Here is a 288,358-nt window from a genome sequence, read left to right on the forward strand (position 1 = left end):
TAAAAGTTAACTTATTGAAATTTAGGTCTGTAGCTTAATAACATAACATGCAGTCATGTTAAGCCCCACCATGATGTTTTCTTCTAAACCTAACCAAGTAGTTTTGTTGCTATTCTTTTTTTTTTTTTTTCAATTTATGTCAATAAAACCACATGTTTAAAACTGTAACTGTAATCCGGGAGTAAATACATATGCCTCCAAATGTAATTGAGAATACAGTTCAGTTGTATAGGAACGTCATTTTGTAGGAGACAGTGTTGCATCAAAATGAAGTCAAGCACAATTCAAGACTGCAGTATGTTGTAAAAAAAGCAGTTTGAGGAGGTGGTATAGACCTCCTTCTCTTCTCTTGCAGGCAGGCAGTTAATTCCAACTTCATCTGTGTGTGAAGTTGGAGTTTGCGTTTAATAAGTATGTGTTTAGTTTCGTTGACACTGATTGAAAAGTAAAATTATTTTGTGGTGCTTTTTTAAAGTGAGTCGGTCATGATGATTGGCAGCTTAGTCAAGCAGAGCAAATATGTGGGAGGCAGGTAGCTGCATAAGTTAATTCACTGTTTAAAAGTTAACACAAACTTCTCTACATGAGATTTTGAAGACCAATAGTTGCCATGGTGAAGGGGCCGTTGGTACACTGAAAAGGTTTAAATTGTTTACAGCTCTTTGTTCCTTTTTTCACTCTGTTTTTTCCAAGGCAACACCAATCAGCCAAGTGCGTGGTCTCCATGTTTTTCACCTTGACATGAGGTGCTGTTGTTCATCAGAGCGGGTTCATTTTTAGCTCCTTAATGGGCAGCAAGCAGAGAATGAACCAGAAGCTCTGTCAATGTCTCCCACTGCATCAAAGTAGTCATCTTGTGATTAAGGTGTGCATGAACTCCGTTGACATCAGTGAATGCTGACATGCATTATCTTTTAATTAGACCAGCGAATTAGAACTGTCCCTTGATGGTTGCCTAGGATTGGGATGAGCCAGTGATGGATGTGAGACAAAAATTGCCACACAAACTGCGGATGCCAAATTGACTTGACAATGAATAGGTGGGAATGTAATGGCTGCACACTGAGTCATGTCTTATTAGCTTTCAATTTAATCGTGTTCATCCCTGCTGCAATTGAGGGAAATATTATAAATGTGCGGCCTGATTGACCACATTACATGCTCAGAAATGTGAGGGCAAAGTGTGCAGGGCTAAATCTGTGAATAGAAGACTAAAAACTTTTTCTTTTCTCTTTGTTTTTTTTTTTCTTCTCACTGTTCTGAAAGTGCAGCAGTATCGGGGCTTCGGAGTGGATGACACTTTGCTTGAATGGTGGGCTTTTTTGAGTAATTGCTTTGATTTCATTGTAGCATGCTCCTAAGAAATTACTCCAGCCCACACTACTGTATGATTACAATGGGAATGGGTTGACTGGGCTTGGCAAGCGCAGACCAGAGCCACGGAGACACAGGTCCCACTGGGGCACCCATTGATCATCCACACCCCCAAACTCTTCCAAAGAATAGAATAAAAAGAAAGAAAAAAAAGACATTTGTGCACATTTCCAGCATGTGCATCCCTTCAGTTCTATTATTGTCTGCTGTAGAATGGTTCTATGATGGCATTATTAATATATATGTCATATAAGAACACATTGAACTGATGATTTCATTTCAGTGACAACTCAGAAATACAATATTTTACGCTTTTGAATGACCTTTTTATTTCAATGGTCAAACCAAATTATAATTATAATAAAGTGTAATTTTGCATAAGGAGTAGTGCCTGGGTTATACAGCTCTCAGTTCATTGTTTCTCAATCTCAAAGTCAGTTGAGGTAACTTAGGTTCCCTCCTGGCAACGGCAAGCAGTAATAACTGTCAGCTAGCACCAGCATGACTACTTGATTGTTTTCAGATGATTTAATATCAGTGAGCTTAAAAATCATTAAGATGAATGGCACTTTTTATAGTATCTTTTGCCTTTTCAGACGACTATTACTTCTGCAGATTGGTGCCAGTCATATTATTTTAAAAAGGCCAAACAGGAGGAGCAAAGACAGCTATGCTGAGACATGATAAAAACTGTAAATTGAGCACATTGCACAGATTGTTCTCTTTAGGGACATGGGGCCCTATTTTACACCTGGTGCAAAGCGGCGCATAGCGCAGTGCAACTGTTATTGCTAGTTTCAGACCGACGCAGCCGTCATTTTCACACCCAACGCCCACACTGTGTAAGTAGCAAATGTACTTGTGCCCATCTGTGCGCCCATATGCGTGTTGGTCTTAAAATTAGGTGCGGTCAGGTGCTTTGTTGGCGCATTGCTATCTTGACGCACCAGAAAGTGATTGTGTCATTGACCAACAAAAATCAGGTTTAAAGTCTGGCGCAGTATTTTCCTGCTATTAACAGTTGGCGCTAGAATTTTTTTTTTATTTATGTTAAGGAAAACACAAAATTCTGGCGGCAGGTGACAATTCAGAATATGATGAAGTGAAGCTCTCAGGCAGTCTGTATTGCACAACACAATAAAATTAATTTTGCACCCAGATGATGCGCCACTTTAACTAGCAAAAGCGGAGTTGGACATGTCCTAAATGCACTTGTGCCATGCACTATAGATCGTTTAAACAGGGCCCATAGTGTGCAAGGTGTATAATGTGTGATTGTGTTGTCAGGTCTACTCTACTCCTAGCAATACGTCCTTGTCCACAGATTGCAGCAATTAAGTTGGTGAGTAAACTGCTGAAGCAAACTAGTTGAAAATCAATGCACTGGAGGGAGAAAAAAAAATAGACAAGATAACTTTTAGCACAATCTTTGACTGGGAGTCCAGCAGCAGTCAGGGACTCAAAGTTATTCTATTTTCTGATAAAACTACTCTTTTCCCCCGTTCCTCAAGTTCCAGTCATCCTCAAAACGGAAAGCACATTGATTGCTTATCTGAGTTTCCACACCTTACAAATTCTTCTCCTCAAAAATGGAGGACATTTCTCCACCGTCTTTACAGCATTCCTTCAACTCTTTAATTGTCTGCTGTAGAATGGTTCTATAATGGTATGCTCATTTTAACTCTTAATTCAACATAGGAACACATTGAACTGATGATTTCATTTTACAATGACAACTTGGAAATAAAGTATTTTGGACAATTGACTGGCCTGTTTATTTCAAAGCAAACCCAAATTGCATTCCAAGTCTCGTTTTGCATAAAGAACAGAGACAGGGTTACACAGCTCTCAGTTCATTGTCTCTCAATCTCTCTATGGCAGGTATCCCGTGGCACATGTGATTGTGGGTGACAGCTCAGACTCTGTGTTGGATACAACAGTTGGCAGTTTGGGATCCTGATTTGCTCTAAGCTCTCGGGGTACAAGCGTGCTTTGTGAAGTGGATCTGTACTGAGGGCAAAATAAGAATAACTCTTTCCAAAAGGAGGCTGACCAAGATGGGTATGACAAAAAAAATCAAATATCAGTTAAGTTAGTTTGTGACCAGAGCTGGAACATTGCTAATTTGAGTCCCCAAAACAGAACAGGAAGCTCTTGGCAGTGAAATGAATCAGTAATGTGTGACGCTCCTAAGTAAGGCACTTAACTCTCAGCTGTTGCAGAGGAGTTGCTCAGCAGCCAACGCTAGAAGACTGTGGATGAACTGAACAGTTGCAGGCTCCACAACAGTATGAAAGTGGAGCAGGGCATTACTGTATGTTCATGCACACTCCGTAAACCTTCCTGCATTATTAGATCGTCATCATTCTATTTCACAGGCTTTACCTCCACACAGACCTTTAAAGGCTTGACCACACGCCTTCACAAGTCCACACACTGTACATTTACTTACCCTATTTAACCCAATTGGCACAATCATTATAAAAAGGCAGCACCAATCCATTTCTCACACACATTTCTTCAGTGACAGCACTCAACAAGTGAGCCAAGGATGGCTTTATCATGAGACCACAAATCTATATCTTCCTAACCCAGATTAGTTGCCATGATCGACCCACGCTGGCAGCGCTCTATATTCCTCCCACTGATCATGCAGCTTCGAGAGACCAGGAAAAGTTTCAACCTGCTTGCTGGAACTGGTGGTCTTTCATTCAAAATATCTGTTCACTATTGCTTTAATGATTCAATGTGTGGCACATCGGCGAGGATGACACTGTGTGTCAGAGTTGAGCGCCTTTGCCATTCATAGTGTCCCCATGTTGATGCATCAGGAGCTTCGCCAAGTCAGTACGCTAGTTAAGGACAAAAAGACCACCGTGCTGTGTCCCCAGGTCCTCAGTCAAGTGAGGTTGGTAAGATTATGTTGTGACTGGGTTCTTGCTTTGCTTCCTGTGAGAGATAGTCATGTGAAACAGCCTGTGTGAAGTTATTTTTGGCTAGGAGTGGAGGCTTTTTTCTCTTTGGATCATTAGTTTGGAGAAAATGAATGCCTGTAATCCAGGTGGCGTCCATGGCCTTGTCTTACAGCAGGGTGGAGTGTGCAGCGAGGCTTTACTACCTCTCTTCTCCTTAATACGGAGGAAAAGCAGCATATTCCGCAGCCTTCCCGCTAACGCGTTTTACGATGGACAGTCTTGATTGGGGACAACCTGCTATTCAGGCCTGAACTTTCTCCCATTATAGCCATCAATCTTCGCTATTTAGTGGTGTGCAGATGTGTGAGGAGACAGCTCACATGAAAGGAGGTTGGGCCAACGCATGGCCAGCTGCCATTCTGTTACTGGAAAGCCAACTCGTCTATTTAGCCAACACGCATCCAAAAAGCTTTCCAGGCGTCGACTTGTTAAATCCCGGCACCTGAAGAGAGACTGGAGGAGGAAGGAATGGCCGTGTGAGAGGAAATGGAAAATGCAGGCCCAACTTATTTTTACCCTTCACCTTCACCTCGTGGACTTACATAGGAAGTAATCAGTCAATTCATTTCATACACAGTCTCATTCGAAACATATCCCTCCAAGATTCCGAGAGATCTGATGTCAGACTCTGCAAATTACTTGTCATTAATTTCAGTCACCAGTCAGCAATTTGTCCGACCTTGAGCTGCAAACTTGCAAGTCTAGCTTGCTCAATTCATCTTATAGATTTTCTACATATGCTATTTGCAGAATTGAAAATGTGCTCTAACTCATCGTTTAATCTAACATTAAGGTTAGAAAGTGGGGGAAGCCTGAGAACATGTGAATAGAAAATGAGCGCTGGGGATTGATTAGATATTTCCTGTTGACAAACCCTTGAAGAAGAATAAATCTTTCATGAGTCAAAGAGTTAATTTAGACCGATCCGTGAATTCTGAAGACAAGGATTAGATGCATGAGAAGCTAAGATGAAGGAGAAGGAAAGCCTGGCCAAGCGTATGTGCATCATTGTTAATCCCTTATTCCTGCTTTTAGGGGTTCTAATTAATTAAAGGATGTATGGCAGAAACTGAGCAGTAATCTCCAAAGCTGTGCCTTTTAAGTCCAGCTTCATGTTTTATGACCAGTGCCTAAACGACTGGTAATTCTGTCTTGCTTAGCACCAGCTCTCCGTTCTCGACTTCCTAAAATATCTACCCCTCTCCTTGAAACACACACAATTCCCCGTCTCACCTCCCTCCCACAGTCAAACCCATCTCCCTTGCTCAACATCACTCTCACTCCCACGCCACTTTCTCTCTAGCCATCTCTTTAAGGTGTGATCTATTTTCAATTGATGATAGTTTAATGAGCATTTTTCTATTTCACTGGAGTCTTATCATGTCATTAGGAAAGGGAAAAAAACCCAGATGAATAATAGATCTGACGGTGAGACATCCCTGAAAACATCTCATATAGCTCTGCTGGCGAGATGAGGGGGAAGAGACGAGGTGCTTTTGTTTAACAGGACTCCATTTCCGACTAATTAATGGCGCACGGCTGATCTTGAATCAGTCTGAAGGACAGCTGACAGATATGAAGCAGAGAGAGAGTAAAGCAAAACTCGCAACTGCACCACAACTGTTTTTCTTTTTTTGTTTTTTTTTTCCCCGGCGCTAAAGGAGTCCTCTTTTGGAGCTGTGTGATGTTACTTCACACCCCAGCAGGGCTTGTGAGTGGGCTAAAGTGAGCGCAAGCCCCCCATTGGTTCTGTGTAGCTCCCGAGGCTAGCACGCCCTGCCAGTTTCTCTCCATACACAGCACTCTCAGCTCTGTCAGCTTAATTGGCTCGCCTCCCATCAGCAAGATACCCCAACCCCATCGTAATTGGCTCCCTTTTAGCCACCCAGCCAATGTTATTGTTCAGGTACACAGTGTGTCGCTATGGATGCGGTGATCACTCACACATGAATTCTGGGACAAAAGGCCCATGGGCTGTCTCTCTACCAGTTTCCTGAACTGCAGCTATATTTCTGCCAACTACAACCACAATGCACTTAAAAAAAAAAAAAAAGAAAAAAAAAGTCGCTCCCTTCAAGCCAATACCCCAGTGCCTTCTTTGGTAAAAGGTAATTTATTCACACTCTGCAGTTCCTCCACATGATGTAGGACCCCATGCCAGCCGCTGTGCCAGCGCCGCTTCATGTGTTTAAGTTCATCCTGTGTGATGTTTACATAGGAAGATCATAGTGCCCCACTGAATGTCAGTCAACCCACAGAGACAGGATTGAGGGATAATGATTGAGAAAAGACCGATGAGAGTAACAGTGTGTGTGTGTATGTTAGAGAGAGATGAGACTTCCCACAGACCGCATGGACTAAAGCCAAGTCTGGTTCTGTCTGTGTAAAGGTAGTCAATGTTACCCTGATGAGTGCCACTTTGGCCCAGGCTGGGTCAGTTCCCTGCCAGTGTGTAATGAGCCCCAATGAGGGTGAACTCCCTGTTCCCCTGTGCCCCGGCCTGTCTCCACTAATGAGCTTCTGAATAAATCAGTGTTGGTGCCCCCCTCCTATCCCCTGGTTCATCCTCTATCCATTTCCAGTTCACTTATCCCCCCCATGTCTCTCTCCGCTCGTACCCGTCACCTGACCCTGTCACCCTACACGTAATGAGCCCTCAAGACCACCTTACATCCCCTTTCCAACAATCTCCTAATTATGAGTATTTGTTTGGCGGGCAGTCTGTCTTTCCCATGTTTGAAGACTGTGATGATTGTCACTGTTGCTGCTGCCTGGAGCAGAGATTGCGTCTCCGTGTTTGGAAATCTGAGCGATATTCTCAAGCTCTTTGCAGCTTCTTTTCTTTTTCATCATCGCTATTGGTTTTAGAGTGAAAAATAGAGAAATGAAAGTACCTCTTTCGCCTGAATTCCCCATTACTCTGGTCCTAATTTGGTTTCCGTTGAAGCACGGGGGAGTGAATGTCTGTATTTGACATCTGGTGCACAACATAGGCTGCTTTATAAGAGGTGATGATGAATATTGCCAGGGATGGATTATTGGACCACGAACCTTCCCACTCTATCCCATAAATAGTCTCAAACAGTTGGATTCCAACTGGTCCGGGCTGCATGTGAAATAAACAGGGGATATTTCACATGCAGAGCCGGGTAAAGTAGGCCGCTGCTTCTGGATTTGGTGAAGTCATACCAGGCAGGCTGACTCATAGAACACATTGGGAATGCAATTTAGAATGTGGAAAAAATAGCAAGTAGATATAAAAAACACTTGTTCTGAGATATGGTGGTAATCCTGACTGGGGAATCAAATACATTTCTTGGTTGTGAAATCAACAAATAAGTAAATAATAGTAAAAATCAGGCTCTGTGTCATGATGGTGGTATTCCAAAAGAGGCATTATAACACAAGCAAACAAAGAAAATCTGTCATAGTAACTTCTTGGGAAACCCAAAGAAAAAAAAGCCCTGAGGTAAGAGCAGTTACTTTACAGTATAGTCAGCACTGTTGTTCCCCACAGATTGCCTTTCCAAGGTGACTGACCCCTGAGCAAATGTTACTAGTCAAAGTATTGGCTGCCATGCATCAGGTTCAAACATTGTTTTTCTTTCACCTCAACTGATTCGTTTCTTCACAGATTGCCTACCCCAGAAAACTTATCAGTCGGCTTGGGGGAATCAATCATGGGGTGACACTATTCCAGACCAGAGTGTTGTTTGCGAATCTGTTGTCTGTGATGCCTGCAAAACCACGTCTGTGATTGCCAAGCCTCTCGATGTGTTGGTTTTGGAGTTATTTTTCATTGTAGGCCTTTTTTTCTGTCTCCTTGGCTTTGATTCTCACTCCCTCTCTCGCTGATTTTCTCCCTCGCTCTCTCTCTCTTCTCACTGTTACATTTATTCCCCTCAATACGAACCTTGGAGAGTATTGATGCAAGGAGTGCCAATTCTGTTTTTGGAGATGCTAACAAATAAGCTTGCCCCACAAAGGTGACTGCCAAGCAGGGATTAATGTAAAACAGCAAATATTAGCGCTCAGAGCCAGATCTTGGTAGAGAAACAGTGCCTAGTCAAATAGTTTTTCCCCCTCGTCAAGTGATTCTTCTATTTTCCCTTCCTATAGAGTCCCTTCTCAGCATTTGGCAGGATGATTCTACCCATTCATGACATGATGTGTCAATTGGATACATGCCGATCTGCAGTATACTGTGTCACACAAATAATTAAGACATCAATTTAGTCTAACAGTGTTTATTCTATAATATGCATATATGGACATTCAACACTACCGCTACGTCCATACCCAAAAATTACATTGAATTAAAGGAACCGTGTGTAACACATTGAGGGATCTATTAGCAGAAATGGAATATTATATTCATAACTATGTTTTCATTAGTGTATAATCATCTGAAACCGTTTTCATTACCTTAGAGTGAGCCCTTCATATCTACTTTACATAGGAAGCGGGCCCAGTTCACAGAGTCTGCCATGTTGCTCTGCCGTGTTTCTACAGTAGCACAGAATGAACAAACCAAACACTGGCTCCACTGAGAGCCTTTTGCATTATTAAGTTACCTGAAGGCCACAATAGTTTTGGACACACTTATGAAACTATGGTAACGTAAGCCGCAGGTACCACCAGCCACCATTTGACTCCCGTTGCTCCTAAACTAGTAGTATTAGTAGTAACTAGTAGTATTAGGGCTGTGTATTGGCAGGAATCCGGCGATATGATACGTATCATAATACAGGGCTAATGATTCAATATATTTTGATATATATTGCGATAAGCAAGGCGATATATTACAATTATTTAAAATCTAATTTTTAGGAAAACTGTCAGAGTATAATGAACACACCAGCATATGTATAAAATCGGCGTTAAAAAAAGTCACTATGTGGAATGACTACTATGGAGACTAACATCATTACACTTGAATAAAATTGGACTCATTGGATCCACAAGAGTTTCAGCTTTACAGTCATCCCCAATGTATGGAATTCTAAGACTGTTAAGGGACTCCAGTATGCAGAAATATTCAAATACACCATTTTAGAATAGGTGAAAATAACACATTTGTACTGCATGTTTTTTGCCAACAACTGCATGGAATTAGCATAAAGTGGGCATATCTGTAGAGACTTGTGAATAGTACCCATATTGACACCCATTTTCATTGACATATATTGAGGTGAGAGATTAAGGGATCCCTTTGAAAATGGCCATGCCAGTTTTCCTCGCCAAAATTTAGTGTAATTTTCTAGCATTATTTAGCATTCTTCGCGACATACACGTGACATGGTTGGTACCAATGGATTCCTTGGGTTTGCTAGTTTCCATCACTCTAGCTTTAAAACTGAGCCTGCAAAAACCTCCAGAATACAGAATAGCGGCCAGATTTTTAAGAGGTTAATTAAAAATCGATTATGGTAAAATGGCCTCAACCACACCACTAGATGCTGCCAAATCCTACACACTGTCCCTTTAACACCTTCACAAAGGATTTATTGCAAAGGTTTAGCTACAGGCGTATCTAATGAACTGGTAACTTTATGGCATGTTTTAGATTTTCATTCAGACCAAACACTCAATGCAAAAATCCCAAAAGAGGAGCTTGTGGAGCTGTCAGAAGTGGGGCAGGACATCAGCTCTTTTTTTCAATCTTCCTATCACACCCTGTCAATCTGTTGAAGCATCTCTCAACCCAATATGAAGACTATACATGTTCGTGTGCTGTGAACTGTCAATGTCTTGTATTACTGCTCTTTAATATTGCCATGTAAACTGCTGGCTGTAAAAACAAATTTCCTCTTGGAAGACTATAAAGGATTTATCTTATCTATCTCAACTTTTTTTTGAAAGACTGTGTCATAGCCAAACAATAACAATCTAATCCATCATGGACTAGAAAAGAGGTGCAGTGATCCAGGAATAGTTTAAGAGAGAATATCAGCCTTCATGATGTGCATAATTTAAAAGCAGAAGAGGGTGCTTGATTTATTTTGTATGTCAACAGCCCACCGACAGCAAAATCAGATAGCTGTGTTGGTCCGACACGATTGTGGTCCAATTAGGTGCCTTATGTCCATGTAATGAGGACAGATGCTTTCTGACATCATTCCGTTTTCTGGATATGAAACTGTTAAATAATTGTAAGCTACAGACTTTATAAACTGTTTCCACATTACATTGCTTGTGCTAATTAATGAAAATTAGACCTGTTCCATTTAGCCTTACTGAACAATCACACATCAGGTAAATTGATTAACTGTAGTTAACGGTGGCTCTGCAGAAGTGGCCTTTTAATTGAATTGATTTCCTTTTCATCTCAATAACAGAAGATGTTGTTCATGTAAAGTCAACAGAAGAGTGCGGGTAAGTTGTTGATGAGACTCGTGTTCATCCAGATTTACATCATATAAATCATTTCCAGATTATCCACTGTATACACTTTGCTCCAACTCTCAAATATAGAAAATCACAAATGAATTTCTCCATCCCCTCTAGCTCTTTATTAGCATTTCCACACCAGACACTCGGATATGGTTTTGGTTCAGTAGCTGCATACCAGTATTTCCATACATTAATATTCGTATGCATAGTAAGCTGTTCCACCAGAAAGACTTGGGACTGCAGCATTTTGCATGCACCGAGAATATGTGTGGGCTGCAACATACCAAGTTTCACTCCAGCGACTTTGCCTCAGGCCACATATGCAGTGTATCCAGACATGAAATGGTATATATATTTGGCATATGTCGTGAGTCCACCACATTTCCACCTCAGCAAAATATTTTCTCTTAATTATGTTGAACATTTAAACTGGAAAACACATTAAAGCTAAATTCCAGGTATCTCCATTATCAGTTTGCTTAGAATGAAGAATAACCTCATTCTGGTTATCTGTGTGGACATGTAAAGAAATCAGAGAAGTCAGACAGGTCAATATCGATTATGTTCGCATGGAACTACTTTGCCTTAGTAATAACATTTTGGGGAGAAAGATAATGCTGACTAGAAACGTTTTCATAAAAGAAAAAAAAATAAACACTGCAAAATAGTGATTATATTCAATGGCAATTTTAAGTGCCGGGCCAAGAAATAGCGAAGGAAAAGGTAGCATAGACATTTTAATGATCCCTTCCAGACATATTTTAGGACATATAAATACACTCAACTTGGAATAATAATTTGTGTCTGGGTTTTCCAACAAAAAAGTTCAATTGCCTAGTTTAAAATGCGTCTCCCTCATTAAAAAATCCCAAATCTATGAATATGTTTTTTTTAAGTGTAAACACTGGAAATAAGGTGTCTCCTACTTCACTGAAAAGTCCATTCTCAGTGTATGTGCACTGGAGCCTTTAGGTTTCCAGATTGCTCTTGCATAAGTTGCATATTGGACCATGATTTGCTTCCAAACTAGTGCTGTCACAAAATCATGCTTGTAGGGCTAAGCCTTTAACTTAGATTAAAAGACGGAGAAATTTAACAGTAACACAGCCTTCAAGTGTCAAACTCTGCACTTATATCATTCAAGTTACTTTTGATGCCATGCAGATATTGTAGGGGTATCCAGTTAACAGTTATTTTGCAGCATTAGCCTACAGTATATTTCCCCCAAAACATGCAGCACCATTCAAAGTAAAACGGCTTCCCAAAATATTTAGAGTGCTTTGGCTCACTTACGCTTTTCTGGACTGTAAAAAAAAAATACAAATCAAAGTTCCAAAAGAATTCTAACCTCTATCACAATTACAAACAAAATAGGAAGAAATAACAAATATCTATTCTTGTTATAATCCGCCCTGCTCCTGAGGTTATCTGTTTCTTTGTTTCATTTATTAATATCATTCTTATTTAGTATTTCCTGTTTTATTTTGTTACTCACCTCTTCTATCGTTACAGATCATTTCACTTCCTGCTTTTTTGTGTTTTCCCACCAATTTTGCTTATCTGCCCCACCCTGCTTAGTTTCATCCGTCATTTATCTGTTCTCACTTCCCCAATCAGTTATTCACTACATACACCAGTCCAGTTCCTTTGTTCTTTGCCATTTCGTCTTAGTACATGCACGTCTAGTGTCCTTGCCTTTTTCCTAGTGTTTAGTTTTGCCAAATGTTTAGTGTTCCAAGTGTCAAGTTTTCTAATGAGTTTTTTCCCTTTTTATTTTTTTTTGTTCCTTTTTTCTGGTCTCTGGGTTTTACTGTTATCTGCCTGCCGGACCTACTGCTTTATTTGGACTCTGTAATCGTTCTGCTGTCTCCTCTACTGTCTGCATTTGGGTCCACTTCCTGTTTTCTATATTACCAACCATGACCATGCTTATGTTGTCTGAGCCCTAACTGAAAATGGTATTACAGTAATCAACCATTTTTGATAAAGACTTAATTTGTCCTTGGAGATTTAATCACAAGAGAGTATACGATGTGAATGTAGCAACTACTATGTAAAATATTCTAATTGCAATATGTTGCAATTATATTTTTTCAATTATAATTATGCCAATAGAAAGAAAAAAAAGATGTGTTCTATCACCATATTTTAGTTTGTATTGATACATAAGCAAAGTGTATTAGATATCATGACATAAGAGTATTAAAAGCAAAATACAACATAATCTGTTGCAACTGTATATGGCCATAACTATTTAAAGTAAAGATCATTGTTGCCGTATCAATACAGTAGCTATCAACATTGTTGTGAAACAATTTAAATACTTTTATATGTGTCAAATTATGAAAGCAGTATTATTACTGACAATTTGTTTCACAGACACATCTGAAAATATGCTTTGCTTTGACAATGAGCATCAACTTGTTTCAATATTTATTTCATTTTTGGTTTTCAATTTCCTTCACTTCACATTTGCCTTTATTTCGAGACAATTAATTTGATGCTTATCAAATTAATTACTGCACTTAAAATAACTACTGCATGGGCTATAATCAGTCTGTGCTTCCTCTGTGTCAGATGGATTTTTAAGACTAGTCGAGAGGCGCCATGAAATTAATGATCCCAGATGTGAGAGTACCAGATCAAATTGTTTTGTAGCTTCTTTTTGGGTGCAGATTAACCTTTTCCCCGGCAAAAGTGTAGATCTCAGCAGCTCTCTTGGTAGCTGGGAGATGTAGTCTCTTCAATGTTTTGACCCAAGATCTCCTCTAGCTTTCCGCCTGGTACACCTCCAAAGGGACTGACATGAAGTTCATAGCGTAGGCTCAGTCAGGGAAATGAACTCACCCATACGTAATTGAATTTAAGCTACTGCTGCTGCTGAACACTATAGTCACTAACTGCTATCCACTGGCCAGAAGTAGTGCAAGACATATCCAGACCCTTTAGAAGGGATTTTGAAAACATAAAATACAGTTAATAATATGAATATTATACAGCACCATACAGTTAATCTCCAATTTGATTGATGTTTTCTTTAGGTCTCAGACTGGCCGTGTGCTTCCTTGTGAGTTGAAACACTTTTTTGGGTGGTGATCTGAACCACTGAACATGTCAACCGTTCAAAGAGACCATTCTTGTAACCCATGTCAACTAGTTTTTAGAATACAAGATACAATTCATCAAGCAAGGGGAGGGGTCAAACATTCATAATTTTTTTTCCTTTCTTTGTAAGATGAAATATGTGAAAGAAGAGGCCCAGAGATTTCTCTTGAATACATTTTATTTTCAGACTCTGAGAGGCAGGAGAAAGGAGGGTCGAGATGTAGAGTCATTTGGTCCATTTTGACTTGGAGGCTTGGAGAATCCTTTTTTATTCTTTTAAATTCTGTCAAGGTAATGAATGGTGTGGTCTTGGATATGACTATACTGTATGTGTGAGTTTCACATTTTTAAGGGCAGATTAACCCATTTGTGCCCAAAGACTATATTTAGTACGATAAGGAAAAACACCACAACATTTGATCTGATTGGTCAAAAGTCTTGAAATTTGGTACGGATATACTTTAGGCAAAGTCAAAATCAGGATTTTTGAAAAATGAGGAAAAACACTAACATTGTGTTTACTTAATGTTTTCCATATGAACACTGCATATGTGTGCATATCTTTGATATTCAACTTACCAAATATTTGATTGTGCTCCTTGTAGTTTCTGAGATACAGACATTTTCTGATTATACCATATCTAGTATATATTTGGGCACATGGGACTGTTGTTTTTTCCCTTAAATATAATGGAGTCTATTGCAAAAGCAGTAGTCCCATGTGCCCAAACATAGCATGATAAGAAAAACTCACTTTCCAGCCAAACGGTTTGACCGATTTTGAAGAATTTATTCAGGCAATCCCAGAGAACACTTCCACTAAAGGAAATTAAATATTTCAGTTGCGGGCACAAATGGGTTGATTCATGACCATCAGTAAACATTTTTTTTTTTTTAAGTTTATTTAACTTTCTTAGTTTTTAGGTTTCTCAAGACCTTTTATTTTATGAATATCGATAGACTGAACCTAAACGCCCCAGACTTGATTGCAATGATAAATGACCAGAAGATGCTCGGCATCAGTGTCCCATTAACTATATTACTGTAAAAAATACAGTGATGATGCATCGTTATCTGATCCATATCTGGCTGTGTGAGAGTTCAGTAATGGGGTCTATGCTAGCGTGTCTTTTTCATATACACACCAAATGACAATTTTCAAAAAGTATATATTTTTAGATAAAAACGTGTTTAAGTCAATGAAGTGACCAACAACTGTCTAGATGGCAGCCATAGTGATTACAGTGCTTTCTTCCCTGTCTACTTTAGCCTCTGCAGGACCATCATATTTGAATATGATGGTCCTGCAGAGGCTAGTTTAGTTGTTAGTTGTTTCCATCCTGGGGTTCATTGTTCTGCCTAATGTAATTTCAGTTAAGTGGCTGTCTTTTTTCCCCCAACATGTTATTTGTTTATATATTTCCTTGCCCACTCGGCATTTACTCTTACAGGTCAACAGAGTTTTATTGCTTATTCAGATCCAACTCCACTGTTTTTGTTAACGTTGCAGGTAGCAGTCATGCCATATTTTTTTCACTGAACACTTTTTGGCAAGAACTAAAATGTCCCATTTAATCTATGGAGAGGGACACCATTTTTAGTGACATAAGGTTTTCTGTCTCAGCAGGGTCACAAAGATCAGTACAGTGTAAGCATTCAATAAATAAAGTCCCTATTCTCTTTCTGCAAGATTAATAGAAAAAAATGTTTGCTGAACTGCACGATGGGATGGATATTTACACCAGGACAAGATAAAATGTAATGGGCTGCATGTCAGCTGACTGACCAGATGGAGAGCCCTTGCTGAGGGTGACTCACTCCTCTGCGGTACTCCTACTGCCACTACTTGCATCTCTCGTCCTTCCCTTTCCTCTCCACTCCACCTACCCTAACTGCCGCCGCTACCATCACTGCTGCTTCCACCTTTTGGATTGCTATATTTGTGACTGTGCCCATTGATGTGGAAAAAGCCATCATCTGGGCCAGTAGATCTGGAAATAGAGTACTCGTCGAGGTCGGCCAGAGACTAGCTTTGTTCCGTGAGAACTCACCCAGCCAAGGGTGTAGGGGGCAATGAGTTCCAGCTAGGGAGAGCTGGAGGTCTCCGCCGGCTATTTTCTCGACATCCACTCTGGGGCCTGTAGCATTCTGAAGCTAAGACAACACTTCCCACTGACTGAGAGCTGTTTTGGCCTTTAGGTCCCACAGTGCTGTGAGACATGCTCAGAAACACAGCATGTTAGATGCTGCCTTCTGCCCGACCATTTGAATTTCTAAATGATTAGGTGCAGTAGAAGCTGGAGGCATGAATCAATAAAGCTGGCTAGATGCAGGGCAGGCCAGCCAATTAGGCCAACTGGGGGCTGTTGACAAATAATATGAAAGCAACAGAATGAGAAAGGTACTGTATGGATGCCAGTGCGGTTTATTGGTTATTGTGCTGTATTTGATGACATCTAATGAAAATTGCAATACTCTACTATATTAAGCTCTCATGCCTTTTCTTCTGCACTCTTTGTAGTAATAAAAGTACGGTCATGACCTCGATACGCAGTGCTTGAAACACTGACAGAATACTAAACACTAAGTATAGATTCTAGAGGCATTGAAACAAACAATCAAGTACCCATTTTCCCCCAAATCTTCATTTATTTGGGTAGCAGTCTTTATCGCAAAATAAACTAACTGGTATTTGGACATGATACATCAGTCAGAGGAGCACTTGGTGCAGTGGCTCCCAGTTCTTTTAGATCAAATTACCATAAAATCTCAAACAATAGTAAATTTTTTGCTCCATATATAATATAATATACTATTATTGCCTAAACATCAGATTTTTTCCCCCATTCTCATAATTACAGGTACGTTTTAACCCAAGAGAGTCATGGGATCACAGCAGTTAGCTCATTGGGGAGTGAGCTAACCTCTCTCCTCCATCCCACTCTAAAATGGCCCTTAGGCCTATACTGTGGCATAGTTAATGGAGTGCGCCTACATGAATTATTAACAGTGCTTACGTTCCCTTTATACTTGCCATCCTATCGATATTCAACCCTTAGCATACCCATGGGTATGTGGGCGAATTTTTACACATCAGGATAAATTTTCACATACATGCTGGTCCCTCTCAGATAATGTGAGATGAGCGGACTATGTTGAATAAAACATCCGACTTGCAGAAAATAAAATAAAATGGAAAATATATATCCTCCCCACCGTAACAGTCAACAGATCTGAATTTAAGTGCTGGTGACAACAGTGAATTGTGACAATGCACTGCTCTCGGTCCTCCAGTTCTTTGGGTTTTACACCGCGGGGACACCTTGAGGTGTACATTATTAAAGCATACTTGGATTTATAACATCATCTTCCATGGGGAGTAATCCGAGAGGTAAAATCAATGGCCGAAAAAACAGCATCCACAAACTATAAAACAGCTCCTCTCTTGCAAAGTGCTTGTAAACCTTTTTGGGTTATCATCGCAGGACTCGGCAGGGTAGCTCAGGGGAGATTCACATTAAGCAAAGAAAAAGAGGGGAAAGCAACCTCCTTGAATTCTTATAAGGGACATAAGGGAGTCATAAGGGAGCTATCACATTGGCTTTCTCTCCTGGTGAGGTTGGAACTATGACTAGATTGCTCCCAGTGCATTATATTGCACTCTGAATCTGGAGCCAAATTCTAGGAGTGTCATCCCAAGGGTTAATCCCTCTTGATAGCTCAACTATTGATTGTATGAGTATCTGTGTGGAATGGGTTGTTTGTGTATTTGAAAGATATAGAGACTCCAAAGCAGATGGCGACTCATTTACCACAGGCAAATGAGAGAGAAAGCCTTTAAGCCATTTCATGTAAACAGTCAGCCTGTAAACAGTCATGAATTTAGGCATTTCTGGAGGTGCCAAAGACACCACAGCTTTGATTATATAATTGAGGAGCAGTTATTTTCAATCATGTCAGGTTTTGTTGTGTCCAGTCTGAATTTGTATTTCACCAGTTTTGCAGCGACCCTGCTTTTACACAAACTAGATGTAGGCGAAATTCAAATAAATGAATCTCTACAAAGCTAAAAAAAAAAATTTATTCACTGCACACTTCAAGGAACCCAGAGAGTAATGAGCAGAAATGTATTCCCATATGTAATAATGAGCATTTGGTGATAATTGCAAAGGATTTTTTTCCCTCATGTAACATAGTGATTGCGGTTGTTTGTGTACAGGGTAGATAGCATGGCGATAAAGTCCGCTAACTATCCCGGCTTTAATAGCAGCTCCGGAATGATGAAGGTGTAAAAATGTATGATATTAAAATTAGTTAAAGCAATTTTTCCTCCTCTCAGCGCTCTCGTTCTCGGCTCTACCTTTTTTTTCCTCCATTTGTTTTATTTATCTCTCCATATCTCCCTCTTCTCTTCCCCACTCTTGCTCTTTCCTCCTGCCTTTTTCCAAACAGTCTTCTCTTTGTGCTGCCAGCCAATGTTTTCTCTCTTTCAGACTCAGTCGGCTCATCACCCCCCGAGGGCTCTGGGCATGCAGGTCCTCGGTCTCCTTAGCCTCTGTGCTTCTCTGTCTGACTGTATGAAAATGAATTTCTATGGGTTGTTAATAGACTGCCCATTCCTATACATCTCATCACTCTCAGTCATTGTGAGGTTGATTGCCCACGGTGAAAGCATTGGTCTTTGCAGTAACCCCTTCAGCGAGAGATCTCCTTCTCTTCCTCATCAACTCTAACGCACCCTGACTAAAGGCACACAGGTTATTGGGAAGCCTATTGTTTCTCCAGGCGCTCATATACAATGGTTCCATCTACAGTTTGGCTTACATATAAATGCATTTACACTCCTAGGCAGCTCTTTCTAAAAGGCATTAATATTATAACTGTACAATATTACTCTACTGTAGAAGGATTGCTATTAGTCACACCCTCACTGTAAAGTCAAAAGTCAAGTACAGTATTCACAGGAAAATAATAGTTTTATTTCTGTTTTCTGTCAACGGCATTAGAGTTATATACTGTATTAAAGCTGCACAGTATTATTGGGTATCGTGCTGTGGATTTGACCTTTATTGCGGTTAGAGGACAGTGTTAATAAAGTGACGACAGGTCAGGAGGCTCTGGACATATGGCACTCAGTGCTTAATCACAGTGATCTATAATAACATCCTCCGGGTTTTCTTTTTGCTCTGCACACCGTCTTTAATTACAGTCTTAAACACAAGAGTTGTGTATGTAGTCTTTTACTATTTAAACAACTGTACCAAATTAATGGTAATGAGATGCATGGTAAAGAAAAATGTGATTCTGATATTAGCATACTTCTTCTTGATGAGCCATTAGAATGTAAAATTCTATTTTGGTGGCTGTGAAGTGGAGGAGGAGGGGCCAGTTTTAATCCTTTAAAATTCATTGTAGCTTCATTAGTAGTAGATTTGTGGCTTTCCCTTTCTCAGGAGTATAAACTGAGTTTTTGGGCCCAAACTATTCTTAACTCTGCACCCAGCAGGGCACATTTGAGCTATTTCTGTTCTTATGCTAATTTGCCAGTAATTGTTGAGGCCACACACCGACATAGTAATTCAAGTGTCCATATTAATGTGCCCTTACAGTAACAATTTCTATTTCCAGCGTGTCAGCACCTCTCGGCAGAGATGGTATCTTTGAAAAGACCCTCTCACACTCATTACAGCACACAGAGACACTGAAATAGAACAACACCCTTTTGTACAGCCAAAAGCAAAGAGCATACTGACATAAGATTATGTGATTATTGATTATATCACTATGATGAATTATTGACACTTTTTTGTAAAGTGCTGCAATATAAACTGCTTTTGTTCAACATACACTGAATGGATCCTGACATTCAGCATATTTAATTGTTCGGCAGAGATTACATTGACTGATTATTAAAAAAGACCTCAATACAAACTTTTAAGCTCTTGAGTTGTAAATCCAAAGTCAACCAAAACTTACTTAAAATACAATTAGAAACTTGAGGACATTATAAACGTCTTAAGTCCCATAGTGGTAATATCAGCTGTAACAGAATGAGCTCTTCTTGAACCTTGGCACAAGTGCAAGCTCAAGAGTACAGACACATGTTGGTGTAAAATATTCCCCTTAATAGTAACAAGTAATTGCAATTACAATTGCATACAGTATTTGAGTAAACATGCTTGTATCCTCTCTATTTTTAAACCCACATCAAATTTCAGCAAGGTGACTTATATGTCCAACCATCACTGTCCTGAGGCGAGGTAGGCAGTCAGCTGCTGATGCCTCAGATAGGCTCACCAGCCATATCCATGTGGTCATTTTCAAAGTGATATCATACTCTCACAATGATGTATGACTCATTACTTGGGCGAATGATGGGGGCAAGTTGTGGGCCATACACTCAGATATTGTATATCAAGTCTTAGAGTGGTTTGAGAGCCTCTCAACACACACCTGCACTGGCCTGGTATTTTTAAAATGTCTTTGGCATTTGGAGTTACTCAGTCTTCCTCTGGGAATAAGCAAAGTCTACAACATCATTATTACTTTATACGCCTGACAAGTTTATATGAACAAACCATGCAGCTTTGAAGCCAGTCTTTGTAACATCAGTCAGGGAGCTGACTGAGAATTAATGTCAGGGGCTGTGCACATTTTCCTGCACAGTCCTGAAATGACCTGTCGACAGTACTCACGGGGTAGCTGGCATAGATTTTGTATCTTCTTTGTCATCTGTTAAAGGGACTGCAGGGTTACTTTTTGGTTTTGTTCACAGTCGTTTAAAACGTTCCACGCTAGTTTTCAAATTCCCAACTCTTTAATAGTTTAATGCACACTAAAGCCATCAAAGGAGGCTTCAAACTAAACACATTGACGTGTGCTTCAAAATTGGTTTGATTGTAGATTTTCACTGGAGAATGGGCAAAGCACAAGTGTTCCGTTGCCAGAGTGACCACTATTGCTTTTAGGGGACAAATGTAAGAGGTAATGAACAACTTTCTAACTGCCTGACTGCCTAGAAAGACATACTCATATTAGATTAATTACTTTTATTTGATGTTTAATTTTCAGTCATCTGCCTGCGTCCTCTTCAGAGTACTACTCGGACTACTTTTTCTAAGGTCAAGTCACCTGAGCAACTTTCTGAATCAACATGTAAAAAGGAGAGAATTCTCATCAGGTAAAGAAATGTATCAGATGAAGGCTTTTGTTATGTGAAAAATTGTGCGAATTTTTCAATGGGGAATTGTTTTTTTTAATTATGTTGAAGTATATGCTGAGACATCTCTATCTTTTGCACATCATCCGTGCTGATTGAGGATGTTGTCCTTGAAGATGTCACTCTATGTCCTCTCTTTCAAATTAAAATATACTATAGGCTATCAGGCAGTTTGCACACTGTACACAACACGGTCTTATTAATGCCAAACTAGAGAAAGTTTTCATATTTTTTTTTCATTTCCTGATCAGAGATCACAAAGTATTTCTTGGTGGTATGTAAGAGGTTAGTGAGCACTGTGTAGCATGTCGATTTTTTTGCTGCTAATTACATAGACTTCTTTTGCTCTGACGGAATCAAGGGAGGAATGATTGCAGAGAGTTTTGATTTATAGCTAAGGGAAGTTAGAAGCCTGTTTTAACAAGGCACATGTCACACACAGTATACCAAATGTCCCCCACACCTAACATTATTTTACTTTTGTGAAAGGAAAAATAATTGGGTAGCAAGCTCATTCTTCATAGCTTCCTGTTATTTGTCCAAGGAATTAAATAGAGACGTAGACAAATCCTAATGAAACAGGTGCATTAAGACGAGCTGCTTACTGCAGAAACGCCACTACGAGAGCAGTATTACATTGCAAGGAGCAGTCTGAACAGTTTGACAGTTACTGTAAGGTTATTATTCTTGGTGTTTGTTATTCTCCTTATTTAAATGAACACATAAATTGATCTGCATGAACCAAAACAAGAATAAGAAGCTTCACTAAGTTCCATAATCAATTGTAATTCATTTAGTTGTTGTTAGAATCAAAATAGTGTTTGACTTGTGTTAGATTTTGGAAAACAAATGTGAAATTCAAACCTGAAGGGTTGCAAATGCATTAGATGATTGTTTGGCGGATTCTTTGTTAAAGTGACAAAAAATGCAGGGTTTACAGATTCACTCTTAATCACCATATTTAACTCCAACAATGTTATTTAAGAAGAAATGATTTGGCCAAGCCAAGAAATAGTCCGGCACTTAAATCTGCAGAAAAGCACTTTGTATTCTTCGGTTTTTGGTGTAGTTTGTGACCTTTGGATGGAGATATACGCTAGCTTTTCCCCCTTGTTTCCAGTGTGTTTGCTAAGATAAGCTAGATGTACAGTAGCTTCATACTTACTGTACGAGTGGTATCAATCTTCTGATCTGACTCGATCAAAACCTATTCCTTTATTTGTTTCTAAAATATAGAACTTGGTTTTAACAATATGTAGCTATATTACATGGAGCCCCTCAGTTACTTAAGTTTCGACTGTCACACTTTTCGATGCTCTAATTCTTTTATAATTCATATGAATCTCAAGATAAAACTGCACTGAGCTGATGATAGTGAAGAGGCATTTTAGAGGCATAGTTTGACATGCAGTTTTGAAATTATTGCCAGGATAATTTATTTTCTGACCAGACATAAGCAACAGAACTAAAGACTTTTTGCTAGGAGGTGGGTGTCTTGTGCTCACGGCTGACCATTGTAAGCCCTTGAAAACAGATAAGACATGGGTGCCATGACTGAAAAAACCTACACAGCCGAGATATTGCCCTTCAGACTGTTTTATAAGCCTCTTTTAGCTGATAGCTCCTGAGGTGAACAGTGTAAGCAATGCCCCTTCAGAAAATATCTCGATCTGAAAAGGGCACCCTGTGTAGAAGAGAAGACCTCCATCCCAACCTCCCCAAATTACAATAATAACTCATAAAGAATACACTCATAAAAAGGAATGGGTTATTAATCAGTATCCCCCCACTGGACTAGTACCTGCAGAAATTTTATTAACTTTATTTTGAGCACATTACTCTTATATCATCTCTTTGGAATACACCACATTCAGAGGTGCGACTTAATTGCCTCCATATTTCTACTTTGCCACTGAAAGACATTGATGAGGGGGTTTTAGTGGGTCTCTTAATAGAACTTTCCGCTGTGCACTGTCATTTCCAGAGATTAACAGATGCGTTTGATACATCCATTACCTTACTGGCTCAGGGAAACACCGAAGCTGGTAGTGTTTTGCATGAAAACCACACCAGACAAGTCTTTGGATACCATTGAAAACATTTAACCGGGGGAAATTGATGCTGTAAGCAGAGCCACTGCTGCCAGATGGTAATAGGGGAATGAAAAGCAGGTAGTAAAAGCCTCAGGTCATGATTAAGCGGACTGCTGGATAAAGCACACTGCTGCAAATGCATGTTGCATAGTGATCAACAAATGCCAGGCAGCTCAGGAAGCATCCGTTCCTTCCCAACAGGTTTCAGGTTAGCTCGGATAAATACTGAGGATTTGTACGACTTAATACATGTGTATTTGATAGCTGCTGTAACCCAACAGCAACATCCTAGTCAATTCTGTAAGTAAACATGCCAGTAATCTTTACCTTTGACCAGTGTGTTGGTAGCTGGTAGATGCACTGCAGCTTTATCTCGCTCGGTAAAACAAAACAAACAGAGCCTGGCCTAGAGGCAAACTGGAGTCATCCTCTGCAAAGATACATTTCTATCATCTTCTGAGATGGAGAGCCTATTTCAGGCCGATGAATGACTGAGCACGAATGAAAGGAGACAGATTTTGAAACAAATACAGAGATTTCTTCTGCAAATAAATCATACAGGTCAGCGCGGCTGCGACTCGTATTCCAATAGTTGCCAAGGAAAGAACAAATGCCTAGAAAAAGAAAGGCGAGATGTATTCTAATACTACCGGCAACGCTGCTCTTAGGGGTATGGTGAGGTATGTTAATTAATACATAAGTCATAAATTATCAGCATTCCTTAGACTGGGGAACAAGAGCTTCAGAATGAGTGTGTGTACCAAAATGTGTCCGTGCATGCATATATGCACAGATTTTTGGACGAATCTGACTTTGGAATAGAAGGAGGAGGGAAAAAAAACCTGCTGGTCTCCTCCCGTTCCTCACCCTCCCTGCCCACACCAGCCCCCGAGGAGGTGATCGGACGCGTCTGTTTCCCGGAGATAAAGGGCTGCTCACCACATCCCCAGAGCTGGGAGAAGTTGGCACCGAGCGTGCTGGCAGTCTGCTCATGTAACAGACCCTGTCACTGACACTGTGAGAGAGACAGAGAGAGAGGGTGAGGGTGAGGCAGAGGGGCGGGTGAAAGGGGCTGGGTTAGAGCAAAAAGGGTAGGTGAGATGTTAAAAAGGTCTGCACAAAAAAAAATACATTAATGGAAACAAGTATTAAACAAAACACAGAATATTTACATTGAAATGACATTAATTCCCCCTAAACATAATTTTACTTTCATTAGAAATTCATGTGCATGCTCTGTCATGCATACACACAGCCTGTTTATGTGGACCACTGCCAGCTGGTACAAAATCAATGTGCCTTCAAGGATAAAGTGTTTCCACTCGAGAAGGTTGAAGTTGTCCTCCTGAATCGATTGCAACTTTTACAATGTCCATTAACTGTCATTTCAGATAATTCACTAAATTTGACAAACACAGTGGGAGCTCAGTAGCCCAACAAGTCCTGTTATCTTAACAACAAAATAGCTGTTTGTCCGAGCGCCCCCCCCCCCAAAAAAATCCATAGGACCATTTTAAAAATGACTCGTAGGAACATGTTTTGAACTGCCAGGAAAAGTTTGACATTTTGGAAAATACCCATTATTTTTCTTTTCTTTCTTGCTGGAAGTTAGATGAGGAAACTGATACCACTCTCATGTCTGTATGGTAAATATGAAGCGAGCTCCAACACGGGCGTTGCCAACTTGGCGACTTTTCAGACCCTCTTTGTGACTTTATTTCTAAAAAGCGACTAGCTGCAAATTTCGCAAGTTATTCAGACCATAATGGAAAAAGCGAGAAAGATATTCAGATATATTATGTTGTTATCCATTCCCAATGCTGCTCAGAGTAATCACAGTCGACGGCTCTTCTGCCAACAGTACGGAGTCTCTCGTCTGACGCCGTGCACAGGCAGTCTCTCCCTCGCTGTAATCTCTATAAACAGATTCAGCATTCATATGCAAGATTTCGGTACCGGAAGCGTTCTGGTTTCCGTTTGTAGTCTGAGTACTATCGACCAATCATGTTCAAGTAGGCTTTGGTTGAATGCAGGTAAACAGTCCGTGTGGAAAGCAAAAGAGGCGGAACGAAATGCAATCCGGGAACCCACCGGCTATCGTCTGACGATGATTTAGTTTCTCATTGGTTTAAAATGAGCTTGTGATCTGGCTACTTGTTAAACAATCCGGTCGTACACGTCATCTCTCATCTCCAACTCCAGTCTTGCATCTCAAGTTGCTAATCAGACAATAATCAGCGAATGACGCACGGAAGAGGAAGTCTTGGCCTGGATATCTGCTGGCTACACCAAAACCCCCAGAAATATAGCTCCTTGCCTCCAGAGGCTTATCCGTCATCATACCGATAGCCGAGACAATCCGAACTAAAGCTGAAATGTAAAAACGACAAGCTGATATGTTACAGGTGAAGTGTCGGACTATTTCCTGATTCTACTCTTTGTGCAAAGTGCAGCCAACCGGCTGCTGGCTCTAGCTTCATTCACCCTTTAGACGTGAAAGTGAAAGTGAATCTCAACTATTCCTTAAAGCAACTAAACTAAATCTATGAGGTTGAGGTCAGAGAAAGGTCTCCCTCATAGCTAAAAGAAAATCATCATTAACTGTTGATAGAAGAAAGCACAGTAACTACAGTCTCTGGTGTTTAACTCACATATTTTAAGATTTTAACTGTTGTTTTTCTGATTAGGAAAACCTCTAATAGCTATAGGCAATGCGAGAAAGAAAGAAAAATCAATATTAATTACTAAAATAAAGTGTAAAAGACATACAATGCAGTCGCCTAGTTTGATTTCAAGACATTAAAGTGTAATAACATTAATCTTTTACTTAGTTTCACATTTATAGGCTTCTATAAACCTTCTACTCTATTTTCCATTACCTTGCATCAATCCTTAATATCTGTTTTCTAATTAATTTTGTTAGGTGAGCAATCGCTCCCATCTCTTCACACATGAGTGCATGCTGGAGGCACATGAATCAAAATACAGATGTACACAGTTATGCCCTTGTGGCTCCTCACATGCACACACAAACACACACACACACACACACACACACACACACGCACACACACGCACACACACGCACACACACACACACACACACACACACACACACACACACACACACAAACCCACCGAGACCAAGCTCAATATCAGTCTGTGTACAAGCTTTCCACTGCAGCCTCTCTGCTTTCATTTTCCCAAATGTAGGCTGTCCTATATGCTACACCACAGGGAATATCAATAGACCAACTATAGTATTCAAAGAGATCAATACAGTAGAATATTGTTTCTCTCTCTCTCTTTGTCTTTGTCTCTCTCTTTCTCCTCAGATCATCGGGGCATTTTTTATAGTCACTGTGACACAAATCCTGCATGCTGCTATTCCCCAAAACACAAAATTAGAGGTTTGGTGAGCAATGGTCTGTGTGACCCAAATAAGAGAGATGCCCTTGTATTTGGGTTGAGGCGTTTGGAGTTTTCAGATATATGAGAAATAAATCCTCTTCACAGTTATACTAAGTGGTGACGACTTAGAAACATTATTAATTCCCAGCAGTTTGACTGCAATTTTTAAACTTTCTGATTCTCAGTGATGCGTCATTTTATCAGGTCTTTGGAGGGAGACAGAGACAAAGGGTGAGCTACTGGATACGTTAATCAAAGCTTATACAAGTATACTTGTATTTACATTAATCTACTTGTTAAGGTGTAAGGAGGTGTTTATCAGGACTTAGCTGGTCCTAGACCAAGACTGTCAGTCACATGTCACTATGGAGGCCACCACAGCAGAGAAGTAGGAGGCTCCAGACAACCTAGTTAGTACGGAACTGAACTGAGTAAGGCCATGGCCTTACCCTGCAGGGGTCTAAAGACAAGCAGTAAACATACTGCACACCACATTCCCTGGGTCATCAAGGAGCACGGGAACATGTAGGTGTATCATGCCCAGAGGGGAGTCAGGGACAACACAACTGACACACACCCCCGCCTTTTCACCAGTCCTGTGTCGTTAAGGTGAGCCTGACATGTCCAAGAGAAAGAACAGTGTGAACGGACAGGATGTCCACCACGACGCTGCCTTACATATGCCACCCAATGTCATGCCAAGGCATAAGGGACACACCTGTCCACCAGAATTTAGAACCAGAACCAGAACTGTCACATTAGCCTCGCCGTGGCGTGAATATTCAACGTATTTTCATACAACGGTTCGTATGAAATTTTATGAAAAAGTGATTCCTCCTTATTCGTTTGTCTTACTACGAATGTCCAACAACACGTGTCAATTTCTGCTTGTAACATGCTTTTGTCTTTTCAAAATAAACTTACATCTTCACAGGAAACAATTTCCTTTAGGTTAGGATTACACAACAAAACTACTTAGTTAGGTTTAGGAAAGAATCGTGGTTTGTCTTAAAATAACTCCGGAAGTGCCGTTAATTAAGTACGTAACTTACGCGACAAATAAATCAAAATTGACTTCTGGTTTCACACAGGTCACGAATGTCAGTCAACTTGACCTCCTCCCTACGTGGTGTTTGCCGATATTTATTATTTCCTTAAAAATTTCCTGGTTCACGATTATGTGAATTACTAATGAGAACATCCTGGAAAATAATATGCCTGTATGAAGGTGCAGTACCAGCAGGGGGCAACAAAACCACTCACTGAGGTTTAGGCAAGAAAAACACTTGGTTAAGTTTAGGAAAGACGTCATGGTTGGGCTTAAAGTAAGTATGTAAAGTAAGTAAAATACGTACGGAAACAACGTAACGTCAGTACAGAAAACACGCCACAAACATTACTAACGTAGCTTACGAAACAAAATACCGGTGTCGAACACTGGTCTCCTGGTTTGTTGTCCACTTTGTTCTGTAATCACATAATCTCATTTGTAGCGTCACATAATCCTGTCTGTGTTCCAATCCATATGTTCATATAATTCATGTGCACCATATGGAATTTGTTTCAAATCTGGTTTATTAGATTAAGAGTCATTGCATGAGATTCCAACGTTATTTGAAATAAAAAGGACCATGGGAGAAGACAATAACTAAACGATAAATAAATAAACAAACAAACAATTAAATGAATTAAACTGCTAATTGGAATAGAAATTAAATCAATAGTCATGTAAATTTGTTGTCTCTGGTGTTCTGGATCCATTTGACTCCATCTGTAATCTATGTACAATTAATTTTGAGCGTAATCATTCAATACACAGCCGATCAAAGGATCTCTGTGGGGCCTCTGATACGAGGGCTACACATCTCCCAGCTAATTATTGATTGGTTACAACATTCTGTTAATGGGTGCTGTCTGAGCAGAACACTGATGATAGGCAAAGCATTGTTATCAGTATGTATTTAATGACTTTGTTATGGTATTTTATGAGTTTGTTTGCTTCTTTTTGTTTCTCTTGTTAAAATGTTCTTTTTAATGGATGGAGATAGCATGCCAATTGACCTTTTAATCTTTCACGTCAAAAATTCTAATTTAACTTGCTGCACTGGTTTGAATCAATATCCCATTATTTGAAGTTCATTAGGAACCTATTATTGTTTGACAGTATACTCATTAAAATTGTCTGGGTTGATAATTGAATTGCATTCCTCGTACAGGAGATGCATAGAATATTGTTTATTTATTCATTCATGTACTGTAGCTGTGCTCGATAAAAGTTTTAGAACAGATTTGTGTGCTCTTTTCGCTATATATTCAGTAGTATTTTTTTGCTGTGCACATATCTGAGAGGCACATTTCTAGTTTGCCTTCATTTTCTTTACATTTGTCTTGATCATCAACATTTGAGGAACATTTCCACGGCCATTATGGTCTTTTATGTTTTGCATCAGTTTCTCATCTCGTTGTGTAACCTTGATTGGCTTGCGAGAAAAAATATGGTGCACCTTTGCAAAGGTAGTTCTCAATCTGTGGGAGGAGATACTCAGATGGGGGGCGGTATATTTTAATAAGCATACATGTGGCATAGGAAGGGGGGCCAAATCATATGTTTTCCGATCTGGGCAGCCCACATCAAACTGACTGGGTTGTCTTATTTCACAGTTTGTAGGTTGATAGGCACTTCAGATACCCAAATGTGTGTGCATAAAACTGGCACTGGCAAAATTTAAAACAGCTTAACTATTTATCCATACATTTCCTAGCTTTCTATGCAGGACATAGTCACAGAGATAACAGGACAAGCTGATCAGTCATTCCTTATCCCAGCAGCTTCCTCCAGCTCCTCTTGATCTGAGGTTCTCCAGGGTATTCTGGGAAGTGTTGTCCCTCCAGTATGTCTTGGGTCTATCCCGAAGTATCTTCACAGTAAGCCATGTCTGGAACACCTTCAAGGGAAAGTGCCCAGGGGTGCATCCTTCTCTTTCTCTGTCAATATGGAGAAGCAACAGCTCCTCACTCTTGAATCTTTGCCAGTTGAATTTTTTCAGGCAGACAGTATCCAGACCTCAGATTAGGGTCAGAATGAAGATCATCTCTGCTATTTTTGGTTGGTGATTTTGTAGTTTTTCTAATTATGTGCAATATCATAACTTGTCTGCAAATCATCTGTATTTGGGTAGAGTCTCAGTACCCTGCACCCTGATGGAAACAAATACAAGTTCTTTGCTATCCAATAATCTATGTCTATAATGTATTTACCAGGTTGTCTACTGGGCTAAGGATATGACTTAGTGGGAGCATGTATATATTAAAAAGTAGTGGGCCAAGGATTGATCCTTGTGGGACTCCGGGGAGAATTTGTAACTCTTGTGATTTAAAATTGTGAATGGACACAAAGAAACACCTGCATTTCATACAGGTAATAATCCGATGGTGTCATGGAGCCTGTGAATAAAGATTTAATGGTCTATGGTGTCAAAGGCACCTGTGAGGTAAAGTAAGTTTCTTAGCATCTGTGTTTAATTTAAGGTCATTGACTTCTTTAACTAGAGCTGGTTCGGTGCTATGATGCGATCCAAAACCGTATTGGTGCATATCAAAGATATTGTTATTGCTTAGACATTTCAGTAACTCTTTGTATATAACTTTTTTAAGGACTTTACCTAACGAAGGAAGATTTGAGACTGGCCTATAGTTACTTAATACAGATGCATCAAGGCTGTTCTTCTTCAGTAGGGGGGAGATGGCCGCATACTTGAGAGAGGCTGGTAAAGTCCCGGATAGTAAAGTTTGGTTTGTGATGTTAACCAGGTCATCCAAAAAGCAATGAACAACACATTTAAACAGTTTGAAGGGGTGCAGTCATGCTATGACATGCCAATATTTCTGCTATGTCTGCTTACATTGCATGAAAAGTCAAATTACAGTTTACGATCATTCATTTGAAGCAGTGAGTAATTTGTCAACCATTGTTAGATGTTCCAATATTTCTGACTTGGACAGCACTTGGTAAAGTAAAGATAACAGTGTTTCCAACAAGAGTACAGACATTCACAAGAGCAAGAACAACAGAACTGTAATCACTCGACCAAAGTAAGATGCAGGGGTGATTCAGAGGAACAGTGGCTGGTTTTACATTGAAAATCTGAAAACATGACAGATGCCGAACATGGAAAAGCATCTGTTTGATTTGGCTGGGTAAATGTGTGTGCTGCCCATCTTATTGTACACACAAAGTACTTTTGAAGCCAACTGATGCTTCCTCAGAAATCTTCCTAGAACTAATCAGTTCAAATCACACTGATTGCTCTCAACAGAAAATGAATTTAATTTTCTGTCAAAGCGGCTGCCAGTTACTTAAGATCTGATCTCTTTCATTTTTTTCACTCTCATTTCTCCCCTCCCTCACTTTCCCACTCTCTTTAAGCCTTGGTTAATTAAAATGGAAAGGAAAGGATTTGCAGTCAGTGATTCAACTTATAGTGGAAGTTAATTATAGAGCCCAATGAATCATATGAAGAACATTTTCAACTAGTAGTGAACAAAAAAAAAAAATCAAAAACCGAACCTGTTTGTTAGCTAAAAACGGCTACAGTAGACACATGTTCAAATAGCACGCAAAACAGATACAGATGTATATGTAGACACATTTTTGCTTAACTGACCCTTTGCTCATACAGACCAACTCTCATGAGATGAATTTGTTATATATAAAATCATTACCTAGCGTAGAACTTTGGTTTGTTATTTTTCTTGCCCTTCTTTCACAATTGTGCTTTCTAGAGGGAAGATATTTCGTTATCTCAATCAATAGAGAGCACAATGCATTAACAGTTGATGCCCCAGTTCAGTAATAATATAGAAATAGATTATAATGAAATCAAATTTGATATCATTAGAAATGTCACATTCCCACTGGGAACTGATCTCTATGATCAACTCTTGCGTGTTGTGATTTTACCTCTGTAGCCAGCGTTACTATTGTATTGTTTTCATCTGTTACTTCAATGTTCTATCCTTACTGTGCTGTAAGCCATCTTTGAAAATGTGTCTTTGTATATTTATTTTTAACTTCCCAGTAATTATTTTGTATACCAAAGATGGAAATGAAAATGTTGTGGCTAGGCATAGGTACTGTAGGTATTTGCAACAATAATGCCCATGGGACTATCAAACTGTTTTACATTTAAAAGGAAAGGGAAGGGAAACGCAGGTAAAACACAAATTTACATTTTTCAAGGGAATAGTCATTTCTAATTTTCCAATTTAGGAGCATTTCATAGTTTAGAAGCTATTTGCTGTTTTAATAATGCACAAGATAAAAGTAGAAGCAACAGTGACAAAATATTAATGGAACAGTAATAAAGTAGTCTTCTTTTCTCTGAGGAGTTTTCAATCTCACTGGAGATAATGTATGCACTCAAAAAGTTGTATTTACATGAATGTCCACATTTCAACCCGTTTGCAGTCCAAACTGAATTTAGTTGTATCTAAATTTACTCTGTATACAGTACCTTGATTGTAAGATCACCCAGTTCAGTTGCTTGGATCAGATAATGTTGGAAAGAAACGGCACAGTTTATAGTTTGGTATATACAGTTTGCAAAATGTAAACCTGACAGTGTCAACTGACAAGAGTAATGCTTTGGGAGAAGCCATCAAACATTTACTGAACCGTTAGGGGATCACACAAACAGAGAAGGATCTGTCATTCGGATGTGGCTAGAAATATGGAGCTACTGAGATTCTTTGCAAAGCTCTTCATCTGACCAAACTGAGCCCTGCAACATGGATCTTGGTGAGAAACCAAAATCCAGTCAGACACAACATAGTTTCTTAAATGAATTGCAAAGTAAGCCAATATTCTAAGTAAAGTGGTAAATATTGACTCTTTCAAACTAAAACTCTTGAGTTATAATGCATGTCTGACACCGCTCACCTGAAGTGGTGTAAGCTACCAACTCAGAAGCTCAGAGAGAAAGGGTCGATAATAATAATAATAATGGTGGCTGTAGTGAATAGAGTCAAATACAGGTGAATTCATGAGAGGAGAACTTGCATTAAGAGCGCCAAGGACATTTACCTTGAACTCCTTTAGTCCAAAGCCCAGACTCGTTTTTTATTGAAATTCTGTAGAATGATTTTACAGACTCACAAGGCAACCTGGCCGAGCTCAAGGAAGGACAAATGTCAGGGAATCCCGACCTCATACAGGTATCCACAAGGAAAAGGTTTGACTCAAGTAAAAGTGTCAAAGTTTTATGGTGCTATGGCACAACAAATGTAGTATCACACATGAAGTATTACTTCTTCATTGTGGAGAACGTCTTTGTAAGGTCTTGATCCACCAGCCAACAGCCACCAGAACAGCTTCCATACTCCTTGGCATAGATGTAAAGTTCTTTGAAACTCAACTGGAGGGAATAATACCATTCTTCAAAAAGATATTCCCTCATTTGGTGTTTTGATGATGGTGCTGTTTAACACATTGTTCGCTAATCTCCCATAAACTAAGTTGAAATATGTGACCGTGAGGGTCGTAGCATACAAATGATTAATTTGCATCATTAGAATATATCTGTATAAGCATATGCTTTCATTGTGTTTCCTCACTCATTCATTCAGGTTTTTCATTTGATTTGCAACTTGTCATCTTGTATGTAGGTCTAGGTCTATCTCAGTGAGTAACTCCTTGATCTGAAAAGTGAAGCCAATGCGGAAGTGCCTTAAACTTGCATTCTTTATAATAGCCAGCAGGGGGCGACTCCTTTGTTTGGAAAAACAAAGTCTGATTGTATAGAAGTCTATGAGAAAATTATCCTACTTATCACTTGATTTATTATCTCAGTAAACATTGTAAACATGAGTACATGGTCTCAATCGCTAGTTTCAAGTCGTCTTCAGTACAACATGATGTGCATTTAGTAAATTATGGTCCCATTTAGAGTAAAATAGATGATAAAGCAGGTTATGCTTTAGGGTGTGGCTACCTTGTGATTGACAGGTTGCTATCACGGTGTTATCCATGTTTTCGTTTTAGAACTTTAACTCTTTCACAGTGTGTTTTCAGTTCATGAAAGTTAAATGTAACATTTTGGTCGCCTAAAAAGGTCTTGCTCAGCATTCGGTTGTACTTAGCTCCACCCTCTAGTGTCAAACTCAAGGCTTCAAAACTGCAGTCCACAAACCAATGGCTGACATCACGGTGACTATGTCCATTTCTTACATACAGTCTATGGTCTATCCCAAATATATGTGTTGAGAGTGTAGATATCATGTGTAGGAGCTGATGACAGTTCCACAAAAACACTTACTGTAACACCTCGTTAGTTAGAAATCTACAGTTTTATGTTTCCTGGAGTTTTGAATACAAAGTCAAATTTTTCCACACACCCTAACTCTCCACACAAGCTATGGCTTTTCATGTGTTTCTGTGTGTGTGTGTGTGTGTGTGTGTGTGTGTGTGTGTGTGTGTGCGTGTTGTTGTTGATTTTTTTGTTGTTGCTCACTTCTGTTTTTTTTTTTTCTCAAAATCTATTCACTACCATTTCATTTGTCTGTCTTTAAATGGTTTACTTTTTATATTAAATCAGACAAAGGGGATATAGAGACAGATGGTTATCGTGCCCAGCATTGAGAATATAACTATTGCTAGCATATCTCTGCAAATTTATACTATTTCATGCTTCTCTTAGTAGACCCAGCCCTTAATCCCATTGTCCGCATAAAATCCAATTTGCACCAATTTCATACACTGCTGCACTGAACTTACGCCAATCTACAGTATCTACCTTTAGCATTTGAATCAATTTTGCACTTACTGTATGTCCTAGACCTTACACAATGTGCTGCTGGCATTTCTAATTTCTCTTTCTTTTTGAACTGTACAATCTACTGTAAAATCATCACTGTTATCACACATGTATTTCACATTATGAACCAAACCTGACACTGAGTGTTAATATTTCATTTGTCAACTCAACATCCACATAAATTGGTCGCCTCACCAGATTGTCACAATATGACATTGCACTGCTTTTTCCAATTATCAGAGCGACATAAGAAATTCAGATTGAATGTGAGAGCACGGAAAGAGAGAAGGAAATATTAACACAGAAATATAATTAAATGCCAGTCACACAGACAAAAAAAATAATATTACCACACAATTGTTACTGCAGAGAATACAGAGGAGGAGTTGATTTCAAATAGATTTATATGGCAGTAGCACTGACAAAAGATGATGTGTATCCCCAAAACCATTCAAAGAGGCCTAATGAGTTTCCTTATTATTGCTGCATGTCACTGTTCCAACTTCCGTGCACTTGCATTATTGATGCTGCTGAAGTTATTCAGAAGATCGTGTCTATGTGACATTTCATTATTTGATAACCAAAAAGCATTTGAATATTCTTTATGCTATCATTCAGATAATCAGTGCAACCAACAAGCTGTATTGCCCTCTCTATGAACTGCTGATATGAACTCCAAATAGTAACATGGAAGTCAAGTATGAAAGATAAGCAGATGTGTGCTTCTCAAATAGAAGGGAAATCATTTTAAAAAAAACACATCTTTAACATTCATTCAGTCATTTGGGCAGGAAGATGACTGCATGTTTCAATGTGATGACGCACTCTTTCAGCTTTCATTGATTCATTGAAGAAACTGCTTGTGGATGCAGTCGGGGTCCATTAACTGTGATACTTTTCCAGGATGCTCGTTGTGTTGCCCATTATTAAACCCAGTTAACAGCTGCCAAACAGAGCCAAACAGAGATTCTTTGTCCATGACACACTCCCATATCTCAGCACAGCAAGAGCACTAAGAGACTCTGTGCCATTGTAAGACATCTGCTTTCAAACATTAACAATGCTTCATAGCCTCTAATGGAGTCTCCAGGGTAAATATGTCCATTTCTGAGAAGTGTTACATGCTATGTTCTCTTCATTTTTTTCATTCTTTATTTTCATTTCAGAGAATTTCAATACTTAGATTTTTTATATGTGCACGCTGTTGATGCTTTCTTATAAACTTTGTCAGCGCATCAAGTAAGCCCACACTTATTGGCTATAAGTAGCTCCCTCACGTCTAAGCACCCAAATGAGGACACACGCCACCATGACGACAAAATACTGCCGACAAAATGCTGGTCATCTATCCGGGCTCAGGTTGCATTGTGATCCTTAACCAAAATGTGAAGTAACAACTTTCTCTTGAGCATGATTGCTGCTTTTCTCTCGAGTCAAAGCCTGTCCTGACAAATAAATTCAATACTTCAACAATCAGCCAATATGTGCAATCATCTATATATCCACCAGTCCTGCCAACAGGAGCAAAAAAGGAAGTGAAAATCAATATTATCATGGCGGTATTGTGTTATCAAAGCACATGTACGGAATCATTCTCCACCTTATGGCTCCCTTTATTGCAGGACCAGCACATGCTGAATCTCCCCGCAGTAACTAATATGGGATTTTTCTCATTACAGGCTTTGTGATCACAAGACAGAAGCGGGAGCTGTAAGTAGAAAAGGAAGAAAAACAGATGCAATACAGCAGATAAGGTGGTGTTGATCAATAGCTTCAAATTCTAATAAGGTTGAACCCCTCGGCAAATTGCATTGATCTGAAAAGAAGATGCCAGGAATAAATAAGTGGATGCACTGCGATGGTTAACCCTCTGCATTAATGTTCCTGAGTGAACATCAGCAGACACTGGTGCTTGTCAGATATTATATGGCACCATAAATGCTATCAGCAATGACATCATAAAATAGAGATTATATTGAGTATAATGTAATATTTGCATTGTCTTTTTTCTTTTCCTAAAGCACCCCTGAAAAGCCATAGTGATTTTATAGTCTAACATTAAATAATAGACAAAAGTCTCCTTAGCAAATGAAATTCTACATGCTACACATAAGTCACCCCTGATTCATACTGTATTTGCCCATCACATTTATAGACAAGAGTATCAAAAGTGGAGTCATAGTTGAGCACTAATAAGCAGGCAGAACATGGTTGTATGCCCTCTTTCACTTCTTTCTTTCAATACAACAGGAAAAACTTGAAGCAATTTCTACAGTAGACGAGGGAGTTCCACATCAATCAATTCCAGTAGATATATTTTCAGACTAACCTTTAAAGTCACCCTGTTCTGCACAGTTAATTACAGAGCTGATAAACTCCAGTAGGGCCAGTGATTCTCAAGATCAGGTCACAGGTCATTGGCTTCAAACAGATGAGCTACTATACTTGATCAACACTTTATGGCTGGCCTCTTCAGCTGTAGATGGATATGTTACTTAGATAAGACAATTCACAGGCATGGCATGGACGCTAAATGCGGATTCCTCAACAATAATCAACAAACACTCCGTCTTTGAATTTCTCCTATATTGTACAGCTCCAATTTATTTGTGCGGATGGATTGTTGGATGAAATGTCAGACATGCTTGTTTACCAAGCTAAGACATGAGACAATGCTATTTGGCACTTTCACTTCAAGTCTGGCCGTCCGTTCGAAATATTATTCCTTACAGAGCATTGAAAGTCATTTCTCGCAGCACAATGACCCAGCGAGACATATCGACGGATTGAAGTCAAGGAGTCAGACTGAAGATGAGCTTCAAACCAGCTCTGTCTCCTCTTCATTCTTTTGCCAATGTTACTTATGAACCTATATTGTAAAGCCTTCATTTAAAACCGCAATGTTTTTCTTCATAATATCTACTTTATTTCTCTGCCTACTTGAGTTTTCTTCTACTCTATTATTTCAGGAGACCTTTCACCATTCTGTTCTGCGACCATCAATATACTGAGCCAATACCATAATGCTTTGTTCAACATTAGTCTAAATAATTATATTCCTATCCTTTCTAAGTAGGTTTAATAAAACACAAGTATTCAAAGGTGTAAAGTCCCCCAGTCCTTGACAAGACAAGATACAACATTTAGACAACACATAAAACTCTGTGGAACACTGGCTCACTTTATAGTCTTCCCCTGAAAGCACCTTTGAGTGCAGTGGTGCCATAAACAATGACCATTATGTGAGCGATAAGAAAGGATGGCATGGAAAAAGCAAAGTCTCTCAGTGGCTGTGTGCACTTGGCTCATTTATTAATTTATTTCAGTATAGAAGAAAGCCCCGGGGAGCAGAATGTTTTAAAAAATCCATGATTAATGAAACATTAATCATGAATTTTGTAGAGGAACAGGAAGAGTTGTCACTCTCTATTTGGGCCCATTAGGAGTTGAATGGAAGGAGGAGACAGGCAAAGGGAATACGGGTGGCAGATAGTGTGGTGGAAGAAGATGATTTGGGGCTGGATGTCAAGGAATGAGAGGAGGGAGGGGGAACAGCAAATGAAAGTGATGGGGGAAAGCTCTTTGGAATTCAAAAGATGTTGACATAGCAAGAAGCCTTTGACGATAGTACAGTATATGCCTTTATTTTAAGCCCCAAGTGGGCAGTAAGTGGGCACAAAGAGTATATAAAAGTCCCAGCTTTACCTTTGCACCACTAATGATGATACTTAAACAGTAGTTGAAGTTGGTACAATTTAAAAAAACAAACATCCAATCATAAATAAATCAAAATGCCACCTCTTATTCTAGTACCCAGTTTCAAAACAATGAAATATAAGGTCATAATTTACATAGTAAAAAAACTCAACTTGCTCTTAACCCCTTGGAAAAAAAAAATAACACTACACTTTAAATCACTTGTCACCCTCTCCCTGAAATGAATTCATTTTGGCATCCACGCCTTTGTGCTCTGTGTGCAATATATCCTCCCATGTGCATGCAAATCATGATGCTTATAGAACTACAATAGCACTTGTCAATATTTGTGCCAGGTACAACAATCCCCACTTGCCTAACCTTCTGCTGAATGCTAAGTGCCCAAATCAAAGTGAGAGACAGCAGAAACAGGAGACTTTTCAACAGTGATGCCTTTGAGGCAAACATTTGTGTGTTGAATAGATGGGTAAGGATGGGTGGAGTGAAGGGATACAATGAAATAAACATGGCAGCATGGCAGCTGCTTCTGTTGTGAACTTCCAGTGATTTCACAGCTCTTGGAATTTGACAGTGGCGGCACCATTGAGTGACTGCTGATAACAGTGGTGGGGGCTTTGAGTGAGCAACAAAACTCAGCAGTGTTAACCCTGCATACTAATTCAGCCTGCAGACCGTGTTAGATCTGACTTACTGAGGGCTGGGTGTAGATGATGCACTATTTATTAGACTACACACTTAGACTGAACTTCAGTTTACTCACATAAATAAAAAAGATAAGCTAATTGTATTCAGAGTGCAGGCAATATAATCTAAACACTGGAAAACGACTTTCTCTAAGGTGGGTTATATTCATAGAAGTGGACGCAGTCACCATGACGTCACCCATTGGTTTGCGGACTACGGTTTTGAAACCTCAGGTTCAGTATTTTGGCTGTCGTCATCTTGTTTTTTTGCAACCAGAATTCAAATGAAGACACAAAAGGGTGAAGCTAAGTGCAATTGGACACTGAATAAGACATTTTTAGGCGACCAACAGGTTATAATTAACTTCTATGAACTGAAAACACACTGTGAAAGGGTTAAAGTTGTAAGACAAAAACACAGGCAACTCCCAGACCAGACAACGCCGCAACCTGTCAATCACAAGGTAGCCACGCCCTAAAGCGCACCCTGCTTTATGGTCTATTTGACTCAAAATGGGACCATAATTTGCTAAATGAACATCATGCTGTGTTGAAGAAGACTTGAAACAAGTGATTGAGACCATAAATTCATGTTTACAATGTTTACTGAGGTAATAAATCAAGTGAGAAGTAGGCTCATTTTCTTATAGACTTCTATACAATCAGACTTCTTTTTGCAACCAGAGGAGTCAACCCCAGAGTTGTCCACTGGTTGAAACTAACCAAAAGGGATAGTGCAGACATATACAGTTCATACAAGGCTAATGTGGCTAACAAAAGGCATAATATGGCTAAACTGGCATGTAACTGAATTTGAACCACTTTTGTAGCAGTATTTGGTGATTTAGTTACTCCAAATTAGAGTACCTTTATGAATATATACACAATTGTGTGCACTAGCGCAAATCAATCCACACATACCATGGCAATCTGCACAATGCAAGGATCAACAAGAGGAGGAAATGAGTGGATTGATGCATACCACATCACGTCGTTTAAAAAAAAAAAAAAAACATATAGTCATGTCATTATAATCAGAGCAACCGTAACACATGCACTGCTTTCATACATACATGTGCATAGGCACATATATGTGTAATCACTCCGAATTTTTATTATATGCACAATATCACCGTGGAAATGTGTTGTTTAAACTGAAATTCAAATCTGTGAAAGTAGTCTCAATCTTGCAAATGAAAACGAAATAAGGTTCTGATTCATTCGCAGCAGTGGTGTAAGGTGAAGGAGAGGGCATGCCGGGGAACTGCGCGGATGGAACTAAAGGTGATCTAATGGTCTCGGGTAGCAATCAAGAGGTGCAGAGAGCCTTTAGGTGGAATGGATGCAGGGCTGGTTGGTGGCATGTGCTAGAGTAGAGTTTTTCTTTCTGTATTCCTGCCATCACTTGCCCTGGGGGCCGGGGTACAAAGACATACTGAGGCCAGGAGAGTCAAGTCATTTCCTCCCTCTGCACCAATCCAGCCCTTTGGCATAGCTCGCATCTGACACTGATCCCACATCTGTCAGAGGCTAAAACCTGCCTGGCGTTTGATAGCAAACCTCTCACACTCTGTGGCCTACTCCTGACTGGAGCTCTGGCCATCTGAGCCATGCATTGCAGAGCAACATTAAAGACATGACCGGATCAATCTCCTAAAAGAGGCAAATTATGAGCTGGCGTGATAGTGTGTTTGCTCTGTAAATACTTAATGCAATTTAACAATGATGTAGTTTTGAAGTTAATGTATCGGAATAACAAACAATTTGTGGACAGGGAAATGTCAGTGTTTGATCCATGGTGTATGGCAACTCAAGTGCTGTTGTTGTGTTGGTGTATCAAAGGCCTTCCTCATGTTTTATTAGAGGTGTTCACAGTCAGATGTGTGCCCCCTGCTCCCACTTGCAGCCCCCCCCCCCGCTCTCATGTTGCTCCATTTATCAAAAGCTGAAATAATGTGGCAGGGATTTATTATCTTATTCAGGAGCCAGGCTTCATTTGCACAACAGAGGCCACAATCCTCAATCTGGCATTGATTTCTTTTGATTTATGTGGAACAAGCAGTGTTAGGAGTGCATGTTCATTGAGCCCGGTGCCCCTCTAGTCTCCTTTGTTTACAGTGACAGTGATATGGACTATGATGAAACATGGAAGCAAATCAACACAACTAGCTGTGGATGAGCATTTAGGAATTATGTGGCTCAATGCTAATTTAGGGGGAAAAAACGAAATAGATTTCATAAGTATATAACAAAGCACTATAAAAGAGAGCAACTCAGAAAATAGACTGATTTAACACTGTGTGAACAACAGTAAACTGGAATTTACCATCCTATTAAGTTTTTAAATAAATTAATCCATTATGTTGGGGTGCCAAATTGAGCTGCGCTGTTTAAATACACTCACAAAAAAACAGTTCAAATTAGTCAAATTTCATTACGGCTTGTTGGAGAATTCAGATAGAAGAAATATAACATAATTTGATATATATGCTACACTATAGTAGTGTGCTATTATACTATTTGATAAATATGTCTTTTATTATAAACTATAGCTTTTTGACAATTATTGATTATTAACGCAATGCAGGAATTTTAACTTATTCTAAATAGTCCTATATTGTCTTACATTTTGTAGTCTAAAGTAAATGTCAACAGTGCTTTGTGTGGAGAAGTTATGGAATCACCAAAGTTATTACAGTTCATCCTGAGGTGGACATGAATGTATGTTGGCTTATCAAATTTCATGGCAATCCATCCAGCTGTTGTCAAGACCTTTGATTAAAAGCCAAAAATGTCAAGTGATGCTAGATGGAAAGTCCACTATATGGTTTAACGATTCAGTTGTGGTTTGTGAGCAAAAAAAAGTGGTTAAATGAAGATGTGCAGGGGTCTTTTTGCTTTTGCTATTACTTCCATCATTTATTGTCTACCTTAACATAAACCTGTAGCCCAAAGCTTGTAATAGACCCGCCTGTCCACCAGAAGAAACTGTGTCAGTGTCACGTTTTGCCTCACAGAGACGTGAATATTTGACTCCTGCATGAAGGTGCAGTGTTACGAAGTGACGGTTGTCACATGACGTCACGTGTTTCTGGTACTCTGTACTCCGAGGTGTCGACGTAGTATAAAAAGTTAGAAAGACCACTCATGGTGGGCGTGTGGGAAGGTTTATGAGACTGGTGTTTTATTTTGTAAGTTACGTTAATGACATTTGTCACGTGTTTTGTAGTGGCGTGTGACAAACGTCACTTGAAAACTATTTTCCGCACTGACGTTACGTTGTTGCCGTACGGGTTTTACTTAGTTTACGTACTTATTTTAAGCTCAACCATGATGTTTTCCCTTAACCTATCTAAGTGGTTTTCTTGCCTGATCCTAAGTCGGTGGTTTTGTTGCCCCTTGCTGGTACTGCAGGTTAATACAGGTGTGTAATATTCACGTATCTGTGAGGCAAAACGTGACACTGACACGCTATCTTCTGAATATCTTCTGGTCCAATACACGCTTTGGCGTCATATTGGTTTGCATACAGAGGACAGCTTGGCAGAGCTCTAAACATGGCTGATCACGGTAACAACATTGTTTCTATAACACCAGTGAAGTATCCAGAACGCCACAGATCAGAACAGGCAATTTTGTTGCCTTTCAGGTTTGATTTGAGGGTGTTTACATCCACATTCAATGAACCAAGTAGAAAAATTGCTGCCCTCTTTATAAACATACTCCCCTAGGGTAAAAAAAGGGCTGCGACTCCCACAATGTTCACCGAGAATTGATGTGAACACCTGCTGGAAGTCAGCACTTTGCCCCCATAGGCATTGTTTCTTTTGAAATCCAGGGTGGTGGAAGAGAGCCAAAACAATGAAAAACACATTACTGTCCTAAAACTGCATTGTATACTCCTGAAACCCTGTAATGTCTATTGTCTATTGGCTCTCATTGGATTTAGAATATTCAATAAAATCTCCATATATGCTATGCAAAACATATTAACTATGATATAAATTATCCATTACAAACACTTTTTGTTTTGCCCAGTGTAACACAGTATTATTGGAAAATACAACTATAGACTGCAAGCCTCTATTGTGTGTGTGTGTGTGTATGCCTAATAAAGCCTGCAAAGTCAACGGTTAGAATAATAGGAGACGATTCTATAACTTGAAGAATTGCTTTTGCTCGTTGAAGTGTGTTTCTATTTGGATCTGGTAATCCTCTTGGTGCCTGAGTGGGCGAGGAGAAGTTGTTACACATGATGTGATATGCTGGGTAATCAAAGTTTGGACCTACTCGCTTTTCTCCTGGAAGATCAAGAAGGCTCCTCTTACCCTATTGTCTTCCTCCTACTCTCCACCACAGCAACAGCTGTGTCTATACTTGAGGGATCACACCTAACTTTTTAACGGAAACTATCATTTGAATCACAGCTCACTGATCATGCTTAACACAACCTGTCGGTGTGTTGTGGCTTTTGACAATCTTAGTTGGAGGCGATGTGCAGGGTGTGAATACAAAATTCATCAATTATGCAGTAAGATAGATAATGGTATACAGTCAGAGGGGATGTAGGAAGCAGCGGCACACAGATCTTGGATCAAGACTATTGAACTTTGTATCGATTTAAGCAGATGCTTTTGGAGGCAAGCTGTTGTGGCCCATGCTTTTAAAGCCTGTGCGGTTTTTGCTATTGATTGAAATGCTAATACGTGTGGGTGGTGTTATTTTATATTAGTAAATTGCAAGATTAATGAGGTCAAAGAAAAAAAAAACTCGCTCTCCAGTACAGTTTGAGTGTTTATTATATCTTATCATGCAAGAAGATTGCCAACCCAATATTGATTTTAAGACCACATTAAGCATGCAATATATAATGCAACACCTATTCACTACTGCTGCAAAATATGTTGTGGTAGGCGGCATAGCGCTATTTACTCCGACACAGATGAAATAAAACACATCAACAATACAAAATAGATACTATATACTGTATGCATATGCATCAGGGCCATGTATATAGTAGAAGCTTTCTTTCAATCTCTGTCATTTAATTTCTTAGATCTTAAACAGGAAACACCATAGTTCTTTGTACAATAAGTACATGTCAAAATAGTTATGGAGGCGGTGTGGCGTGAGGGCATAGGGGTCACCAGAATCAAAATACTTTTTCTATTTAAGAATTTAAAGGTCAACAGTTCTAATTATCAGATTGTTCTCATGCAACCATCTATTAATTCTAGCGCTGTCAAAGTTAACGCGATATTAACGTAAATTTATTTTAACGACACTAATTTCTTTAACACATTAACACAACTTGCAATTTTTAAATTGTAGCAAGCTCAGTTTTAAAGCTAGAGTGAAGATACTGTACAGTTTCATATGAAACTAGAAAGTTTAAGGAATCCATTGGTACCAGCCATATCACATTAGCTTGTGAAGGAGGCTAAGTAACGCTGCAAACTTAAATTTTGGCGAGGAAAACCTGGCATGGCCAGTTTCAAAGGGGTCCCTTGACCTCTGACCTCAAAATATGTGAATGAAAATGGGTTATATGGGAACTCACAAATCTCCCCTTCCAGACATGCCCACTGTGATAATCACATGCAGTTTGGGGCAAGTCATTGTCAAGTCAGCACACTCACACACTGACATATGTTTTTGTCTGTTGAGCATATTTTTTATGCTAAATGCAGTACCTGTGAGGGTTTCTAGACAATATTTGTAATTGTTTTGTGTTGTTAATTGATTTCCTATAATAAATATATACAAACATTTGCATAAAGCAGCATATTTGCCCACTCCCATGTAGATAATAGTATTAAATACTTGACATGTCTCCCTTTAAAATACATTTTGAACAGAAAATGTGTGATTAAATATTTAAATTATTGACAGCCCTTATAAATTCATGTTCAATACCCATTTTTCCAGTTCAGGTTCGCTGGAAAGGACTTGAATCTATCCCGGCATGATTTTGGCAAGAGGCAATGAAACACCCTGGTGCACAGTTACTTTCATGCTAATGACAAACTAAGTGATAACAGAGAGACTGAGATGAGAACCGGGGTTACATTTTTAAGGTCAAGTAGATCATCCTGCCATATCTGTCATAACAGTGACTCTTTTTCAACCATACCTCTTTACCAGGTAGCAGAGAGGTGTGGAGTAGATTAATTTCAAATTTAAAATGCGTTCGCGAGAGTGTGGGTATAACCTCTTCCTGTAACGGTACAGCCTGTGTTTAACACTGTATCTTTTGCTTCTAAACTTTTATCACAATTTGCGTCTGTTCAGCTCTCCATCATTCCGCTGCCACCATTATTAGGGTGCCTTTCAGTCTGAAAGTGAGCCTGTGTGACTTTTGCTGAACAGTGGCCACTGTGGTCACAAGTTGTAATTACAGCATGATGGCACAATGGGTTTCCCTACATTTCCCAAGATTCTCTTGAGTCAGTTGCTTAAAATTACATCATCAGTAGGCAACCTAACAGAGAGCAAATGGAGCATGGACCAAAACACACAAGAAGTGAGTCCTGCAGGAAGGTGTGTTTACTTCTTCTATTTCATCAACACCTTTGACATGTTTACCTGTGATATACTAAAATGTAACAGTAGCACAAGTGCAGCTAACAGCGAAGTTGGCTCACATCAGCTAAGATTGACAACTGGTTGTCAACATGTGAGACTGTAGCAGCAAATCCACTTGAAGCGCATTGACACTAATACGAGTGTTTCTATTGCTCATTTGCACAGAATGTCTTTTTACTTTCAAAGTCACACATGCTTGATTTAATTTCTTGATTACACAGCATGTCAACAATCAGAGTTTCCATCTTTATAAAATGTTTAATTGAAGAGCACTTTCCATTGCTTAACATATAAATAGTATTGAGACTTACTATCAAAACCCTTTTTCTTGTCATGTTTTGATGTTGTTAAAAACACATTAACCACATAGAAAGAGTCAGGGTCACTTAAATGTGCTAATCAATCCAAATTGAAAAAAAAAACACCCTATAATTATCACCCACATCCATCCACTTGGAATTAAATCAGCCAGGCGCGTAAAGACACTACAGAGACTACTACCTGAGTATAAAGACTTGACATTTGAAACTCCTCCCTTTCACTGCTGCACACACAACAGATAAAAGAAGGTATTAAATTCACTGTGTCTTGCAACGTGAAGGCGAGCCTAAAAGAGATTGTGTGAACTCCCTGCCACACCTCCCAATTCTATTCCTCCTCCTCCTCCCCTATCTTCAAAGAGGGAAGGAAGCCTCCAAGAACAGGGTCGAGGTCCCAGGAGATGTTCAAAGAATGGGATCTTCTGAGTACTGCATGTAATATTTCACAATTTAACCTCCTCGGATGATAGTTGAAGGTGGATTAGAGCACATCATTATTAGAAAGATAGTGATTTTTTCGATTTAAATGTAAATCAGTCTCTTTTTTCAATTATTATTGTGCTGCATAACATTAGGTGTGGGAACGAGAATTGATAGGTCTCAAACTTACAAAGGACCCCTGAAAAATTAAGATAAATCTGTGAAGCATCATGTTAGGGATTCGTTGACAACTTGCACTGATACAAATAAATCAGGATTTACTGTACTGGAATCTCATCTGACTGAAAAAACGTGTGTTTGATACAGTAACAAACACTCATTAAATCAGAATGATATACTGATTAATCGTTAATGATTCAGTATGTTGTTGTTTTTTCAAAACTAGATAAAATGTATTCTAGACTTTTAAATAACAAAATAAAGCTCAATATACAGCAATGCATCTTCTGACAAGTTTCAGAAGTCTTGATTGGTAACTTAAAAAGCCTTTTCATGGCAATACTCCACCACTCAGTTCTGATAACACAAATATGATTTTTCAGAGGATCTTCATTGCTGTGCCCGTCCTGCAAGCCACCACTATTGGGATTTCTGACAGCAGATGTTATTGTTGAATTGCCCACAGCAAAACAGGGCCTGCTTGAAATGCGGTGACCATTATACATGTGGGAGCATCTGTCTGGAGTCACAGTGTTTGTGTATTTGTTGGCTTGACACAGGTGTTGCCAACTCTCGAAGGAAATTATTGGATTATAGGGAATTATAGGAAAGTATTGGCTTTTCAGAAACTCACCACAATTTGACACATGATTTCATGTTCAAATTTGAATGTATGTTTGGAAGCACAATGATCTAAAGAGTACATGTAGCTATCACAATTTTCTTATGAGAAATGATGTTGGTATGCTGGTAATAGCGCCACAGTTTATGCCTGCTCTTGTGGGCTGATTTGTAGACGGTGGTTTGCTAAGTATTGAAGAAATGACTTGGAGGCTGGTCAAACATGGCCATGTCGTTAGCAGCTCTGACTAAACGGTTGGTCTGCTGTTCACACCAGTCACAAATGAAAATGAGGGATCACACACAACCCGATTCTGTCACTCAAAAATAACTCTCCCATTGTTCCAGAGCAGTTCACTGTAGTGTAATTTAGAGCTTCATTGTTACGGAGCATTTACGGTTACATTTGCATTACCCTACAGGAATATTTTAAAGTGGCATTATCTATTTAACTACAAACTAATGTTGATTTATAAAAGCTTTAATATTTATTGGTCCAAAGCCCTATTTGCACGGGACTAGTATTATCAGGGGGATTTAGAAATTACCCCCCCCACGTCTGTGTTTCATATGCAAAGTGTGTATTTTACTTAAATTTACTGACATTATCCCATGGATGTATTAGAGAACCAGTGATGATGTCAAGGCTCTGCGTAACATCCGCTTCCTGAGAGACAAAAGCAATGGCTGCTAATATTTATGGCAAATGGGTTGACATGCTGTGTAGCGAGATGAGCCTCTTGAATTTGCACCCAAAATGCTGTCAAAAATTTAATTTATAATTGCAAACGTAGCCTCCATAATTCTCGACAGGGAAAGAGACAGAAAAATGGCACGGAGAAAACAAAAAAAACGTGCAAAAAAAAAAAATCAACGACCCTAAATCAGAGATGTCGATTGGCATTGGACTGATATTCTCACATTGCACGGGATTAAGATTTACAGACGACCTCCACAATTATTACAAATTACCACTTTAGGTCTCCAGGCAATACTACAGTCCAGTATGAAAAAGGCTCAAGTGAATGTGTGTACAGTGGCAGCCCCTAAGAGTGAGTCAAGTGCAGCAGGAGTTCTTGCTGATGCAAGCTTTCTGCATTAGTGGGCATTGTTGTTAAAGGTGACTCCTCTTCTGTTTCATTCCTTTTATCCTACCCCTGGACTTAAATTCCCATTGACTGTTGCCAGTGTCACTCACACTTTTCAGCCTAGACCTGCTTCAAACTACAAAACTTGGCCCAACAAAATCACACGTTTGTAAAAGCCATGCTCGGCCAAACAGCTCTGAGTTAACAGCCTTGAGCAGAATCACACCACAGCATAATAATAATATGCTACACCAAACAAGCCTGAACTCTAAAGCACCAATTACTGTAACTGATTGTGAAAGGTGCTCTTACTCACAGGAGTGTAAATACATGGCAGAATTGTATCTTGTATGAGCTGTTCGTTCTATCCAAATCATGTTAGTTTAATACAATATTTCAATGCATCTTTAAACAAAGTTTGCTCCTACAATGGTGCTGCAGCATGTAGACCACAAGCTAATCGTGGAGGTTTTCCTTTTCCCGGTGTCGACATAAATTCAACAAATCTCTGGTTGTCTGATTGCACTTGTCATAACGCTGCGCCTGCGTGATTTGGTTATCTGGGTCCGCTGCGGCATCACACTGAAGAGCACTGAACGGAATAGATGAGGGCCCCTGCGAGGGGCCTGGCAATTGAAGAACGAGCTGAACGAAATTAGAAGGCGCATGAAGTGTTGCAGACACTGGTGAATCCGTTTTCCTCAGCAATTACAGCAAGATAGCTTTTATTTCATCTAGGGAGGCCGAGAGGGGGTGCAGCACTATACGGCTGTCAGCAAATACAAGCAAAATCTACAGCCTACAGTAAATCTTGTGGGTTTTTGAGGATATTTTAATGACCTGCCTTGTCCTTTACACGGCTACACAATCTGATTATTAGTAGTGGAGGACAAGAGGCTAATTGAAGTGTCACTCAGTGCTAAAGTGTCTTTCTTTTTCCCTTTCTGTGCCGAGAGAGGAGAATCATCTATTTGAATAAGTCATCAGCACTTGAAATATAGAGATGACCATTGATTATTTGGCACACACAAAAGAAGAAGAAAAAAGAATAAACTGTAAAGCGGAACAGAGGGAACAAACCATGCATACTAAGAGAAGAAGCAAGATGCTGGATAAAATCCATATCAATTATATATGTATATTTTTTTTCTTGAATGCAGTTCAAACTGTGTTTGACCAAAATGTAGCAACAGTAGCTGCTAGAGATGTTCCGATACCATTTTTTCCTTCCCGATATCGATTCCAATACCTGAACTTGTGGTATCAGCCAATACCGAGTACTGATCCGATACCAGCGTGATACAAAATATATGTATAGTTGTTGTTATAATTGTTATTATATAACAGCTGTTTACTATTGACCCTGTATGTATGTGATATGATTACTATCTTTGTTGTATGGCCTGGCTCAGGTTAAACCCTTAATAAAACATGAACAAATACATATAGAGAATGAATGCACTATCATTTTCTTTTATTATTCAGTTTGTCAGTTACAAAAAACATCAATAAATGAAGCTAGGAATAAATAACAATTCTGTATTCTCTCAGTTGTCTCCTCAGTAGACAGCCTGTGTGCTAATTTGTCCTGCAGGGTGCAATATTTACACACCCCATTAGGGTACTGCCACTGTATATTATTTATATATACAGTGGCAGTACCCTAATGGGGTGTGTAAATATTGCATATATATATATGTATATATATATATATACATATATATATATACATATATAGCCAATATATATTGCCAAATGGCTGACATTTTCCTCGCTCTGACTACCGTTACACTCTCCAATAGCACCACACTGTTGTTGTTTACTATCGTCGCGTGACAAACTACCTGCAATCAGTTCTTCTTCGCTGCTCTAAAACAGTAGTTGCCAGTGGCAGCTATGATACATCCAGGGTGACAGCACAGTGACGGCTTCTGTTTTGGAGTGGCGAAGAAGAATTGATACCCGGTTAAACAAGTTGCTTTCTTTCTGGGTTAGTAAATCATGGTATTGGATCAGTGCATAGACTGGCATACTTGCCAATACCTGATACAGATGTCTTTCCGATATTGGCATCAGTATCGGAACAACTCTAGTAGCTGTTGCCTTTTAAAAGGAAGGGTTAAAAAATGAAACCTCACTCTATTGCAAATAAGTCACTGGTATAAAGAGCTTTTTATCATAGGTTACATATATTTATGTCGCATTCATCCTGTGTACTCGAAAACATATTAATGCCTTGCATCCTCTTTTATTCACACAGACATCACCGAGGGGATGGACAAAGCTGTACGAAAAACAAGTCAGTGGATTTTGTTCCGTCTCTGACAGCGATGAGCACCTTCCATCTCAGGTCAGTGTGACACTCTCTGGGCCATTAATCAAGACTGCAGCAGAACAGCAGTGTTCAGAGGTTGTCAAAGGAAAACACAGTCTGACCCACATAAAGCTCTCATTCAACAAAAATAGCCACATTCACGCCCTTAGGATTTGCATGAAGAAAAAGTAGCTGATAAAAACTTAATGCTAAAGCTAGCGTAGTAATACAGACGATGATATGAGGTATAAATCCTAATGCCCATTTATGTGTTTACATGTGTTATGTCTGAAGATATAAATTAGGTAGTGCTTTATTTTACAGTATTTACTACAAAGTATTGATGAAAATGTTATTGATCCTCTCTATGACAGGTCATTTTCTGTTATGTTAATTGTTACCAGTAGCTGAAATGCCAGAAAATCTTGTATCTTGTATGAATGTCATGTTTTTTCTTCCTTACATGACTATTGTACACATAACCTACAGACATCAAAGAAACCAATTATATTTTAGAAGCAGAAATTAATATACTATTAACAATTTAGGCCATTGCCTCCCTCTCCTCTGTGCTAACTCCCTCCCTTCGGTGCTGCTTAGTACCTGGCTAAAGACCAGCAATTTCACTATTGCCTTTTCTCAACTCGTGCATATTTTATAACAACGTTCAAGCATTATATTGGTGTTTTAGCATGCTTTATTGCAACTGGTTGCAAAAGTCAGCTGCAGGCTGCTCTGTGTAGTCGGGCTGTTGTGCACTGGGTTCTGTGCTGCTACTGCGTACACTTTCATACACTCTGAATACTGTTTGCTGCTGCGATTCACAATTTTCTTGCGAGCAAGGATTATTACTTTTTACTTACTTTTTAATGTTTGTCTGCTTACATACCATCGAAAGATAAATATGTGCTGCGTGTTAAATAGGTCTTCGCAAAAAAAAATTCACAGTGAAGGATTGTTACAGTAAAAACAAGGGGAATTAATATACATATATTAAATTAATTTAATTTCTTGAAATAAAATAAACCGTGTATGGAGTCAGAGATAGCAGCAGGTTGCCCTTTCCTCGGGCTTATATATTTAAATCTCCTTGGCAGAAAAGCTTCATACTGGGAAGCTGTACAAACAAAAGATAGATTTACTGGAAAAGGAGGTTAAGGTGTAACACAAACACCATCTCTAACAGGATTGTCCACACCTGCCAAAGAAACCTTTGGCATCCTTCAAACTGGAGAGAATGCCTTCACTTTGAAAATGTGATTAACACAGTCACAGCATCAACAAATACTTAATCCAAACAATGAGAGCATTTAAGTTTAAAAGCAAACTTGACAGCACATTGAGTGTACTACCACTACTACTAACCAATATGAGAAAAATAAAAAAGTGTGCATTGTTTATTTTTCTGTCAAGTTACACCCCACCTGTCTCGGTAGCTACCACCCGTGACATCTTTTGTTTTAATTATCGTAAGCAGCACAAGCTTTCCGGATGGTTTCCCATAATCTTTTGGATAGTGTCCTGTAGTAATTTGTCTTCAGACCTATTGATCTGTTGTGGCAGGAAGCCTCTGGACCAGATTCAGACAATTTCTCTAGCTAGAACAAAATATAAATAAATAAATGCATTGCATGCATAAATCACATTGCATCAAAAAAAAATTGTGAATCATGATGCAACAGCCTCTCACAAAATTAAATTCACTTTATCAATTTCTCCCTGAATTCTGTCCAACAATATAAATAAAATAAAATATAATATACGAAAAAAAAATTAAATTCAGTGACATATCCTTTTTCGTTTTTAATGATTAATGAGTAGCTAAAAAAAAAAAAATTCAGATGCTTGTTTCTCTCGCTACAGAATTGATCTCCATGTAAAATAGCTCTGGAAGGCTGCATTGGTAAACAGCTAGCAACTACATCTGAACTTCCTTGAAGCCTTATATACACATTGTTTCTTGTGTTTTTAACATGTAGGAAATTAAATCAAGACCTTGTTATTTAAGGAGCATTTAGCTTACATGTTGAAGTTACTATATTTCCTGACCATCAACAGCTGGGCCTGGTGCAGGCTAGTCTCATACACCGTTCATAGCTATACCTACGAAAAGTAATACTCTGTAATTTGTGTATATCACACCGAATCAATTGGTGTGTAATTCACGTAATCGTGAACCAGGAACGCCGCGTAGGGAGGAGGTCGGGGTGGATTGGTGAGTCAAAAGATACAGGACTTGTGTTTGTGTCCCTTGTGAAACCAGAAGTCGTTGATTTATTTGTCACATAAATTACGTATTTAAGTAACCACACCAAACTAAGTAGGTTTCGGTATTGCCGAAACCTAAGGAAGTTGTTCCCTGTGAAGACGTAAGTTTATTTTGAAAAGACTGTATGCATGTAACGAGCGGAAATTGAAATGTGTTGCTGGACATTCGTAGGAAAACGAGCAAAAAAGGAGGAGTTACTTTTTTGTAAGACATCATATGAACTGCTGTATGAGAATACGTTGCCTGGTGACTGCACTGTATGGTCTATAAGGAGTCCTGTCCTCTTAATGAGGCTGCCACCTTTGCAACTCTTTCCCTCTAGCACGGTTATTCTTGACCCGCTTGATTAGTTGTTTCTAGGTTGTAGTGCACTCATAACCTGAGTGAATACAGGTGCGGCATTTGAGAATGTGAAGTGAGAATTTCCCCTTACGGCCTACTTGTTGTTGACAGGTAAACAAGCTAATATTTACCAGCTGCGACAGCAACGCTGGTATTGTTTTCACCTTGTGTGTGAGTCATCACGGCAAAATGTGGTCCTGGAGACACCTTGTGTATACCACAGAGGCGGTTTGAGTACTTTGTCAGGTGTTTGTGTGACAATATTGTGGTGAAAAAATCTGTCTGTGCATTTTGAGTGTGTAAGATGCAGTCCTAAAACTTTACAGGTGTGTAGTTGACATCAAAATGAAGGTGGTGTGAGCCAGTCGTAAGATGGTCAAGTGTTAGTTGTAGATGCAACATAGCAAACTTTAGCTTAGCATTGCATTTTCTAACGTCAGTCGCCCCTTAAACATGCATTAAACACATAAAACTTTAAGCATGCTTACTTTAGCTTCTACTGCTAGCTTGAGAATTGTGACAACACCTTGGAAGAACTCAGTGGAAATGTGGAGACTTGTTTTAAAATTAGAAATGATGGGTTGCAACATAGTTTCTGTCGCCCCGGGCTTTTGGAGTTATGTTGGTGCAGGTTAATATCATATACTGCTTTCAGAAACCTGGATAAAGCGTTATATTGGCTTTGAGAAATCCACATTTTCAAGCCAGTTTACTTTGATCAAAAACCTGTTTATTCTTGGTTGTGCGTAGATACATCCTCAACGTTAGTTACATAGTATTTTGTCATTAAAACAAATAACTAACAATGCTAAGCTAACACTAAGATGCCCTGAAGAGATAGTGGCCTATCAATGCTAGTCTTATGATGAACCACAGACCGCTGTATCTGTGCAAACGTACGGAAATATGTTGATGGCATTAGGCTTTATACGGTTTCCAGTTGCTCAGCGGTTATTGTCATTGTTGTATTTGAATTTCTGTGCACTAGTGTTAAATGACCGTGTGCATGTTTTGCACACACCTGTGCAGCTGCTCAAGAATTTTGTGTTTAGACTTGAATTATCTCGTACATAACATCATCAATTAAGACAAGTGACAGCATGTGTTATTATATGTGTGGTTGTGGAGTGTGTATTGCTTTATATGTAGGCCCATGAGTAATTATTGTGTGAATTTGGCATTGGATCAGATGAAGATGTACATGTCTAAAATGATCTTGTGTGAACGGTGTTAATTGACAACACAAAGAGCTGTTGACACCCCTACTAATAACTCTTGAGCACAGAGACCCCCAGAAAGCCAGCTGGTGTGTGGTTCAGGAAAAAATATTTGCTATTTATCAGTGTGTTGTTGTATTGAATTGATTTGGTGCACACATGATGTAGATTTTGCATCAAAAACACTCAATAATTTAATTCATCTTGCAACTTAAAAAAGCTGTGCATAGTGTTATATCTATAAAAAATAAATGAGTTGGCGTGGAAGTCAATGTGTTATGTGTGTAATGTGTCTTATTTGGTCCAATATGGCTCTGTAAGCAGCAGCCAAGGTGATTTTAATCATAATTTAAAAATTCCAAAATGCTCGTATGTTAAGAATGAAAATCCAAGTATAATAAAATGTGTATAACAGTCCATTCAAGAAAACAACACGGTAGCAATTACCAGCACAGACTTTCAGATGGCTTGTTGAATAGAGCAATTTAAAGCAATGTTCTCTGCATATCATTTTCTTCTGGGTTTCACATTTTCTCAAGAGTAATTTCTGTATGATGAAGACTTGGCTTTGGGCATCTGAGATGCTCAGATTTAGTGGCTCATTCTGCATTTTCAGTTAAGACCACTGGCAAAACACTTACAGGTTAACCGAATATTATTAGTGTAGGGTGGTAATGGGCTGAATCAGCATATTTTGTCATGTTTTTTTTCTGCATAACATCAGCATTTTACTTATTTTTTTGAAGAAACGGTCCATCCCCGTGTTTATGCTTTCCCAATTCAGCGCAACGTATCCTCCACGGGGATGCCTCCCTCGGAGATTTACCCTAAAGCACTTTAAATGTCTGTCTGCAATTAAAAAAGAAGGAAAATCACTTATTAATAAGAGTGTGAGAAAACAAGCATTGCCATGCTTAACTGTTCAAGAAACAAACATTTTAAATAGATGTTTAAGGAACAATTCTTAATAGAATAGAAGAATAGATATTATGAGTATTATTGATATTACATTGCATTTTCTTTTATTTAAATTAGAGCTGGGCGATATGGCCTAAACATAATATCGCAATATTTTAGGCAATATCGTATATATGAATCCAGGCTTTTCAACTACGCTTACCGGCGTTGTGATGTAGGTGTTTATAGCGTCCGTGATTTCATACAGAGAGTCTTCTTTAAGCCTGAGGGCAAATCCATAGTTCAACACATTGCTTTTATTTACCATGCACCATGTCAGGGAAGAGAAGCAGCAGGGGTAATGCATGCAATGAAGATGTCGATGGTCGACGTGTCAGATGTAAAACAACATGTACCCATTTCCCTGTCAAGAAGAGAATCCAGCTTGACTTATGCAAAGCCCTCTGACCCCTGGCAAGCTTTCTTGAGGTGCATTCTGCTGACCATTGCTCTTTACCTATCTCCAGATGAGCAGGGCAAACAAATCTTTGCCACTGTTTTGCATACCATGTAAAAAACCTCAATTCCACGGTGCAATGAAGATGAAATTCAAATGGGGAAGAGTCAAATGACCGGGCCACCCTGTAGCAGCGTGAACTTGACTGAGTCAGAGAAGAGCTCCAGGCTCCAGTAGGCTGTATACTGCAATGGAATCAACATTTGCTCAGTTTACATGAACTAAAGGACATATTTGCAAAGAAATGCTGCATTGACTTTGATGTGAACAGGCTTGCCAACTGTGACATAATGGGATTCTTAGCATACTCGCCCCCAGTTTGTGATCAAAATGTACTCAACATGTTGTCTAAAATATTCAATTTCATGTTATGTCTGGAGGGATGATATCTAATTTCATTAGTTGGACATTATTTTGAGTTTAATCATGCCCACAATGGTGTTATTTGCTGTAATAATCAACAAACTAGAGATGCGCCGATGCAACTTTTTCAGTTCATTGCTTTCCTAACTTTGTAAAACAAAATGTAACAAATGAATACTTAGATATTAAATTAACTGAATTGTTATTTATAATTAAAAAAATAATTGTACACCAGCAACTTGGTAAACAGTCTTCAAAATTAAGAGGAATTACAATTCAAGTGTAAACCTTTTTAATGCAGCAACAAATTAGTCAAAACTCAAACAGGAATTGAAATTCCTATATTTATAGTATATAAACATAGAATTGAATTGAATAGATCGGCCCCATTGTCACCGATATCTGATCCAGCTATTTGAGTCAGTATCGGCCCGTTATCTGATCCGGTATCGGTGCATCCCTACAACAAACGATACAAACCTGCAACAATCAGAATAGAATAGAACTTTATTGCCAGACAAATTACTCATAGAAAGAACAAAAGGCATAGAAAGAAGAGACAAGAAATGTTTTAGCGCATGGTAGTATTTAGAAAGTAGGAAGCTGATTAATAGAGCTGAAATGGCAATTTGTATACATAATTTTTTATTCAGCAGCCACATTAATTTGATGAATGGTTGGGGAAGTCTGTATAGCCACAGCTTCGTTAGTTAATGCTCTCACTCTTCTTTTTTTAACCCTGCAGATCTACTCTTTCAGTTCTTGCTGTGCAGCTTGAATTTTACTCCATTTCAAAACATAATTATGTCTAAAGTTTATATCGGCAAAGTCAGCAGAGTGCCGTTCCAAGGAGAGAAAATGATCTTGCACGTAGGTGAGACATCAATAAAGCCAAAGCATCAGATAAAGCAAAAAAAAGTGACCCTTGAGGTCATGGTCTTGCAAGGATATGAATGAAAATAGTACAAATATTGTGCTGAAGTGGCTATTACTTTATCTTTTTTGTTTACTATGAATGGGAGCATTGGCGGCAGTCATTACTATGTCAAAAGCCAGGGTCAGGTCCGATAAAGAAAGAAGTGCTAATTGGAAATATAAATGGTAATCTATAAAATAGAACAATAATTTGATTATGGTTACAAAATAACAGCAAATAAATTCACATTGTTTTCCATCGAATACTAAATTAAACGCTCTGGATGAAAATGAGATTCCAACACCGTTCCATAGTGTTTAATTCTATTCATTTAGATCCTCTGCTCTGCCACTTCGCAGACTTGATTAGACTGAGAATGTGAGGCATCAGGGCTAGAGATGCAGCATCTCTGGGGAATCATCTGACTGACAAAGATTGAGTGGATGTCCTTCCTTGAAAGACAACTGGCTGATTTGCTAATTCCAAAATACAAATTGATGGTAGCACACACTTAACACACACCTGCACACCGGGACGCACACACGTCCTCGGATAGCCGTGTTTCAGACCTTTCGGTGTCTCAACAGCGGATATGCAGGCCCAAGAGAAATAAACAGATGTGTCACTTTCTATTTAGCTCAAAAACAGAGTGCCTGTCCATCATCTTAATGTGTCACTTTTTGAGTGCGAGAATGAGACTTTGCATTTCATCTGGTGAAGGAATGGGGAGGAGGCGAGATATTTCATGGACGTTAAGGAACAAAAAAGGCAAGCAGTACAGCCTCGACACTTCAAAACTGTCTTTTTTTCCCCCAGCCATATTGTGACAAAAGTTACACTATATTTATAGTTTATTTTTCTCCATGTCAAGCATTGTATTTCCCATAAAGAATTTAACATTCAGTGCCATGAAGCATTACTCATATCCTCCAAATGGCATTTTTCCCCCTACACCCTTAGTTTTGGATTGATCAATCTGTTCTTGGTCATTTTTAAGCCTTGAAGTTTCAAAGGTCACTTTGTAACCCAACCTAATTAATTAAATTAGTTAGGAGCCGCTGTTTTGCTGTGCAGTGCAAGACGTGCTCCTTGAGCTTTGACATGCAGGCTTGAGAAAGTACTGAATAAATAAGATTTATTGCAATTTCTCACTTGAAGAGAAACTGCTGGCTGCCCTGCATAATCCTGTGTTTTCAAAGTTGGACTAACATGAAAATCAATCTCTTATCCCCATGTTACAGCATTCTGGCATACAGTAAGTAGTAGTGTTTAAATAGACATGTAGTTCTTTGTTGCAAAGTTGCATTAAATGATAAGGCCTGGCTTGTAGGCGTCAACTGCATGTTAATAGAATTGTGGCTTTGTGCCATGTTGAACCCTGTAAAAACCAAAGTTATACAAGATGGGTATCTGTATAGGACTTTATCTGTGCAAAGCAAGCAGCAGCAGTGAGGCAGCCCCACACTATTTTTTTTCCTGTGTTACTCATTCAATGTTTTGCTTTTCAGTTCTCTTGATTTTTAGTTGTAAATTTACAGGTTAACAGAGTGGTCATGAAACCTTAACCATAGCAAATTGTTAACTTTTACTTCTCAAAACATTATTACCTTCGCCAAGGCCAAAGGCCTAGGTAGAAGGTTATGTTTTCACCGGTGTTGGCTTGTTTGTTCGTTGGTTTGTTTGTTTGTTTGTTTGTTTGTTTGGAGGATTACTCCAAAAGTCTGCGATGGATTTTAATGAAATTTTTTGGAGGGGTGGGGTCTAGCACAATGGTGTCGATCGCGATCATGGTCCGGATTCAGGACTTTTTTTAAGCATTACGATCAGCCAGAACTTTAAATCCTCTGGGTATAACACATGCACAGTGTAACTGTATAACCCCGCCTTCTGACTGAGAGAGAGCGGGGGGTGAAACTCTGTGAAATTACACTTGAGTTCGACCAAAGCACACTTGGTGATTGTTGGAAAGAGTAACGACGACGGTTTAGGTGATATTTATTTTGTTTCTGTCCAGTTTGAATGAAGTGTTTTACGATATTCCGCTACGTACAGCTGCTTCAAAAATACACATGGATGATGGCGCAAGCTGAACGGAGAAGGGGGCGGAGGCCTGCGCTCTCTGAGTGCCATTTTAGTTGGTTATGTTATTAATGTCATCTGAAGATGATGTCTGTCTCCTTCCAACTCGTCAAATACCGCCACCAATGCACAGGATACCCCTCTTACGTTACTATTGCACTTGTCAGGGACGGCATGTCAATATACGCTCGTTACATGCATAGTATCCTTTCAAAATTTCAAAAATCCTTTCACAGAAAGTTAGGTTTAGGCAACACAGCCACTTGGTTAGGGTTAGGAAACGGTCGTGGTTGATATTAACTTATCTGACTAGTGACTCACATGACTCATGACTGACGTGACAAAATATGTCAACGTTACTTTTAGTTTCACACGAGACACGCCGGTCTCCTGGTTGAAAGTCTTGTGTTTGTTTGACCCATCCTCCACCCTTCCCACCCACCCTGAGTGAACTCGCGCTCTTAATACTACGTCATTTGCTCCGACCATTGTATAACGCCGTGGGTGGGTGTACATTAGAGTTAGTTGAAAGCCCGGTTCATCACATACTGTCGCTAAAGGGTGCCTCTGTATATCCAATACCGAGGGGTCCAATTGGCAGTATTTGACAAGTTGGGAGTGAGACCGGCTTGGGCAAACATGTTATCTGTTAAAACTGCCGAGGTTGCAATTGAGTGCTTGTGACTGGGGTCCCCAAGGACCCCAATACATTGGTATTTAAAATCATATTTTAGCACTACTTTAAACAGAAACAAATATATGAAGTCATTAGAAACAAATTGATTGTCATGTCATGAAAAATCCAATAAGCCTTGGCTTTGACAAGGAAGAAGAATGTGTGGAATAAAAAAGATATCTCTGTCTGCTGCATCAATTTTGATACTTTTAAAAACATTCTTGAGTCAGACAATGTCAAAGGACTGCACTGCTAATGTACTCTTTTAAAGTCAAACATTTTTACATTTGGTCTAATGTCTTTTTGATTATTTAATTAGAAGTCTGTTCGCGAGACATTCCTCAAATCCATTTAAGATGCATTCAGGCAGTTTGCCAATAAATGTCAGTCGTGGATTAAGTTTTGCCATTTATACCAAGAGAAAAGTGTATGTGGGAAAGAAGTTATAGTATTTTGTATCTACCGAATGCGATCAACCGTGATGATGACAGTGGAATCCCCAAGCAGACACCATATGAATGTACTTCGCTAGTTTTTAACACACATGGTGATTGAATTCTAGTTGATGGAAGCTCCAAACTAAGAAATACCCATTGGTAAAATACTGTCATCAATACTGTCATCAGTTATTGATATGAGGGGAGAGCATCCTTACAATAGCAGCTTTTCTTATGAATACATATGAAGCACACATAAACTATGTTAAATACATTATCAGTTTAGGACAGAATGATCTAGAACATCTTGTAGAGATGACCTGCAGTTGAGAGAATGGGTGATTTACAGGCAGCACTGACCGTTTAATGTTATATCCTTATCTTGTTTAAGCTCACTTTTACTTTCTTCTGAGCATGTCTTTTTGACTGGATTATGGTCATAGCTGGTATAAAGAGGCTCTTAAACTCTGAGAAGTAGAGTTCATTGTCTCCCGAGTCATTTAAGATTATGCCCCCTGTGGGTGCACTGCGGGTTTAACAGTGTATGAGCCCTTTTCTAGACTTCACATCTCCTAATGTTTCCCCTCTGCCTGTGTAAGGACATTATAACACAACACATGTCGTTCTTGCCGGGGTTTTTTGTCTTTTTTTTCCTGTGTTTGGTTTCTCAGACTGGTGGAGGAATTTGGCACTTACACTTCAGGCTGTAAACGCTGGTGTTGTTACAGGTATCTGTTATGTGTAAATGGAATTACAATGAGAAGCAAGCTTCAGCTAACAAAGTGGTGACCTTTTGAGTGAACTCTTTCTTGATATTACACCTCAAAATTAGTCCGGATGAGATTTAACCTCCGTATTATAGGATTTTGATCTCATTTAATATTGATGACAAGACAAACAAGAGGACTTCAGTTCAGCTCATCATCCTTGAATGTGTCCAAATATTTCAGATATTAAAGCAAAAATGTAATCAAGGTTAAGGGTTTATTATACCAAGTAGAGGATTGCGGGTTGTAGACATACAATTTGTTTGCCTGTTTACCTCGTTTACCCTCATTGCTCAACCTTCAAGCACATAAGCTCCATTGTTATTCTTTGCCCCTACTCATCATGTTCTTAGGCAGAATGCAAATCTGTTATCCTCTGGTTCGGCCGCAGTGGGGTTGTTTTTGTGTGTAGCTGTTAGTTGCACTGATGAAAAGACCACCTGCCATCCTCTGGCCCTTTGATTAGATTAGGAAGTCAAAGGGATGGATTAAATTGATATGACGTAGATGAGGCCCCCATGCAGCGCTTACTGTGTCATTATCAGACCTCGGATCTGAGGCATTAATGTACATCTTTTATTAATAGAGGGTATTTCCCTCCAGTCCAGATTTGAATGTCAATCATTATTTATAAGAAAGAGATAATTATAGATATTTTTTTCTAAATTCTGGATATGAAGTCACCGAGGTCCAACGATGTCTAGAAAGAGGGGAGGGTCAAACGGGGACTGTGCTGTTTGCTCTTCAAGATATTTTACCACTAATCTAAGAGGCTTTATCTGTTCCAGATTATTAGTAAAAGAAATTTAGGTATGACCTATATATGATTTGCCTATGTCTAAAACAAAAAATTAAAATAGCATTGCAATTAATAATAATAATAAGAAAAAATGGTTATAATAACAACTAGGGCTGTAAGAAAATATCAAAAATATTGAGTATCACAATATTATGTATTGTGATACTGTATCTATTCTCAAAAAAACACTATACTCAGACAATACTTTATTTCCTTTGCAAAGATATGTCCCCTCTCAGTGTATGTGTGATAGGTAGAATATTATATGAGGAAAGCTGATCAGCTATAAATAACTTTGAGTAATAAAAACAGTTATAGTGACATAAAAGATTAATTAATTGTGAAATGGGTCATAAAAACAACTGAAATCCATGAAGGGTTAAAAACATTTAAAAGGTTTGAGTGTTCGAAACAGTCTTTTTAAAAAGATTAAAAACACTTTAAAAACATTATTTTGGTTAAAACCTCTCTAAATGTCAGAATATGTCCTATCTTCCTGTCCATCTGTGATCTACCTATTAAGTCTGTTCTGAGATTGATTAGTGATACCTGCCGAGGCCTGAAGGGGAAGCTCGCGACTACGGTGCCTCATTCTCATGAGACTGCACGAGAGTAAGCATCGTGTCACGAGTCTCAATACAAATATTCCCCTATTCAGGTACAGAAATAAGTATTTCATTTTCAAAGCTGTCAGATGTGTTTACTAAGTTGTTGAGTTCTGTTTTATTGATATGATGACCTAGTTTAGAGTGTTCTGTGTGTTTTGTTGACATTGTTCGAGCACTGGTTCAGGCTAGTTAGCTGTGTTTGATCCTGCCGCTTTGATAGCGCCACAGGATGGCAGTGCAGCGCGACTCGTCGTGTGCGCGCGTGTGTGTGTGTGTGAAGACAGTATGGGCCGGTGAAGTGTATGTGTGTGTTTGGGGGTAAAGATGATGCATTTGTGTTAATTATAAAGTGATTGTTTAGGACAGAGGGAACTTAGAGTAATTTGTGTCATTTAGGATATTTTTGTTTAATTCCTTTTGCTGAGATGATTGGTGTTTGTTGATTTATAGGCCTGTTTACAGTAATATTTAATCTGTTAAAAGAATTTATGTCCCTGTTGATATTGTTTGTGGAAATTAAAGATTCTCATGAGACTGCAAGAGAGTAGGCATCGTGTCAAGAGTCTCAATACAAATATTCCCCTATTCAGGGCACAACATGCAGTGGAGGAAATAAGTATTTGATCCCTTGCCGATTTTGTAAGTTTGCCCACTGACAAAGAAAAGAACGGTCTATAATTTTAATGGTAGGTGTATTTTAACAGTGTGAGATAGAATATAAAAAAAAAAATCCAGAAAATCACATCATATAAAAGTTATAAATTGATTTGCATTTGATTGTGGGAAGTAAGTATTTGATCCCCCAGCAAAACATGACTCAGTACTTGGTGGAGAAACGTTGTTGGCAAGCACAGAGGTCAGACGTTTCTTGTAGTTGGTCACCAGGTTTGTGCACATCTCAGGGGGGATTTTGGTCCACTCCTCTTTGCAGATCATCTCCAAATCCTTAAAGTTTCGAGGCTGTCGCTTGGCAACTCGAAGCTTCAGCTCCCTCCACAGATTTTCTATGGAATTAAGGTCCGAAGACTGGCTAGACCACTCCATGACCTTAATGTGCTTCTTCTTGAGCCACTCCTTTGTTGCCTCGGCCGTATATTTTGGGTCATTGTCGTGCTGGAAGACCAATCCACGACCCATTTTCAGTGTCCTGGTTGAGGGAAGGAGGTTGTCGCCCAACATTTCACGGTACATGGCCCCGTCCATCCTCCCTTCGATGCGGTGAAGTCGTCCTGTCCCTTTAGCATAGAAACACCCCCAAAACATTATGTTTCCACCTCCATGCTTGACAGTGGGGATGGTGTTCTTGAGGTTATAGTCAGCATTTCTCTTCCTCCAAACACGGCGAGTCGAGTTGATGCCAAAGAGCTTGATTTTGGTCTCATATGACCACATCACCTTCTCCCAAGCCTTCTCTGAATCATTCAGGTGTTCATTGGCAAACAGACGGGACTGTACATGTGCCTTCTTGAGCAGGGGGACCTTGCGGGCGCTGCAGGATTTTAATCCATTACGGCGTAGTGTGTTACCAATGGTTTTCTTGTCGATTGTGGTCCCAGCTGTCTTGAGATCATTAAGAAGTTCCTCCCCTGTAGTTCTGGGCTGATCCCTCACCTTTCTCATGATCATCGTTACCCCACAAGACGAAATCTTGCGTGGAGCCCCAGACCGAGGGCGATTGATGGTCATTTTGTGTTTCTTTCATTTCCGAATAATGGCACCAACAGTTGTCTCCTTCTCACCAAGCTGCTGATGGTCTTGTAGCCCATTCCAGTCTTGTGCAGGTCTACAATCTTGTCCTTGACGTCCTTAGACAGCCCTTTGGTCTTGCCCATGGTGGAGAGGTTGGAATCTGATTGTGGACAGGTGTCTTTTATACAGGTAATGAGTTGAGACAGTTGTCTTTTATACAGGTCACGAGTTGAGATTCAGAGTACTTTCTTAAAGCGAGAGGACTAATCTAACCGGTCTGTGGGGGACAGAATTCTTGCTGGTTGCTAGGGGATCAAATACTTATTTCCCACAATAAAATACAAATCAATTTCTAACTTTTATATGATGTGATTTTCTGGATTTTTTTTTTATATTCTGTCTCTCACTGTTAAAATAAACCTACCATTAAAATTATAGACCGTTCTTTTCTTTGTAAGTGGGCAAACTTACAAAATCGGCAAGGGATCAAATACTTATTTCCTCCACTGTATGTGCCCTCTCAAAGTAGTACAGGGACTGTCATGAATGCAAATGCAGATCCCCCTTTTCTGTTTGCATAAAGAAAATAACTTTTTTTAACTTTTTACTAAGATTTTATGCAAATCTAAAATTAGATAAAAAAAATCACAATATAGCACCTTTCTTTCAGTTTCGCAATATATCGCAATATACTGAATCGTAACCCCTGTATCATGATACGTATCGTATCGCCGGATTCTTGCCAATATACAGCCCTAATAACAACCAAACTAGAGTCTAGTGCCACGCCAGCAGGTCTGTGAGGCTGTCGGTACAACAAATGGTGCTTTGAGCTAAATGCTAACGTCAGCATGATAACATGCTCACAATGGTAATGCTAAAATTCTGATGCTTAACATGTATGATGTTCATTATTGTCGCCTATTTAGTGTAGTTAGTTAAACATTTAATAATTTGCACTAAGCAAAACGTACAGCTGAGGCTGATGGAAATGTCATCAGTTTTGCAGGTATTTGGTCATAAACCAAAGTACTGAAAAAATGAACTTTTGACCTGATGATGGTGCTAAATCAAAAGTTAAAGCTGGTGTAAGTCATTTATTTAAGAAGCATTTTTTGTTATATTTGTTGAAAATCTCTTGACATCACGACAGCAATCAATAAATCAAATGCTCTGACAGAAAGAAAGATAAAAACATCAAGTATCTGTGGCTGTCGTAGGTCTGTAATAAGCCCAATTGGATGGCCTACCTACTTGCCGTCTACCTACCTACCTACCTGCCTACCTGTCTGCACTCTGCCAGTGCACTCATTGCGCATCACCAGAGTCTTCCACAGCCATGTTTGTTTACGCTCATTATGATATTGTTAGGTGTTTTCCTTACTTGTGAATGAGACATGAGGTAGCTGGATATGGTAGTAATGACAATGATGCACTGAGCTCCTCTTCCCGACGCTCTCTCATGTAGTTGCCCTCCAGCTGTAGTCGGGCAATGCGCTTTCATGTGTTTTTGGGGGGTGGCTTTGGAGGCCTGAAGAGAGGGGCTGGTGTTTGTCTGTTGGATACTTTTAAAAATCTAGCTTACTCTTGCTGGTTTCTATATCCCAGCTTTAAGAAATGTCTGAGCCAAATTTCATGGTAATCCATGTAAAAGTAAAACCACAAATGTAGACCTCATAGTGGCACTAGAGAAAAAGTTAGGGATTCACCAAAGTCAGTAGAATTCATCCTCTGGGTAATATGAATGTCTGGAGAAAATTTCATCGCAATCCATTATTGAGATATTTTAGTCTGGACCAAAATGATGGATCGGCCGATTGTCCATCATTGCAATGCTTAGAGCCATGCAGCTAGCATGGATAAAACATCACGTAGGACACTGGAAATTATTTACGAAAATGCTTTAAAGGAAGATATGGAAACTACCAAAAGGTGAAAAGAGGAAAATGTAATGAATAACTAATAATAATAATAATTCCTTCAGTTTCAATAGGGTCCTTGCGGCCCAACGTTGTCGGTGCTCGGGCCCTAATAATAATAATAATCACAACAATGATAATAGTATAAAAATAATAACAAAAAAGTAAAGATTCTCAAAAGTTCCTTATGAAACTGCAAAGTTGTTGTAAACTAGATTACCACTCAAATATACACTCACCGGCCACTTTATTAGGTACACCTTGCTAGTACCAGGTGGTCTTCTGCTGCTGTAGCCCATCTGCTTCAAGGTTCGACGTGTTGCGCGTTCAGAGATGGTATTCTGCATACCTTGGTTGTAACAAGTGGTTATTTGAGTTACTGTTGCCTTTCTATCATCTCCAACCACTCTGCCTTTTCTCCTCGGACCTCTGACATCAACAAGGCATTTCCGTCCACACGACTGCCGCTCAATGGATATTTTCTCTTTTTCGGACCATTCTCTGTAAACCCTAGAGATGGTTGTGCGTGAAAATCCCAGTAGATCAGCAGTTTTTTAAATACTCAGACCAGCCCGTCCGGCACCAACAACCATGCCACGTTCAAAGTCACTTAAATCCCCTTTCTTCCCCATTCTGATGCTCGGTTTGAACTTCAGCAAGTCGTCTTCACCACGTCTAGATGCCTAAATGCATTGAGTTGCTGCCATGTGATTGGCTGATTAGCTATATGTGTTAACAAGCAATTGAACAGGTGTGCCTAATAAAGTGGCCGGTGAGTGTAGATGTCACACATAGTTAGGCAAGAACACAAAAAATTAGGGGGTTCCACCTGTAGCCATGGCAACCCGAGACTTAATTTACTAATGTTTCAAAAATGTCATTCTATTCATCTGTCGGAAAAAAAGAAAGTATTTATTCATAATTATTTGAGGGAGCAAATTCAACACATGTTAATTTGAGGTGCAAAGTATAAATTGGTGTGCATAAAGTATTAAATTAAATAGGAAATGTCTACCCTTTTAAACCCTTTAGTTTCCATGATATACAGTAGAGCATGGTGCATGGAGTTTTTATAGTACAAGACATGTAGGGCACTCTTTTATACTTGGACTGGCCTGGAACATATGCCCCTTTTTAAATATTTAACATGCATAACCAGGAGAACTTGTTAGTAAGCATGCAATGCACTTGAGCACTTTATGACGTCTTGCATCATGGCTCCTTGAGTGAGTGACTGTGAATCTAATTCACCCCTGATAAAAAGAATTGGATACTAATGAATACTACAGCTATAGTCCTGAATGCTAATGTGGTCTTTATCCATTCTCAGGGAAGGCGGCTCACGGCTTCCAAAAATTCGATGCCGTCCACAGAATCCAAAAAAGGCAGGGGGTCTTGACTGGGAGGAGGGGTGAGACTACACTTTTTGTTTTGTGGATGTCTGTGTTATTTGTAGCTATAGAGGCCAAGTCGCTCCTATTCTCATTCTAATTGGAACTGCACTCTCTCTGTTTCTCCCATGGCAGCTCTCGTTCCCAGAGTGAGGACCCGAGTCTCCCAGCCTCACACTCAGCCACAGCCACCCAGACAGCCAGGCTGAGAGGCAGAGAGAGAGAGAGAGAGATAGAGAGAGAGAGAGAGAGGATGGAGGGAGGAGGGAGGGAGGAGTCTCTCTCTATCCCCTAACTGTGTCTGCTATGTGAGTGGTGGAGCAAGGGAGAGAGAGAGAGAGAGAGCATGAGAGAGAAGGAGGGGGGGGCCAAGTGAGGGCTGAAGAGACTGAGAATGGATGGGCAGCGAGAAACGGTGCGAGCGAGAGAGAAAGAGTGAGCGTGTTTATGCTCAGAGTCGTCAGCGAAGACACAGAAAGTCTACAAGCTCACGTGCGAGGCAGAGCTGACCACCGACAACTCTGAAGAGTGACACAGACGGGAAAGAGAGGCGCGCAGAGAAGAGGAAGAATCAGCAGAAGAAGAAGAAGAAGAGAAGGACTGAAGACAGACTACCAGCTTCCACTGGTAAAAGGAGACACCACTGAGGGACTGTAGCATCCGTCCCCCCTCCCAGCAGCACAGAGGAGCACTGTCTCATCTCGTGCATGTGTTTGTTCCTGCCAACTCCAATTTCACACTCGCCCACTGTTTTTCGTAGGTTTTGCCCTCTCCACTCCACAGTCATGATCCCTTGGGTCCTTCTGATCCTGTGGAGCTCCGGACATGGTAAGTTTTCCACATTTAAGTTGCTAATTCATCCCATCTCGCGTGCTTGTGACTGCTGTGTGACTTGCTGGCTGGTGAACGGTGTCTCTCTGAATTCATCTCGCTGTGATGTATGACCATCTGTGTGTTTAAGTGCTTTTAATAGAGCACTCCCGTGTGCACTGTTACGTCTGATGCCAAAAGAGAAATTAGAGCTGCGAATTGTTGTACCCTGCACTTTTCTCCATCGGTAGTTCATCGTAGCCTTGCGACCAGACAAGTTAAATACTTCCTATGCAGGCTTTATATTCCCGTCACACACATTGACACACACAAACAAAGCCCTCTCTTGAACCCCAGGCCAGTTCAGTCAAGCGTTCAACCCCTGAGTCACATTGTTTTGAACTGACAGCCCTTCCCTGTTGAGTCCAACTACGGGGGGTCTGCCCAAAAGAAAAGAGAGAAAAAAGTTAACGGCGAAGTGCTTTAGAAGGCAGACTCATGAGTACAGCTTGGCAACTCCAGCCCTTTGGACAATATCGGCTGTTATTTTTATTCCTAGACAGTCTGTTTGTGGACAGAATGAGGATGGATTAGTTGTTTCCCCGGCTTGCCACCAGGTGGTTGTCTTTGGAAAACAATAGAGGTTGAGTAAAGTACAGCAGACCTCTACCTCTGTGGTGTCTCTGTGATATACGGACGCACGCAGGGCTGAATCAGACAGTGGGTGTTTATCAGCTCCTAGTGTCACGCCCGGCCCACAACGAGCTGCCTGTTTTACGCTCCGCGGGGTCAGGGTCAGTGACGCAGCCGCCACCTCTTTTCAAAGTATGACCCCGTCGCGTTGGACAGCATTCCAAGGAGGACACTGTGTGAATGAATAGTCTGTTGAAATGGGTGCGTGTTAAGTCTTCCAGAAAGAGAAGTGACCTTTTGCACGGAGAAGGCAAAATGTCCGATGTGAGATCTCACTTTGTTGACATGTTGTGTTGAAATTGACAGCATAAAGTCGGTAGCACAACAACATAAAGAAACTCGGTAAACACATTTTTAGCACTGAATTCAGCTGTTCCACATGTTGATTTATGGCCTATCACACAGAAAAAAAAGTCATCAAAAACAACAATTTGCTTTTATTATACTTTTTCTGCTGGCTCATTTTTCATGTTCAAAACAGGGATAAAATAATAATATCAGGACAGAACGATTTGAAACTGACTGGAGTGATGAAGCTTCTAATTCCCTGCTCTTTAACAGGCGTAGATCCCCTCCAGAGAGAGAGTCATCTGTACTGTCTGTTTTTCTTTATGACTGTTTGACCTGGGACAGTTACACAAGCTGTCCACCCACAGATTGGACAGAGTCAAGGCGATGGAGGCTTTCGCTCTGCAGCAGGTCATGGCCTTCGTTACGGGGCAGTTATAGTCCATCAGACACGCTACTGTAGACGCAGTAACTGTCCCCGCCGTTGCTGCTTTGCTGTATTCTCTCCCCCTGATTTCATCGTCAAATCTCTCTGTACCATCTGTGCTTACTGCGATGCACAAATACATGATCAGTCATTAGTCTCCTCTCCTCCACTCTGTAATACATCTGCTAAGTTGTGCATCCATAACTGACTTCTGCTGTATCTCTACTGTCCTGTTTTTCCTTCTCTTGCAAGTTTATTGCATGAATAACGTCCCAGTTTTATTATACATTAAAACTGCAGAGAGGGAGTTGATTTATTGGCATGCAGCACACTTTGTTTTGGACTTTTTATTCTGTCACCTTCACATTTTCATTCACATACCATCACAGGCTTAGCCCCAGTTCTAGGAACAACTAACACCGTATCTGAGATAGTAGCAGCTGGAATGAGGCGATTGCTACAACTGGAATGAGATGGGAATTGCTGTGCATTTCAGCACCGCTGGTTATTACCATAATATAAAACACTTCTTCCCCTGCCAGGTAAACAGGGGATAACAACCATACCTTCTCTATGCATGCCTCTGGGGAGGGAGAAAAAAGTGCTTCCCTGTAGCTTACTGTTGTTGTACAAATTACGGCTCTGTTTATGTGCCGAGCCGATGTCAGCAGAAAGCTGCGGAAAACAATCTTGTTTTTATGAACAGGGGGACAGAGGGGAGCTGTGGCCATAGCAGTCATATAGTTAGACGCAGCTATCCTGCGAGAGAGCGACACAGAAAGAAAGAGAGCGTGGAAATGAGCAAGAGGGAAGAGTCGGTCCATATGCAGAGGCACTTTTTTTTCTCTCTCAACTTTGAGAAATAAATGATCCAGGGAGGGAGACTGAGGAGAAGGAAAGCTGCTGCTTCGAGATGCTCCTGACTGTGCTGTTACTGCATCTAGGGCACCTTTTCTTTCGCTGTCACCTCTCCTGCCAGTGACAGATGACACAGCACCAGTCAGGAGGATCTGGGAGACAGTCTCCAGGAACACATTCACCTCAGGCCAAACTTGTCCAGGACCTCGTCCATCTCCTCGCACCACCACCTCCTCCCCATTCCCTCCTCCTCCCATCCAATCTATACGGTGTCCATCGCCGCACACATTCTTCACTCGGCTCTTGTTTTCACTCCTCACCTCGCAGCCGCACATTTCCCCCCCCCCTCCCTCTCTCTCTCTCTCTCTGACTTACCGTCCCTCTCTCCTGCTGTTTTCTTAATTTCTATTCTTTTGCTGTGAGATGCATTGTGATTGAGAAGCCTCTGTCAGGGAGAGGGTGAAATATGTGAGAGCATGATGTCCCGGTGGAGGAGGGGCAGTTTAAGTATAGTCTTGTGCTGGATGTGCCGGGCTCTGAAGAAAATATGCTAGAGAAAAATCACACATTGTCAATGTTAAGTGTATGGGCTCAGTCCCTCTCTCCCTCTGCCTCCGTGTCTCTCTTTTCTCTGTTTTTCTATCTCTGAATGACACCTTGTGAAAATTCATATGCAAACTGTCTTGGCCCACTGGGTTTTCGGTCCACTTTCTCAGGGAAGTTAAATCTTGATGGGCTATCCTTGACTCAAGGTTTGCCCACTAGGGGCAGTGCTGCTGCACACAGGAGTGAAATCTCAATCTTCGTAAAAAATCTCCTGCCCCTCCCCTCCTCCCAATCGCCTTCATTGTCTCCCGCCCCCTCATATATCGTGTCACAACCCCCTGATTTCACCACCCAGCCAGACTAAGCTGTTTCTTAGTCCTGGAGAGCAAGTCTTAGCACCCCCTTCATTTACTGCTGTCTATTAACTGCTGACTGACGACTCCAAATCCGCTTTTCATGGGCGGCAGGCTTTGATACATATTTCTCAACCAAAGTATAATTAAATGTCTTTCCAATGTCATGTGGATTTTTTATAGACTGAGAAATCATTCTCTCTTCCCCAAAGGGAAAGAAAAAAGAGAAAGAAATACAGCCCATTACGTCGCACAACAAACATAAATACCAATTTTCAGCCTCATTATTATGAATAGTTATTTGTAAGCAAGACGCACTGCTGTCTTATGCGCGGATTATGACCATAATGACTCAGAGGTAATTAATTGATTTGTCATTTATCCATTCTATCCGAATGCTAAAACCAATATACATTTTTCTTGCATGTTGTCATAAGCCTTGCCATTCCAGCAGTCATAATTTCAACACAAATAACTAACAACTCCAGAATGCAGATTCAATTTGTCTGTATTCTGATGGGAGTCCCGGGGACAATTAATACGCCTGGTAAGAAAGTGTCCTTGTCCTGTTGCTATGACTTACCCTCACCATACATGACAGTTGGCTTGAGTAATTCTAACCCAGTCTGGATTATGCCATACAAACCCAGTGAGTGTCAGATGACGCCATCGGTCCATGATGAGGCCCAGTGGCATGTAGTTTGTTTTCTTGTTTGTGCTACATGTCCCATCAAGGCTAGCCAGCTTAAGTCACCTCAGCCGCTGTGACCCCTGCTCATTTCTGTGCCACGATAGATTAAGCCCCCTGTAATCCCTCTGAGCCGAGTGCCCTGTTGGATATTTATGGTAATAAGTAAACATATGAATAAATAATCTAAGAGGCTGCCGCTGGACATCTGGGACTTGTAAGTCCCAATGTTTGGCAGTGGTTGTGGCATTAAGGCGAGATGCTATTTTCCAAGAAAAATCAGTTTTTTGGCGACGACTTTTATTTGGTTGATGAAACACGAGATAAATTAATATATCAATAAATCAATAAACATAGAGATGGGCATGTGTTCATGTAAGAACACGGCCTTCCAAATGTTTCACAAGATAAAAATGCAGAATGTAAGTTTACATCCGGTGACTGCAGTTTTGGATGAAAGCCTCATTTGGAGTCTGTCAGGATTCAGGTCAGCCAGGGAAGGAATATGATTAGTTTGGAGTGTTCTTGGAAAACCAGGCAATGATCTGCTTCCTCTCATGCCGTCAGTCAGCCAGTCAACAAAATCAAGCTGTTTACTGTTGGGCTTCATTATCCATCTAGAAGACTCTCTCCCCAGTCCCAACAGTTTTCTTTAGTACCAACCAATCAACCCCCAAGCCCCTCATCTCCTCTCTCTCTGAAACTCTGCTGCTGGATCTCATTCCTCCGGGATGAATTTATCCAGATTGGAGCACTCAGCAAAAGGGCATTATCCCGGATTACATGTCTGTTGGACGGCAGTGTTAAGTAATTCAACCAGATGCTGTTGTGATCACTGGGTCACCTGCGAAGTCAGGGTTAGCAGCTGCATGTCTTCCTTCTTCATTGTTGCATCTCCATCCACCTGAGACTTTATCCTTGGACGATGACAGGAGGAGAGATAGTTGGAGCTTGACAGTTTTAAAGAAGCGTGTAAGAAAGCGGTTTAATTTAGGGAATTGAGCGGAAGCCCTCTCTAACCCTAGTCAGGATTTTATTTGGTGACAGATTATGGGATGGATTAATGGCTTCTAAATTGCAGTTTAATGCACACGAAACAACAAGCAAAGCAACTAAAGTCGGCATTGCTGTGTGTGTGTGTGTGTGTGTGTGTGTGTGTTCGGCTGTGGGGGTGCTGTGAGTAGAGTAGTGCTGGATCATACTGTGTTATTTTTCCTTGGAGAGGACAAAGCATCGGCACAGCGGGGCTAAAAGAAAGATGTTGGTGTTTTTAGCTCGGCTGTATCTCTCCTGCGCTAATCCTGTCTCTATCTAGCCGAGGATTTGATAGATAGAAATTTTTAACTCGCTACTGGGATCTGTAGAACACAAGTGCTCTACAAGGTGGGTTCAAACAGTGGAACAATACAAAGTTTGTTCCTTTCTTGTCAGAACCCTGCTTGGCAAATCTGAGGCATTAATAAGACTTTTGTTCCAAGACATTCATGCTGAGAAAATGTTCAACTTAAATGTTTTTGTTTCACATTCAGCCTTCAGATATCATTTCCCCCATGTTTTTTACCTGAATGATAGTTCTCACCACAGGGATGGGTGGATTTCATTTTTTTTTTTTTTACCTGTTCCGGGAGTTATACTGTACAGAAGCATCGAGTTGAGAAAAAGACACTCGCACCCCCACATTCGAAACACGGAAAAAGATCCATGAACACAGAGCTCTGCTATTGTTAGATGCGTTTTTAGAAATAAAGTGCACCTTGTTTACCGTGTATAGGTGACACCATTGTGCTTGAGTCAACATCTGTCATGGAAACAGGTGAGCAAAAACAAGAACACAAGGTTATGTGGATGAAAATGTTTTTTTTTTCACCTTTCGTTCACACATTTTGCAAACAAACAAAATGTTGAAAATACAAAATGGTAAAAAAAAAAAAAGATCCATTGCCATTTTTGCATGTTATCCTTTCGTTATTTGTCCAGCTTTGTTGTCCTTGTTCCTAGCTGTTATTTCTATTTCTGTGGAAGTACATCCAGAGAAATGCATAAAAACGGAATCAAATTCCTTGTGTATGCACTACGGCTGTCAATCGATTAAAATGTTTAATCACGATTAATCACATGATTGTCCATAGTTAATCATGATTAATTGCAAATTAATTGCACATTTTTTATCCATTTAAAATGTACCTTAAGGGAGATTTGTCAAGTATTTAATACTTTTGTCAACATGGAAGTGGACAAATATGCTTGCTTTATGAAAATGTATATTTTAAACAACAGCTGTCAGTGTGTCAGTGTGATGACTTGACTATGAGTTGCCCCAAACTGCATGAGATTTTTCATAAAGTGGGCATGTCTGTAAAGGGGAGACTCGTGGTGACCCAGGTCAGAGGTCAAGAGACCCCTTTGAAGCTTTTTTTAGGTTTTCTAGTTTCATATGATGCCATTATCTTCACTTTACCTTTAAAACTGAGCCCGCTACAACCTAAAAACTGCAAGTTGCGTTAATACGTTAAAGAAATTATTGCTGTTAAAACAAATTTGCATTAACATGTTATCGCGTTAACAGCCCTAGTATGCACAGATACTTGCCCAATAAAAGTGATTCTGAGTATTTCCTATTCATTTTCAACATTATATTTACGTTGATAAAGTCAATTGTAAAACTATGATTAGCCTAGGCTAAAATCTAAAATAAAGCTAAGAGTCGTAATGTTTGTATAATGCCAACTGGGTAGGTTAGGATGATGTACATGCATTACCATTCATAAAACGTGTTGGCCAAAAGGCATTTTCACTGCACAGCAACAACAATAAGGTGCAATTACATGCTCCATCGTCTCTGCCGTAGTTTGAAAGTTTCAGATTGCAGCTTAAATATGAAGATTAAGTGGACGCAAAATACAGTTTTGTTAATAATTACAATATTTAATTGAATCATTCAGCGTTAGTCACGCAGAATTTATTGAAAATATGCTTCATACTTAAACTTGACACCAGGGTCAGTGCAGCTTTCAGTGTGACGGTTAAGGTTTATTACCTGCGCGTGATTAGTGTTATCGCTTTAGCTGATGCAGAGTAAATGCACCTCATTTTGAAATACGGCCACTTACGTGTGTTGTTACATCTCCTATAAAAGGCTGATGCATGTTCAGTAATGTAACCTACGCAGAGAGCTTTTGTGACCTACAGAAACCTGCTTGCCATGCCGGTGCAAATGAGTAGACTCATTTGTATGTGAAAAACGTTCATGTATAATTTGACTTGTCCCGGCCTGAAACTTCCTGTCCCATTCATTTCTTTAGCTTTCGCTATCTGTGCAGTAAATCACATGCAAGCATCGACCGCAGCGCCGTTCTGCAACCTGTGTCGTGTTATGTGTCCCGCTATTGCTCGAAACATTTGTGAGTAAACCAGCCAGCCAATGCATCGGCATGATTGTGAGAGGCTGTTAGGAAAGAGCCCGGAAGATGCATGTGGTGCTTCAGCGCAGGAGGCACTTGAGGAATTGGGTTGCTGATCTGATAACGACTTCCTAGTGTTTGGCGGGAAGTTTCTGGGACAGCTCAATATTACACCTGGATGAACTCACCCCTCTTTCGTCTCCCCCGTTTTCCCTCCATCTCTTCCTCTGCTTCTCACTGTCTTGAGGTTCTCATGCCAAAGATTCATAACAATGGACTCATGGAAATCATTCTGCACACTTCACATGCATTTTCCGCATGTGTGTATGCATGTGATCATATGCGGCGTCCGTGCATTTGTGCCACGACAATTACAGCTGCAAGCCTTGAATGGCAATATAAATGCAAATCAGCCTTTTAACTCGTACAAGCGGAATCTGGGGAGGGAGAAGCTTCTCACCTGTGGATGAGTGCAGATGCGTCTCTGCCCGCCATTACAACCGCCGTGCTTGTTTTGAAAAGGACAATGGCATTAGATAGGATGTACAGTACTTCCATTTGTTAGCAGACCTTGAGGCTGTTGTATGTGTCTGGACTCCAATATAATAAAGTCCACTCTTGGGAACAGTTGTAAAACGGTGTGGGACAGTCGAACGTACTGATGTGCCTCTGGCATTACCTCCCTGCTTGTGTGCTTCCATTTCAGTAGATGCATCTAAATTGCGCTCAGCGGTGCTAAATGGAAGGGCTCGATAGCTTCTATTTAATAAACCGATAAGAAAACAGTTCCCTCTATGGTAGCAGACACCAATGGTGAGAGGCATGGCTTTTTGAAAGGCTATTTGATCTGGCACTGAAACCAAGCGATGTTTTATTCAGGACAGCACATCAGACACAATAGCAGCACAAACTTGCTCTTGATCTAAGCCAAAACTTTTGAAAACTGCCAAGGGGGGGTGTGTAGCTTTGAGAATGAGAAATGTCTAATGCTGCCACCCTCCCCCAACTCTCCCATACACTATGTAGATGTGCATGTTTTCTTCTTTTTTTTTTTACACCAGATGCCAAATGAGGCTTTGAGCCACCTGCCTGTCCCACTAAGACAATTAAGCAATTGGGAAGAAAGGGCCATTCACTAGTGAGGATGGCAGTGTTCGCATAGGAGCCAGAAACTGACCCGCATACCACCCCTCCCCCACAAAACACTCTTTCAGCACCACTGATGTTGGCACTGGGCCAACTCCGTTCCTATCTGTGCATTTGTTGAGGGAATGCAGCCGCATTTGACACCAGTCTTAGGAAATCTGTGACACGGGGCGCTTGGTTTGCATGTTGATCGAAAGCCCCTCTATTGGTCTCCAGACAAATTCAGCGTGGGGCCTCTGGCTCTGTGTCATTATAGTTGTTTACGAGTGCAAAGCTTCATCTGGCACAGCCATCACACAGAAAGACATGCATTGAAAGACACACACAAACACACGCACATACATTCCATACCCTTGCATTACCAAAGAGCAATCTGCCAGAGCACAATAACGGATGTGTATGAGCAGAGAGGGCTGAACAGCATTGGTAATGGTAGGTTCTGTAACATGCTCTAAATTAAGGTTTGTATTGATCCTTAAGCATTAATATATCCTTATATAAGAAAATAGCTGTATTGATTGTAAGCCGGTGCATCTGATGTTTCTTTAATATGGTGCTGCTGGGATTCACTCTGCCCACTTTAATACGCAGCCTATTTTTATACGCAATAATAATGTGGTGTCACAAGCAGGATCAGCTAAAGGCAATCCCTAGATATATTTCACCACTCTGGGCCTCTGCCACACCATACCTTCTATCTTAAGTCCTTTCTTTATCAGCCGAGCTCCTCAAATGGATGTCAGAAACCTGATAGAGTAAACAAAGTCAATTAAAGTATACTGTAATTATTTTTTTAGAAGCCACTCCAATATTCACTTTGCTGATTTGGAGGTTGAAGAGCTCTTGTCGCACTCTCTGATTTTTATTTTATTTTATCAAGTGCAATTTAATATTGTGGAGGCTGGCCCAGCCACTGACAAAAATGCTAATGCACATTGGGGAGTTTAAATGATTTGCTATCCTTTCAAATCTGTTGGCAGGGGTTTCAATCTGGCCGGCGTCCTGGGGGAATTCACAGTGGTCATTGCTCAATCCCTGGGGGACATTATTGCAAATCACAAAGGGGCGCAGAAGTCATTTCAGTTTTCCACTTTCCTTTGGACACTGCCCAATGCTAAATGGCACAGGACTGGCTCGCAGTACTGGGCAGAGCAACCCTCTCGCCTCCTTCCGTCTCTAACCTTTTAAACCTGATTTAATCAAATCAAAATACCACAGTGCCGACCCATTTGAGACAACCTGAAGACAAACAGTTGAGGAACCAGAAGGCCTTGGGGGTGAACCGAGGGCGAGGCCATCCATTACTTCCTGTGCAACCAAGAGCACAGGGACACGGAAAATGCCTGCGGTGCACGATGATGAACAGACTCCGACATCAGAGATTGGATTAGAGTGGCAAGAGAGAGAGCCCTAAAAGCCATGCGCAGTTTATTGAAGCCTTATCTAAAGCGATAATGTTACTAGAGAAAGGCCCGTGTAATGACGGATGAGTGGACAGCGCCCTGTAAAGAACTAACACGAGGCGAGATGGGTATGGCGGACAGGCAGGTCCACTGTGGTCAACTCATCTTCTTTTAAAAGCAGGAAGTAGGACCGGTGGGTAGTTACGGTAAAATGGACTGTCGATTGCTGGCACCCTGGTCATCATCACAGGTGTATCTAGTTTAGAGAGGCTCAGTGCTCAGGTTCACTGCAATTTAGGCCCCTTTTCATCACTGATACCCATGAGGCATTTTGGGGCAAATGGTAGCAGTGTTATTGCCGAGATTTGTAGTCTCCCTGAAAGCACTGCAGTGGTTGGGTTTGTGATATATGAAATCTATGTCTGACCATGCCTGTCTTTATATATAGCATTATTTTTCTAATGGGAATGTAGAGTGTGATGGTCACTGCTGATGCACAGAAAATAGAGTAAGCTAAAAATAGGAAGTAAATCTGTAGGATTTCATGGAGTTGTTGGGGGGAAAGTAAAGTAGCATTTAGGCAAAAGTCTTGTTCTCATTTTTCCAGGATGACTACAGGATTTCCTCCCCGCCGAAAGGCAATGTTATCTTACAGTAGACGGATGATGGTAATGACAACACAATGCCTTGCAAGGTAAACAAATATATCTAGCGCTTGGGAAAGAAAGTGAGAGGAGAAAAAGCACAACAAAGAAAGAAAAAAAAAGAAATCTCAAAAGGAAGAGCATTCAAATTAAAACATATCTGCGTCTTGCAGCCCTAATCCTTAATGCCAGTGTATTTGTTGTCTGAGTGGAGTATTTGTGCGTATGTGCAAACAAGCACAAATGTGATTATTCCTCGCTTCCGTTGTATGCTAATTTTATTACTTCACATTGTTTGCCTATCTAACTCTAAACAGCTTTGGTACTTCTCAATGGCTTTTCAAAGGACACCGTGTTGTTTGTATTCGACAGAGTATTCGAGTAACGAGATATTATTATTTTTTAAAAATACCCCTGTGTGACTTTTAGCTTATGTTTCTCTGTGATCGGGTTGAGAAAAGTCAATGCCTCTGTCCCAATGCTGTGTGACACGGGCACAGCAGGACATTAAAAATGCAGAAGGGCGTCTAAAGATGACCGTGGCAGCACACAGTGGGATGTTCAGGGGTTTTCACCAAGCCCCCCCACCCCCCACCCTCGTCACCTCCAGAGCCCGGCCTCTTAACTTCCCCGAGGGTTATGAGCGTGGATTATTAACATGGCTTTCGTTTAAAAAATGCAATTTTGCTCAGACCCAGCAGAAACTTCCACACAGCCTCATTTGAAACGTGGAGAAACTATCTCATAAATTTCTGCTGGATCTCCTGCAGCCCAAAGTGTCTCCTCCAGATGGGTGCGCTGCACATTGAGTGGAGACTTAATGGCTTGGAGTCTACTGTCGGTCCTCATCTGCAGGCTGTAGCTGCTTAATGCTTTGATATTTCTCCTCTGTTTTTTTGCCTTGAGACATGTAGAATCAGTTTAATGAATTAATTAGACACAGTATATGATGTATTGGACCTAATTTGTCTAGTAAAAAAAATACCAAAACTGTCCACACTAATTTCTAAGTAAAAAAAAGGCCTGCTATAAGTAATATGTCTAGAAACTATAGAAATAGAATAGGAGTAGAAAGGGCATTCACATTTAAATCAACGTAGATTGCTGGTGTGACATGTTATGGTACGTGTCCACAGGATCCGTCCTTTCCATGCTTCCCATTCACTATCTATGTAAGCAGCCGACCCCCTATACAGCCCCACTGACGTCTGTTGTCACCATGACAACTAACAACAATCATTTGCTTTTGCCCTAGTCAAATGATCGCTGCAAACAGTTGAATGTCCGTTCAACTCGTATTCTATTTCTATGGTTGAAACCCTTTAGATTCATCATTACCGAAGACATTTTCAAAACCAGAAATAGTGATGTGTCCACTATCTGGCATTAGCTGAAGCACAATCCTTTAAAGTAGAGCCTTGTGGGGGTCTGGGGATTGGTATTGTCGTTGTTTACTCCAAAGCAAACATCTTTTAGCTTCTCCCTCCGCTCTGATCCTTTTGATCAGCACCTCCATATTGGATATAAAAATGGAGAATGAACAGCTCCGCAATACAAGTGACTTTCAGAGTTCTGTGACGCTTTGAAGGCTGCCAAACAAGTGTCTTTCATCTCAAAAACCAGCAGCAGCCTTGTACGAAAGGAGAACAGGACAAAATGAGAGAGGAAGGCAGTATCAGGGCTTGGAAATGAAATAGTGAAGATTGTGGGGTCTCTTTATGATCACATTTTCCTCTAAGGCCTCCTGTGAGGGAAATTACTTTGTACAGCATTGATAGGTGGGCATCTGTCAAACATCCGGAACCTGAAGAACAAATAAAAGGCAATTTAGCAAGCCAGGCAGACTATTTGCTTTCTGAAAAGTCATGTTAATTCTTTCCGTGGTTAATGAGGCGACAAACGAAAAAATGTGTTGCATGCATGGATGGTCTCAACAGGTAATGCAGAATGAATCTCAGACATACTAATGCTATTGAAATCTGTCTCTAATTTAATTAAGCTCCCTTTTTCGCCAATATAACCCTCCTCTGTGTTAATATACAAGTGATTATCATGCTTTGAGGATTCTGGTATTATTGGGTTGCTAATGCCTGACATGCATCTGGTTGATTTGAACAACAAAGATCCTGACCGTTAGCATGTAGGGGAGAGCAGAACAGGGAGTGAATTCATAAGAAACAATTGGCAACAATGGGGAAAAAAAAGGCTCCTATACCCCCAGAATCTGTTATCCTTGAATTAATGCTGGAACAGGAGCAGTGGTGTTCCCCCACTGAGACATGAACCAGATTTCAACCGAGAGCTCCCTGGAGGTGAGGGCCGGCATCTCTCTGACAGGACATCTGGTCCCTGAGCATGGCCACCAGGGGGTCGGTGTCGCCACCTTAATTGTAATGTCTCCCTCTTCCTCCCTGTAACAAAAACTAGGGCAGCTTTCCATAAAAGGAGAAGGGGAAGGGGGGGAGCCACTATTTGCTGGGCCGTGTCGGCATGCCACATCATTTAAGCTGACGGCTCTAATAAATTAAAGCAACAGATCGCTGTGAACAAACAAAGCTTAATGGAAATAAAGTGAGAATTATCAGCCAAGAAATAAAAGGAAAAAAATAATTAGATTAGTGCAAAGAGGGTGGATGAAAGGATGTCAGGCCCGCATAACACAAGCATTAAATGGGCAAATTGCCGCTTTGAGAGATAGGAAATGTTTCATTCTCATCACTGCTTCGGTTGAAAATGGAGAATAATGAGAGAATCCTTGAGCAGACCTAACACATGTCCTTTATCTGAGTCCTAAAAGTCTTCCCCCTCCATTGCCTTTCTCCTCCCTCTCTCCTTGTTTTGCCTTCCAGAAAAAAAAAGAAATCTGCAGATTGTTCTGCTCCGTAGGACCCTTGCTCCATCAATTCAGCCAGGCCAGAGAAAGCCTGCAGGCCTATGTCGTTAAAATGGTTAGGCATGTGGAAGAGGACGACACGAGATGGGAGTAGGGTGAAATGGTATGTCAGGGGAAGTGATTGTCAGGTGCTATCAGTATGAAAGCTGTCCATCTAGAGACCTCTGAAAGAAAGGCAGGTCAGAGAGACCACTCCAACTTTGTGAATTTGTCTCAGGGGAGAAAAAAAGAATAAGCCAAATGCAGAAGGAAGTACAACCAGCCAAAATGTGAAATGCAAAAGAGCCCCACAATATGCAACAACCCCGTCAGAACATGAACTGCCAGGTGCACAGTAAGTGTTGTTAAACCTAATTTGAAAGAATGAAAGCTCCCAGCTTGGCGAAGTGAACACATTGCCTCTGAGGAAAGGCAGGGATCAGAGTGAGTCATATCCATTTGATAGAATACAGGTAAAGTTAATTAAAGCCCTCCAAGGTGAGTTTAATAACGTGGCACCATGGGGAGTAAAGGTCAATCACAGAGGTTTTAGTTTATCCTGTGCAACTTTTTTTTTTTTCCATCTGCCACTTATATCATTCATTCCCCCGTGTTAGATTCCCTTGTGACATTAGATACAGGCTTCCTAAATTCAGTCTCATTTGTTTTTTTAATCAAATTAAAGATCTTACTGATAACATTTTTATGTAGACAACAGATTTTTTTTTTTTTAAATAATACATCCACAGAGTTTTTAGAAAGGTGCCGAATAAAATTATAGCTTTTCCTGAAAAACAATATTATGATTTTGAATAATTAATTAAAAAAAATGAATGTTTTTTCTTAATCTCTGTGGAAGAAATCTGATGTTCTAACAAGGCTTGTTGCAATAGCAAAATGACGTTGGTATCATGTAGTATCTCTGGGTCTTCAGTTAGTGTGGGCAAAACTGATAAATGGCTGAGTTTGACCGTAAGAGCCTGGCAACGACTTGTTGTGAAGTGGAATGCAATTTAATGGGAGGGAGAATGCGACATCTAGAGGCTGAATGTTATCAAATGTTATAAATAGCACATTTAATATATAAATATATGATTTTAAATTCATTAAAATGCATTACTTACATTTAAATTCGTTTTCATTTTTAAAAAGCCCTCCTCAGCTTTGTTAGTAATGATATTTGGCCTTTTAGAAATGCCTTTTTGTCCAAGTATAATCAGGTCCCAGAAGAAGACAGGCTGAGGAAGGGGGATTGCCATTTGGCTTTTCCAGAAAATAAAAAATCTTTCCTAGTTCTCAGATTAAGTGGAGTGGTTGAAGATGCCACGGGGGTGCTGTTGTGTTGCTGAATTAAATAGTGAAGCATCTGAGCCCTGCAGGGAGGTCCTTAACCACGGGCTGAAGTTTCCTCTAGCCCACTTTGTTAGCCAGACTGTATTGGACCTAAGCCAAGGCTAGCCTGCACCGCGGACGTAGAATCCCATTGCTTTTATAATGAGCTCTGAAAAAGAACTCAAGAGGTCAGACGCCATGAGACTCCGATGAAAACTAATTGAGAATGTCACTCAATAACAATAAACCAATAAGCAGAACTGCTTCCTCTTTATGCACCGGAGCTGTTTGAGTAAGCACTTATAGTGAAACGAGGCGCGTATCTAGGGGAGAGGGGTGTGAGGCCTAATGTGTGTGCCTGGGGGACACTGAACGTCCTGCTTTCTAGCCACATTCTGTGTGTATTTATGTCTCCGCATATTCCCGTGTTTGTCCCTGCATGTACCTGTGCGTGTCTGTGCATGCCTCGTGTGTGTGTGTGGGCACGTGCACTTTCTTAGTCGTTGTGTGCATGCATATGTGCGAGTGTGAAGAGACCACGGAAGGGCCGCCCGACAGAGAGCACTGCATTTCGAAAGGTGCCACAATGAGTTTGTCACAGAGAGCGTAAACTTGAGGAGAAAGGGACTGCGGAGAGAGAGAGACTTTCCCCAGGCACCCAGAGTCTGTCAGACTGATTAAGTCACGCGGCTGGAGTGAGAGTTGGGAAACTGAACCAGAGCATGCTAGGGGAGCTTGGTATGACAGCGTAGAAATAAAGAAATAACTAGCAACATGTAAGTATTAACATGACTGCATTTCACATGTGCACTTTCTTATACCTGACCCTAGAGACTCATGCTAGGACACTGTACACCAGTCTGCATCCCATCATCCCACCCCGCAGCTCCCTCACCCTCCAGCGACATAAAGCAGGTCAGGGGCATCTTAAAGTTCACGAGATGCAACATGACAGGACAACTCTAACATATGCCTGTGTGACAGTGAAGCAAATAGATGACTGATGGCAGAGCAATGTGTTTTAAGGGGAAGACAGAAAGTGCAGGATAACTAAGACTGACTGTATCTTTCTCTACGTTTCCTTACTTCTGCTTTTAGTTTCTTCTCAGAAACACATAAAAATGGGTCAAAAGCTGCAGGTTTTAACTGGAGAATGTATGGATCTATACTTTATTCTGAGGTATGAACACAAATACCAGCCCACTTGCAGGCTCGTCACTGCTGCTGTGTGTGTCAGAAATGCCAAGGACCTTGGAGCCCTCGAGAAAGAATGGCAGACTATCATGCCACGTGGCCATATCATCCACCAGACTAAAAGATGAACTTGTGTTTGTTCAGGGGACCCTGGCTGCTCGAGCTGCCCTACTTGGTCTCTATCTCGCTATCTGTCTCTCTCTGCCACGCTAAGGAGCACTGCAGACTTGTTGGTATATAGCAGAAGGGCAACATCATTAACAATACCGAAGGCTACCCACATAGAAAACTTTTGGCACAGAGTGCAAATGAGACGAGATGGAGAATCGCTTCCGGTAATGCCCTCAGTAGAGCCAGGTACACGGTTGATATTGCTCACTAGCTGCAAATGTAAAAAAAGGCTGCCATCTCTACTTTGTCCTCCCACGACTGGCCACCCCCATGCTGAAATTAACATCACTCGTCCTCTCCTCCACAGTCTCTACAGTCCCACTGCTATGCCAAAGTACAATCTATAGCACCTCTAGCATCAAATGCTAATTGCTCAGTATTCGTGGAGAGAAAAGGGCTCCCTGAATTAAGAGTCATTTAGCGAGACACTGAGTTCAGCACAGCACTGCAGTGCTTACGAGCTAATTCCGGTGCTGTTTTGCGTAGGGCTGTAAAAGTGGAATGCCGAATGAAAACGGGCACTCTCCACATTATAATGCAAATTCAAACCTGTGCTTATGTTCGGAGTTGCTATGGTAGAATAAACCAGCACTTGCCTTTTAATCCGCTCACTCCCCCGAGTTTGAGTTGACTGATTCGTCTGGCGTCGTGACATGAAACCGCGGTTTCTTGATTAAAAAGCAATCGACCAATGAACGCCGCATGGGGACAAGCCGTCACAACACATTCTTACTCCCAATGTCAAATACTGCCGTTTGGTCAGTGCCCCTCGGCATCAGAGACCGACGCAGAGAATACCCCTCTTGCGTTACTTTTGGACGTGTCAGGGACGGCGTGGCAATATACACTCATCAGATGCATAGTGTCCTTTCAAAATAAACTTCCATTTTAGTAAGTTTTAGGCAACTCAACCACTTAATTAGGTTTAAGAAATGGTTGTGGTTGACCTTAACTTCACTGACTAATGACTCATGTGACTAGCCACTCACGTGACTCACAGGGACTGACGGTACAAACGATTAACAATTGACGTGACAAAATAAGTCAACGCTTTTAATTTCACTGGGGACACGAACACTGGTCTCCTGGTGGAAAGTCCTGTTTTTGTGTTTGACCCATCCACTACATCTCCTGCCCGCCCTTAGTGGACTCTCTCACTATTAATACTACGTCACTTGCGCCAACCGCCGACTAACGCCACCGGCAGGTTCACTTTGGATTTGTTGAAAGCCCGGTTCGTCACATACTGTCGCTTTACGGCGCCTCCGTGCGTCGGTATCCGATGCCGAGGGGTGCTGCCCAATCAGCGGTATTTGACGAGTTGGGAGTGAGACCGGGTTGGCTGTCAAGCTGTTGTGAAGCTTTGTCAAGCTGTGCGAAGACTGCATGTCTTCTCAATATCACCCGACCTCATAGGGATTGGTTAGGAAAATCTAAATCCCCCTAGCCACAAAACTCGGTTATCGGAGGCTTCAGACTTAAGATGGTAACTCAGTTGACAACTCTGTCTGATATCAGGCAAAAAACAGCACAGCTAATAGGTTCAAAGTATTCCGTCAAACAAGGAACAAGAAAACTACCTTTGTGAGAAAATATGGCTTTTGTTTGTGTACAAGGCCCAAAATCAATGTGTACTAAACAGCGCTTTGGTCTTTGCACATATTTTAATTTGTTAGACAAGAACTTGATTCTGCTGTGCTGCTTTCAAAGGGAATTGAAACAAATAGATTTCCCAGTATTGAGGAGCACGGCAGGAAGTATTTTTCCCCCCTCAAACTGGTGCAAACAATGGGGGCAGTGTGCGCCTTTGATCAAGGGCATGTCTATGTTGATGACAATGAGAAATCTGCAGGCTGTCCCAAGAGTGTTGTAACCCTATCTTCAAAGTACACTTGTTTTTCTTTCCCCAACATCCTCTTTCTCCGCTGCTTCCTTCACTAGTGTTGACTGAATCTTTTATTTGCCGAAAGATCAGTCAGCAACACCAACAAAGCATCGCAGAACTGGAACCGCTGATGATAAATTTTGACGACATTTTTCATCCAACGTGTAATGCAAATAGACAACAAATGAACAAGTGAATGAATTACGTATTCAATATTCATACATGCTATTTAAAAAGTGATTTATCCCATAGATAATACTATAACTTCATTACTGTGATGTGGTCACTGAGTCTACATAGTGTCATTTTAAATATTTCACAGTGAGTGTATGTGGACATGTGTGGGTGTGCTATGAGTGGAAATATGATCGGTGTGAGAGGCCAATTCCTCTTTTTGGTCTAACTCCAGTTTCCTTAAGGCCATCCACTGACACTTTATTGCGCCCTCTGTCTGAGCTGCATCAGCAAGATGGGCATAAAGAGCAATCCTCTGTGACTGGTCTGGGACCGACCCCAGTGCTGTGGCTGGGTCAAGGTCTGGGCCAGTGACACCAGCTGGGTCCCTCTGCCACTTGCAATACATACTTGGATAGCATCATACAAGTGCAGACAGCATGTTGGGGTCATAGTGACAGTCACTTGAAAATCTCTGTGATGGTATCACAGAGTTCTCTGATCTATCTATCTATCTAGCTCTGTGACTTTGTATTTAATTGGAAATCACCTCTAACTGACAATAGCCTGATCACTCTAATTAGGCAGATAATGTGTATCGGTGTCTTACAATTCTTGTGGTCTTAACATATAGAGGCTTAATTAGGAACCTTTTACGATGTGCCTGCCTTAAATAAGGCTTTAATTAAGTCTCCCATTAGGCTCTAAGAGCGTGCAAATTATTAGATCCTCAAATATAGAGATATAGGTATGTGGACACAGCCTTCATCGTGGGAGGCACACTATCAACTTGCACAGGTTGTTTTTTGCATTACAGGGCGAAATATTGTCTTACCAAGGAATTGGCGAAAACATTTTTTACCACACTTAACACTTACATTACCCACAGACATCTAGAAATGAGAGGCACTGATCATTAAAAGCTCTAATGAGTTTACTAGAGACAGTAAATCTGAGCTCCCAGCCCGTAGAGGCTGCAGTATTCACTACAACGCACAATACGATGGACGTCAGGAAGGTAACCCAGGCACTCCAAAATCTTAAAGCAAGTAACAAGGAAAGACATATTAAAAAGCCTTCATTATAGTGGCTAAATCATTAAAAAGCCAACAGCTTTCTACCAGCGTAGGTCTTCTTCAGGGCATTTAACAAATAGACAAAACGGGTAGTGGCCTCGTTGTTACTTGTTCTAAGATGTTGGAGTGCACAGAGAAACCAGTCATCTCTCTCTCCACAATACGATGGCATTGGATGAATCAAACTTGACGTTAGATTTATTCAATGCAATCGTATTGATGACGGTTGATAATAAAAATGTTTTTTCCCTTTTCGAGCATGAATGTCCTTGACATACATTTACTGATATCAAATTTGAAAACTAGAGCTGTCAAAGTTAAAGCAATAATAACACAGATAAAAAAAAATGTGTGATTAATTTATGATTAATCACAATTAACTGGACAACCGTAGAATTAATCATGATTTAACATTTTAATCTATGTAAAAGCAAAAACACCAATCTTGTCAGTAGTTGTTGAGGTATAGTGCATTGCTTTGTACCAACTCACTGAAAACAAACCAGCAGAATAGCATTACCAGTCTTTGGCTGCATGGGGCTAAAATGGTAGAAGGCATCAGAGTCAACTGTATACCAAATATAGAATTTGTTTGCTCCTTGTGCCTAGTTAGACTGGTTAGGATCAGAGGTCTTTCCAATGAAACAAAAAAGTCTAAATTCACTTATTCACATAATGTAAATTTTAGGTATTTAAAATAAAATAACCATACTCGGCAATTTAATGCAGCATGCTAAAGTACGGTTTTGAGGACCTTTGACTGGCATTGTACTGTATATTTACATGTTAAGTCTCACTGTCAGTTGGTCAATAAAACAATAAAACACAGCAGTGTAATGAAAAGAATGTGCCCACTGAGCCAGACACGGAGCCACAGAGCCAGCTCCACTCTTTAATCCAAGCACCCCTTTTTCTCTCGCTTCTCCTTGCAGAGTGCTCTGAACCTGCTGCGAAATTGAATTTTCCACCCCTGTGTGTACGTGAACCAGCCAAGCACTGCATTGTCAGAGTACTCAATTAGCTCCCAAGGCGGAAGCCAAAATGTTTTCCAACAGCAAATGTATTCTTCACAGGGCAAGCGCTCATTAGCATAATGCTTCTATTCCTATAGCAGAGCTAGAGTGCCTTCCCAAGGTTGAAAACAAAACCGGCAAAAAAAACGCCCAAAGCTTTAGTATCGGTGTCCCTCCATGCCATATCATATCATACTTAGGGCTAGTGTAGCCTCCAGTGAAGAGAAATGTTAACCTCTGCTTAAAATATCTCATTAGCATTAGTAAATAGCCTTCCTGGTGTGTGGAGCACCTAGCAGAGGCATTCTGTAAAGGCCTGCATCGCTTCCTTTTCTTCACATCTGAATTCGCATGATACAGAGAGCACTCCTCAGAGTCTTGTATAACTCATAAAAACAGATGTCGAAATGCACTTGTCCTATTTTTTCTCATTGGAAAAGCTGAGCATACAGAATACAGGTCCTGTGATAAATCTCGAGAACAAAAGAGCTTCCAGCCTTTAAGAACTTATAATGCTTACTGAAAGTTGTAAGTTTGCGGAAAATGAATCATGATGTTTACCGAATGCGCTGACATTGAAACAGTTGGCGGAAGCATTAGAAATAATCTGCACTGACACGTAGCTAAACAGTTTTCAGACAAAGTGACATTGAAGTCAAACAACTATAAAAACTTTTTTTTTTTTTCCTCAGCTGAATGGTTGATAGGAGGGAATAGAAAAGAACCGCGTAAAGACAAAGCAACTCTCAACAACTAGAGAGGCTCAGTAGCAATGGTAACTCTTAGTTGGAACCCACGCACTCACTTTTGTTTGACTAAAGTGGCAATACAGTGGATGTAGCACAGGCGGACATAGGGGTTGTAACCTGGCCTGCCAATGCCCTCTGGTTCCCACACAATCTTATTATTAAGGTGCCACCAACTCCAAATTTAGAGCTCCTGTGTTTGTCACCTGCCCTGGGCCTCTTATATCAACCCCAGCACACACACACACACACACACACACCCATACACCAATGACAGCTTCCATCACCCAGACAAGGCATGGATATAAAATGGGATGCAGGGGTTTTTGTTAATGGTTTGTGGTGGTGGGAGTCTCGTTCACACCACACACTAGTGTAAATTGTGCCGACAGCTAATTTCTCGCAGAGGTTCCTGTCACAAAGATTGGGCAGAGATCAAAAGTGAGACGAGGTGTCACTCTGCCAAAGCAGCTTAATGTAAGTGGGACTCCAGGCAAGGCAAGGTGACATGGGTAATGGCGCTCCGTGCGATATTTTCTCCCCTCCTAATTTTCCTTTTTTTAATTGAACCTTATCTTTCACTGACAATTTTCACATAATTATTATTTCTTTAATTTATTTATAGGAAATCTAATAATGAACCCGCCAGTGGTTACAAAATGAAGCATCTGTTTTATTTTCCACGTGATGGCTGATGGAATTATCTGATGTGCTTACCATGAAATGTGTGAAAAATGACTGGAAAAAAAACAACGTTAATGAGTTAAATTGATTTACTTCATAGTCCTGTAGCTATTCAATTTGAAGCTGGAGTAATTAGAGGGAAGAAAGGGTGAAAATGAATGGGACTGGCTGCTTTTTCCCTCAGTGGAAATCAGAGTTGCAAGAACATACATTAATTCTGTGATGTTAGCCATCGAGAATGAAATTGGAAAGACATTCCCGTTGTTCTATCTATGTTTGTATCCCTGAAGGCTAAACTGGTGATTGGCTATGTAGACATAGGTGTATGTGCGTTTCTGTGTGTGTGTGTGTGTAGGCATGTCTTTCAAAGTGGGCATTTCTGTCTGCTGTAAAGCTTCTGAGTTAACCTTCCCGAGGCTTTTAATGGAGCACTCAGATTAGTGCGCCCTCTATAAGGCAGAGACAGCACCAGGATTAACCTTGTTTTAAATGTGCCGTTTGAGAAAGATTGGTTGACCTCACCGTGACCTAGGCTTTGGACAAACCATCGCACTTGATAGAAACTAGCTGTTAATGGACTTCGCAATGCCAAGAAACACCCTGACGACATATGCTCATGTTTGAGATTAATATCGTTTGCCTTCCAACGCTCACTACTTGCTATAGCTTCAAATTAATTTCCTTCTTTGGCAAGTCGTTTTGGCCCCTGTCCCTTGGCAGACCTTCTCTGAAGCAAATTTCTTTTTTTTTCTCAGAATGACTATGATCTAATTTTGTGATTTGCTCTGATCTCACCTGCCTCAGCCAGGAACAGTCTAAATCTCTCTAGCCGGGAGTCAACACTTTCTGCACCACTTGTGTCAAGGCTTTCGTAAGTGATGTATAAACATACTCCAAAAGTACAAGTAAATTCAATCAAGAGGCTTGCAGGTCAAGATGCTTCATAATATTGGCATAAATGATGGCGTTTGGATCAAAGGCAGTCCTCGTCAGGTCAGGAGAGATCCAGAGTCACCGCAGAAACAGTGGAAGAGGTACCTTTAATCCTCCCCATTAACAGAGTCCATTGCCTGGGATTGGGGCAGTTGGATTCTCTGTCTGAGATGAGCTTCACTTCCCGAGAAAATGAAACAGGATGATGGAGATCAGTGACAATACCGGCTGGATAATCATGCCCAAATCACAGCAATCTGCTCTCAATCTCCGCCCCGATATACACGCACTATCGTCAATCTCTCCCCACCAAATCCCTAAATCCCGACAATCTGTAGCACTCAGCTTAGGACCTCTGTTAATCCACCTAGCAAGCCCACATTACTGGACAGGAAGGTGCGAGATCCCCTGAACCCTTCCTCCCTCTTGGAACCAAATGTGGCCATTCACCGGAATGTCCCACTTTTATACTCGGCACAACCGATCCACAGCTGTTTGATGGTCTCCTCTTAAAGCAAGCAGGTGTGAAGTCATTTCCATGTGGTCATATGCATCTACACGGATACATTATGTGCAGGAAGAAAGAAAAAAAGCTGTTAGTTTTAGTGTTGAGCATGTATTTATTCAACAACAACTGGAATATCAATTTAAATACCAGCAATGCAGGGTGGAAATGCAAAACGAGAGGACTTACTTATTATGAGGAGATGCCTTGACAGCAAGCCGGATGTGGGTGGAATATGTTAGGTTTATGAAAAGATGTGTGCTTTTGGATGGTGCGATTCACATACAAATTGCCACCAGAGGGAAGGGAATGCACTGTATTGCTACAACATAATCTATTTGAGTTCTTTTTTAACCATGTAACAGACAGAGTACAACCAGCAATCTCTCACCAAAGAGCAAATGTGTTGCCTGTGTGCTCTTGGAAACAAAGGCCTTGTGGCTAAAGGGCAATTTCAGGGACCTGAAATACCAATTGGCTCACTGTTGAGTTTGTTAGGATGAGAAATCTTGATAAATGAAATGTACCTTGACTTTTCCTGATGAATCCGCTCGGCTGCAAACTTCAATCCCGGCACCTATTGCCTGGAATCCCACTGTTTGTGACTGGTGTGACCGCCAGAGAGGTCAGCAACCAATATTTTTTCTCTTGAGTATCGATACAAAGAAAACCCATAAAAGAACTGTAGACGAATGAAGCGGTTTCTCCTTGACACCCAGTTCATATCCTTATGTATAAACAAGAATGACTTTCCTAGGACTATTCTGTCTTTGTACAGTATCTATCAGTAAAAATATATTTTTCACTTGTTTTGACCATTCTGACAAGTATAATTTTATTCTGCAATTTCACCCTTGTTGCACACCTTTCTTATTATGTTTTTTTTTTGTGTTTTTTCAATGCTTCTGCTGCTATCGGTTTAAATTGTAAATCTGTGCTCATGAAACAATGGGTTGACTGCTGCATTCTGTAGCTTTATCTTTCCTCCTGGGGCCATGTGAATGTCTCTCTGGTCGTATACATGCCATGGCAAGGGAGGGATTTCTTCCACTACTCTCAATATATCTTCCCTCAGAGGAACATTGAGGAACATGGATAAGGAGCTCTTTATACTGTCACTTTCAGAATGGGACGACTAATCTTCGTGCTTTGCCAAAAAGTCGATCTTTTTGTGTACGGGTTCTACTTCTAATCTTTTTTGCTTTCTGATGTGTAGTGAATCTTGTATTTCAGACATTTGGGACAGTTGTTTTGAAAAGTTATAGGCTGTCCTTTGACTAGCTATGGTTTTTCCAACCATTTTGGCTCTAAATGGGGCTCATTGTCATCTTGCTACAGCTTTTAAAAATTGATCACAGTTAATTTAAATATTATCCGATTTCAAAACCTCACTGTCAAGTGCCTCAGTTTTTCCTTCAAGAAATAGTTCATTTAAATCCATTATGGATTTAACATAGATACATTATAGATGTTTTAGTCCCATCATAATTTAAAGGTCATCTACAAGAAAATAATTGGTAACCTCTAAAAGTCCCTCTCGGTTGAAATCAGTGAAGTTCTGAGTGAGTTTCTGATCGGCATCCACAACTTCCTTCTCTCTCCTTGGGGTTCTATATTTCATTTACACAGATAAACAGTTGTGTACAGCTTCATTTGATTCATTGCCTTGTTTATTCAGCTTAACTTCAAATACACACGGCTAAGCTCGAGCGCCGACTGTAAACCTATAGGAGATAGACGAGTTCTCGTCCTTGCTGAACAAAAGGACTGACCGTCTCATTGAGGGGAGCTTATATTCTTCACATCTTCTTTTGAGGCAGTGGAGTCTCAAAGAAACTGGCAAGCACCTCTGGTTTCTTTTACAACAAAAGTACCCCAAGAGCATTGAACTAAAGTAGGATTAGACTGTTGAATACAGTCACATTTGTTTATGCGAGTCGTGGAGAAAGTGCTTGCTCCAGTACGAGTCAAGGAAAGAGCTCCAAGGTCCTTTAGCTGCGTTGTTGTTGGAGAGATTAATTACCCTTTGACATCCATCATTGCTCATATATTAACACCTAACAAATAACCACTCAGGTATAAGGTAAAGGTATAGATAGGTATTACGAAAGCCTTGACATATAAGGTTTTTTGGTTCAATAGATGGTATGTTGAATTTCAATTATGGATGGATCCGTGATAACTCAGGCAGAACCCCCTTTAATGTGAGCCTGCCCTAAGACAGTCTTTGTCTTGTCAAGTTGCAGTCTGTTACTTAATTAGAAATCTGAAATGCTGCCATTTAACAGAAACGTCCCCCATCATCCTTTTGGATTCGTCCAACTCTACCTCGCTTGCTTCACAGCTGTTAAGTTCGGCAGCGCTAACCCGAGATGACAACCCAAGTTACTTGGCATCTTTTGTCAGTTTGTCCCAGCATTTTAGCTCTGCTTTTGATCATTCAACGTGCATTTTGTCAGTTAAAAGTCTGTCACAAAGTGTACCCAAAAATACCATCTACAACATCTGCTACAGATGTAAACAAACAGCAGCTGCCAATAACTGTGGCGGATTAGCCCTAGAAATACCCTAAATGCTGTGCGACATAGCACCATTTTTTAAGCTCTATAACTATTTGAGAAAATGACCGCACATGTCGTATTTAATCTAACTCTGTGTAATGAATAGAGAGGACATGAGCAAGCATATATGTCCTTCAACATGTAGTTATGTATTTGCAAGTTATTGTGAGCTTCAGTTACAATATATGTGGTTTTACATCTTTACGCAGCTCGAGGGTTGACTTTGCAGAGTCTTTGCATCTGCATCTGCAGTAGATTGTCATATGCTTGTAGAGAGGATATGGAACCAAAAAGCTTGGACTTACAGACTTAACGGTGTAGACACCAAATCTCCACTGTGAGTTGGGAGTACTTAGTGTAAGTTGCTATGGCAATAAGCGAAGCAGGCATGTTGGGGGAATTCAATGTGGGGCGCGATATGGATGACTAATATGTGATGTGCTCAACTGGCTTTGTAGATGCAGAGATCATATCTTTATGCAAGATTGAGCCTCCCTTCATTTAGACTGGTGCGTATATATAGCCCTCCCCATTTTGATGGTACTCAGGTGTTGCAAGGAACACATTTAAAACACACTTCTGACAGCAGAACTATCCAATTGTGTTGTTTTATTGTTTTATTTTATTTATTTATAGCAGTTTTCACTGAAAAGCATTTTTTTTTTAAAAGAAAGGGAGCAGAAGTTTAATATTTAAAATGTCATTTCAGTTGGACTGTAGCCTTATTGACATTATCAATGTTGATTGATTGGATTTTTGCTAATTTAGAAATGCATACATTTACCTATGACATGATTTTAAAACCAAGACCACAATAAAGCTGAAAAGCTTATTTCCACTGGCCTTGATCAACAACTTATCGTGACTCACATCTTTAACTTTCAAAATAAATACTGATTAAATCCACGGTTTAAAAAATAATAAAAACAAAAATAATGAGACCTATTTATAGTCAGTGGACATACTGCTCTAATCCTTCCTTGTAACTGCAGCTAAAGCAAAAGCGGCATTTGATCACATTTTCATTTACAGGAAATGCAGGAACATTTCATTTTCTTGTCATGTTCTTCAGCAGACCTGCCAGAGCATTTCTAATCTACGCTCAGAGATGCAGAGTACAAAAGGCACTTGTTTAATAAATTGACTTTCACATTTACTGTTCTGAGCAACATGCATTACAGGATAGTTACAAAGTCAAGGTGAGCATTTGAAGTAGTGGAACACCAACGACTGTTCTTCGGTGAAGATTATCTAGCCCAAGAGCCATCCATTTAAGTGACTTTATCATTACCAGGCACAGAGTATGGATCCACACAGCGAAATGGAATAGCTGGGAAACTAATGGCACTTGACAGATACTGGCGTGAGATAGCATGCTTATCTTTGTATTATGTGAAAAGAAGGCATTTTCCCTTGATCACAGTGTGTGTGGTGGAATGTGGGGGTGGTGGGCGGTTGGGCGGGGGTTGGTAAGGAGAAAGATACACCATAATGGAACAACCCACTTTGTAACTTTCAAACCAGTAATTTGTAATGGTTGGTTAAATGTTATCCGTCGCTATCGGAGGGAACATGAAACGTGCCAAAAAAATGGGAGTTTTTGCTTCAGAAAATTGCAATAAATCATCTACGTTACATTTCTCATTACTTTTTTGCCACCTTTTCACTTGAAAGCAATCAAAGCACCACAATGGCACTCCCCAGAGCAATAGATTTGTCTTTGTGGTGTGAACATGCCAGACTAGCTTTAAAAAATGGACAAAAAACATTTCCAGTTTCAGGGAACAGCAGACACCGCATTGTCTTGTCAATGGGCTTCAATCACTTTTATACGAGATGTGTCTTTGTTCCTAAAGCAATAAGTTACTGTATGCCTTATTAATTCCGCTGTATGCACAAGATGATTGATTCATATTCCTTCTGAGGCTGTGCCTGTCTGACAAGCAGTAAAAGTGACAGCGGGGTTGTGAGCCTCCCCGGCGGTAGACATACTGCTCTCTACAAGGTGGGTGGTTCCACCCTCTGATTGCTAATTACAATTAGTTACGATTCAATTATACAAGGTCAGCGACTAAATCAATCTTTGACAGGCACAGTTCTGTGTCAGGCTATTGACTGAGGGGTACCACTCAACATGCACAGGGCTATAATTTTAATATTTCCCCAGCAACGGAATCACCCTATGAAAAAACTTGTACAACTGTCATAAATAGAGGGTGAAGGCTGTAATATATAGGTTTTCCTCTCAACGTCACCTCGTGGGGTAGCCACTTTGTCATGAGTGATGGACTGGGGGAATGAGGGTGTGTCGTTCTCTCTCTCTTTTTTCTTTTTTTTTCCCACCAATCTGAGACTTGAGTGAGCAGCACCGGAGATTGCATTACCTCCCCATTGGCTGTTTACAAAGCCTAAGTGATAAGAGAAATTACTTGGTAAATAACTAAGACGTCCCTGTAAGCTCTCTTCCTCTCAGTGTGTGTGTGGGAGTGAGGGTGTGTGTTTCATACACTCATCTACTAAACTGCTCTCAATTAACTGGGTGATTGTTTTCACCAGATTGGCCCCAGTGATTAGACGGCGTGTCCCGGGCGTATTTGTGTGTATGTGCGTGCGTTTTTTTAACAGTTTGAAGGCTGCCCTGATCAAGGTCGCGCTGGAGGAGAGCCTGATTAGACTTGTATAAGACGATATGTAACATATCAGTATCTCTCCCACTGATGCTGTCAGTGTTGCCTACTGAACACTGTCATTACGGGGAAATCTGCCTGTTTTGATTCAATAAACTGTTTACTGAGGCATACTGATCCGACTTGGATATTGCTGATTATACACTGAAAAAGCTCATAAATTTTACATCGGCCTATGAGATGAGGTCATTTAAATGCATGGCGGGACCTGCTGCTAAACATCCCTATAGAAAATGAGTTTGGGGCTCTCGATGTGTGCGATGCATAATGCAATTTCCACAACTACTGCAACCACATGTTATTGGCTCTCTAATTTAAAGCCACTATCACTGGCCATGGGTTCCCAGAACACATTTATCTAAGTTAGCCTGATAGTGCTTCTATTTCCTCTCCAGTAATTGGCATCCATTCGTGGTCTCTTTGTTATCACTGCGATGGTTTTCAATATCATAACTTCTATAGCCATATGGTTGGAGTTTTGTTTATACCTGAATGAGATGGAGAAGTCCCACCCATCGTTTTCCAGTTCAACCACCTCTGTGTCTTTTGCATTTAACAAGCAGCTGTAACGTAGCCCAAAATCAAAGCTCACCCACTCCTCCTTGCTGCGCAGATTAATCTGAGGCACTCAGCATGAAATTAAGAATTGATTATTGTAAGACGATTCTGCTTGGTTAACTCGATTCAGTGGCATTCGCTCATACAGGCTGACGCGCCGTCCTGTCCCCCGGGCCGTGGCATTAATTCTCTTAAATCTGTGCAGGTGACCTCACTGTTTAAAGATTTACACTGGTGAGATTTTGCCCCCGGTGTCCTTGCCAATGAGAGCCTCGCAGCTCACGTGTGTGACAGCCACAGCTCGTTGTTGCCGTAACATATGAGGAACAGAGGAATCAGCCACGCAGGCTCTCATACGTCTCTTCTACAGTTGCGGATGTGTATGCTGGGATGCACTGCGGCGTTGTGGCAGGCAGCCAGTGCAGTGACAGGTAGAGCAGCAATGTTCTCACGAGTGAAATTTTCAGGACAAAGCTGTTGTATCTTTGATGGGTTGTGGTTCCTCCTTTCACTGTTGTGGTTTGAGCTCAGAATTTCTCAATAAAGCAGACGCCTCTGCTGTGATGAATGGCTGCAATCAATGCAACATTTTTCCTCCCAGAAGTACAGCTAAACTTTGCCGAGTTAAAGTACATCCAGTGCATTAGAACATCTCTGACACTGCAGCCCAAAAATTCAGAAATACATGAAGAAATATCTACATGGATAAGCCACTCAGCTATGACTGTGTGTATGTCTGTCTGCCTCACCTCATATGTCTATTGGAAACAGATCATCCTCACACCTTGGTCGTAATCCTGCACAACGTGTGGTCCAGACAGGGGCTAAAATCTCAAGATAAGTCTTTGGGTTTTTACGGACACACGCAGAGATCTATCTGGGGAGCCTAACTGGTATCCCTCTCCTGCCTCTGTCCCCATTTCCTTATCCAGCATAGCCGTCCCTTAAATAGCAGTCTTTGAACTAATCTGCAGAAAATCGTTCCTGTAGATGATGATAATCAGGTTCTACTCTTTAATAAGGCAAAGCAGATAAACACTGTCACGTTGCTAAGTATTATAAGAGGGGTGAGGGTACACGGGGGGGGGGGGGCATAAGGCTGACAGCTAGGGCTGCAGGATTATGGCCAAAATAATAATCACAATTATTTTGATCCATATTGAGATCAAGATTATTCATCACGATTATTCATTAATTTTAGTGTCAACATATTTTTATTGCACTTTCACATTAAAATATACAGAGCACTGCTTTCACTTCCATGCTATGCTACATTCCTTCAAAATGCAAATGTACAAATTAGGGCTGTATGATGTTAGAAGAACTGAAATTGCAGCATTTTTATTCTACTATATAATATATATATATATATATATATATATAACATTTGAATTTAATTTATTTTTTATAATTGTATTATAATATATAATTTAAAAATACAGGAATATTCACCGTACCCCTTTGTTAGCTACATTTTAAAGTTAAACGCATCAATCTGGTGCATTTGAGAGCAAAATTAGCGACATTATGCTCTCAATTTAATCATAAACACATTGGTTGTATAGATAATATCTATCCCCAAAAGTGAAGCCAAAACATCTCGATCGCCGGCTGGTGGCTGGCTGTTAGTTTAGGAAGTGCTTGGTTTGATATGCAGCAGTTTTTTCTATAAGCAGAACATGCAATTTAAACGTCAACATCGCAGGCGATCATGTTCATTTAATTGTGGGGAGCCAAAATCGTAATCGCGATTAATATTTGAGTCATTGTGCAGCCCTGCTGACAGCTAACTGTGTTTGTTTTTTTCTTAATTGTGCTTAATTCAAGTTTCATTTTTAACCTCTGATTGAATGCTGTGGTAGGAACAGAGTTCATATCAAAGAGTCATATCTAGTGAGGGATATAGTATCTCTGACAAGGCGTTTTATTTTACCTCAAAGCATTTAAAGTTTGCCGCAGGTACTTTAACTTTGCACACTTTTCACACCTACATGCTGTCAAACAATATCCAGCAGAAATGAAAGAATTGAAGGTTTCGACACTTTGGGCTTTCTTTTCTAACGTGAGGGATTGCTTGGACGGTCTAAGAAGAATTCAACCCACGTTTTTTTTTTTTTCTTTTGTTCCTTATGTTTTTTTTTTTGTGAGGTGAATAGTGGATGGGGGGGTTAGGGGGTCTCCCAGAGGATTCACAGATAATCAATATAGCAGCTACAGGTGCTCATTGATGCTTTGTCTGCTCTCTGCTGTCTCCTGCACCACATGATGGAAACCTGCTGGTTTTCTTTTTTTATGTCTATTCTGTCTGATTTTTTGCTCCATCCGTCCTAGTGTCTGTATCATCTGTAGCCTCCATCTGTCTCCTCTTCTCTGGCTCCTCAGCTCACTGCCGCCGACATTCAGGTGCTGGTTCGCCTGTGGCCAAATGACCACCCGCTCACTATGTTCCCTGATACAATAATTCCCCCCCATGCACTGGCATGATATTTGTCAGCTTAAGAGCTATGAGGGGGTTCTGTCTGTCATTTAGCAAGACAGCAGTGCATACTTATTTGCTATTCTATTTTGAGGCTTGATTGACGGGCCGGCAGCCTTGACATTCTTGCAGGCGTTGTGGAGCCTGTTATTATGCATACATTAACATTCTGATAAACACATGGTCGGCCATTGAGGAAATAATTACATGCCATCACTCCACTGTCTGGAAAGAGTGCGCTTTGTTGAGCGCGTATGCACGCACACACATTCATCTGCATGTTTCATCCCATAAATATGATCTCTGTCCATCTCGTTCCTCCCCGTCCATTAATGAGTTGAACAGCAGCACCTCTCATTTAGAATGCACTCTGTTGCGGATCGCCGCGTACCGAGTCTCTCAGAACCCCACGCAGGAACTTTAATTTCCCAGCAAGATTTTGAGATTTTAACAACGCAAATGCGTGTGAAGCCCTTTGTATCTTGAGCGGAGCTGTGGAGAAACAGCACGCAAGCTTTGTTTGTGACATTTTATGTCTCCAGTTTTGTTAAAAAGAAAAAATATCTGCATTGAAGTGTATTAATAGATTCCTTCTGGAGAGAAACTGTGCCATAACAGTTTATGAATTCAGCCCTTTATGATAAGTTGAGCCAATGATGTCTGTTTTAATGGCTTATAAAATACAATGTTTTCATAAGAAAAGCATTCTAACAGTCACAACGACTTTGCTACCACCAATGCAGCACATGATGTAATATTTTATAACATCGTCAAGTAAAATAGTTTCTTGTCTCTAACATATAAAATATGCTATGACACCTTTGTCAAACCATCACTTTTCAAAAATGACATTCATATTACAGTTGACAATTGACTCACAATGTTACCTTGCCCCAGCACAAAGGACCCACTGGGCTAATTATAGTTTGGCAAGCAACATATTGACTAACTTCCCAGAGGCTCTCAGTCACCACCTAAATCGAATTCTCTTCACAGCACAATGACACATAGTATCAATCAAGCAGCCTGTATCTCCCGACACCTCCGATCTGATTGATGGGTGATGGCAGTGAATGATCATAGAGCGGCGGTGGGTTGTCCTGCCTAATCTGCACAACTCTGACGTTAACTCCTGAATACGAGTAAACAAACAAACTCATTTCAGACAAACAAGAGAAGCACTGCAGTGTTTTATGGTGCATTAGTCTTCCAGAAAGACTAATATTATGGTTACTGGTATTACAAACCCCCCCCCTCTCCCATTCCTCACACCTTGATCTGCAGCCCTGACACTTTGTGAAATATACATGTGTCAGCAAATGCAGTATATGCAGCTCCCGGAGCACTCCTAAAATACCTTTATAAAACCATGAAGCAAACAATAAAAAAAAGGCTAAGAGTTGCAAGTCTGGCAGAAGGTGTCAGATTATGCTATAGTCAGCCAAGCTAATTTAGCGGTAACTCCTGATGTTTTTTTTTTTTTTATTCTCTTGCACCTGGTTCCATGCATGTGTGTATGGGTGGGTGTTTACACAGAAACATATACGTTGTAGTTTTTGTGTTTTAGGATGTTGCTACAGCTTTGGAGCCAGTTGACCCTTTTGGTCCAGCATTTGTATTCCTGTGAAACCTGCAACACTCGTGGATTCTTACTCCGTTGTGCTTCTGTCTGAGAGGAGAGCCCTCTGGAGGTTTCGGAGGGAGGAAAACCCCCTTGGTAAAAGTGCAAATGGCAACATGAAGTATGTCAAGCTGACAAGTAGGACCCGCAAGTCCCTTAGGGAGCCTTGTCGGTTAACTGCCGTCTACTAAGCCCCGTATTTGGTGCAGTTTGACTCCCGAGCTCCTTTTATCTTATGGGGCCCCCATCGGTAAATCAAAGACCGCAAACACTATCTCCCCTTTGTACCTTGAATAGAGCTCAGGCACTCATGGGAGAAACAGAGCTTACGTGAAAGAATACCTAATGCCTGTGTGCCAACGGGGGCTGCCCGGCACTAGAGCGGAAACCGACTGGAAAAGTGAAAGCAATGTGATGTGATCGTCAGGCTCTTTTAACACGTAGTCCTAGCGAGAATGGGGCTTTCAATTATTCAACCTTTTTTTTTTTTTCCTTTGCCCTTGAAGTGTACATTAGTCTTGTTTTACTCTCCGTGTGTTAACAAGCAATGTCTGGCCTGCTCCGGCAAGGATGTGGCTGTCACCACCATTTCACTTCATTGCTTTGTTTTGGGGAGGGGTGGATAAAAGGCCAAAGTATAGCGTTGTCGTGAGGCATCAGCTAAAAGGAGCTTGGTGACAAATAAATGGAGCTGCTGTTTTTTTTTTTATAACATGGCCTTCCAAATCATAATAACAGACACCTGAGTATACAGACTCTTGAGGATAGAGACAGTGTCATGATAATGGATTTAGCGGTGCGTGCGCACAGATGTAAATCTCTCTGCACACACACCTGGCAACTGAGGTTCTGTAGACATTTGGATTGTGAACTGTGCATCAATAGTAGGCTACTGTTTCATTTCTAATAAAAGTGTTGTGTTACAAAGGTGATGCCATCACTAAGAAACATGTACTGCTGCAAAATGTTGTTTTATCCATATTACATATTGTGAAATTAATTTCTAAAGTAAAGTCACAATGTCTATTATTACACTTTAATTGCATTCAGTCAGTCGTTATTATACAATATGTGAGACTCAAAGGACTAGAAAGGTATGGAAATGACAAGGATTTAGTCTAAACCTTGTCATTTTACACTGCAGATACACATTTCCTCATTATAATCCCACACTTCAATGACTTACAGCAGAGAATACAGTGACCATCGAAATGCAGAATTAAAAAAAAAAGAAGTACAGAGCTAGCTGGTAAGAGAGTACTCGTGATATCTATACCACAAGCTAGTAGAACACATTTACAGCTCATCAAATCAGATGAATTGTACATGTAGCCAAAAACACTGCCAGTTCTATCTTTATGATTTAATTAAAGAAACATGCTGGCCACCTTGAAAAGCAAAAATTCACATGTATGTCTATTTAGAATGTTTTTCTATGTACATATCAAATACTATACAGCAGTAGCATGGTGTTAACTACCACTAGGAAGGGCTTATAGCTTAGAGCAAAGCTATCTCCTCCTGACCTGGATTTCAACATTGTCTCAAGACTGGGTCCTCAACATGTGCCAGCCAGCACAGCTTGAGTGCTTATATTTAGACAAGACTGCCGTCTGCCCCAAAATTGCTCATGCTGTGGCTCCGCTGGGATCCCTGTTAGCTCATCCAGCGCTCCTTTCTTCAAAAAGGCAAAGGGGCTGTGACCTTTCCTCGCTGCCCGTGGTGTTTGTCCTTTGCATGGTGCCATACCTTGACCTTTCCAGTCCTTTTAGATTCCTGCAGTTAATCAATTAGCTGCTACTTAGATTATCACAGCCAAAGGTAAAAAAGACTACGGTGGTGTATGGATCGTATGAAATATTGTTTTTAATGATTTTTCAGCTTCCCTGGTCCCTTGGGTATGTGAGGTGAATTGAGGTATGAAGTGTTGGTGTGTGACTTTCTCGCGGGGAGCAGGTATGGTGTTGTGATGGGATTTGTCCTTGAAGCTGTTGGAAGGACACGGGGAAAATGCCTAGGGTGTTTTATACATTGTTAACGCAAAAACGTGGTTCTGTTTGCCTTTGCTAAGGGTTGAGGGAATGCAGGAAACAGGCAAAAGGGTCTAGGAAAATGAACATTTCTCAATCTGTGCTATGCTAATTAACTAACTACGCTATCAAAGTGTGATAATTCGGTGTGTCAAGCCTTATCTAATGAGCCCATTTTTCCACCTCTTGTAGAAATACTCTTGATTTGGACTTTTTTTAAAACACTTGATTGGGTTGTTTTTTTCCCCTGACAGTCTCTCTCTTAATGAGCCTGTGGTGCGTCCCTAAAAAGATTTTAGGGTAAAGAACTTGAGCTTTTCTCCAGGATTAAAGCATGCCCTCTGATCGAGGAAGTGGGCCTCCCTGGTGACCACAAAGCCTGTTTGGTGGAGCATCGACCTTCAACCTGTAAAGGAGCCCAGTACTCTTGTGGGACGACGAAGCAGTTGCCCATGGCTGCCTCCTCTTGAGTGGGTGGGTTGGGTTAAGGATTTGCCAGTGTTTATAGTCAAGTATGAAAGTTAGTTGGCATGAATAATAGTGTGTGTGTGTGTACGCTTGATACGAAGCTTGGAGGAGGAGGAAGCTCTGGGTGAGTCATAAAGATTCAGGTTTGGCAGGAGGTAAAACAAAAGCGCTGCTGGAGTCGATCGGAGATGACAGGTAGGTGGAGACTTCAAGAGGGAACCAGCCTGTTGCTGTCTGAAATCATACAGATGAAATGAGGAGCCTGTTCAGCTAGAGCCTGTTGAGTGGTGTAACAACTGCGGGAGTGATGGGCAATGGATCATTCAGTTTGGTTTTCCACAAGTTGACCTTGTGGCCAATGACCACCATTGGATTAAACCTTGAATTCTATAGTTTAAATGGATAGTTCGGGTGTTTTGAGGTACTTATCCATAGTCAGTGTATTACCTACAGTAGATGGTGGTCAGCGAGCCCCCAGTTTGGAGAAGAAGGCAGGAGTTACCGACACGGGAGCAAAGCAATGTACTGCTGTGGACGGGGCTGACACCTAAAATAAAGGATCACCTAAAAACATCAATGTCAGTTTAAGTGTGCGCTATATTTAGAATATTTTAAATTTCAAATTCAAATTTCCATAAAATTTGGTACAGACACCCATGGTTCCCAGAGGATGAACCCCACTGACTTTGGTAAGCTCCCTACTTTTGCTCTAGCACCACCAGCAGGTTAACATTTTCACTTGTCCAGTGAAATACCTCAACAACTACTAGACGGACGGGCACAGAATTCGGAATTCATGGTTCCCAGACGATGTATTGAAATTACTTTTATTGAAATGTCCCGACGACTACTGGTTGGATTGCCACGAAATTGGGTATAGAGAGTCATGTCCCTCTAAGGATGAATTGTTCTTATATTGGTGATCCCCTGACTTGTCCAATACCTGCAAAACTAATCAAACTCAGCCGTACCTTGTCTTTCGTGATGATTAGCAAATCAATAGCCTACGGACACCCTAATGAACATGATTAACATTACCTGCTAAACATGAGCCTGTTAGCATTGTCATTGTGAGCATGTTAGCATTTGGCTCGAAGCAGCACTGTGGCTGAGAGCAGAGCCACTAGCATGACACTTAGTCTTGTTCCTGTGCACCTTTTATGCTCTTAAAAACCTGAACACATTTTGTGATTATGACACTGACCCAGTGTATCGAACATTATGCGGTTGCTGTTTTTCTTTCTCCAAATCATTACTGATAATTGAAAAAAAAAAAAAAAAAGTTTGTTGCTATTTTGCCAAAATCTTTTCAATATCATCACTTATGCAATCAATGTGCTGACAAGAAGGAAAGGCTGAGTTGTTTACACTTAAGTTCCCCTAACAACCCATCCGTTCACTGCACACCGTTATTGATTGGATGCTCCCTATAAACACAAGCTTTGAGTTTCAAGGTTCAACACAAACACGTTCACCCACCCCCTCACACAAACACACGTGCATTTACCACTCGTACGTACGCCTGCTCCTCTTTCCCTCACATTTCTTCTTTTTTGTCTGTCCCTCTACTACTGTCTCTGCTTCTCTGACTCTCTTCTCTCACTCTCCTATTCCTTCCCAAGGCTTCCTTTAAGGAATACACACACCGCTTTATCACACTGATGAATCTGGCGAGCTTCTCAAGGAGAGGCCGTCCGCCCGTAATGCAAAGACAAATGCCCCCTGTCCCCCGTCTGCCGCTTCTTATGTTTAAGGTGATGCAGAGGGACAGGTTGATTAAAAGAAGGTTAAGAGATGCGCTGGGGCCGTCACTCAGCCAACATGACGGATTGGTGACAAGCGGGTCAAGGGTGTTGCAGCTCAGAGGTGGTGGAAGAATGAAAATAGTCCCCCAAGAACACCCCCTCACCTACATCCACACACATCTCCCTCTCCTTTTCCCCCCCATCTCTCTCTCTCTCCGTGCCACCGCAGTTCAACTGGATTTACGATCGCACAGGTGTTCACACGAGAGACGTCTCGGCCATGTTTTAATTAAGCTAGACATTTACTCAGGAACAGTGGCAAAGTCACATAGAGGGGAATGGGACCTGGAGGGATGAGGATGTTGACCTTTTCTCGGTTTGTCTTACTGAATGATTCAAATTCACCGTGCTCCATAATTCATGCTAAATCATGTGGCACAGCTTTTTCCTGTGGGTCGAGGATTAGTGTGCGTGTGTCACAGACAAACTTTTCGAGAATATATTTTAGCCTAACAAAGATGCTTTTTGTTTATACAACTAGTGAATGAACTGGTAAACAGATGCTTTGTTATTTCGCTGGAATCGATGACTGCTTTTCTCAGGTAGTTTGTTTGACCTTGTATAGCTGTGAAAAATAGCCCTGCATGGTAGGAGAGGAAGGGAGAGGGAACAATTCCCCCTGCAGCCATTCAACCATATCTGGACCAGAGATCCATGCTGTCACTGCAGAATTACGAATGCTGAGAGTCACACATGTGCACGCAAACTTGGGCACATACTCTATGAGCATTCACATTCATACACATTACAGGTCAGCTGCAAAAAGAGTACAGATCTCGCTCCAGGTGTGTCTGCAACGACCACTGTTGTAGTGTTTGATTGAATGAATATAAAACCACAATTGCCCCCGTCTAGACCACAAGCGTATCAGAGACGTTTTTCACTCGCACGTCTCACGCAACAGATACGCTCTCCTTTTAATCTATTCAGCTGTCTGCACCGGCTCCGTGCAGCTAAACTGCGGTTCACTGTGTAACGCTTCATGTTGACAGTTTAACACTTCCTCTGAACAGTCAGTCATGCCGTGTGCTTGTGCTGCATTCCAGACAACTTGGAATTTTCCCAGGTGAAATTTTTCAATTTCACCAAGCGTTCCAGGTGCGTGACGCCAAATGTACACAAAAAGCCATGGCCAACCGTGACGAACTGGCATTTCTTTGACACACAATTCAGCTCTCAGCACATTTTTTTGGGACATTTTTAACATTTTCCCCGAATAACTTCTGTGCAGAGAAGATAACTTCTAGAGATTGTTAACCACAACCAGCTACCTAATAACATTGGCGACCTATATTGACATCAATTTACATGCTGAACAGGTTTTACTATATGATATTATGTATTATTTTAATTAAATACAGGCAAATATACTTTACATTGCCTTTTAGTTGATAATTTACAATTAACAATGTTCACTTCCATTGTTGTGTGACATTGTACTCCTGCTTCTTTTAGTAGGAGGTCGGAAATATTGGAGTTCCGAATTGTCTTGAACACAGCATTAGTCCCGTTAGCTGTTAGCTCTGTTAGCCAACCACACCGCAGTACTCTGCTGCCCAGTAGGGTTGGGCGATATGTTAATATTTTCCAACCGGCCACTGTCAGCCCAACAACCGGCAATTGACAATTTATTTGCACAGGTGTGTGTGTGTGTGTGTGTGTGTGTGTGTGTGTGCTGAGCGGCTCTCATTCTTCGGAGGCAGACCATTAAATTTGCAAAATAAAATGACAAAAATAGCCCATAAAAAACAACTGGCGATACTGCCCAGTGGCTGCTGGGTTACTAGCAGAGTGACCGCTAACTAGCTCTCCTCCTACTGACATAAGAAGCTGGCTCTGTTGTCGTCAGCGCTCGGTTCACTTTGTCATTTGCTAAGCGATAGTTATACAAACATACACGCAGTTGTCTCACCAAGGCGTGCAAATCCAGAGAGGAACGATTTGTAATCCACAGTGGAAACAACAGTCCAAACTGAGGCAGTTGTCGATCACTTGCGACCCTACTGGCGGCAGAGTCAGCAGTCAATGACGATATAATAATAATAATGATAATAATAACTTTATTTGTATAGCACTTTTCAAGCTGGGAGCACAAAGTGCTTTCCATAGACAGCATTAAAAAACAATCACAAAAGACTGTATAAAAAAGAAAATTCAACAAAATGAACATTAAAAAAAATATGTTTTCAAAAAGTGTGAATCACTGCAACCACGAGAGGTCCTTGAGCATACAATCAGAAATGAGCACACACGACCGAATACATGATCTCCTGGCAGAGATAATTAACAGCAGAATGACTGTCTGCTGAAGTGCCATATCTCAAATAGGCATATTCTGAAGTAGTTTGTGATTCTTTTTTATTATTGTATTTCAATATCAGGTTCATTTATGAATTGAACTTGAGAGTAAAACCAAACAAAGTATGTAAACATACAACTTGATGATGCTCTTTGAATATTAAACAGCTTAACTTCATTGAAGAGAATATGTTAACTGTAGTGCTGGAGCTAAAACATTCTCAGGGGTCAATGTTTCATCCTGGCGTTACACAGTACTGTCTCACATACACATGTAACTGGCTGAGATGCTGTGGGCTGATGCTGGTGGGCTGCAAGCTTAAAAGAAAATACCAGAAAAGCTCCAGTATGCAAAGTGAAACACTAAACCGAGGCTACTGTCACTGTGTTGTTTTTCCTTGCGGAAGCTAATGTTATTATTGTTTCTGATGTTCTGCAGCTGTTTCCTTCCTGTCTTCATAATGCATGAGCTCGACTGTGGGCCTGTTATTATTTTGGAAGTGTTGGCCTTGCAACATCAAACAGAGCGACTTAAGGGAGGAAGCAGGCAGCACATCCAACTAGTAGAATCTCAGCAGCCATCTGTCTGTCACACGGCCTCGGGAGGGAGGAATCAAATCAGACAAAGATGGATTGTTACTTTTCTGGATTCCAATTCAGATCTGTGAGAGTACGCACACTCCTCATCCGTGTTTAGCACCTGAGAATTACACAGCAGAGCCAGAGTTTGTTGACTGAGGAGAGTTTATCTAAGATTTCCACCACTCTTATTTTATTTGCTACGGGGATTTGCTCAAGAATATTGCCTGAAGTTAAATTTAGAGCGAGGATAAAAGTCTCCTGAAGAGAAAAAGTTGCGTGTGGGATTAAGAAGGCACTGGTCTCGCTCTCTCCGCCCTGTCTCAAATGACCACAACACCATGCGTTCCATGAGCCAGGCTCTAGCACCGGTAACGTGTAGCAGACTGTGGATTTCCTGTGTATTACTCATTTCATTTTTGAAATAGGGAAAGATGAGGAGAAGAGCCATCTTTCTATTTTTTTCTTACCTTTCCCAGTGGCATCTGAGGTATGCTTATCTGAAGCACCAGATGCACAGAGCTCATGGGACCTCATCAGAAAGGCTCTGTGAAGGCATACCTGCTGCTGGTGAACCGTTACCGCCGTTCCTTCTCCATCCTTTTGAGCCCCCTAACCCCTAGCCTTCTGGGCTGAGGGACAGGAACCCCAATTACTTAAACCAGGGAGGAAGCTAATGCCATATGTAGTGGAGTGACAACTTTCCACGCATGGGAAACGTCCCATCTAGCCTCAATACGTTTTTCCTCAAGAGCAAATGCATAGCAAGTGGTGCCTCGAGAGAACGGCGACAGAATACTGGGTAGCGATGAGCAGTGGAGATACTGAATGGCTCTGTGGAGCACTGCTTCAGGAAGTGACTGCTCATATACCACCCACTTGTATACAACCCAAAGCTGCAAATTAGGAGCAGTCTATTTTTGGGGTTCTAAGTCTGGTAATTACTTTGTCCTTTGAGGGGAGTAATCGTATGTTTTTTTGTCTCACAATACAAATCGCTTGGATCAGAGTATGTGTCAGGTGCTCGCTTTTGGTCCTGAGCCAAAGTGCTCATTTAACTTGTGCAGTGTATGAAAATGTATCCTAATGGGACGTTTAGATGAAGAATTTGTAATGCATTAAGAACCGCAATTATTTTTAAACACACACTTTTCCATCGTGTCGTATTAGGCTTCACTAAACCCTAAAAAAATGGGTTAAAATGGTCTGGTAGGCATGTTGCTGCATACTGCCAGGGAGGTCATGGCTAAATTAGAGCACCAATCTGCTCAGAAACTCAGCTTTAAGGGGCATGATTATCAGACTTTGGAGCATTCAGCAACTACAAGATATAAACTATAGGGACAAGCTTCATTATTTGCACAGGGTTATTTTGATGGCCTCTGACTGCCATTCACAGTGTGCCATGCTTATAATGATAAATACAGATTAATGAATGCATTAGCTGGCAATGTGTGTGCATTCATTCTTTATGTTTGGTGCACTGCTATAGAGAAGGGACACATCTTGTGTGTAAATTGTGTGACCATTGACCGTGAAGAGGACCAGGGGACTCACAAGGTTAATTTTGGCCTACATTGGGTACAGGCATCGCACACACGTCAGCCCTAACTGGATTCTGTACACTGTGTGTGTGTTTGTGTGAGAGAGATTGCTTTTGTGCGACAGTGTTCTTGAGCATGTATGCATGTGTATTTTTATTTATTTAGTTAATTTCTATACTAAACATGTGCCATCTACTAAAAAAACACTCCAAAAGCTCTCCATAGGGCGTGTTATTTCAGATTTCAGTTCAGCTGCTTCTGCTTTTCAACAGCCTCCTCTCTATTTTTCTTTTTTTTGGGGTTTGCATTTATACTTATCAAATCAAACACGATTTTCAGATTATGACACTGCGTGCTCATATCATCCCACCAGCCTCTGTTGTGATAGGGAAACAGTAGCTTTTCCTCTTTACTACCTTTATCACTCTGGGGGCCGTTGTGTTGGGTACATTTCTGAAATCTCTCTTCCCTTTATCAGGAAACTGCAGGTATACAGTTCCTACTGTATGTCAGCACAGGCTAGAGAGTCTGTAAACGCTCAGGGGTGAAAAAAACAATGTGCTTTCTGCAATTATCCAATGTTTCTGCAGGGCTTGTCCGCTCTCAGCCCACAGCTACTGTAGGCGCAGCTTGATGGTGATTGTTTAAAGGCAACTAACCTTTCCATTACCTCGATCAAAGGTGTCTTATAACAAAATCTGCCACATGTGAACTGAGCGAATGGATCTGAAACACAGGCATTAAAGAATAAGCTGCAGGAAAATAACACTTTCATGATCATGGCACAGAAAATGACCTTTGTCATTCATTTATCACGGGACATAACAGTTATATTACTGGAGCAAAAATCAGGTTAAAATAAAAACAGTATATATTTTTTTTTTTTTTATAGCAGAGAGCCTTTTTTTACCTGCTGAGTGAGCATCCACTTTTCAGGAAAACCTCACATTTGTACCCGTTAAACCCAATCTGGTTTGCCAGGTCTATTGTAGGTCAGTGAGTAGCTTGACTGGAGCAGTTCGGGGTTAAGTGCCTGGCTCCTGCTTTTTGCTGTAAGTTAGAGTCGATTTTTTGAATAAGTTCAGTGTTTCTGAGTGTCACCGGTCCATTTTGCCTTTTTTTCCACTTATAGAATCTGAACCAGTGGCCTTCACGATAAAAACCCACTCCTCCCAACCTTTTAGGCTACCGCTGAACCAAAATGAAGGTTCTCACAAACATGCATTGTGTGTATGCGCATGGTAATACAGCTAACAGAAACAAGCAACAACAAAGCAGTCTTATTGGGACCAGAAGATGAAGTGAAAACAAGGGAACGCCAGGGCTGATATCCAATCTGTAGACACTTGATTAGAATTGATCCAAGCAAGTTCTACAGTTGAAACATCTGCACTAGTAATTGTTTCCCTCCTTTGTGTATGTGTTTGTGTAACTGTTCCCTGAAGAGCCCTTTTCCACTTAGTACAAGCAAGAGTCTTAATTGCTGAAAATGTTGTGCTGCACTGCACAGGACTTGTTTAGACATTCTGCTTCTCTGGCAGGTGTTAATTGATCACCCGTTGAATGATTTTTGACTTGATAAAAGCAAAGAAAGAAAGAGAAACTCGTTACTGTTGGAAACACAAACTTCTTTTAATTAAAATGCAACTTTCGTGGAGCTCTGCCGTCATTAAAAACAAATGGTGCTAAATTGCAAGTGCTAAATAATGGCATCCAATCCATTTGTTGAGCTAACGCGTCGATGGCTTTTTTCTCACTCTGGAACAAGCAATTTGACTTGCATATATTGAACCCTTTGGGAAAAAAAGGCAGGTGGATGTAGAGGGCTATAGAAATGCCCAGACTCTTATCGCAATTCCACGCAATTATCACCTCGGTTCCGTGTAAGGTGCTGTAAGTTGTCATCAGAGAAAAAGTACACTGGATTGATTGTCATATATATTCCTGCCGTCATTGTTATATGACAGTCATTGTTTTGTAGCAAACCCCATTTACATTGTATTCTACCTTGAGTAAGAAACGCTTAGAAATACCTAAAGAGGCAACCAGCAGTTGCCTCTTTAGTGAGAGGAGATTTCTTTTCAGTGATTTTCCCAACCTTACAGGTCACATGATTCGACATCCTTTTTGGCCCAAACTTGTAACCCTCTGACTGGCACTGTTTAATCCAGTTCGGAGTACATATTTCTGGAAACAACCAGGGGAATAACAAATCCAGTGCTTGCAAAGCCCTTGGAAGGTGGGCAGCGGTGGAGCTGGTATCCGCAGAAGGTGAAGCTTAATGGAAGCTGGGGAAGGGGAAGTGGGAAAGCTGTACTTGAGATAGGGCCAAGGAGGAGTTGTCAGCTTTGATTTATTAAGTGCAGCTCCTGCTCTGACTGCTGGTAACTTGTCAGTCCCCACATAATGGATGGGGCTCACAGCCCACTGCTCCGTGATTGGCTTTTTTTTCCCTGGACCCTGTCCGTCGGGCCTCTCATCCATCGCTATCTTGCTCCCATTTCTAATTAATTTGTTATTCACAACCTCCACTACTTTCCCTGTTTGCCCGAGTACAGGGGACCCAGCAGGCTGCTGTCTCACTTTATCTCTCTCCCCTACGCATCCCTCATTCAATATTCTCACTCGTGTTTGACAATGCTTCCCTGTGGTATCAAAGTTGGCAAATGACTACTTCCCTCCCAATCCCATTCTTCTAACGCGGCGTCGGTCCACAGCAATGCAACCTCGCTCATCATTCACTCACCGGAGATGCTTGGAAGCTTTTGTCTCTATCCTTCACCAGGGAGTCGGTGATATCACAGGCTTAGAGCCACGCAGAGCCCTCTTACCAACTTCATCCCGTGTAGGTATGTTAGTCCAAAAAAAATGTGACGAGCCTCTTCAGCTCCTTTCTTTGCTAAATGTGCCCGGAGTGAATTGAATCCTTTGAAATTATAGAGAGCTCTTGGGATAATGGCTAACATGGACCTGAGGAATGAAATACATTTTGATGATGAAGTATAAGAGAGCATGGTGGCGGAAAAGGCAGAGGAGGCAGAGGGAAAAGACATGATTGCATTAAAATAGCTTGGGTCTTTTCCAATTTCAGAGCCCTGCAATTCAGAAGAGGCTCGTTGGAAGCTTGAGTTTAGCCTTCCATACAAAATACAGCGTGCGATGAGCTAGTCATTGGCATGCTCATGCTCACAAGTCTTGTCAACTCACATAACGGATGCTCGTAAACAAATATTTATCATATAAAAAGATGAGACAATGTTGGCCACTTTATTTGGAATAACATTAAACTGGAGTGATAGCAGCAACTGTCGAGGATGACTAATGTTGTTTGTCTTATAAACAGTCAGCCACAGAAAATGGGCAAAAGTATCTTTTACGCTTGGCGAAGCAATCGCAGCTTAGGGTGGTCTTAGCTTTTAAGGCAAAGCTTGCAAACACAAATGCATCATTCCACATACAAAAAAAACACAAAAAAAAACACAAAGCCACACGCACATGATGCAGAGTTTGAGGTAAGCCTCTGTGATGTTTGTGCTATGACCCCCGCACTGAGCTCATGATCGAAGCCGCACGCGCACACACGAACATCACACCCAGCGTGAGCCTAGCTGCCCTGCGGTGGGCCCATCCATCGCAATCCCTCACATCACCGTCCTCCGCGATTAGCTTTGTCTTTGGCCAGATGCAGTGCAGCGGGCCTCGAGGATCTAACACAGTGTGTGGAGCTATTACTCAAAAACAATCAGTCACAACCCACTCTGATTCCATGTTTTTTTTTTTTCTCTCTAGTCTTTGTACTTCAACCGCTTCACAAGATCTGAGCACAGCAGGAAGGCTGCCTTTGGACTTACACATGTTTGTTTTTTCTGTTTTTTTTACAACATAAAGACAAATTAGTTATTCTAAATGTCATGCTTTGGCCCATTTATCAACTCCTCCTGACAGTGTCACACAATTTATTCAAGATAATGAGGCTTTTGCAGTGGTAAGCATCTTGGCCTCTGGTGCATTCAGCCATTTCTTGGGTCTTTTACATTGAGATGACCAGATTAACACTGTCATGACAGGTCACAGATGATAAATTAAGCCCACGATCCAAGTGCTCAGCCTCAATGTTAGGCATCTAATGCATTTCTTGTTATCAGCTATACCTTATGCGACAGTGTAACCATAACTTAAAATCTAAGATATTTATAACTTATTTTATAACTTATATTGGGGCTTCAACTAATAATTAATTTCATAATCAATTCAACTTGATTAATTGTGTCTATAAAATTACAGAAAAAACAAATATATATTTTATAATGATATATAAACAGAAAAAAGCAGCAATTGCTCATCCCTGAAAACCAGACAGTGTTTGGCATTTTTCCTAAGTAAATTACTAAAATCCTTAATTCTTATTTAATTGTTGTTGATTAATTCATGTCAGTCAACTAGAGTAATTGCCTCAGCACAAAGATCTAATTTGCAAAAAAAGCAATGATTAAGGCAAATAAAGATATGATTAATGGAACTAGTGCAGCGCCCGTTCTGAGCGCGTGGCCGTTCGGAGAGGGGCGATTGCTTGGCCCAAAGGAAGTGCTCTCCAGTGAAGTGAAGAAGATTTTGGTTGTAACATAAGTATATCCAGTATCCAGCAGCAAAAGTGAACTGCAGTCAATGAGCCACAGTCTGCCTGCTGCAGACGACGAGCTCGACTGCAGAGCCATGAAGCCCCGCCCCGCCCCGCCCCGCCCCGCCCCGCCCCGCCCCGCCCCGCCCCGCCCCTCTTGTTGCACAGAGTGCCGTTTGCTTGTTTATTCAAAGTGTATTGATATTGAACGTGACATGTGTCCAAATTACACCAACACAGCACTCCCTTTGGTCCCCAGCAATACACCCGCCAAGTGTGAAGTAGATCGGATGAACGGTTCTCGAGATATGCGAAGGACACACCCACATAAAGACAGACAGAGATTCCATGCTTTATAGTTAGATGGTTTTTACTCCAGCATTTGGTGCTGCTTCGAAAAGACCAAACAGCAGCCTCAAAGGGTCACGCACTTGCAGTTACTGACTGTATAGCACATAATACAGTGTGCAGGCGATGGTTCATAGAAGATATATGGAAGAGGGGGGAAAGTGTGATTAGAAAGTGACACGGTAAACAAATAGAGGTGTCATTAGCTGACAGGTCTGGACCTCAAGGCAAGGATGTGGATTCTTTTTACAAGACGGCGTTATTGATTTGAATAACTCTACCCAACACCTAATGGGGTACGTCATATGGCGCTACCCCTGCGGCATCCACAATCCATCTATTACCTGTCAAGTGCGGCATAGTGGTGCACACCATTATTTGTGTGATTTATGAAGAATTTCATTGAAGGGGCAGTTTGTCATTCACAAACGTCAGGGATTTTGATAGACCCGTGGTAGCTTAAGTGGGAGAGGATGGGAGACGGAAGAGAGAATAGGAACGAGGGGTGTTTGTCGAGAGAAAGTTCTGGATTGCCAACAAGGAAGCAAAAATCAATACTTTTTAATGCTGTCGGAGATGAAGGGCAAGTTAAAATGTAATGATTTTAAGTTAGCCCAGTAATGATCCAGTCCACATTACTATTTTATCCCTCATAGCTCACAGAAATCCATTTTTCCTCAATAAATGGCAAAAACTATTTTATTTCCTGCTCCCGCTCTCCATTCAGACTCTGTTTTTGTCGGTATATGTTTAATAGTCAATGACAGCTAGAACCTAAGAAACACAAACAATAGCACACCATAAATTCTCTCTTTTTCTCACAAACACACTCGCACACAGTACGAACCAAGGAATGTTATTCTCTCTGATGTATGCCTATTTGACACGTGAAGGTCAATACACAAATTGCAAGTCACACGCTGGTTAGCAGCTTTTGAGGGCTGCCAGTAACTTGTTTGTTTTGCTTTCTTTTATCTTCTGCACAAAACTTCCTGCGAGCACACACGGAGAAACACGCTTTCCAGCTCGGATGTGGCAAAAGATTGTTGTTTGTTGAGGCGTCACAAGGATGCTGGTTGAACCAAAATGTTATCCTCCCTAACACCATTTATACCATTCACCTTGACTGACTCGCTGTGGCAATGTTTGCTTTTAACACCAATAAGCCTGCTAGCATATGTTCAATTAGCAAGTAAACACCTGCGGAAGATGTTGTTGAATTTTACATCCCTGCTTCTTGCCTCATTAAATAGATAGCTGCAACGTATGGTTCATCCCCTTCCACTGAATTCCACAAGAGGAGGCATACAGTCAGTTTGCATTTGGCATTTCACCTCAGTCTAATAGTAAACCGTCCTGTATAATAATGTACAGTATGCACGTTGCATATGCTGGATACGGCAATCGTTATACCCTTACAATTAAGCATGTCAGTTTGCATCTACACTGTATATATACTGTCATTACTAAAGAAGACAGCCAAGTAGTCTGAACATGTTGGTTTATCAAGTAATAAATGAGAAATGTTGCAGGGACGTCTGTTGCAAAGGCAGTCAAAGTGATAGTCGTATCAGTGCTGGATTACTTTCAAGCTCTGAGGTAGAATAGAATTCAATGGAAGAGTGTAGGTTTGAGTCGTGTAGGATGGTAGGACATGTGTTTCCAAAAGCCTCGAGATTGATCAGCCTCTGCCGAGTTCTCTTTCTTCCAAAGCAAACAAAACAAATTCAATACGGCATGAATGTGGACTTCAATACTCCCCTAAGTAAACACTGAAATCCCCTGACAAACATCACATAAAGACATGATATGCAAAATAGATCAAATCTAGTCTACGCTTTAGAGAAATGGGAATATAATATAGTTTCTGTTCCCTTCTGTTGTATGCTTTCATTAGGCTGTGGAGAGCCATAATACAAATCAGATATTCCATATCTATATTAATTCATCATCAGCTAGATGACCAGGTGAGATTGATGGGCTGGAGTTTTGCATTGCATGGCTCATTGTCAATTTTATTGGGATACTGCCAATGAGGCTTAGATAGTAGGCCAACTGATGATGCACCATGCCTTAATGCATTTATGAGAGACACTAAAAACAACAGTAACATTGAGTTATTTTTTGAAGTGCTAAAGATGAAGAGCTAATAAAAAAGTTGAGGCCAAGTGTGTAAGTTTGAGTAAAGTGTGATACAAATAGAAAGCATCATCAGATCATGAGCAGTACCTGCTGATCACTGGGCAAAACCGGAGCATTTCCGACATATGAGTAATTGCTTTGGGTCCGGTACACACATAGGTGCCAAGCTTCGCAAATGCAACATGATGCCATTTAAATCTAAATGATTTTTCCTGGTGTTATTAATTTCCTCTGCCTTCAACTGCCTCTTCATTTGCTGAAGGGCTCTGCAGTTTGATAAACACGTGCCACCCAAATATTTCATAGCATACCGTATGACTTTTCTTTAGTGACTGCGAGGCTGAAGGAGCATTATCCCAGAAAAGCAGGATTTATTTCCCTGTCTTAAGTGAACTGTCCACTGACCATCGATGTGAGACCACTTCATTCGGTGACCGGCTGAAGTACGTTTTCAGTTCTACTTCACTTCCTTTTACATTAAAGAAAGACATAGATTCCCACATTGGATTATATAACTGCAAATGCACAATTCATGAATTCACATTGGTAATCCCATAAGAATGGGTCCTTTTTATATTGATTTTGCCATTATGAGGACCATGATTATTTTTTTCATGTCAGCCAGTCTTGTCCTCATTCCCTCTCTCCGGGTTCAAGATATGCACTGTGCCTTAGATGCAATATCTCGGGCAGAATGAAGGATGAAAAACAGCAAACAAAAGCCTTTGATGGCCAAGAGGTTAATCTCTGTACACTCCAACGGCTCTCCACGGGCCAGATTCCTGCAACCCCGGTGAAAGTCCCATTAACATAGAGGTTGCTGATGACACTGTATCACAGTGTACAGCGCGGAGGACCTGGAATTAATCAGAGGGGGATAAAAGATTGTTCCGTGTGTTATCGCTCACTGCTTGTCCTTGACTAGGCTTTCTGTTCTCTGTGATTGCCTTGTGTTTTCATCAGGCCATTTTTTTTTTATCACAGTAATTCAGTCACATCGCTCCCTGTACGGTCAGCAACTATCAGCAACATAGTGGTGCACAGCAGATTATGCCCAAGTCCTCTAGAGTTTGGGTTTTGCTGTGTTTTTGCTGTTATCTCCAATATTGTTAACTCAGTCTTGGGAATTTATGTGGAAATGCAAGGACAGAGGCACTCAATTGTGTGCTTCTTAAACAATCTCACACATTAGTGAATGTGTGAGGAAACATTGTTTTGTGTCCTTTTTTGTTTATCTAGAAGTTAACAGTAAACTTCAGCATCATACCAAAATAAAGTTTTGAGTAGTTGGGAAAAGGTCACGTTCTATTGATGCAGAGGTGGGAGTAAATTGAATTCATTTGACCAAGGTCAACACACAATTGGCTATAACAAGTGAAAGACTTACATATACATAACATATACACAATATAATCTCTTTTTGTCATGACCGGGGACGCAGCTTTAGGTAAACTGAGAATCTGAGACAGGAACAATTACTATTTCTGCAGCATTTCCTTTTTCTCCTCTACATGCTTCCTCCTTGAACCCCTTATCATCTCTCTCCTTCTCTTGCTCACTTATTTGCCAGCCCTCGTTTATCTCGACAATCCAATAATTTATACTTAGAAGCGACTGGGCCAAGGGAAGCAGCGGCGGGTGAGCCAAAAGAGCTAGCGATAGTGGCTAATTACCTACAGCTGCTGATGGGACCGCTCCTCGCCGGCTGCCAGAGGAGCCTTGACAAAATTGTTATCAAATGCAATCAGAAAAGACGAGCCATTTTTCACCGCATTAAGATCCCGGGCAAATTGGAGATAGTGGGAGAGGGATAGGATGACAAAAGGCTGTTCCGTGAGAATACATTTGTGTATGTGTGAGTGAGTGAGAGCGCGCTAAGGAAACAGGCTCATGAGATGAAGCATTGAGACGGAGCCAGACACATGGGACCTATCTGTGTGTGAGCATATATGTATGTATGTGACTGGTTTCACTGAACAGGTGAGCCATTTCTCACTAAATGAGGCTACAGAGCAGGGCAGCGACAAGCACCCAGGAGAACACTTTTCATCTTAGCATCATCGCACTTCAGCTGCTTTTACATTCACCAGTGTTCCGAGCCATGCTTGCATCATGCCTCAGTGTTCAGCCCGTTCCGACTGATGCAGCATTAGTCTATCTACAACATATGTGTGGGTGCTGTAACTGCTGAGGACAGTGCGTCTGTAATTTGTTATTTTTCACTAAATATATGTATGTCCATGATGCTGCAGTCTAGTCTTCTGAGAATTTCTATTACATAATAGGTAAGGAATCTGACTACAGCCATCACTGTATCTAGCAATGGAAAGAAGAAAAAATACCAAAAAACTATATATATATTAACATGTTTAAACGTGATTAATCACAATTGTCCATAGTTAATCATGATAAATCCCAAATGAATCGCACATTTAGATTTGTTATTTAATATGCTTTTTAGCATTAGAGTGGGCAAATATGCTTGCTTTATGCAAATACATGTATATATTGTTATTATTGGAAATCAATTAACAAGACAAAACAATGACAAATATTGTCCAGAAACCCTCACAGGTACTGCATTAAGCATAAACAAATATGCTCAAATCATAAAATGCCAAACTCAAGCCCAACAGACAACAACAGCTGTCAGTGTGCTAACTTAACTATGTTTTGAGCAAAACTGCATTTGATTATCAAAAAGTGGGCATTTCTGTAAAGGGGGAATCGGGGGTACCCATAGAACCCATTTTCATTCACATATCTTGAGGTCAGAGGTCAAGGGACCCCTTTGAAAATGGCCATGCCAGTTTTTCCTTGCCAAAATTTAGCACAAGTTTGGAGCGTTATTTAACCTCCTACCCGACATTTTCTTTGGTCTTCTCATTTCATATGATGCCAGTATCTTCGCACTAGCTAAAACTGAGCCAGCTACAACCTAAAAATCACAAGTTGCATTAATGCGTTAAAGAAATTAGTGACGTTGAAACGAATTTGCGCTTCCACATTATTATCGCGTTAACTTTGACAGCCCTAATCTATATATATATATATATATCATATCATTTAATTTTTTCCTGCATGAGGGAGAGACTAGGGGCTCAGTCCACTTTGTCCTGCGAGATGGCTGTAATGAGCCCATGTGGAGGAAGAGGACCACTAACCTGTCTGCTGCAATGACAGCAAGGCTTCTTCCTCTTCAGACCTGGCTATAAATATATTCTTTGCATACAGAGACACAGACAGTGAAGTGCGACACACGGCGCAGTATCCTATATAGTGGTGTGATGTTGTGCAGATGTTGTGCTCTGAGGTATAACGAGGTAACGCTGCATGTGACAAAATGTATGGAGTAATTTATGCAACCACAGACAGTGGGTGTATCACCACTCATTTGTAGCTTTTGTGGTTTCATCTACTGTTAACTGTGGTCAAATAGATTCAGCTCGCTCCCGCCTCCGCATCAAACGCCTGCGACCTCGGTTATTCTAAAATCGAACTCGGGCTTTTTGGTATAGCATGATATACTCAAAGGGGTGCGTGTTTGCGTGTGTGGGTTTGTGGTGCATATGTATATGCATGGAAGGGTGTGTGTGCCTGTGTGTGGTGTCTTTCCCAGGTGTTTACCCTGGCGTTAGGTCTTGGTCTAGGGAGGCCGGTGAAGGCCAGCCTGCTGGCAGCAGCTGGAGAGTGTCAGCAGATGTGAATTGTCAAGCGTTCTGTTTGGTTCATTAGCTGCTCTTCCACTTGTACCAAACACAGCTGTTGCCTGGCCCACAGAGCAAAGGGGAATGTGTGTGTGTGTGTGTGTGTGTCAGTCAGTGTGTGTGTGAGAGAGAGAGAGTGTTCCGTTCATATTCATGTGTGTTGTTGTACATGTGCATTTCAAGTCTGTCTAACAATGTAGATACATAGATGAACCAGGTCAGGGCAGTGACATGTCGTTCCTTATCTTCTCCTCTCAGTCACCTCAGTAGAGTGTTGGATCCCGTCTTACCTTATATATATCCTGCTTCAACATTTCCCTGACAACTGCACCAGCCAAAGTGTAGATTCTGAGTCTTTCTTTTCCATCTGCCAGAGAAAACTTCTGCAACTCAGCCGTGTGTTTCCTTATCTGAGAAAGGACAATAGAGGACATAGGCAATACTTGCTATGTATTTTATTCACAATAAGTTATTTGTAGCTAATTATCCATAGAAATGTAAGCCATGAAATAGCCATTGGTTTGGAATATATACATACAGTATATAAAAAGGAGTGGTGTTGGTGGAGATGTAATATGTCACTGCAGATGCTGCAGCTTATTTTAATATGGTAGCAACAAACACAAACCAAACCTATACATAAACTGCTTTTTGCATTAATAAGTAAATGTGTACTGTGCTTTTTCCTTTCATAATATAAATAATACTAAATTATATTTTGGAAAGAAAATCATTTACTTACATTTATTTGAAGCTAATGTTATATTTCACACAAAACTACAGTTGATTTAGTGTGGTCTATCACTGTCACCAACAGTGGGCAACCTCCAGGTCTGAAAAGTGAAGCCAATGAAGCGTAAGTGGCTTTAACATGCATTCTTTCTAATAGCCAGCAGGGAGCGACTCCTCTGGTTGCAAAAAGAAGTCTGATTGTATAGAAGTCTATGAGAAAATGAGCCTACTTCTCACTTGATTTATTACCTCAGTAAACATTGTAAACATGAGTTTATGGTCTCAATTGCTAGTTTCAAGTCTTCTTCAATACAGCATGATGTTCATTTAGTAAATTATGGTCCCATTTAGAGTCAAATAGACCATAAAGCAAAAAGCACCCTTTCACAGTGTGTTTTCAGTTTATGAAAGTTAATTGTAACATTTTGGATGCTAAAATCATCTTATTCAGCATTCGGTTGTACTTAGCTCCACCCTCTCGTGGAACTTCTGGTTGCAAAAAGACGGCCAAAGTCTTCAAAACGGCAGTCCACAAACCAATGGGTGACGTCACGGTGACTATGTCCACTTCTTACATACTGTCTATTGTCACCAACCCAAACGTTGGTCAACATCACCTAACCTTTCGACTAAGTAACTCACTTGACTCTGACATAAACTTATTTTTCTATTTCTGGTCCAAAATCTGTGCTTGTCACGTTTTTGCTCCAAAAGGTTGAGCAGTGTCTCAGAGGTAGAGCGGGTCGTCTACTAATCAGAAGGATCGGCGGTATGATCCCTGGCCTCTCCAGTCTGCATGTCGAGGTGTCCTTGGGCAAGAGTGAAAAGGGCAAGTTAATGATTAGATTAGAATCTGATGAGCAGGTTGGCACATTGTATGGCAGCCTCTGCCATCGCTGAATGAATGTGTGTGTGTGTGTGAATGTTGGCATGAGCTTTGAGTGGTCAGAAGACTAAAGGTGCTATATAAATTCAGGTCCATTTAGCATTTACCATATACCAACTAACCATATACAATAGTACCTTATGTACATAAGTATCATTGCATCCATTTTTTTGCATTTGTGGCTTGGTGGTAATTAAAAGCACCACATTGCTCTACCCACACATCTCCGTACACAAAACTATTATTACTTTTGTTATTTTTTTTCTGGCTTTGTTTACTCGCGGCATATCCAACCATTGTTCTCGCTGGCCAGGGCTTGCTTGTGTACAATATGCATGCAGATTGCTGTACCCTCTGAATAAATATTTATTCAGAGCCAAGGTCTGTTGTAATTAACAGGAAGGCGGCTGGAGAAATTCTATTATCCTTCTCCCTGGAGTCACCAGCAGCTCTGCAAGTCTCAGGTCAGCTGGTCCGGTTATGGAGATGTCTCGTTCACACATGTCTACACAGCGTGTGCGATGCGTGCTCATGAATATGTGTGTAACTGCGTGCGTATGTTTGTGTGTGTTTGTGTGTGTGTGGAAATGTTGGCAGAAACCAGATACAGAGCAAGTCAGTCAACAAATATTATAACTGCATCAGGCTAGTATTTTCTCTGCCAGGAATCTAATTAGATGGTAAATTGTTGTTGCTTTTAGTAGATAATGCTTTGGATATAAAATCAATTATAAACATGAAGTCTGGAAATAGTTGTATGTATAGTGTAGATAAATGCAGTTTGCAAAGGAAACATGGTTAATCTCAGTAAATGTAACTGCTGTGTCTGGTATTCATCGCACTGATAAGCCAATAAAAATATGTAATTCTCAAAAGATTGCAGAGATTGTTTTGAAAGATCCAACTTTTTAGCACATTGGCCCCAAAGGCCCTCTAACCACAAACAGTTACGGCAACTTTAAAATGATACAATGCATGCAAGCACATCTGACATAAAAAAAAATAATAAAAGTGAGGATGTGACACTGTTAAGTTCGAGAACTGAGAGAGAGGGAAGGGGAGGGGAAGATAGAGCACTGGGGTTGGGTCTGGGTGGCAGTTTATAGCAGTTTATAGCAGTAGCTTCCTCAGTATTGCCGATGCGAGCAGAAAGCCCCCCCCCCGAGCACCCTCGCCTATGTTTTAGCGAAATCCCTCCAGCCTAATTAGGTGAAAAAGCACAAGATGTTTATGAAGCATTCTCGGCAGCCAATGACAGCCACTAAAGAGCCATTGACTGCAAAAGCGGCGACAGGGTGGATCGACGTGCCCACAGAAGAATATGCCATGAGGGTATTTACCCCGAACCTGCAGAGCTTGCACAGATGACATCTTAATAAGCTGAGCACTATGATACATTTTTAACGGAGCCGGTCGGTCTCTCCGGAGGACTGTGCACCAGTGCCCACATCTAATTGGGTTTTCCCTTCCTCCAGCATCATTGTAGCGTTACATTATTGTTGTATAAAGTTATATCCCTATCCCCAAGTACTTTACTGAGGATTGTCCACCCATGACACCTTTCTTTTTTTTTTCTCCCTACTTCTGATATTTCTTTTGTATTACTTTTCTGTCAAGTTTGGATGACATCACCTACCGAGAGAGAAACTGAAGTGTAAAGGTCTTTGCACAACAAGTCTGTTTTTTTCGTATGCGTTTTTTTAATCCGTCAGCGGATCTATTCATTGCGAAAATTTGCAGTACGAGACAAGACTGAGTTAATTATATGAGTGCAATGGATAGCACAAGTCCCACAAAGGGACATTAGAAAGAGGCTAGCATTAGCTGCCTAGAGAACAAACACTGTCTGATCTTTTTTACATCCTTTACGACCGGCCCCGATTCCAAGCTGTTCTGCAATCACCTGCCACAATCCATCTTTAAAGTCTGTAACTCTGTATTCCTAATTGTAAAGTGCTTTGTGCTGGGAAACAAAGTGAATGTTCATCATGCCATTCATAAATAAACGCAAAAAAACTAACCTGTTCCGAAAACTTTAATGACGGACGAAAGTTTCTGAGTCTGTGTGTAGATGTGATTGACACAATGTGAGGTGGTATTTATTTTTAAACGTGCGACAATTTCGGACGAAAAATACGGACTTGGTGTGCAAAGGCCTTAAGACCTTCATCCAACTTTCAGTTGGTTACACAACACCTATACTTATTATTTCTATATCTGTCATTGGTTCCATTATTATGCAGTTTTAATAGTAAAGGCATTGGGACTGTATTTTACCTGTGCACAAACAGTATTTTGATGGAAATATTTGTGATGATATTTTTGGTGTTATAGAATGTCATGATGACTCTGTAAATAGCGGAGTGATTGCAGTCGGGCAGGAGTGGAGATTGCTGCATTTTTCCAGCAAACAAAAATGTTGCGACAAGTGGTCAAGGGCTGCTATTTGAAAAATCTCGTCCAGGCTTCACATAGCACTTGCGTGGGAGTCAGTTTGACCTTAACAAAAAAAGTGTTTTGCAGCAAATTACCAGCTGGTCTGAAAAGAATATTAACTGTTTCTAACTCTAGACCTAAAACACATACTGTATGTACATGTTTGAAAGACAGTCCATTTCAAGTCTAAGAAATGTTTTCTCACTTTCCTAAAACATAAAGTGGATGGAGCTTTTCAGACAGCAGGTCTTTATTGGTACCATTCAAGTGTTTCGGACATGTGCCAGAGCCGGCGCTGCTGCTGCCAGTGTCTCTCACCCAGTGAGCCACAATGAGGACGAATACAGCTTTGATGTTTTTATTCACACAGCTTTTGTTTACATGTTTACTGATTCTGGCCGTGCACATGATGTCAAAAGACACTGCTGCGACAGTGTGCATCAAACAGAGACACAGCCTAGGTCAAATGGGACAGAGAGACATGCAAAACAAGTTATTTTATTATCTGTCTCCTATGAGGCAAAGCAGTACAATGGTACTCTCCCCGCAAATTGCCCACCTTTGGAGACAGCGGTGTGGGAGTTGCATCTCTGGAGGCCTGGTGGTTTTGGCAGAGAGGGGGAACCATGTTCAGCCTGCGTGAGCTGCCAGCGAATCTGTTAATTAAGCATGCTAATGGTTGTAATTGTAGCTGGTGGTGAACCCAGCTGCTGAGGTAAACGCTAGGTTTAGCCCACTGGTTGTCAGGGTTGAACTTTATGTGTGTGCATACGATTATGTATGTGTGTGCATTATGTGCAAGCACACATATTTTTATGCCTGAGTGAAGAAGGAAGCCAGCAGAGAGAGAGAGAGAGACTAGCTTTGCTGCAGAGTGGGATGGAGGTGAGAGGTGAGCAATAGGCAGGAAGGGTTATGGGAGATGGAGCGTCAAAGGAGAAAGATGGGTTTTTTAACCTCATGGCTTTCCTTCTTCCTCCCTGCAGCAGGCGTCATTTCTGCAGCTGCTCCCAGGAAAAAATATCCAATAGTTTGCCCTCTGCCCGGGGATTAGGGTGCCGAGGCTGGGCTAATGTCAGGCTAATGCTGATCTCACCCATGTTGGCAGCAGGTGTGCAGAGGCAGCTTCACAGACAGGTGTAGAGGTAATCTTAACCCTCGGCCCATTTGTCAAATGTTTATTCCAATTATCCAGCTGTCTCGGTGTTTTATATTTCCAATGATTTCATTTAAATGTATTTATTTCACTTAGTGTGCTCAAGGGCAACAGCAGGATGTGACTAGAGAAGGCAATTTATGGAGAAAATGCAGTGTAGGTGTTGGATGTTGAACAGCTGACGCAAAACTGAATTGCCGGCTTTAAGAGTTGATTAATAGAAATAATGTATTAAATATGTGGAATATTTTCAGGGTTGTTGGAAAAAGTAATCAATCAATGAGCACAGCGGGGGGACGAGCAGGGGCAGGACTAACGCTGTCTACAAGCTGTTGTGAAGCGTCTATGTGTGCCAATGTGTTGATGTAGATTTTATGTTTGCGGTGTCAAAAATGTGAGAATGGGAGCAGGTTAGAAAACTGGCACTGTTTGCTTCCCTCCAGAAATTTCTTGTCTCAGTTTCTATGAGAGTCAATTAAGAGTTCTTTGGCACTCCTGACGCTTTCAGGCTCACAGGAGCAAATTTGTAAGGGCGTTTTCCTCCAATCCACCGCCACTCAGCTTTCACATTAGTATCGTTGTTCCGTATACGATTACACTTGGGTCATCATCTACGTGACATTTGTTTATGTTGTCACTACAGTGTAGAAAAGTGCTACCCAATCGTAAGATCGTAAGCCCTATGAGTCGACTAATTTCCCTGACATTTAATGGAAGTTAGACTAGTTGACGAGTCTAAAACTAAGAAAACAGTCAAAATAAATCACAATTTAATAGTTATTGTTAAACAATGTGTTAAGAGACATTGGAAATCATTAATCACATTTTTCAGTAACAGTCATATTTTCAATGCTACTCAGCTCCGGTCGCCCGGTTAGGAATGTGCCTCATGAACTCGGTGTGTTGTGTAATGTTTAATGAAATGCCAGCGGTCTAACAGAAAGCTGAATAACACCCAGAATGCTTCAGTTCTCAACAATCCGTTTAATCTTTTGAAGGCTGAATTTTTCTCATAACACTTGTAATATTTCTGAAAGTATATTGATTAAAGTAATAGCACACAAGTCTTAATTGAGCTGAATGCTCGGATGTTTGAATGAAGTTTCTACGTTGAAAAATGTGGAATAATTATAAAGAGCAAGAATAACATTTCAGGTTGTGAGGGACCCAACTACATGAAGGGCACAAAGTAATTTATCAATATCCAAAAGAGTGCAATTTTAAAAGCACTTTAGTGGTTAACATGTGTGTTCAATGGTCTCTTTATCTTTGACATTTTGTAGAATGTCAGGAGACTTTTTGTGTCTGTTGGGGTATATATTCACCAAAAAGAGAGATGATAGTACCACCAAGTGCAGACGCTTGTCTCTTGACAGAAGAGTCCTCTTTCATAAAATATTCACAAAGGGTACAAAAGGGCCATTTGACGGGGCAGAGAGCGCAATGCTCAAAGTATGAATCAGACTGGTAAAAAACGTTGCATTTCATCATTCTGTCTTATGTTAAGAGTGAATTGGATGTGAGCCTTGGCATTTCTGCATTCTGTTTGACTGTGTCAACACAGTGATTTTTCATTTTCAAAGGGATTTATTGCAAACAAAATGCTCTTAATTTAGTTTAAAAAATGATTTTAGGTCATCTGGTCATGCTTTGTTGAAAGGCACATTCATCATGGTGGTATTTGCTGCCTATCCAGTTTTATTGTTCTTGCTACTTTTCTGGCTTTAGTTCCAATAAAGTTTGTTCAAACCAGAGCTGTTGCACATCAAGTGATGCAATCTCTGCTGTTTTTGCAATTCTACGCATTGAGATCAACAACAAAATGACAGCAATTCAGTGAGATCAATAAACCGAAGTAGCAGTTTAAGTCATGGTTGTAAAGCTTTTACCATCATGTCTCTTTAGAACGTTGTATCAAAGGCTAAAGTAAAGTGAAACTATGGGAGCCAAACTGTAGCAAAGGCAACATCACTAGCACAGCTTTTCCATCTTTGCTGTTTCGATGACATCTCGCCACCACAAAGTGCGACAACATACACAAATTGACATGTTTCAGCTTTAAATCCTTTGTAGAAGGCGCAAAACAAATTTAAACTTGTCTAACCCTGAAATAAACTGGGAAATTTTTTTTTCGTAAACTTGGTACCATTGGCAGAGCATTTTGGCAAATGTTTCTTGGGCGCTCCCCACATAATCAGCTGTGCTGCTCATCCCAGAAAAACATGATCCTTACAAGTTGGACATCGTTGTGAAGGTAAATAAACAGGCTTTCCAACGATGTAAAATACAATGACATGCATTGTGACAACAGAGAAATAATCGATCAAACACAAGTTTCCGAACTTTTTTTTCCCAGTTGAATTACTTGGTTATTTCTGTCAGACTGCAATTAATACTATCACAAGATAGTTAACACTTTCTTGTTCTTTTTGAACATTGGTCCAGAAGCGATCTTGCCCCAGACAGCATAAAAGAAACAGGTTCCTGTTTACACCCAGAGATGAGAGGGGAAAGTCAGTGTGAGTCCTGCTGTCTGGTCTTTTCTGTTCATACTTTGATCGATGATTTAGTAGATGTATGATAATTTACCGTGGCTGCACGCTAACGCACAGTGGGGATCAGCAGGACTTGAGGCTATGCAACATTTTATAAACCTGTGATCACTGCGAGGAAACCAGGTCTAACAGCCTCTGACGGAAACCTTTTTTGTCCGTAACACAAGCTGCGAAGCGTTGTACAACCAATGTTATAGGACGATAATGGGCATTCAGCTGTTTTATAACATGATGGTAAATGACATACTGTAGCACCGTAGCTGTTTTGCTTTGAGAAAAACCTTCATCACAGCATCAAAACTGCCTGGGCGTTGCTGTGTCTTCCCTCACACTGGTGGATACTGTAATCAAGGCTTATTCAAATTCATAGCTTATTGTAGTTGCATTGGATACATGTATCGCCTAAATGCTTAAAATTGAAATGTAAATGCACCCTGTTGCATTTACTGTCATAAAAATGCATGCGCCTATTCTTACTGCCGCGCCATTGTGTGCAGCACACTGTGCGTATGCTAAACAGGAAATAATGAAATCAAGCATGGGGTAGTAAATGCTTTCTTTAGTTGCCAAAACCTGTGCACCGGCTGAAGCATAAACCTGTCACAAAGATGTTGCATGCCGAGGCCTGAGGGGAATTAGACATTGATGTTATAAATAACCTCTGTTCAAGTCAATAAGCAATTTTACGTTGCTCGTGTGTTAATCACAGAGGAGTGATCGAGGCAGGGGAGGAGGAAAGAGCTGTGTGTTTAGCAGGGGAGCGATGGGACTGTGTGTCGTGCGGGTTTGTGTACATAAGGTAAGAGAGACAGACATAATCTAGCACGCACAGATAGATAGATAGAGAGAGAGAGAGAGTTCACTAACACATACACACACACAGCGTGTCCTTCCTCCGTCCTGTTGTCTGCTGGCCTGCTAGACCCTAATCCTTTTTATCTGTCTGCGCTGTGTTTGCGAGTCTTTGTGTTTGTTCGGGCATACGTGTGTGTGTGTCTGTACGTGTGCGGTCATGTGTGTTTGCGTGTGGCTGTTTGTGATGAAGATGTCAGAGGGAGCTGATTAGCCGCCTGTTACCTTCTCTCCCAGGAGATGGGGTCTTGCCACGGGCAGAGAGTGACAGATGTGCACCCATATCATTACAGTAGGAGAGAACACAGGGTGGGATTTCTTTTTCCAAAACATCCTTTTTTAAGGATACTTGCTTAAATCATATTTTATGTTGTGTGTTTATGTCTTTTATGATACGTATGTATTTGTGTATGTACGCGATGTGTAAACGCATCCAAGGACTGTGTTTCAAGATTCACAAATATTGAAAGGAACACGGCCGAGTGTGTCGAACGAGACGTGCAAACTATCCATGTGAACTTGTGACCTTGACGGCGCTATAAACCGAAGGTGGTTTATGCACTGGAGAGTCTCAAAGGTACTTAGACGGCTGCAGAGAGCCGGAGGACACAGCAGCAGTATGAGATCAGAATCTGTTTTCTTGGCTTTGGGATGGCTTCTGATATTGAGCTTGGAATTACTTTCATGTAATCCATTCATTCTCATAACTGATTCCTGGAGGAACCACATTCTGGTGATTACTCTGGTAATCTCTTCCAAAGGCTTTGGTCCATAGATCAGTCGGCGGCGTACAGTAGTTTTGGACATTTCTCAGTGGTGTCGAGGAAGTGGATGATGACAACACCTGTAAAAGGTTCATCTCTTTCAAATCATAAAATGCTGTAATTTAACCAGTAGTGAGGTATTTCTTTCAGGCTATTTCAAAATGTCATGATATTGACTTTACAGTATATCAAAGGTGCTTTTGATAACATAGATAACATTCAGCAACTAGATGTTTCATACTCCGTCCCCCGTTCCATTGCATTTATCTCACAAGTCATTGCCAGGCACTTACCATTAGCCACTACGTGATACCAACGTAGTTATACTATTAGCTCACAAGTCTTGTTAGAAGTGGGAACCAAATGTCACATATATTCCACAGATATAAGCAAAACATTAATTTTGGACCCGCCAAAAATAATTAATTTACAATCAGAAGTTTATTCGCCACCTTTCTGAAGACTCTGTGGATGTATTATTATTTTTTTTTTATATTTGCCTACATAAATATGTTATTAATAAGACCTTTAAACAACAATTGAAATGATTTGACCACAAGGCGTTGCAGTGAGGAGATGCAATGATCAAATGCAACAGAGCTCTAAATGAGACGCGATCAACATTATGTGCTTGACGAAGGCCAAATCGTCCGAAACCTACCATGCTCTTGATGTATGTTCTGCCTGTAGGGCATGAGACCGGCACAGTAAGACAAGAAAAAAAATAAAAATGTTTGCATGTCACATTGCTGACCCCTCAGCACACCTCACCACCGCCAGCTCGCGCACGAAGCCAACGGTTCCCCAGCGGCGCGTTTCGAGTCAGTGGGAAAGAGAAAAATGTGGGAGAAAGGAAGCTTCCCCGTTGCTAGTGCATCCTCTGACATCGATCTGTGCCATTACTCCTTTTGACACCTGGTTCCATGTGACTAGACGGCCTAAAGGCTGGACAACTAAGACAAGGAACAGGGGCAACAGATACAAATGACCCCCCTCAGGCCTTTCCTTTCATCCTGTAGAAGAAGACGGGGAGAGTATGGAGAGAGAGAGAGAGAGAGAGGTTCAATAGGGTTGCATTTTTGTACCCACACACCATATGCAGGCACTCCCAGAGGTGGAGATGTGCTGCACTCTATACCTGATAATGATGGACATCAGGTAGAGGGAGAATGGTGGTTAAACTAAGGGCTCTACCTACACAGGAATTCAATGATTATAGGGATACATCCGGCAGTAGATTCTCTGTTGGGCGTTCCTAGCAGCTTGTTCACTTCTCTTAGTCCAGCAGCAACTCACTAGCGCATTAGCACACAGCCCACTCGCAGCACATTTCCCCTCCATGTGAAAAGACAAAATAGCTGCACAAAAAGTCGCCTTCATCCTTTTGACTCGGGCTACCATGTGGTAGGAAAACAGCGAGGCAACAGGTTATGTGAGGGCCCATTAGTGGGAGAAGCCTTACCTCGGAAAGGGAGGGGTTTTTGTTTGTTTCGTCTTTTAAGGTTGTTTACAGTGGCATGCTATAGTGGGTAAGAGGCATCATTGATGAGGTTGAGATACCTAGGGTGTTTCATAGAGAGCTGGCTTTTTCTCCCTGCAAGCCTATATAGCGAACGTCATTAGCGAGCTGCAGAAGTAACCGGCACTGGAAGCCTGGGCGCAGGCGAACCTGTGTGACAAACACAGGTGGCAGCGTTAAGAGTACGGGGCTTTCAAGTGCTAGCAGTGGCTGGGTTATCATCATGTCACCTCTGTCCCTAAAAAAAAACAAGAGGACTGGATGGCCAATCTGCTTTTTCTCTCCACCCACGAAAGCTCGTTTTCAGAGAGGCAGCGCTTTCACACAAAAATGTGGCAGGCTTTTCTCTTAGGTGGCCTTGGTTTGGAAGTACAGATGCTTCTGCATGGGTAAAATATTTATCCTGCAATTTAGATCCTCGGGTTTTCTCAAGCTTGCCAGCTTGTATAACTCTTTTTTAAAATCACACAATTTTGGAATGCGTGTGTGTATCTCCGGTGTTCTTGTGCGGAAAACACTTCAATCCAGCTCTACAGTCCAGCGAGGGAGGATGAGGAGTCTGTGCGAGTGGGAGTGAGGAGAGTTTGTGTTTTGTTCTTTGCAGTCCTGAATGAGATGATTGGGCAAGGGTACCGTGCAAATGAATAAATAAAACTGTTAAACTTATGCAGTGCAACAGGAGCTATAATTCCATTCACTAAATTGCAGTAGGGCTGTCAAAGTTAATGTGATAATAACGCTTAAACGCAAATTTGTTTTAACGCCACTAATTTCTTTAACGCATTAACCCAATTTGGGATTTTTAGGTAGTACCGGCTTTTAAAGCTAGAGTGAAGATACTGGTATCATATGAAACTAATAACTAATGATTCCAATTATAAATGTATACATACATTTGCATAAAGCAAGAATATTCGTCCACTCCCATGTTGATACTGACAAATCTCCCTTTAAGGTACATTTTGAACAGATAAAAACTGTGTGATTAATTTGCGATTAAATATTTGAATCGATTGACAGGCCTAAATTATACTCACTCAAACATATATCTCCTTTCTTGTTATTTTTGGTTTAAAAAATGCACTGTAAGGAACACCAGCACACCTTCCTATTCATATCTGACCTCCTAATGATGATGTATGAAAAAAAAAAGAAAATAATCCATTACCTCAGAGCTTGCTGACGGTGCATTATTGCAGATCAAAGTTGATTATGGTGAGACAAAAGCTTTCATTGTACCGAGTCGTGAGCCCACTCAGGAGGCTTTGTGATGACCATTAGTTGATATGTCAATTAAGCATTCATTAGAGCACTCTGATCCCTTCTGAGGCCACCCTCTATCTATATGTGAGAAACCTGATTGTAAATTTCCCTCACTGTTAGCCTATTAGATGAAGTATGTGACAGGTTTTCTAATTCTCCTCATTGCCGCACCGTCCATTAGAGGGGCGCAAACGGATACACTGCAGTGGGATGACTCCGGTAATCACTAGCCTTTATGTTGACCTTTTGTGTGAGCAACATGCATTGTGCTATTCTCAGGCTCCTCTGGTGTTATTCCGCCGTGTGTGCACGAGTGAATTAAGTGTGACTGAATGTCCGTTAAGCACGTCTTTGGCGGTGAAGTGCAGCATAGACCCCTTTACATGGGCACAAATGTCTTTAAAAATGCATGAGGATAAGGAGAGAAGAGGATTTTGGTGGATAGCAGGGATGAGTGATTCAGAGAAAGACGGGGGCGCTTTTAATCCAGTATGTCGCCACTTAAATCCCAGTCACTTAATTTAACCTTCTTTTGTTTAATTAACCTCAGATTTCAGAGCTAATTAGGTTCAGGTATTAAAGACAGATTATTTTTTTTCCTCACTCTAGCCGCTGGCACAAGTGTGGATGTGGTCTCGCATTGCGTCAGATGAGATCTGATCTGGCGTCAGATTGAGCCTTTAGGAAAGATGGAATCCGGTGATGAGGAGTGTGTGTGTGTGTGTGTGTGTGTGTGTGTGTGTGTGTGTGTGTGTGTGTGTGTGTGTGTGTGTGTGTGTGTGTGTGTGTGTGTGTGTGTGTGTGTGTGTGTGTGCGTGCGTGCGTGTGTGAAAATGAGGTCAAGTGTTGTGACAATTCCATCATGTTGAAATGACCCAGTTTTTTTTCTTTTTGTGTGTGTGTGTGCGCATCCACTAACATTTGTTATACCTTGAGATCCGCTACACAATGAACACTATCACACCGCAGAACAATGGTGAGCCAAACAGAACAAAAGCTTATTTTTCTTGTACAGAAAAACTAATTAAGAACAGTAAAAAGGATCAAGGCTTTCTATTCTGTTTCTTTTCAGCTCTTTTCTTTCTGACTTTGTGTCTGTAGATGCTTGAAAAAGCGGTTTCCAATTGATTTTGACAAAGTGCATTTCCTTTTATGTGGCCACACACGCCCACACGCAAAAGTCAGTTCTTCAGCTTTTTCTCCAAAGACATAAAAGTATGTGTCTTTGGTCTCGAGGGCCTGATCTCATAATTGATGTCCAGAGACATCATACCCCGCTGTGATGGAGGACCTCTGTGCTCTTTACAAGAACACAAACATTGAAATGCGCATTAGAACTGTTTTTCTGACCCCTGGTTTTAATAAGGCCCTGTAGCCGGACAACGGCGCTGCACTGAGGGAGGATTGGCACCAGCATGTAGCGCTCAGTGACAGAACAGCCACAAGCAGCGTACCCTGTTCACCCAATCACCAAATCTGTCACGCCATGCCTCATTAGCCTGATGGGAGATCCATGGCAAGCGGCCCCCGCGCTAACCTCCTGTGGTCCGCAAATCAATGTGCTCACAGCAGGGTGTGGGAGGGAGGGGCGACCGGAGTATCCATCCCATCCCTTGGTCCACAATACTCGGGGTTAATTATCGAGGCGGTGATTGCAAATGGCCGGGCCACTTGTGCGAATGGAGCGTAAACAAAAGCAAATTGGAAACAGGTATTACACAGCTTCCATATTAGGCCTCCCGGAGGGCTTCATCTGATTACAACAATCACCAGCATGTGTCTCCGGGCGAGATGAGTGAGGCACATGAAGTGGTTTTAAAGCACAGGCATGCACATTCATCCCTCCATCCACGGATCCATCCAACGCTCCTGCTTGATCCTCTACTGCCACTTATCCATATTTTAAATTACAAAAGCCTCTCTTATGGGTGGCTTATCGCCCATGTAATGACAAAGTTCAAATGTGAATCCATCTGCACAGCTCAGAAAGCCATTGAAATCCTCTCTAAAAGGCGCTGGTGGCCACGGCAACTACTGTCAATTTACAAAGTACCAGGGGTCTAAAAAAAAAAACGGATTGAAATTTTGCGGCTGTAGATCGAAAATCAGCTCAACACTCTCGCGGACATGAGAGCTAAATCCATTGTGTAACATGCATTTTTGAGAGGACTGACTGATATTGTTCTCTTTTTAGTTGCAGCACATTGAGGTCCAGCATATTCAGTTAGCCCGAGAGTGTCCTTGTTAGGCACCTTTACCTACGTGGGTACACCATTTATCAAACGTGGGTCGTATTGATTTCCACTTTTGTGCACACGGCTAAGAGTTCTCGGGCGGGGACGTGAAGCATCGCTAACAAGTCCAATAACAAGAAGTAGTTGCAAAAGAGTTATGCAGAGGTAATTATGAGGTCAGTGTGGGGAATACATTGCAATAATCCATATAAAGGTGCTGGAATACAGAAACATGCAATGTCAGTATGACATATTTAAGCTGCATTAATCTATACTCACTTAAACATTCCAAAGAAACTTTAACAGAATTGCCAAATCTCCGCTTCATAAGTTTGTGTATATCAATACTCCGTGCTGAGAGAAAATGCCAAAGCCTGTAAATCATTTAGTTTGTACCTCGGCGCAGGTGACTTTTTCTTGAAAGAGACTCTTTTTGATTTCTCTGACTTTGCCTCCTCTCATCACAGCATCACCTACCATTTCCCACATGCACATAAGGGCCCCATAAAAATCCCCTTAAACCCGCGCAAAGAGAAGAGATCGCTGCATATTTTTTGATCGAAGGTGTTTATATTTTCATGTAGTTTACTTTCATGCCCCGCGCCGCAAAAATAGGAAAGTGCATCCACACACACGCACTCGAGCACACACATGCACCCCTTCAGCTCTCTTACAGGCTGAACCCTTGAATAAATAAATCATTGGAATTGTCAAAGCTTTGCAGTTATCTCACCAACTGAAGAATATTTAGAATGAGGTGATTCTCACTGTAGGATACCGCTGTGATATTGATGTTCCTTAGCCTGCCTTTCTGAGTCGAAACCACCGCGTCAAACACACACACACACACACACACACCTCACAAAGTTAACACGGCACAACAACAACAGCAACACAATGAAGGGCCTCTCATCCAGGGCCTCAGTATAATTAACTGGAGAGGCTGAGTTTAGGGATTACTCCAGGAGGGGCGGTGAATTAAAGCTCAGCTAATGAGTTGAAGTTTCTTAATTTGTTCTCCCCCGTAATTCCAGAATGGATTAGCAGTAGCTTTAGTCGCCTCTTCCCACCGATTAGCATGGCTCGCTCGGTTTAGCATTCAACGGCGGGGAGGAGAGTGGAGAGGGGAGCGGTGGGGATGGTTACACAGCTTATGAGTCAACTTGTTCACTGGTAAATGCGCAGCGGCAGCATCTAGCAGAGAAAGAAGTTCACCTACTCGGGAGTCAGAGACAATGAAATAGGGTCCATTGTCCCAATTAAATCAGTGCGATAAGGAGCAAGAGAACATTTTGAATATTTAACCTTGCTTGGCTAAGGTGTTGCAGTTTCCACAGAATCAGGTTGTTTATTGTGCTGAGATTAAATGTTTTGTTGTTTTGTGTTGATTTATTGCAAAAAGGCTGGAACACATTAGTCACGGTGAGAGAATTTCATGGGGTTACACAGAAACATTCTCACTGTTTCTACTGTATCTATACAGCATCTCTATTTTCCTCTCCCTCAGCCTCCCCCCTCTCCCTCCCACCCACCCTGTCTGTCTCCTCAGGATAGGAGACAGACCAGGATAGTGGACTTAAGACTGTCAATTAGGGTTAAAAGGCTCTGAGAGTGGTGGAGAGCAGCCGAGTATGACTGCTGGACCTGGCACAGCACCTGACGCCTAATAATGAAAATTGACAGGGCTTGTTTTTAATTCTCCTGCTACTCTGGGCCATATTGCTCGAGAGCACAATACAGCCGCAGGGTGGAAAGCCACGCCTTCAGGCAGGTTTCTCCATTAGCCTTACCTCACATGCATGCTGGAGTGCAAGTGTGTCAATAATATACAAACCTAGAGTGCCAGTCGGAGCTAGTTAATGGCAAATACTCCACTCCGTCTTGGATGTAAGCAGCTCTAGCTCATCATTTTGTTATTCTTTCTCCCTTTCCCAGTAAAATGAGATGAATGAGATGTGATATCATATGAACTTCCCCTTCTGCTTTTTAATTATACAGTACTGTATTGCCTTCACTGAAACATCTAATCAAAGCTTTAAAAGATCAACGATGCTATCTCGACAGCCAGGGAACGTGCCCTGCACAGCTTTTGACGGGTGCAATACTCTTTCCATTGATGCTTGGGTCTAGGAGACTGACAACAAACATCTTGAGAGAGAAGATGCGTATATTCTGCAAAAAGCATATTCTTCTTTACAGACATCAGCCTCCCATGACTCATCTATTCAAATTTGCCTCTCATGAACTCCACTAAGAGCCCACTTACTGCACAATCCTACGTCATTTAAGCAATATGTCATGTTTATGACATACTTTGAGATGCCATGTCATGGTTAAGTATGCACTAGACGGCTTTATTTGTGACATTTCCTTGTTGTTTTAGAAGATGGATGCACCTAAGGAATCCGAATGAGTTTGCTGTGATCTCATAAAGAAAAGAAACTGATAATATTCCCACAATGAGCAGTCTCAAAGTTACTTATATAGAATAATAATGGGGTTCAAATATGAGGATCTTGCCTGCTTTGCCTGATTACATTTCTTAAGCTTTTTGCTGCACCATTTGAGAACAAAACGGGACTCAACGATAAAATGAAAAACCTAGCGAGGCTGTTGGCAGTATTTTGGCTCCCGCACTGTCAAAACATCCAATAAAGTAGGTGAGAAGGTCCTGTAGCCAATTAGGGAGCAGTAAAAGACTGAGGATCAGGAGAGGTTTTATTGTGAAACCGCTCCACTGCAACATCCTCCGATTATTTTTAGCCTCTGCCCCAGAGCAGAGGCTTGTGAAAGGTGTGTGAATATGCCCCCGCCTGGGAAATGTCACACCCGCACCGCAACATCAAGTGTGGAATTCAGTCCTAGCTTAAGGTATAAAGTCAAAACCACTCTCGGTCTAGAGCTGAACATGTGCACTCTCATTAGGATCTCTTGTACGTGTAGTGGGGAGAAAAAAAGAAAGGAAATGCGCGGATTCTAAAGCCTACGGCTGACAAATTAGTGGGTAGATGCGCCGCTGTAAGCATGAACAGCCTGTCTGACCGATTAGAGTGACGTCGGCATCTCATTGGTGGACGGCTTTCATCAGGAAACTCAATTGCCATGGCGATAGCCGCATGACTCAGGATGGGAGCAGTGGGAGGGCCTGTGACATACAGTGTCATATTTGCAGGCACTTATATTGCTTATGCAGGCACTTGTGCTGATTTTTGTTTAACATAGCTCGCTGTTGTTTCACCACGGGTGGACACTTTCACATCTGTGAGTGGCGGTGAAGTGGAGAGTGGTCATTCAGTAAAACGTGAGGGGCCTTTGGGTGTCAGTGCTTCACTAATGATTCACTAACGTTTGTTAATTTAGGGGGTTTATCGCATGCAGGACACCAGCCATTTATGAGACTACAACATCTACTGAGCCGTAAACTGTGCTGTGAGTTTGTTTCAAACAATCGTCTATAGGTTTGCATGGCGGGGTTATAGGGAAGTGCACGTGTGTATGTAAGTTAGAGTGAAACAGAGACCTCTGTTCATGGTATTAAATAAAAAGACCCGTTCTTTAGCCGGAGGGTCAGAGTACCACTGACCTCTGCTGTGACCACAGTCGTGTTGACAGCAGCTGCACTTCACACACACTCCCCCAGGCCGGATGTGTCCACTATCCTTCAGAGACGAAACCACACTATAGAAAGACTTATAGAGTGCAGCAGGGGCACTAAAACAACACCACAGAGTGGTGTATCACTCACTAACAAAGACTAAAACTGGCAGAGCGGAAAAAAAAAAGGAGAATATCCGTGCATAGCGTGTAAAACCATCCATATCAAAGTTGCTTTGTCTTCAAGTTTGTTCTGGATTTCGGGTGAGATTTTTTATGTTTTTTGTTGGATATGGAAACAGCATGTGCTCATTTTAGATGCAGAGCTGATTTATGTATTATTTTCTGCCAAAGTAGCATAATTAAATTGCCAATGTGTTGCTATAATACTTGAGGTCTGACTTGTGAATATTGTCCAAAGCCAACCAGAGCCTGGCTCAAGCAATGTTTATGTATTTTTTTTTTAAATATTATATTTTTATACACATTCGCACTTATTAATATTATTTGGGTATATTTAAGGCTAATTGGTACAGAATGTGCAAACATACTGTAAACAAATGCATCCAGAGTGTCATTTTCTTCACATATATTGGCTGGACTTATAGGATTAATTCCTATATGCTAATTAAGCCTTGGGTAATCACGTTGTATAAGTATTCCTCCTGGTCAAGAGCAAAGGCTCCCTTCTACTCATTTTATGTACATCTTATTATGTAATGAATCTGGCAGTTAATTTTATGGTAATCACAGCCCCATTTTCCCAAGGTTACTCACAAAGTCGTGTCTTTTGTACTTTTTTTTGGCTCTAAACTGAGTTGAAGTTGCTATCAGGGGATTCGGAGTAATTGCCATTGTTCAGTACAGTAAAACTGACCACAGGTGAGCCGATAATGGGGACAAAAGGCTGCGTTAATTATGTTCCCAAGTCAGCTCTTTTATGGAGTCGATGGACTCATTTGACCACGATGCCTCTACGAGAAGAAAGGTCCTCCGCAACTTCCATAATGCCATTTCATAATTCATCAAAAACTACTGAATTTTTCAAGAGGGATCTGTCATCAGTTCAGATTTTTATGGACAATAGGCTGCCTCGTAGTTCACCGATTGGTTTCCAGACAGGTTGAGCAGCAGATGAGATGTGAACATGAAAAGCTGCGTTAGGATACTTGTCAAATCCGTCAGTTCCCCAAACCTCATGTGCACGGGCCCCCCTTATGATGAATTAATGATTAATCAGGATTTTGAAAAAAAAAAGTCTCAGTGAATGACGGAAGAATAATGAGATTGTCTTTGATCATTCTACGTTGGCTCATGTCAGTAATTTGTGGTTAGTCGTCTGAATTCGGCTATTGAAATTCACTGTAGGCTGCAAGCTCATTAAGTCTTCCTGGGAATCCTCCCCATCAACAAACCCACCAGTGAATCCCTGATATCCAGGAAGATTTGAGTTACAGCTCTCCTGCTCTGCAGCAGTCTTTCAGGCCGCCTCAGACATCCGATCCTCACTGTGGACAAACCATTATTATGTCTATGATTGGACTCCCTGTGTGGGAATACCCAGTGCTCTCCTCTCTGACTGTGTGAGCCTAATGCCGTGTGGCAGGTCCGGCACTCCGCTGCCTAAACACATCTGTCATGTTTTGTCATAGTGACACAGCAACCAGCCGACTCCCACCTCTGTGACAGGGTGTACTATATCACACGGCAGATCTGTGTGCATGGAAACATGTGCAACAGAGAGAGAGACAGACGGAGGTGGAGTTGTAGTGGTGATATAACTTAATATTGAGCGCTATCAAGGAAATGCATGCATAAACAGCATAGGATGCAGAAGTGACAAATTGGGAGAGAGGCTGAGAGAAGACAAAGAGACTGAGCATATATACAAGCCGGTAAAAAATCACTTGCATAAATACACCCCCGTGTTACATCATTTACATTTCAAAAGCTGCACATGTACCCACAGCCTTAAAAGTTCCAGTCTTGGTCATCCTGCTGGCCCAGTGCTGTGATTCATACCACCTAAATATACAGCTCATAAATCTGAATCTTTAAGACAACAATCAAAAAAACATCGAATCTGGCTTGGGCCCTATCTCACAAAACAATATAGCCATAGTAATGTCTGAGAATCTATATAATATGTATCAGAAAAACACTTGCAGGCACTTCAAAAGCCTTCTTACCCATCTGCTCTTATTTAACAGCCAGTGCGAGACTATTCTCTTTGATTCACTTTTCTCTCAAGTTGCTCTGCCAGTATTGATGACAACAGGAATTGATTAGATCTAACCCAGAAAGGTGAAACAAATCGGTAAGACGTCTGCTGGCTAGCGCAGCGTGGTGTGTTCATCTGTTTACCCTTTAGCATCCATAGTCCAAAATTGACTCGAGGGTTTAAGCGATAAACAAATGGCCAAGGAAAAGTTTCAAGTCGATGCATGTGTTGTTTTTCTAAGATGTTAAATTCTCTTTTGTTTTTTGCTGTTGCTTTGGAAGGACACACATTATATAAGACTCATATTAGAACAATATTTGAGATGAAAATGCTCAATCAATAACTTCTGTAAAGTAAATAATGTGGGGAAAAAAACGCCTTAGTTTTTCTGGCCCTCTGAGCTTAGAGAATCTAAATCGGTCTATATTTTTCTGTCAGACACACACGCACAAACCCAGAGTGTAGAAAGCTGCATAAATGCATTGAATATAATAAGTGGGAATGGGTCTGATGTAAAGCTTATTTAAGAGGAGCCATTCTGATATGCAAGACTTCTTCTTTGTGGTCAAGATTCACTGCGGGGTGTTCAGCTGGATTTGATGGGCAGTACCCCCATGGATTATTTTAGCATGGCCACAGTTAGTATTGTATCTCTCTGGAGGCGAAAAAATGTTATTAGTGGCTCTTGACATGAGCTACACACACGCACATCTCTTAGGAATGTGTGTGCCCACATTCTCCTTAAGCTGTGCTAATTAAGCCACCACAGTGTGGAGAACAGATATGTTAATAAATGAAGATGTGCCGGGGTCACACTGGAAAATCTCAGGGCTCAAATCTGCGGCACAGAGCCTGACATTATGTCCTTATTGGAATGTTGTTTTCATCTTTTGTGCAACCACACGGAGCATTTTTCTTGTGATTATTTGATTATGGTCGCTTTTTTAGTTTAATTTGATTTATTCAATTTATTTATTTTTTTTGTTTTGTGACCTGGTGATTTGAGTAGACCTACTCAAAACAAATTTGAACCTAGTCCATATCTCTGGTCTAAATTATGAAACAAACAGTATTGGTAAATTAATATAATATCTTTATTTGTAAAAAAAAATACAAAGAACAGAAATATGTAGCAAACAAGACTGCAGCACGCTCATTGCCGCAAGCAATAAATCTGCATTTCGGAGCTATTGTTTGTGCAGTATGCCAGTGGGTAAACACATTTAAATCCCATGGTACTCTGGCCCACATGTTTTCATAGTGGACTTAAAGGAAACACATTATGAGAAACTCACTTTTTCAGTGCTTGTGGACAAACATTTGGGTATCTGGAGTGCTTACCAACCCACAAACTGTGAAATAAGATAAGCCAGTCAGTTTTTTGTGGGCTCCATAGATCAGAAAACATTTGATTCAAAAAGCCATTTAGATTTGGCTCCCCTTCCTATGTCACATGTAGGCTCATTACAATATACCTCATCTGAGTATCTCCACGCAGAACTTGAGAACTACCTTTGTAAAGTGTGCCATATTTTTCTCGCAAGCCAATCAGAGCAGACTTTTTTGGGAAGAGGCTTAAAGAGACAAGCCCTAAAACGGAGCGTTTCAGACAGAGTGTGAATACAGGTAAATTCAGACAGACAGTATGAGAAAAATAAAGTGTTTTTTTAAACATTCAAGCATGTAAACATGTTCTAGTAGAAACCCAAAATACAAGTTTGAACCTGTAAATGAGTATGATATGTCCCCTTTAAAATAACCCATTTTAAGTGAGGAAGTATTTCAGTGGCACTGTTCAAACTGCAGGAAACAATGTGCCTGAACCTGCTGGCAAAGGCTCTTTATATCATTGCAACAAGCATGAGGTCATTTTCCTATTGCACAGTAGCTTGTGGGCTTTTAATGTTAGCATCAACCACGGGGTTTCTGAGAAAAGCGCGTGGGTATAATTCTTCACTGTCAATGCTAAGCACTTACCGAGCAGAGACAACAAGCTAAGTTGAAACACTTGTTCCCAGTGGCCAGGCAGTGTGACTGACAGGGATGAAGGAATGAAAGCCACTGTCACTCAAGATTTTCTTGCCTGTCATCAGAAATGTGGCGCTTGTCATCACATCAAGCAGACGACGGGTCACAGGTGGAGCTAAAAGTGGGAATAGCTGTGGAGAGAGTTAACTGTGACTGACAGGAAGAACAGAGCAATTACAGTACCTGCCAAGGGGTTTGAGTTCACTAGAGGTGAGGGTAATTGAGGAGGCAAAATGTATCTGTTCTCTTAAATCTTTCCATTTCAATCTCTGCATGTTTTTGTCAGATATTCACTATAGCCACTGATTTTCTCCTTGGCTCTACATCTCTAAAGTAAAAGGGTTCAATTATGCTCAACAGTTACTAACCAGTGAGTATCAGTCTTCGCTCAGGTGCCTTTTACTAGCAGCATTGCCCATCTAAATTGTCCAAAACTGCCTGACTTATCTCCAAACTTACATATTTACTGTTCAGCCGAGCTTAGAAATAGTGTTAGTTTTTACCCTATAAAGTTTTTCCTCAAAAACATATAGAATAAGTAGGTGAAGTACTTTGATGACAAAGTGTTATGCTTATTTTACGTGGGCTATTTCCATACCTGTAAAATACTGAATGATGCTAAAAGAATCAAAAGGGTCACGTTCCCGAGCAACGGCATCTCCAAGTGCGCTGGCTCTCTAAACAGCAGGAGACAAACATGGCCCCTCTCCAGGAACACAAGATGGCAGAGGCAGATGGCCAATTACATCCCATAATGCCTAATTGTAAATGATGAGGCAGGTGTCAAATTAGGCCTACCTACAAATGGAGGGGAATTCATAACACAGCGGCCGAGCGGAATGTATTCTGCAGTCTTTAAGAGAAGTTGTAGATAGAAGGTTTCACAATGGATTCATACAAGAAAAAAGACATGCATGTAGACCGTTTCATTGAATGACCTCTCAGTGAAAGAAAAATGTAATATTTCAAAATGCCCAGTGATCAGATCATCAGCGAATGTCATACAGACTGTGTGAAAGATGAAGGGTCATTCACATGCATGGTACGGAGTTCACCGTGGTTCATTTCACTCAGACAGAAGAGGTCGCGGCTAGGTGGTTGAAGTGTAAATATCACACCGAGAGTTCTTCAGAGCAATCTAAAGTCTTAAGTACTGACCTCTGCACAGATGAAAAACCGGGAAACGCTTTCAAGGGTTGGTGAATTTGCTGAATTTTACAATAAATCTTGCAACAAGTGCATGTCAAAGTTTGCTTGGGCATTGTGGGAAACCATAATACTTCTACAATTTGTTTACTTATCGTCTTTAATATATGTTTTTTTTTGGTGTTTGACTATTTATTTATCACCTTTGTTCAGCTGATGCAGTTGCCATGTAACACTCATGTCTTTGTAAAAGGGAAATGATGATGGCTTCCAGATTGTTTGTTTATACTCTCCTGTGGTCCACATGGATGTACACTAGAATACTTTTCATTTATGAACTCATAAGTTTCTTGAGTTTCAGTCCACCAATTGTACACATCAAAATAAGTTTAACCGTGGGATGCTCTGCTCACCCTGTGGAAACACTTGTAGACTCTCTTTTGTCAAGTCCGTTGCTTTGAGTTCAATCATTCTTTCTTTAATTTCCCTCGTGCAAGCCCCTGTACTTTATGGACAATATTAAATCGCTGCTCTTTTCAGAGAATGTACGGAAAGATACTGTACTGTTATTGTGCCAAAGACATGAAATGTACATTTCAGTGGATAAAACAATATGTCTCTGCAGTAAAGGACATCACTGAGTCACTCAAGGTTGTTGCTACAAGGTCTTAGGAGGGCACTTTGAATGCCTCATTCAGTTGACCAAGTCTGTATTGCTTTCTCCTTGTGTCTGTATTTGCTCATCGCTCCCCCCTCACAGGTCACCGTGTCCCCATTCTCCTCCTCCTCGTCCTCCCAAACCTGATTATTGCCTCTCCATCCAGACACAGTCACTTCTGTTAATTAGAACAAACCTTTTAGTCATTGGACATACATCTTCTCTTCTCCGACCGGCCAAGGCCGGAGCAGACTTGCCGCAGACCATCATTAATTCGAAGTGTCTACCCTTTCTGTCTTTTCCCAACCCCTGCCACCTCTCCGCGGTGGCAGCACAGCTCCTGTCCAGAAGCATCGAGCTGCTAAATGGCCGCGACCAACCGTCCGGAACGACCCGGCAGTGAATATTAAAAATCCATCAGGCAGCAAATCAACAAGCCAGTACATGGCAAACACTATTATTTTCATATGGTGTTACTGTCACCCTTGGCCCTCCATTAACACGGTGCTGTTATAAAGAAAGTGAATCAGCGCCATTATTGTGTCTGAGGACCAACAACCTATTAGGGACTTTTGACCTGCTGGTTCAACATTCTGTCACGGCCGTGTGACGACAACCATGTCGAGTGTGTGTGTGTGTGTGTGTGTGAGAGAGAGAGAGAGTGAAAAACAGAGAGAACAAATCAACAAACTTCAGAAGGACACCCACAGCTAAGGGAAGAAAACACAGGGATTCTGAGAGCTTTGGACAAAGAAAAGACGTTGATTGCTTGCACTCATAGCCAAAGGTTGTCCCTATAAAAGCTTGCCCTTTTCTGAGCAGCCTGGCCCCTCGCTCTTATGAGCACGCTCATATGCTTTTAACGATGCTCTCTGCCATCCCCGCGCTCAGCCTTCGCCCCAGGAAGACACTATTCCATTACCCCCCTCCCTCAGAGGAACACACAAACACATTTGATGAAGCTGTAGCGTGTAGAGATCTGCTGGGGGTTCCCTGTTCAGTCAGGCCTAAGGTAATGCTGGGTGGGGTCATCCAGGTGGAGCTCTGGGATTTTAGGTTGTACAGTGCAAATACACAGAGGGCAGAAAAAGATTGGAAACCGAAATAGAACCAAAACTCCGGCTGTTTGATGACCTCGATGTCAGAGCGCTCTGCTGGAGACTGTAGAAAGAGACAAATAAAGGGATGGAGGTAGGCTGATGGAGATAGACAGGACATGTTTGCACACATCATGCTGCTGTTATAGGGCTCCTCTATGTGATACTGCATATCTGCTGACCAAGAGGAAGAGGAGGTGTTGGGGGTGATTGTGTTGTTAGTGGGGCAAGGGGAGTTCCGTGTTTGAGAGGCACGTAGCTTCTCTCCATAAGGTTGTTTTGCAGCAGGGGGAAAAATATGTGTGTTGTTTATTTTAATAAGATAATTTGATCAGTGAGTGTAAAACTACTCCCTATTAATCTGCAAAAGGGGAGTCGTTTATCATCGTTTTCAAAGTAACACATCGTTGAACATCGTTTGCATGGCAAGGACATTTGCTTTGGGAACAACTTGAATCATGATGACAAACAAATATGCAGATGAAAACTAAATGAGCAGGGCTTGTTCTTGAATGAAAATGAAAAAGGGTCCTCTTCACCTTCACTGGATGCGTTCATATAAAGGTGTTGGGAGACAACTTTTACCACCGCTGCCGCCATCTGTGTTTCTCGTTAACCCCGCAGGGCCCTGACACACCAAGCCCACGGTCGACTGTCGGACAGTTTGGGGCCGTCGGTGAGCGTCCATCTGCAGTCCTCTGGTTTCCCTTTTTGAATGACAAATACAGAGTACTGCCGCCTGCTGGTGTGGAGAGTTATTTAATTTCATGCAGGTGCTGAACGTCCGTGTTAACTGGCTGTCGGCTGTAGTCTTTGCGTTGTGTTCGGGTGCAACTTGTCGGCCAAAACAAAGGCGATATGAGGCGACGCAACAGGCGTTCTCCGTCGCGCTAGTTCTTTGATGTCCAGTTGGTGCGTCCCCGGCTTTAGTTGATAATGTTCTGCGCCTCTCCAGTATTTTTCTCCATTGTTTGGTTGATGCAGCTTCAGTAATTTGCCAGGATACTCTCAATGCCATGCACAACAAAGAAACAGCAAATCCCTAGACAGCTAGCCTTGGGCAAAGGACCCTGTCCCCCTGACCCACTCCACGCAGCCAGCTGAGCATCCCACATCGCCTGCCCACTCCACGGCATATGGAAGCAAAGCGCTGCCAATGGTGCAAATGGTGGTTCAGATCCATCTGTGCCCGACTGTCACAGGGCGGCACCTGGGGCACGAATCTCCCCAAACTCTGCTATAATCAGGCCACGGGTGCGCTGAAGAGAAACTGCTGCAATATAAGCTTTCTCCTCCCTCCAGCCAACTTGATAAGTATTTCATCTCTTCCAATCTCCAAAACCATTTGCACAGACATCTATAAAAAAGGGAAATGATAGCCCTGAATTGTGTGTTATTGTTGATATATACTTCCGAGTCTCATAAGGGGACTAAATTGGATTTTGAAATTATTACTGTACATGTTTTTGACACAGCGTTCTTTTTTTTCTAATGCAAATAAATGAACAACGGCCGCTGCCTCCGACGCTCCTTCTCTCCCTGCCACGGGGCAGACATTAGTGTCGCACTCTCTTCAATAGAGGCATGTCATAAAAGACACATCAATAACCCGAGACGTCTCGATGTTCTCCATTATTATTATTCTTTAATGCTAGCAGAGGCATGATTTAACAGCTCGCACATTTTTTTTTTCTCCTGCCTGCCGTTGCTTATCTGTGGAGTTTCATTAGCATACAAAGCCCTGTTTTAGAGTTGGGGGGGGGGGTTGTGTGGCAGATAGCGGCCAGCCAGTTAGCTCATCTTACTAACCCCCTTTGTGTGCGTTTCCTGCTGCCAGGGCTAAAGATGATGGTTTTGTGGCACGTTTGGGAGGCTCTGTCACATTAATCCTTCCCACACACCGCTCTGAACCCAGCGGCACACAATTCTACTGCAGAGTTGCTCAGATGGCCCCCGACGCTATAAGCAAGAGGGTCGGAGACAAACAGCATCTGGCAAGGGAAAAAAGAAGTTGGGCAAAGGTAAAAAGTCATTCAGGCATCTGTGCTTACTCAGCTGAGTTTGTGTGTATGTGAGAGAGAGAGAGAGAGAGAGAGATGCAGCAAGAATATAAACTCTGCTTAGATGGGCGGTTTTATTTTTGGGAAATCATTCCACGCCTTTCATAACAGGCATCTCCTCCTATTCCATCTGGGAGATGGTGCTGGCGTTTTTTTTTTGCATGCCACGCCTGTCATACGCTTGGGGGCTGCAGAGTAAACTTGCTGCCAGGCATCTCTAGGCAAGGAGCTGCAGCCTTCAGCAGCATGGTTGTTGTCTGCCCGCATCCTCCCAAGCATCTCCAGCATCTTCAAGCCCTTCCAGCTTTCCGTTTCCTAAATGGGAAGCATCTGCAATGTCAGGGGGGAGACGGGAGCCTCAGACACCCAGTCAACAAGCTATTCATTTTCCCTCAGCCATGTCGAGTTCTTTCACACTAACAGAAACAAGACAGAACGCACACACACACACACACACAAAATTATGGAGGGCCAAAAATTATGGCAGAATATTTCATATTCCGACTGGAGGCCCTCCAAAGCGCAAAGGAAATTCAATGTCTTGACTTAATTTATTTATCTCCCCCCTCATCAGCCCTTGTGCCAATTGGTCAACTCCAACTAATACAGAACCCCCTTTCAAGGATACTGTTTAACAAAACAGCAACACTTTTCCATGCCAGACTGCTGCACTCGCAACCTGCCATCACCATAAGAGTGAATTGGTGTCACTTTGATTCACTCATATCGCACCTGGTGTGATGCCATAAACTCAAAATGTCAGTTTCCACCAAGCGAGCTGTGATGGCAGGAGGAGGTGCGTGAGTAATTTGTGCAAAGGTGGGTATTGTGGATGTTTGAGGGTGCATTGGGAATAAAAAGGCATCCATTATAATGTGTTACCTAGCTCAGAGGAAGAAGCTATATGAGGTGTATAATGACATTTAGCGCTAGCACAGAAAACTGGGAATATATCTAATTACCAGGCAAATCATCAAGGAGGCTGTGGGCTGCTTCAAAAAGCATTGGCAAATGCTTCAAAAGCCGGAATATTCAGTTGCGTGCAATATCTGCCTACGTCAACACTGAGTGTTTGTGTCACTACTGTACATTTCTACACACCCAAACATGTAGAGCGCACACACACACACACACACAAAAGATCCCCCACGGCTAATGCAGCTGTTTGCTTTAATAACTTGCATTAGAGTAAGCGCATCCCTGGAGGGTAGTGCTCCAAGATGAAGTCTAACGCTTCCATCTCCCTCGGTCACAGCAGCACCCTATCCTTCACACTGGCAGGCCAACACTTGGACACGGAGTAAATCTAGGGCACTGTGTGCTCATGTTCGATCTCATCACACTTGTGTAAATTTCCTTCAACGCCGCAAAGTTATGCCTTAGCTGGCTTAAGGGCGCGAGGTGAGTGTGCCGAGCAAGTTGCCGGGGCGGAGTGTGTGCGCGCGCATGTGTGTGTTTTCTTGATCTTCGCAGGAAATCTGACAGGCCAGTGTGCCTGCGGATTAGAGGGGCCTCTGTTTGGGTGGCTGCATAATTAGGACAACTCTGTTGACAGTGCTGCAAAGTGGCCTGCTTTTTCAAACACCGCACTTCTTCCCTCCTTCTCTGCTCTGTCCCCTTTACTTTATAGGTCCCAGCCTTGAAACAAAACCTACCTAAATGAACCCAGGGAGGGGATGGTTGCTGGGACGGGGTATAAATTTAGCTCTTAGTACGGTAAAGTGCAGAGAGGCAAGACTTTTGCAAATGAACTAAACGGGCCCCGTTGTTAACGGTAGGTGGCATAGAGGCTGTGTGGTTTAAGAGTCCTGGGTTTACAGTAAGTTCTGGCTTCATGTTGTTTCCCTCGTGTGCGTGCAAGATTTCCTCCAACAGTCCGCACGTAGGAGATCAGATCAACTGGAAACTTTAAATTGTCTGTAGTCGTCACTGTGTTTGTTGACGTTTTAAACCAGCTAGACTGACAAGCTAGCCAGAGTGCTTCAACACCTTTCACCTTTTTGGATGGACTTCAGCTCCCTCTGACCTTCAGTGGGAATAAACAGGTTAGAAGACAGGTGTTTGGATAGATCCATGGATTAATTTACGACAGCTGGATTCTTGCAGTGTCGCGAGATCACGCAAGAATCACAGGATCATATATTACATGAAAATCAACTGTTCATTCTAAACAACAAAGGTGGTAAATTATATCAGAACTGAAGAATACTTCTTCATTGAAAGAAGAGCAAAGAATTGTACTGAAGGCTTTTCTCAATAAAAAAAAATGTGTTTGCTCTTCTCCTGACTGGCTTCGGCAAGAGTTTGATTGACAGATGGTTCATCCAATCACCTGCCAAGTATTTTTTGAAAGTGCCTGCCTTTTTAACAAACAGTTTCCAATGACGGCTTCTCAGATGACTCTGTGTAACTAACCACCCGGCAGGTCAGGTTATGGATTCATGGCAACAGGGTTAAAAGCATTGCCTCTGTAGATTGACTGAAGAAGTAATGTAGGGAGTTGAATGAAGATAGAGGATAGCGAATTTTATATTTTCTCCTCTTTCTTTACTTTTTAAAGCAAAATAAATAAATAAAATACCCTCACCCTGCAAGGAGAGCAACATTTTCATTTCACCTATCTGCGTCTCCGTCAGTAAGTTGCTTTCTACAAAGATAGGGATCTGGGTTAAAAGCAGAACATATCTCTCCCATCTTGTGCTGCATCTCATGCTCAATGCTTTGCATTGAAGGTATGTGTAGCTTTCATTTATCCTTCCCTATCTTGCTCTTTACTCTATCTGTTCGGGCTTTTTGAGCCCCTCAGCACAGAGAGGAGATTGTGACAGTTCCACGGAGAGCAGTTGTCATACTTACTGTAAACTACAACAACATGTCTAATTGAGCCACGCAGCTCAGTGCCATCCTCTTGCCAAAACCAGCCAGTAACTGTTCAATTGAACTGTGAGTGGAGACCAGTATGTGTGTGTGTGTGTGTGTGTGTGTGGGTGTGTGGGTGTTTGGCTGGCTGTAAGACGAGGGATCCTGGCTGTGCTGGAATGCTCCGTGGCAAGGTCTGTCAGCCTGTTGTGCTCCAGGTAATAGCTGACATTTCTTCATTTGTGCACCTAATTGCTGATTTACACTGTCTCTAATGGCATGTGAAGTCAGATCCAGACTCCGTAATGGGCAAGGGAATCTCGCCAGAAGTGTCCAAACGGCTCACTCTCCTTCTCTGTCTCTCCTCCCCCATCTCTCTCTCTCTCTCTCTCTCCACCTCTCTGTCTCTTCCACTCTTCCCTCGCTAGCTGACGTCTTCTCTGCATCCTTTATTTATGCACTCTTTCATCAGTATGGCGTTCTCCTGGCAAAATGCCAAGTCAAATTGTCACTTAAGATCAGAGATGAGTTTATCTCTCTCTCACTCACTCCCCCCCCCACTTCCCTCCCCAATTTTTTTTTTTGCTGTCTTCACATCTTTCCAATCCCTTCATGGGATGACTTGTGCAGTCCCCGCATGCAGAGGCTAACAAACGGTTTAGAGATCAGTTGACTGGAAAGAATGGAAAGCAGGCTGGCGGAAAGCGAGTCAATGGCTCGGCTTAAACTGACACTAAGCAGAATCGCATTGTACACCATTTTTCCCTTGCATTTAGTGAGGATTATGAATTTCGAGAAATAGGACACAATATGTTTTGTTTATGATTAGGGAAGCAAAGCAGTACAAAATGAATATTTCCCGTATAAAATGCATCCCAATCAGTAACACAATAAGGTAACGACATCACTGCCTGCCTGGTGCCGTGCTCCTACATGTTATGTGGTTATGAGGTGCAGACAAAGAGATGGAGGGAGGGATCAACCATTTATTACAGCATAAGGCCCAAGTCATTTCCTGGAAATGAACACACACTGGGGTGTGATATATGGGATCTCCTCTCCCATGTAACGGCAATCTAAGTGTCCTTTATGATTTCATTCAAAATCCCTCGTCCTTGTGTGGTGCAACTAAACACATTAAGGCAAAATGACGGATGGTCCCAGTGAGTGTAAGGAAAGTGGGGTGGAGGATACAATATGTATTCTCCACCCGCAGGGTTGGGGGATGGGGAGACTTCCTATTAATTATAGTGAAAGGAATTCGCCCCGCTGCATATTGTTCAGGTCCGCTGGATGAGCGCCGCCACGGTCGCATGCATGTGCATGTGTGTGTGATGGCTCAAGTGTCCCACTGTGGCATGCCAGTGTTGTACTAAACGAAGCTGACTTTAATGGCTGCCTTAATGAAGTGCCCGGGCCCTAATTAAGCCCTCTCCACATTGGTGGGGACAAGCTAGAGTCAGTCTCTCTCTCTCACTCTGAGCTCCCTGCAGGCCTGTTCCATCTCTTCCTCTAGGATGTGTTGCCTTGACATCTAAAAGCTTCCTCTAATGGCTAAATTGTGTCTGGCATGTATGTTTGTCTGTGCCAACATATGCTCGAGCAACAGAGCTTTCATAACACAGAATCCGCTGTCAGCTTCTTTCTTCTGGCAGCGCATAAGCACTGAACCAGTAAACAGTTTATTTGCCCATCAGGGACCTTTTTTAATGAAGAATATCATTGATTGGAGTAATATTAGACTTGGTATTTATTCATTGTCTTCGCTGCATTTGCTCAGAGACAACTCCTTTGTGAAACAGCTGAATTTTGTTTGTCAGTTTATAATTCGCAACGTGTCCGCCCGTGACTCATGTTGTCAACCTTTTGACGAGGGGAGGACTTTCCTAAACATCACATCATGAATATGAGAGGCATGTCGAGTGAGCTGACCTTCTGAATGTTCTTTAGCAATGTGACACAGTGCGGTGGCATCTAGACAAAGTGACTCTCTGAGATATTAAAGGGTTTGGACATGCGCACACCTTTCAATGATTGATGGTCCCATACGGACGTAGCTAAGTCATCTTTTCATCTTCCTCACAGACATACAGGAAGGAAATCATTATCCTTCCTTCACATATACACACTACACCTAATGGCATAATTAATTTCAATGAATACCGTAATGATTTTTTTTTGCTGCTGTATGGGCAAATCTTCAGTTAATATAATATATTGTGATAACATGCTCAGATTTGTGTTCTGTTTAATTGGCAGCGATGACCTTCCGCTGTGTTTGAGACTTGCAAAGCAAACATTTGATAAAAAACAAAAAAAACGTCGGCATATCTTCGACATCACCGCTTCTTCTCTTCTCCCCTCCATTTCGGTTGGCTCGCTTTAATCATGTTTCTCTGCTCGCTGTCACAAGTAAATAATGAGTAGACTCAAGATGTCTTTGATTTGCAAGGCCTTAGCCGGGTCACAGCTCAATTGGCACAGACAAGAAAAAAATCAGCCCATTTGCTGAGGGCTCATTAGGAGCCTTGCAGCGTGAAGCCAGGGTCACTGGATGATATGGAGTCTTTTTTTTATTGAAAACCCCTTGATCCTGGAGATCACGAAAAACATGCTCCACCATGATGGCAAGAGAAAGAGAGAGAGAGAGAGAGAGAGAGAGAGAGAGGAAACGATTTCTCCAGATGACAAATTATATGCTTTGGGCTCGGAGAAAGAGAGAGGCAGAGGGCAAACACAGACAGACAGAAGAGAGAAAGAGGGAGAAGACATAATCTATACCTATGTGACTCCAAAGCCCGCAGATGAAAAGTCACATCATGTCAGACCCACTTTTGATGCATGCTGCCCACAGATGAGGCAGCTGGCAGATATACTGTGGGTAAGAAGGCTATTCGATCAACATTTCCGAAGGGATATCAACATCAATGTTTGATAGTGTCCCATATAGATGAAAAATGCATATAAATCATTTCTATCTCCCAGAGCCAACTGTGAGAGTGAATACAAACAGCCATTAGCTAAGCAGAAACACAGTATCTGTCCTCGTTGTGCAGGATATCATTTGTAAACCTCACATCTGCTCTTTTCTGTTTCTATATGTTCTTGCTGTTCATATGTTGTAGATGGAATCGTATCCCTGATTGAGTTAGCATGGTTACTCTCAAAAACACTGGCTTCAAGCAAACAGTAGCTGTGCTATGGTTTCCTGTCTGGACTCCCCATGCTAATCGGATTCACATGAGCACTCAACTCATATCACTTCTCAAAGTTTGTTTCTTTCTGCCCTGGTACAAGACAAACAACTACAAAGTGTGCGTGAGTGTGCACGCATAAAAAAATGGCTTATAGGATTAATACTGATCAATGGAAACATCCGCAACAGGCTTCATTCTGGAAACATTTGGTGCATCATTAGGCACGTCATTCCCACAGCTGTAGAAGACACCATGCTGTGTTGCCCCAAAAGAAACGCATAATAATACGATGGATTGTTGTTTCCCACTTTTTTTTCTGGGTTGCTTATATTGTGCCGCACTAACATGTGCATGGATAGTCAAGAGGATTCTCATGGGCATTAATGTTTTTTTTCTAGACTAGTTATTTTCAATTGAAAGGGAGCTCAGTTCTGGTTGACTTCTATTAATAAGGCTCTTTTTAAGAGTCATAGAACGTGTCTTTTATCAAGTTATCGCCCTCTCTACTGAGCGGTTTTCCAGTGGCCTCAGCCCCCATTATTCTTGCACATCCCGTCCTTCTCATCCCTCTCCCTCCACGCTCTCTGCATGACGACTTCATTACCTCGGAGATACAGGAACACCAGCAATAATTATTCATAAAAATATGCACCTGCAAATTAATGGCGAGGCATTATGCATACTGCTCCATCCTGGTAATGTACTTGGAGGTATTTTTAACACAGGGTAACACCGGCACACAGGTTAGGACCTGCAACCTATTATTCATATTCAGCACTATTTCAGCCAAGGTTAAATGCGGGTATGAAAGAACAAAGTGGTAATAATGGTGTCACTACAAGGGATATATGTTAATGCACACTGCTCATTTCTGTCAGAATCCCCACTTATATGCAGCACTCAAGAATTTTCCTATCAGGCTCACTCTTTGGTTTATACATTCTTTTTGTTATTTACTGGGGCTTTGGCAGAAGCAATTTGCAGTTCAGTAGCAAATTGTCCATTGCTTAAAACTAAACATAAATGGTTTTGGACAACTTCATCATATGCATGTAAGCAACCCTTAAACAGTAGCTAGAGATATGTTGTTTTGTACTTTGTACACTACCGGATGTAGGATATCACAACACATATGTGTGGTTGTATGCGCTGCCTTCAAATGGCATTTTGTTTACTGTGTTCACCTCGGAAGTGGAAAATTTCTGAAAGATCCAAGTTCAGGAGTTTTCAGAAATGGCGTAGGCCATGGAAGTAAATTTTCGCTGGATGGTAAGTTAATATATTGTCATTTTAGTTGCATAGAGAACATGTTTATATTCCCAACGGCCCAATGTTTTTCTTCTGTCATTACACCTTTGCATTTCCTGCATTATGTTTACCACTCACTAGCTTGCTAAATTGTTAGCCTTTTGGTGTCTATGTTGCCGTTGCCTAGCAGCAGTGTTCTCACAACTTAAGGTCCAGTGTGTAGGATCTGGTTGTATCTAGCAGTGAGGTTGCAGATCAACCAACTGAAGCCTCTCCCATGTGCCAAGCATGTAGAACAGCTATGGTGGTCGACGCGAATGGCCCTCTCTAGAGCCAGTTGTTGTAAGAGTATGTAGCGTAGGTCATTTGGAGCAGAGCCAGTGCGTAGAGTGTCTGTGTAAGTGGGAAGTGAGTGGTGAAGCAAGAGAGAGAGAGCGGCAGCGAAAAGTTAACAGTGTTGGTTTGTCTGTCCTGGGTTACTGTTGAAACATGGCAATGCAACATGGCGGACTCGGTGAAGACGGGACCCGCTCCTTATGTAGATGTAAACGGCTCATTCTAAGGTAACGGAAACATGATTATTATTTTCAGGTGATTATACACTAATGAAAACGTACTTATTAATATTTCATTCCATTTCTGCCAATAGATCCCTCTAATTGTTACACACTGGTCCTTTAACAACTTGAACGCCAAGCATATCGTGTACACGACTTCCCATGTCATAACCACAAGCTCACAAGTTCCATTTAGAGGCAGCGATCGTCTGTGGTTGACCACGGGGTCTGTTCTTTTAATTGGGGACAGTTATGACACCTGCCGTCCATCACCACATAATTAACCGTTCAAATCCAGTCATCTGTTGGGTGCATATGACAGCTGTGGGGGAAAAGCTGTGAAAACGCTGGCTTACCGATAGAGAGACGGAGAGAAAAGAATTGAGACACAGGGAGTCAAGCAGAGTCAGAGGAAGCTCAGGACAGAAGGTTCAGGTTGTGACATGTTAATTGCTCCTCTGCAGCCAGGTGCAGGAGAGAGTTGTCATCCTGGAGGGTCTAAAACTGCCTGGGAGTCATAGCTCCACTCTTCTTCATTCACACCTGAAGGGCACTGACACAAACACACACACACACACACACACACACACACACACAAGCAGTGCCCGCGGTAGCATAACAGAATCTGATGTTTATCACCCCAAAGGGCATCACGTCACATCGCCAGTCCAACTCACTTCAACTGATTGCAACAAACTCACTAACTGAGATGTACTTGCAGCCTCACCTTCCCATGCCACTGTTCATTTATAGCCCCTTTTTCGAACAGCAGGTGAGGTACCAGTGTGCCTGTTTCGGGTATCTGTGTCGGTCAAATTTTACGGCCTATAATTCCTGCCCTCCAAAAAAATCCCATCCTCCCAAGGTGGTACTGTCTGATTCTCCAAGAAATATCAAGGTGGACATTCAAGTACTGACTTTCTAAAGCCTTGAAACTGGCTATGAGGTCATTTCAAATGATAATGACTGCATACATAGAGTAGAAGCCTCTGTGTTGTGTACGTAAGGCATCGCCACAGAGATGATGCAATGCAACAGGAGAGAAGTCACACTGCGAGGACTAGCTTACTAAAGGTCGGACTGTCAGCGCGGGCCAGCCACTCTAATCTCCCCTGACCTGACCTTCAATAGCGCAACATTATCTCCATTAGTGTCTACAAAAGCAGCACTCCATTTTCTGTATGCGGACACGTCCATATTTATATGCGTGTATGTTTGTGTGTGCACCTGATAGTGTTCATATGCTTGTGTGTGTTCTGTGTGAGAGGCTGGCAGAATTTTCTTGCGACTGGCACCCTGCCCAGCAATGGGACAAAGGGCTCTGACAACCGAGGCAATGGCAGCCAAAGGTAATAGCCAAGGGTACCTCCACGAGTGCTGGAGTCACGGAGGCAGTTCAGTGACCAGGCGGCAAGCAAGCGCAGAAGAGCCTGTAAGTGGCCAGTAAAAACTGCAGAGGACCATGACTGCTTCTTGTTGAGAGGGCCTTTAATTGGTTTAGAACCCATGTCATCACCACTTAGAGTGATTTAAGATATGCCTCCACAAGCCAATAGCTACGCACGCTAAGTGGAGAGGTGGTGAGGACCCACCCTGGATCATGGACGGGTTGAAATGGAAGATTGTATGATATAATGAGGTATAGTTGGTCTCTGGATAGATGGCAGAGTTCCTGCTTTGCTTTGCATTCTGGCTGTAACAGTCTGTATTCCCAATGTGCTCTCAGTGAGGTAGTCCAGAATGTTTCCCCTCTCTCAAACCCATAGTGGTCATTCAGTTCTTCTTTCTTTCTCTCTCTGTATCTCCTCTCTTGGGCCTTAGTGGAGCTAAATTGTGAGTAAGAGGCATTGTCAGGAACCGGACTTTTCCCTCTAATGTTAACGAGATACAAAGTGTGAGGAGATCACTTCAGCATCGCTTGTTGAGGCAGTGGGAGTCAGTTAGTGAACTGTACAGGTTTTTTAAAAAGTGACCTAATAATGTCTGACCTCCACTCCTAAACCGCTCAGCATCCTCACTAAACACTTCATTGGGAGCACCCCGTCGTAGTCAAATCGACACCCAACTGAGTTAAAAGTGTGGAGGAGGCAAAGTTGAGAGGAGCGAGGGCGCCTTGTTGATTTTTTTTTTTTTTCTCTTATTTAAAACAAAATGTTCACCTACATCTCTCAAAGTGTTTTACCTGCACAGCAAATGGAAATTGGCAAGAGCAAAGCGGATATCAAATTAGAAGAAACAAACGGGATGGAGTAAAATGTAGAGCTAATGTTGGTTGGGGGGGTTTAGAGGTAGCGATAGGAGGAGTGTGGGGGTTCAAAGCTCTTCCACTATCGGGAGCTGAATCATGGCCCCAGGCAATGCTGTCGGCAAAAGAAAGTTCAAGAGGTGTAGAAAAAAGGAGAGGAGTAGTCTTGAAAAAAAGGGCTTTCTTGGGGCTTCACAGTCTAGTAACCAGGATGCTGAGTTGGATGTGGCAAAGTGCCCCGGGGGAGGCCAGGAGCACTGAGAGACAGTAACCTAAGATGAGAGGTACCTGAGCTTCAGCATCAAACCGCTCCTGTGATCCACTGAAGACTGGGGCTTCTGTGTTCGCTCACTGATTCCCCACCAATGGCCCAACAGGAACGATCCTCACAGTCCAGTCAGGCCGGTCTCACTGGTCGTGATAGACACCAGCCAGGCAGAGTGAATTTAGCTCCTTTTAGTCCGCGCTGCCTTTGAAAAGGTATTATATTTTGGTTTATGGATTATAATGTCTCCTTTTGTTTGCAAAGAGGAGGACTCATAGCATCTTTTGAAGAAAGAAAAATGTATGAAAACATGTTTGACGAAGGTGAATGACACTGCACTTCTCTTGAGTATGATGTATTTATTTCTATTCAAGCAAAGTAGTTTGATAAACAGCTTCTTAAATAATGGATCTGTTTAGATTATCGTGTGATTCCAAAGAGAAAATGCTAAAAGTAAAAGGGAGCATTTTCAATTAGTTTTCAGGCTTTTTGCCATCAGAGTTTCTGGCAAAGCTTTTTCTATCATTACCCCCCCATTTATATTACTGCCTTAAGTCCCCTAAATCCTACGACTACTGCATCTCGCACAGCTGTGCACTTTTTATGGCATTTGCTAATGTACTGTAAATGACATAAAATATGACAAGCTTAGTCTTCTGCCAGCTCTCGCTTTATATCATTTTTTACACCATTTTGAATTCCCATTTATTTATTTGAAGGCAGGTGTGATTTTATGTCCTCTCCGTGGCTGTAAAGTGCTACTTTGAAATGCAAATGAAGCTGTGATTGAGAGACTTTCACGGAGAGAGGGTGTTGTGTACGAGGTGGCGGTGTGAGCGCCGAGTCCGAGGGGAGATGTTTTGCGGTCCCATTTGGGGCTCAGTGATGTATTGCTGAAGAACCCCGCGGACTGGCAGAGGACGCTCTAGGACGCGCCGCTGAGCTCCTAACTCGAGTGCCATTCATGATGTACAGACTTTACAGACAATCATCCCGTCTGGTGTTCTCTCCGTGAACCACACCTCTTATAAAAGCTGAGCTCCCATTCCAAACAGCTTTCCACCATTTTCCACCACTTTAAAGACATCGCCTGCGGCTTTCTGAAAATAATATTTTTGTCCATTTAAGGGCAGATTTCAAAGAAAGGCTTGGAGAATCCAAATGAAATTACAGGATAGAGTGTCTGCTTATTGCCTTATATGCACTTAAAGGTAGAGTGTATACTTGAAAGGTAATGGCTTTCTGCAGTCAAGTATTACGGTGGCTCCCAAACTGAAATGGATCTTTACTCCTGTCTTGACAGAGTCCTCTTACTGAAGGTGTGGCATAATGTAGTTCCGACTCAGGCCTCTTATCTCATGTCAGTGGTATCCTGCACACCTTGATAAAGCCTCCTCTTCCTCCCTTGTCTTGTAACAACATTCCACTCTGTCTGACAGGTACTGTAGCGAGCAGGAGCCTGCCTCTCATCTCTCCGCACACACACGCACACACACACACACACACACACACACACACACACACACACACACACGCATGGCTTTCTCCACTTTTCCGAAAAAGCTTTTTTCCCCCCCTAATGTAGCGCTCGCAGGGATGGACATGCATTTGGTTAAATCCAAAGTGTATTACACTCATCCTCATCGCCTGCGTTTACGTGTAGAGCTGCTGACACCTTACAACCAGACGGGTTAAGTTAAATACTCTCTAATGGAGCCGCGGAGGCTGTCATTAAAGCCCTGTTATTATGAGCAGGTGCGTGGCGACAGCGATCTATCAGAGAATCAAACCTCAGATGCATTACTGTCTATAGAGTTGTATTGGAATTTGAACATGATACAAGCATATGGATGTTGAGAGCAAACATCTGAGCCCTTCCTTTAGAAATGCCGCCCTTTGAAAATGACACAAAAGATCAGTAGCCTTCTCCTGAGCCGTTAACCATCTCAGTGAGCTGTTGTATATATGGTGTGTTGGTATTTCCGACACATGCAGCATGTTTTTTTTTTTCCCCTTTTAGCTTGTTAGTTAGTTTAATTAGGCGGTATGTGATGAATGCATGAGAGCTTTTACGAGTTGTTAAGAAGTGTGGGAGCACAACTTAACACCACCTAAGAAATGGTGTTACTCCAGCTGCTCTCACTGTCTGCAGAAGTGCAGATAAAGGCAGACATCCTGGAACTCCACATGAATCCTATTTTAATGCCACATTTACAAGACAAAAATAAATTAAGAGATCAGGCGACATATACCTTACATCACTGGTTCCCAACCTGGGGGTCGCAAAAGTATAACGTGGGGTCACGAGGCCTTCTTGACTTTAAGGGGTGTAAGACAACCTTTTTAAAATATAGTATACAGTTGGCCTATATCTGATGTGAAGAAAAATAATTCAATTGTTATTTTTAAAGTTAAAGGTAAAGGCCATTTTCAAAGGGGTCCCTTCACGTCTGACCTCAAGATATGTGAATGAAAATGGGCTCTATGGGTACCCATGAGTCACATGCAGTTTGGGGCAAGTCATAGTCAAGTCAGCACACTGACACACTGACAGCTGTTGTTGGCTGTTGGGCTGCAGTTTGCCATGTTATGATTTGAGCATATGTTTTATGCTAAATGCAGTACCTGTGAGGGTTTCTGGACAATATCTGTCATTGTTTTGTGTTGTTCATTGATTTCCAATAATAAATGAATACATACAATTTCTTAGGAATTTGTGCACTCCCATGTTAATAAGAGTATTGAATACTTGACAAATCTCCCTTGAAGGTACATTTTGAACAGACAAAACATGTGTGATTAAATTGCGATTTATTGCGACTAACTATTTTCAATTGACAGCCCTAAAAAAAAAACACATATTACAGACAGAGAATTGTATTGAAAGTTAATTGTACAGTTAATCTGTTTTTCTTTACTGTTATTGTTATACATTGAAAATAATATGATATACATAAAATATGTCACTTAGTCAGGGGTCATCAGATTACTCAATGATAGTAAAAGGGTCCCTTAAGGAAAAAGGTCGGGAACCATTGCCTTACATGACTCCCACAAAAAAATAATATTACATTTTCCTTTTTTCCTAATACAACATAACATTGTAATTACAGCTCACTTGACAAAAGAGAAAGCAGAGATCCTTATTGCAACATTCATGAGCGTTTATGGTAAAGGCAGAATGTCTGAGTTGCCTGTAATGGCCATGGCTGAGCCACTGACGTTGTGATTTAACCTGGCACTTTGGCAGTGGCGAGCCGCTCCTCCAAATCAAGGCTAAGTGGCGGATTCATCAGTGCCCTGTCGAGATAAAACACTCGCCCGGCGGTGACACGAAGATGAGGCCCTGATTGGGACAAATACATTTCCCTCTGGTGTCAGCTCTCATTCACCGGTCTGAGCGCCGGCTGAAAGAAAGACAACTGTTTTGATTAGGGGTCTCTTTCAATGTCACAGCAGCCAGCGAAGAAGAATGAGATGCGGCTGTCTCCAAGGGAAGCAAATAGTTGAAGACGATGAGAGGAAAATGGATGTCTCCACAGTCTGGAGGGTGGCGAATGGGGATTTTATGAGTCAGAGAAAGCTCAGCGAGAACATCTCTTTTAATGAGACCGCATTCCGTTTTCCGGAAGACCGTTTTGATTTCTGCTTGGTGATTGTTAGAATTCAGGATGTAATAAATCAAATCTTTGAGAAAAGTAACAGTGACACTGGGTATTCTGATATTGGCAGAGGGTTATGGCTACATTGCAGTTACAAGCGTGTTTCCAAGCCAAGACAATGTTTGTTAAAATCCTGTTTAGTTACTAATAAGCACTGCAATTTGCTGTGATTAACACATTGCTTATCCCCTCATCCTTAGTGTTTTTATTATTATCGCCAAATTTGATTGTGAGTGAAGCAAACACGAGTCTGTGTTGATATATTTCATCGCAGATAATTATAAGACCATTAATCACTGGAAGTGGATAATTATAAATCCATCTCAACTGAAGAAATGTGAGCATTAACTGCTGCGTCCCCTGAGAAATGGTAGGAGCACGGCTCTCATCCTTTCTGTATCATTCTTTCTACTCTAATCCATTCAAGCCAACAGGAAATGGGAAATGTGTTGAATTAAGCCATCTCAGAGGGGAATTTACGCTGAAAAAAAGTGATTTGACAATTGTTTCCACATCCGTCCATCCATCCATCTATATGGTCTTTTGCACTTTAAAAATGTGAATTGAAGGATACTCGTGGAGCTTATATTTCTCCCCACATCTCCCACGCTCATGCTGTACCTTTGTTCATCCTTCTAGCGACGATGCATACTTAACGCATCATTTTTTCTAGCTGAATATTTCCTCATAAAGAAGAAAATGTTGATGTGTGTATTCCACATGTTGCCACCGGTATGCCGCTGTGGCTTGATAAAAGAACCTACATGACACAGAGCTCTCCTTCAGTGTTTTACTGATTGATCTGCAATCGCAGTATTCAAAAGTACAAGGGCGATGAACTTCAATGCACTCTCACATGAACAGCTTTCTCTCTCCAGCATGGTCTCACTACCAGGGCGTCAAATACCGACGCTTGCTTATAATATTTTTATAAAGAAATGTAGCCTAGATAGTCGTCACAAAATGTAAAATTAATACATGTTTATTTACAATAAAGTTGTTTAAATGCAGGGAAACCAAACGTAATGTGTTCATTAACATCAATTAAGAGCTATTTAAATATGTGAAATGTATTGTGTCGATTTTTTTTAAAGCATGAAGAACTTCTTTGAGTTATTAAAACCTTTGGAATCGGACACCTTTCTTAAACCTTCCTGACACACAGATACATCCCTTTTAGCTGTATTTTCCAAGGGCTTTGATCTATCTCTTGATTTAATCTCACTCAAAGAGAGACTGCTCCAAGTCTTGAAAGTCAAGGTACACTTTTATCTTGTCAGCCCTACAAAATATGAGTTATGGCTGGACAAAAGGCAGCTTAATGTGGCTTTCTCTGCCTGTCACATATCATGTAATGGAAAAATGGGACTCTCCCTCAAAATATATGAAATGCCCTCTTGGACAAAGGCCCTCTCAACCCCGCATCCATCAAATCAGCCACCTGAGTCTGTTTCAAATGCTCATCATTCCTTAATGAACATGATCAATCCCAATGTAGACTCACTTTGAACACCCGTCAAGGTCCCTCCCAAGCACAAACACATTCCCTGTGCAAATCATCAAGTGTCTTAACATCATACACTCTGTAAACACTCAAGTGTTCATGTGTCAGCAAAGAGACAATAGCAAGGCTGGCCTTGGGCTCTGAGAACAAACATTCAAACAAATACTCCAGTGGCAGAGAGCACTGAAGAGGCAGGAGGCGATGAAGTGGTGAAAGTTGACAAAGAAAGGATGTAATGACGGAGCAGAGAGACAGAAGGGACCCTTCCTATTCAATCAGGCCCCATCTGAAGTCCCAAACTTCTTCTCTTCTCCATCTCCCTCGCTCATTTGCATCTCTTTTATGTCCCCGCTTCCCATTATGCAAAAGTATACGCAAAAAAAAAAAAAAGTAGTCCGGTTTGCAGAGCGAGTCGCTCCATTTCCCCACACTTTTTTTAATCAATACCAGCCAGGGGAGGGGGGTGATGTGGCGTTCAGTCGCATTTATGCTAACTAGAATATTTGAACCGTTCTCTTTGAACTGTAGTTACCTTGGAAACCAGCCCACAGGAGTTGCTGCTTTATAACAGTAATTACAATCAGTGGTCAGACTAGGTCTTGTATTTCCAGAACAAAGCTCACATGCATCCAGTAAGTGAACTACTTTCTGTGTTTGATTTCCCGCTCCTTGGACTGCCGAGAGGCTGACGACCTCGAAGGCCTATATATTTCATTAAAGCACTCTCTTTTTATCCTTCAGGAGAAGTTAGCATGGATTGGTTTGTTTACTGCTCTGGATTCTGGAAACCGTTGCGTGGCTCATGATGTCTTGATGACCTTTGGACCCGACTGTATTTGAACCGCCAGAAAAGATGCAGCATAGAGATATTTAATAAACCGTTTGTGGCCCCTGGTACTCCGGCTTCTGATGTCCATGGAATCTCACTTCTTCTGGCCGCGTAGCTGATGATAAAGCGAGTGCCTGCAAGGCCTTCCCGCTGTTGCCATTTGTAATTTTTAGAAGTCATCATCGGAGGCGATCCGTCTTGATTATGCCTTGGCAACTGTCATGCTCCACTAATGCACAGTGTGAGAGAGGGCATAAATACAACGTCTTCCCGCAGCACTGATGTTTATCTTCCCTGCTTCATGAATTTGCATTCCCACAGACAAATCTTACTAATAATGGCAGCCATCGCAGCATAGATAGGCTTGGCGTATTATCAGTCTGCGTACAGCAGTGTTTGTTTTACAAGTGGACAGGCAGGAAAAAGGATTTGAACATTCTGATGAGGAAGACAGATTGATAGTAATACATGTCTCCTCTAATGGGCTTGATAGAGCTTTATGAAATATTCATTATTGGTCGCTATTGTTGTAACATTGCCAGCTGCATCTGAGGGATTACATTTTTATATTAATGAAGTAGCCTGTGTAACAAAAGCCTAGCTGCTCTGAGAAATAGGGTGTTGAAACCTTGGTGCAAGCAGACTGGAACATTTCAAAATCAAGCATCGGACATAAAAAGAAAAGAATGCCATTATTACAGTGAATATGCATGTCCCACCCAGAGCCTAAATACTATGGCAAATATGTGAAGCCTTGTCATTCCTGCAGCTCCTTCTATCTCTGAAAGCAGACCCTTTTTTTAACATTTAATGTCCTCTTTTCAGAACACACTCAAGGCAAATTCTGTCAGTGACCCATTGCTTCTGGATTGATATTGTGAAAAATGTTATTATAAAACGTAGTTCATCAAAAATGGACTTTCGGTGGCCATGACTGGTGTTTTGTTGGCTGTTTTCCTGCCAAGTTTGTTGTCACACATTTGCAGTAACATCTCTAAAAATTGGGCTTGCTTCCTTTTTTTCAAATTTATCAAAATGCTTTTTACAGAATGCACTTATCACCAATCTGAAACGGACTTTCGCCAACACAGATGGGAGTCATAAAACCCCGGGCAAGATAGAAGTCATTCTTTTGTGTGTGTTTTTCTTTTTTTATAGATTGCTGAATCTCACAGCAGCATGCTTCACTGATAGTATCAAATTAATGACCATGCTGCAGATAATTAAAGTGCACAAATCATGGCCATTAGACCTATGGTGAGAATGAGAGAATGCATGCTGGAGTTGTGGCCTCATGACTAATCAGTGTCTGGTGACGAAGGGCGAGAATGTGCGTCGCTGCTTCAGAGGAGTAGGAGGTTTGGTGGAGAGATGGATCGGGTGTGCATTGCAATAGGTGAGTTGCAGTTGCAGTCAGTAATCCATATTGCAAGAGATTTGTGTTTACATTGACCTCCAGGCAAGAAAAGACAACACTAGAGTCCTTTTACAGGTGTTAAGTAATAATTTACAAAGCTTCGGAAAGCTAGAAAGGAAGAAAGTCTGCTTGGAAAATGTACTTTTCTGGTTCCTGTGGGGTGCATCTCCTCTTTGTGGTTTAAACCAATGGACTAGCAGGGGCGCCCTCAGGGCAAGTAGGTGATATTTTCCATTGGCTTAGGTCATGGTAATAGAATCTATAAGAATAACTTGATTGTTTCTCTGAATTCACACCTTTATCAAAAGCGGCTATAGCATGCGTCACCTATGGCAACGCTACCAGTGGGTTAGAAGAAGATAAAAATAAACCTCTCCCCCTCAGTTTCCCCCACCTGTTTCTCACTCAGTACTCCCACTTCCATACCACTGAAAACTACCAGCAGCAATGTCATAAAACAGAAGCTGCGGTCATTGGCTACCAAACTACAATACATATGACCAACTCACCCACTCCTCCGTATTCTGAAGCCCCCCTGTGCTTCTAAATCACTGTTATAAAATGCCCAGGCCAGAGGGGTAATAGTTTTTGATAATGATCCTGGGCTAAGCTTTGGTGCTGTGTGGCCACATGCCGCACAGACAGCATGCTGATTATTTCTCTGAAGTGGGCTGGATGTGTGTCCGTAACGGTAATTTCCAGCCCTGATTGGCAAAGAGCGATGAAATTGGGGGCAGTTAGCACTGAGGGGAAAATAGCGCTGGAGTGTGTGGAAATGCAGCAGCCGTCCAATGGTAAACAAATTATCTGAAGTGAAATGACAACATTAGGCGGTGCAAAGTGCCGGTCCACATTATGAATATGGCTCCGTGCACAGTCTTTAAATACCTGCTTTTTTCCACCATTTGAAACAACTGGGCAGTCATAATCAAAGATCTCTGGCCTCAGCTTTCTAAATGCAGAGCGTTCAATCAAACACAGTATGAATCATAGTCTATGATTTGATGCACATAAATATATCTAGAAGGGGCTAATGCATACACAATTACAAGGGGGCTTACCACTGTACTTACCTGAATATATAAAAGATAAATATATGTAGAAATAGAAATGTAGAAAACATGCTTCTTATATTTTTCATGTGCATTTGAAAGTGGATGATTTATAGACAAGCTCTTTTTCTGTAATAACTTCCAATTGTTATACAACATCTGCACAGCCAGAAGTGTCTGTTAACCTCCTGCAGACAAATGTAGTATTTGTGATATGTTATGTGAGGAATCCCTTCTCAGCCTTGAAGATGTAGAGTACCCTGCAGTTGCACTGTGACCTTTGCTGAAATGCTGTTGCTCTCCAAATCATAGTTTGACGTGATGCTGAGATAGAAAGAGAAGTCACACTTCTTTATTTTTTTTCATCTAACACACTGACCTTCGTTGTAAAGTATGTGATTACATTGTCAAAATCCGCAGTGCGTCTTTAAGGAAAGGCGGCTGTTGGATAACGGGTGGATTAGCTCCTACGAAAGATTTGAGCAAAAGCACAACGCTCGATTTAGCAAATCCAAAGTGCTGAAGTCAAACATTTCTCTGTTATTGTCACTAATCTTCCCAGACAACACATGGAAACAAACCAAGTAGTTAACTTTTTTTTTGTGAAGTTCTATTCATAGTACAGGTTTGGCTGGTGCTGAGTGAGCAAACCCACGGTTTTGTAGAGGCTGTTGTCTCCAGCGACAGACAAAAGGTGTCTGTTTCTGCTCTGTGTGCCCACACGTTTACAGAACCTAACCCCTCAAGTCAAGGCCCATTTGTCTCAAAGCAAATTGGCGTGTCTAGACTGTTTTTCATTTTATTATTTATGTTTTTTTTTTTTTTTTAACCAAGCTCTCCAGTAAACCCCATTAGGATGCTTAATAAAGCATTATTAATGTGGACAGCAATTACCCTCCTCCCCTCATATTACTGTCAGGGATGCACTCTAAGGTGAGGTGCTTAATTCTTAAAGGGAACCTATTATATTTTTGTGCTTTTTCCCTTTCCTTTAGTGTGTCATATTGTTTTTTTTGCATGTAAAAGGTCTGCAAAGTTACAAAGCCCAAAGTCCACGCCAAAGGGAGTTACTCTGTCCCACAGAAACACTGCTCCTGAAACGCCTCACTTGAAGTCCTGCCTTTTCTTCTGTAACATGGTGATGTTACCAAGTAACACATTTGCATAACGGCTGGTTTGGCACGCCTGAGCAAAGCTAGTTAAAGCGGAGCTGGAGCGGAATCCAAAGAGTTTGGTTTGGTTGGCCAATCAGAACAGTGGGCCAGCTGACCAATCACAGCAGACTGGGCTTAGAAAAGTAAAGCCTTTTTTGAACATTAAAGCATGTAAACATGTTCTAGTAGAAACCCAAAATACAAGTAGGCACCTGAAAATAAGCGTAATAGGTCCTCTTTAATTTGCCATTTTTTGTTATGAAAATGTTTCCCATGAATAAGTGAGAGGACCGGGGTTGTCTTCACTCTGCTGCTTGTCATGCCTGGCAGAGAATAAAGAAGAGGTAGATTAGGGATGGGCGCGTTTTTTTTGCCAACGCTGTGATGCCCAGTGAAGGATAAATGTGGCAGATGTGACAGAGATTTATTCGGTGCACAGAGGGGATGGATGAATGAATGTAGCCACCTTGATGTAAGTGCCAGCCTTCTCAAACACATCATCTCATTTCTTTACCGCTGTGTCCCTATGAAGACTCAGCCAGGCTTTAAATTGAATGACGGAGGTCACTTTTTAACAGCTCAAGTGACAAGTACAAGCTGGTGTCAGTTAAGTCTTTGATACCTTCTATCACGGGTAGATTTTAATAGTCCTTGTAGGACATCAGTCTTTAAATGGCATGGTACTTATAGTCATATCTCACAGGTGCTTTATTCTATCATTCTAATTGTTACAATTTTATCGTTTCTAATGATTTCATATCATTGTTTTTGTGTTTCTGTTTTAATTCGAGCTTTTTAAATATACCAATTTATTAGGGTGAACGGTGACCCCAGTCAAAATCACCCAATTGCCGCCTATGTAGTAATAAATGTACAGCGTGCAGGATTTGGCGCTTATCTAGTGCTGTGGATGCAGATTGCAACCAACTGATTACCCCTCTGCTCACTCCCCCCTTTCCAAGACTGCAGTAACGTGAGCCACCGAGTGGAAAACTGTGGTAACGCCATTCGCCTCGCTCAGAGGCAATCCTTACCATAATAACAGTACTTTAGAAGCAACTGAAGTAAGACGGCGACTGGCGGTACCGCAGTTTTGCACTCTGAGGCTCACGTTGCCGCAGTTTCACAAGCGGGTCAGAGAACTACGGTGGCTTTCAAGTAATGTTGAAACGCGAAAGACTCTCTCTGGAGCGAGTGTTCGGTTTGTCCGTTCTGGGCTACTGTAGAAACATGGAGTAGCAATATGACGGACTCCGTGAAGAGGACCTGCTACCTATGTAGATATGAAGGGCTCATTCTAAGCTAACGAAAACACAACTATCCTTAGTTTCAGATGATTATAACATAGTTATGAATATTATATACTATTTCTGCTAATATATCCCCCAAAATGCACACTGTTCCTTTAATAGATAAAACAGAATAGATCAATAAAATGTTCGAATGGGTCTGAATTTAAAGTGCCACACACTATCAGGGGGTAAGGGCACTCTGAAGGAGACAGACACAGATGCAGCAGACACATATTTCCTTCTGTGCTCTGTCTATTTTTGTTTTACACAATATGCAAATTAACTGTTACTTTACAAAAATAATAATAATTTTTTTTATCTGCAGATGACATTAATTACATAATTAAAAATGTTTTGTTAACATTTCGCAATGATGGTTGTTTATTAGTAGTTTGTAGTGGGGTCATGATAAATAATGTTGGTGGGATGAGGTTGAAGCCAGGCAGCTCAGGTTCAAGTGAAGCACGTAATGGCTCACATGCATATTTGTGTGAGAGACATGTGATTCAGTGGAGTACAGTTTAATTAATACTTTTGAGGGGGCTGTGTGAGAAGTCAGATATTTGTTTACAACAGTTTGAGGGCAAAGTGTGACACGGAATTAGCATGAACTCCTATTGCAAATGATGTGCTAAAAACCTGCCGCTGTGCACAGACACAGACATCATCAAACGTATAAAACACCTTCCAGCTGATACTGCGCTGCTCTGTCTTGAAAGAGTGCGTAGCAACATGACAGGTCGCCTGAAAAAAAACAATCTCCAATCTAATTTTTTTTCTTGATGGCACGTGAGGCGAGGAGTCCAGAGGGGGAGGACAGGAGCAAGTATATAGGCGGTTTGTTGGAAGTATATGCAGGCGCGTGTGCTGCCAACAGAGACATCCCTCCAATGTTAAATCAATTACAGCACGGGCTGAACTGTTTGATAATATCAGTCATGACTGAGCAGATACAAGATTCCCTGGCGTTTACACTGTTTTTCCGGAACATGCCAAGAGATCTGTCGAGTAGCTGTCTATATGTTAGCGCGCTTCATCTGCATGCTGTAGCAGAGTGCAGCCGAGATAAGCTCCTCACGTGGGAACGCAGTCGCGGCTGAACAAAAGCTGTCTAGGTTTGAAGGGCAATGCATATGGTGAGATGAAGTCTCACCCAGCCAGCAGCACCCACAATATACACGCACTCTTACGAAGGGCCTGTTTAGAGGACGCTGTTGAGTCTCAGAATGATGAAAAGCCCATTATGTGCTTTGAGGTAAAGCATATTATTTTTTTCCTGCTGTTGGTTTAGTAATAGATATATATTAAAATGAGGTAGGATTGTGTGTGTCTGTCTGTGTGCGTAGGTGTGCGCATGAATTAATATGAAAACTTTCATCTCTAAAAAGCTATCCATCACGTGGAGTTCAGTTCAAGGCTGAACAATGACTTGCGGGGATTCTAATGGCATTTTCCAACTAAATTAAAATCAGTTTCTTGTATGACAACAATCTTTTTTTCTCTGGTGTGGTTTGAAATCGTAGAACAAAGCTAATCAATTTCCTTGTCTGCAATAGGATAAGTAATTTCCTTTGAATATGAAACCAAGCATACAAAGAGCTCCAGAAGATGACTGCAATACGATACAAAGATGTTGTAAGATGAAAACGCGCTTTCACGTCTTTGCTCTGCTTATTATTGTAATTCACTGCATGTTATTCTTCTATCAGCTTTTTATTTGCATATGATTAAGTTGGAAAAAAAAGATGTGTGCGTGAGCTCATTTCAGCATAATAGGAGTACATGTATGTGTGCCTGTGTTTGTGCTGCTGCACGTATCAAGGAGACGGAATAAGTTGTTGAAGAAAAAGGCAGACGTTCTGATCCGAGCAATAGAAGTTTAAAAATAAGAAATAGCTGCTAACAAAACTGTCTCGGCAAAGTATGAGAGAGAAAGTGACACTTTGCTGCAGTTCGTGCTCAGACTGCATCTGTATCTGAATGCATGCCGGAGTGTGTGTATGTGTGTGTGTAGGCTTTAGTTGATAGGCAGCCTGCCAGTGTTTCTAACTACACATCAGAACCACTCTGTACCCTCCACTCTGATCCACAACACTACCCCTCTCCACGTACCCCTCCCCATTAACACACCCTGTGCCTCTAATGGAGTTCACTGCACACCACTTTCCGCCCGAACACGCCGTAAGAGGAGTGCAGCTAATAGCAGTCGCACAGTTGGAATACATGGGTGTGAGCTCGAGTTAATGTATGCCACTAGAGCGGTGTTGGCAGACGAGATCGTGTTATCTGCCGTGGTGTGTAAGAGCCCGGCCCATCTGTACGGTGACATCCTTCATAAATGAACCAAGCTGAGCTGTGACGGCTGTCTCTTAGCCCGCGCTTCAGTCCTGGTGCCGCGCTGACACCTCTGACGCGCGTACAGTATCTTGTCTCCGCATCATGAATAGTAAAAGAATGTGCCACGTTTGTATATTACGCTTTAGGGTTCTTTCAACACGAGTTTTGACAAGAGGTTTGAGTGAAATTGGTGGAAATGGGCATATGGTGCACTTCCCTTCATTTTCCCTTCATTCAGCACTCGAGACGTTGAACGCAGGTGTTTGTAAAGCCACGCTTATTCCCCGCTTTGATCTTGAATTTCCTATGCCCTCTTCTCCTGATTCTATTAAAATGACGTAATGATTTAAATGGGTCAGATCTAACCTTTCTCTTCTTCTTTTGTTCCAAAGGGGCGCAATCCTCGTTTTCCCAGCAGCCACAGGACCTTGTGGTGGTGGCGGGCCAGCCTGTGACGTTACCGTGCAGCATCCCCACTTACCATGGCGTCGTCCTATGGATTAAAGATGGCTTGGCGCTGGGAGTTGGCAGAGACCTCTCTGGTAAGTAACAACATTTATCCCCTTGAGCGTGTCACCCCCGCATTTCTTCACCCCCCTCAGTTTCCCCTATTAATTACACTCTCTCATATAACTGTCACATTCAAATGGCCGCTTTTTGTTATCTAAAGCTCCCACATGTCAACACCCTACCCTCTTCCAAATATATCACTCCGCAGACAGATAAAAGAGGTCTCATAATAATGTGTTACAACAGAAGTATTACATTACAAGTGTTATGTGAAACATCAATAATTGTATCGCTCAACGTGACCAAACAGAATAAAAAATTAATTCCTGTCTCTGTGTTAGATGCAGGCCTAAATCTTGTGTACTCTGTGTTTGGCAGAGACGCACAAAAATCCGAATAAAATGTGAAATCAATAGTGGCACTGGTCTTTCTCTGGTGCTTCAGGCTGCTAAATGGCTTTTTGAAGAGTAGCTGGCGTCCTCTAATTACACTGCACCTCGCGTATAATTGCCTAAATTGTTTAATTTGGAGTAAAAGTGACTACTGCACTGCCATTTAGTAGCCTGTTGTTCCACCAGTCGAGGCTTTATGTATATTCATGACCTTGATGAATTTCAAGGAAGCACATCACTCCTCTAAATAAACATTTACAACCTTTGAAGCACTGAGCTATTGAATGAGGAAATCCATAAAAGTGTAGTGGGCGTGCATCATTTACTGAAATGATCATTAAATTCTTCCAAAACAGAGATCCATCGGAATCAGCACATAGCACTCTACACACAGTAGGATGTATTATTCTATAAGGGCACAGTCTTTATTTAAGAGCTTTCTAATTTGCCTCACATACCAAATCTAGAGTAATTGCACTTCAAGGCACGGCGACAGCATATCCAACCGCAGCCATTTTGACCAGGAACGATTAAATCGGTATTTCACGTGAGATTGGGGGTCTTTTAGCCTCTGACCTTTAACAAACGGAGGCCCTGCCTGTCGCCGATGTGGCCTGTAATTAAACCTCAGTGGCTGACAGAGCCCCAGTAAAGCCATCCTATTCCCCGTTCAGGTTCTTATCAGGCCCAGGGGAGACTGAGAGGTTGCAGAAAACAATGGTCCTACAGTCTTCGAGGCTCCTTTGAAGGAAGAGCAGGCAGACAGGGAGAGTACTTATGATTGCCAGAGATAGAATGTGAAAGAGAGGAAGGAAGGAAGAGAGCAATTTTATTCAGGGTCAGAGTGGAGCAGAGATGTAGAGTTTGTTTTATCCTCTTCTATTTGTATTGATTGAAAGGTGCAAGATTGGGAGCATTTCTATCGCTTCTGCACGGCTCTCAACATGGCAACGGCTGAGCCGGCAGCTCGCAGCCGATGGTGCTAATGGCGCTAACAGTGAAAACAACAGCAACAGTGCTGACAGAGCTAACAGTGTTAACCTGCGGGGGAGGTTGGGCGCTACGCCTGACGACGCCATTGATCAGGATGGCGTTGTTAGCTGAAACCACAGCGGCGGCCGTGAGCTAGCCAGTGGGCGTGCTAACGTGCACAAACATGCACTGAAAAGCACACGCGACTTCATTCTCTGCTCAGGTCAGGCTGGTTACATACACCGTTTGTAACTATACCTACAAAACATAATGCACTGTAATTTGTTTATATCCCATGAAATCAATTTGTGTGTAATTAACGTAATCGTGTACCAGGAAATATAAATAGCGGCAAACGCCACGTAGGGAGGAAGTCGGGATGGATGGTTGAGTAAAAAAATACCAGACTTTCACCCAGGAGACCGCCGTATCCCATGTGAAACCAGAAGTCAACGTTGATTTATTTGTCACATAAGACACTTTTCCTAAAATTAACCAAGTATTTTTATTACCTAAACCTAGGGAAGTTTAATTTGAAAAGACAGTATGCATGTAACGAGTGGAAATTAAAGGAAACGCTACTTCGCCTGCTCTATGGGCCCGATGGATGCGGAAGATCAGTCAAGATAATCAAGATGAAATCTCATTTCAACGATAGACAAAGACAGAGGAAGGAATAGAACAGAAAAAATGGAGAGAACATTGGGTCACAACATCAAAAGGGACTTCAGTAGATCAACCTTTAACAACACATCCGTGAAGAGTTTGACAATCATGGACAAGATGCAGTTATTCTGACCTTCTACACAACCATTTTCTTCCTATTATTTGTCTGAATAATCAGGGCCAAGATGTAGAGTTGGGGTGATCTTTCTCTCTTAAACCGTTTAAAAGATGCACAGGGTTTTGTATGAGGAGGAATAGCTGCCTGCCTGGAGAAGACAGGGCGCTAAAATCAACAGTATGATACGGACAGGGGGCTGAGTGCCTTCTATTGAGACGGATGACACTTTCTCCAAATAAAGAGCTCCACAGCTGTCCTTTTTATCACTCCTGCCTACATAAACAAGCCATGCATGTGGCAGTAAAAGAGTGATGCTACATCCACTGCAAGATGTACACAATGAAAGCAAAGTGGCAGCTGTATACATAAAAAGTGTGACGAATCAAATGTTGCATTTCAATAATATAGGTCTGCTCGGCTATTCATAGAAAGAAGCTGCGTCGGCAACGGTGTTCTCCGCCCGGGACCTGTTTCCATTCACAGGAGCAGTGATTAAACCGAGAGAACTCTTTCACCATTCAGCGCGAGAAATCCTGGCACAAAAGCCAATGATTCCTATCTGTCCCTGAATTTCCTATTCACTCCCTTTTGTGTCACGCGTTTCCACTCTAATTAAAGAAAGGCAAAGTAGCCCCACCACCGCTCAGAACATACCAATCAATGTCATGAATATGCATGACAAAGATGAGGGTAACAACAGACAAAGCAGCTATAAGTGAATTCTCCAGTGAAGACGGAGAGTGAAGTGTTTGTATACAATATGCCGTGCACTTGGGATGGAGGAGAATGAGCTCTTGAGGAGAGAAGCTGACAGTTAGCAGAACTTCAGCAGCGAGCGTGTCGCTCTTGTCTCTCATGAGAGCGAATTGAACACCAGTCACCTGTTCACAGCTGCAGCTAACCTCCTCCTATCCCCCGGTGGTTACACTGTGTGAAACATGTTCTAGGTGAATGCTATAAATCACTAGGCCACGCCTCAAGTGTCTGTATACTTACATGCACACACGCACATGCACGTGCGCCATTGATCGAGCCTCAAGACAAATCCATTCCCCTCTGATGGATTCATTACTGCTTAATGGGCCTATTTTACATTGTTTGCTTTGGGTAACACATTGTGTCTTTGAAATTTCGCTGAGACCTAAGATCAATGGCCCTTTATAGGTACACATCACATGTGCAGAGGTGATCAGTCTTCATGCGTGTGCCGGTATTCATATTGACAAAATGTGCGATCGAGGCGCTTATCAGGTGACAAAAACACATTACGGTATGTTTCTGTTGTCGTGAAAATGAGATTATAATATTCTTATCATTACGATCCACCGCTAATGCAAATTACTTTTCCTTTTGGATCCAGCTAATGCACAGAGATGAAAACTGGAACAGAGCCATATCCTCACACAGCAGAATTATTCTTAGTTTGCCAGAGGCACAGATGAGGTAATTGGCCCGATCATCTATTTGTGTAACAGAAATGTACATGGCTTATATTGCAACAATTAAAACAAGTAAAACAAAAGTGCATTTCTGTTTCTGGGGTATAGGTACAAACTCATGTGAAGTGGACTGGAGTCAACTCAAGGTCACATCAGCCACCACGTGCAATAATCATTACCCTTGTGATCCGCAATGGCATTATTGCTTTGAATCTCATCAATGAACATAAAATTGATGCAAAACGGTTCTCCGGGTGACCTTGTGCACATAATGGTGCGTCCTCTATTTTAGGCATTATCCTGAGCATGAAAAAGCAGAAAGCTCTTTTTCCAGTCAATGGTTATTAATGTTATTAATGGAAGCTTTTAGTTGTGATCAGGTCTCTATTAACCCTGTTACATTTACAACCTGTGTTACTGAGTCCCTGCTATCGCTCTGTGGAGGACACATTGTAGCAAGTGCTGGAACATTTTAGAAAAGGAGACACTTGTGTGACTAGTTTTCCCACCAAAACATCCACTGGTGCAGCTTCCATCTGTGCTCATTTTTGTTGTTAAATTGGCACTTATTTTGCCTTCCTCTGTTTATCTCCTCCCCAGCTTTAGTGTTTATGTTTAGGCGTTCTTTTGTCCTTCGTCCTCCCACTGTATAGACCCTTAAGATTAAAGGCTACACGTAGGAGGATGAAATGCAGAGTGGCTTAATCGGCTGTAACTCACCCCACCAGCATAAAATGAGGCCCACTTCATGCTCTATTAAAGGCAACTGGATTCAATGAAGCAACAGTCAGTAATTGGACTTTGAGCATACGATGGGGTTTTTGCAGTAGACAAATTCAAGGATTTAAAAGCTGCACTAAGGCTGCCCAGTCTGTTATGTTCCTTTTGGGCGCTAAAATGTATAACCATGCCTGTAAAACCTTTACAGTGAAAGACTGGAGTGTTTTGGGATCTCTGAAGTGAACATGAGTCACTGGCTAGCTGTTACTGGGAAATCAATATTTCTCTCCCCAACATTTGTTGGCAATGACCCAACAGTTGGATGAGTGCTGACAGAATTTCTGGAAAGGAAATGACAAGTGAGTCTAAAGTGTGAAGTTTTCTTTTACAAAGCACACAGTTAAAGTGAGGCTTTTTGCACTCGTTCTGCTGTAAAATTCTCCAATCCTATCCGCTAGTTTTTATCATTGATCAATTACTTAAGGACCACTGGAGGAAAAAGCAATTCTTAGCTGGAAATTCGTAACATTTTTGAGAGTGCATTTTTTATGAACAGACATTCTCATTTCATTCCACGCACTGCATCACCAATAATTAGAAAGATGGAGTGAGAGAAGAAGAAAAGGGATCTTCAGAGACGAGCAATTCTAAAAGCATGAGAAATACCCCATAAAGCTCCGCATTCACACACATTCTTCTTCCAGCTTATTTGCCCCGGTGGAGGGGTGCACTCCACAACACACTCTCAATGCATATTTCGATAATAGTTAGGGGGATATCTTTTAAAACCATCTCACTTGACTTGTGTAAAATGCCCAGGTCTCTTGGATATTGCTCTGCTTTCTTGCATTATTAAACTATAAATCATTTCGCAGAGAGCAGTGCTGAAACAACTTAAACTCGAGCTGTTCCTGTTTACGGCTGCAGTAAAACATCATTCTGCAGAATGCAGCAACCTCCACAGCAGCTCATTAACATTGTCAGGAGTGCTATAAAAACATGTGTTATACTATTTATGTTTTAATCTTGTATGGAAATGCATTCCGAGTAAATTAGCAAATGAACAATCAAAAACTATACTGACCTATAAAGTAATCTATAACACTCACCTGCTGCCTGTTTAAATCATATGTTTGCCAACAAATGTGTCTTTTTGTAGTGTTTTCATGTTGCTACAAGCTTTAAAATGTATTAAATGAGCTGTATTTGGATTTTTTCAAGGTGATTTAAAAGGAACAAATGTGTTTGCCCTGCAGGCTATCCTCGTTACACAGTGATTGGCGACCACGGTTCAGGAGAGCATCATCTGCGAATCCAGCGTGTCGAGCTGATGGATGACGCTGTGTTCGAGTGCCAGGCTGTCCAGGTTGGCTTGAGGTCCCGTCCTGCCCGTCTCACTGTGCTGGGTGAGTCCGAATTAAACACACACACAGTCCAAACAACACCACTGTTCTAGCGCCAACCGCCCCCGATCGCTAAGGCGCAAAGCGACTCATGGAAAGGGCTTCGCTGGCGTCACTGGCTTCCCACTCTGTCCTTAGTTTTTAAGTGTTTCATGTAGTTTCGAAGTGCCCCTGAGGATTCACAATGGCAAAATCACATCAACATCACAGAACGTGACTTTATTGATCTCTTAGCTTGTGATATCGGATATCTTCCATTAGAACAAATGCAGCATAGTCAGTGTTCTGCTTTATTTGCTATATTTGATACTGAAATATTGAGCTCAAAATAGGACAATTAGCTCATACTGTATCTGAGTCATACCAAATATTCAACCCAAAGCCACCCTCTTGAGCCTCAACACTGGACAGAAGTACTACCAGAGTTCCAGAGGCCATAACAAAAGTGGTGCTTCACAACAATAAAAGTATCCAGGATGTGTCCTTGTTTGCTCTCCAATTACACAGAGAGTATGAATATAGGTAGACGCTCAAACACAGCTGGTCACATGCAGTCTTACACAAAAGGGTGATGGAATATCTGCAGTGAATCCAGAGAACAAAAGATATATGTTGGATTAAAACCTTCAGAAAGGAATTAAATCACTGCTAATGTTTCCCATCTGGCAGACAATGTCAATATGACTAAACTTCTACAGACCCTTCCACTTCCACTTTAATTTCCTTCCTCTGCATGCAGCCTCCATTTTCATTATTACTACAAGCTTGAGAGGTTACTGGTTCTTAATTAAACTTTATTGGGTTATCATTCAGCGATGCCATTCCTGCCTTATTGGGTAGCACCGGTGCAATCGCCAGCTAACGTCTCTTTCTTGGGCCCTTCAAGCCTCCTGCTGCTTTCTGTCTCCTGCTGGCCCTCGCAACCTCACAACCTGCTGGAAAAGACAGCCAGAGTCAATGGCAGAGCAAAAGAGAACAAGGGAGAAGAAAGAGTAGCGAGAGAGGGAGAGGGGCGTCTGCCATGCAGTATCCTCGCCACGAGCGACTGATCCGCCTTATTGATCCAGCCTAATGAAAAGTGAAACTAACGATTTGTAGGGGAGCAGGCAGCAGGAGTAAAAAGAGAGAGGGGAAGACAAATTGCGGCATAACGTTTCTCTGGCTGCCAAGCTCCCTGCAAATGGATATGAGTGAATAATTATGGATACTTCTACGGAGAGAGCTGAAAATGCAACTGCACTCTCCTACCTTCCACTGCTGTCCTCCGCTCTCCGCTTGTTCAAATCTTTCAAAGTTCAGCTGCTCTGACACAGTGCTGCTTTTTCAGAGAAACTTGCTTTTTAGCAAGGTCACTGTCAATGTATTTAATCAATTCCGCCGTTGAACTAAATTCAATTTGGGACCTTAAAGGGTTTCAACAATGCTATCGCTTAACATCATATTTAATGCCAATTTCTCACAGCCTTCGTAGTATCCTTGGGAGTTTTCTCTTATGTGTGTGAAACTGCCATTTCATTCCTTTCATGTAGGAACAGCTGCCACACACAGCAGATGCAAATACTTCTTGGTTTTTGCTTTAATCCCCTTGACACTGTGCTTTCCTGATTTGGCAAGCCCTACGCTGACTACTCAAAGTAATTAAAACAAAGAAACAAATTATTTGCAAACGCTCGACTTTGCACTGTAAGCGACGTACAGCAGCAGGAAGTGCAGCAGTACTTAGCCCTACTGTATTTAAATAACCAATCAGCAATGAGAAAAAGGGGAAGTCTTTATTACCTATTTGGCTGATTGAGGGTGAGAGAGTTTATCATTCCTCCCCATAAGCCCAAATAGAAGGTGTTTGTATAATCCCCCTGCCGAGCGAGCTGACTCCTGAACGCACTGCCAGGGAGAACCGCAGGCTGACACACACGCAAGGTAATGGAGGAAATATATGCAAGGCCTGTGTCACTGCAAAACTCCAAGCTGTCAATTACATGCCAGTGGTGACAGAGTGTGTCTATCGACTTGGAAGACAGCTACGGCCCCACACACCTATCTGCACACACACAAATACATAGGCATATACACAATATGCTTACACACACACACACACACACACACACACACACACAGCCTGCCTTCTTGGAGCTGACAGCAGAATAAATCTAAAACTCTCCCCTCCATCTTTCATAACTCAATATCAGCTCAAGCTCCTCCATGTGCCATATCAGAGGAACTTCTCTCCTCTTGACTTTGATAGGCCGGGAAATAACATAACATAAATATTTACCAACACATAGACAATCCGCTTTATCACTCTGTACAAAGAACAGATCCTCTGCTTTTCTTTTCTAATGATTTGCTGAGTTTGTCTTTGAAAGCCAAAACGGTTCACTTGAGCCAAAGATGTGACCCAGCACATTTACAAGAAAATTGGTAATAAGTAGCCCCTTGTTTTACTTTCATTCATTCCAGCCAACACTTCAATTAAAAGGAAAAGACTGAACACATCAACATGTATAAACAACAACGAAGATCCATCATTAAAAAGCACTCAGAGCAAAATGGTGAACTTAACCCTTCGGAGCGTTTGCATGGCTTGCAGGCTTACTCTCGGAAGGAGAACCAAGGTCTTGTGAATTAGTCATGAAGGAAAGGAATGGAGGGTTTCAGGTCCAAAAAAGACCCCTGAGGCTAATTATATCCCTTGCAGCAAGTTGGCGCTGCTCCAGACCTTTGCTCTAATCTTCCTACCTCAGGTTGGGGACCACTAGAACAAAGGGGAAAGGAGATCACCGTTGTTTGATAAAGTCTTCGGCTGAAAAAATGCTTTGAGTTTTTTTTTTTTTTTCGTAAATCGGGAGCGTGTTAATCTTTTCAACAAAGGAAAATGTGTCATAATGTCATAATGAAATGTGGTGCCATTTATTGACTCATTGCTGACATTTTAATACATCAGTTTCTGTCTTAAATGCTTTTGTTTCTCTATCGTCCTTTCTCTCGCTTTATCTTTTGTTTTCTGTATGACTCACCCAATCATTCCTGCTCAATGCAGAGACGTGGATTTCTTTGAGTACCGAAATCTTCTAATTTAAAAGGCTGCGTTTAAAAGGATACACAATTAATGCAGAAGCGCTTCCTACGCCCATGTAATCTCTGTTAATTGAAGTTGTAGAATGGATGCTGGTCAGGTATTTAAACTCCGAAGATAACGAAGTGGCCGAGATGACTCCTCATCGTCGCGCTCGTTCTCAAGTCATTAGTCAGAGAACTTTTGTGACTTTATTCTAATACTCAAAGCATACAGATTTTTATGTATTTTTTTTTACTAATTGCAAGACTGCAAAGGACGTGACAAAGTGTTGCTTTTCAAACTGTGGAAAGGGCAAGCGGGGGTAATAAGCTTGGTATACTTTCAGATGCATTTTTGATCAACATTTCAAAATAATGTATTATTTAGACCACGCTATTGAGATCAGCTAGAAGCTGTGAAATGCTTTAGGAGATTAACCTTATACTCACAATGCTTGGCCCTCCATTAGGAGAAAATATCTCTGCAATAAAAACACATAAAGATCTGCAATATCTCGTATTAATTCGATAAAGTAAATGCATTTTGTAGAGTTCATAACTGGGGTAGTATGTAGCAAAACATAGTCCAGAATACAAGCCAAGTGCTTTTAACTTGTTTGTGAATACATTACAGATGTGTCAGTGTTTAATTATACTATGTTAAAAGTTAATTATTGCAATACCTATATTGTTAAAAATACATATGCACACTTAGGAAGTAATAATATTTGTTCTGGGAAGAGTTATCAATGCATGCAGTGTGTAGTAATATTTCTTCCTCTTTTTCTTCATATATATTATTGCTGCTGTGCGATCGTAGTCGCTTGTTAGCTGTGCATGCTATGAACCCATATCTGGTTCATTACACTTGTACAATAAGATGTAGTTTTTGCAGGTGGTGAAACTTAAAAGACCTTCCGCAAGATCTTTCAAAATGACAAACATGCACAAACACAGAATGACGCTGGTCTTCTGACAAACATAATTGATAGCATGCCATTTGAATGAGCCATTGTGTGCAAGATATTTGTTTTACCATTCCTGCATTGTTAATGTTTTGGACCCTTGCTTCAGTGACAATTTTCATGTACGCAAAAGCCCAAGGGTATCTTTTGTTATTGTTGTTTCCAATTGCCGAAGCTGAATCAGCCATTTCTGTGGATAAGTCTGAATTCATTATTTCTCAAGGATCACACTGGCATCCTTTTAGTAATGGGGGTGGACTTTGAGGGCAGGGTAGAAAGAAAAAGAAAAAAGCTACTGAGGAATTACAAGTTGTCGTGCTGGAAACAAGACACAGATAAAGTTCCACACGGTCCATGCATGTGTATTTGGTCGGAGGCGCTGTCCGTGGTGCTAGCCCTGTTCTCCACTCAGAGTGCGTGAGCTGTTTCACTGCTAAGCCAGTGATGCTCTTCACAGCGAGTGGGAAATGATGGGTCTGTAATAAGAGGCATTATTCGCAGCTGTTGGCTCGACTCTATAACAATGAGTGCAATTTGGCTGTTGTTGTTGTTGTTTCTTGGGGAAAAAAAGCTTATGTAAAGAAGTCATTTCCTCTGTTGTGTGTTTGTCTGCTCACCTGTGCTATTATTATTATTATTATTATTATTATTGGGGCATGCAGCAGTTTATGAAAGTTGAGTCAAGGTAGCGTCTATAGACTTGTGTGACAGCTCAGGAGAACTACAAATACGTATAGTGAGTCTGCTGTTTGTTCTACCTCTTTAGGACTTTATGAACTTTGATGACCGACATCAAAGAACTAGTGGTGATGAAGGCCAATTGTTGCGTCGCCTCACGTGGCCTTTTTCTCCGCCGATAAGTTGCATTGAACACACTGCAAAGATGACATCCGATGGCCAGTTAGTACGTACGCTTTGCACCTACGTGAGAGGAAATAACTCTCCCTACCAGCAGGTGGCGGTAGTCTATATACTTCACTCAAAAAGGGAAACAGGAAGACCGAGGACGGCGGATATGCAAGCCGTTGTTATGATACGTACATGAAACAAAGCAGTGTTTGCCAACCATTTTCAAACCTCTCTCACTCACCACTTAGCTTCATTCCAGATGTTGTTGTGAAAACATCCATATATTGGAATGATCAGATGAGATGAAGATGAAAAATGAGAAGAGCCTTCCATGTGAGCCCTCTTGACTTTACTCGTTGGCTTGCTTTCCTCACTTCCGTTTCTCTTCTCGTGCACTAATTCGCTCGGGCTGATCAGCCAATCAGAGTGATACCTCTCACCGACAGGCTCCGTTGACGATTCAACATGCTGAATCAGTCAAAAAGCCTCCGACACGGGCAGACTAGAGCCGACCGCGTGGTACACACCGAAAAAACTAGGCCGACAGACGCTCACCGGCTTGGTGTGTTAGGACTTTTACAGTAACTAGGAACAAGATGTTTTACGCCCATGTACTTACATGTGTTTGTCTTTTCTTTATTGCATCTTTTAAGGTAATGGAAAAGTCATATCCATATCCCTCTTACTGAGTGGTGCCGTTGAAATATTGTGTGTACCGTATGTGTGTGTGAGCTAAATTCAGAGACACTCCAAAAAAAAAAGTAGCTTCAGAGCCTCCCGTGTAAGTAACCAATTTGTCTCTTCCAAAAGTTAATTTAGGTCTAGCCAGGCATCTCAGTGAAAGCACAGGGAGAGATAAGGTGTCCTAAACGGCAGTCATTCTGGGAGAAAATATGACTAATGCTTACAGTATATTGCGCTGCCTTTTCTGCCATTTTGTCTGAAACACGAGATGGAATGATAACTACATCTATGATATCAGAGTGGCTGTGAACAGGTGCGCTATTATGGTAGACAGACTGTATGTATGATGTTTTTTTTGTTTTTTTTCTTCCCGGCATTTCAACAGAAGGAGGAGAAATGACACGAATACATCTGTGCTCTGCAAAACAACAACTGTGTACAGGTGCTGCCGAGCTGATTTGAATTCGCACTACTTAGTAAAATAGGCTTGCTTCAGCTAACTGTAATTGTTGTTAGCAAACTAATGACTGGCATTAAGAAAAATCGAGACCCACGGGGGCTAATAATTGGCACAACCTTGAAATAAGTGGCTTTTTTTATTTTTAACTCTCCTTATGGAACCTGAATCCCAGTTTCCCTGCCTCCCACCCTTAAACTCACACACACATATATATAGCGCAACACAGCCGGGTGGTGAGCAGCGATGTCAGCACCCTCCCAATCTGTGGAGAGCAGCTTCTGGGGCTGCACATGGCTGCGCTGTGAAGGAGCAGGCTCGGCACGTTTCTGACAGCTCTGGCATCTCCCCGCTCCTCATCTCATCTTCATTCCTCCATCCCTCCATTTTATTTGGCACATGCATATTCGGTTGATCATGACACCAACACGACCGGAAGATAACTTTCTACTGCATTTACTGATAGAAAAGACATTTAGATCTATGCAGTGTTTCACTAACAAGCCTTCATCAGAGCAAACATCGTACATACTTCATATATATACCGCACAATCTTCTCTTGCTTGACCTTATTACTTCTATTTCCATCCTTCTTCCTCTACCTCCTTTTATTCCTCACTACTTCTACCTTCCATCCCATATTTGCCCTCACAGTTTATTATTGTTTACCATGTGGTAGCACACACACTTTCCTGCAAATCAGTCCTCTGCTGCGTTCTTATTTTGTGTATACTTTTTGTACAGTCTGCCATACTGTTTGTGATTGCCATCTGTGATCCTGTTTGTGAGAGTAAAATGGTTTTGTGTATTTCTCTCACTTTCTTCTTCATTCATTCACTTCTCTCTGTTTGTGTGCTCACACATGGCTTAGGATCATCTGGCTTTCAAACAGATGTACAATGACAGCACTTGAAGAGGGCCGGTGATTTGGGCCAGTGAGCCACGCGTGTCTCTCGTATCCACCTGCGCTGGGTATTCCTCTCCTCTCCCTTTTTGTCTTCTTTTTTTCTCCTCCCGATCTATCTATCACAAACCCCGCAAGCTGTCGCGATGGGGTGACAGGCGGCCCGTGCAGGCATTCTTCTGAAATAGACAGGCAAGTCAGGGAGCTCATTGTTGTTCAGGACACGTCTGCTGAAGCACAGCGCTACAGCAGCTACGCATTGCCAGCCTCACCTCCCCTATACACCATCCAGGCTCCTCGTGAGGAGCCCTCTCTCATTCATTCGCCTCCAAATTGCTTTTTCTCTCTTGCCCGCGCTCCTGGAAAGCCGGGCCGCTCGCAGGATTTCATCGGCTGCTTTCGAGAAGTTCCCCCAATATTGGCTTGGCCTGGAAAACCCAGCAGATTCACCACCAGCAACACCAGACTGAAGAGGACTTCTCACAAGCGAATGTTCTCCGCTTCCCCCTCGCATAAATTCTAGTTTTATGTTTTGTGTTTGGGGAATTTTATGTTGGGCGTTTGGGGAATTCATATGTAGTAAGGGACGAAAGGCAGCTTTATGACCTCCAGGGTTTATTCAGTCCCCTCTCAGAGGTGACGGACTACCGCCTTGCACTGTTGACTTAATTACACATCAATATGCCCTGGTCTACATTTATGGATATCTTTGATTATGCAGTAAAAGTAAATGATCTCACTGACATCCAGGCTTTCTGACTTCACTGTGTCTTTTTTTTCTTTTTGACTGAGGTGACCATGGTGGGGTTTATAGTCACATGTGTCTAGCATTGGTAGAATCGCATAAATACATAAATGAAGCCTTATCTCAGACTGGGTGAGGTAACGCACCTCCATAAAAATGTTAGCCGCCCTAAAACAAGAGTGGAATTACCAATTTTAGAGACTGGGATAGGTTAATGTAAGTTGTGACAGACCATTTGGATTTCATTTTTGAACAGCTTGGAGCTTAAAACCCACTATTACATCTGTGATCTAACAAAGACATGGGTCAAAGTAACTCTTTCAGATGATAAAAGTAATGAAGTGGCTGTGTCTTATGGCTATTTTACAGTCTTTAGTTGAAACCACACGTCTTACGTTTTTGATTAATACAGACATGCAAAAAAAAAACACTCCTTCGTGACTGATCTGCTATTAGTTATATTTGATTTGTGTAAAACCTGTACTCACTGAAATACGTGTGAATGTCGGTGTCTGTGCGCGTGCATGCCGACAGGGTCCATGCACAGGAGAATGCAAATTTGTGAAAGTGTTGAAAGAGATTACATTATTATCCCCAAGAAGAAAGTAGTGAGTGGAGCAGGGTTTGCAGTGAGTCAGCCCTGTAATTAAAGAGGAGCGATCAATCTGTACCACTGACCACACTACTTATGCCAAGTCCATCGAATGGCTGCAGTAAAGAGCTAATTTAGAACCATTAGGGACTGCCGAGTTTGCAAACAGCCCAGTAATGATGATGGCTGATTCAAGTTCAAGGCTTGGCCTCTGTATAACTGTCAGACCGGGCAGTCATAAGGCAGGATCAGTGGAAGATCTCAGATGAAGAGAAAGAACTAAATATCTATTTAAATAATTGTTTCTTAGTCGTTCATTTGTATTCAATGGGTGTTGGGTTATTGGTCAAACCTTTTCCTCCAGCAGACATAAAGGCTTTCACCTGTCAAGAACAAGAGCACAAAAGTTCCCTCTTTTACCGGACTATTTTGTAATCAGGTCTATCTGCCTTTTTGCCACGGTGAGAGGCTTTTTCCATGCTCTTTCAAAAAAGATGCCAAAGGAGCACAAGCTGAGAGCCTTGTACATGTGCTATTCACACAGAAAACAATTTCAGCCCAGGCTGTCACAAACTGTCTCCACATTGGCACCCTGCGCAAACAGTAAGACCTCAAACACAATGGAGGACAGAGAGATAACAGAGGTATGGATGCCGGATGGAGGCAGCCAGGCATGTCCGTCTTCTTCCCTGTCTGTTCACCATTCTCCCCCGGTGTCTTGCTGGCAGGCAGCCCTCCAGGGGGACATGACCTGAAAGTGTAGCAGCGCTCCGTTTGGTCTGCCTGTGACCTCTCTGCCATGTAGCTCCACTATGCACGAAATCATAAACTCCTCTTGCGCTATACACTGACATCTCTTCTCTCAGTGGAAAACATACAGGTGAATAATAGTAGACAACTGAGACCATAAAGGTCACTGGTGACTTCCTGAAACAGTCTGCAGGGGCATAACCTTTCATCTATGTTCATTAGTGGTGTCACCTTCTGACCCTGTGGCGCCTATTTATAGACACCGATATGTGCTAATATATAATTCCTTTGAGAGAGAGCAAAGAAGCCTCTGATCTCCCACTCCCGGAGAGTTTTCAGCACTTGTAAGCAATAAGAGGAAAATCACCTCACGTCAAGTCGGAGTCCTATCAGTCACGTACTGTCAGACTTTCCTTTCTAATCTCCCCCTCTCCATAAAAAAGCCCTTTTATGGCCGCCTTATACGCCTGGCATTTAATTAATGTTTCAGTCATGTGTGCGAGAGAGCACTGACAGCACGCCAATAACACTGGATCTTTGCAATCAACTGTCACAGTGCTATCACCGAGCCTCACATTTTCTTCATTTTCTCCCCTTGTGACTAATGGGAGAGCTGTTTGAGATTCCCGACCCATAATGCTTTTCACATGCTCCCGGTCTCATTTGCATAGCATGCAGTGGCTCTATTCTTAGCAGAAGAATAAACTAATGTGATCTCCTTGACCTTGTTTCCAATTGCTGATAAAGGACCAGAAGGTGACCACATTCTCACAAAGATTCCCTCTCACTTGCCTAGATCAGCACACTGTGTTGTCTGATCTGCTAGTGCTGACCTGAGATTCCTCTACCTCTCCCAACCCTCCGCATATTAATGGAGACCAGATGAAAGGGAGCCTACCAGAATTAACACGGCATTTCAAACTCAAACACACAATAGGAACTAGTGAGTGGGGATTTTTTTTTTTTTTTTGAAAGTGCAGATTCAGAACTGGTCCAGTTGGTCAGAGTTATTCTGGTCTAGTCAGAGTCCAGACTTCACTGTGCCCACACTGGTCTGATTCAGTCCTTACTCACTGTAAGTGAGTCACACGTATGGGTATGCTGTCTGATAAATTGGAAAAACAAGTATTTTCCATGTTTTTTAGTCAATATATTTTTGTTTTTGCCTTAGTCATTAGAGCAAAAGACTAAAATGCCACCCCCATACACAAATTAACTACAGCACTTGAAGACTAAGATGAGTGTGTTTGTGACAAAGAGCTGGAGTGTGATGTTACTGTGGATGACCAGTCTCAATGTGCTGCTCCACGGCTCTGTATCATACTACAAATGATACGTGACCATTTGTGCAGTATAGACTTAAATCTACATCTTAAAGTTGTAATCCTTAAGATTTTGGTCCCGGTTGATTTGGGGGACACCCGGTGTTACCGTGGTAACAGAAAGAGCAGTTTAATACTACAGCAAACACTTCTTGAGCAGCTAAAAGGGAGAAAGACTACTTATGGCGGGAGGTGGATGGGTCCAACAAACACAGGACTCGAGACCGGTGTTGTTTTTGTAAGTTACGCATACACTAAAAGCCTAAAATTTATCCTCATGACACAGAATGTCATTGTAATGTTGTGCTATTTATACACTTTCCCATGAGATCGGGATGTGTGGCGAGGGTGAACAGTAAGCAGTCAGGCTGATATAAAGTTTAACATTGAATTATGTGCTACATCATGTCATGTGAATCACATACATAGGAAGGTTTTTTCAATCCTGCATGGGAGTGGCAGACTCCGCTACTAACAACAAATATATTATATTAAAAGTTAAACATAAATACATTGAATGGCTATTCCTGAAAAATGCAAACCATAAATAGCATAAAAAACACAGGGGGATTTCATAACAATCTTAAGGTTTATAACTTTGTAGTATGTGCAGTTTTCTGTCTGAGATCAAACTAGAGGTTTTGTTTGATAATTTAAAAAACACACTTACATCCACTTCAAGCGAAAACTGAGTTATGTAAAATAAGTAAATTTCCTGTCAGTAATTTAAATGAAGAGTGAGCAATATATGGCACTATGCTCTCATTTATGTCTGCCATAAAAGAGCCCTTTTATACTTATTGTCATTAAATGTACAAAACAGTATTCCAATTACATTTTCTCTCTTTTCATTTGACAGCATAAATCTAACCCATTATAACCTTCCTTCCAATCATGATGCTTTTGCAAGGGAATATGGCAGCTGCCTGCAGCCTTTGATTTCATCTTGCCCCAGATCTGCATTGTAATGAGCACTCGGGTCAATCAATAATTCACTGCAGTTTCAGTTATAAAGAAGAAGAAGCAAAATCAAACAGATCAGCTCATGGGTAAAACAGGAAAATGACTTTGATCAGTGCCATTGAGAGGCACATATAGCTGTTGTGATGCTTTCGTCTCTCTGTTGTATTTGTCAAAGCTTAGATGGGAGAGAAATGGGGGAACAAATATGTCTGAGGGGGGTTATACATAGGCTGAATCACATCCAATGCTGACATTTCTGTGTGTGTTGTATATATAGTGGAGGAATCTCATCTACTTTGACTGATGGCAGAGTTGATTATTATTTAAAGAGTCATGCTGTGACTTGTGTAAAGCTCTCTGTGCCTCAAACCGCACCATCTAATGCTAGTTTTCGATTAAGTACAGGGTAAATCTGTTTCGTACTGTGAAGTCATTACCTTCCCTGAATGAGTAACCATAGATGTGGCTTTTATTTCCTCAAGAAAAATAATTTGTATACAATAAACCAAAATGTCCCTCGTTATATGGAAATTGACAGTGTGATGAGGTTAGGCGTCGTGCAGTCAAATCCTTGCAGGTGCCATTCGTTATTAGTTTTGTCTTATGTGGCTCAGACCTCCTGGAAAAGCAATATATCAGACTGATAATTGCATGTAAAAATAACCATAGTGATGAAGTCATTACATGCCAGTATGCCATCATTCTGCATTCAACAACGATTATGCATATTACATATTGAATGATAACTCAATTACTCGTACTTTCCACATGTGAATTACACAATCCATATTGGTTTCCTAATAATATGCAACCCATCCATTATCATATGGTTGTCATGTGGCTAATGCCCTGTCTTGCTCTGTGTCAATAGTTCCCCCAGAGGACCCAGTCATCAGTGGAGGGCCAGTGGTGAGCCTAAGGGCTGGTGACCCTCTCAACCTGACCTGTCATGCTGACAACGCCAAGCCGGCAGCCTCAATCATCTGGATCCGCAACGGAGAGGTCCTTAATGGGGCCATGTACTCCAAGGTAAGCATAGAGGTGTGTGTCATACCAGGTTTGGAGACCGGCATGGGGACAGGATGGGGGTGGAGTGAAGGTTGCATAATGACTGTGCTTTCGTTCTCTAGACCAGTTATAAAAGTAATCTGAGATAGGGAATGAAACCACTTGTTACTTTACATGTTTGCATGTCTTGCTTTGCTGTAAATAACTACTGCGAAAGTGCTAAACACCCATGAGATGTTTCAGAGTGACTGCCTGAGTCATTGGTGGGCGTTTGCCTCAGCATCCAGACTGCTGTTTGAAATGAAATCCCTTGAAAATCCAGGTTGTGTTTTGATTGCAAAAAAAAAAGTTGGCTGGCCTTTTTTTTCCCAGTATACAAATCAACTCAGACAAGCAGATGGCGAGATCGGAGAACTATCAGTGACTTCACGTTTCTCTCTGGTGTTTTGATCTCCTCCTTCAGTGGCATTTGTCTCTCTTCATCTTCCCAACCTGTTATGAAAATCTACTATGTCACTTTCCGTGCTGGAATCTGCCTGGAAAGTATGATTCTCACTGACAGACAATGCTCCCACTTTTAATGCCATAGCAAACAATAGCCACTGTCCACACAAGCCTGGTGACGTGATCACCTGACCCCATAGACTCTTGACTGGCATTCACCCTTAAGGCTAATCATGCAATCAACACTGTCATGTTCTATTTCCATTTAAACAAAGGACATAAAGAGACCAGGCACTTTGGAGCACTAACACCTCCCCCCGCCTTCCCTCGCTCCCTGCGCTGCCTCATCCCATTATCGGCTTTTTTCAAAGAGCAGATAAATGCCATTGATTGGACTGGGGTACGGCACCAGGCCGATTTGAATAAAGTGATTGCTTGAGGTGCCGCTTGCTAATGGTGGGCGGAGAATGCGTTTCCTGCCTTCACTTCCTCTCAGAGCGAAGGCACATATGAGGACATCCTGTGCTGGTAGCTGATGGATGCTCACATATCTGCTCAGAGCCCAAGTATGTCCCTCTTCCCTCTTATCTCTATTGCCTACCATTAAAAAGCAATGGGTTCGATTAAAGGAAGATGAGTCTTTTTTTGGGGTCCAAAGAGCAGTAGGGGGACATTTTGTAAGCATAATCATCTGCTCTGATGGTCTTCTCATATCCCGCAGATCAAGAGGACTAATGTGAGCAGATGTGGTGGAGGATTCACAGAAATGGCTTTCCTGATGGTGTCACATCTAATGATAGTTCTGACCCAAAGATAATTTCCCACTAAGGCCTCAAAAAGCTCATCTCTATGGCCTCTTAGAAAACTATTTACTGGACCAGTGGTTAAAGAGAAAGTGTAAGATTAAAGCTATCGCTTAGCAAAAATGTGAGTTGGTTTTACCATATAAGAGTCACTGAGTTGCGTATCATTAGCTTTCAAAAAAGAGAACTTTAGTGTATTATGGAGGGGGCTCTCCAAATAAATAAGTGGCAGAAGCTTATCACAGTAGGGTGAATGGTTCAAATATCAAGACTAGCTGTGAAAATGTGGGCAGAGGAAATTAATGAATAATGTTCTCTCTTCCCTCAAACACTCATGTCCCATCTGCTCCAGTGGAGCTGCTCTGTGGCAAACAGCAAAGGACTGTTTGCAATATGCAGCCTCTGGGTCTGAGCTGTGGTTTGGAGGTGTGCACACTTGCTCTATGATACGTTTGCACTGGAACGGTACAACAAATCATTTGAAAAACCTGATGCATTCCCCTCCCCAATCTGCTACACATTTTTTTTCTGAATTCTCTGGCGGCAAGCCGAGAGGTGAGCAGGAGACTGGGGAGTTATCTCAGTGTTGGGAGGTTTAAAAAAATAAAAAGAAATAATGACATTTTTATGAGCTGTTCTTGCTGGCAAGAGCGGAATAGTGCTGTTTTTTTTATTGTACCCTCTCAGCTTTGCAGTAAAATGGTGTTGCTGTTTAATATCAGGTAAAATTGCTAAAGTTTACATGAAGCTGCTACTATTGATGGATATGATTTTCAGCAGAAAAAATAATTATCCCATTTCCATTCCTAGTTCTTTTCTATTTTTCCAACCGTCTTTCCTACACATATTCAAAGCAGCAGATTTTTCTGCCTCCCAATTTCATGATTTTCCTCTCTCCCTTCATGGGAGTGTTTTTATATAATTGGAGCTCCTTATTGCATTTTAATCGCCACGGCCGTTGAGTAATAGGATGGGGAAATACTTACAAATAAAGTAACCTATTAAAATCTGAGTGGGCGTTAAACGTGAACTTTTATTCATTATGAGACAGGTATAGTTTCCCCAGCAGTGGAGGAGAATATCAAGTCAAAGAGCTCTTTACTTTCAACATTAATATAATTCATTGTACCAATTTTAGAAAAGATCCGAAATGATTTTGGCAAGCTAATTAACCTAATTCATTCAGGATTAGAATTAAAATGTGTGATCTGAAATGTTGATCTCTTCAATTAATTGGTTTTAACAACTTTTGAAATGATCTTTTTTAAGGTGAGTAGTGAGTTAAGTTAAACAAAAGAAGCCTATTTAACCTCAGTGACCATGGTAAAAAAAAATGTATTTCCACTTCTGCATAAAACATATAGTACAATGTTAAAGCAATCAGCTGTTTCAGTAAAAGAACCCTTATGTGGTCCAGAATTTCAAATGGCTGAATATAACCCAGAGATACATTTGATATCAAATCAAAGGCGTGTTGGATGGGTTAGCAGAATATTAATGATGTATGAATTATTATTGCTTACTTGGTAAATTCAGCATCTCTGGGGGAGGTTTCTTTCCTCTACATCCCATAACACACAGTCAGAATTCATATTTATATTAAAAAATAAGCTGTATCATGTGCAAATATTCATCAAGACAATTACCTTCCTTACAGTGATTTATTGGACTGAAGACGGAACAGCCACCTCCAGCAAACATGTATTTTAATGCAGAGTAGTCTGATAGTATACTATGCAATCTGCTTACTATCTCTAAGTACTATCTTTCCTATCTACATACTATTGGTAACAAGAGCTTACAGTATATGGTGAATGTATGGTGTAAGGTTGCTAGCCTAGTTGCTAGTGGTTACCAGTGCTGGGCAACCTCCAATTCTGAAAAATGAAGCCAATGCGATAGTAAACTTGCATTCTCTCTAATAGCCAGCAGGGGGCGACTCCTCTGGTTGCAAAAATAAGTCTGATAGTATAGAAGTCTATGAGTAAATGACCCTACTTCTCACTTGATTTATTACCTCAGTAAACATTGTAAACATGAGTCTATGGTCTCAATCGCTCGTTTCAAGTCTTCTTCAATACAGCATGATGATCATTTAGTAAAATATGGTTCCATTCAGAGTCCCTTAGATTAACCCTTAGCTCACCCTCTTGTGTCACTTCTGGTTGCAAAAAAGATGGCGACAGCCAAAATGCCGAACTCGTGGCTTCAAAACGGCAGTCCACAAACCATTGGTGGACATCATGGTGACTACGTCCACTTCCTATATACAGTCTATGGTGATAACTCATAACTCACTCCATTAGCAGTGGAGGATGTTTTATTATTATGTATGTGGATTTAAATTTGTTATTATTTGTGTATGTGCTTTACAGTAAACCATTAGCCTAGTTCAATGATTGGTCATAGATTGACACCCACAATACTAGCAAACAAATCACCAAAATCCACAATTGCTGCCACCAAACATAATGTGATAATCAGTAACCCATTAAACATGTTTAAAGCTTTTTGACGACGCTCCTGGCTCAAGTCCCAGATGTTTTATTGTTTGGTTTCCAAAACCATTAGAGTTGAGTTACAACATCCTCTCTGTTGTAGTCCAAAGTAAAAGTTTGGCAATTTTTGTTTTTACTATGCCTTTGAAATACATTTCAGAAAGTATAACTTCATGATCACTAAATATCTGTAAACAATCTTGCAAAAAGTCTGCCTTACATTTGTACAAATTAGACATCCGAAAACATAAACATAGATTACTTGTGTTGTGGTAAATTTGGTAAAATACATTTTAAACTTCCATTCATGGACTAACAGCACTGTTACAAAAGGTATGTCAGAATAGAAGTTCAAAGTAAACAGTGCTGGTTTAGGGCTAGCAGTGAATTAGCTTGGCTGGCAGCACATCAAGTTTTATTTAGTAGATAATCCATTTGGTTCAGCCGTTTTTGTAATTAGTAGATAATCCAGATGAATAGGCTTTTTGAAGCCTCTGTCTGGTCTTCTACTGGCAGGTCACCTTCTTGTTAAATTAACGTTTGGCTTGGTATCTTTAGGTCGAGCTAGGTTAGCTATTGTTATGTTGTGGTAGATGTGGTGCTTTTTTTTGTAAGAAAGAAGACAATCCACCTCAAAATAAAAGCCACACCGATTCACTGAAATAAGTATACCCCCACAACATAATGCAAAATGTGGTAGATGTCAGAGAGGTGATGTAAACAAGCACAGCCCAAACCAAGACTAAATGCCAACAAATATCATACCTGAATTTAACAGGTTGTCAAAAAGAGAGCACCATCAGTGGGATGCCCCTGTTGCACAGTTTCTCCCAATGTTTGCATTAATCATCTTGATACGCAATAGTTTGGCTTATTGCTGCATGTTTCTTTGTCTCCTTTACCTTCTAGTGGTAAGAAATCACCTGCTGCAGCTTTAAATATACATGTGCATGGGAAAAAAAAGCAACCCTTTCCGTCTCAATCTTGTTACTTTTTCCATTCCTCTCACAGCATGGTTAAAATTATTCTTCACATAGGCTCCAGGCGGTGATATGAAAATTTATCAATTTGTTATGTAGCATGGTGTTGAATTCAATGCAGCAGCCAGCTAACCCCCTTCTTAAGATTAATGACTTCAGACAGGTCCAGAGCGACGAAGGAAACAATCCTGATTGTGTCAGAAAGGATATTACATTGACATATCCCACGTCTGACAGCTAATGCGCTCTGCTTTAGAAGTGACTCACGCACAACTATGAATTTCATCAGATGGTTCCTCACATTCAAATGGACTTCACGGCAACACGGATGGCATCTATAATATCCTCATACTTACAAAATGCTTATTTATAAGCAGAAAAAAATTGTTTATTCTCAATCCAATACCACAGATGTTTTACTGTGACTTAAGAGGTGGATTTAAGTACTTGAACTATAAAGTGCTTAGATATAAAAGATTTCTTTTGAAATGTCTTGATGTCTGATTCTACAAGTTCAATGGCATTTGAATTATATTATTCACAATGTGGTGTGCTTAAGAGAGGGGCACATAGTTCGATTACAGTTTTATCAAAAAGAAAGCCTTGCATTAAAGTAGAGAAATGAGAAGATAATTACCACTGGTTTGTACATTGACAACTAACCACAGTTTGACTCTAATGATTTATGGGTAGCAATTATGGTGGGTGAAATATATATGCTGCTTAGCTTTCTTGAACTCTGTGAGAACACTTTAATATACAGTAATGTACCGCGCTACGTTTCAGACATGACATCTCTACTTACCTTTTGTGCCTTTCTAGAACTTTAAGTTTATATTTAAACCATATTGTACATAAGTAAAGAGCCATAGCATTTGAAAAAGTATCGGTTTGCAGAAAGTATAGTCGCATATAGACGTTGAGATGTGACATGACTATTTTTCTTGCCGTATTGTATGCTACAAGAATCCAAGTAAAGGAAATATCCTTGAAGCAATCCATACATTTGTGAAGCTAATCCAAAGGTAGCAGTGCAGTAAAGCAAGCCCACCGTGAGCTCCCTCTGGTCACCGTAGCGGCTCTGTTTCTATATTAAGAAAATGTTTGATGTTCTTCCCCATAGCAGGGTCTTCTTTTCTTCCAACACACAAGGCACCAGTGAGCCTCCTTTTAAAGAGATGGCAGGGAAATGCATCTTGACTTTGTGGTTGACCACACTGTGCCCCGTTGCCCACGCAATTTGTTCTAGTCAGTGACTTTGTTCTGCCCCGCGCTGGTTAACATAGACTCCCGGAGCCCTCCCGAGAGCGTTTTGGGGAGAGTGAGCGCTACTGAGCGCTACCAACCGATTCCAGATGGCTTCCACAATGTAGGGCTCAGAGGATGAGCGCTGAAAAGAAGATTGATTTCCTTTGTGGAGTATGACAAGCCATGCACTAGAGCGCAGCTCTCCAGACACACAAAAGAGGCTCAAAAAACATATTTCTACTTTTTTAATTTTTTCATATCAATCAGCTTTGCAGTAAAACTACAGGCTAGAGGGTTCCGAGGGTTTGCCTGTGGTCCCCCGAGGGACAAGATGTGTCTATTCATGAATTTGCTGCTGTTTTGTTGTTTGTTTTTCCCCCAGTTTTACACCTGCTCCATCAAAGCTTATCTGGTGAACTGCGTGTTACCTCTCTCATCTCTGTTTGTATATCATTTAAACTGATCCCTACTGAAATTTGAGCTATTGGTGAATCCAATATGTCCCTGACTCTAAATATCAGGTGTGCAGTAACACCCAAAATTGAAATAGTTGGAGATTTTGTTCATTGATTTATGAAAATCCAAGATTCATGGCGATCCATTAGACCATCCAACCATATAGATTTAGAGGTCTGCGCCTCAACTTTACTCAGCTTTGCTTCACTCTTTGCAGACCTTGCTCCGGGACGGCAGGAGAGAGAGCACCGTGAGCACGCTCTACCTATCGCCTTCCAACATCGAGACGGGTCAGCAGATCATCTGTAAGGCCTCCAACAAGGCAGTCCCCAACGGCAAGGAGACCAGTGTCACGATTGACATCCAGCGTAAGCACACCACTTCTCCCTCTCCGTCTATTGCTTTCACTGTCTCTCCCTTCCCTCTTACTCTTCAGTTTTTTTGTTTAAGTTACTGTTTTTTTTCCCCCCTTGGTTAGTGATCAGTGCAGATGAAGGGGGAACAAGTCTGTGTATGACATGCATTACTCCATATTTGAGGTATTTCTCACATGTAGAGGCGTGAAAGTGTCTGACAGGCATACGTGACTAACACTGTAAACATCTAGGATTCATTTTAGGCTCTGATGGATATTTATAATTGGTTTCCATTTTGCTTTCATACCATGTAGGTGGGTGGATGGATTGATGATGCATCACTTTTCTTTTTTTTTTGTTCGCTATGATAAAATATCAAAGGAGCTGTCCATCTAAAATGAATGGGATTGTCTTTTTTGGTCCAACTACCTGCCTGCTGTGGCGCTAAGCACACTGTCTCCACCTCTTTTATTTCCTGGCTTTGGCCATCAATCTTTTTGATGAGAGCATGCACAATTCCCCTCTAAAATAGGCAAAGTAAGCCCAGCGTGTAAAACACATTCAGCCTCAATTGTCAGGGAATCTTTTTTCGATCAAGAACCGTTCACAGTAAGAGAGGGGCTTTGAACAAAGGGATTTTGCATCACTCACGGCCCCTTCAACACCATTAAGTATGACTAATAAAGCAGAAAATGCTATTTAGAGAGGCAATATGACTGACGGCTCCATTCTTTTCATTATGTGCGCCGCAAGAGGCAAGCATGGCGAGAGCGGGCACGGCACGAACAGGCCAGCTCCGGCGCGGGAGTAAAAATGATTAACAGTTGCTAGTGTTTGCAACCCTTGCAGTTTGTCCTCGTCATTTTTTTGTCATGCAGTCAGAGAGGGAAGTCTGCCCATATGTAAACTGATTTGTCACCATGTATAATGATGTGTCTGTGATAAATGCTCGCCATCATAACATCATCCTCGCCTCTGAATGTATGATTTAACCCTGAAAAATGAGTGCAGCGGATTCCAAATTAGCATTCCAAAATGTGCTCTTTACACAATTAAAGCTCCCGACAACATTTTTCACAGTGTGAGATCAAACTGAGCGACAGCAGAGACTAATTGTCGAGATTCAAATTGTCTCCCACAAGGCTTAGCCTCTGGTTTCCCTCCCTCCTTCTCGCTCCCCCAGCCCCTTCCTCAGACTTGACAGGTAAAGTGTTCAGCACAGTTCAGCAGAGCCTCCGGAGTTTTGTGCTAAGAACCACTTTCAAATTAAGCTTCTCCTGAAATGAAACGTGCCGCAATTGAACTTTGATTCATTCGTGTTTGGCATCAATTTGTTTAATTTCAGTGCTGCCTTATTCGATTACAAGGTTCTTGGCTCATCGACAGCATCTGAAACACGGCATGTTAATTAAACAAAGATACAGAAATATAAGCCACGGTGCATATGTACACCATATATGCGCCTTGAGTAAAACACTGAACTATAAAGTGTTCTGCAGACACGTGCAGCTATGAACTGTGTGCTGTAAAGGTTTATACAAAGCACACATATATTCACATATATGCCTATTTTTGCTTTAGTTTAAATGAGTTAACTGATAACATTGTGAGAGCGGAGTATTGTGAGGTCGGGAATCTGGAAACCACTTATAAATGCACCGTGCATTGCAAAGAAGAAGTCTAGTGAGAGGCAGTCGTTCTGTAACAATAAAAACAGGTGCCGGATGAATAAATGATGGAACACCGGCAGGAGGAAGAGTAGCAGATGAAACTTGACCTCCTTCTCTTGAAAGACCAGACCGCCATATTCTGGATAGGTCTGGCCTATGAGATTGCTCCTCCGCAGAGGGCAGAGTGGTAGGACAACCAAGTGGTAAATATTGATGGGAGGCTGCTGTTGTCATACAGAGAAGGCAGCGCACAAAAGCTGCGTCCTAATTCAGGGGCCGGATCCTCCGAAGGATGCAGCCAACGAAGGTGAGTCCTTAAAGGATCTGAGGGTCAGGCTGAACCAAATCAGATGGTTTAGATTATCCAATCAGTGTATCTCCAGGAAATTGTCCTCAAACGTCCTCCAGATTTAGAGAGCGTGTGTGTGTTTCTTGGACACATTTGGAGAATTTAAAATCGGACCAGGCTTTGTCTGCCTGTTATGACATATTTAGTCTAGAGATGCAGACTGTGGAGGAACCAAAGCCTGAATTGGGACACAGTCAGCGATTAGTCTGGACACAGCACAGACTCACAGAGTGTACACCTGCACAAGACAACACAGAATGAATAGGTGTTAACCACCCTGGGCACATGTTTAACTGCTGTATGTTATATTGTATATTTTATGTAAGATAAGATATACTTGTATTGTCTCTATGTTATGTGTTTCAATGCAAATAATTGCCCTTTCTGGACAAATAATAAATTGACATGACTTGACTTGACTTGACTTGACTTGACACAGGGCAGACAGATAAGAAATACGACTGCATTCATGTACAAATCAAACCCACAACAAAATATTCTTTCCTCAAATCTTCAACCAGCCAAATATTCCATTTCCCTGAGTGAAAAGAATCTTTTGTACTTGCAAACTTGTTTTCTCAGAGGACTCAATTTTTATATTTTCATATCCAATTTCGAAAAACAGCTCAATTCTATTACCCAAAACACCAAAAACCTTGACCCTGTAGTGTCATAGCTGTCAGCAGAATATATTTCACCAAAACTAATTGTCAACCCGTGGTAACACTACAGCTGCTACTGATGTATTCTTCTATTGTCAGGCAATAGAAAAATGCCAGACAGGAGAGCATGTATCACCTCTTTGGAACAGGAGAAACAGAAAACTATTTCTTCTGCCCACTGCTCTCTGTGAGAAGGTGAAAGCCTTCACCCTGGCTACCTATCAAGACAATGGTTCCTTCAGGCGCTCCATGTCAGCCTGTGAAATAAATTTAACATTTGACCATCTCCTTTTTTACAATAGTGCTGGGTGTTCCCTCTATTCTCCAGCAAGAAGCAGTCACAAGTCAGGATTTAACAACGCTGGTTCATAATTGTTGGCAGTGTTAAATGCCTCGAGAAAAAAACATGTAGTCAGGCCTGAACTGACAGAGAATATGTTCGGTATAAATTGGTCTGTTGGATTTCATCAAACATTTGCAAATTTCTCTGTGGCTTCTATCACACTGAAGTCTGTTTGGATGCTACTTCGTGGTACACTACAGTATACAGTAATAAGCAACATTTCAAGCTTCCATCTGACCTGTTTTGTTGTTGTACACATACTGTATGTTATGTGATCGTCTAAGCCCGAGCAAAACAATATGCTACCTTCTTCTGTTCATATAAATTATGTATATACTTAGACTAAACATGAATAATTGCCATCCACATATAAAGAGCTATCACACTTATATGCCATTTAAAAGAGCTAGAGGCTAAATTTACTTTAATGTAAATTTCTGAATTGGCTTGTTCTCATGTCTCTCATTATCTTGGACAGAGATTGTTGCCAGAACTCTATGATTAAAAGTGCAGTTGATAACATTGATCAGCTACAAGATATCGCATTCTCCCTCCCCCCGTTCCATTGCATTTACTTCACAACAAGTTGTTGCCAGACACTTACCGTCAATCTCAGCCATTAATCTGTTTTTTCCACACTAACTGACGACACAGAGATACTACGTGATACCAACGTCAGATATCTTCCACAGAGATAAAAAAAAAAATGTTGGCCCCTTCAACATTTTTAAAAAGATTAATTCACAATCATATTTTTTTCAGAAAAAGCCATACTTTTATTCAGCACCTTTCTAAAGGCTCTGTGTTTGTCAACATAAATTTTTTTATCAATGAGACCTTTAAGTTTTCACACTTACAAATAGTCACAATTGGTTTCCACGTTTACAGCAAATAATAAATTCCACTTCACGTTCCTTTGCATGTCGTGCACTCATGTGTTTTAGTGGTGCTGCAATGTGCACCAGTCCTTTGACAGAGATGGAGGGATTAATGGCAGTCTCTGGTGAACAGCTGCTATTAGTCTAAGTTGGACCTTGGTGAGGGCCGGATACAGTCAGTCACTGAGGCTAGAGAGCAACCACTTCTGTCCTTCCAAGATCTCATTGAGTTACTTTATAATTTGCTGGCCTGAAAGTCCCTTTGATCTTTGGGTAGAGCTTTTACCCCACTTTTTGGTCGGGGGGTATGAAGTCAAAAGTGGAAAGTACACCTAAGTACACTCAGGTCCACTTGTCTAAATTCAATTTGCCTTGCTAAAAAATTGCACTTGAAATGATTTCAAAGCATACAGTCGTGTGAGAGCAATATTGTGTGTGAGCTTCGCCAGTTTAGTGCCTATTTATATCCCTATTCTTAATTATAAGTAGGAAATTATGAGTTGACAGCTATTGAATACAAGGTTAATGTCTTTTCTATGACATTCTGTGTGCTAGCTCTGTATTGAAGATTGAGATTAAATAGATATTGATGCTCTGATCTAACTCTCAGTAAGACAGCAAAAAGCTAGATGTCCCCACATGGTTGTGTATTCCCTGAAACTGAGGATACCGAGCACGTAAACCCTCTGAATAAATGCTGGTATTTCGTGTGTAAGTCCCAATATTTAGAATTAATAGTCTCATTTATTTTCGAGCTCAGACTTTTCGAATTGACCGTATTAGTGAGATAATATTAATGGCAACAAAAGTAATTAAAATCTTCTCAGTCCGTCTGCCCTTCTCAACATTTCGTATTCCGCTCACCTCTAAGCCGAGGTGCCCTTTCTACTCTCTGCTCCGTCCTTACAGCAATCCAAATGAGAGTAATCTAAACACAACCCGGCACGTTGCTCTACAGCTTAAACCAGCCTAAAATCCAATGCATTTCACAACGGTATTTTCTTTCATCATCACTTTAATGCTTGTGATTTACATCCACGTCAGCAATTTCATTCCCACAGAAGTTCATACCGAGTTATCTGACCAAGGGTTAGACAAATTAGCATCTAAATACAGTATGTACAGGTGATGTTGCCAAAATGAGAGGGATTTAGAGCCAACGGAGGTGATTCAGAACCCTGGATAGACTGCTGACTTCAGTTGTCCGTACCAGTCCATTAGCAGACTGTAATTATTTGATAGCAGAGGGGTGGCTACCCCCTGATGCTGTTTTCTCCAGCAGCATGATTTAACTTGCATTATGCCCTTTGGACTTTAATCACTAAACTCCGCTACCCTACGGCATAAAACCACTGCAGTGAAATATGATTCTGATGCCACAGTTCCATCCCGCTCATCACACAACTTAAAATATTCCTCCAATATTTTCTAGTCCAGCTGCATATCTGCAGAGCATTGCCCCACATAGAAGCACGCTTTCAAACACGTAGTGGGAAATGAATGCGCTGGGGACGAGCAAGGTTCTCCGTGTGTTTGCATTGCAAACAAGCTGAGCCATGTGGGAGGAAATTAATGCCATTTGTTGAGACTAATTAATAAAGAACATGCAGATGTGCAATTGGGGAGGATTTGTTTTTGGTAGCAGCTACATGCTCTCCCTGCTTAATCAAGCAGATAATGGCAAATTCATGTGACGGCAGATGACAGAATTTGGAAAGTGAGGGGAAAAGAGTGTACGGATAAGGGGGAAATAAAAAGCTCTGGATTTTCTGTACATGAGATAGCAGAACATCTGCCTTCATTAAATCGGTAAATTCTCCGCTGTTCCACGGTTGAATATCCCATAATCAATATGCTGGACCTCAGGTTCTCAGTCTCAGTCTGTTCTTCCCTCAAGTATTCCACTCAGACAGCCATATGACAGTTTGCCCATATTGCTTAGGCTATCTAAGCCATGAGTGAATGGCCCACAAACAGCTTCCCCATCCTTCAGAGGCAGCCGACATTCCTGCAGTTTGAGGTTGGTCCTACTGGAGAACAGCTGTCTGCAGTGACCCAGAGAGATTGGAAATTGAGTTTTAAGAAAGGGAAAAAAACAATTTATGTTGGCACTATCTTCAGGAAACACAGAGAAGTTGGAAGATTGTTCCAAAAACACCATCTGGTCTCCACTTTGAACTAACCGATCAAAAGCTGTCGGCCAACTATAACCCCATTCATCCTGTTGTTTTCACTGGAGCTCCGATCAGTCCTACTATCCCCGTTTCCCTCTATTCATCCATCCCTCCTCCTGCCTATCCCTCGCTCTTACTCTCTTGACGAATGGGAGGAATTAACAATCTTGCATATTGATGTGCTGTTGCATGATGCCTCAAATGCGCCCGCTCAGCAGCTCATGCATTTATACATCAAAGCGGCAAGTGGACTTCTTTATTAAGTATGTGTCTGTCATATCTGAAGGGTCAGAGGTCGGAGAAGAGATTCACACCCATGGCCTTTGCTGGCAGACTTGTGACAGCTGTTGCTCCCATGGCTGTCTTTGCTCGTGGTTCTTCAGGGAGATACGACTATCCAACAAATTGCTCGTCTGACTCAGAAATAGATGTAAAGTCACCATGACATTAGCCCTTTGCCGAGCGGGACTGAGGTCTTTTTTTAAGGGAGGGTCAGTTATCCCGCCTCGAACATTTGAAAAGAGCATTAATTAGAAGCCGAACTGACAGTAATGAGCATTTGTGTGCTTAGAAGTCTCTTGGCGGAGAGACTAGAGAAAAGGGTTGGCATGACTGAAAAGTACAGTATAGGAACACTTTTAGTATAAAAAGCTTGTGAATTAGCTTCTACAATTAGCTCTCACACATACACTGTGTCTATTAGCACAGACACCACCTCCAGATCTGCCTCGCTCTCTTCTTATGTCTGCTTCTCTCTGTACTCTCCAGCTTTTTTTGCTGGATTTTATTACCAGCTCCACCACTACCACATCTGTCATTTTGCCCCTGAGGTTCCTTCTGCCCACATTTTTGTCCACGCAATTAGCCGCTCGCGATGCTGAAAACACCTACTGGGCTCAAGGCATGGCTAGGTTTTCTGTCTTGTTATGACACCCACATGCCCTTTCATATGCACACATACTCCCCTTTAAACATGTGCCTACACATGCAAATGCACAGATGCACACACACAGATGGCTGCTCGCAGTACCTGGAGAGACTTGGTGGTTCACTGTGGCCTTCAGTCTTCCAGGATTCACAATGTTGTTGTTTTCTTTACTGGCCTGGGGAGAACTGGCACAGGTGGAGCTCACGGATTTAAAAGTGGTAGGGATGGTTGGTGGGGGGAGGGGGGCAACTGTCTAGGAGGGAAATAAGTCTCCTGATGGGGAATTCGGTGTGTGTGTGTGTGAGTAGGGAGGAATACGGCACCTGGACCACCCCCCTCTCTGGGGCTTTGTGGCAGCTGAGCCAGCCCAGAGCATCTGCACAGCCACAGGGTAAAAAGCAGTTTCCCTACACTTCATGCCCACACACACACACACACACACACACATACACAGAATCACTCTCCATAACTATACACAGCGTTGTTTGGCTTCATTACAGCGGTGTTTGTGTGCTTCTTTAATTCTGTGTGGATCTCCGTGCCCACCACTGCTATTCATCCAAATCCAAACACAGTCCCCAGTTAGTACATTAGTATTATTGAACACAGAGCAGATAGACTCAGTACACCTTTGAAACAGATGGCTGCACCAGCATCAAACCCAGAACCAGCTATTTCCCTATGTGACTAATCTGCTGCCCATGATGCCTTACCAGTATGCCTCTGGTGCCAGAGTGGCAGAAATACCTGATTCACACTCAGCCTTTCAGATCAGATTGTACAGACTATTTTCCCAACACATTTTCAATCCCAACTCAAATATCGCCGCTTGGTTAGTAACCCTGGGCATCGGAGACCGACACACTGGGTATCCCTTTTGCGTTAGTTTTGGAAGTGTCAGGAACGGAGTGTCAATATACGCTCGTTACATGCATAGTGTCCTTTCAAAATAAAGTTAGGTTTAGGCAAAACAACCACTTAGTTAGGTTAAGGAAACTTCACTGACTAGCAACTCACGTGACTCTGACGTGACTGACGACACTAATGCCTGATGTATACTCCTGCAGCTGTCCGCCTATGTGTTCTGTGCGGCATGAAATCGGCATGTCATTTCTTTTTGATTTGGACCCATAGTTTTCAAATCCTTTTTCAGGCGGTCTTTGATTTATTTGATAGGCGTGACTCAGTAGTTCCATATTAGTTTGGCCCAACACTCCATGCCTGGAAAAATAAATCGTGGAAGAGCTGTAGCGGAAGTGTAACGGATGTGAGGTACTTGTCTGAAAATCTCACCTCTCGGCTGTGACGCCCAATCAAGCTTCTGCGGCGTTGCGGTGCCAGGAGGTGCGCGGCGCGTCTCTGTGTCTCTCTGCGAGCTACGCAATCCATCTCTGCGGCTCTGCAGAAGCTCTGCACAAGCTTTTCCGCAGAACTATAAATAAAACATAATGAGTTACATGACTAACAACTGACATGACAATATAAGTCAATGTTACTTTTAGTTTCACACGGGCCACGAACCGTGAGACCGGGTTGATTTTCCAAGTATGCGTTAAATATGACATGAGACATAAAAAGTTAAAATGAGAAATAAAAATGTGCTGCCAAGAAGCACCATGTGTTGGACGATGTTCGGTTTCCTTTGACAGCTATCTTATGATGATAATTGTTTCTAATAGGGAACACTCCGTCCTCCTGATTCTCCATTAACATTAGAAAAACACTTACTGGTCAGCTGTAGGTCAGTTTCATTCATTTTCCCTTGCTACATTTGAATTATATACCAACCTCTTTTTAGAAACCTTGACAAATGGCTTCACCTACTTGAAATTCATTCTCTGAGTGTGTGGGGTAAATAGCTGTTTGTTTCACATGGGACGGGATTGATATGGAAATTAACACGTATCTTCAAAAAGATTCCCACCTTTGCCAATTAGGATAAATTAAGTTGTTTATTATATTTGCATAATCTGTGTGCTTGTTATTCTAAGAACTGTTTTAATTGTACTGTATCACCGAGGTTGTTGATTGTTTTAATTGCAGTGAATTGCACTACGGACTGTTCACTGTTTTCAAATTGCCATTTACTGAAACTCATTATCAAGTCAAGTTTGCCTTTGATTCGCTCCTTATAACGCCGCTAATGAATATATGAGAATAGTAAAAATAGCATGTTCTCTCCCACACCTGTGAAATACACAGCAGTGTTATTCAGCAGCTGGGCCTAGACCTCCTAGGTGGGTGGCAGGAAGATCACACTAGGGCATAAAATTATTCAGGAGTAATTGCCTATTATTCGGGAGAAAATGCTGCCACAAACTGTGATAACTTGTCACAGCCGCTCTAAATGCTGCCACAGTGTGTTGTAAGATAATCCAAATAAGACGTCTTTTTGCTTGTGGTTTTAAGTAGAGCATATTCACCTATGTGTGGTTCAGCTATGTAAAAGGCTGCCGAATCACTTTTGGGTCACAAGAAAAAAAAAAACATTTGGAAAATGTAGGTCTCCTTGAATAAAACTGCAAATGTGTTTTGCATGTCAGTGTGTTTGTCTGTTTTCTTTTGAGGTTGCATGTTTTTCTAAAGTAAGGTGTCTATTTTGTCTCCTCTGCAAAATATCTGCTATGTATTTTTGTTTTCTTTCCGAGCCTTATTAAGCCGCAGAAAATGTCAAACACATGGTGTTTGTCTCTTGCATAGAGTTCACTACAGGATGTTTGAGGAGGCTGCCAGCACTGTAATTGGTTGTCTTTGTGTGTCCATGTTTTTTTTTTTTTAGATCTCCCTCTTGTCAATCTCTCAGTGGAGCCTCAGCCTGTTCTGGAGGGCAACCTTGTGAAATTCCACTGCTCTGCAAAGGCCAACCCTCCTGTCACACTCTACAGGTGAGATCAGAATAAGAAGTGGTTCGAGTAGTGAAGGCACAAAACATGAATGATCCTGTACAGTAAAAGAAGAAGAAAAAGGTGGTGCAATTCACTTTAAATGAGGTGTTTCTCTAATCAATGTGGCTGGTGGATAATATATTTTCACATTAAGTCAAGCATTAATCATTGCCAGACACCTTCTCGCGATGCCGTGACACCAGCATATCTGCCCACAGTTTGGAGTGAAGAGTATAAAAACAATGAAACGCTGTCATGCTGATAAAATATAATGAAAATATACCTCAGAAGAATCATTTGGGAAACCTTGTCATGTTCCACTGGCTTGCAGCAAAGCAATACAAGACTCTGTTGCAAAGCTGCTTGCTTTGTGGTCATATCATCTCCCTTGAACATTAAATGTCCATCAGTGTGTTGGGGGAAACATAATGTGCATGACATCTGATGAAGCTGTCAAGATTACAGCTTTTCTGAGATTGGGTTGTGCTCCACAGTATGAAGTCGGAAGGCAGGTTTCCCCCCAGGGGTCTACTAGTGTTTTTATGGGTGTGTTGTGCAGTAGTGGCTGAGTGTGGCCGACTGCAGACTGTAAGTTTGAATTAATTATTACTGCCCATGCAGTTATTATTTTTGTTTTGTTGTATTTGATATATTTTTTTAAATTACTCAAATGTCTCAAAATTGGGATTTCACAAGAGAAGTTATTCTTAATTGTGAGGAAGGATGGAAGCACAGATCTCAGAACAGGTGGTCATTTAACTAAACTGACCAACCATTGACCAGACACTCACTCTGAGAAAGATTAAAATGTGCCAAAAGATACTTTAGTCTGATAATAAAAAATATATTCATACTTCACCCAAGAAGCAAAAAAAGTGCTCATCTTATCACACATCATTCCTACTGTAAAGTGAGAGATGTTTGTGAGTGGTGGGGGACAGAGAGACCTCAGTGTGGTCACAATAATCATTGCATTTTCTACAGTTCACAATATGTATTCTAAAGACTACAGATTAGAGAAAATAGCCACCAAGATACAGTAGTTTTACAGTAGTCGGTTCTCCAGTGGCCCCATGCTCCCTGGAATGACTTAGATATTACTCTTCATAACCTTGGTGAGCCCCTTCCAGTCTTTATTTCATTGTGATTCTGTTTGCTAACTTTGACAACATGTTTTCCGTTTGGCTGTTTTGTGAAGGTTGTTGACAATCAAAACTGCAAAAAAATCTTAAAAATGTCAAGGGATTTCAATGCTCTCTGAAGCTACTGTACAAATAAAACACCTTTGTACCTTTCACAGTAGTACATCAACAGATGGCTGCCCATTTCATGCTCCAGCTAACCCTACGGACCTTTTACTGTAGCCCATATAAAAGTGTTCAACAACCCATCGCCAGACAGAATGTTTATTTTTTTGAAGAAATACACAATATCCCAGATTCAATGGTGTTTTTTTCTAATTATTTTTTATCGTCAAATACTAACATTTTTTGAAACTTTTTTTTCAACAAAATCTTAATTAGCTTAACACCTACATACACCTTCTGTATTGGCTCAACATTGGCATTTTGTTGTGGGTTGTTCATTCCACCAAACATTACAGCAGTGGTCACTAAGTGCACCTTTCTAGTTGTACTTAAATTGTTCACTGCAGAATCATGCAATATGTACACGAGTCCTTGGAAAACTGGGCTTCTATTAAAATTAATGAAATCCAAATGATTAAATAATGGTTAATTCAAATGCGCAAAGCAGTGACATTTCCTGTTTCCATTTTAATCCAAACCTTATGACGCCCAAACAAACCCACTGAAAATAGAGTTGAGGATGAAACATAACCTGGCACACATCAACCCAGGCAACAAAATAAACACATAAATTGGTCGACAAAACAGCCTTCCTTGTGAAATGCTTGCCAACATCTCATCGTGCAGCAGTTTTGCTATCCTTTATGGACTCCTATTCTTCATCCAGATCAAGTAAAACTGCATTCCTCTCCCCCATTTCCTCTGTTTATTAAAGCTTATTGATAGGCACATTCTCCGTTGCACTTGTTAGAATCAATTTTGTTGGTTTTCCTTCGTACTTCATCTGTAATTGTGATGAAACAACACAATGGACAGCAATTATTCTCAAAGTCTTGCATGGCCCTCTAGAAGTATAATACTCAAGTGATTTGTCAAGAGATGGTTTTCTGTGTGGGAGGTTTTAAAAACCTGGCGAAAAATAAATGGAATGAAATCGATAGCAAAGGGAATTGGCTGGCTCTGAATCTTGTAATGGTACTGGGAAATGAAATGGATGTACAACACACTCACAGGTGGCAAAACAGAGATGTTGCCTTTTTGATGGATTCTGCCCTTTTGAAAAAGAAAAGGAGGAGGGAGGGCAGTGATATTGTGGAAAACAAGGTTTGTATTTGATTGTGCAGGTGCACAGCATAGACGGGACGTCTATTGCGCCTGCAAAGGGATTTCACCTCTATTGTTACGAGACTGGATCAATGCTGGAATCAGACTTCTCCCCGGGGTATCAAGAGCTAAGATGCAATGGCAGCTGAGATGACTTTTTCTTTTAGTTTGACAAACTACAGAGTGAAAAGCGGTTGGAGGTTGAAGCTAAAAGAGAGTAAAACTGCCACTTTCCCACTCTCTAATTTATTTCTTCCCTTCTTTCTTTCTCTTGCTTTCTCTCTGCTGCCTGCCTCTCTGTCATTGAAGCAATCCACTGTAGAATTAAATAATATTACACAGACTAATAACTTTTGATACTTCAAGGTTATACTCTCCACCAGTTCCCCAGTTTCATAGTCTCCCATTTAGATTTATCTGCAATTTATACAAGCGCTTCAGGACTCCCGTGCACCATTGGAGTTCAGGGCATGGCAGACAGGGGACTTTTGGGCCTCGTAATGCCCCCCTACAAATTCCCCCTCAATAGAGAGCAATATCACAGAGGAGAGCAGGGAGCTGGTCAAGCAGTGTGGGGCCATTTTTCAGTGCTAATACACTGTCTACCCCAGATCAGATACAGCACAAGGACAGAGTAGTTCTTAGACGGATGGCCTCTTTTCCATCCCCGAGAGAGTCATCCATTCCCAATGTGCACTGCGCCACTTTGCCATCCTCCGATTCAATGGACACTTGAGACACAGACCCCAGATAGTGGGGGCACTAGTCAAAGGCACGGGGCTTTCTACTGCCTACAACCCCTCGTGATTGCCACACCGGTTCAATAAATCTGTCTTTAAACGTGAAAATGGAAATAAGATCTATTTCTACAGATACCTGAACCTTTGCCAGAGCACAGCTCAAGGGGAGAGCGAGGAGGGAGGAAGTCAGGGGATCGGAGAGGACTTGGTGTGGAGGCGGGGGTTGGAAGAGAAGATGAAAGTGTTGCTGAAAGTGTGAATGAAGTAAGAGTAATGGGCATGCGTTTCAGTCGGCACTTAGGGAATCAACACTCTCTGAGAGGGAAAGACGAGTGGGTCGGAATATCTTCATTACTGCTTATAATGGTAGGAGGGCTAACTGGCGTGCATCACAATCACTCAACCACCCTCTGATGAAGACACAGAGGGTTTTCTCAGATCCAAACAAGAACCCACCAGAGAGACGAGAAAGAATAACAAACAAAGCAAATAAGGTCCCTCGTCTGCACATACAACCATGCGCAGAGCGACAACAAAACCCCATCCTTTGCATGGCACTGCAGCAAACATCATCCTATCCAATCTTCCCCACACTTATGTTGTCAGTGTTGTTGGTGTTACTACTGCTGGATTGTTTGTTTGCTTGTGACTGACACTACAAGCACCATACCTTCCCTCTCTGCAAACCTTGGAGGTAGCTAATTGATACATGCCACCGTATCACATGTCTGTTTTTGGACAAGACTACTATTCCCTAGAAACATTATTATGCCTACATTAGCAGCAGCCAGACATACTTAAAGTGGAAAAAGACAACTTTTTACAAACTTTTCATCAAAGCCTGCTACTATAGGTTGCAGTCGTGACGCCAAATCGCCAATGGCCCCTTCCCCACTTACTACCACCCTACATCCGGCGCCCTTGCTCGGACCACACCCATCTTCGAACTCGGCCTTCATTTTGATCTCAACTACACACCTGTGAAGTTTCATGACTGCACGGGTGTGACGCTATTGCATTGACAAAATCTGTCCACGAACAGACAGACAGACAGACAGACATAACACCTGGTACTCAAGCACTCAAAAACCGCTTCTGTGGTACTGTAATGCCAGCTACAGTAGGTGTCTAAAGGTCCACATTTTGCCATGACGATACACACATAGACTTAGAATTTGAAAACAATACCAGCCACACGCTGTTTCGGCTGGTAAATATATGGTATTGTAATTCCTCTTGCGCCGTGCATAGGAAGTCTCTCCCTCCGTTGCAAACCGATGCAACCACTAAGCTTTAGGCAAATGAATGTGCTTTTTTTTTCAGCGACTTTCATTGGAAAAGAGTTGGCAGCAAGGCACAGGGCACTATGCATTATGTTTTCCACAGTTACTGCAGTCGTTCCACCGTCCACCGTTTCCGCTACTGGGGATAGTAACTGCAAAGAACTTAGATTGATACTCTTTGGTAACTGGGGATACCTACCAATAGCTACCGGGGAAAACAAAAGCGTTTTCCTCTTGACGCACTTCCTTTGTGCCGTGAATCAAGCCTTCATTTTCCTGGAAGATTGTCCCCGGTGGCAAGCAGAACTGTGAAAGCGAGGCTTACAGGGAAACTAATCAAAGCGCCAATAGTTCTATTATTCTATAGCCATTACATTCACTTCATAATGATATGTTAAAGCAAAAAACTTTCTTTGGTTCTCCCTACTTTTTTTTCCAGGTTTAATGGTATAGTTCACACGACACAGTCTTTGTTTTCAAATAGATAGTATATAGTATATATCAGTGCATACCTGTACTTACTTCAGCTCCTTGGCAGAACATAAAATAGCTCTGTAATTAATATCTATGTCAAAATGACAGCATGTTGTAATTAAACCTGCATATTTATTTTATATTCCTCTGAGAATTCAGGAGTCATCACTTTCAATATGCATGTATGGGAGAATGGAACGGCGCTGCGCTGTGCAGTTAACCATGCTGATAATAACTGTGGGGCCTGATTTACTGTGGGTCTCGATTCTGATGGCACAGATACCTGCCTAATTTAATTGTTGCTGTTTTATTGCCTTAATCACATTCAGCAAACACAAAACTCTCCCCCTCTTCCAAGTCTCCTTCGTCCTCCGCTTCCATTAACGGCAGACCTGTTTATCTGTAACAGTGTTAGCTTACAGACCCATGCGCACGTGAAAACATACACCTCGACGCACGTGTGTTTGCACACATAGACACACGCACAGAGAGACACTCGAGGGTACAGCATTCACACCGTTTGTCTGAATCAAATCCCTGAATAGAATAGAGCAGTGTAAAGTGAGTCAGCTATTGAGTAAGCTTGCACTGGCCCTTCTAACCTCCCAAAGGGAATGCAGGTGTTTGTGTTACCCTGGGCCAGCTATGTTTAGACATGAGTCTTGGACAAGGCCCAGCACACCAACAGAGCTCCAATGCTCCCTGCGGACGACAGCATTCTGTGTCTGCTCCCTCTAACACCGTCAAGGGCTCCCAAACCTGGCAGCCGCCACCTCCACTCGGGAGCAGCCGGCTGCCCAAACATCTGTCCTCACCCCGTTACAGCTCCTACAGTATGAGCTGGTGAAGTGTACGTGGAAACAGGGTCATACTGATAGATATGCATCGTTGTTGTCCTCATCATAATGGTCACAATCATCACAACCGTCACCGGTGTCTTAAAGGTCCCTTTATTAGCTGTTGTGGAGCTTTTGGTCACACGATCTTCATCTGCAGATGGAGTTTGCCCAGTAGTCATAGAAATGCAGATGTTTTTTTTGTCCTCAAAGTGCTGCGAAATTGCAACATCTACACTTCTTTGACAAGTGGAATTACCCCTCATCTGCTGATGAAGACCATGTTATATGACCGAAAGCTCCAGAACAGCCCCTAAATGGACCTTGAGGAGTGATTGTTTCGTCAGCTGCTGATTCCAAGAACGAGACTGAACTTTGAATCTCATCACCGGCGTAATTCGCATCACGATCATCATCTTCACCTTCGTTGTCGTCGCCGTCGTCGCCGTCATCGACATCATCGTTCTCATCATCATTATCGTTGTTGTCATCGTCCTAATCATTGTCGTTATTTTCTTCATCATGATTACCGCAACCGTCACCGCCAGTGTAATTAATACCGTCGTCGTCATCTTTATCATCATCGTCAGATAAACAGCGGCGGAAACATTCACAATGATATGAATATTCAGAGACACACTGCTATGATCATCAGCAGTCATCATCATTAACATAAAACATTTCACATTATTTTAATCTTTCAGTACGTAGCATAGACATGATTCACTGTGCTAATACATTATAGTGGGGATGTAATATTGATATAAAGTATTCAGTCGCTACTCTGTCCCAAGGCTAGGGTATGCATCTGTTCATGCTCGCTGACACATAAAGACACACAGACTCTATATGAGTACTACTACCTGTTACATAAAAAGGGCAGACAGGCCAAAAACAACCGTCGGCCCTATTTTTAAAATTTTTTGGAAACACAGTTGTTGCAGAGCTCTCAGCTGTACTTACACAAGAACTGAAAAGATCTACTGCTGGGAGAAAAAAAAGCGCAAAACAATCCCATGAAGCCCAATTAGAATTCTGCTTCACTTCACTTACTGATTGAATGAGGTAATCTGTCCTCATTTAAATGATAGCATTTCAGTCAAGCATGGGGCCAGCTTAGTCATGGAAAACAAATGAGTTCCCTATCCCGTGAAAACTGCTCTCAGCACTGGCAGGAATATAAAACGGGAGACAGGCGCCGGTTCCGTTGTCATTGTTTTCATTTGCCACATCAGCATGCAGCCACATCGCCATTGTGGCGGATGGCAGCGTTTAGATGCGTGATGCATTGTGTGTCCCGCAGCAGCGTCTAAATTTCCCAAAGAGATCCGCAGATGCCATCGCCTCACTTTTATAAATGGGCCTTGTCTGTTGTAGCAGCGGAGAGCCATCCGCACACGCAGAGCGAGACACCGCAGCCTGTGACATCATAAAAGCCTCACCTAAACATGAAGGGAGTGTCTGTGTGCCCGTCACAGAAGCTATCACTCACAAACACAAACAGATGTTCTCTATGTGATCCCGTGTCAATTTATTAACATCAGCTGTTGTGTGTAATACAGTACGTGTCAACCGACGTCTTCATAGGTGGGGGCGCTACCCATTTGTCATTCTGTGATTTGTTTTTCTTAGCTGGCACTCTGTGCTGCTCTCTCTGCCTGGCGTAATGAGGAACGTGCTGTCTGCTCCGAGTCACCAGGGAGCTTGTCACAGCATGGAGGGCTGCCACAAAAATATGCTGAAGCCAGCACAGAAAAACCCTTTCCCCAGAATGATGATTTATTCACACAAAAGATTGCTATTGACATAAGGAGGTGTGAAAACCTGTCTTAATGCCTTTTTCCCCCCTTCTCCTTCATTTCTTTCCATCTCTCTGCCTTCTAATCGTCTCACCAGGTGGGCCAAAGGAGGGAGCGTAATCAAGGAGGTCTCCGGAGACACATATGAGGTCATCGTGGACCACTCCTTCTTTACGGAACCCGTTTCCTGTGAGGTCACCAACCCTCTTGGCAGCACCAACATCAGCCGCAACGTCGACGTCTACTGTGAGTGGCTCCTTAAGCAATACTGCACGCCTCTCAGTGATGCCAGCAACGTGATAATGCACGGTTATGGATTTTTACCATCGTTGTCTGTTTTGACACTGAGCTCCAAGAGCTGGTGCCACCGCAGCTGATGCTTTATTATGGATGTATCATAGAGTGTCAATGATGTTTATTTCAACAGTCGGTCCTCGCATGGCTGCGGAGCCTCAGTCCTTGCAGGTGGACCTTGGATCTGACGCCGTGTTCAACTGTGCCTGGACGGGAAATCCCTCTCTCACCATAGTGTGGATGAAAAGGGGATCTGGAGTGGTGAGTTCATTGATTTGCTACCAAGTATGTTTTACATCCAGTCACATACTGTGGCTTACAATAGATTCAAAGCTGCTTTTCTCTGATAAAGCCGGAGACTTTCCATGATTCCAGCACCTCCGTGGCCTATATGAAGTACTCTTGGTATTTATTTCATCTCATAGCCATGTGTTTTGAGATGTCCATTAAGATTTTGACGCCATTATAGTCCCAGTCGCTTGGTGACCTGTTCTCACATGAGATTTGTTGATTTGATCCACAAAAATTCAGACTCATTCCACCTTTCCTTTTGTCAACAACAAAGACTAAAGCCAACCCCTTTACTCCACTGAGCTCAGACCCTAAATTGGATTTTAATAATTGAAAAGAGGTGCCCTTTAAGCTATTAAATGGTGCCTTTCTTTCTTTCTTTCTGTATTTCTTTCCCACAACACTGCCTTGTTGCTACCTCAAATGCAAAGGTGCCTTCGCTGTCACCGCATTTGATCATCTTTGACTTCTTTTTTGTCGCAGGTTCTTAGCAACGAGAACCTCCTGACACTGAAATCCGTGAGACAGGAGGATGCTGGGAAGTACGTGTGCCGCGCCGTGGTCCCGCGCGTAGGAGCGGGGGAGAAGGAGGTTTCTCTCACTGTCAATGGTAAGCTGTATTATTGATATGTCTTTCACACAGACAGGCTCAGATGCACACCCACAAAGTTGTCAAATGCATACACATGCGAGCAGCGTGAATCTTGAGGTCTGGGGTCAACGGCGGCAAAAAGAAAGCAATTTGTCACAGGAGTCAGCCTTTCTGCCTCCTCTGTGGTTTACAAAAAGCCTTCCATGTATAAAACTTCCAACAGAATATGCAGCTTTATTTCTCGCCTGTATTTTTTCTTTTAGCAGATTCTTGTCGACACGGCTCATTTTACCAGGCAGACATACCAAAACACAAGCCATCACACACAGCACAAGGATGTGGCACATAGCGTGCCCATGCAAATGAATTTTCCTGACAAACAGAGCCGCTTCATCAGCTGTCATCACTGTGAAGCTTCTAAGTAGAAAAAGCAATAAATATAGACTTAGTCTTTTCGGGATATGGTCACACATTTTATGAACAGGTGAAATGTACAAAAATGCTAATTATATTCTGTGTGAGTCACAGGGAAGCTGCCTTTTCTGAGGCTCTGACTGACTAATGAATACCAGCCTTGGTGGGAGACCTGGCAACTCTCAAACAAATGACTTCATTATCAGTGCTTGATATTCAGGGAGCATGCTTCGGTGTGGCAGAGGTTCTTAGTTGTGGGATTTACATGTCTCTTATTTTCTCCATGTCCGTCTGAAAGGAAGCTGGGCCAAAAAGGGAAAAAAACAAGGGAGGGTTTCAAGAAGCTGGCGAGATGATGTTGAGAGCTGACAGTGTATCGTTGTACATTTGGAAAGCTAACAAAAGAGTTTGCCTGTAAGCAACACTGGTGCTGATTTGGGGATGAAGATACATCAAGTAGCAAACAGTGTGTGTGTAAAGATTGTCTTTTCAAAACCCAGACGTTAGCTTTGCATATCAGAGAGAATGGGATACCAGTATTCCCTCCAGCACAACATCAGAACCATGACGCTCTATGAACCGCAGGAGCCAGGACTTCAGTTGAAATCAAGGCAGAAGAGGCGTACGGGAAAAATCATGACTAATTCCATTGTCTCCCATTCTGTTGGTTTGCAACCTACACTGGCATCCTTTTCTGCAGCCTTAATATCTAAACAGAATACATAACATCCGATGTACCATCTCTTTTCTGCTCGCGTGTTTCAAAAACGATGCCATGAGAGGAAAGAAGACGGATTGTTTTAATAAAGATTAGAACGCGAACGCAACTCCGAGCGCACTGGGAAACGTGCAGCAAAAGCTGAAATGGCATGTTTAGTCTCTGCAGACTTCATTCAAGCAACTTCTGGATGTCTTCTGGTCTTTTTTCATTTGCTTATATTCCTTCTCTCGTCTTTTGCACCTCCCTGCCTGAATTGCTATTTGACATTCAAAAGCCTCCTTCCTTTTTACCCTTTTGAATAATTGAAATTCATCTCTTTTTTTCTCCAAACCACATGAGGAATCTTGAGTCATTTCTTACGCGGTCCTTGAGGCGAATCAGATTGTCAAACTTGTGAAAGTGCAAACACTGCGGTTGAAGTGGTGGCGTGTTGGCGGGGGGGGGTTCTCTCCCGAGGTTCATTGATTGTCCTACGCCACTGTCTCAACTGCAGATGAATGTGAGCGCTCCTTTACCTCTCGTAAGCCCTACAGTACATCACCGACAGTCAGCACGACTCAATTGTTTCTGACAGTGACTAACTAACATAACGGATGAGCTAGCTTTTGGGGAGGACGACCATGATATAGTGTGCATATTCAGAGCGTTCACGATGCGACCGTTGTCTGCTGCACAATTTAAATGTTTCTTTGCTGTTTGTTTTCCCCGCAGTTATCCCCCGGTTCCTTAATGCCTTCATTTAAATTACATGTGTTTATAATTTGTCATTCCCTCTGTCTCTCTCTTCTCTGCCGTTGTGTGTCACTGGCTCCCACTGTGGGATAGCACATAGACATGAGGATTCCCGCTTTCCCTGGGGACGAATGTCATTTAATTATAATCAAACAGCTAGCAGGGGAGGCCGTTTGCGTTTAAGTCACTAATGGATACATATTGCTTACTCCAGTCAAACATTTTCAGAATGGTAAAAAAAAAAAGCTCCTCCGCATTTCACACGCGGCCGTCAAGTGGCTACATCGTGTATGAAAGAGGGCCGTGCACGTCCATGCGTGTGATTATTTATACAGCATACAATATATATGCATGGCTTTTAGCATCGTCCTGCAGCGGTTGGAAATGAGGGAAGTTATCTGACGTGGTTGAAAGGATTTAGCTTGTGTACACTTAAGGACCATATATTCATGCAATGCATATTAATTAATGTATCCACGAGCGTGAGTAAATCTGCCGTCTGTGTTGGGCAAAGCAGTACGTATAATGACACACATACAGTACTCGGGCAGCCTAAGGAGAGAAAGCCCATTACCACAGTAAGGGAGAAGGAGGGCCGGAGAATCCCTCAATATCCCACAGAGTACCGGGTTTTTATAGATCCTTTTTTCCCTGCTGTTTCTGTTTCTAGACAGCCTTTATGTGCCTGGGTAATTAGCATTCCAGACTTCTTTAAACTGCCAATGACACCGTATAAGAAAGAAAAGTGCAAATTAATGAAGTAGAAAACTGAGTTTAAAATGCAGCACATTTTATCTGACCAGCTAAATTTCAGCATAATAATAAATGATCTGCAAGACTTCCTGGAAGACTTTCAACTTCCCATTTGCATGTACCTGTCACGTGCACTGCCTCTACTCGCTTCAGACACAATTTTTTTTTTACGTGTAAAAAAATATCTTTAATGTATTCACTCACTGTTTAAAATGCTAGATGTGTGGTTTTTCTAACAGGATGTTTTATTTAGGCTTATAAGGTTTTTGGAGCACAACAGTTTTGAGGTCAACAGCTCCAAGGTGTCCTCTGTCTGTCCAGGGAGGGCATGATGGTTGAGAAATCTTGTTTGGTGCATCCAATGAAGTGGAAAGGAAGTCTAGAAATAAACAGCAAGCACATTAGAAGACAGTTCCCACTGAATAAATCAATGGGTTTCAACTTAGATCTTCACCTGGTCAGATAATTAGAAACTCATATCACAGATATAATTCCAATACAGGCTACTAGAATAAATAACAAAGAGAATTTACCTTTGAACTGAATGGGATTGAACCTTATTTTTAAACCCATTTTAAAAAAAAAATATTTTTCCTATGATCTAAGACAGTCCAAAAAATATTAGCAAACTTGAGCTACTCTCTCACAAATCCAAAAACTAGAGTGCTAAAACTCAAACTTGTGATGTCATAGGGTATAAAGTGTGGAGCTGCTCCATAGACGATGAATGGGAGACTGATTTTGTGGATCCATAGAATGTTTTTGTTTTCTTTATTATACCCAAATGAGCTTTATTCTACTGTAGTGTTCTCAGTTGTGAAACAGAAGATGTAGCCATATACTCAGAGCTTTCCCCTGGGTGCTCTCAGTGTCACCTATAACATATTTCCCCATTCATTGTCTATGGAGCAGTTCCACACTTTATACTCCTAAATTTGATTTTTAGCCTTCCAGTTTTTGGGTTTGGGAGAGAGCTGTTCATGTTTACGAATATGTTTTCGACTGTCTTAGAGCATAGGAATAACATGTATGCATTTTGAAAATGGGCGTAGTTCCCCTTTAAGATATTGTGTCTTTGCGTGCTCTTGACGTTGCATTGGCTAATCACTTCAAGACTATTGCTTCTATTTAAAAATAGATAGTTGTGAGCATAATGCAAGCAATAGGCTCTCCAGTGTGGAATTATAATGTTGTGTTTTGTTTTTGAGGCCCGTTAATGTGACACAAAGGCTCCGGTTGACATCATGCTTTCAGCACCCTTCCAAAGTTGCAGATTTGGATAAAGCACTAATTGTGGTCTAGAGGATAAAATGATTAGTGTTACAGGCCCGTGTCATCTGTACTGACTTATTACTTGTAAATGTATTTCACAGTGTGAAGCGATGACAGTATGGCTCACACTGCGTGCAGGAGAAGAGACGGTCTGGTCCCTGTTGTAAAGATGTATTGAGCCAAAGCACGGCAGATGTGGTGAGGCTGTCAGAACATTTGGGGAAAGTGTGGATTTCTGCAGAAGTTAAACGCGATGGCTGCCTCAGCTGACCAATTAGGGATGAAGATGAAATTATTTGTGATCGCGACTCCGCATCCACTCCGACTCGCTCACTGTTAATGTATATAGCATAGCTGAAACTAAAACAGCAGGAAGATAATATAAGCAGCAATGATTACCCCCATACAGTACAGTTATACAAGCAATGTAGATAACAAGCTACTTAATAACAATACACTGACTCTCACTAACCACTGTGTGGACACATAACAGTGTGGCCAGAGTGTGTGAAATAACTAAACGCCTCTCAGCTTCAACATATAGACAGCATCTCCTCACCGTGGATTTCTCCTAGAGGAAAATGTGGCCGCCAGTGACCATACCAGACATATTTCTTCTGTTTCAGTTGCCCTGCAGCTGTTTCATGTTCTCTTTTATCACAAAGGAAAACAGAGAAATCAAAAGAGCGGCATGAGGCAGCGGGGAAATGTCAAGCTTTTGTTCAAAGCGGATGCCTCCGTTTTGGGAGGAAATGTAAGCCCTGGCCTTTTGACACCCACGCCGATATTGTGTAATCAGATTGCAATGTCCACTCCAGAGTTAACACCTCCTCAAATGAATGAGTGAGACATTGCGCCCAACATTTTGATTACCTCCCCTGCTGCTAACATTGATGTTGTAGTGCCACCCACCTCCCCGCTACCAACGCGTTTGTGCTCTTGTAGCAAACACGTACTCTCGCACACACACAGGCATACACGCACAGATACTTTCAACCCAGGCTGAGCCGGTGAGATAAAGCTATCTAATTATATTCCTCATTTGCAGCTCTGATCCATAGAATAGATCCTCCCCAGCCCCCACCACCGGCCTTCAGCAGCCGGCAAGCAATTGATCTTGCTGTGTGTTGACAGTCGTAACTCACACGAACCACATACTGTCATCGCACAATCAAAAGGAAATGCACATAATAACATTCTTATACAACATGCATGTTGTACTCGTACTGTAACTCCAGTGAAAGACGGGGAACAGCTTTCAATAATCTTTTCTTAAATTTCGTCTGCAGCATTGATTCCACAGCAGCCTTCCAGCATCCAGTAGCATACCAAGACGCCATCTGGCAAAGTCTCATTAAAATGCTAATTCATTTTAATAAGAGACAGGTAATAAACTGCAATTATGTATCGTCGGAGAGATGGCAGAGAGCGGGAGTTTGAGGGAAGTTGGCGGAGAAGCGAGTTGTCTCACTAATCAAGAAGCTGCCTCTCTTGCCACCCCCTCAAACCCACATTCTTAACCTTAACCATCACAAGAGACGTGCTCACTGTAATGTTTGATTTGAACAGCTTTTTTTTTTTTTAAAGGCCCTTTCACCATAAAAAGATGAAGTACGAAAACATTTCCTCGCTTAATTTTTGTGGGAACATCTCTTTAGAAACACGGCTTTTAAATCTAAAGAAACTCAAAGGTGGATGAGAGCGAGTATGTCAGTTTGTTTGTGTATTATTTTTAATTGAATTATTTCCGCGATGCGTCGAGAGAGCTCAGAAGAAGTTTCCCCAAAAGAACACGTAAATCATTCAGGATGTGGTGGGGTTTTTTTCCAGACATGATTGATTATGTCGGGCTGGGTCTGGTTGGGCATCTGTCTTGTGTAAAGGTCAGACAAATGTGAGTGATGGTAGGAACAGCCAATCAAAAGCAGAGAAAAAATCTCTTTACAGTTACATACAAACAACACATAGACAAATAAACACAAATGCTGTACAGTACAGTAGTTAACGTCCTACTTGTGCACAGAAGATTCTCATGTTGTAAATCACCACTCTTGGTAAACTGCTTTATAATTACTGTGTATGAAATAATATAAACATATGCTTAGATCACATACGCAATTCCTCCACAGTGTTATTCTTGTACAGTAAATGCATCTATTTAAAAACGAATAAATGTACATTGCCGCTGCACTTCGCTTTTCTGGTATTTTACTTACAGTGAGCTCTTCAGGACCCAAAGGGAAAATGCACTTGAAAGACAGAATTGGGTCATGTGTGACATCTTGTCTTCATATTAGTGCTGTCACCTGGTGTGAACAGCCTCCAGACCAGATGGCAAGCAGACCAGTCGTTTAGGCTGAGCTGCCCTTGTCAGGCAAGATCTTGTAGCCTGACCAAGGTTTAACACGAGCTGGCGCCAGGTCCATTCCTGCAGCTCGTGTTGGCTCAACTAACCCCGTTTACATCGTTTGCAATTCCAATGAAGCCGTTCCGTTTAATCAAAATCTGAATTTTAGAGGTTGAAAGAGGTGTATTTACAGTTACAATATGAATAAGGAATAAGACAAAACTACATGAAATCTGAAATAACACATAATGTATTTTCATACAGTGTCTTGATGGATGTTATCTTTTAAATTGTATGGATTGTTTATTAGCTGGGACTTAATGTTTAGGTTTTTTCGCCAACCTATTGGTTCACAGGTCAAATCTGCTGCAAGCAAATGGATTGAGGTGATACACTGCGACAAGTGTGTTATCTCGCCACAATGGCATTTTTCTCTTTCCATCTGTGTAGTGCTGATTACGCTCCGAAGAACCGCTGTAGCACTCTCCAGCGACGTTTATCTCCATGGGGCAAATCAAGCCAGTCATAAATCAACAATTTCTTGATCCAGAATGAGGACCGGGCCCCCACTCGTGCCCTTCGTTCAGGCCCGCCGTGTCCTTGGGCAGATTGTACCGAGGGATGAGGCGTGTTCGTACGGCGCTGCAATACAGTCTTCCCCCCGGAGTCCCAAATTACTCACCACTTCAGGTGTTACTGCTCGGAACCGGAGAGCAATTAGGATATAATGTGCCGCAGAATCTCGATTGAGCAAAATTGTCATATGACCTGAAACTGAAAATGACTTTAATTATACATGTTTCAGTTTCTGTGACTCATCTTCAAACTTTTTTTTATGATTGTTCTTTTTCAGGGCCGCCGACTATCTCCAGTACTCAGACTCAGCAGGCTTTACATGGAGAAAAGGGACAAATCAAATGTTTCATTCGAAGTACACCTCCTCCAGACCGCATTGTAAGTACACTGGACTATTTATTTTCTGCCAGATGTTATTAGCACCCTGGTGTCAGTAGCCAACAATACTATTTGCACCCGGGGCGGAATAGCCAATGTAGCTACGTATATACACCCGAGTGTATATAGCATGGAAGAGACGAGCACCCAGGTGTCTGTCGCCAACAATGCTTTTTGCCCCATACTCGGGCACACATTAGATACTATATGTGTATATGTATGTATTATATGTATATTTTTCCTAAACACAGGACTCAAACCTCAATCTCCAGCGTGAAAGACCTGAGTTTCATCCAACACAACCTAATCCTTACATGTACCTTGATGCTCTTTATATTACTACTACTATTACCAAGTGTAAATAGCCAAAAATCTGTTGTATGACTATTCTCACCCGGGTGCAAATAGAAACTTGTACACATATGGACACATATATCATGAATAGATATTTCATGGATCTATGGTACCTGAATAATGCAAATTAGATAGAATAATGATCACCCTTTCATATCTGTGTCTGAAATATAATGCCTGGCTGAACTATTGATATAATGCCTGACTGCACTATTGATCTGTTAACTAGGCCTTTACATGGGCAGCACACATGATTAAAGATAAGGTGAAGGATTTTATAGCATGAGCTCCATCATTTGTGTTCATATGAAAAGGTGGGTATGATAATACGGTTTGAACCCCCGATTTCTCATTTGATGCACACTTATGCTCTGTTAGCACTGATCCCATTAAGATTTATGGACCTCATATAAACAGCCTATTCTCTGAGCTCACGTTGCGCTTATTATTAATTGGCGTGTGCATGTGTGTGTGTTTGCATATGCATGTGGTTAATTGCCATACTTTGTCATCTAATGTGTGTTTTTGTTATATTGATGTCCAGCTTTAACTAGTAACATAATTAATATTAGGTTTATTTGAGAGGGGAGCCTCCAGAGGGCGGGATGCTGGCTCTTTAATGTTTATCCCGGACTCCAAATTATGTATTTAAATAATATGGATAATATGGAAAATATGGATAATAGTCCTTTCTTTTGCTTTATGTCTACAAAAATTAGAAATATGAAACCTGAGATGTGGTTATGTCAAGTCAAGTCAAGTAGACTCTGATAAGGAAGAATTCCACAAAAGATTATGTGCAAGGAAAGCTCTTCACGTTAGTCATTTTGTATCTTAGAAGTCAATTAACAGCATTCTAACACTTGAACCAAGGCAAAATTTGTAACACCGCAACACTGCATTTCACAACTCTATTTGGCCACCAGTCCATTGTTGCAAGCATGAAGTTGAATGTGTTGTTTATCCTCTGAGTACCAATTTGTCTTTCTCGCTCTTTTATCCAGTAAAATGAATTTCCTCGTTGGTTAGTTAAAAATCAGCAAAAAAACAATCATGTCATTCTCACCCAAAACAAATGCAGCCTGAACAAAAGCAGCCACTAAACGGCATGTGTTACATTATCATAGCACTGCATAAATAAGCCTAGTGTATGCAAATATCTATTGTTTTCCTACATTTCCATTGCCACATCACTCCAAGTGTCAACGCCACTTCACATCAGTCCATCACGTGTCAGACCATCACTTCTTGTACTTGTTATGCCCTGCAAACATTTCAAGCCCCCTCAGCTTTTGGACATTTTGTTTTGTCATTTTTTCAAATCATATTTATTCAAGATATTCTGTTTGAGTTGCTGTCTATCAGAGAGACACTATGTTAATTGAATTAGAAATAAATTTAAATGCATGAATTGCAGGACAGAGTAATTAAAACAAAGCTTAACATTGTTCACAATTAGAAGTTGTGTTACTCCAACAAATAAGACAAGCAGTTATTTGCTAGGATACTTTCCTACCCAGACAAATCCAGAATACCACCACATTTTGTTTTAATATTTCTGTATGTGCATCCAATGCAATGCATGAGCCAATCACAGTTTCCAGTAAGAGACATTTTTAAGAATTCACATTTTAATTTGGTGCTCATGATTATTTACTGTATTCAAAATAATACACAGTATATCTTGCCCTTCCTTCTTACATTCCTAGTCTAGTTCACAGCGAGCACTGCTCTACAAATGGTTGCTTGCAGTTTCCCAACAGCCAAATCACTGTAATTGAAACACTACGGTGAGAAGAGATCTGCCTACAGTACAAACAATTTGCAATTATCTATTAGACATTCGCTCAGTTTTACAGATGCCAGAGATATCTCCGTGAGCTGGAAGCTTGTCAAACAGAGATGAGCAGCAGCAAATGAGCAGGCGAAAACATTTTAACCACAATTTTTTTTTTTACCCATAACAGTGTTTTTACCATTCATAATAGAATATAACATCTTAAGTGTATTCCCACTGATTAATTTCCCTCTGGTACTTCCCTCTGAATCACTGAATGATTCACCAAACAAAATGAGCTACTGTCCAGTTACTCATACCACTTTATTCCACAATAAAACATACTGTAACTATCCCTTTATTATAGTAGAGCACTAAGTTCATCCACTCATGGTCATCGTGTGTTTCCATGGGGATTGATAGTCTACTGTTAGCAACATAAAGCTGCCTGATAGTGCAGGAATCATCCAAGACCATGGAGGTGAAATCCTATAATGAAGTTTGCACCATTCTATTAAACACCTTCCAATAACCTTCAGCACCCACTGAAAGGAGGATTCACACTGTATAAAGCACATGAGTGTGTTGGCTTGGTCAGCTTTAACACTACTTCAGGTCCCTTGTTCCGTCGCTGCCATAACATGTGGTAGTTGTTATCAAGGTCAAAGTTTCTCTTCATCTGGTCACTGACCACTTTCAGACAGCTTGTTAGCCTCTAACATGTGAGCAAGCTTGCTGTCTATAGCTTTTCATAAACCATGTAGAGAACTTTAGATACAAACAATACAGGGACACACGCATCAAAGTATTTCCCTGCAGCACAACCAATGGTCAAAAACGTCACGTACCACCTCTATACCCTCTGTCTCGTCTCAGGCGTGGTCATGGAAGGAAACCGTGTTGGAGTCTGGAACGTCCGGCCGCTACACCGTGGAGACCGTCACCACAGAGGAAGGAGTGATCTCAACGCTGACTATGAGTAACATCGTCCCGGCTGACTTCCAGACCATCTACAACTGCACGGCGTGGAACAGCTTTGGCTCAGACACCGAGATCATACGCCTTAAGGAACAAGGTGGGAGCCAAGGTTCGACAGGTTTCACATTCCTCTTCTTCACATTACGTGACTGTGGTTTTCTAAATAGAGGGTAACGAAGCTGCAGTGTTTTGTGGGCATCACCGTGGTTATCCCCTCCAGGTGTCTGTGAGCTTGTGACTGTAACTTCTAACGTGTGTGATTGGGTCGGTGCGTTTGTGTGTGAATGTGAGTATGCATGAGGTGGGATTTCATAATGAACGATATTGAATAACGTTGATGCACAAGAACAGATAAAAACAAATATTTAATAGATGTTTTTGGTAAATTATACTATGGTACATTTTTACTTTGATACAACAGCTATATACATGAACACAATTTAAGATGTTTTTTCAAATTCTATCAGAATTAAAAGTTAACATTTCACCAACTTGGAAGTGCAAGATGGTAATACAAAGTTGCATGGCCTAAATTTCTGAAATGTTTGATGTACACTAACTGTGATAATGACACAGATAAAGCCTTGACAAATTAGTTTCCTGGGTTAACATAAAGTGCAACTCCCTGGTGATGTAAACTGGTGACCCTTAGCATACACTGCACACTGAATATAGAATACACTGTTCCTCCTGCTTTCTTTATGCAAAAGAGACTTTCTCTATTTCTATTGCTTCAAAAATGAATACCTTCTATCTGCTGACCTTTTCCCCTCTGCCGTAGGAGAAGCTGTGTTTTCTCTCCACTTATCGTAAATGATAAATTATAAGCTGCTTACGTGAAAGTGACATTGATCAATGAAGACATTAAACAGGCTTTAATGGTGTAGGAAGAGCACTTGGTTGTTTTGCATTTGTTTAAAATGCGAGAAGGTCATAAACGTGGGCTGGTAACTCAGGTCATTAAAGTGCGCTTTAATGAGAACCTTTAATGTCGGAGCAGCATATAGATGCAGGTTTAATCTCTTCCCAGTCGCAAATGCACTATAACATCCTCTCAGAAACACACAAACATGATTATGCTTAAACTAATGCACACAGTCTTGCACTCTACTCAATGAAAATAAAAGCCCTTAGTGAAAGGCTCCTATTAGACTAAATGAGTGTGAATTAAAAGTTATTAGACAGTAGGATAACGGGACAATATTAGTAGGAACATATTTGCCCACACTGATAACAAAAGGTTTGGTGATTTGTTTTTGTTTGAACTGTAGTGCAGAACTTCTTTTTTATGTGTGGCACTGTGTGTTTTTATTTCATATAGCCTTGTGCCTCGGGGATAATGTCAAAGTCACTTAGAGGGATGCAATATTGCATATCTTCCCTTAGTTCCTGTTTGTAGCAGAGACAGAAAAGAGGCAGAGATGAGAAGCAGGTCTGCCTGACAGAGAAACGTGGCCTCGACATATTAATTGTGTGCCGTTCTGTACTCTCTGTCAAGCACCCTATATCGAATTTAATGTGCATTTGAGACGTTTGTCGTGTGTTATGTTAGTAGGACATTTCTCTTTGTTGCTCTCTGCAGAATCTCTCCCAGTGGCGGTGATCATCGGCATTGCTGTGGGAGCTTTTGTGGCCCTCATTGTCCTCATGGGCACCATCGGAGCATTCTGTTGCACCCGCTCCCAGAGAAGTACGTCTCCATTTCCTCCTGTTACATTCACTGAAGCATGCATGCCAAAGTACTGTATTGCCCCGCAAGCACACTAGATAAAAAAAAAATGTCCATCTATTCAAATGCAGATATTGTTTTCATTAATCTGATGCAAGATTTTGGTTGTCAGCTGCTTCAAGAAATTTCTTACACAAAAGATAAACTGCCGGAACATAGTGTCACACTACGATTAAATCACTTGTTGAGATGGACATCTTTTTATGGTGCAGGGATAGCCAGATTGTTATAAGGGCTCATTTCATGCAATCTCAGTCTGGCTGCATTCGCTTTTGAAGCTATTTACATCCTGCGCTATGTTCACTGCCACCCACCCATGTACCAAGTGACTCAGGTTAGAGACAGTCAGCCACTGTCTCTATCCAAGAACCAATTTGTGCTACTGGTCCCTTCAGCATGTCTATTGTCTGTATACTACAGAGGAAGCGCACCTGGTTATGCCCTCACTGCCCGTCTCCATCTGTGCTCACCAGAGAGAACTTGCAAGCAAAATTAAGACAGAAAGTAAGACTTTGTTATATGACAGTATCATCAGCATTGTCCCAAACAGAATGAGCCACCGTGGAAGGCTGTGTGAGATTGCATATGTATGCAGAAAAAGATAATCTTGTGTGTTGGCAGGAAACAAATGATTAATAATGCTGTGTATTGTTTTCGGGGGAAATGGGGGAGCTCTCACAAACCAAAACCCAGGGATCTTTTTGCTAAATTCTGCAATACTGCAAACTGCACTGAGGGGAAATTATAATGTCAACAAATACAGAATGGTGTTCTTCCAGCTTATTGAGATATACGTGTCGTCTGTTGTTGCCAGATCTGAAAGGAGTCGTGTCGGTGAAAAATGACATCCGAGTGGAGATTGTACACAAAGACCACAATGCAGCACGAGAAAACGAAGAACACACCTCCATGAAACAACTGATGGTGAGTGTGAGTGTCGCAACATACTACTTTCCACTTCTTGTGCCTGTTTTCAGAAATAAAATCTCTACTTTTTTTATATATTTTTGTCCTTTGTAAAGCTAAGGTTGGCAATCTTCAGAAACGAGCAAGAGTATGCAAGATTTTTAAAAACGATCAACCAAAAAATAGGTTTGACAGGGTAGTCATTGTAACCGGTGTTACACGGTGTTCGGGCATACAGTTTATAAGTGTTGCCACAAGTTTATTAACCGGTGGGAAAATATCCTTTTTTTGTCAGAGCATTTGATTTATTGATTGCTGTCGGGTTGTAATGATAATTTCCACAAATATATCCAAAAATGTTTTTGAAGATGATTACCAACCCTAGCTTTAAGCTGCCAGTAACATAATGAATGTACTTTACTATTGTCATTGCTATTTCCTGTGGAATAAATTACCATGTAAATGATGTTTATTTAAATGAGTAATGGAAGAACAGAAATGCATTTAGATTGTATATGTGCTGTAGTCAAAGCATAGGGGCTATATTTATCAATATGATGCCACAAGTCCTATGAGCAGAACAGACCCCAATACATTGTATCTATGCAGATGCTAATGCATACTGGGTAATCCTACAGTGGGTGTACTTCTGTATCTACATGCCTTCTGGACACACAAAGAACTGTTTCCTCTTTGGAGCTGTACCAGTGTTTCGGTTATCATGCAGCTTGCTCCAGGGCTGGGCTATTTGCAGTGTTAGGTTTTACATTTTTCTTTCAAAAACACTTAATACAGTCGGTACTTGATGTTAGCGCAGGGAAATGAGCTTAGCTACCTTACAAATCTGCATTCTGTTAAGATAAATAAAAGATATTCACGGATGCATTATTAATGCTCCCTGCAAGCCCTGAGTGAAGGTGAAACACATCTGACTGATATTAGAAAAGAAGAACAAGTGATGAAAGTGAAATCCTTCCGTCTCAAAATGTCTTTTTACTCTGAGTGGAGGAGTTTTCGGAAACTACACAGACTCTTTGTATATGCTTTTTCTTGATTTCTCTGCAGGTTGAACGAGGAGAGTTCCAGCAGGAGTCTGTTCTGAAGCAGCTGGAGGTATTACAGGAGGAAGAGAAGGAGTATCAGCACATTAAGGTACGACTCGTGAACAGAGACAGCGTGAGGGCGAGTAAAAGGTGGTGAGAGGGAGAGCGCCTTTGGGGTAGAGGGTGGTCTTTAACTCTGGAGACCAAAATAGCAGAAAAGCATTAATCCCTCTCCTGCTACACATGATTTTCCAAGGATTAATCCAGAGGCAAAATGACTCATGTTAGAGGTCTGATTTTTATTAATTAGTCTCTCATCAAAGGCGGTTCAAGAAATTAAAAGCTGGTTGGCCTTTAAGCTGTTATTGAAGTTGCTTAAAGTGTTACTTACACCATATAGATTGGATTGGAAAGTTTTAAAGGACGTATAGGACTGGGAGAACACTGATTTTCTCTCAGCAGCATTTCTGTGTGCCATTATTAAATACTCAATTTGGAATATACTTGACTCTTTCAAAATCGTTTTCTTTAAAGCAACATTTTGTTCCCATTGATGTGCTATCTGTCAAATCAAAACCGTTTGGACCTGCAGATAAACTCCTGAACTCCTGCAGTCTATTAAGAACATTCACAGTTTGATTCAGATTTAATAATGATGCTCTTTTTGGTCCCAGTGTTGTAATTTCAGTGCAGAATTACTGTACGGGTGTGTTCGTGAAGTCTTACAATATTACTGTTAGATACGCAAATGTTCCCTGTTTTTAAATAAATGACTCAGCTCTTCTTTTTTTTGTACCCATATACTAAATACCGTTTCTCTGCTCAGCCTATTTTTCTTATATATTGTTGAGTGCACACTGTCAGAAGTGTGTTTCTCTTTCTTTTTTAAAGGGGACCTATTATGCTTTTGTGCTTTTTCCCTTTCCTTTGTGTGTTATATAGTTTTTTGTGTATGTTAAAGGTCGGCAAAGGTACAAAGTCCAAAGTCCACAACAAAGAGAGTTACACTCCCCCACAGAAACACTGCTCCTGAACTGCCTGAAACACCTCGCTTGAAGTCTTTCCTTTTCTTCTGTAACATGGTGATGTCACCAAGTTTGGCATGCCCTAAAACAAAGCTACTTAGAGGGGAGCTGGAGCGGAGTCTGAAGAGTTAGTTTGGTTGACCAGTCACAACAGTGGACCAGCTGACCAATCAGAGCATGTAAAGATGTTCTAGTAAAAACCCCAAATACCTGAAAATAAGCATAATAGGTCCTTTTTAATATTAGTCAGAAACAATCTATAATTCTAAAAAGTCACAAAACCTTCTAACAGAAACACACCATTGTAGTTCATTTGAGGGTAAAGTACAATCAATAAGAGGCTCATCATGTTACCTAAATCACACTGTGTCTATATTAACCCTTTGGGTCACTGTGTAAAGATCAATGATGTAATCTTAACAACCAGCTACAGTATGCAGTTGATTTTAATCCCATCACCACCAAATAGGCCATCAGCATGTGAGAAAGAAAGAGTAAACAAAGCGTGAGTCACAGCCCAGCTTCGACCCCTCTGGTGGCAGGTAACAAAAGACAATAAAGCTATATTTAGAAACTTGATATATGAGTCTGACCGCATGCTCTCCATCCACCGTTTGATCAATGACATCCACTCCATGTGGACTTCCTCTGATATCAATAAAGCTGCTCCTTTGGAACCTATACGCAGGCTGGATCTGTACATTTGAAAAAAGACATTCTGGTCAGATCCAACCAAATGGGTCTCATTCAGTGAAGCCGGGATTCAATGAATATAATAAAAGTGATTTTGGTGCCATTTATAGCTGTCCGCCCATTTACATGGCAATGAATGGATCAGTCAGTACAGACGAGGCGATTTGCTGTCAGTTCTCCCATTGCACATGAAAGCACTTTACCACTTGTAACTCTTGCAATAAATGACCTGCATACGATTTGGCAGATTGTTCAGATTCATGTTTAAAGCCCCCTTTTACTCTCTGATGGGCTAACTTCAAGTGAAGGACACCTTCTCTTCTCTTCTATGTGTGCATTATTCTACCATTGTAAAGCAACCTGTGAAACTACAATTTCTCCTGTACAAGGTTCCATTCATATTAGTCAATTGTTCATTGTTTGCAGCAATTAACAGCAATACACTATTATACACTATTTATTTTTATTTTTTTCCCATTTAGGGTATACTGTAGTAGATTATGTGTCAAAGAAATAGAAATAAAAATAAAACAAATTTACTGTATAAAATAAATAGTTACAGTGGCACATTATACTGTGCATTAACCAAAAGTTAAATTAAATGTAATCAGAAATACACTGCGGTCTGTCCTTAAAGGAACAGTAGGATTTGGCGACATCTAGTGATTGTGGTAACGTGAGCCTCCAAATTTAAAACCATGGTAACGCCGTTCACCTCCCTCAGAGGTCATCCATACCATAATAACACTACTTCAGGAGTAACGGAAGTCAGACGTCAGCTGGCAGTACTATGTTTTTACACTCTTACCGCATATTCACAAGTGTGTCGGAGAACTACGGTGGCCTTCAAGTAACGTAAAAACGTGAAAGGCTCTTTCTAGAGCCAGTTTTTGGTTTGTCCGTTCTGGGCTACTGTGGAAACATGGCGCAACATGGTGGACTCCGTGAAGAGGACCCGCTCCCTATGTAGATATGAAGGACTCATTCTAAGCTAACAAAAACACTAGGATTATTAGTTTCAGGTGATTATACACTAATGAAAACATAGTTATTAATATTATATTCCATTTCTGCTAATAAAAATGTTACACACTGTTCCTTTAAAACTTAAATACATTGAAACAGCCTCTCTGCAACTTGTTTCCACATCCTTTTCTTATGCAAGACAAATTCTCAATATTTATGTCTAAGTTGCTGTTAAAGTTATTCCAATATGCGGTGAATGTGTTTACTATCCCTTAAGAAGAACCCCCTCGGTGCGTTTCATGTAAATGCATCGGTAAATCAAGCACAGCGGATTATCTCAGCAGGTGTTTATGCCACCTCTGACCTGAATTCTTGTCGGCAAGACTGTAGATGAGTTTTCACACTGCAGTTTATATTTAACAAAGACGGCATCACCATTCTGACCCTATATGAGGGGACGTAGGTGATGTCCGTTCCGACTCTGCTGCAGCGTACCGGGGCTTAACGGTGCCACAGAACCAAATTGTGACCTGCTCATTAGTCCTTTTGTCCAAAGGGATGTTGGTGTTGGCTCCCTGGAGTGTGCTTCTGTTGTTTGCATGCTTACCTGCTCCCTCTGGGGACGGATCTTTTTGATCCCAGTTAATGACAACGTGCACGAGGCGAGAGCAGAGGGGGGGACTGAACAAGAGATGAAGGCCAGACGCAAACAATCTCCCTGTCTGATAATGACAAGCATAACGAGAATCCTCTCAGCTTCCCTCTCTCGTTTCCCCATTATGAGCATTCTTCCTTTGGGATTTGCCACCACGCTCGCTGTGCTTGACATTCACATACTTTCTCAAGATGACATGAAAACACACACACACACACACACTCAATGCCCTAACTGGACCCTTAGCAACACCACGGCGCCTGCAGCCTAGCAGACAAACAGCTGTAGCATCAGAAGCCATTTAAGTGCAAACATGAAATCACAGACACTACATTCCGTTTAGGTCCAATTAAAGCTGCTATGTGAGTGAACTTTGCGGTGACACGTCGGATGCCACACTATGAATCATCAAGGCCCGCTTAATTAGCGAGAAACATGATTTTAAGGTTAGCGTGGGGGCTGAGTAAATCCTAGCACTAAGCTTTGCCGCTGTTTTTGTTTTTTCTCGTGATGTACACGGCAGCCTGTTTCCTTATTTATTCAGAAAATATGAAAGGTAATTACCGTCAGTTTGACCTTGGCTCCTGTTGAGCCTTGAGATGATTACATGAAAAATGCAAGCGGATGGTTTTCTTTTACGCCTCTTTGTCCTATTTTAATTTGCTATAGCATCGAAAAATATAATAATGATAATAATAATCTGTCTTTTCTGTGTTTTTAATAGGACCCTACAAATGGCTACTACAGTGTCAATACCTTTAAGGAGCACCACACGCCTACCATGGCTGGGAATCAGTCCACTGAGGTGAGGAACCCCACCAACACAGGTACCCTGGGCAAGCAGCGGGTACCTACAGGCATGTCCTTCACCAACATCTACTCCACTCTGGGAGCAGGTCCCAACCGTCTCTATGACTACAGCCAGCGCTTCGTGCTGGGCATGGGCAGCAGCTCCATCGAGCTGTGCGAGCGGGAGTTCCAGCGCGGCTCGCTCAGCGACTCCAGCTCTTTTATCGACACGCAGTGTGACAGCAGCGTCAGCAGCTACAGTAAGCCGGACGGCTACGTGCAGTTCGACAAAGACAGCAAGGCGTCGGCCTCCTCCTCCTCCCACTACTCCCAGTCCTCCTCGCAGAACTCAGACCTCACCCGGCCGCTCCAGAAGCGCATGCAGACCCACGTCTGACCACCAAGGAGGGAGAGCGTTTGGACGGGGTGTAACAAGCAGCCGGGATTGTAAAACTGTGACAGAATCAGCTCCCAGGAGCTCCTAAAGTAACAATGTTACCGTTTCCACTGGATGCTGGTTGGCTTTAATACACCATGTGACTTGTTCAGACTTCTCAATGTCCCAAAAAAGTGGATCAAGAAGCCTTATATTTCCCTCACGCTTAACTCATCAGCCACCTCCTTTTTTTAGCCCATAATCAGAATCGTGCCACAGAGAGGTTATTTGCCAACACGGAGAAAACACAAGTTTGGAATTTGAACATTCAATTCTCCGTTTCTGCAGCGGAATTGTCAGCAGAGGGCAGGAATACTACAAAGGCTTTGTGTGACAATCAGCTCCCCTGGCAAAGACCGTTTTTGCATTTTGAAGATTGTCATTCAGAAAAAAAACTGAGATTGTTGTTACGAGTGTTGAGGCACTCGGCACGAACGTCACGATAATGAGTGCCAGCCAATGTCCTGCTGCTCTGTTGTAGTTTTGAAGCACAAAAATGAATGTGCATGTGGTTTTTAGTTGTTAAAGCAATAACTCTTCCTCTCCCCACCTTCCGTTCAAACACAGTATGTTAAGCTTGGCTTGTTGAAACTCGTCTCTGTAGGTGGAAGAAAACTTTCTCCATGTGCCCACAGACGTCTGGAACGTTTAAAAGAATGACTGTTTTTTTTTTTTCTCTCCGCAGCAGTATCTGGGCCACAGAGCTGGGCAGATAAAGAGGGGCTGAGATCTCATTTTAAATCCCTGAGTCATTATTTTACTGTGACACAAAAAGAATATCAGTGTACATACGTGACTGTAATTTTCTTTTCTAGCATCTAATTTCTGACTCTTATTTCCCTCCCGGAGGACTCTAAATGAGACATGAGCACCTCTTCTTGTCCATATCTACTTTGCCTTGAGGGTGTGTTTGATCTGTGTCAATACAAACTTTCACTAAGCGAGATAGACATACACTATCAGCTCTTCTGTCGATGCGGAGCTGCGTCCTATACGGTTCTTACCGCACCAATTCCAGTTCCAAGGCGCGCGGCAGGAAAGCCCACAAACTGCAACGTGTGTTGCACTTGTGAGTTTCTCCTTCTGACGCCGCAGGTCATCAGCCATATACTTGAGGTTACCTGTCAAATGAAATGTAAACATTATCTTTTAGCTGAGCTTCTTATTGTGTGGTTATCCCATTGCTATTGTCAATATCACTGTTGACACTGGAGCTCAGTGCACCCTGACTGTATACCTACCTGTGATCGTGCCGGGGTCATGAAGAGCAAATTTAGAAAACGTGTTTAATTTTGCTCTCTGCTGTTCATTTTTTTTTGGCTATTGTGGAGCTGGTGGTGTCACACTGACTCTTATCAAGTGCATCCTTTTTATTTTGTTCTGTTTTGCACTGTCTGTGACATATATGAGATTGGATTTATTATTTAATCACTGACACTGTATTTGTTTTAGTTGAGAGTAGAGACAGTAGTGATTTAACTTGCAGCAACACAAACGTTCGTACTTAACATAAAATTTCAAAGGGAGCCTGTTGTCAGCGTCGTAGTCATGCATCGCGCATGTTTGGAGGCAGAACAGAGTAACGACTGGGGAGTGTTGCTTTTTTGCAGTACTGAACACCTGGAATCTGAATGCAGATGTGTGCACAGTGCAGATACTGCAAAGCAATTGGGCAAAAGGAGTTTACCTTTATTCTAACCTGGATTCGACCACAAACTGCACTATAGGGCTGATTACATCGAGGCACATCGCTAAAGTGCGCCTTGGCAAATTGCGTCGGCCGAAACAGAGGTGCGCCTGTGGAGTTTGCAACCAGATGATTTAAGCGCATCCAAAAAAACGCTAGAATATAGCAACACACAGCGCCAGAGAGGAGCACACGGCAGGAGCACCGTATAGGAAAACAGTGGTTTTGCTGCTGAAGCGTTTCTAGCTACACATCTCAGTGTGATCAACCCTTATGCCAGGTTAAATTTGGACCTCTAAATAAGATGTTAACCCAACAAACGTTGTGATCACAACTCATTGCTGTCTCCTTAAGCAGGCCCTCTAATAAGGACAACCATTTACAGTAAACATAGATCATTTCTGTAACAGCCGCAGTCACATCATACATTACGTCACATTTGATTTCAGCCATCAAAAGCCGCGTATGTCTTTCAAGGTCTGTTCCAGCCATACTTTAAAGAATCAGCTTGTTTGTTATTTGATCAGTTGTTTGAAGGGTAAAGAGGAGTTCCTGGAAAATAACCGCAGATTGCTATAAAACAGTGCGCCCAAAATGCCAGTGTCACTTTTGTTTTGTCGAATCAAACTGTAATGTGACAGAAAGTATATTAGGTTACAGTGTATCTTATCTAATTAGGTCGTTTTCAGTATCTTCCATAGCGGAGCAGTCAACTGGGATGAAGTGAGCCTGAAATAACCCATAAAAAAAAACAAGGACAGCATTTCCAAACAAAAGCAAGTTGTTGTTGTAAGCACTTTATGTTTGATTATATTCAGGGCATTTGAATGGGCTTTTCCAATTGAGTGGCAGTGGTTTGGACTCTAATTTTACAAATGGATTGGCGCCCATTGTACAGCTTAAGACAAAAAGCTCTGTTTCAACGCTGATAATCCAGTTTGGCACTTAGCAGACTGTATATAAATCTCTAATGCTGTCTTTCTCTGTATATAATTTCTCCTGGCTTTTCTTTCTCTCTCAGTCCGATTTCACTATATTAGAGCTCCACAAATCCACGTGGCATCCAAACTGTACGCCCAGACAAACATTTTTCTCTTTGTTTCCCTTCCAAAAAATTTCATCAACCTCACTTGTTTCCCACAAATTCCATGAAAGGCTTGCGTGAGCAGTTTCTCTTCGCCCAGATCTCACGGGGGGGAAACTCTCGCTCTGCACACCGAGCACACGGAAGGCTATAGGATGAGAAGCTAAGCTTAGCTGGGACAGCTTTGAAGTGAGATGCAGTAAGAGGTTATTATACCTTCAGCCCTTCTGAGAGATGCCCAGATGCCCAGCAATATATTGCATTTGGCACCATGATGACTGTCAAGTATGCCTGGGCCGGGGTTTTTTTTAATACATTTTTCTCAGCAGTTATGAGTGCAAATTCGTACCTTGATATCGGCAGGAGTCAATTCCAGCGTGATCTAGTTTGCATGGGACAGAATACATTTTTATTATTATTTGCATATGTTATGCATCGTTTAACATCGACAGCTTCAGATTTCAAACATGTCCAACATTCAGAATGCCGACGTGAAGCGTGTCTCTCCCTCAAAACAAAACTAATTTGCTTTCCCCTCCGAAGGGTCCAGTTTTACTTATCTGATGCAGCTCCAGCACTGATCCAAACATAATGCATTTTCCCAGTCCAGAGAATCTGCACACTGCACAGCAAACAGATAAATATTTGATAGGCCAGCCTTCTGTCCCATCCCCCCCCCCTGGCAGCAGCTACAGTGGGCATGAGAGTACAGCAGGAAGCGACTGCCATGTCAGTCTTTGGGAATCAAAGCCCATGTGGGGACAAAGTCTGCCCCGCTCACCTGTGGACGCCTCTCCGGCTGGTGCTGGCGACGCCTGTTTGCCTGGCTACGAGCGCCGCACAGATGCCAGGGCATAACAGATGAATAAACACAAAGACCCGGAACAATTACAAGGGGTTGCTGTCCTTTCCTGATAAAACAAAGCAGCCCTTTTTCAGAGCCGAGGATGCAGGGTAGTCTATATTATTCAGAGATGCTAAAGACTAGCCTGTAGTGCAATGGATAAGGACATTTGAAAGGTGAGGGACAGAGGTTATGAGCAGTGTGAAGTGAAGATTTGTTGTTTGTAAAGGCTTCTCTGCCCACTGGCTATATTCTATTTGTTTATTGCACAAAACCTTTTGCTTGGTCTGAATAAACTGGGGAAAAATGGATAAAGAACCGCTGAATATTAGTACTGCCAATATCTCGCCTATGCCTGCAAAGGGTGGTTTACATGAGGCTATTTGAAGTCTCCCTCATTGTATGATAAGTGTCTGTGATGGAACACATTAGGGAGGATGCCATTTGAAACATTGAATTGATCAAAATAACCCTTTCTTTACTGTGTAAATGCTTTCTATCACTCTGTTTATCTCTTTCTCTCTCACTTCTTTTCTTTTCTACCAACCAATACCTTGTTAGTACTTTAATAACTGTAAGGACAAGGGCCTGGGCTAAATACTATTTGCAAATAATCCTCAGAGTTTGCTTCAGCCTGCAGGGCACACGGGGAATCAGTGTGGTTTGGTTTGCAGCATACAGTGTACGATAAGTCACAGAAGACTGAAAGAATCACAGAAAAGCATTTGAAAGTCAAATGAGTGCGCTTCTCTGCGATTGGTCGAATCGTTCTGCACTCCTAATGAAGCAAACTAGTTTGCAAATACTACATGACCCAGGTCTGAAAAAGTACTTAACTTAGACGGTCATTTCGAGAGTTTGTATAAATAGTGAAACATAATTGTAATGAAAAGACAACATGTAAATTACTGGGTAAACCACTATTTTCAGGCGGTGGCCCTCTGTATCTAAGAAAAAAAAGAAAAATGGTTGTATTTTAACTGTACTGGTCTGTGAATCTATGATGCTTTTGCTCTGTATATTTGGAGAATAAAAATGATGTTTGAGTTTGTGTTTACTTTGCTCTCTTGTCCGTCACTGGGAATGAATGAGATGTTGAGTGAGATTCACATGGGATGCTTTTACTGCTATATGAACACATCATTTGCTCCGAAGTTCAGGAGGATATTTCTGGAGACGGAGAGTCTGCATTTACAAACTGAAAGCCTTCAGACGCAATCACTTCTGATCAGTGGTCTCACTGAGAGGGAGATAGTACTTTTGTAGATTGGAAATGTTGCGTTTCGGCTTCACTCAGGTATACTGTACTTTTTCTGTAATGACCAACCTTGGTCAAAAACCAACTGCTAAATATTTAAAACTTAAAATTAAATTATATTAAATATGCAATTCAGTGGAAAAATGTGCCCATAAAACTGGGAGAAGAGGTAAAGGGGAAAAAATATTTACAAAATGTAAGATGGGTAACTAATAATTAAGCAAAAGTGACAAAAAAAGATAAGCTTATAAATTCAACTGAACTGCTCTAGAGCCTAAGCATAATTCAACGAAACAGAACTTTTTGGGTAAAGCAACATAGTGAGCTCTCCTCTAACCAAGAGACGCTGCCTTCAGATCCTCACTGCAGGATTATATAGTCTATGCAGACCAATCTGCAGTAGATTGCAGGCGAGAGAAGACATTCCTCTTCTTAAAAAGGTGTGGCATAAATGAAGTGGTTCCTTAGAACACCCCTCTGGCTGTATCAGAATGGCACAGTCCAATTATCCAGACCCATAGGCAAGTGTGATATCAGCTGGCTTTTTGCCAGGAGGAACGTCGGCTACAGGACACTGTAAGGGAAGTCCTTATCACTTTGCACAACACCTTAACTCAATTTACAATAGAACATTACATATTGTCTGCAGCTTTTCGCTTGTGTTGTGTCTTGTCTTCAAAGTTAGCGCCTTGTGACAAACATAAGACCCACTTACTGTATATTGGCAACACTGACAAATTCCAATTTCAGGAAGTTTTGTGTAGGTGTATTTAGCACGTCCATGTGGTCTAGATTTCCGTTGAAACTAAATGTAGCTCCATTTCTGGGATTTGCACCAGTTACATGACATTCGAGAGAAAGAATGAGGATGAAACTAAGCGGATGCTGAATAAGGGGTGTATAGACAACACATTTTACAGCAACAGCCGAGGTGTTACGTTGCAAGAATAGAGACAATCAAACAGTCACATGCCTGACTCATCAACACGTTCTAATCTCAGCTCATCACACAGTCTACTGACATTTTGTCAGGTCCCCTTGGCGTCACTCTTCTAGCGCACTGGGAAGCCTAGCGCGTCAAACTATGATGCTCCACTGCGGTCGCAGTAAACGTGATTAATGTTGTGAATTCAATCAAGAACACTTAATTAGGTTTTAGCAACAAAACCACCTAGTTAAGTTTAGGAAAAAAGTACTTAGTTTGTAAAGTTTAAATGAAACTTAACGTTGTGAACACAAATACAAAATGAAAGCCCTTTGTTTGTTGGAGCATGTGCGTCGATATTACCAGCCCGTTCTCATTCCCAGGGCGTTAAATTTAGAGGCTTTGTCACAGCCGTCGACGCTCGCATACAGCACCCTTTAGCGTCGGTATGAAACGCACCGGGTGTTCTATTAATTGTAATGTAAACCCATCCACAGCAACAGTAAACGCTCCGAGAAAGTGCACTGGGTGAAAGACGCACACTGGGCGTGCGGGAATGGGAGGTTAATCGGTCCAACAACACAGGGCTTTCATCCAGGAGACCACTGTTTGTATCTCGTGTGTCACGTTACAATCAGCTGTTTGTTCGTGTTCATAACGTTCAGTGTCATTTTCACTGTGCAAACGTAGTAGTTTTAAGCACAACCATGCATTTCTTTCCTAAAACCTAAAGTGACGCCAAGGGGCGTGACAAAGATGCGGTATGCGAATTGTTAGGATGAGAATGTGATGGTCTCACATGCCGAGGGGTGTGACAAAGCATCAGTATTTGACGCCCTGGGAATGAGAACGGGCTGGACTCACTCATCACTACCTCGCTGTTGTAGTCGGCCACTGATCAACTACTGTGGCTGTTTTGTGCCAGCCTCAAGCATACTTTTACAGTATTTGTTGAAAGTGGTCTGTTTTTTCACTTCCCCCTCTGATCTTTCCCTAGGCCGTCAGCAGATTCACACAATTACATTTACACGCAGTCCTTTAATCCATTAATAGGACCATTGCAGTCTTACTCCAAATTAAATGAACTCACATAAACACCTCAGCTTGTCTCAAGCACTGGCTCCAATCCTACAGAACTGAAACTTTAAAGTGATTTGAATTCCCTCATGCATAGAGTCAATACAATGCAAGGGCAATTACTCTTTAGCTGGATTAATCCACTCGCAGGCTGCACGGAAACGTAGCATTTTTGAAGTCTCGCATCAGAAACAGTTCTCTGATTTGTGAACGCTACGTGGCTTAGAAGAAAAAAAAGTAAGCATTTCTCTGCTACACATCAAAACTAGAACCCAGACAGAGAAAAGGACTCGCCGTAGGTTACCTCAAAGCAAGTGCTCTAACCAGTCTGGTCTTGATATTGAGACTCCATCTGCCAGCTACATGACTTCCCTGGAAAAGCTTCCCATGCTGAATTAAAATGTGTGTGTTGTGCAAACATTATACAAATAGCACCATTTGTGATGGATTTGACTAATCATGGAGATCCAGCTCATTACTAAACAGATCTAGGCCAGACATTTGCTTACAGTACTGCTTTAAATGCTCTCCTTGGAACTAGTTATTGGAAGGCACTAATCATTCATTCCCGCCTCTCCTGACAAAGTAAAGAGCTTGCCGAGCTCCCCGCGGGCCTCACCTCTTCCAAGAGATACAGTATTGTTCCAGAATGACACATAAATGACTCTGCGTCCTTTCAAATGAGTAGTAACGCAGGCTACTCTGTCATGAATTACCTTGGCAGATAATTGCGTTTGGAATCCAATTTAACAAAGGCACACATTTAGAGCGAATGGCAGACTAAGCGTTTGGCGCGCCAACGCACTCTATTACAAAAATTATCTACAGGCAGGTATTTACATGGTGAGGGAGAGAAAGTAGTAGTAGGTACTGAGCGAACAGGCTGAGCAACACATTTGAAGTCATTCAAATCCCTCCAACTAAACCAACGTGATTTTGTCGAGGTCATTGTGTGTTGGCCAACATTTACACTAAGACTCTCTCTGCTTTGACAGTCTGTTTGAATTGTCAGTCAAACTTGTTTATGGGCTCCAAACTGTAAACCATATGGTCTAATAGCGAGCTGGAAAGTGAGTTGAGTGACATGTTGAAGCAAAACTCCACACTACTGCTTCCTTGATGCAATTGCCTATGAAATGCCTCCTTTTATAACCATTTGTTTATTAGCGACAGCTGTTTCAGCGGAAAACTCACTCAACCAGCATCTGTCTTTTAGAGAAACGTGGAATCTGGAGAGGATGTAGGAATACATTTCATCCACTAACTGCACATCAGGCAGGAGGAGCAGAATGTGTAAAGAAAACACTCAAAATGAGTTGTAAGCTTATTTTCAAGGTATTGCATTTTGGGTGATCTTCACACCTGGACGTGGTACTTAGATTGGCGACTTGGTAAATCTGTCAGGGCAGGCAGGTTTGCAGCGGGTTTGAGCCGCCGTAGCTTCTGGATGCCTGCACTCAGCGGGGCTGCATTATTTAAATCAGAGGAGGTGGTTCTGTCTGTGAATAAGTCATCCAGTCAGTGTGAGCTCTGCACATGTGAAGTGCCTTGCAAACTAAATGATAGATATTTGAAAACATTAGAAAGCATGTTCTATTCCAGAGATATTTAATCATAACGAATACATAAATCATGACAAGGGTGTCATTTAATAATAAAAAAAATAGCTCCTTCAGCCAACTCTTTATCACATGTAAAGATTTACCTCACATTTTTATCTTGCTGTGTGAATTTCAATCAAATACATAAAGAGTAATACATGTTTTCACAAAGAAAACCAGCAGGTGTACAATGCAAATATTAACTGAAAAATACATCCCCACTGTAAATACACTTCCATCCTTGGATTTGTCCTTTTTTTCCTTTTCTTTCCTTCCATAAAGTTCCCTTAATAAACGCTTAGCCCACCGTTGAAGTATTAAAGAGCCGCTCCTCGCACAGCTCCTGGGGGGGTAAATAAAACAGAAAATCCCGTGGCCTTGTGAGGGCACTGAAAATCGACCGAGGTGGCGCGGTGTTTTTTCTAGCTCGGGAATGTGGATTTAAAGTTGGTTAAGATAAATAAATCTCCCCCCCTGATTACAAGGCGACTGCAGAGTCAATCCCAGGGAGCATCTTAAATGAATTATTGATCCCATGACCTTTCCCTGTGTTAAGGTTTGCTCTTGTTTGTTCCAGCGCTGTTGACTGGACTCACACTATGGGCAATTTGGGTTGATCAAATATTAGCTTTCCTTATTAGACTGTTAATTATTCTGGCTGTATTTGCACAATATTATCCCAGGTGAGGCATGGGGGCTGTGGGCATGTATCATTAAACATGCCTCAGCACACACGCAGAGTGTGTTTGTGTGTGTGTTCGTGTGTGTCTGAGCTCTTACTTTTTGATTTATGGTCAAATTGACTGAAAGGACGTTTTCAGCAACATAATTGCACGGCGTCCTTGACATTTGAGCACAAAGTCAAACAAAAGTCAAAATACAATCTTTTAGAGTTCTTTGGTGGGACATAAACAGATGCGTGGCAGATATTTGACTTAATTATATTCTCCATCATGCTCTGTGTGTTTGACAGGGCTTGTTGACAGAGAAGCGTCTGAATGTGGTCCTATTGTGCCGATTTAGTGGAGAGAAATGTCAACCAGTTAATCTCCTGCCAGTAATGATGTGATAGATGTGTCTTCTTTACGGAGACCTGCTTTAATTTAATCTCTGGCATGTTGACATTTTGCAAATGTAGACGGACTGAAGTATATAAATTGTCAGAGGGTGGTATAAGAGAAGGAGCTCGGCCAATTGTAAAGCAAATTGGACGCGTGCACAAAACAATCATCATTTTCCTAATTAAGGTCTGGTTTGCACTTCAGTGGTGAGGGCTCTTTCTAATGGTTGGAGCTCCTAAATTGCTTTTCATTTGGAGTGCATTCAAAACAAATGGAACAGACGTGACATTTGGAGTGCGAGCCTCTCTTCTATCGCAAGTCCATTTGTCAGACTCGTCTTTTGGAGTTGGAAGCATACAAGAAAATGTTAGCAAGTATGAATATTAATAACACATGGACAGTGGACACAGGGATATTTTCTCAGAGAATAACACGAGCAGTTGTTTCGCCAGCTTGAGACTTGGCTGTTTGAAAAACCCAAGCTTATCTAGTTAATTCCTGTAAATCATGATGAAACATTGTTTATTGCAGTTCGATGAAAGAGAGTGATGACCTTTATTTCAGTTAATCCACTGACATAAAAAAAAGTCTTTCCCAAAGCTAGAGTACAGAAAAAAAACAAGACCTTGGTCTCTGATGTTGTAAAGAGAGAGAGGGGCTGGAGGAGCTTCAATAATAAAGATTAAAAAGATAAGTTTTTGTTTTGCTGTTGATCAGCTTGGGAGGGAACTGTTGCACAGATATTGACTCAACGCCCATGGCGTATTACATACGTAGACTATTTTGGAGTAGGCTGGAGTGAGCTAGAGTTGATGCACACATCATAACGAACACAACACATTCAGAGGAAGACGCTCTGGCAGATGAAGTCCAAATGAAACTCTCAGTTAAAGTTTATTCAAAGCCTTCTTTTTCTCTTAGAGGCTGACACAAACACTGCCAAGATTCTCTTTTGTGTGCGAAAAGAAAAACATTTGACGTGACAATGCCAGAGCGCGAACAGCCAAACAACAACACGATACAACAGCATGTCTAAGGTGACGGGAATAAGGACAATAGCTGCAAAGATTGCTTGTCCTTGCTATAACAATTAAAAAGCGAACAATTGGGGGAAATAGTGACTGAGGAAGCAGAAAAGTGAAAAAGCCAAAGATAGACAGCAGTAGATCTCAGCATGATTTCACGCTGTGTGTGAAGGGAAGAGGTGGGTGAGTGTCACAGACGCTCTCGCAGCCTTAGATGACTGGCAGTAGGCAGATGGCTTCCTTCATGCAGAGCCACGAGAGGAGAAGGGTAAAAGAAAGAGGCAGAGGAGAGGTGCCCGCACACACACACCCTTCAACCCCTTAACGATGCTCGCCCTGCCCCCACCCACTGCTTGGCTGAACGAGCGCCCCACATGGCGCCCGTTGCACAGCTGCTGGCACTGACGTGACTCACGATGCCATGTTTCTGCCTGCTGGATGGAGACAACGAAGAGGGGGGCGGGGGGGGGGGGGGGGGGGGGGGGGCAGCTAAGTGTGTGTGTTCTGTGTCAGAGAGATCATTTGTGTGTGTGTGTTTAGAAGCGAGGCATCATGGGGAGTGTAAAATGGGTCAGGGATAAGAGTAGCCAAGGCTTCGCAGTGGGCCGGGATGGAATTGGGGGTCGGGCCAGGCCCCTTCTGCCCCCACGATTCACCCCGGAGCGTGAGGTCCAGCGGAGGGTGTAATAATGCCTTAATTGTGCCATGGATGGGAGTTATTGAGTTATTCACACAAGCGCGGGAGGAGGGGAGGGTGAGGCCCAGTGGTTGTGACCAAAGCCTGTAGTCAAGGAAGGAGCGAAGAAAGGACAGAAAACAATGAGTCATTTCTCTAATGAGCTGAACATTCCCTCTGAGTGTCTCTTGGTCAGTCAGATGTAAACCATTCACATAGCAAAACAACCTCTTTGATGACATTATGTGAGCTCATTATGTGAGCTCCAAAGTTACTAATTAGGCAAAAATCAAGAATTCGGGAATGCAAGATGACATTCGGCGTAAATGCTGATTGGATTTTTTTGATTTAATTTGATCATTTATTGTTCTTCCATCTTTTTGTTCTGTCTCTATTTTTTTTGAAGATTACATTAGTGTTTTGTAGCAAATGTAGTCTAAACAGCCCAAAAAATATATCAGGTACGTGAAAATGGCACGATGGCAGAGATCAAACATTTGTGATCAGATATAGAAAGCCTGAACTCTGCTCATTTGCGTGAGAATGTCACTCAGGGATTATGATTCCATACTGCCCCCCTGTGTTCACACCCTATGACAACATTTCCCTGTCAACAGACTCTCAGTGCGTGGTTCATTTTCTGTACACACTGGTCTGAGCAGCAAGTAATAGTCTCTGAAAAACATGCATTAATAACATAAATACTGTTTCTTTAACTGATCATTTCCTAAAAAAAATCTTATTGTACAATGTTACAACCAGATCACACAATCATTATACATGTGTTATCACATAGAATGAGTATAGTGAATGTTTGTACAGTCTCTGAAATGTTAGCAACCTTGTTTGCATAATGAAGACATTTTGAACTCATTTGCACATATGACGAAAATCTTTGGCACTCAGGAGTAAAATGTCAAGCTTAATCAGGGTGCAGAATTAGGTGATTGAAGAACACCTCCATCTGTGATAATAATTAGAAGTCTGTGGATGGAAGAGAAACTGATGTGGAAGTCATTCAGATACCTTTCAGGTGCCTTAACTACTCCATCCACGAGGAGCAATTTTCACCCGAGAAGCCACTTATTTAATTATCTCTCATTTAATTAACCTTTGATGCTGTGATCATTTATCCCACACATCATGTCTCATCACATCGTATTCATCAAGTCAAAGACATGTCTAGTTTAGGATGGCGTATCGCTGTGTCCCACAAGTTACTTATTTGTGCCGTGTTTCATAAAGGGGCTCTTTAAGATTAACATTAATTTACCCGTAAAGTTAAAAGTCCTAATTATCTCAAAATCCCATGTGGAGAACAGTTGGGGTGCAGTGAAGTGATAAACTCTTTAGAAAGCTGAGTGGAAGAGAGAGAGGGAGAGGAAAAAAGGAGAGAATATCTCGACTAAAAAGAGATGGGGGGAAAAGGCGGATGGCGTGCGCACATATTCAAATGAGTATTAATTTAAATGTCATCGATAGATCATCAGGAGATCTGAGGTAAACAGCACAGAGCAGGTCTTTAGTTATTTAAATTTGGTTTTAAAACGTGTGTGCTCAGAGTTGATGGCAAAAACTGTCAGGTTTCAAACAGAAACATACTGCTACATGAATGAAAAGTTCAGTTAAGCTAAAATTAATATTCATTTTTGCCAAGAAACCATTAACCACTCCAGATCAATGCCTAATCTTAATTATTCTAGGTGCAGTAACCTGCAGTATCTTAGTTTATATTTCCGAAGAGCGAAGAGAGTCAAAACATTTTACATGTAAACTATATACAATCTATAAGCCTGTAAATATCAGTTTTCTCTGTTCTATTGTATTCACCGATGTGCTGGCATTGAAAAGTACAATTCTCATCCTTACAAAACATCCCTGCAATTCCATTATCCTGCTTGAATTATGACAGTTACACATCACTGTGTCTAAAGTGTCATGCAGTGATTGTCTGTGCAAAGAGGAATTATTTATGCGAAGGGATGATTTTTGCAATTATGCTGTACGAGCTGCTGAACTAATCAGCAGTTACACTCTTTTTGGAACTTTAAATGACCCAATTGCAATTATTTCAGTAGTTTTTGCAGAAAGTTTACATACGTAGAGTTGCACAAACTCATTGCAGATGCCGCACATTGTTGTGTCAGTGAAGCAGCAGGCATGAAACTGAATAGATGATAAAGGTCGTTTGGTAGGTGAACTATTAGGATTTAGCAAAAAAAAAAAATTGTGACATAAAACAGTGTAATGGAAACATTAGCAGCTCACGCAGCATCAGTACCGGAACCAGCAAGTACAAATAATAAGCTTGAGAGAGCAGCCTATGGATGACAGCATTAAGACACTGAGTGGGAACACAACAGGTCAAAATATCCTCCCATACGCAATATGGGAGAAACAAGAAAATATGAAGAAAAACACTTTTTTGAAAATTACAACGTGCAAACATCCATTAACTAAGAAAAACAACACCATAGTGCCAAATATATGTTGCCATAAAGATGTGTATTTCTCCTCACTTGGGTCACAGAGGGGAGTAAGAAATGTGAAAGCATTTTTTGTCATCCGATTTTTGAGGTGCTTGGATGGAGTTTTAAATCATAGATTGCCTTTCCTTGCTACCTCTCATCACCTTTCAGAAATTAGTTTGTTTTGTAGCCTTGTTGACAAGCAGTTTTGTAGGACTGCAAGAAAGTATGGAAGAGTTATGTCACTAGAAGCAAGGCTGCATTCCTTATTTAACCCACACACCAACAAAAAAAAACAAGTGAAGCAGGAGCCAGTAAACTCAAAAGCTGTTGTATTTACTGTTAGGTAAGTGCAGCAGGCAAATTGGATGATGATCAAGTACAGCATTATTGATTGGATTTCTGCGTGGGCCAAGATCCTGACTTTATTTGCACATTGACATGGTGAGCAATATCATGGCGAGCATTCCATTACGCAAACAAAACACATGCACACACACATGCCGCCCCGAGGCAATTCACTGTTATATTTCAGATGTAAGATGTGGAATTTGAGGGAGAAAATCCAATACCGACAGTAAGAGGGGACAGTATGAGACCTGAAGAGCATCCGTTAATTCCAACCAGAGTGCAGTGGGTGCGAGATGAAGCCGAGCCATCTGAGAGCGATACCCATCAAGCCCAAAGGCCTAAAACTCAATACTGCCAGAGGAGTCCTTGCAATCCCATAGAAAAGAGTTAGAAGCCGTTGGAGAGCTAGAAAAAGGAGGCAGAAAATGGAACCTGGCTTTATCTGACCAAAAAGTCTGCAACGTAGTACTTCACAGTAAATAGAAAGTCGTTGGAGAAAGAAGTCAGTAGAGATTGACAGAAACTGAGACTGAGGGAGATTCAATAGGTTTGTTTTTCAACTAGCATTTTCATTCTCCCTAGTAAATGAAAAGTACCAGTTCTTAGAGAGAGAAATAGGTTCTACATAGCGGACAAATTATAGGCTACAAAGTTGGTATTTAGATTGGTGCATATTTAATTCTCTACATAAAGCTGTCCAATGTTCCCTCCACTTGGTGAGCAGCAATTTGTGTTGACCTTTTTGCTTTGTATTAGCACCTAAAGGCACTCTGTTTGCTCTTTTTAGTCTCTGGCACCCACCATCTCAGCCAAATGAAGAAAAATAATACTGCCTCCTCACTTTAAAGGGGACCTATAATGCGTTTGTGCTTTGCCCCTTTCCTTTAGTGTGTTATATAGTTGTTTTTAAGTTAAATTACTAAGCCCAAAGTCCAGGCCAAAAGAAGTCTCGTCCCCACAGAAACACTGCTCCTGAACTACCTGAAACGCCTTGCTTGAAGTCCTGCCTTTCCTTCCGTATTGTGGTGATGTCACCAAGTAACACATTTGCATAACGGCTAGTTTGGCACGCCCTCAAACAAAGCTAGTTAGAGTGGAGCTGGAGCGGATTGAAGAGCAGACTGGGCTTTTTGGGAGGGGGCGCACAGGAGCTCAAACTGACAGAGGATGAAAAGAGCTGGTATGAGAAAAATAAAGTGTTTTTTTGAACATTAAAGCATGTAAACATGTTCTAGAAGAAACACAAAATACAAATATGCACCTGAAAATAAGCAATAATAGGTCCTCTTTAACAAAGTCTTAAGCATGTTAACACAAAATGTGCATTTAGTCAGCACATTTAGCTGGCTCTGGCTATATTTGCATGTATAAGAAAAATTAATAATGACATTTAATGTGAATCTTTAACTTTTTTATGAAATGAAAGCCCATGAGGATTGGAGTTGGAGCCTGCAGGTGGATGATGGAACGTCATCAAATGAATCTCCTGGGACAACGTGAAGCTCATGGTTTCAAATATAAGCTTACATGTATTGTATAAATCCAGGTCTATGGAGATTTATGAATGAAGATTGACAACGGGGAGAGTAAGAAAATTACACTTAAAGTCAACATTTCCGAGAAAAGATCTTTCTTATAAAACATTTCAATGACATTCCACATAGATGTGTATTTTTTTCTCCCACATAATTCCTCAGTTAATATGTATCCTTCATCCTAAACCAAAAAATGGATCAATGAGAAGTAAATCCACAATTAAGAACCAGATACTGACTTGAATTCAAAACACATCCTCATAACTGACCAGTGTATTCACTATCACAGCTTATTAACTTGAAATAAAGCCTGGCATGTCAAATGATCCTACTGGGCCTCATCCACACTTCTCCTCATGAACTGGCGATGAGCTTGCTCCGCCGCAACTCCCTCGGTTTGTAAACGACAAAGCAGCATAATTCATTATGTCCTGTAAAAAAAACACATTTCCCTTTGGCATCTTTGGCAACATTCGTGTGCGATGCTATATTGGTCATAAGACTGTTTGCTTGCAGCACGGAAGCTTGTTCAATTAGTTGTAGCTGCTGCTGTCACTGATGAAAAGCTTCCTCTTGCGTCTAGACAGCCAGCCAGACAGCAAAAAGCAGAAAATACCACTAAAAACTCATTAAACTCAAACCTTTAGTTGCTCAAAATGTGCAACTGGACCAGTTCAATTTGAACTGTTACTGAATTCATCTTCAGTGGATTCTCTGGGGTGTTTGTGTTGTGATTAAAGGGGCCATGTGCAGAAGAACAAAAGAAATTTCTCTCTAAAGGTGACAATTTCCATGACATTCCCATTTCTTATATACTCTGCACATTGTCTATTCTTGGCTACATTTACAGGAGCATTAGCACTCCTACTCCCAGGGTATAACTCACAGAAAGCACTGGAAAGAAAATTGTTCTATTGAAGCCCTGCAGATTTTTACAGTAGATAATCACTGAATCTACACATTAGAAACTCGATACATCATGCATCGGCATGATATCTAAAATGGTTTCATTGGGAGCTGAATCATTTTTCTGATATAGTGCTCATGCAACTTTAGCTTGTGGGTAATATTAAAGTCAAAGGCAATCTGGTCAGTTAATTCAAGTTAAAGCTGCACAAAATAGGATTCATACCTACAATTTGAAGGCGACAGTTTCTTTCATAGACTCCTGCCAGATGTTATCATTGGATAACCTATATAACATGAGAGGTTTGCTCCAGTATAACAGTAAATGACAGCATCACACAAGCATGGCAATGACATGAAATTGAAGGAAGATCACAGGATAAGCTTTGATTCCCGCAGCCTGTTCTATCTGGTCAAAAGAAGCCGGAAGCATGTGAGATGCAACATATAGTTTGCGAGATACTTATCGGTATAATTAGAAACAAATGTCAATCAAATCTGTGGTGTGAAAAGTCAACCATGCTGTATAAAACCCCACATGAGGAGAATCTACAGAGGCGTTGGAATATTGCCTTTATGAACATACTGAAATATGCATTAGCGCTTTGGTCTTGACATCATTCCAGTATGGAGAGAACTGCAAACTGATCTATTTGCTTCCCTCTCTGAGCCAGAAGAGGGCTCTCGAAATTGAAAGTTCCAACGCCGGGCTCATTTTAGGCTGCCAGACATCTATGTAAAGATAAGAGAAAATACTTTCTGGGTGCACTGACCTCATTTCAAGTAAAAATGACATAAGAGGAGCAATCTGCCTCTCTCAGACGCAGCCTGACGGTGGTGGCGTTAGCCGAGTGGACTGAAACATGTGAAACCGATGTTATCTTAAGCAGACAGGGCTGAGACGTATGTGAGGGTGGAGAAAACGTGAGCACACTCCCTCGGTGCTTGTAATTAAAAGCCAGGGAGTCATGTAGGCCGGCAGACATTGTCCACGTATATTTTGCAGGTGCCCAGCGTGGCGCTGTCGCCGTGTTTCAGCAGCGGAGCTCCAAGGTTAATTAAATGAGTCACCGTCTCCTGACCGACTCTGCCAGGCTCCAACGAGAGGACACATAATTAAAGTGACACCTGTTCATTCCCATTTGTGGGCCGTTCACAGCGCGCCCTGGACCGCGGCGCAGAGGTTTCGGCAGTGGCAGTGAACATACAGCTGTAGAGCATGAACGGGATAATTTTTAATGTTCAGTGGCATCTTCAGGATGCAGCCATGCGGAATGATGCCAAGGGGAGCAGTCGAATGTACTGGTTGGACAGCATGACTCACCTGCGCTCACATAGGCACAGTTTGAGCTCTTTTGTGTCAATTATGGAAACCAGAAAAATGACTACATGCGCCTGATTTCATTACAAACACTCTGTTTCACAACAGAATTCACATTATTGCTAAAATATTGCCACCACTGACATTTATCTTGTATTGTCTAAAGAGCGTTTGGACATTGTGAGTGAAAATTATCTTAAAGAAGCATGATGAATACAACTGTCAGTTATCATTTTTATGTGTCATCTAACAGTCTTCCCTTCACTGTCAAATATAAACATCGTACTGCACCACAACCTTTAAAAGCTGTCATCCTGTGACACTATCTCTTGACCCTTTCTTTGACTCTTTAACCTTTTCTTGACACAACACATAGTGCTCCGAAAGACATCTTACTATTGTAACACGATCTCAAGTTGCTGCTGAAAATAACCCCAGATGTTAAGACACATTTTCCCCGTGTCATTTCCTACATGATGGCCCCTCGTACGCTACCAGGGGCTGCCTGACGATGGTGAAGGAAGGCGGGGACTCGTGCTGTGCTGCTGTCATGTCTCACCAGTCCCCAGTGTAAGATATTCCACTGTACTGTGTGCAGATTCAGTGACCCAGGCTGACAAAGAAGAGGCCCAGTGGGAGCCCGTGCCCTACTCACTGCACAACAGGTAATTATCACCACCATCACCCAATAAGCGGTGTATTCAAATGAGGAAAATTGATATGTAGATTAGGTGCTGTGCCTGTCACTACCCCATGCATGCACACGTTCGCCATAAACAGGAATGGGCACGTATGAATGTTCGTGCACACACACACACAACTCTGCGCTGATACAATTGTCAAGTAGATGCTTCAGCACAGAGATGGGGAATCACACACACACACACACACACATACACACACGCTCAAAATTCATCTTGACACCAGCAGATTAGGATGCAGAGGACGTCCTGCAGCGCTCTTTATTAACATATGCCATCACACCGGGGGGTCAGCGTTGCTTAGTAGAGCATCACCAGCACTGCAAAAAAGTATTTATCAAATCAACACTTCCTTTTTCGGCTCCCATTACTTCCTGCTCCACCAGTCTGCCAGTTACAACTCCACACAACAGGGATGCCAATTTAACAGGGGATGTCTTAGTCAAGAGAAGCATCTAAGCTGTTCTGTCAGACCTTATAGGGCAATACTACTGTAACATTGCAACAGCATAGCTCTTTTTACACTGCTCAGTTCAGATAGTCAAGCTGTAAAGCCTGAAATCTGACATTTTGTGTTTATAAATGCTTCGCATAATGATAATTTTTAAAAATCAGAGGTACTTTGTTTAAAGTAGTTATAATTAGGGCAGTCAAAGTTAACGTGATAATGACGCGTCACATCTGACCTCAAGATATGTGAATGAAAATGGGTTGTAAAACCCAAAAGAAGAAGAAGAAAACCAAAGTTGCTATGCTGCTTTCTTGCTGTGTTTTTGCTTTTGAGCTTCTGTTGATCTGCTCCTGCACCTGGACCTGCCAGCCTACTTATACCTTCGCCTGCCAGTAAGTATATACCTTCCTACTTCATCTGCATTTGGGTTCTATCCCTGTTCTTGTATTCACCTACTTTAACAATGAAGTTTCCGTTGCCACCATAGCGGTGGCAGATCCAGAATAACTCACATGAGTTGCTTTGTAATTGTTATGTGGGGCATTGTGGAAGGCATTGACAAACAGTGTTATGGTATTGTATATTTTGTTCTGGGTATGTGTTGTGTACAGCATAGTCAAGTAAACATGGTGCAGTGAGTTTTGGTAAAGAGGCACACTGTGCAACTACAGACTGTGCATCTGCTCTGTGGTCCGAGAAGCTCTGTGTTTCCTTTTGTTGAGTGTGCACTTTTGTACAGTTTAAAATCACTTGCACTTCCATTTGGGACTCTTGCCTTATATTGGCTTTATTTTGTTAGATTTGCTGGGTCATTGCGTTTTGTAGTTTTACCAAATGATACACATTTTTTATGTTCATCCTATTTGCTTTTCCTTAACCAAGGCAATCATTGTTCCTGGCTGTCTGAGGAGGAGGAATATATTTTAGAATTTCCTCTCCTGAGGTGTCTTATCTTTTTTTGTATATGTAATACATGTTTTGTTTTTTTATATCTGAAAAGTGCTTTGTCTTCAAGATGTTGGTCTGAGTCAGGAACTGTTCCTGTTGTGGCCCTTTCAGACAATATATGTGATATTATTATACAAAAAAAACTTGACTTGTTTACTTTTCTGTCTCTGTATTTACAAAGTTGTGTATTTTGGATCATCACTTCCATCTGCCTTCATTGACGTATGCACAGTTACAACCCTCTCCCTCCAGGAGAGCAGTGGGTGGAGTCGAATCGTCTGGAAGATTAAGCGTACCGGGTCTGGCTGCAAGACTACATACAGTAAACTGGTTCTCTCTTCCTACAGTTGACATCTAGCCTGCATCACTTGCTTTTGCACCTTCAGCATATCCACAACACACTTGCCACAACTGCTTTCACTGCTGACCTACCCACTCCATTATGTGGACTCAATCGTCACATTTGGGGGCTCGTCTGGGATCAAATGAACCATTTTTTTCAAATTGAAGTGTAATCTGTGGTAATCTGGCCTGGTTTGGTTTGTGATGTTGCAGTTTTGTTTATCTTTTATTAATGCACATTGAGATTCAGCACTTTAGATCTATGTTTTGTCTCAGGTTTGGTTAATGATAACCTTCCTGTTTGTCAGTGTCATGACGTCAGGGATTGGGACCTTCTTGAGTATTTGAGTGTTATGGAGTTGGGGATTGGGCCTTGAGACACTATATTAATTTTTGCATTTCCCCTCATGTTTACTTTTGCTCTGCCTTTGTTCCTACCCACTATAAAGTTGTTTGTCTCCCTCTATATTCTTAAAGATGCTTCCTCCAATACCAAGGTTGCAGTTATGTCTGAGGGTGGACAAGGTGAAAGAAGGGAGATGCACTTTGTGGGTTTTGTATGTCAACCTTTTGGTTTAAGGGACTAAGGACGAAGTGTTTCAGTGTGCAATGGTGAATTTGAATGTAAATTGTTATTTATTCTCTAGTTAGTCCGTGGTGGAACCACTGTTTTATGAATGGGGGTGTTTGAGGTCGGGGACATCCAGCTCTCTTGCTCTGGCTGTTAGACTATATAAGTTGGTGCAGTCAGCCAGTCTTTCTTTCCCCTTAGGCGGTGGGCCGCTAGATGGGCTGCCATCTGCTTTGGTTTTTGAAATGATCAATTCTCAGCGATGGAGTAGCAGATATAACTAAAATACTTTTTATACTAAATAACTTTCTTCGCTTACACATTTCTGTTTGTTGGCAGTCTCAAGGTGATCATATGTTTATGAAAACTAAACTTGCGTTTAAAAAAACTGATCAGGCAAATGCTAGAGAGTACTATACCGCAAAGTGCGCAAACTTATCTAAAACTCTTTCTAGCATCACTTGCTGCCAATGACATTCATTCAAATAGGAAGGAAACCAACAGAATCCTTCTGAAGCTCAGAAGCTGCGGATGCTGCTGTCAGTTAATGTGTTGAATTTCATATTCATTCATATTGTCTTTTTAATACTTAATACTCACATGTGTAGATGTAGAAATATGTGACTGTACAGATTGTAGTACTAATGCTTCCAACGTTATGGTTAGTTTACATCTCTCCTCTTTGTTTCCCCAGGTAACCCCAGATGCTCAGCCCTGCTACAGTATCAGACATCTTCTGGACCTGACCCTGACGCATCTATTATACTGAAACTCTGAACATGCTCTGTTTTTTTTATGATTCAGCTTAAAGGGGATTCTTAGAATTTATAAACACAAATGTGTTAAGGTCAAACAACTACAGTTAACCAGAATAAAGCTGCTTTATAAACCTTCAACCTCTACTGTCTTTTCTCTGCTGGCTCTTTCAATATTTCTTTTGTTGGCATACTGCATTCACTATGGTAGCTAACATTATACACACACACTTTTATTCATGAAACTAAATCACAGTGGACCTACATAGATGATGAAGCCTGTTAGGCTATTTCTTGCAGCTGCTACAGTAACATTTATAGGATAATATAACTTTTAAAAACCATTTCGGAACTTGAACTTAACCAATGCATTAGCTGTGTATTACAGCAGACTGTTCAGCGTGGAGACGTCCATCACGTAGCCTAGGCGCGGTGTCTTCCATTGTTCACAAGCTCAGGCGTTGGCTCTGCATGTTTACATTTGTGGGGTCCTTAATAAGCAGTACGCGATTGGCTGGAATTTCAATTGACAATTAAAACTACAATCTGATTGGTTCAGCAAGAGCTGTCCCGTGATCTTCCTGAACAGATTGACAATTCAAATATAAGTTTGTTGAAATATATGATCAAACCAGAGCTGCCAACAAATAGACTTTATGGAATTATTTAATATTATAAGAAATTGTTTACTCTACTGATGGAGATTGAGCAACAACAAAAGGGTTCAGCCCACCATCTACCTGGCTTCCACCTTGTTTGGTTTTGTTACATGTAGTTTATCACAACACAAATATACCTTTTTATTTATTTTTTTCTTTTTGTTAACACTCGTATGCTCACCCCTCCTTTGTCCAGCCTTGAGTCGGATTGTTAACAGCACTAACTTGATATTGCCTAAGACCTGTTGTAGTTGCAGTACTGGTGTGATCTTTTCTGTATAGACTGGCATAGGAGAGACAGGGCTGTATCTGCCAGTCACTTAGAAGGCAAGTGTATTTATATAGAATTTAAACCGTGTGATACATATCAAGAGTTAATTGTTTTCTTAAATGTCTGTAATAACGTGGAACATTGATACAAGTGAGTTTTATGAAAGTTAAGTTAAGAAACGGGAAAATCAAGGCAACAATTAAAGTATGAAGTCGCCTGAAATAAAAGTGTCAGGCATTTAATTTATGAGTAAGTGAAAGTCACTAAGTTTAAATGCCATACGTTGACTTTAAATCAAATCAAATGTCTTATAATTTAGAGCTAAACAATAGCACCTGTCATCAAGTAAAACTCTTCCATCTCAAGTTTATCACCCTGAACCTGAATATTAAGGACAATATTGAAGATTTAGTACCACTCCAGGCTCCAGATGTGATGTAAAGATGATCAGTGATTAATTACCTTCTTTAGGGAGATTTGTGGTTTCTATTCAGGTGCTGCCATGCCAACTTGTTAGAGCTTGAGTTGTGTCCCTGCCAAGCATGCTTTAATAAGATGTTGGCAGAGCTGCTGCAGAAAACCGTAGTGTTCTATACCTACAGTATAGCTGTTCTCACACCATCTTGTTGCACCTCTTTGTCTGATGCTCTGTTGTGTTGTCCCTCCTGCTGATGCATCAGTAGCCTAAAGGCCTTAAGTTGTGTCAACATGCCAACATGACTTGGTAATTTAATTTTCAACTGTGTGGCTGGAAAGCAAAGACACTGTCTATGATATGTCAGCTTTGTTGGTGTGTAAGAATTCTTGTGTGCATACAGTACGTCCCAGGTTCAGGGATGGTCAGGAGTCCTGCCAAAAATCCTGGACTTTGCGGCAACCGCTTACTCAGGACCTTGGAACAGTAAATATCAATAATCCTTCACGTCTCAGGGCCCAGCTCCGGGCCTCTGAATTATTCAGTTTTCTTTCCCGTTCAACGTCCCCTGGGGAGAGCCCATAAAAATCATTGGGCTGGGGCCCGTCATAACTTTCTGGATTAGTATGAAAACATTATCAGTGGGTGTGGGAGGGGCTGATAGCAGTCATGACAAACAACATTTTTCCATCCCCGAAAAATAGTTGAATTTGTTCCACAGTGATGGAGGGATTAATCCAGAATGAAGTGAGTCCATGCCACCTTGAATTTAACCAGAGGAAACAACATTCTTGTTTGAGTTATTGGCAAATGTCCAAACAGATTTTTCACAAGGACACTATACAAAGAGTACAATGTACAACTCTTTTTTGAAAGAGCATTCCACAGTGTTGCGAGTCCTTATGTAACATACCTACCAATGGCAGTACACTTTGGCTTTGGAAGGGGATGTAGGCGTACGCAATCTCCAATTTCTGTTATTTCTTTCACCTTGATAAAACATTGCTTTGTCAATACTGACACAACTCCTGCTCCTTCAAATGCAGTAATCTCTTGGGCAAGTTCATTTTTATTGTACTTTTTAATAGCAAGGAAGACACAATTGACAAAATTCCTAAATGGTACAGGAGACAAAAACACCAGTGATCAATTAGATTAGATTAGATGAGATGAGATTAGATTGTTTATTAGCCAGATGACCAAGGCCTGCTGGAATGTTTTCAATACAGTATGTTATTCTCTGCAGATACATAAATATAAAGCTTAGTTTTAAAGCTAGAGTGAATATATTGATATATGAAACTAAAACCTAATAAAAGCTCCAAGCCTACGCTAACTTTTGGCGAGAAAATACTGGCATGGCCATTTTCAAAGGGGTCCCTTGACCTCTGACCTCAAGATATGTGAATGAAAATGGGTTCTATGGGCACCCACGATGGGTTCTATGGGTACCCAGGAGTACCCAGGAGTTCAGTGTCCTGTTGGAGAAAAAAACTGTTTGTGAAGCGTTTAGTTTTAGAAGACAGTGACCTGTAGCGCCTCCCTGAGGGAAGGAGCTGGAAGAGGTGATGAGCAGGATGCGACGGGTCAGAGATGATCTTCTTTGCTCGCTTTACAGTTCTGTGAGCATGTAGAGATTCAACTGTGGGGACTGGTTTGCTTATGAATTTAGATGCCTCGATAACAATCTGCTGTTGTTTTTTCTGCGTTTGACTGTCCGTGCTGCCGTACCATGCTGTGAGAGAGGATGTGATGATGGACTCAATGGTGGCTCGGTAGAACGGAAACGATAAGTTGTTGCTTCCAGTGTTTTTTAAGCTGTCTAAGGAAGTATAGTCATTGTTGGGCTTTTGCAATGATGTGTTCAGTGTTAGTTTTCTACTTCAGGTTATTGCTAATGTGTGTTCCAAGGAATTTAAAGAAGTCGGTGGTGGTGATGAGTCTCCATTTATTTCTATGGGTAGTTGTGGGTTTGGCATGCAACAGAAGTCAGTAAAGAGTTCTTGGATTTAAAGAAGGTGTGACCCACTCTGCATGAGCAAATTAAAACCCCTTATGTTTGCATACCCTGAACATAACATACGCATATTTTGTATATACCAACTTTCCAACCCTTATAGCCAGCAATGCCTGATAAAAGATCTAAAGTTTCTAATGAACTTAGAACTCAGGATATGCTCACACTTTCACATAATATGCCATAAAGTTTTGTTGTAGTCGATAAGTTTTTGTCTCATTACAGATTTCATGCCTAATTTGTCTTGCCTTGCTCCTTTACACTGACCTCAAGTTTACTTCCAAGGATGCGTTGACTTTGATTAATGAGCCAAACGATATTTTTGCTGCCTCGAGGATATACAGTATAATGAACTGAATATGAACATGCCTGTTCTGTCATTGTATATTAGAAACATTTTTGAAGTTTTACCTGTAAACTTCATTCCGTTCCTCGCCTCGTAAAAGGTCGTGTCCGCGTGCTGCCAGATTCATTCTAATTTGATTAGTTTTTTATGTAGGTTTCATCATAATAGTGTCCATAAGGTTAACCTCCCGCCGCTCTCCACCATAGAAAAGCAGTTTATATCCTGCTTATTAACTGCGGGTCTTTATGATCCCTCCAGAAAAAAATCCCACCTGGTTGTCATGGTTATGTACCGCATGTTTGTGGTGGCGAGCCACAAATCCCGGGACGGCGATTAGTCCACAACACAATGATAAACAAGGGGAAAAAGCCTCTTTGGTCGTCCGTTTCATCTCCCATATACCTCCTCCCACCACACAGACTGTATGCATCCATCTGTTTGGAGAATGTAGGGGATTCTTGGGGAGCAGTCAGTGTTTAATTGTGTGCGCGTGTGTGTGTGTGTGTGTGTGTGTGTGTGTGTGTGTGTGTGTGTGTGTGTGTGTTTAGATAGGGTCTTGAAACAGTTTGTCATCCTACACAGCGGACACTGAGGATAGAGGGCAGTGGATGGCACTGTGTGTCCAGTTAATACGAGCCTAATAAGGGCTACAGAGACTTGTTAGTGAGACACGGGGCCTTAGGGGTGGTTCAGCTGAGGGTCTAATGCTCATGGTCCATGCCAAAGCTTCCCAGTTAGAGGCGCAATATAGTCCGACTTGTGTTACTGGAATGAATCGGTTGTCAGAGCTAATGTCATACTGGGATCTCTGAGACTGGAACATTACTGTTATTATCATTATGTTGACAGTAAGTATACAAGAACTGTATTACTCACAGTTACATAAATGCTTCTCTTTTCTGAAAAATCATTAAATACACCGAAGTTTTAAAACTCAGGATAGGCACCTCCAACTGGGTGGAAGATGTCTCCATGGAGACCAAATTGACCATGTTCCCTCTCCTCTCCTTGTCACTGGCAGGCAGGAAATTAATTAAAGCAGGGCTTCTCTGCGGAGCATATTCTCTAATAAGTAGCTCATTGCCCCTCTGACATTTGAGAATGTGGGTGTGCATGAGTTCCTGTCTGCGTGGGTGTGTGTCACGCAGCTTTTCATAAATAGCCACATAGTGGGTTTTCATTTCTCTCAGTCGACCAGGATCAAAGGAACAGAAACAAGGTTCATTACAGGCTTTAAGGGTAATGCAGTCAAGTTGACATCCATTCATCATTGCAGTGCAAAATGGACCACACCAGAGCACAATAAACTGTGTCTAGGAATAGAAATATTGTGAGATTCAGCAGTATTCAGCACAGTAAAACAATTACATATAATTTAAAATATGTTTCCTTAAAATAATGAGATGCATGTGTGAGGTATTTCCACATTCAAGTTTATTATAATGTATTGAATTTATTTGAGTAGAAGGGAACTTTGACAGAAAAGTCTGTTTTAGAGCAGCTCTAATTAAACAGCTTTTAAATGGTATAGCAGATACTTAACTTGATTAACCTTAATTTATAAAAGACTGCATGCCAATTCCCAACCCTGTGTCTCACCTACACAATAAAAGCCCAGACACACATGAATGGATTCAGCAAGGCCTTGGTTCCTATACAGCAGTCCCACACATGCATCATTAGCAGCGAGCCAGATACTGGTGGGTGGTAGCTGACAGTGGAGTGTAGCTTGTTGTCTTCACTTAGCTCCATCAGCAGAAGGCGAGGAAAACATCCAGACACTGTCTGCAGGGTCCAGTTCTCAGATCACTGAGATACCTCCCCTAGAGAGAGAGACAGACAATGTCAAATAGGACTAAATTGTTGCAAACCTTGACAAGAACTCAGACTGTTCACCGTTGTTCTTTTCATAAACACAGTTCAGAGTCGGAATAATAAAAGCAGCGTTGTCTTTTCTTTATTTGTACAGTTCTTTTACAGAGATGAAAGAGCTTCTAATGATTTGAATTGATACATTATTTACAGACTGAAACTATAGTGTATCAAAAAAGCAAATAATAATGATGATTACATTTAAAAAAAAATGAAACAGAGCAGAGCAGCAAAGCAAACATACCGAAAAACAAATCAAAGAGTAGTATACGAGGGTAAAACAGAAGTGCAACTAGTCTGCAATATCTCACTAATTTACACACCGATCATAAAATATTCTTATATCTTTAAAAACATAAGCTATGCTGCATAAACACCTTATTTTCTTGCAATTTTAGTTACATTTATGATGTAATATTTCAGAATTTGAAGCAGGATTTGTGTTTGGATGTATATGAAATATTTGCAACATACATTTTTTGACCTACAATAGAACTGACTTTATTGAAATAACTGAGATGTATTATGGGGAAATCCAATAATAGTGACTCTTTGAATGCTCTTGTCAACCACCTCTCCCATCTGTGTCGGTTTCACAAAGGTGACGGCGATCACCTTAAGCTGTCAAAATATCAGGTACATCCAGCTGATGTGGTCGATGGCTCATCCCTGCCGTGCTCTTGCTCATGCCCCTCCAGCCCCGTCCCCACAGGAGTTCCCATAGACTTTCCAGTTCAGTGGACAGGCCTTGTTCATTGACTCGTGTCCTCTGCCATGCTGACACAAACTAGAGGCACAGAAGATGTCATAAGATGTCACATGGTGCTGCGTTTCAGAGGCAGTGAGTCAAGGGAGCAGGGATCGGCTGTACCGCGCGGGAATGAAAAAAAAAAGCAGTTTGAGGAGGTGAAGGCGAATGGCACAGACAGGTGGATAAAAATAAACACCCAGAGTATGCATGTACGTATGGATAGATGGACGGATGAATCACCCCCTCTCCAAAAAATGAGGCTTTCCTGACCTACTCTGTGTGCAAAACATGAAAAATGCATCCCTGACCACCGCTGTAACCCTTGGCAACTGCCATGAAGCGAGACACACTGACAAATAGAAGAAAGGGTGCAGGTAATCCAAGAGATCCACCTTGTTGCCAGGAGTAACCAGACAAGCCAAGCCATCAAACCAAAACCACCACTGAATGGATGACTGGTGCCGGAGAATCCAGTTTTATATCTCTCTCCAGGGAAAGCTCTGATCCCATGGCGGATTTCGTTCTGACATTTTCCAAATCCTTTGTGAATGGACGTGCCCTTCAGTGAGCAGTCTACACTAAATCTGGGCAGTGTCCTGGGAATATTACAATGGAGCTAGAGGACACATTCTTAAATTATTAATAGATAATGTGCCTATAATATGTATAAGGTACATATACCGCACAAGCCCAACAGACTTCTAAAGGACTGACTACAATAAATATCCATGGCTTTATCTGGGAGACATTATTGTGAAAGGAATTACAAGTCCTTAATATTGTAAGTATACAGTACGTTGAACATGTATTTATATTTATAACAGGTCCCTATTATATGCAGTTCTTTCATTTTTAAAACAGTAATTCCCTTAAACAGCTAGGCATTGTAGTTTTTAACAAACATTAATAACATGCTTTACTTGATAACCCTTAGTGAGGATATGAGTTGTGAGCAGTTTTGAAATGGAGTATTTAGTAGCTGACAATAAATAGTATGTTTTTTGTTTTTTTTATTGGATTTGTTGACAATAAGACAAATACAGAATATTGCCATACTTATCATTTAAACTCAAAGCTCAAGGTTAAAAAAAAAATTTAAGAATACTTACTAGGACAAAGTTTCTCTTACTGACCCGTTACCAACATTAGACAACATGACATCAAACCTATCATGTGCATAGTGGCATATATGGTTCAATGTGAATGAATGTTCAAGTACATAAAAGCACACACTTAAAATGCCTTGATAGATTATAGACATATTATCGTAATGTAAAATCACATTTTGTGAAGTTTAATTTTATAATGTGTGGAGATTTGCGAGGTATTTTCATGTATCTGTTTTCTAATGTGTTGTTATTGTGTTCTAGAGTTTTGAGAAAAGAATGTATAATCACAGAACACATGTATAAACAATTCAGGAAAAAACATATTAAACACAATTTAGGAGTAGGAGGGTAGCAAGTAAGAGTTGTGTTAATTTGAATGTGGTGGACAGTGAGACTACTTTTTTTCCCCCCACAAAACAAAATCCTGCCTGACAGATATATTATTATATATTAGCTAATGAGCAAATAAGCTCACTGGGGAAGTTTGTGTGTGGAAGCCTTAAAAGAAGACTCATGAATAAGGTGGGGGGGAGGAGGATAAACAGCTCCGCGCACTCATCAAGAAATAACAGCAAATGGAAGATCGCCAGAGAGAAATCCCACACGGCCCAAAAGAACTCATTAGGAAACGGAGAATCGATAGCCGGGTTGTTAAGATGGAAGCAAGAATGAGCAATGGACAAGGCCAGTCCACCGGCTTACTTTGGATCACCGCTTTGAGACAGTTTTGACTTCCGGCACCTTTCACCACCTTCACACCTTTAAAGTCCATCCCCCGCCTTCCTCGACCTCTGCCCAACCATCCGCGTGACTAACCAGCCCTGTGGTTCAGACCACGTCTCCTGTTACAGTATCTGAGCACAGGATGGAAACGCATCCATGTGCAGAGGACGTTTTTATCCACAATGACCCCTGCCAATTCCCACTGCCTTGAGCCTCCAGAGTTTTAATAAAAAAACAAAACACTACACCTTCAAAATGAAAACACAAGTTTCACGGTTGTATGGTGAAGTGTAAAGCTCGGAAAAATGAAACTTTGAAAAGTTTCTAAAAAGCTAATTTATCGAAGATTCTGGTTAAATAGAAAGCAGTAAGAAATGGAAGATATGTGTAGCTAAATGTGTTATAGACAAACCTGACAAACACGGTATTCCTTTTTTTATACTGCACCTAGTAATCTCTTACCTCCACACCTGCAGTGGCTTTATATTTACCAGTTACCTCAGCCTCAGGCTACATGCCATTTCAACTTAGACAGCTCATCAGGATGAGTGGCAAGTGTTGGGAGGTGAACTTTAACAACTGAAGGGGGAGTAGAACAGGACTATACTTCCTGCCTCAAGGTGAGAAGTTGTGTACTGCTGCTTTTCAGGTATCTTTCAATAAATTTGAAGATTGAAAGCTTGAACAAGTCACAAAATGTTCCTTCACCCTCCTCATACCAACAAACAACAGGCTTGTTTCGCACTAAATGACAAAACGTGTGTGTTTAACATTGATGAGATGGAAGACAGCTTTCACATTTTCACCAGCTGGAGGTCAGATTGCTTCAAGTTTCATCATGTCTTGCCGTTCACCTTGACTGAGTCCCTTATGGGACCTAGAAAAAAATGGCTGTGTACTGCAGTTAATCATCTGTAGTAAGTGCAGGACCTGTCCATCATCCATTGCGCCTGTTTCATGGGATGACTTTCTGTCTTTCTGTCTGTCTCTTTATCTGCCGTATCGGTTGTGTTTACTCAGAAAGTACCTATACTGTCCTCTTGACAAAAACAGACTGCATCTGTTTGGCACGAAGGAGAGCAGGTATGAAAAAGGAGATGAGATGAAAGGATATAAAAAGTATGACAGGGGGGGGGAAAGGGTAGGAGATGAGAGGGCATTATGAGTGAAAAGAAGATGAAGACAGTACGTGTACGTTGAGGCTTCTGTCGTTGCTAATTACCTTGCATACCTCATTAAGCACAAGCTTCTCACATAACTGAGAGGGTGTTGATGTTGGGACTCCAGCATGGGAATCAGGAGTGGAAACCACTCTCTTGCTCTCAGTTGAGTCATGAGCAACGCATAGCAGCCTCCTTGACACTGTATTATTCCTGGGGTCATGGCCAATCAGCCTGGGCCCATCCTAACTCCTCCGTCTACGCACTTTGCTTAAGAAGGAACTCCAGTCCATTAAGCTCATCCTGCCCGTCAGGTCCAGTGCTAAAAGCTTACCTTGGTGACCCACGCGACCATTAAGCTGTAAACTATACTAACTCCTATGGATATTTACTACCTAGGCACAACATTAAACTTGTCATATAGAAATGCTATATTATCACTTCTGCTCCTGCCTCGATAACACACATAAAGGCAGCCATATTGCTTGAGCAGGTTTCTGAGTAGCTGGAGGAGGATTGCACTGACCTCAGTCCACAGATGTCTGAAATAATAAGGTCTGTGGTTACAAAAGAGATTTTAACATTTTGTTTTAGGATTTAAAATATGTCAGTAAATATCCCACTTGTGTAAATTTTGAACTTTTATGTTTTTAAAAAGGCAGTTACTAACAAGTGGCTAAACGAGACTACGAAATGTCATCACGCCGACACGTCCGCCTTTACGGCCTCGTTGTGTATACTAGCGTTCATGCAGGTGTAGTTCCTTTATAGCCTAATGTTAGTTTTTTAGATGTTAGCTTGCATTCACACTTCATCAGTCAAAAGTGGGGCTCATTGTGGAGATCTTATGGAACAAAATGTGTAAGTATCATAAAGTGTGTTTGCCACAGATCTTATTTTCTGCAATAATCCAAAATCCAATGGAGAAATCCCATCGAGGGAACCCCAGGGCGATGCTAACTTCTGGGTTGGCCTACAAAAATAGGTCATCCCTGCACCACTCTACTGTAGTAGAACTATATTTGCAAATGTGTGTGGAGAGTTATGAACTGTATCTCAATCCGTGTGTGCATAATCAGATTTGTAAACGTGTAAAATGATCTGTAAATGTGTGCAGGAATCCGCAACTGTATATTCAGAATCCGTGTGTGCATAATCAGATTTGTAAATGTGTAAAAATAATCTCCAAATCTGTATTCAGATTTGCAAGTGTATTGAGATTTGTAAATGTGTAGACAAACCTGTAAATGCACTTATAAATCTGTAAATATGTAGACAAAACTGTAAATGCGTACATAGATATTATTGGCTGAACGGTCTAAATATTTTGCTGCAAGACAAGTAATCAGTTACAACTCAGCAAGCTACATGTGACTTTTGCTACACTTAAGATCTGCAAATACTTGTGGTGATTTGTCTGTACCACACTGTGCCTCAGTAGCAATACAGCCTACATACCGCCAGTCAGCAGTAGCAGCCAGTCATTTTAAGAGTGACACTGCTAGCTGCGTAGCTGCGCATTGTGTACACCAGCCAGTTTTGTGTTATATTGTCTGTCATACTCATGTAGGTAGGCTTTGAAGTGACTTCATGTGGGGAGACTTCTGTTCAAGTCTCATCTAGCTGGTCAGCTTTGTAAATCTTCATCCTCCCATGATTCCCTGTGTTCTCAAGAGATGTACGGCGGGTTGTAACTAGTCGGCGCTCTACTCTACTCTTTTATGGCTCAGTCTCCATGGTGCAGCTACGTCTCTCGCCTGTCTCTTCAGCAGTGGCAGCAGTGAAGTAGCTCAATAGAGGCCTGCCGCTCACTGAGCTCGCGTTTTGTGTCACGGTTCCCAGTGATTTTAACCGTGACTTTGCTGGGCTGCATAGACATAGACGCCACATTGGCTTCAGACGCTCAAAAGAGGAGTGTGTGTTATGTTGTATCTAGCAGTGATGATAGTATACTATTGAGATTCTAATTAACTGCAGACAACTTTTTTTTCTACTCTGTGTAGATCATAAACCATTGAATATAAAAAAGGCTCACAGCTAAAAACAAAACCTCTTTAGAGATGTAAACTAAATAGCACTTTTTATCCAGTTCCCTATGGTTGCTTCCAGACTGTGTGACATAATATGTATTCAGTTTGGTATGTAGTTACTACTGTAGTCCTGTAATTATATTCAAACTGGAGTGATATCCAGCTTTAGCCAATTTAACTTGAAGTAGACGTAAAGGCAGGCAGCAGAATTCTGCCATCAGCTAACTTTGCCTTTTTTAAAACACCCCCCCCCCAAGCTTTTGGCTGGCTCAAAGGTCAGACAACTCCACTGTACTGTAAGCCAAGCATTATTGGACTGTTGTGCTACTTTGCAAGCCAAAACTGAACTGTGAACATACACTTGTACACATCATGTCTTCCTGCCATAACAAACTAATACCAAGCAGATATTTTTGTTTAACTGAAAGCCTGCAAGAGAAGTGTAAAAAGATGACCGTAGCACAATTAGAAACACCAGTGTGTTGGAGTTTTTTATCAAAGGTCATCATGCCCGCAACATTTCCTTTGGCAGCCTGTGAACTCTGCTACTGTAGGTCAACCGCACTCTGAGTGTAAATTAGCAAAGTTGCAATCGAATATCAGCCAGTTGTAAACTTGACATAAAGTTATGTCAGGTTCCGATCCTGACTTTGCTCCATTCGTCTCCATTATCAAGTAATGTTATAGTGTGCTTAGCAACATAAAGAGTGTCTTCTATCATACAGTATACTGACTATTCTATTATTTGATACATGGTGAACAGTTACCATTGTGTTAGGGTTACATTAGCGTGGCATATTGGGCACTTTGGATTACTTCACCACATGCTGTGAAACTGACATTATAAGTGACCAATGACATTTGATGATGTGTAACCACCTACTAATCTTCTTTGACCAATACCCACCTGCTGTGGAAATGCCCACATGCTGAACTTTATTTTTACTCCCCCTACCACTTAAGTCTTACTCCAACACTTACACTTGAAAACCTAAATTACCCCAGCGATTTCCTTCCTGCCAGCATGTTTAAAACTTTGAACTGAAAAAGGAGGGTGAGGAAGTGTAATGGGTGATGACAAGAAAAGCTCCATGTGGGGAGCAGAGAAAGAAAGAGATTGATCGTCATCATCACCCAGCTAGTATGGATAGATAACAATGGATTTCAGAGCACTTTCCTCACAGAAGAAGTCATTTGAGGTGAGAGACTTCTCTTCACTGATCCCCCGCTCCAACAGTTTTGAGGCATCACTGAGGATCATTGAGGCCGCCGGTTGAATCAGTTTGAAACTCTGGGTCAGAGCCTCTTGAATGACACAAAGCAAGATAGTGTTGACTCTCCTTTAGTTGCTGTCAGAGTATTCTACTAAGTCATTCGAATAAATCAATAAATTCTTGTCAGGAGTTTCTTGACATGATATAGTTCCAACTTCCAGCTATTGTCTGAAAAGTTATACCTTTCTGACACAAGCTCCACAACAACAGAAGATGAAAAATTTCATAAAGGCGAGGTATTTGTTGAAGGCCCGTGGCTTTGGATGGCATTACATTGAACACAGATTTTTATTTTTCTACTCGCTGAGAGTGTTTCAGCCTTGGCATTTTTATGACATGGCCCAGAGCATTCACGTCTCTCCACACAAACCTCCTTGATAACATGACAATTGAAAATCACGGCACACTTTCCAATCCGTAGCCATGACTCATAGAACTTCCACCAAATTCTGCCCTGCTAATTTCAAAGTTCCTGTAATAAAGCTTCCATTATCTGTCCGTCATTAATAGTTAATAATAGTGTAAAATGAAGTCGCTGTAGATCAAAGCTATTCACTTTGAAAAGATGATTCTATGACTTCTTCTCTTTGTGGGTGAAGCACAGATGGAGCGGAGGGAGTTTAAGGGGACAAAATAAGATGCTCATCAGGGGGTGTCTGCGTACCGCAAATTTGTTGTGCCAAGTGGTAGCGTAGCAATCAACTGCACGCTTATGGAACATGTCCTCCAAGCAGACAGTATAAACAAAACTACTACGCATCCGTGGTGTCCGCAGCTGTCCGTGTACGCGGCCGTTTGGGAGTATAACCAAGGCTTTAGACCAGGGGTCTCAAACTCGCGGCCCGCGGGCCAATTGCGGCCCGCAAGACGATATTTTGTGGCCCCCACCTTGATATGAAAGTTTAATGTTAGTGCGGCCCGCAAATTTTTTTTTTTTTTATAAAGTTTTTTATAAAGTTTTTTTTGGGGGCATTTTTTCATTTTTATTGACAGGACAGTGGATAGAGTCTTGGAAAGGGGGGAGAGAGAGAGTGGATGCGGAAAGGGCCACAGGCCGGATTCGAACCCGGGCCGCCGCGGTCAGGACCAAGTCTTGTTACATGGGCGCCCGCTCTACCAACTGAGCTAACCAGGCGCCCTCGGCCCGCGAGTTTTATGTGAATGGCAGTTTGCCGTTGAAGGTCCCTTTGTTGCGCGAGCCCGAGCTGAACGAACCTACCAATCACAGCGGGGTATATGGCTCCCGGAGGCGGGCAATCGGCCGGGCTTGATGCAAGCAGAGAAACATTTCACAACAACTGTGGCGGCGCCCGTGTAACATCGCATAAGCTTGATTAAAGCTTGATTTATACTTCTGCGTTGAATCGACGCCGTAGCCTGACGTGCACCTCTCCAGAAATGTAACTACACGTCGCGGCGACGCAGACCGCAACAGCTGTGATTGGTCCAGTCTCTCAGCGATGCTGAGCGGCCAGGACCCCGGACAACCACAGAAAGTTCTACTTCTCTCTGCCTCCATCTTTTCAATGTTTGTTCACACAAATCCACTCAGATATATTTTCTCTTTTCGGCGTTGCAGTAATGTCAGTAAAAGTTCTGTGGTTCAACAGTTATTAGCTCCAACTCCGCTCAGTTTCTGTTTGTAGTACAAGAAGAAGAAGGAAACTCATAGAGACGCCGCCGCCAACTAGCGGTTTGGTGGTGTAATTGCAGAGCAACACAAACACAGCAGGCACAACTTTATTGCGGAGTGACACCAAGTGGAATGAATATATATCTTGTCACACAGCCCCAATCATGTCTTTTTCAAAGCCTGCAGTGAAGAGAAAGGTTGGTGACGAGCACAGACAATTTCAGGAAAAGTGGGAGACGCAATAGAGGCCATGTTCAGAAGAACCGTTCATGTTCTTCAATGTTCCATTAATGTTCAGGACAGTTCATGTTCAGAAGAACCCATTCAAGTTAAAGAACTGTTAATAATGACGTTTGAGAAGATTGTTTTTTTTTTTAACAAAGCTTTTTTTGTGGAATACCTGATGCGGCCCAGCCTCACCCAGACTCTGCCTCCAGCGGCCCCCAGGTAAATTGAGTTTGAGACCACTGCTTTAGACGGTCAGAGCAACTGACATATTATAAATAGAGAAAGTCCGCTTAGGGAGGAGGTTGAGGTGGATGAATTTCACCCAGGAGACCGCTGTTTGTGTCCCGTGAGAAACCAAGTTAACGTTGACTTAGTTTACCTTACTTCTGTTACGCAACTTGTGTACTTTACTAATGTCACGTACGTACGTTATGTAACAAGTGTACTTATGTTATGTAACAAAAATACTCATTTAAACCCAAACCACAATCTTTTCCTAACCTTGACCAGGTAGTTTTGTTGCCTAAACCTAACCAAGTAAACCTAAAAAGTAAGTAAACCTACATTGGAAGTTAAAGTGAAGCAGACCAAAGTTTGAGATGTTTTAGCACAGGCATGATAATTAAAATTTGCCATTTGGGTACCATCCGTACTATTTGAAATTTTCTCAGGTAACTGTAAAATTAATTTGATTTAATGAATTAAATTATAATTTCATTAATTAACTTTAATTTACATGTCACTATAGGTATTAATTCCATTTAAATACAACTGTTTTCGGCTTTGTTTTGAAAAATCAATCAGACCTCTATATACTGTTCCTATTCAAATAAAACCATAACCGATTGGTCTATGTCTTTAGGATGAGTGCAGTACCATGATTCATCTACCAGATGGAGACATAGATCGTGTTTTCACATAGAAGACTGAGGATAGGCTGTTGAATGCTGGAGGAAGGCAGGCTGCAAATGCTCCTCCATGTCATACAAATGAATACAGACGGCTGCTGGTTCACTGAGTTTTGGTCGTAGAGTGATAAGACTTATATTGGAACCTGTGGAGTCTCAGCTTTCATAATGACATCGTGTTTGTTTGGGTATCATGAAGTAGCAAAATCACTGGCACCACTATGCACGCATGCACAGTTAGCGTGTTGAGCTGTGTACTAATTTAGTTGCTTTGCTTTGTGTTGGAATTGAGTTCTGTTTAGGTAAAAAACGGTCATGAGCTTTTTGCCGAGCTTCTTCCCATTATGTGGGTATGCAGGATCGATACGTTGATACATGTTTAACATGTCCTCATCAGGTATTTGTGTGCAACTGCCCCGATACCGGGACACCTCGGGTTCAAGGGTGTCATAGTTCAAGGGTAGTGCCACTGATCAAGTGTTGTTATTTGATGAGTTAGGAGTGAGAATGTGTTGTTTTAATTCCAACTGCTGTTTGGGCGACCTTGCACTCAGTACAGCCCTTTGTGTGTCTTGTCTACAAACAACAGCATTGCTATTCTTGCTGAAATGTCAGCGATGGAGGTGTATTCAGTTACATCTCTGTGGGATAGTTCTAGCAAAATAAATGCCAAACAGTCTTCATGAACCTCTGCTGTCCATGTTTCATACACTGATTCAACCTTTTTTTAAACACAGGAATCAGCTGTCAGTTGTCACAGCAGCCAAAAAAGATAGACATCATTTGTAAGAACAATAGACTTCTTTTTTTTATCATTACATACCCATCCTACAGAGGAGGAAAATACATTTGCCAGAAAGATTACAGCATGACCAAAAGAAAATGCAGTCTTTTTTTATATAGTTGTATAAAAAATCTAAATTTGAAAGAAGCAAGTGAGATACTCAACCCAAACCCTGACCCTAAACTCTACTTCCCCTCAGGCTGAGAAAAATCCTCAGAAATTACAACATTTCATCAGTTAAATGCTTCATCTGAATGCTTGTCAGGGCAAGTGTAAGCCTATGATTCCCCCTTATACCTCTCTTACTCTCGAACACTAAGAGGGTTGTCAGATGATGCAAAGAGAGCCCTCCTAAAGGGTAAGCATTAGTGATAGTGACAGAGGAATAGAGAGCAAGCGAGAGAAAAGAGAGCGAGAGGAAGAGAAAGAACTCGTCGTTGAGGTTATTAAGAGAAAAGAGCAATTGAGTCTGACAGAGGGCAGCGTGGCGCTGGTGCTGGCAAGAAAGAAGCCGAGGCTGAGAAGCACTTCAAAGCATGATTGGTAACTGATTCCCTTGACTTCTCCCCTGCAAATAAAGTATAATATAACCATTTCTGCAAGCCCCACTAAAAAAAAATGAGTCTGCGCTGCATACTCAGAGGAACGTAGTCTGAGAGGACGAACTGTTTGCTGCAAACCAAACAAAGCCACGCATTATTTCCACCGTGACATTTTAAGAGAATGGCGTACCAGAGCACAGATTAGTTTGCCAAACATGACGGGAGCATCAGTGTGTAAAAGCAGCATATTTTCTCTCTTTAAGCGTTCACTGATAGTGGACCATCTCCACTGTTGCTGCTGTAGAGCCATTTAGGCTGAATATAATTTGAATCAGCTGTCTGATTAGTACGACCTTGGGAACCGTCTCCATTCCACAGGGTAACTGACTGCAGCTGAAGATTGGTGTTAAGTTTCGTCAACACTCCTCGGAGCGAGTCTAGAATATGTTAATTAACTCATTGATTGAGGTGGGCGGTTCATTTTAAAAGCAGAAGTTGAGGTCTCTGGTGTGGGAAGACGAAATGAAAAACAAAAAAAACACACTGTTTGCACTGTGCATATCAATGACTACATCAGTAGCTTCTGCAATCCATATTCCTTCACACCAAGGACACATTTAGTATCTCTTTCTCATTGGGGCCGTACATGCAAAATAGAGTGTTTTTTGCCTCCGATACTCTTGCATTAATTACTGAATATATGGTACTTGCAAGTGGGGGGAAGTACAACAGGGAGCTTTGCTTTTGAGCTCATTTAAGAAACTGGGTTAAACTTTTAGCATTACTGCCATTGCTTGCTTATGCAAACATAAGGACAACAGCCACTTTAGAAAGTCAGGCAGCGTTTTCAACATATTTTGAACTGCATTTTAGTCAAAGACCTTGGCATTCACTTTGATTGTCTCAGGAATGTCTTGAATGTAAGGAGCATGCCATATTTTATGTCAACATGCTTTTTTTTTTTATCCATCTCCACTGCCACTCTTTTCCTCTATCCTTGGATTGGCACACTGTGTGGGAGATGGGCTTCTACGTCGAGCAAGAGGTAATTGAAAAGTGCAGAAAACAAATCTTTTCAATCACATTCTGAAGGCTTTGTCCTCACGCTGTGCAGGCAAATGTGCCAATTGCAAAACAAAGCACGTCACATTTTGCATCAGATAACCGCGCTAATGTTTAGGGAAAGCCAGCCTTTGTGGGATTGTCACAAGGCTCTTTCGGCTTGTTTGTTTCCTGCATTTTTAAAAAAGGAAAATACGCCTCGTGCGAGCAAATCAAATCCAGCCTTCATACTGTAGATTCTTTTTTCAACTACACTCGCTTCTTCTTTTTTTGTGGAGGATGTCGTTCATTATCACAAAATAAAAGGCTCAACAGCACTCACTGTGTGCGAAGCCATAACGAAGGCTTCTCAGATGTCTCAAATTGCTCAAGGTCACCACAACGCTTTATGCATACACAAACGAATACGTACAATTACATGTCATTTTTTGCTGTGATTTCGCCAGCTTTTCATAGACACTACTTTAATGGCTGTTACCTGTATCCGTTTATTTATTAGATATCGTACAGCTGAGATACACTTGGTCTGTGACTGTTTCTTTTTCTCTTTTTGGAAAATGAAGTAAACCAAACAGATAAAATGTTGAGTAGTTGCTTAATGCTGAATACGTCTGTGGTGACTACTGCTATATTATTCTGGCCTGATCAATACCCGGCTGTCAGCACTGTCAGAATATGAGACACAATCTGATTTATGAGAATGTGCACGTGCTTTACATGAATTTAACTTGCACAAGTAAGTGCAGTAAACTTAGAGAGACAAGTCGGCTGACAAACAAAGTACCCCCAGAGAAAAATGAGTGCGAGCTGTGAATAAGAAAATAACATAAATGTCACGATGAAAAGAAATCATTTAAAGCCGCAGACATATTGTTACATAATGTAAAGGGACAAAGCGAGCTGAACGCAGCTAATTTGCCATCATTTAATTCGCATTAACACAAAAACTACACTCTCTGTGCGGCATAGAATCTTCTACACTTTTACCATCAGCATGTTCAGCTATAAACGCTGTAGTTTTGCACCATTTAAAACATACAGCTAATTAGGTTTTCGGCTTCAAACTAAATATTTACACATTTGTACAATATATCTCTTTTCACACTAATGAGCTTATTGCCGGCGACATGGCAGCGCTCTGCTTTGATGCAAACAGTTAACAGAATGGTAATGTAGATTAAAAAGGAATGGGAAGGTATTACATGGCAAAAAAAAAAAATACACACAAGCTTTTGTGTTCACTGTGACCATCTGGGAAGAAGCTGCCTGACAGCAGAGCTCTGCAGTGCAGCACTAGCTCCATCTGTTGGAGCAGCAGAGGAAAGCCTCGTCGTCTCAGACCAGAGCTTATTGGGATGAATGATGGAGGAAAGGAAGTATGGTCTGTTATGGTCTAGACTGGAGCAAGGGGCTACCAAAAAAAACTGCAGGGGCACCAGTTCCATGGTTCCTCTATCTTGCCATTATCCCTTTAATGCTTACTGATGTTCAGAGCTGGCCGGCTTGGGCCTCTCTGTGTGGAGCTCTTTCACCGGCTTCCTCCCACAGTCCAAAAACATGCAGGTTACATTAATTGTTGACTCTAAATTCCTCGTAGTTCTGAATGTGAGCGTGAATCGTCTGTCTCTATGTGTCATCCCTGTGATTGACTGGCGACCTGTCCAGGGTATATTCTGCCTCTAGCCCAATGTCAGCTGGGATTGGTTCCAGCCCCCCCAGCGACCCTGTAAAGGATAAGCTCTTACAGATGATGGATGGATGGAGCTTAAGACAGCCTTAGATATTGAGTGAGAACGATTTAAGCCAGTAGCCAACTATGCTCATGCTTTTGGAATCCAAGTATCCCCTTGTAACTGAAAAATTAAAGGTACAGTGTGTAGGATTTGGCGACATCTAGTGGTGCGGTTGCACATTGCAACCAACTGAGTACCCCTCAGCTCACTCGGTTAGTCCGGTTAGGCACTCTGTGGCTCATGTTACCGCAGTTTCACAAGCGTGTTGGAGGACCACGGTGACCTTAAGGTAATGTAAAAACGGGAAAGTCTCTCTCTAGAGCCAGTGTTTGGTTTGTTCGTTCTGGGCTACTGTAGAAACATGGCGGACTCGCTCCTTATGTAGATATGAAGCTAACAAAAACACAATTCTTATTTTCAGGTGATTATGCACCAATGAAAACATAGTTATGAATATTCCATTTCTGGTAATAGATCTCCAAAATGTAACACACTATTCCTTTAAATAGTTAAATGATATTTATTTTAGTTATTAAATGTAATTTGTTAATGTACTATTTGATATCACCGTCTACATACTCCTATATTTTTAAGTTCTCATATGAATAGGGAAGTGACAACACTCATTTCCAACCAGTGGAGGTGAATGAAAGGACCTCATTTCATATTTCCTAAGTGTTTTACTATATCATCATTCACTACCTGTCAGCTTTAGTGGAAGGAGGCAGGGGGGGGGGGGGGTAAATCCTTGCTGCTTGCATTTGATCTCTCTTTATCTGAGCTTGTGGGGAGATGATCAAGGTCAGGCTTTTTATTACGCTACAGCTGCAGAGAAAGCTTCTCGACTGCACAGAGATGTAATAGGTAGGGCAAGTGTTCCCATGTGCTTTCTATAGCTGATGATTTCATTTCGAGGTTCCTGTAACCCCGATGCGCGCTGGAGCTCATTTGAGCGTGCACTGCGTGAAAAGGCTAATTATCACAACAAGATGCCGAATAAAGTGTCATTCTTTGGGGATCAGAAGTCAAGCTGCTCACTCTCACTTGTACGTTGGCAGTGTGTAGTCTGCATTGCAACACTGACTTCTGTCCCCTAAAGCTCCTGCTATGTAAATCCATAATAATTGCTCTTTTGGGGGGGGGGGGGGGGGAATAAATGAGGAACTGTTTGAAGGATAACTTTGGTATTTTTCAACCTGGACTAAAGTGACTTATGGGGACGACATTTATTGAAATTGGTCCAGTATTGAGGATTCGCCCTCAAATGTAATGTAATCATTTGGGGCCACCTGATACCGTCAGTTTACATCACTAAAAGTGCTTGTTTTTGCCACTGACAGGCTCAGATTGTTATTATAATAGTCAACATTATAAATAAAGCTCTCTGTATCTGTATCTCAAAACATTATGGAAAGGACCCTACAGAGAAATAAAATGTACCTTACCTCTTACCTTACCGCATCAATATTTGGTAATGTTTCCTTTGTATTCATTACATAATCAGTGTCATGGCACAACTGTGTAAAAATCACATTGTATAGGGATTTCTCTTGTAAATGAAATACTATAGGAAAGTTGGAGTGTTGAGTGTTTAAATCTTTGTACATAAATTACATGTTTCAGTATAACTTAACTTCCAGTGTCTCTTTATCTGTCTGCGATACTGAAACTGGTTTCCATTTCTCCCAAACACTATGTATTTCTTTTAAATGACCACCTGGCCGCTTATCTGAGTGTCAGGATTCCCAGTAGTTTCCACCACTGCTACTGGCCTAAAGCACATCCAGTGATGCCTGTCTTGATCTTATACTGTACCTTGCTTAGCTTCACCCCCATGGTGCTGATTTTGTTAACCGTACTGCATCTGTTGCCAGAGTGATTGTATAATTCCTTGGAGGAGGGCTGCTTTTGGACAGTTAGCTTTTTTTTAAGGAGTGCAGCTCATACAGGATACACTGAAACATGTTTTGCTCGTTCCTCTTCCCTCAACTCACATTTTTGTTGAAAGACAGTGAAGAGTGTAACCCTGTTCTTATTCAGCCTGTTGTGTGGTTTATACTGTATAGTTTTTATCGTACCTGTGCAGGCACAGGAGCTGTCTTCAGATACTTCACTAGTAACAGTAATATGTCTGCCCATGAAGTGACTGAAATAAATGAGAAATGTTTTGCCTGACAGAGCTGTACTAGTGCATTAGTGTGTTCTTGGTGTTTATGAGGATTACAGCCTAGTTTCAGGGGATTACAAACGCACACTAGTTTATTTTACATGCACAAAATGTGCAAATGAACATCCCACCTCAAAATAGATAAATAACAGAATTAGCCTGTAGGGAAGTGTGCGTTTGTAATTAAACGGCGCAGGTGTAAAAACAAGGCTGCACATCTGTTTACACAAATTACAAATGTTCACTCAATGGAAACCAGATAATGTTTGCACCCGCCACTGTCTTTTCCACTAATGATCATTCCAGAGTGAAGAGCTGAATGCGTTGCCGTTTATCCAGGCAACACTGCGTCCGGTAATTCACAGCTATAATGTATACGCAGATGTGTGAAAACAAATTAACTTTTTTTTTTCCAATGTGTGTTTTAAATATAAATGCAGACAGTGTTTGAAGATTTGATTGCAGAATATGAAAGAGAATCGAGTGTTTGCTGGTGTTTTAATTGGAGGTATTAACAAAGAGAAGGTAGGAATGAAGTGCAACTTGGTTTTCAATTGCGGTGCATATTATGTTACATTTTTTTTTTTTTTTTGGGGACATGGTGTGATTACTTATGAGCAGAGTAACTATAGTTAATTTTCTACATAACAAAAAAAATGTGTTGCATGACTCCTCTTCTTGCCATGGCTGTTTCATGATTAATTACAGAGAGCAGAGGATCTGTGCAAACATTTCTTTCTCTCATGTGTAAATGCAGCCAGTACATGAAACGTATGAAACTACCCAGCAACGTGTTAACAGTGCCTTAGTGGCGGGTGGCTGAAAACATAACAACGCTGATACTTTAATACGGTTTCAGTGAGTATTTGCTGCTTTAGTTGGGTTAAATGTGTTGAGAAGAGGTCTTTATGCTTTGAATTAGAATAAACTGTTTTTATTAACAGATCATTAACAGGCTATTTGGTTGCATATAAAAGTGGACACTGTCATCCTCGAAGCTTTTTATTGGGCCGTACAAGACAATAGGCTCTAGTTACGTTATCTTCTGACTCGAGGCAGACAGATAGGCAGCTATACTGCAGGGCTCGTGGTTTTAGAGGATTGTGCACTGAAAACCGCAAGACAGCTGGTGTTTCAAAATGTTTTTTTTCTAATATCTCTGAACAGCTGAGAGCAGCAAGGGACTGTTTGTTCTCTTCAATGGCCACTAGATGACAGAGCCACTTTGTGGGCCGTACGCAGCCTAATTAGTCCTTGTCGTCCTCTCCAGAAGGGACTGAGCTCCATTAAAGTGAAGATAAATGACTGAAAGAGGGACACGAAAAGGCCCTTATGTGTAAGATGATGCCTGTTGTGTGGACAGGTGAATCTTAATCAGGCACAGGAAAAAAAAATATGAGCTGATTTCAGTTTCCCATTGGTCTATAATACGCTCAGCCCTTCAGAAGGAGTGAAACAACATGCAGCCAGTAGATGGCATTACTGAATCACTCCTCACTGACAGGCACGGAAACGTGTTTGTTCCATGTCATGTTGACATCTCTGTTCAACATGTCTCAGGTACGATCTTGTCACTCGGGGCTTGGCTGTAAAAGCAAACTAAAATTGTGTTTTGTTTTATGGAAATAGAATGTAAATCACAAATTTCTCAAACACAAATGTTAAAGTTTAATGTAAAAACCAACTGAGACATAAAGCAAAAATACATACGCCGCTTGCCTGAGCTGGTGTGTAACATGAGGCTGTACAAAATGGAAACAGCCGCTGTTTTGCAACAAATAATCCTGATACATGTTATGATAACTGTGATAGGTGCTGCTTGCTATATACTATTCTGATGAAGAGGATACTTCATCCACACTGACTGTTTAAGAGCAGTCAATTTAGACAGACGTTGCCTCAGAAACCTCAAGTGCGCAAAACATCCTTTGCCCTCATGCTATTAAGTAAAAAAAAGTTGCTATATTTTTCCATAAAACAACCACTCAATTAAAGTTGGCACCCTAAAAAGATGAATTAAAGCACCACAGGATCACAGGACAGTATTTCAATAGGGTGAACTAAAAGGTAAAAGCTGCTTAAAGATGGTAATCACCACAAAATAATTCCTACATAGCAGAAAAAACATAATAAACATAAATAAAATTAGAATAACTTCCCTATTGCATTTCTCTATTGCATCTTCTTTTAACTTTTAACCAAGATCTTTTTTTTTTCTTTTAGTTTACAGACAAACAAAAAAGATAACCAAAGGATTATGTCTGTCGTTGATTTAATTATTTTTGTTTGGCAGTTTGAAGAAAAGCGTTCTGCGGTTCAGCTCATTCCAGACTAGAAAAACAGAATGGCCTGACGGAGAGTTGGCACAGCGGGCCTGTGCCACAGTCCCCTCAGCATTTGGCGACGCTATCCCGCCCCAGCCCTCCCCTCGTTGATCAGAGGCAAAGTTGCCGACGCCACTGTGTCGCATTCTGGGGATAGCTGCACATCGGGACGCTGTGATGTGCCACCTGGCCCTTGGCCCCGTTGGTCAGGAACTCTCCCTGACCTCTCCATTAAAACTCGTTTGCCACTGAGAGCCACGTCAGGGAGAGTCTCTGAGGGCCACTTGCGTGCATTCTCCCCGTGATGAAGACAGACCAGAGGGAGATTGCCGACACCTATTGGTGAGGCTTCGCCTGCCTCTTCCTCTCGATAGGGCCGTGAAGCCGCCTGGCCCCAAGAACTGCACAGTTGCAGATCAAAGATTGCCGATTTGGTCGGCAGCCAACAGACCACTCTGTGCCTCCTCGCCCCATTACTAATAACTATAAGCTCTAAAACAGCGTGGTGTCTGATAGATGCAAAGCCAGAAAGATTTTGAAAGGAATAATTGTTAAACCTGATAAAGAATTACTGGATTTTTACTTTAAAGAATTCTCATTTTCATGCTCTTCCAAAAACATTTTCTTTTTTGTAGCGGCTAAAACTTGTTTGAATTTTAAATGCAACATTTTACAAATCTAAAAAAGACCAAAATATGTAGTAAAATTATTTCGCTGGGAATTTAAATCATCCATATAACATTATTACAGTATTGTCGTGCCGAACCCGTGACCACACTAGACTAAAATGATTCACATTACGCCATATCTACATGCTTCAGATGACACACTATTCTTGGGCGACCGTCCCTGAGAAGTTATAATAAATTCTCCTTTATCTCCGCACCCCCACTTCTCATCGCATTCCCAGTAGTATTGTATGGAGTTGTAAGTGTAAAACAGGTGTTTGGTTTGTTTTCCACATACGGTCACCTTGCCGAGACCCCTTCTAGTCCCAGACACAGCATTTACACATCGCAACAACATGTGTTATTAGACCTCACATGTAGTCTACACCATGTTTGTCTGAGTGGTCCTCAGCAAAATGATAATATTTGTCCAAAGAGTTGAGAGTGGATGCTAGAAAGCCCCTGACACTTGGTCCAACTGGCTGGAAAGACACCGTCTCCACCTGTTGCAGGTCAGGGGCTAATGCTTTAAGGTCAAAGGTTGTTTCCACAAGGCGGGTTGGGAACTCTTGCTTTCTCTGGCTGTAACAGTTCCCACCCGGGGTGCTGAATGTTCGAATCATCAGTTAAGACCAATCAGTGAGATGCACAGAGCTGGTTACTTAAAGGGCAGCTGTATACTGTCTTAAGAATGATTATGCATGCAGCACACATTGTCAAATCACCGCAGTATTTTTGAAGGATTATGTCACTATATTGTTGCAGTAATAACTAGTAATGTTTCTTTAAATTAATAAATATGATATGACACTTAAATGTAACCATTCTAAAATACTACATTATAATATTGTTTTCCAAGATATAGCTTTGGAAAAATTAAATGTCGTTCAGTGGTTGAAAGTAACAAAGTACATTTACTCCAGTACTATGCTTAAGTACATTATTGTCAAATTACCGCAGTATTTTTGAAGGATTATATCACTATATTGTTGCAGTAATAACTAGTAATACTTCTTTAGAATAATAAATAGTATCTGATGCTTAAATGTAACTATTCTAAAATTCATGATAACATTGTTTTCCAAGATATAGTGTTGGAAAAATTAAATGTTGTCCAGTAGTTGAAAGTAAAAAAGTACATTTATTCAAGTACTGTAATTAAGTACAATTTTGAGGTACTTGTACTTAACTGAGTATTTCCATTTTCTGCTGCTTTATACTTCTACTCCACTACATTAATTTGATCATGTTAGTTATTGCATTGCGGATTCCGATTATTAATACAAAATGTAAATTAACCAGTGAATTATAATATATATTGTTAAGCTGCCCAGCAATATATAGTTAAAATGAGCCCTTACCAGCTGCAACATAAAAGTGGTGTTAAATGCATTAATAATTATAATCCAGTGATATACTGTATATGATTCTGCATTGGGCCTTTCTGCATAATGAGTACTTCTACTTAAGCATATTTCTATGCTAATACTTTTGCACTTTTACTAAGTAAAAGTTTGGATGCAGGACTTTTACATGTAACAAAGTATCTCTACACTGTGGCATTGCTACTTTTACTGAAGTAAAAGATGTGAGTACTTATTCCACCACAGTCGACACCACCCGGTTCGCTATGTAATCTCTTCGGGCTTAGTCGCAGTGTCATTTGCGGGCAAGACAATGCGAGTTGGCAGCACAACACATAAATGGACCACATTAGAGCAAAAACAACTGTTGTGTTGATACCGGGCTCCCGATGTACTGGGCCATGTTCAACAGAGCGGTGTAATGAGCAGATAACTAGGCCATCATATAACACATCCCCAAATACCATTGACTTGTAAGGCTCGTTTTAATGGTACCAGGGATGTATGCCACTTTTAGCCATATTTAACTCCGGGCTTGTATACGCCCCAGAGGATTCAGAGGTATGGCCGGGGGCTAATTAGCTTGAAAAACAATAGCTCCCTGATCACCATTCCATTGTGCTCCCCACCATTGTGCGGCGGATCTGATTACAAACTTGTGATAAACAAGGAGCTAAATTAGATGTGCAGTTGTTGCCATTGTCCCCGATTTCTGATACCCCCGCGTCCTTTGTACGCGGTATGTACGAGCCAAAGCGGACAAGCTTGAAAGAGTCACCGGTCCCTGATGGAGTATAAATGTATGGTAACTGACAAGGAGGGAGAGCTGATACAGTTGCTTTGGTCTCTGCGGTCACCTTCTACTGGCAGGGCCAGAGGTAATTAAGACCATGAATGCAGTCCAAGTAGTGGGCTGCTTAAGACAGAATATTAATGTAGCTTTGATGGATGGAGTCAAAAGTGATTTCTTGCAGCAGAGCGTGGGTTGAGAGCCAGCTGGTCTCGGGTCAGAGAGCTGGATGGTGGGCAGATGCTTACAGGCCCTCTTAGCCTCTGCTGATGGAGCACAATTGATTAATGCCCCCCAATTAGGGAAACATTAAAAGCCACGTTTTCCAAAGCACAATTCAGTGTCACATAATGCATGTGGGGCATTTTGTGTATTCCCAGGCCAATAGAAGACGGGGCAGCTCGGTTTGCATGGAATCCACACTTGGCAAATTTCCACCACATTAACTGCCTGGTATGTGGAGTGTTGATTCTTAATGGTTCAGCTTTTAGAAACAGAAGTGCAGTGGGCATTTAGATATAAAGACATCCATGTCAACAACAGAGATTAATGGTATTCGTTTTTTAATGGATACGGAAAATGTTTGTTTAAAAGCATGTTATGTTAAATGTCAAGTCCCTGACCTCAACTGATCCTAAAACAAACAGCTGTTAGTTTTTAATGCGAGGCTCGTGACTTTTATCCAGTTGTCTGTATGGCAGTAAACTATTTTTATTCGTATTTTTAGATCTCCTAATTTCACCTGCAGCATATCTCTCGGCTTGAAGAAAATAACACCTTATGATGATTTTGGCAACTCATAAAACTAAAGCAATAAAAACATTAGCATAGCATGTCTCTTCCTCTTTTCACTATAAATGTGGAAATATTTCTAAGGCCGTAGGCCTGTCAGGCCCGGGCTTGAGTTTTATAGCTTCTAAAACATTTTAAAATAAAAACAGACGGATTAGTCATCGCTCTTTTACGTTGCATTCCTTTTGACTGTATCAGTGTTTTGAAATGTGCACGGTGCCGGTGAACGGCTAGCTTTGTTTCAAATACAGCTCAAACGATCCCTTGCCGTTAGCCTGGTGCATTTTGCAGGTTTGTGCTGAATATGACCTTCAATAAAAAAGCCCAAGGCTTTTCTTTTCTTTTTTTTTTTTACATGCACCCATTTTCTTGCTCCTGACTTTCTCCGCGGCCTGCAGCCTCCATTACTGAGTCCCGTACGTGATCCACAGCCTCCCACTGGACATGCAAGGAGCCAGGGAATGTGTCCTTGTTACTCACCAAGCAAAGTCTGTTATGGTCTTGTAACAGGAAGCCATGAGCTGAGACATCTACTGGCCTGCCTGTCAGAAAGCCCTTTCTCAAGGGAAAAGGCAACGGGAGAAAAAGGGCAGAATCAGCAGGGACAGTGTTAATATGTGTGTTAACAGTGGTTTCCAAATCTCCTGAGGTCACCAGACTTTTTAAAAAAAAAAATCTTTTGTTGTAATTTATTGCTTCTAACCAGTTCAGCACATCACGATTCACATTTTAAAACAATTAAAGTCAAAGTGACTGATTCAGTCCACATCAGAATTAATTGACAGCAACTGTGTGAAAGTACAAATAGCAACTTTCACTACGCGTCAAAACTTCCTCCGCACCACGTAGTGGAAAAGCTGTCATAAAATATTCTTATTGGAGATATTCTTATAATATGACAGAGTGTAATTGATCATGTCCCCGAGGCTCTCTCCTGTCTAAGCTCCATATGTGTCTTAAGACGAGACAGGGTCAAGGCCAGGGACAACTGCAAGGCGCTTGTTAAGTGTCGGAGGCTCGTGCCGCTGGGACCCCTGAGCCATTCCTGGCATCCTGCTGGAGCAGGCCCCCTGCAGCACGCCTGGGGGGTCCTGTCCCATGCTGTCCCTCTCATCCGTTGCCGCCGTCATATTATGTCTAGGCCTCTCCGCACTCCGAGCTCAAGAGGCTCTAGATTGTATGGAAACCAAAAATAAACAAATCAACAAAACAAAAGGGGAAAGGTGGACAAAGGGACGCAGGCTGGATGGGACGGACGGGGCTTTTCCATCTGTTTGGAACTGTCAGCCGTTGAGCTTTGGAATGATTCCACGCACCAGCATTTAGCCACACACCGTGTGTATTATAGCTACAGCGCTGTCAGCTAAACTCTGACTGAGCATGTAGTGTTTGTATAAAATACGTGAGATAGCGGATGGTGCATTAGATCACCGCCACATCCTTCTTTATCACATCTTTCCATAATTGAAATACTGCGCAATAGTGAAGCGTACTGTCTTTTTCAGCATGCTGACTGATAAAATAAAAACAAACACTAAGTGTGTGACATGTTACATAATAGGGAGTTTCTGCATAATGTATTAGGATGTTCCATTGTTTTAGTTTTTGTTACTAGGCTTCAATAGGCTTTTGTGAGCCCTGTTTGTGCAGACAAGGTGCAACAGGACACATACCGCCAGTCATGGAAATCTCGAACGTGTTCATTCACACACACGAAAATAAATACTGAATCTCCGAGCAGATAGGATCTAATGATAAATGTGATTATTGATACGACAGGATTTATTGTAAACACAGCTGAATGTGTAGTATCATTCTTTCATCTGTTATTAACAAAATAATTTTTATCCCACAAGATGATTGTAAGTGTTTTGATGTCATCATGGGAATTGTAACTGAGACATTGCAGTGTTGTGACTGTAGCCATGGAAATGGAGCAAAATTTCCCAGTAATCTTGATGAAGTGGTTGTAGCGCGGGGTGAAAGAATGATTCGAGAGAAAATGTTGCATTGGATCCAGCTTTAAACCTCCTCATTATACGGATTATTTATTTTGTGTAATTGCTTGAGAGAGAGACAGATTTGAATTTAAAAGTTTTTCTATGGTCAAAGTGTTTTTTGAATATACCAGGAGGTCAAAGGTGGTCAGGATTAAGTGTTCAGTTATTGTGGCTTAACCACAAGCATTCACAGCATACAATTTGCCTCTTTAATCTCCCTATGATGGACGACTTGACATTCAGCGTTGCATTAAAAAAGCTTTGTCGAGCAGCTCTACGGGCCCGCGGAGGATAAAGTACGCCTGCCAATGGCGCATTAGTAATGGCGTGGTTCTAAAGTTTGTGAATGAAGTGATGGTAAAATATATTTTTAACACTCTGTCATCAAACCTCACTCTGTAGGCTACACAACTATAATTAACAATATGTTTTCTACAGCCTGTTTATTTGACGCAAAGGTGTCACGGAAGATTTACGACCTGTATAACGTTCGCTTTAGAAAATGTCAGTTTTCGAAACACCCAACCATCTGTAGAGCGATATAAAGTCCCTATAAAAGCAATGAGTTATTGTGAGGATTGATTACTATGTAGAGAGAGATAGTTTCAGGTCAAACTCCTGCTTCAGCTGGATGCCGTACAGAGTGTGGAATCTTTAATGAAGGGTTATCATGCTCCATGTTTGTTACCGACGCAGCACACCTGGTAAAGACCCCTCCTACTCATTTTGCAGGCCTGCCATTATTGGACACCTGCTGTTGTTCTTGTTTTGGAGTGACTCAAGAGCATTGCATCAATAAAGGGCGTGAGGAATTAATGAGAAAAGGAAAGGAGGGCATCCTGACTGTTGGCACATAAACATCTGGACGTGGATTTTTAGAATTACCGAAGCATGAGAGCATTGTGCATCTGATGATTGTTATCAGTGCAGATGACTTGTGTAATAGCGGATAAGCACAAGTGTTATTTTTACAATGTTATTTACAATCTATATATATATACACACAATAGATCCAGCTGTTGAAAGTTGAGCAAGTTGTTGAGCGATGACAGTATGGGCCGTTGCCCTTTAGTTGTCATGGTGACCGACCCAACTACTAATCAACAAGCTTTAGAGGTGATAAAAATGCCAGTAAAGCTGCTGAGGGCAGGCATCGACCAATGCATTTTGTCTCATTGAATTAGGAAGCAAGTCTGACATTTCAAGCACTGATATAGGCTGTAAATTACATCTACAAATACCTTCCACGTCACACCAGGACTAACAAGCTAATGACGCCCCCTTGAACCTTCAGCCACGACAGGAGGGCGAGCCAGGAGCACAGGGTCAGTTGTTAAGTGTCCTCCTCAGGTGTACAGTGAGAAAGCTCAATCTAAGCATCATGGTCTTGAATGTGTAGTTATAACCCAAAGTGAGATTGCCAGAATTGTTTCACTTAAAGCAGTAGTAGGCGAGATTGGGCTAAATATGATTAAAAAAAGTTATTTTTATAAAACGGTCGCTATATCCTGACAGTAGTGCATGAGACAGTTAATCTGAAAAAAATCATGTGCCTCTGTGTCCTCCGGTGCTCCTAATGGCATCTGCAGGACTTCACAGACCGGAGGAAAACAACCAGTCTGAGCCGAGCTGGAGTCTGCTGTCCAGCCACCGTCCATGACAGCCGGCTGTCAATTGTGAACTCTGATCAAACGGTCAAACTAGGCAGAGCTGATCAAATATGAATCAATAATCTGTTACTGTAATGCCTATTTCTCTCCTCAAATGTTTTCAGAAACATCTTGTAGTGTACTGCTTAGCTGTATGAGAAAGTTTGTGACCCGGCAGCCATGTTGAGATCTGCTGAGGAAATACCAAGCACCGCCCTTCAGCCGGAGCACAGCCAATAGGAACGCTCTCTCTCTGAAATGACCTGTAATTGGCTCCAGTCAGGGGCTGGATTTTTTAAAGCCTTAAAACAGAGTCATGAGGAGGTGCAGAAGACTAATTTTCTTAGAACATTTGAATTACAATATGCTGAAAGGTTATTATGGAGTTTTTTGCCCAATGATGGCAAGTTGGTTGTGACCTGGTACAGGGTCCGTGCATAGTGCCTTCCTTGAGCCCGGAGGTTATGATCAAATTCTGGATCCACATATAAAGCATAAGGTGCTGTGACATATTTGAACCTACATTGCAGAAAAATCTTGATGTGAAGTAATTTTAATTTTTAAGTTTAATACTTAGTCCAGAAATATTTACATGCTTTAATTTTCAAAAAAGGCTTTACTTTTCTCATACTGGCTGTGCTGCAGCACCTCTTTCCGGATCTGACTGGTCAGCTGGCCCACTCTGTTGTGACACATCTCAACTCGGCAAACTACTCTCAGAAATTGTTCAGTGACAGAAGTTTTTCCTTTTTTCCCTTCCTCCTCCTCTTCCCTCAGTATGCAGTATTATCGTCATGGCAACAACTTCAGCTGTGACACAGAGACTGTAACCCGCTAATAAAGGAATCACAGCTCTCGGGACTGCAAGTTTTGAATAACCAAACTCTTCGGACTCCGCTCCAGCTCCGCTCTAACTAGCCTTGTTTGCGGGTGTGCAAAACTAGCCGCTAGGCAGGTATTATGCAAATGTGTTACTTGGTGACATCACCTCGTTACGGAAAAAAAGGCAGATGCAAGACAAGGCGTTTCAGTCAGTTCAGGAGCAGTGTTTCTGTGGAGGAGAGTAACTCCCTTTGGAGTGGACTTTGGGCTTTGTAACTTTGCAGACCTTTTACATACACAAAAAAACGATATAACACACTGAAGAAAAGGGGAAAAGCATAATAGGTCCTCTTTAAATGAACGAAAAACTTCCAGTGAGAAAAATAATTTCACACATTTAGATCTGGTTGTCTTTTTTTTACAGTATTGCAGTGATTTTGCTGATTTTTATTTGTTAAAAGATATCAATATTCAATTCTAAAAAAATAATGCCTAATTAAAAAGTGGAACAATTTCACTCCACTGACATTTAACTCTAATTTTTATGAATATCAGGGTTGAAATTTGCATATGAGATTTCAGATGGCAGATGTAGTGTAGTGACATATAAATCACTCGCAGTGGAATAAGCTGTCATTTATTTCACAGTTTTATTTGTAGCCGGCTGGTTAAGGCTCCGGCATCGTCACCAGCCCCTGAAGCATCTCTTGCCCTGATGCCATACAGGTGCCTCACAGTATGAAGAGGTCCAAGAAAAGGGGTCCTTGTTGAAAACCACTAATGCCTCAAACTCAGCCATCACAACAGCATGAAACAATGCCTCCGCCACATCCCTTCCAGTCCACTCAACTGATGGGTAACTGGAGTCGCCTTGAGAGGAGCCCCGTGCAGCGTTATCAGGGGTGGGAAGGGGGTGTGAACAGCGG

General features: G+C 41.4%; 1 protein-coding gene across 1 annotated transcript; it reads left to right on the plus strand.

The window, feature by feature from the left end:
* Positions 1-45,268: 45,268 nt before the first annotated feature.
* kirrel3b (kirre like nephrin family adhesion molecule 3b) lies at positions 45,269-238,424 on the plus strand. The gene is made up of 19 exons (XM_074641549.1): positions 45,269-45,321; positions 50,256-50,345; positions 67,135-67,215; positions 67,331-68,023; positions 171,691-171,840; positions 177,372-177,521; positions 189,678-189,835; positions 196,461-196,611; positions 206,383-206,488; positions 214,129-214,277; positions 214,459-214,586; positions 215,100-215,226; positions 222,301-222,401; positions 225,409-225,619; positions 227,093-227,200; positions 227,660-227,743; positions 228,054-228,163; positions 229,211-229,297; positions 233,252-238,424. Exons 4-19 carry the CDS (start codon positions 67,903-67,905, stop codon positions 233,711-233,713), a joined length of 2,403 nt encoding a protein of 800 aa, XP_074497650.1. The 5' UTR covers positions 45,269-45,321; positions 50,256-50,345; positions 67,135-67,215; positions 67,331-67,902; the 3' UTR covers positions 233,714-238,424.
* The last annotated feature ends 49,934 nt before the right edge of the window (positions 238,425-288,358 follow it).

Source organism: Sebastes fasciatus, chromosome 7, assembly GCF_043250625.1.
Source record: "Sebastes fasciatus isolate fSebFas1 chromosome 7, fSebFas1.pri, whole genome shotgun sequence".
NCBI classification, from domain to species: domain Eukaryota; kingdom Metazoa; phylum Chordata; class Actinopteri; order Perciformes; family Sebastidae; genus Sebastes; species Sebastes fasciatus.

What these genes read in the sequence shown, in the direction of transcription:
- kirrel3b (XM_074641549.1), top strand. Translation starts at nt 67,903, where the DNA reads ATGTGTTTGTTCCTGCCAACTCCAATTTCACACTCGCCCACTGTTTTT. An exon ending in CCTCCTGTCACACTCTACAG is followed by an intron (nt 206,489 to 214,128) that starts GTGAGATCAGAA and finishes TCGTCTCACCAG; the next exon opens with GTGGGCCAAAGGAGGGAGCG. An exon ending in CCGCAACGTCGACGTCTACT is followed by an intron (nt 214,278 to 214,458) that starts GTGAGTGGCTCC and finishes TTATTTCAACAG; the next exon opens with TCGGTCCTCGCATGGCTGCG.